The 282,877-nt window shown below is 40.7% G+C and overlaps 1 protein-coding gene across 2 annotated transcripts; it reads right to left on the reverse strand.

Annotated features, from left to right (window-relative positions):
• Positions 1 to 8,814: 8,814 nt before the first annotated feature.
• On the reverse strand, positions 8,815 to 218,046 carry LOC136863261 (myrosinase 1). Of its 2 annotated transcripts, none has more exons than XM_067139647.2 (12): positions 217,988 to 218,046; positions 188,776 to 188,963; positions 158,436 to 158,569; positions 157,235 to 157,369; positions 154,945 to 155,067; positions 128,032 to 128,215; positions 79,583 to 79,677; positions 68,283 to 68,430; positions 49,970 to 50,115; positions 34,154 to 34,288; positions 15,917 to 16,023; positions 8,815 to 9,878 (listed from the first exon to the last, which is right to left on the reverse strand). In XM_067139647.2, exons 2-12 carry the CDS (start codon positions 188,927 to 188,929, stop codon positions 9,740 to 9,742), a joined length of 1,500 nt encoding a protein of 499 aa, XP_066995748.2. In that variant the 5' UTR covers positions 188,930 to 188,963; positions 217,988 to 218,046; the 3' UTR covers positions 8,815 to 9,739. The 2 variants fall into 2 exon arrangements, with proteins under 2 accessions (XP_066995748.2, XP_068081745.1); XM_068225644.1 differs by having other exon boundaries at positions 188,776 to 188,941; positions 217,988 to 218,041.
• Between the last annotated feature and the right edge of the window lie 64,831 nt (positions 218,047 to 282,877).

Genomic DNA, 282,877 nt, shown 5'->3' on the forward strand with positions numbered 1-282,877 from the left:
ACGTGCAGATCAACGTTCTCAAGTAATCCAGCATTTGTCTGGAAATAAGCATACTGCGGCTGCTTCGCGTGTGCGTTCGCGACAATTACTAATAGCTGAACGAGCTACTTCAAATGCAGGCCCATCTAAATATTCCCAGTATGATTTAGATGTGTGCAGAGCATTTGTTTGCGCCGACGTTCCTCTTGGTAAAATAAATAATCCGGGACTGAGAAATTTCCTAACAAAGTACACTAATTTTGAGCCTCCAGACGAATCCACATTAAGGAAAAACTATCTCCCAAAATCTTACGAAGAAACTTTACAGAGAATTCGGGCAGTATGTGATAGCAAAAAACTGTGGGTGAGCATTGGCGAAACCACTGATTCAAGTGGCAGAAAAGTAGGAAATGTTGTATTTGGTGTGTTGAAGAATGACAAAACTGCTTGCGAACATTTTTATTTGCTAGCGTGTAAAAAAATGCTTGCTGCAAACCATGTCACTGTAGCTAGGTTATTCAATGAAGCCATGCACTTACTTTGGCCAAAAGGTATAAAATACGACCATGTATTGTTTTTCCTTACTGACAGTGCAGCTTACATGAAAAAGGCAGCCGAAAGCCTTTCTGTGAGCTTTCCGAAAATGATACACGTAACTTGCGTTGTTCATGCTCTACACAAGTTATGTGAAACTGTGTGGGCTCAGTATCCTGATGTGGATAAATTAGTGTATAATGGAAAAAAGGTCTTCGTAAAAGCACCCTCAAGAATCGATCTCTTTAAAGAGAAAAACCCGGATCTTGCGCTTCTTCCTCTGCCTATTGTTAGGCGGTGGGGTACCTGGCTTAGCGCTGTCTACTACGCAGACAATTTCGAAAGTTTTGCATCCGTCGTGAACGTGCTAGATAAAAACGATGCGTGTCAATTGAGATTCTTCAAGAGATACTAAAAGACAGCTCTTTGAAATATGATTTGGCGTTTATATCTGCCTATCTAAGCTTCTTGTGTAAAACTATAGACATACTTGAAAAATCCCCTAACCTGTTGTCCAAAACAGTGAAGGAAGTGCGCGCTGTTGAAAATAAATGAGATTCACTCCCGGCTTCGCAGGTACAGGGACTGTTAAAGGTCAAATATCAAAATTTGTTCAGGAAAAACAGAGGATTTCAAACAATGTGCCAAATTTCTAATGTATTAGAGGGTGCTCATGTTGGCGAAATTGATGGCGTTATTTTTGGTGACGTTCCTCTCTTTAACTATGCTCGTCTGACTCCCTGTGATGTGGAGCGATCGTTTTCGCAGTATAAGGCGTTCTTTAGAGATAATCGGCATGCATTTGTGATGGACAATTTGGAGATGACCTTTGTTGTTTACTGCAATTCTGAGACTACTTCTAGCAACTAATATTCCAGCGTGTGATGGGTGAGTACAAACTGGTACTATTTTTTCAAAGATGATAGGTTGCTTTTGCCATATTTAAACAAAACATTACCTTTAAAAAATAACCATTCATAATATCTACTCTGGAATATCAAAAATTAATATACCATACAGCACGTTTCCATACACAGACACCATTTTGCCTTAAGGAGCACGTTTGGTAGCACCAAATTGTAATACAAAACATTATACTTATTTACTTCTTCAGCGCGAGTAGTTATGTGATATTTAAAGGAAAATAATTTCAATTTTTATCACATATTTTAAAGTTTTTCAGCACATAAAAAATAAATATTTTTCACATTTTTTAGCAAATAAAAATCCGCTCCCTGGTGAACACAAACGAAACATATCTGTAAATCCACGGTATTTGTTGATAAGTTGAGAAAACCGCCCCAAAACACATGTTCTACAAAACGCCACTGTTTCCTGCGCATGTACCCCGACATCAATATGGGATATGACCATCATGCACACGTACACAAGCCGCACAACGGGTCGACATACTCTGGATCAGGTGGTCGAGCAGCTGCTGGGGTATAGCCTCCCATTCTTGCACCAGTGCCTGTCGGAGCTCCTGAAGTGTCTTAGGGGTTTGAAGACGTGCAGCGATAAGTCGACCGAGAGAATCCCAGACGTGCTCGATGGGGTTTAGGTCTGGAGAACAGGCAGGCCACTCCATTCGCCGGATATCTTCTGTTTCACGGTACTCCTCCACGATGGCAGCTCGGTGGGGCCGTGCGTTATCATCCATCAGGAGGAAGATAGTGCCCTTTGCACCCCTGAAAAGGCGGATATACTGGTGTAAAATGACGTCCCAATACACCTGACCTGTTACAGTTCCTCTGTCAAAGACATGCAGGGGTGTACGTGCACCAATCATAATCCATCATAATCCCACCCCACACCATCAAACCACTACCTCCAAACAGGTCACTTTCAAGGATATTTCGGGGTTGGTATCTGGTTGCTGGTTCACGCCAGATGAGAACCCGGCGAGAATCACTGTTCAGACTATACCTGGAATTGTCTGTGAACATAACCTGGGACCACTGTTCCAATGACCATGTACTGTGTTCTTGACACCAGGCTTTACGGGCTCTCCTGTGAACAGGGGTCAGTGGAATGCACCTTGCAGGTCTCCGGGCGAATAAACCATGTCTGTTCAGTCGTCTGTAGACTGTGTGTCTGGAGACAACTGTTCCAGTGGCTGTGGCAAGGTCCCGAGCAAGGCTACCTGCAGTACTCCGTGGCCGTCTGCGGGCACTGATGGTGAGATATCGGTCTTCGTGTGGTGTTGTACACTGCGGACGTCCCGTACTGTAGCGCCTGGACACGTTTCCTATCTGCTGGAATCGTTGCCATAATCTTAAGATCACATTTTGTGGAACACGGAGGGCCCGTCATACGACCTGCTGTGTTTGACCAGCCTCCAGTCGCCCTATTATTCTACCCCTCATAAGGTCATCAATATGTGTTCGTTGAGCCATTTTCACCACACAGTCACCATTAGCACGTCTGAAAACATCTGCACACTTACTCGCTGCACCGTACTCTGACATGCACCAACACACCTCTGCGTATTTGGACTGCTGCCAGCGCCACCATGCGACGACTGCAGGTCAAATGCACCACAAGGCCATACCCCGAGGTGATTTAAAACCGAAAACTGCCCACCATAACGTTGTTTCACCATGCATTATCATTATCCTTAATTTCTGAGCATGAATGTATACTGTTATTGGTAGTAACAATTTTAACGCAATATAGGATGGGCTAGGAAAATGAAGGAAATGAAGGAAACCAAGGAACACGACCAGAAAGTTTAATAAGGTGGATGAAGCAGTGAGTCAAAACACACGAGAATAGATTCAAGGTTAGAACAGTTCGAGTACACGGAATGAGAATATGACCCCTACAGTCATTCAAGGTCCGTAGCTCGTTGACACAGTTAAAATGTACTGGCCTATACTTTGATGTTTCCCCCAACTCCATCAAGAAGGACGAATATGATAATAAAGAAGATATCTTACATTACTTGCTCTCTATGTCTCACCTGGAAAATTATTACAGTCCATGGGGCAGAGAACCAGCTCTCTCCAAGGTCATGTGCTCGTACATCCACCAGGGAAGGGGCTCTCCTTCAACCAGCCGGGTTACGCCCGGTGGCGAGTATTTATATGAATCTGAGTTCATTCTAGCAGTTACAAGAAGTAGAATTGACGTCAGAGGAGTGGGAGAGTTGGCTGACTGAGCAAGATGGCGGCCAGTATGTGCAGAACAAGGGCTGAAGAAGGTACTTTTGAAACGAATATGCGAGGTAAGTCCGGAGTATTAACATCACAGTACACTATCGATAAGAATTCCGATCGTTTATGCCTTATACAGTTAAACCTCCCTTCTGCGGACACCGTCAGTTCGGAGGAAAAATGTCCGTTGCGAGAGGTGTCCGCTAAAACAAGTTTGTAAAAATAATCGAACATGTTTACGGCAATGAACATCCATCTTAAATATAAGCATACATATCATTATTTTTATTATTCTAAGTCATTTCTGTATTAGGTCTTCACAGAGAGTTATTATAACTGATTTTACAACTTTTACAAACATTACAGCTTCGTGAAGTAATCGTGAAGCTTCGTCTGTGTAAATTTAACATGTTTTCTTAACTGTGATATTCTCGAAAACGGAATAAAGTCTGTTGAATGGTTCCATTGTGTTCTCCCCGTACTCCCGGTCCAGCGTGACACACACATTCTTTATCTGTTTAAGCAGATTTAGTCCCTACTTCATTGACAGAACTTCTTGTTCTTCTTCCACCTCACCGTCATCGTCACTTTTTGTTACTGATTCGGGCTCTGTAAAACGATAACAAGTTTTATTCAAAATGGTCCTTTTGTACGACTAATGAAGGCTGCTATGGATAGCTAGACATATTTATGAAGTGCAGTGAATTAAATTAAAGCTGAAAATTTAGCTTGAAAGTATTAACAGCTGTCTATCACACGAAGAAAATGAATGAGAAGTTAAGGTGCAAACGAACAGAGACCTTACGATAGGCGCAACACACAATTACTGTATTATTTGATAACACAGAAAGCTTACCGTAAAGTGCGTCCTGGAGTCGGGACTGCCAGTCGCCCTCGAGATCGTCACAGCAAGTACTCTCTTCTTCGGCTTCCATATCATACGTCAATCCAGCTGTCGTTGCTAAAGTCTGACGTTCATCACACAATTTATTTCGAACCTCTACCTCTGCTTGTTCTTCAACTGTAAAATTAGGGATGTCACATTTTGCAATGCATTTCCTGATTGTGGTTTCACTGACTGCATTCCAGGCTGCCTTTGTCCATGAAACTGCACCGCCAACATTGTTCTTCTTTATCAAATCGAAAGCTGAGTCTGCTTCATCCATGTGTGCCACTAACGACCGTTAAACCCTCTTACGATAGTCTAATTTGAATGCTTAAATGATTCCTTGATCCAATGGCTGAAGACGAGAAGTGGTATTGGGTGGAAGGAACAAGACCTTTATATTTTAAAGCCGTATTTCTGGATGACACGTAGTATTATCTAGCAATAAGATCACGTTACGGTTTCTGGCCTTCATCTTGGAATCCAAAGCTAGGAGCCAATTCTCGCATATTGCTGACATCATCCATGCCCTTTTTTCGCATGCCATTCGAAACCAAGACAATTTAAGTCCATGTTTTAAAGCACCTGGGTCTCAAGGATTTACCGATTATTAGAGAATTTTCCTTTTCACCGAGTGCGTTACAACAAAACATGATGTTGATTCTTTATTTTGACATTTTCCCACCCTTGCAACTTTCATTCGGCAAAGTTAGTGACTTCTTCGGGATCGCCCTAATGAACAGACCATTTTCATCAACACTCAAAATGCCTTTTAGTTCGTAACTATACAAAATGTCTGGTAACCTGTTTTTCCAATCCGCTATTTCAGTCGCAGACACATCACCACCTCCTCCACCGACTGTTTTGAAACTAACATTATGGCGTTTTCTAAAATAATCTAACCAACCATGCTAGCTACAAAATTCTCAACTTTCAGATTACAGTACTTGCGATTTCTGGAGCTTTTTCTTGTAACATTGGTCCACTCACGCACAGTTTCTTCACTCGAGCACACTTGAACCACTCATATACCGCAACGTTCACTTCTGAAAAACTGACTCCCGCTTTTTTTTACTCCTCGATTCCTATTTTTCTCCCACTCTTTAAGAATTTCAGTTCTATTCTTCACAATAGTGTTTGTTTGAGTTTTCCCGCTGTTGAATTTTTCGGCAAGCTTTCTCACTGTCATTTTCTGTAATCACATTTCTACTTGCCTGAAGATCTAAACACGATCGTCCCTTGTTACTCATGTTTAACAGACAACCGAAATGCTACGGTATTTTTGTCTCACTAATTAGCGGCTGTACTCTCTTTTCCTTCTCAAGTTGACTACCTGAGCTCGACCTTATCAGCGACGATCCGAGGTATGAATAGAATGATCCAAGAAAGAAAGAAAGAAAATCCCCAGATAACTTGTGAGTCAACAGTCTCTGGCAGCATTTCTGGGCAATTAGAATTCTCGGAATAGGCCTATACACGACTAGGTAGAACTGCATTCCGAGATACCTTCTCTCCCCTTGCACTCAAAATAGTACAAACATTCAAAAGGGATTTCCTTATGTCTGAAGAATGGTTTTAAAAGAAAGGATGACATGTGGTCCGGCGTATAAAGTGTCCGCTTAAGTCAAGTGGACGGGACAAATGGCGCTGTCCGCTGTCCGGAGTTCGAGGTGTCCGCTTAAATGAGGCCAATTTAACACTTGTCTTATGTACAATAAAATCGGTTCCGAGGAAAACTGTCCGTATAGGGAGGTGTCCGCTGAATGAGGGTGTCCGCTAGGGCAGGTTCGACTGCATTTTTATCACACCGGCTGTGGTAACAGAGGTATTCATGAATTTCAGTTTTTGTTGCTAAGTTCATATGAGCACCGAACCACGAGAAAATGGGTAAGCAGAATTTAATGGAAAGTGGTATGTAAAGTCTGGGAATAAGGTATTACACACTAAGCTACAAATAATTTTTATCCACGCTGGATGAAATGGTAGTTTAGGGAGGGTGCCTAAAATGTATTCTAAATACTTTAGTGCATACGAGCACCGAGCATTGCTAACATGGAGATATTGCTTAATCATGTCAACTGGCGATAGTTTTTGTCATAACCGCGTGGTTATCGGTCCGTATCGACAAGGAAAGTAGTGAAGATGATTAAAAAATTTGAGACGAATCCGTACAGGAGCGATCACTTGAAGAATAAGAGAAGAGGGATTAATGCAAGAAGGAAGGACTGCCTTTACATTAGATGCTCTAATGTCGGAAGGAAACAGAAAGTGAAGGCCTACAATATCGAAAGCTCATACAAACTGATCAACAATAACATTATATTGACCATTGTTGTGATGTGATTTATCTCCTCTACTGCCACTAATTTCCGATAGATGGGATTACTGCTGCGTCCGGAGTAAAACAACGAGCTCTCACAATAAAACAATATTTTAGCTTCCGTTATAAATAAGACATAAGTCGTTAATACAGTATTCATATACTGTTCGTATTAGCAAAATAGCTTTGAAGAGCATGACATTTTATTCCGGTTTTCAAAATCTTATCGGTATGGATGGTTTTATGTGACTTAAAAATTGAACTATTTGTATATTTCTTCAGTGGCAGCCTATCTCTGTCTGTTTATATGTACGGGTGTCGCAAGAAAATGGCTGAAGAGATTTTAATGAAAATCGGTATGTAACTTGTGAGAATGAGACACTACAATCTAGGATATAAATTATTTTATTCACGCTGAGTGAAATGCTAATTTAGGGTAAGGTTTACAATTTAATTCTCCAATATTTATGTTATTAGTGGTCCTATCGGTAAGTACTACACAACTAAATTTATATAGAATTAAATTTCCGGTCGTTTATGCCTTGCACATTTTTATCGTACCGGCTATGGTAACAGAGATATTCGTGAATTTCGATTTTTGTTGCTAAGCTCGGGAAGACAACGTTGCACACCCTATATGCCTGTCCGGTCAACGACGGGTACTACAGCTAGTTATCAATATAGTTCAGGAGTGAGGGGGAGAGACCGTAGAATTATGTGAAAGTGTACCCTACAAAACTTAGATCACTAAAAATATTTTATTTTATTTTATTTTATTTTATTTTATTTTATTTTATTTTATTTTATTTTATTTTATTTTATTTTATTTTATTTTATTGTATTGCTTTCTTAATCTGAAAACTTTCGTAAGTGCAAAGTTTAACAATATAACAAATAGAAAACTAAATTCTTATACATGATATAAATAGCAACACGGTAGGAGGTTTCGGGAAAATATCAGTAGAAAGAAAAAGTTGGGGTAAAATTTTACTGTCAACAGTTGTACAACCGAGGCCACGTTGTACTATCAGCAAATGATAACGAAGTAGGATCACTGACCCATTAATCCCCATATAGCGAATGTTTTAATAATTGTACGTAAACCGCCCATGCCCCTCTACAAATAATGTCACCTCCCTTTAAACAACGCAGTTCATTAGTAAAAACATAAGTTGAACCTCACACAGTATTACCAGCGGTATGATAATATTTTTGTATTTCCCATTAAAGAAATAATCAGCATCATAGTGATGTCAGACAGTGGAATTTGAAAACATCCTTGAGTCTTTGAGTAAAGATAATGTCACTCCCAATGTTCTGGGATGTTTGCTTATCAGCTTAGCAACACTATGCAGCTCTACGTCCAGGTACGTAGATTTTACTGGGAAAGAAATCGGAAGAACAGGATACAGAATTTCACCATTGTTTTAATTATTTCTCTCGGTACTGACATGAACCTGAAGGGGTCATGGAATACTTAGATAAATGGTTTAGAGAATGGTATATTTATTTGATGAGTGCTTGAGGGTCCTACACGCTTTTGTGGCATTCAGCGTACGTTTCGTAGTGGAGGTGATTATTGATTTACGACAGTATACAACGAGACAATATTATCCCCTCACAACTCTAAACAGACGTATATAGAGCATGTAGCATAGCTGGGAGAGATAAACTATTAGTGCGGCAGGGATTGATCAATTATCAGAATTAAAGCGTTTAGTAGGGCTGGTACTGATCAACTATTAGCAGTACAACATGTAGAAGGGATAGGACCCATTAGCAGTGCAAGGTGTGGCGCGTAGCAGGACTAGTATCAATGAATTACTAGCAGTAAAGTCTTGAAAGAATTGAGGATTGGGGAATTAAAATAGTAAAGCAAAAAACAACAGAACTGTAGTAAAAAGAAAGGATGAGAAATGAAGAGGGTGTATGAAGTGAATGACCAGGTTTATTGCCAAATAACCAGTCTGAAATGCACTTCTGTACAACAGTATAATCCACAAACAACGACCAGAACACCGATGTGTACAACTTATGAGGTCCAAAATCTAAATTCGATAAAATTTCAAACTATTGCAATTAGAATACATTTGTTTCAATACTTATGATGTGTGATACAAGAATACAGTAGAATAAACAATGAGATCAGTAGCAGAGTGCAGATAGCGCGAGGTTCTTGCGCAGCGTAAGGAGATAGGTGTGGAATAATGATACGCCAATGGAATGCAAAGAAATGCTTGACAAAAGCTACTTTGCACCAATACTGACATGTGGAGCAGAAGCATGGATGAGCAAAAATGCCCAAGAAAGAAAAATACAGGCAAATGTACTGAATTTCCTGAGAAGTATACTAGGAAAACCAAGAAGGGTTCATGTCAGGAATCCAGATGTAAGAGAGAAGCTGAGGCTAAACAGTCTCAATGGAAGGGTATAAATGTCACGTTTTGAGATGGTTTCAACGTCTGCAGAGAATAGAAGAAAGGAGAACGTCAAGGCAATTATTTGAAAAGTTAAGTAAAAGGCACAAGATCCAGGGGTGAACAGAAAAGATTATGCTTGGATCAGATTAAGGCAGAACTGGGAAGAAGACGGAAGTTGTTTATCCTAAACCTGACCGAAACTTAATTGAAGAAGGAGTCAGAAAATAGTAGAGTTATTATGTATCGACTGTTAACAGCAAGTTGAGTAGCTATTTGGATTGTAGTAATATTCAGCATTAATTAGGACGACTCAAACAGAAGATATGCCGTGTATGACTTGGAAATAATGACTTCAATTTGAATAACTATGAAATATTAAGATCAAACAGAAAGCGTTGAGTTCATGTGCAGGTGAATTAAGATTGAGAGGAAAGGAAAATATCGCTCATTGTTTTTCTGAGGATACATCCTCTTCGGGCAGTTGATGAGTACGGAAGATGTCTTGCATGAACGTGGCAGATGCTTTGGGAGTCCTGGGCCGCGCTGGGTCACTGAAGTTCACTTGGTAGAGACCAAACTTAGCCCTGAAATGTAGAACAGTTCGTTAGTAAAAATGACACTCTGAAATAATTTCTTGAACTCTGGTGTTTATTAACAATTAGTAACTAATATCTACTCCATAACACACATTTTGATCAATAAATTATACGCGAAGCGGATTCGGTCGTGAATGTTACCATAATCAGCAATTCACATTCGCTACGAGGACACTTCGATGTCAAATTGCCAGTGATAAAGGCACGTTTGTACAACAGTATAATCCACAAATAACGTTCAGCACACTGATATATACAGCTCATCATCTCCAAAATCTAAACTGCACAAAATTTCAAGCTACGGTACACATCTGAGCTCTCATACAGTTAGTAGACATATATGTATCTTCTAGTGAAGACGTTGTTAAGTTATGCCTATCAGCGCTCAGTCTGCAAGCCTCAGTTAATTAACTAAGCGCTTCAACAATCACCTATTTGCAGCTAGTCCTGTACCTTTGCTGACTTCGACATCTATTATCTTCAAATCATCAAATAATAAGTCTAACTAACGTCATCTTCGTGTCCTCTACATCTCTTGTACTGAACGGTCAACTCTAGCCTATTATTCTTCTAGGTAACCTACAGTTTTGTTTGTAACAATGATTGTTGTACTTTTTAATATTTTTAAAATTCCATTATCTTTAATGTATTATCTAATTTTATTTACAATTATGTCTCCACTTAATTTGTTTAGAGAGGATGGTTACTTAGGTTTACTTCCTCTTAAAAAAAATCACCATCCCCATCCTCCAATCGCCTCACATGACCAAAGCCCAGAAGCCAATTTAGCGTATAGTTTCGTCTTTCGAATTTTTGCTAATTTATAAATTTAGACTTTATCTTCTCATTCCGAGTACCCTCCTGCCATTGTTCCCACCTGCTCATGCTGCTAACAATCATTCTCGCTACGGTCATATCTGTTACATCTAACTTACGAATAAGATATCCTTAGTCCACGCAGATTGCACTCTTCTGGTCTGAATACTGTTGATCGCAACTGCAACCTCACTGCATCACTTGTCTCAGCATCTTGATTTAATTTCACTAACCTGGGATAGTACACCTCCTAAATACTTGAAACGATCCTACTTTCATATTTACTGCCTGATATTCAGTCCTCTTAGGTTTGTATCCCAGTAACATTAATTTAGTGGTAGAAATACTAATTTTCATATGATAATCGCAGCATCTTCTTTCAAGTTACAAAATATCAGATTGCAGGCTTTTAACGCAGTCTGGTATTAAAACCAAGTCGTCGGCATAGGACAAACTGTTTGTTAGATAGATAGATAGATAGATAGATAGATAGATAGATAGATAGATAGATAGATAGATAGATAGATAGATAGATAGATAGATAGATAGATAGATAGATAGATAGATATTGCCTTTATTGTTGGCGAAGTTAGAGCTCAAGGCCCACTCATACACTTAGCCACTGGAACATAACTTATATTTACAAATACAAATAACACAGAAAATATTCATAGCATTAATAATAATAATAATAATAATAATAATAATAATAATAATAATAATAATAGTGTCAACTACAACCTCGATTCATGAAGTTAAGAAAGATTCGGAAAGGAACAACAAAGGATGAATAATTGAAATTATATCGTGATCCCTAGAAGACCCTAACGGAGAAAGAAAGAAAGAAAGTAAGAAAGAAAGAAAGAAAGAAAGAAAGAAAGAAAGAAAGAAAGAAAGATAATAATAATAATAATAATAATAATAATAATAATAATAATAATAATAATAATAATAATAATAATAATGAAAATCAACAGCCTGTTTCCAGTCATTCGACCGGGTCAGGAATGGAATGAATGAATCCCCGATCTAGCGGCAAGGATAGGAATTGTGCCGGCTGCCGAAGCCTGTCACACTCCTCTGGGCCAATGATTAAAGAATGACAAATGAAATGAAATGATAATAGAGAGTGTTGCTGGAATGAAAGGTGACAGGGAAAACCGGAGTACCCGGAGAAAAACCTGTCCCGCCCCCGCTTTGTCCAACACAGATCTCACATGAAGTGACGAGGATTTGAACCACAAACCCAGCGGTGAGAGGCCGCCTCATAATAATAATAATAATAATAATAATAATAATAATAATAATAATAATAATAATAATAGAATCCTTAATTTTACAGTACACAAAATAAAGTACGCTTAAATGACGTAACTACAGTAATCTATTCATTCATCTCATTCATTCCTACATTAACTGAACATTATCCAGCTAGTCTGCGAGATCTACTTCGCAAATGGTCGCGGCGAGCCAATTTAAACTGCGAATCCCATGACCTGGACGCTGAGATCATGAAGTGCCCGTTGTAAAGCCCAGTGCGGTTTACAGGTATGGCAAGAGAGGAGCCAGATCTTGTATTGTGGTCATGATAGGACGAGAGGTAAGAGAAAGGCGAAGAAAGATATTTGGGGGGCATCAGTGGAAAGATTTTTGTGCAGAAGACATACAGACATGTGAAGTTCACGGTGCTGGTGCACTCGAAGCCATAAGAGCTCCTTATTATGAGCAAGATATCGGAGATTAAAGATATATCTTATGCAGCTGTTCAGGCTCCGGTCCAGTTTCTCGTTACTGTCGCAGGTTATTTCAGTCAACACAGTGTCACAGTAGTCAAATATAGGTAGTATCAGAGAGTAAATTAGTTCAACTTTAAGTTGAACAGAGTATACATTACAGAAGCGTTTCAATGGACATAAGCATTTATGTACTTTATTGCATGTGCTTATCACCTGTTGAGTCCGCTTTAGGGTCTCAGTCATAATCATTCCTAAGTTAGTCACTAAAGTAGACTAACTTCAGTCTGAAGTAGAGTAGAGTAGTTTAAAATTATTGCGGAGATTACTTTGTACAGTTTGCATATTTGCTGGGAGATCTTTAGAAGATAGGTCCAGCAGCCAATGAAATCCAGACATCCGGCAGTTAAGTTTGCTCAGAAGCTCACAGAAGACAATTTCAACCCCTATGCCCAATGGAAGGAAGATTGGATCTCAAAAACTGGTGAACATCTCTGGCCTTTCTCCCCACATAATTCGAGGTCTGATCTCCCAAGAAGAACTTGGACCATCCTTAATAGGATTCGATGTGGTCATGGTGTCTGTGCTGCGTCCCTGTATAAATGGGGAAAGATACAATCCCCCGAGTGTGACTGTGGTGCTCCTTTTCAAACCATCCAACACATTGTAAAGGAGTGTAGCAGAAGAGCCTACCCTGGAGATTGGTTTGATTTTCTAGAGGCCAATACAGAGGCTCTAGAATGGATAACATCTTTGGACATTAAAATATAATGTACTTGCTTTCTTGTTTCTGTATATATGTATATATGCCATACGATAAATAAATAAATAATAATTGCGGAGATGTCCTGTTGCTTGAGGGAATATAGGTTTATTACATATCTACCCAAGTGAATCCCTCCCTATGTCATTTATTGCCTACAATAACCTACCCCTAATCTCATCATCCCTCAGTGAGAAGAACGTCATTTATCTTGCTACTCTGTCATATACCTTTCCAAACATATGAAACATAAGCATAATTTCCTATTCCTCTCGTAATATTTCAATTAGACATACTTCACGCATAGTGAAAATCTGGTCCTGCCAGCCCAACTGTGCTCTGAAAATGACTGTCACCATACTCTCCAACTTTAATCTCACCCTCACATTTCATTGTGTACCAATCAATGAAATACCTCGATATTTGTGCGAAACATTTCTTTTCCCTTTCTTATTAATAGGTGCGATAACTGCTTTTATCCAATCAGAAGGTACCCTACTCACATTCCATGCTAATATCTAATATGGCAGTGAAGCCATTTCATCCCTCGCTTCCCGCTATATTTCACCATCTCGGGTCCAACTCCATCAATTCGTACTGATTTATGACAAGTTAGTATTATTTTTGCTATTCTTTCCACTTCCTCGAACCTAATTTCAGTGGTTTCACCCTTTTCCTTTCATATACACTTCATTTCCTATTTATAAAGGTTCTTGTTTGGAGCCATTTTCGATGCGGCTCAGTTTTTACGTTTACAAGCTGTCCTGACTTCAACGGTTCCACTAAGATGTTAGTTTTTCTCATCTTTACATGCATTTACTCATGAGAATTTCCTTGGCGTTTCAACTACAGCATTCCTGCATACCACCCACTCATTTTCAAGATCCTGAACTACCTGACTGTCTATCTTTTGGATTTTTTTTACTAGACCTAACTTCTTCTATCCTAGGCCTGGTGATAGCTCACTGAAGATCAGCTAGTGGTCGGTATCATCGAAAAAATCCACTCATTCTTACCATATCTGCTGAATTTAAGGTCAATTTTTTATTGTGGTCACTGTCCGTTCCCAACGTCGGCAACCGCCTTTTATGTGCTTTCTCTGTTTTGAGCTGCTTGAAACAACTCTGCCGATGTCTTGGGAGTACGGTCTCTGGAGGATTTTAGTCAGGAGATTCGCCTCTTTCCAATACCTCTCTTTCGGGATATCTTTCCTTGCAGCATTCCTTGCAGTAGATTGTATCTGCTTCTGTCATACTATAGTCTATTTTGGATATGATGTCCCTACACTCTCATGTGTAACGGTGAATAGCCTTATGCTTGAAGAATATATTCGTAACTGCTAATCCCATACTAGCACAGAAGTCCAGTACACGCTTCTCATTCTATTAGTTTCCATATCTTTCCTACATTTATCCAACTCTTTCTCATATTCTTCAATTCTATTATGAATTCTTGTTTTGAAATCGCCCATTATCACCATCCTATCCTTGCTGTTGACCCTCACTGCGATCCCACTCAGCGCTACACAGAACTTGTCAACATACTAACATGGTGAATACACTGAGAAAATCCGGGGAGTCCGGTGCCTTGGAGTTCGTCGTCAGTGTTGCGCGATTCTCGTTACATGCTGTTCGTTGCTGGTCTTAAAGTTGCAAACGTGATGTCAATAGCACTGTGGCTTAAAGCGTACACTGAGAAAATCCTAGTCCTAACTACTGCAAACGCTACGTTTTTCCTCTTCATTCACCTATTTCGTATCTAACAGAAAGTAAGTGGCGTGCTATGGTGTCCCTGAAAATGCAATCCTACATCACACTCTGTCCTTCCCCTTTTTACTCCTGTTAGGAACACCTTACAATCTCCTGTCTCTTCCTCGTTATCTCCCCTCATCGGAACATCATTAACCCCTAACATTTTCCATAAGCCCCATTAATATTGACAGCACCGGATCGAATTATATTTCGTTCGCCAATTGTTTCCAAGGAGTCCCTCGCCTCTCAAATTGAAGCGGGTCTACATCACTCCCATAGGTCCGTGGCTTGCTTAAAATATTCTTAACTCGGCGAATTACTGTTAAGTAGGATCCTATAATTAATTATACACAGCCCCAGTGAGAATTTTTCCTTTAACCGGGTAGAGACCCCCAGTGGATATCATAGTCCTAGGTGCCTGAGCACAAGGCGGGCCACGATTCAGAGTATCTCCGAGATGCGCTCTCCTGTTCCATAGCAACTGGTATTCCGACACTTAGGACCACTTACTACGCATCTCAGCCGTTACCAATGGTTTTACGAACTAGTAAGTGACTACAGTAACCCACACCATGAACCAAATTAGTAAATAGATAAATTTTCCATCCACTAATTGGACTCAAGAAACAAACAAACAAACAAAATTCAAACATAAAAGTCTGCCAGTGATTTATTAAGTGAACAGTAGTTCTCAAGTCCTCAAAGACTGGCCACCGTTGAACAACACTTGCATTGTAACGCATAGCACCAAGAGTGCATGCAATACAAAGTGCAGGCATGGCAATGCGGTGCTTCTTTCACCTCAAGGTTAGCAGCTAACACAGAACTTGTGTAGTTCGATCCCGGTAGTCACTGATACCGATTCATGTTCAAGAAAGAAGGCGACTTCCTGCTTCCCATGCCAGGCTCTTTACTGGCCACATGGCTAAACATAATTATATTAATTATAGAGTTCTTACTTACGTGTAACCTTTCTTCCACTCGAAGTTGTCCATAAGGCTCCACGCCGTGAATCCTAGCATGTTAACACCATCCTCATGTATCAACTTCAGCACCTCGTTTAAGTGATTCTGAAACAATATTAGGAACTTAGCGTCAAGTAAAGACTTCTACAAAATAAATAAATTTATTTTGAGAATGCCGTCTATTCTTGAAGTACTTCTCGAACTTAAAAACCAATCAATTTTCAATAATATGTGAAAGGAGTGGAACTTAACAATCTGAGATTTGTCAATGATATTTTTACGAAGGGCGTACTATATTCTTTTACATTTTGATTTTGTACGTCCGGGTATGGTTCGCATTTCATTTTTGAAGGTGTTGACGTGTAACTAGTGTCTCGTTCCACCGTTTGGTAGCAGCCCACCCACAGGGGCGAACGAATGCACTCGTCATAGCCATTTCATAACAACACTGTCAGCGAAGGAGAAGAGCATGGAGAGCAACTGTCAGGGTCAGCGCTATACGACTTGGTTCCTATAGAAAGAAGGCGTGACCACTGCAGAAATTCATCGGCGCTTGGTGGCAGTGTGAGGAGAACATGCGCCGTCATGGAAAATATCTTACAGCTGGGTGGAAGGTTGGAAAACAGGGCGCACATCGGTGGACAAGGGAACCAGTTCTGGAAGGAATGTGGCAGTGTCAACATGATCATGACGTTGCAAACGTTCTCTGCACACGTCCACACGCCTCTGCTTTTCATGTGCAGACAGGAGTCTAGGCACCCACGAGGATGACACCTTTCCCGACTGTAAGTGGCCGTGCACATCCGCTGTAGGGTGTTTCGGCTAACTCCAGAGGCTGCCAATTTTCTTTTGACTAGTCTTTTCATTGTTAGATTTGAATTTTCGTTCTAATTTTGATATTTTACACTATTCATAATAATGGTCTACTTTATCATTATTTTTACAGAGCCAGTAACTTAAAGGTCAACTATAATTCTTATGAGCCTGTACCGTTAAACAGTGCAGGGATAAACAGCAACCCCTTCCTCTTTCCCACTTTTGGAAAGCCCAGCAATTAGTGACGCAATGCGAACCACTCAATATCTTTACCTTTATTATTATTACTAGCTGATGTACGCGTGCTTCGCTACGGGATTCTCAGAAAGACTGATTTGGTGGTTTTCCTAACTGAATTCATCATAGGTCATTACAAAAACGTCAGTAGGAATGTAGCGATTGAAAGCAATGTTATTATATAAAATACTCGATCAAATGAAAAACCGCACACTTTCTCACTTTCAACGAACAGTACTACGGTGCCGATCTAACAGTCCAAAGTTCCACAGCTGGAATAACCAGGTCGCAGACTGCCATGAACACTCCTCTGTCATTATTCCGTTAAATATGCACACTACTCATTCCAATCAGTGCCTCAGAGTAGGGATTGAATAGCTCGAATACTATGATGAACCAGTGTGTTACGTACCAGATATATCAGAAAATGTATGAACCAGAGGAATGGCATGCTAAAGAAGAAAGCTATTTTACTCCCCAGCTACTTCCCGCCAATATAAAGGCAGGCTGTTAGAGTCGGTACGACCAGGCGAGTTGCCCGTGTGGTTAGGGGCGCGCAGCTGTGAGCTTGCATCCGGGAGATAGCGGATTCAAACCCCATTGCCGGCAACCTGAAGATGGTATTCCGTGGTTTCCCATTTTCACACCAGTCACACCAGGCTGTACCTTAAAGCCAAGGCCGCTTCCTTCACACCACTATTCATTTCCTATCTCGTCGTCGTCATAAGACCTACCTGTGTCGGTACGCTGCAGTAATCCTATCTATCGGGGATGAGAGGAAACAGAAGACAAAAAGCACATCACAACAAACAATGGTCAATGTAATGTTATTGTTGATAAAGTTTATGAGCTTTCTATATTGCAGGCCTTCACATTAGTTTTCTTTCGACTCTGTGATATTAGGGTGTCCTACAAAATTATTTATATCGTAGACTGTAGTTCCTTATTCTCAGACTTTACATACTGTTTTTCACTAAATTCTGTTTACCCATTTTCTCGTGACTCGGCGTTGATATGGACTTAGTAACAAAAATCCAAATTCATGAATATCTCTGATTATATGCGGTACGGTAACAATGTATAAGACATAAATGATCGGAAATTTAATAACTTCTTACATAACTACTACTAACTTACGACATAACTGAAGTTATGTTAGTTGTGTAGTATTTATCGATACGACCACTAATAACACAAATAACTTATTTGAGAATTACATTTCAGGCCTTCCCCTAAACTACCATTTCACTCAACGTGAATAAAATAATTTGTAGCCTAGATTGCAGTGGTTCATCACCCGACATTACATACCGATTTTCATTAAATTCTCTTCAGCCGTTTTCTATTGATGCGTGTACAGACAGACAGACAGACAGACAGGCAGACAGACAGACAGACAGACAGACAGACAGACAGACAGACAGACAGACAGACAGACAGACAGACAGACAGACAGACAGACAGACAGACAGACAGACAGACAGACAGAAATTAAGGAAAAATAAAAAATGCATTTCTTTATAACTGTGGACATGACAGATACAGAAATATCATTCATTTCAAATTCTAAGCAATGCACAGGCAAAACACTTATTTTATATATATAGATTACATTTCAGGCCTTCCCCTAAACTACCATTTCAATCAGTGCGAATAACATTATTGATAGCCTAAATTATAGCGACCTATTCCCCGACTTTGCATAACAATTTTCGTGAAGATACCACCACTAATAAAATAAATATTTGACAATTAAATTTTAGGCCTTCCCCTAAACTACCATTTTTTCTGCGTGTATAGCCTATATTGTAGCGAATTATTTCCCATCTTTGTCTAGCGATTTTCATTAAGAAACGACCACTAATAACATAAATATTTGAGAATTAAATTTCAGGCCTTCCCCTAAACTACCATTTCACTCAGCGTGATTAAAATAATTTATAGCCTAGATTGTTGCGGTTCATCACCCGACTTTACATTCCGATTTTCATTTAATTCTCTTCAGCCGTTTTGTCGTGATGCGTGTACAGACAGACAGACAGACAGACAGACAGACAGACAGACAGACAGACAGACAGACAGACAGACAGACAGACAGACAGACAGACAGACAGACAGACAGACAGACAGACAGACAGACAGACAGACAGACAGACAGAAATTACGGAAAAGTAAAAAATGAATTTTCTTGTTACTGTGTACATGACCGGTACAGAAATACCATTCTTTTCAAATTCTGAGCAATGTACAGACAAAACTCTTATTTTATATATATAGATTATTATTATTATTGTGCTTTTCGGCCTCATTTGACCACTGTAGTCAATTTCTGTCCAGTCTTCTATGATATTTTATGTTTTTTTCTTATCTGTTCTTCCAGTATTTCTCATTCTATCTGATCTTTGTTGTCGTCCTTCTTCTGAAAATACCGTTTTAGTTGTTTCTCTATTATCACATTTTGATAGGAATCTTATTTTATTATTCTTCAATTTATTTACTTTGATTTATTCTTTAAATCCTCCAATGTTATGTCTAATTATTTTATGTCTTATTTAATTTCTTTTATCCATACAGGTCGTTGTTTTTGTTTCGTAAGCTTTCCCAAAATTCTACGTATTAACCTGTCTTGAGGTGTTTTCAACCGTTGACCAAAGAATTATATTCTCTTCTTTCTTATGAAATCCGTTATAGGTTCTATTTCCTGATATACTGCTGCATTTGGGATGGTACACCATCCTCCTTCCTTTTGGTATTTCTTCTTAATGCATGTTCTTACTATTCTTCTTTCTATTTTTAAATTTTTGTCTATGTTATTCTTTTGCTTTAGTTTAAATAATGTTTCACTTCCATAAGTTATTTCAGGCTGTACTACAGTCTTATAATGTTTCAATTTTGTATTTATTGACAAACATTTTTGTTGTTGTATGTATTTCTGGTTACTTTTTGAGCTCTGGATAATGTATTAGTTCTCTCTGTCCAAGAATTATTTTTTTCATATAAATTGTATGTTATAGTTTCTCCAAGGTATTTAAATTCTTTTACACCGAGTTCGATAGCTGCAGTCGCTTAAGTGCGGCCAGTATCCAGAATCGGGAGATAGTGGGTTCGAGCCCCACTGTCGGTAGCCCTGAAGATGGTTTTCCGTGGTTTCCCATTTTCACACCAGGCAAATGCCGGAGCTGTACCTTTATTAAGGCCACAGCCGCTTCCTTCCAATTCCTAGGCCTTTCCTATCCCATCGTCGCCATAAGACCTATCTGTGTCGGTGCGATGTAAAGCAAATAGCAAAAGAGAAAGTTTTACAATTTCTATTTCTTTCCAACATATCAGAACACTGCTTATTAAAAGGGGATCTATTGCCATTATTTTCGTTTTTTCAAATGAAATTGTTAATCCTATATTTCCAGCAATAGTTTGGAGACTTGTGATTTGATTCCGCGCTTCATTAAGGTTATTAGCTAGTAGTGCTAGATCATCTGCAAATCCTCAGCAATTAAGGCTAATTTCATCTTTAGTGAATCCAATTTTTATATTTTTCTTATTCCCTTTATACCATTTTGTCATCAAGTAGCCCGTCCGACTCGTTGGCCGAATGGTCAGCGTACTGGCCTTCGGTTCAGAGGGTCCCGGGTTCGATTCACGGCCGGTCGGGGATTTTAACCTTCATTGGTTAATTCCAGCGGCACGGGGGCTGGGTGTTTGTGCTGTCCCCAACATCTCTGCAACTCACACACCACACACAACACTATTCTCCACCACAATAACACGCAGTTACCTACACACGGCAGATGCCGCCCACCCTCATCGGAGGGTCTGCCTTACAAGGGCTGCCTTCGGCTAGAAATAGCCACACGAAATTAAAATTTAAAAAAATCAAGTATCCCAGAGTACAATTAAACTTTTATTTTTTGTCTTTAATTTTTTAAACCTAACAGTACTTACGTTTGATTCTAAGGAAACTTGTCCACGTGGCTTACATTTTGGAACGCAAAGGCATTCACGATTTCAATTACATCCATGGATGACACACCGATGCTGAGGAGGCTGAGTTCATAGAGTATGTCTCGGATTATAACGTTTCGTTGGTATTTCCTTATAAGTTTCTTTCGAAAATGAAAAGGAATAATTAGTTGAAAACTTTTTAAATTTTGAACCATTTTCCATTGTTTTTTTAATAATAGCTAGGCGCAGATATTTGTGAGAGAGTGTGCCGCTTGTGTCACGAGAGACAGCTCACCTGGATACAGCATAACAATTTTCATGCAGATGCAACCATCCGACAGTTAATCTATAATTTTGGTAAAATAAATCGCACTACTCGCTGAGTGGCATTCGGGTAAAGTTATTTATAAAGTTTATACATTTATTTACTTTTTTGTGGAAGTTTGCAGGCACCATAATCCCCGGGCCCACCTGCATTGCAGGTCTTGCAGACCCTATCATTACGCCACTGCGCTTGGCAATAAAGATATGAAAATCAACAATAAACTGTATTGGAACAAAACTGCTGACATTAAAATTGGAGACCTCCTCCAATCAATCCTTTTTAACTTATAATCTCAAGATATTTTTAGAATTGCCCTTAAAGTTTAAAAAAGTAATAAAAATCAAAGGGACACAAATAAAGAACCTCCACTGCGCAAGTGACACCGTGATTCTTGCAGAAAATTTAGAGATCCTTCACTTCCTTTTGGATAGCATCAACGAAGTAAGCAAGAAACTTGGCTTTAATATAAATATTTAAGAAAATAGTGTCAAATGTCCTTTTGCGAAAATCAAATGATCATAATTGTTTCAATAAGTGAAATTTGTTTGTATCTACCGAATAGTTTTGGAGAGATACCTGCATGGAATTTGGAGTCTACAAGTATGGGATTCAGTGAATCGAAAGAGGTGAACTGACTCAGGGCCTATGAAACTACATAGATGAGGTCTCTCGGTCAAGTCCATCCATTAATACTTCGAATCACAGCCTGCACCATTTCTAGGTAACACCGCGTCACATATTTGTATCGCTAATTTCATGATGCAAATTTTTGGATCAACCTAACCATAATAAAAAATTTGTATAAAATACATAATCCATGAACAAGGGCACAGAGAAATCATCAGTGCCGTTATCACTCTGGATAGAAACATCATTGAAAGGATCCCGCATTTCTAGTGTCGACTGTGCTGGCTAACACAAGAGTAGTATCCAGATGTAAAAAAGAAAATCAGAATTGGCAATACAACAACCGCGTTTCTGAAATTTAAACATTTTGTGTACAACAGTGACATTCAAACATCGTTGGTGGGTCTTGAGTTGTTATGTGTTACCGTACTGCTTTACAGCGTCGAAAGCTGAACACTATAGTCTTCGTCAAAGAACTGACTGCAGGCAGTTGAAATATGGTTGTGTCGCAAAGTATTCAAGATCTTATTGGGTGGACTGCATCATCAACGAGATAATACTACTTCGTAGCGAGGAATAATGTGAAAGACTAAATTTCTAGTAAACTAGAACCCAGAGAATTCGAGTAGTTGAAGCATTATTTGATCATGTAATAATTAAGAGTAGGGTACCTCAAGGCAGTGTTATAGGACCTATATTTTTTCTTATATATAAATTATGTGAGTAAAGAATTGGAATCGTTTTGCGGATGGTATTATACTGTATAGAGAAATGAATAATTTAAAGATTGTGAAAATGTGCAAAAAGATGTCGACGAAGTTGTGAGATGGATGGCAGACAAAGGCATGCTGATAAACGGGGTGAAAAGTAAAATAGTTTTACCAAGATAAAAACGTCCCCTCAGTTTGAATTAGTATTTTTATGGAATGAATGTGACTCATGGGGACATCTGTTAATACTTAAGTGTTAATGTAAGGAAAGGTATTCATTGAGGCAATCGCATTTACGAGGTTGTGAGTTTTTTTTTTTTTTTTTTTTTTTTTGCTAGTTGTTTTACGTCGCGCCGACACAAATAGGTCTTATGGCGACGATGGGACAGGGAAGGGCTAGGAGTGGGAAGGAAGCAGACGTGGCCTTCATTTAGGTACAGTCCCAGCATTTGCCTGGTGTGAAAATGGGAAATCACGGTAAACCATCTTCAGGGCTGCCGTCAGTGGGGTTCGAACCTACTATCTCCCGAATACTGGATACTGACCGCAGTTAAGCGACTGCAGCTATCGAGCTCGGTAGGTTGTGAATAAGGGTTACTGATATCTTCATGTAGTTATGAGGGTATTTAGGGGTTGTAGTAAGAAGGTAAAGGAAAGGACGTATGAGTAACTGACGAAACCCTAATATTAGAATATGGTTCTAGTGTATGGGACCTCAATCGGGATTACTTAATTCGAGAACTGGAAAAGATCTTGAGAAAAGCAGCACGATTTCTTTTGGATGATTTCCTACAAATGAGTAGTGTTACGCAACTTTTACTGTCTTTGGGCTGAGAAGACTTGGGTATAAGAAGACGAACTGTTCAACTAAGCGGGATGTTCCGAGCTGTCAGTGGATCGGTGGTATGGAGTGAAATTAGTAGACGAATAAACTTGACTGGGTTTTTTAAAAGTAGGAATGATAGTAATATGAAGATAAATTAGGAATTCAAGAGGACAAATTGGAGCAAGTATTCGTTTATAGGAAAGAGGAGGTAGGGATTGAAATAATTTACCAAGGTAGATGTTCGATAAATTTACAACTTCTTTGAGATGATTTAAGAACTGATAGGAAATCTGCCATCCGGACGACTGGCATAAACGCAGAATAATGACAAACTAAAAAACCCTCGCAAGACGTATGAAAGCGTCGTATGGTTGGTCTCATCTTCATAAATGATAAATACAGATTTAAAAACACGGTGCTTTTTAAATTAGGCCTAAAATTGTATTATACTTTTGATTTTTCTAATGTTTACAGTGCACTATTCCTTCCTTCATGCGCTAGAACAAATTTGTGTTACTTTAATTAAGCTTGGCTCGGTCTTACCTTGACGGCAACAAAATGAAAGCAATGGTATTTCCATCAAGAGAATGTCAGGTACCCTAATGGTAAATAAAAAATAAGCAAAGTAAATCTACTAATAAAACATATATACAGTTGTAATCGAGCTAGCGAAGCGAGAGGTTGTATTGTGCAGTGAGTGCTGAGTGAGAAGTATGAATATTGCTATAGAGCAATATCGCGCGGCCATAGGTCGATGGCACGGGCGAATGAAGTGTGTGTGTACGCCAAGTGATAAGGTGCATTTACGAAAATCTGGGCTTGAGGGAACTATGATGGTAGCAGCAGTGGTGGCAATTCTTCTGATAATAGGAGGCATAGGAATGAACCCTGGACCAACGGGCTCATTGAGCTGGGAGGACATAGGTAAGATTAGGGAAATAGTCAGAGATGCTTGCCAGTTTGAGCAAACGAGGGAGTTAATTCGCGAGCTGAGAAATGATATGACAGAAATGAAAGACTGTATAAAAGAAGAGAGAAGAATTATGACAGAAAAGGTGGTGGAAAACTCTAGGGAAATAGAATTATTGAAGTCGAATATGAAGGAGATTGAAGGAGAAACTGATAAATTAAAATGGCAACAGAAAATAACTATCCAGGACGCAAAGATGAAAAATATTTTCATATACGGCATCCCAGAGAAGGAAAAGGAGGATTTGAATGATCTAACGAATAAAGTGTTGGATATCATAAATAGCCATATAAAGATAAATTGTAAAGAAGAAGATATTGATGAAATCTATAGGCTGGGGAGAGTCAAAGGGAAAAGACCTATTAAGGTTAAGTTGAATTCTGCTTTGAAGGCGAACAAAATTATCATCAATGGGAAGAACTTGAAAGGAGAAAGGATTTGGGTTAGAAGAGATATGGATAAAGAGACAATCATGGAACAGAGAGTCTTGCGATTTCACCTAGTAAAAGCTAGGAACTATGGACTAAAAGCATACATAAGAGGAAAACGTCTTATAGTAGGTGACAGTAACTGGTCGCGTATCTGGTCAATTGCACAGCTACGAGAAATGGATAGACAGTTCAGTTCATCACACCAGGAAGTGCAACGGCCTGTAGAGGAAGGAATGTGCCACTCAGCTGCCTGTACAGTGGCTGATAACGAACAATCTGATGACAACAGCGATCTGCATACTCTACAGAGGAACTGAAGACGGCACAGTGACGAACACCTAGTGGAGGAGGATGGACAAACAGCTGACTGTCGAGTCGACACGAATCCAGGAAGTAGCGGCACACCTGATGACAGAACCAAGACTCTGGCTGGGAAAGGTAAATCATTGAGTGTAATAGAATTATGGATTAGAAAGGGTAAAGGACAGAAAGACAATTTAGACAAAGAAATAGTTACTTCACCAGAGGGTAGTATTATAGAACTAGAGAAAAAGAGAATAACTAGAAGTAAGACAAGCAACTCGTCTGAGAGTAAAAGTAAGAAATAACTAGAATGGTATATTGGTATGGTCAACATAGAAGGTTTCTTGAGCAAGTTAGGAAATGAACAGGTGAAATTGTTAATGTCAGAAATGCACATCATTACCTTTGTTGAGAGTTGGATAGCACCGGGATATGAAGTACATATTGAAGGTTTTAAAACGTATAGTAAGGCAAGGAGCAGGAATGCTCGTAAAGGTAGATATCCCGGTGGTATTTTAACCTTGATAAGGGAAGAAATAAAGGAGAAAATTGAAATAATAGAAACAGATATTGAAGAAATACTTTGGGTGAAAACAAGGGTAAAACAGAACAGGGAGGTTAATCTATGTTTCGGTTTTGTATACAATCCTCCCGAGGACTCGACATTGGCAAACAAGGAATTCTTCACAGAATTAGCACTAGAAGTAAACAGATTAAGGAATATATATGAAGACATATGTATTGTAACAATGGGGGACTTTAATGCGAGGATTGCAGACTTAAAACCAATTTATAGTAAAGAGGCTGAGGAAATAATAATTAGAAAAAGAATTAGTCAAGATAAAGTTTGCAATAACTATGGTGGAAAACTGTTAGAATTATGTGGTACAGAAGAACTCTATATTTTAAATGGGTGGTGGCCAGGAGATGAATTGGGTAATTTAACGTTTATAACAGAAATGGGTGGTAGTGCAATTGACCTAGTATTATGTTCTAGAGAGGCATTACCACTCGTTAAGAGGATAACTGTTAAAGGTTGGGGAGAATCGCATCACTTACCCATAATTATTAATATGGTAAGCACGGAAGAGAATACTGGGGGGAATTATATAAATAATATTAAAGAGAGGCCAGTGACAAAATATATATGGAGAGAAGACCTCAGCGCAGAATTCAAGGAATATTTTGAAGGTAGGTCCTTTGAAATGATCAAGATAGGAATAAAGTCCGCGATGGAAGATAATAAAATAGACGAGGCGATAAAGTTATTAGAAAACTCAATACTGATGGCAGGACATAAGATGCGGGCTCGGGAGGTAAGAATACAAAGAAATAGTGGGTGGTACAAGGAAGAATGCAGACAAAAAATCAGAAGTTATGAAAGCCCTAGACACATTCAGAAAAAATAGGCGGGCAGGAACCAAGAACTTCATTCTGTAGCAAAAGAAAAGAGTATAAAGAAATATTGGTAAGAACTCAATTTTATGGTTCATGTTTGTGGGTTACTGTAGTCACGTCCTAGTTCGTGAACCATGGGCAACGGCTGAGTGGCCTAGTAAGTGGTCCTGAGAGTCGGGATACCAGTTGCTATGGAATGGGAGTGGGCATCTCGGACATATTCTGAGTCGTGGCCTTCCTTGTGCTCAGGCGGCTAGGACTATACAATTCACCGGTGGTCCATAACCCGTCAGAGGAGAGATCCTCACATGGACTATGTGCAAGTAGGGCAGCATCCTGCTTCATGAATTTACCGAGCTCAGAACACTTTAAGCAAGCCTCGGACCTATGGGAGTAATGGAGTCCCACTCCCATTTGACAGGCGAGGGACTCCTTGGAAACAACTTGGCGAACGAAATGGAATTCGATGGGGAGCTATCAATATTAATGGGGCTTATGGAAGAAAGAAGGTAGAACTGGCTGAGTCAGCAAAGAGGATGCATCTGGATGTGCTAGGAGTAAGTGATATTCGTGTAAGCGGAGATAAGGAGGAAGAGATAGGAGATTATAAAGTGTACTTGACGGGTGTTAGAAAGGGAAGGGCAGAGTCTGGGGTAGGTCTCTTTATCAGGAATACCATTGCACGCAACATAGTTTCTGTTAGGCACGTAAATGAGCGAATGATGTGGGTAGATTTGTCAGTGGGAGGAATTAGGACAAGGATTGTGTCTGTGTATTCACCATGTGAGTGTGCAGATGAGGATGAAGTTGACAAGTTTTATGAAGCATTGAGTGACATTGTGGTCAGGGTCAACAGCAAGGATAGAATAGTGCTAATGGGCGATTTCAATGCGAGAGTTGGGAATAGAACTGAAGGATACGAAAGGGTGATTGGTAAATGTGGGGAAGATATGGAAGCTAATGGGAATGGGAAGCGTTTGCTGGACTTCTGTGCTAGTATGGGTTTAGCTGTTACGAATACATTCTTCAAGCATAAGGCTATTCACCGCTACACATGGGAGGCTAGGGGTACCAGATCCATAATAGACTATATCTTAACAGACTTTGAATTCAGGAAATCTTTTAGGAATGTACGAGTTTTTCGGGGATTTTTCGATGATACAGACCACTATCTGATCTGTAGTGAACTAAGTATCTCTAGGCCTAGGGTAGAGAAAGTGAAATCTGTCTGCAAACGAATAAGGGTAGAAAATCTCCAGGACGAGGAAATTAGACAGAAGTACATGGATATGATTAGTGAGAAGTTTCGAACAGTAGACAGTAAGCAGGTTCAGGATATAGAAAGTGAATGGGTGTCATACAGGGATGCTGTAGTAGAAACTGCAAGGGAATGTCTAGGAACAACTGTGTGTAAAGATGGGAAAAGGCGAACATCTTGGTGGAATGATGAAGTGAGAGCAGCCTGTAAACGTAAAAAGAAGGCTTATCAGAAATGGCTCCAAACAAGGGCCGAGGCAGACAGGGATTTGTACGTAGATGAAAGAAACAGAGCGAAACAAATAGTTGTTGAATCCAAAAAGAAGTCATGGGAAGATTTTGGTAATAACCTGGAAAGGCTAGGTCAAGCAGCAGGGAAACCTTTCTGGACAGTAATAAAGAATCTTAGGAAGGGAGGGAAAAAGGAAATGAACAGTGTTTTGAGTAATTCAGGTGAACTCATAATAGGCCCCAGGGAATCACTGGAGAGGTGGAGGGAATATTTTGAACATCTTCTTAATGTAAAAGGAAATCATCATGGTGGTGTTGCAAACAGTCAAGCTCATGGGGAGGAGGAAAATGATGTTGGTGAAATTATGCTTGAGGAAGTGGAAAGGATAGTAAATAAACTCCATTGTCATAAGGCAGCAGGAATAGATGAAATTAGACCTGAAATGGTGAAGTATAGTGGGAAGGCAGGGATGAAATGGCTTCATAGAGTAGTAAAATTAGCGTGGAGTGTCGGTAAGGTACCTTCAGATTGGACAAAAGCAGTAATTGCACCTATCTATAAGCAAGGGAACAGGAAGGATTGCAATAACTATCGAGGTATCTCATTGATTAGTATACCAGGCAAAGTATTCACTGGCATCTTGGAAGGGAGGGTGCGATCAGTCGTTGAGAGGAAGTTGGATGAAAACCAGTGTGGTTTCAGACCACAGAGAGGCTGTCAGGATCAGATTTTCAGTATGCGCCAAGTAATTGAAAAATGCTACGAGAGGAATAGGAAGTTGTGTTTATGTTTCGTAGATCTAGAGAAAGCATATGACAGGGTACCGAGGGAAAAGATGTTCGCTATACTGGGGGACTATGGAATTAAAGGTAGATTATTAAAATCAATCAAAGGCATTTATGTTGACAATTGGGCTTCAGTGAGAATTGATGGTAGAATGAGTTCTTGGTTCAGGGTACTTACAGGAGTTAGACAAGGCTGTAATCTTTCACCTTTGCTGTTTGTAGTTTACATGGATCATATGCTGAAAGGTATAAAATGGCAGGGAGGGATTCAGTTAGGTGGAAATGTAGTAAATAGTTTGGCCTATGCTGACGACTTGGTCTTAATGGCAGACTGTGCCGAAAGCCTGCAGTCTAACATCTTAGATCTTGAAAATAGGTGCAATGAGTATGGTATGAAAATTAGCCTCTCGATGACTAAATTGATGTCAGTAGGTAAGAAATTCAACAGAATTGAATGTCAGATTGGTGATACAAAGCTAGAACAGGTCGATAATTTCAAGTATTTAGGTTGTGTTTTTTCCCAGGATGGTAATATAGTAAGCGAGATTGAATCAAGGTGTAGTAAAGCTAATGCAGTGAGCTCGCAGTTGCGATCAGCAGTATTCTGTAAGAAGGAAGTCAGCTCCCAGACGAAACTATCTTTACATCGGTCTGTTTTCAGACTAACTTTGCTTTACGGGAGCGAAAGCTGGGTGGACTCAGGATATCTTATTCATAAGTTAGAAGTAACAGACATGAAAGTAGCAAGAATGATTGCCGGTACAAACAGGTGGGAACAATGGCAGGAGGGTACTCGGAATGAGGAGATAAAGGCTAATTTAGGAATGAACTCGATGGATGAAGCTGTACGCATAAACCGGCTTCGGTGGTGGGGTCATGTGAGGCGAATGGAGGGGGATAGGTTACCTAGGAGAATAATGGACTCCGTTATGGAGGGTAAGAGAAGTAGAGGGAGACCAAGACGACGATGGTTAGACTCTGTTTCTGACGATTTAAAGATAAGAGGTATAGAACTAAATGAGGCCACAACACTAGTTGCAAATCGAGGATTGTGGCGACGTTTAGTAAATTCTCAGAGGCTTGCAGACTGAACGCTGAAAGGCATAACAGTCTATAATGATAATGTATGTATGTATGTATGTACTCAATTTTTTTTTTTTTTTTGCTATTTGCTTTACGTCGCGTCGACACAGATAGGTCTTATGGCGACGATGGGACAGGGAAGGGCTGGGAGTGGGAAGGAAGCGGCCGTGACCTTAATTAAGGTACAGCCCCAGCATTTGCCTGGTGTGAAAATGGGAAACCACGGAAAACTATTTTCAGGGCTGCCGACAGTGGGGTTCGAACCTACTATCTCCCGAATACTGGATACTGGCCGCACTTAAGCGAACTAAAGTTTTGTGGCAGAAGAAACAAACTGACAACTTAAACAGAGAGGCTCTGAATAATAATACTAAGAAAGTATGGCTTAAAATAAATCAAATTTGTAAGGATAGAAAAAATATAACCCAGGTAAACATAAGCCATAGAGAATGGATAAATTACTTTAGTAAATTATTAAGTGGTGAAGATAGTTGGAAACAGGATGTTCAGAAGAGGGGAATCTCGAGAGGATTGCGGTGCTCCCTGCCCGATTTAGATAAGGAAATTTCAGCCGCTGAAGTAAAAGAAATATTAGAGAAAGAGAGGAAAGGGAAAGCAGGAGCAATTTCAGGAATAAACAATGAATTCTGGAAGGAAGCAAGCAAAAATAGCTTTATCCTAGCTAGTATAGTCAAAATATTTAACAAGATCTTCGTGGGAGCAAGATTCCCTAAATCATGGCAAGAAGGTATCATCTGTCCTGTATTCAAGAATCGTGGAGAGAGATCTAACCCAAGTAACTATAGAGGGATTACGTTGCTAGATTCTTTAAGCAAGATATACACAGGGATATTGGCAAAAATTTTAATGAATTGGGCAGAGGAGTACTCGATCCTGTCGAGATTACAAGCAGGATTCAGAAAGGGAATGAGGACTAGTGACAATATAATGGTAGTTAAAATAATATTAGATAAATATATCAGAAAGAAAAGAGGCAAGTTGTACATTACCGTAATTGATTTAGAAAAAGCTTTTGATTCGGAGAGTAGAACAGCTGTTGCCCATAAGTTGGGGCAGATCGGAGTATCAGATAAAATTATAAGAGCAATTGATAATATATATTCGGAATTTAAATGTTCAGTCAAAGTTAAGAATGGTTTAGTAGTGGGAGAGATAACTTCTAAAGTGGGCCTTAAACAAGGGTGTAAACTGTCCCCCATATTATTTTTATTGTTTATTAACGATATTTTCCATTCGAAAGAATTTGAAAAGGGAGCTTCTCCATGTCTTGAGTGCCAAGATATTCCAGGCCTAATCTTTGCGGACGATATCATTCTACTTGCATTAACACCCAGCAAGAATCAAAATAGTATTAATGAGGTAGAGAAGTACTGCAAAGAGTGGAATTTAAAGGTCAACCCACAGAAAACAAGAGTAATGGTCTGTAAAAGGGGTGTTAAGCATTGTAAGAGAGAACAGTGGTGGATGGGTAGGACAAAGTTAGAAGTGGTAAAAGAAATCGCATACTTAGGGACGATTATAAGTAGTAATGAAAACTGGTCTGACCAAATAAAAAGATCAAAAATGAGGGGAATAAGTGCCTTGGCTAGTAGCAAAAATTAGATAAAAAGATGCCTAACGTAGAATACAAAATCCAGGAAAATATATTTAATGCAATAGTTAAAGCTAAAGTACTGTATGGATCAGAAATTTGGGGACTAGATCAGGGAATTGTAGCTTTAGATGTAATCGTTAGCAAATTTGCCAAAATAATTATGGGACTACCTAACTGTACTGCAAACAGTGGAGTAAGAATGATGTGTGAAGGGGTGAGTATGCGAGCTGAGATTGCTAAGCGAATAGTCAAGTATTGGTTGAGATTAAAGACTGGGGGAGGTGGTGAAATATTAGGCTTAGCCTACCATCACCAAATGAAGCATTTACACGAAGGCTATTGGGTGGATGGGGTGAAGAAGCTTCTAGAGTACATAGGAATGGGATCATACTGGGTGACTAATATTGAAAGGGATGACAGGAGATTGCATAAGAAAGTAGTTCAAAGAGTGAAAGATATAGAAATACAAACAATTAGGACAGAATGCAATAGTAAGAGAACACTAATAGAATTTTTTAAATAAGTGAGAATATGACAATAAGGACACAAATGTTACCAAAAAGGGTAATGAGAGGAATAATCTGGTGGCTGATGGGAGTGTATAAAAATAAAGCTTTAAGAGAAAAAATGACGAAAATAAATGTATTTTATGTAATTCAAATATGGAAGTGACTCATTTGATTAAAGACTGCAAAGAAACAAGAAACATTAGAGAGAAATACATAGAAAGGAAAGAATTGGACAAAATTCTAAATGAAAATGAACTGTACACACTCTCTAGTCTATTAAGCAGAGAATGGAAGAAACCGGGAAAGATAGCCAAATTATTTAATACTATGAGAGGTATTTGGGGAAAAAAATGTAAAGAAAACAGAGATAATTACATGTAGCTACGTTCAAAGATATATGTAAGTAACTATTAATGAATATGTCTGTGGTAGTAGATTATAACTGAATATGGTACAAGTTACAAGTAAGTGACAGTTCGAAACTGAACAGAACCAGTGACATGTGATAGTGATGGATGCGATGATCGGACGGTCTCTCCCCCGTTTTTTTTGCTAGGGGCTTTACGTCGCACCGACACAGATAGGTCTTATGGCGACGATGGGATAGGAAAGGCCTAGGAGTTGGAAGGAAGCGGCCGTGGCCTTAATTAAGGTACAGCCCCAGCATTTGCCTGGTATGAAAATGGGAAACCACGGAAAACCATCTTCAGGGCTGCCGATAGTGGGATTCGAACCTACTATCTCCCGGATGCAAGCTCACAGCCGCCCGCCTCTACGCGCACGGCCAGCTCGCCCGGTGACTCTCTCCCCCGTATTGGTGGCCATCCTTGGATGGGGGGGAGGGGGTGATGTCCGTTCATTGTTTTCAATCGGTCGTGTGGAATTAATATATTCGACTTATTCACAGATATGGAACATTATACAGTATAACTCACTAATAAGTAAGGGCGACAATAATTATAAGTTTAGTATTATGTTTCGCTTTTCATATTTGTTCAGTTTTGTTTCTTCGTTCCTTAGGTATTGTATATTTCTAATTAGTAGATTCAATTCATTGATATGTAAGACGTGCTGTATACCTTCTAATGAGGTTGTTGGTTGTTTGTCTGCCCGTTTTATTTTGGTTTTATTTTAGTGGTTTTGTTAGTTTGTTCGTTTTTGGCTGCTGACGTACAGTAGAGTTGGAAGAGGGGGAGATAAGCCTGACCTATCTCAAGCTAAAGTGTTGATTCGGTACGTCTGTACATGTAGAGTAGAGTAAAGTAGTGAATAGTTTTAGGTTAGAGGAAGTAAGTTGTCAATGAGACAGTGAAAGATGAGCTGAGTTATGGAATCCGTCTCGGCAGTGAAATACAGGTGTGACAGCCTACATGTAGAGCTAGGCAATAAAAAACATATGAAAAGCGAATGATTACAGTGCAACAATGACTGATAAATTACACGGAGAAAGGAAAAAATAAATAATAAAAGGGAACAATTTTATAAACAATATGTAACATTTACAGTACATACTGTATTTCGAAAACGCAATGTACAGAATTTCTAATATATTTAAGAAAGTGAACTTAAATGTAGCTTTCAGAACCAATAACGATGTACCGAGAAAATGTACAAATATAATGTGTCAACTAGAAATGGGGATTTATAGTATCTCCGGAGTATGCAGGCTCACATGCAGTGATTGTAATAACATTTACTGGTCGTACATTAGCTCTATGATTCAGAACACTTCAAAGCCATTCAACAAAATAAATATACCGCATTTATAATAATATTCATAATAATGGAATCGAAAATGATATGGAAATACTTTTTAAAGAATTAATTGTGGATTAGAACTTATTACTCGGGAAAATTCGGAAATATTCCTTATCCAGGAAAGAGGAACCTAAAATGAATTCATTCATGAATTCAGACAGTATTCACGTCTGTTCGAAACGAACGATCGCGGCTGTATTATCTCTACAATTATGTAGCTCGGTATGTGGGTTCAGGTGCACCTTGATTCATCTTCACTTACTATACTAGCATTCTGGCAAAATACACATTGCAATTACTTGAAATGAGCCTCTTGGATTTCTTGCCAACTTCCCAATGGATTATGTTAGTAAAAAGGAAATTTCAGCAGTTCCCAATAACCACAAAAACATTTACTCTGTTAGTACTCACCTTGTAGTATTGTATACGGACGGTATCATCCAAAATGCCGTGATCAGGCATGCCGTTTTCTGTGATGAAAATATCGGGAGAGTTATAATTGTCCTTAATATAGACGAGAAGTTTACGAAGTCCCGAAGGCACCATCTGTAAGGAAGAAGAACATTTATCAGTGGCCTACAAGCTGATTACATCGAGTAAAAGTGACACTCAGTGGCCTAACTATTATATTGCTCCTGTTCCAATCTCATCATCCTATCATCAGAACCACCGGTTAATTTCTAATGAAAATGCATACACGTAGATGATTGAGCTCACTTTACAAGTACAGTGGTTAAGATACTGACAGAAATAATCTCTGATGATGATCGTATCCGTTTCTCCCCCAATGTTGAAATTGCTGCAGTGTGAAGCAGATGCTACAGCATTGTTACTGACTGATTCAAAAGCTTCACTTTGAGTTTACACAGGGAAATTTGGGCAGTGGCACAGATGCTTCAGATCTTGAAAAGCACCGCAGTCACAGGCATCATTCTGTGTATTTCTTATTTTTGTTTCTGAATTTCAGCAGCCACTAGTCGTCGAACAGGGGGCGGTGCTCTACGCGGACCGCTACGCTCCCGCTGTCGGCGACGGACGGAGCCGCCGCTTACAGAGTAAGTACGAGACTCGCCTGAGCTCGCAACAGGGGGCTCGGCTGGAGTCTCGCTCCTCGAGGGAGCCTCGCCGAAGGAGAGGACCGCGCGGGGCTGTCCGACTCCTCCTTCTCGAAATGTGTTTTGATAAAACAATTTCGGTAATGTTCCTTCCTCAGGTTCACCTACGGAAACCTTGTTACGACTTTTACTTCCTCTAAATAATGAAGTTTGGTCATCTTTCCGGACACATCGGAAACTGCGCGAAACAGATCCCGCGCACCGGTCCGAAGACCTCACTTAATCATTCAATCGGTAGTAGCGACGGGCGGTGTGTACAAAGGGCAGGTACGTAATCAACGCGAGCTTATGACTCGCGCTTACTGGGAATTCCTCGTTCATGGGGAACAATTGCAAGCCCCAATCCCTAGCACGAAGGACGTTCAACGGGTTGCCTGGTCCTTTCGGACTAGGAGGACACGCTGATTCCTTCAATGTAGCGCTCGTGCGGCCCAGAACATCTAAGGGTATCACAGATCTGTTATTGCCGCCTGTCCCTCTAAGAAGATGTATTGTCGCCGGTAGCACGAACGGATGCCGGATGCGACTATTTACCAAGCTAGAGTCTCGTTTGTTATCGGAATTAACCAGACAAATCGCTCCACCAACTAAGAAAGGCCATGCACCACCGCCCACCGAACCAAGAAAGAGCTCTCAATCTGTCTATCCTTCCGGTGTCCGGGCCTGGTGAGGTTTGCTGTGTTGAGTCAAATTAAGCCGTAGGCTCCAGTCCTGCTGGTGCTCTTCGGTCAATTCCTTTAAGTTTCAGTTTGCAACCATACTTCCCCCGGAACCGAGTCATCGGAGGAACTTCGGCGGATCGCTAGCTGGCATCGTTTATGGTTAGAACTAGGACGGTATTTGATCGCCTTCGAACCTCTAACTTTCGTTCTTGATTAAAAGGTGTCTTATACGTTTACGACCGACATTGGTTGCTCTGAAGCATCCAGTGACGATACGACGAGCTTCATTAGAGGCAGTATATACTTTGTTGGTATGCACAAATTTGGCCCATACAGACAAGCATACTCGGCTCTAGAGGAAAAGAATACCAAGGCTGTGTTTCTGACAGTTGCTGGATGTGCTCCCCAAATAGAACCTGTTAACATAGACATCTCTCCACTGACTACTCGGAACATACCGCTTAGTCGAGCATCTCGTCTCCTTATTCCCAATTCTTCCCAGCCCGAAGTTTGCAACATTTTCGTAACACTATTATTTAATCGGAAATCAACCAGAACAAATCGTGTTGCTCTTCTTTGTATTTTGCCCGATCTCAAATCAAGTAATCCTGGAAAAAGTCCCCTACACTGGAACGATACTCTAATTGTGGCCTTACCAGTTACTTATATAAGGCGTGCTCAAAAAGTTTCCGTTTGAGGGCGTTGATGCAGTGGACATACAATGTAGAGAGACCCTGATGCGGGTTTACAAGCATGGACATGTAGACATGTGGCAGTCCTGTCATGCCGAGGTGCGTGCGTTAAATGCGGCCACGTGAACTACGACGACATTATTACCAAATGCGTCCAAACAGGACCAACGTGCTGTTATTCTGTTCTTGGCTGCAGAAGGACAAACAGTGTCGGACATCCATCGGAGTATGAAGACTGTGTATGGGGCAGCATGTCCGTCGGAAACCACCGTTGAGGAATGGTGCACAAGTTCCGTGCGGGTCACGTTTCGATAAAAGACGCCGGTCGATCTGGGAGGCCAGCCTCATCCATTATGGACAACAACAAGCAGGCTGTGGATGAGGCCTGTAGTTCTGATCTCTCCCCATGTGATTATCACGCCTTCGGTCCTCTAAAAAACGTCTTGAAGGGTCGACGCTTCCTGTCGCATGACGGTGTGCACCAAGCGGTTACGGATTTCTCCACGTGTTTTACCACAAGGGGGGATGTTCAACCTGATGAGTCATTGGGATGAGTTGCTCAATAATCATGGCGATTTTGCCTGATTGTCATCCCGATTCAAGACTGTACGGCCATCGAACGGAAAAGTTTTGATCGCCATTTATACACCCTCTCTTTAACATGACTACAACTACACACACATATCCCAAGTCTTTCCATCCATCAGGGGCGGTTTCTCCATAAGGTTGCAGGTTTGCGCTACCCCCATTCATTTTTTATGTTTAGGTATAGTTTTATAATTTGGATTACTCAACTACTGTATTTTCATTCAACAAGACAAACCTTTCAAGAGCTTGTAAGAGCAAATATTGACTACAGAAGACTACAAGCCGGTACTCTTAGATGTTCACTGCAGGAGCCAAAAGTTTGCAGCAGAGAGTCAACCTGAGGTAGTATGAAACCTTGGATGCCAGAGGGGTGCGCGTGGCAGATCGACGGGTGCTTTTAGGCTGCTAGAGGGGTGCGCGGGGAGAGGAAAAGATAGACTTGGCTTCTTATACATTGCTTAAATGGAGGTTCATCAACCTGGCTCCTCCTACCACGGCCAACTTGATGCGTCGCTCTAGCTAGCTCCTTGCAGAGCAGCGAGGGATCCAGTCGGCCGTGCTCCTACGTAACCGACTACTAACAAAGTCGCTAGAGACCATTGGCGCTCAATGTGAGAGTCTGTTATAGAACAGGGATGTCACTTAGCGACATTGGATGGAAGTTCATCTGTTGGATATAAAATTAATAGCTTTAAATTTGAAAATAAAACCCGCCATTTCTTTCAGTATAGTTGTGAGCTTTCGTACAAGCTAAGTAACTTATTGATTTCACTGTGTAAACATTCGTGTTAGCATGTGTGTTTTTATTAGTGCGCGTTTTTATCAGTTAAAGGTATTTTGCCAAATCATGAGTTTGGTGCAGTCTTTAATGTCTGGACCGTTTTTGCAACGGACTGCCGAAGAAAAATCCGAGGTGAAAGGAATGGGTAGGCCCACGCGGTGTTTAATTTCGAAACTAGATACAATACCGGAATTAGGCTACCTCAAAGTGTTTCATTTCAGTATGGGTTATAGTAATATTCCTGAAAATAGAAATGTAAAATGTCTGTTTTGTTTTTAGTAATAAAAAGTATTGTTGATGTACCTGGATTTGAAAATTAGCCTGTAATCATATTATATCAATGGTAAAAATTGTGCACCACTGAACTTTTAAACCACCAGCCGCCACTGGTCGGCGAATGAAGCCCCTCCACCAGCTTCCGTCTTTATACTTTTCTCCTTCTTCAATGTTATCCCAGTTCCCTCCTCGTTGCTGAATGTTCGTTTTTCACCATGTCTGTATATCGCATTCTTGGCCGCCTTCTTGGTCTTGAATATTTTAACTGCAGATCATACATATTTCTGGGTATGCGATCAGGATCCATCTTTCGTATGTGACCATACCATTTGAGTCTACGCAGAGTTATGTTATCCTGTATTCTGCCAACCTCAGCCATGTCCTTGATGTTCTCATTACGAATTTTATCTCGTCTTGTTTTGCCAACCATCGCTCGGACGTATTCAGCTGCCTGAATCCTTGCTTCATCCTTTTTCCTCAAGGTCCAGGTCTCATTCTCATATGTCAAAATTGGCATGTAAAAGTCAGATAAATTGCTCGCTTGCATTTCAATGGTACTTTTGCGTTCCATATTAGGTCTCGAACAAGTCTATAGCAGCGGCGGCTCGTGAAAAAATCGTCCTACTTGCTACAAAAAACGCTAAATACGCTGTTTTCAATCTGCAGTGCAAATAGGATCTTGGAAATATAGATCCTCACTAAGAACACTAGTTTAATTTCACTTGATATACACTGCAGTGGATAAATAATTGGATAAATCTCCATATGAGCTTTAACACTAACCAGGGGCGTGTATAAGCCTTGAAGAACCGGACCAAAATTATGGGAATTTTCGATCGTTGTTGAGATACCGAGCCAACAGTGGAGATAATATTCTTAAAGATCAATTAACGACCAGTGGTGGGAAGACGATGTACACAAGTTCTTTCATTCAAAACGAACTTATTAACACATTCGGTCACTTAATGCAATCAAAATGTCAGAAAGTCTGTTTTTATTCGATTTTAGGAGATGAAACCACTGACATCAGCCAAATCAAACAGATTTCTCTCTGTGTACGTTATGTAGAGGAACAAACTTTCAAAATCAGAAGATTTTCTGACATTCGTCCCCGTTTATGACGTCACTGGAGCAGGTTTGGCCAACACAATATTGGAGACCTTGTCAACATTAGGGCTTGACCTAAACAAAATGAGAGGCCAAGGGTACGATGGTGCTGCCACGATGAGCGGGCAATTCGGGTTACCCTTGGCCCTGTATACACATTGTTCTTCACACACTCTAAATTTATGTTTGTCAGATGCGAAAAAAGTACCCTCTGTAAGAAACTGTATGGGTGTCATAAAAGAAGTCTGTGGATTCTTTCATATATCAGCCAAAAGAAACGAAATATTGAAATCAATGATTTCTGAATGTTGTCCAGAACAAAAGAAACAAAAACTTATTTCATTGTGCGAAACCCGATGGGTAGAAAGGCACGACTCTGTTTTGAGCTGGATGCTATCAACCATGCATAACTTATCTGAGCAGTTTCAAAACAACAATATAGATCTTCCACAGGCCTTGACTAACGTCATGAGTGTCTTCCACCTTCTATCGAAGGAGAGGGCAAATGCTGATGACTCATTTAAAGCCTTGTATAATCAAGCACATTCATTCGCTGCCAAACGTGACATTAAAGAAGAGATTCCAAGAATTTGCTGCCTTCAAACAGCACGTAGCAACGTCCCTTACACCACAGAAGAAGAATACTATTGAGTAGCTGTTTATGTGCCATACCTGGACGATTTTTGTAACTCACTAAAAGAACGCTTTGAATCTTACAAGGAAATAGTTGCATCCTTACAAAACATCCTTCCACAATTGTGTATCGTAACAGATTTCGGTTCACTGGAGGCTGCTTTTAGTTTCTACGAAGAAGATCTGTCACATAAAGAGATTGTGCAAAGTGAGTTTATGTTGTAGAAAGAAAAGTGGAGTCAGGAAAATCCTTCAAATCTTCCCAAAATGGCTGTAAGTTCTCTAGAAAAATGTGATAAGACTTTCTTCCCCAACATTTATACCCTTCTCAAATTACTCGCCGTTCTTCCTGTTTCTATCGCAACCGTAGAAAGGACTTTCTCTAGCCTAAGGAGACTGAAGACTTACTTTAAGGAACAGCACATCTGAAAGTAGGCTTAACGGGCTTGCTTTACTCTCTATCCACAGAGACATTATAATTAGTGACGAAGAAGTTCTTGATAAGTACCTCGAAATCTGGACTTCGTTTTGTAACCATTAGTGTACTGTATGTATGTATGTATGTATGTATGTATGTATGTATGTATGTATGTATGTATGTATGTATGTATGTATGTATGTATGTATGTATGTATGTATGTATCAGCCCAAATCAGTGTTTCCTTTTTCCTTTCTAAAGTGTTTAAAATCGTCTGGCCTCTTAAAATTACTTAACCTAACCTTACATCAATCTTGCCCCCCTCCCCCCCAAAAAATATATTCTATATTCGCCACTGACACTAACACAGTGATAGAAAAACACGCACCAACAATATAACCGCGAGATCAAACACCGCACAAAGCAACTGAAAGTGCTGCCAACTGAATCATTGAGGCCTCCTCTATTATAATTTACATACTAATGCGGGATTCTTTGACTCACGTACGAATTCCTTATTTTTGACACAAAAGGAAGATGGATATTGGTTGGTTACCTTAGTAACAACGTTGTGTTTGAGATAGATTGCTCCCAGTTTCGCTGTACATTTGAGCCCAGACGATACTGCTCTCTAGTGGCAGGATCGCTTATCACTTTCAACATCAGGGTAGCAGGAAGCATCGAGCACTTCTACCCCCTTGTGGGAGGACAAGTAACTATAGACGGGATCAGTGAAAGTTGATCCCGGTTGATGGTATACTCTACCGGCTACGGGGAGTGTTGCAAGCTTGGCTGCGCCTGCGTATTGCTTCCTCCAGGCTACAGGCCAGAGCTCATTTCACATGAGCACGAGAAGGAGTTCCTCGGGAGAACAGAGCTAGGTGTTCGTCAGATCTCGTCCTGATTTTCACAAAACACAAATTCATACCGTACTCAAAACAAAGAAAAGGCACCAGGATAAGTGTACTGATAATAATTAATTCCTTATAGTTCCAAGCTACGTGCTGGAGCCCGGTAGCACGTATTGACCGGCCGCCACTGGTCTATAGAATGTTCCTCCAGCTTGAATCCTGCTGGTAAGTTCCTCTTCAATGGAGCCTGTTGCTCATATCATGCTACCTAGATATTTGAATTCGTTGGACATCGGGAGTTGTTTACTCTCTATGTCAATGAAACCAACGTTTTGGTATACTTGTTGTTGAATCTCATTCATCACAGTAATGAAGAAAAGAGGTGACAGAACTACGCCTTGTCTTGGGCCCGTAGTTATTCTAAAGGGTTCCGTCATTCCTGATGGTGTTTTGACGCGACAACTGATATCTTCATATACATTTTCATTTCGTTTAATTATGTCATTGTTGATTGCACTGTTTCTCAGCACTTCCCAGACTTTGTCCCTGCTTAGAGCATGAAAGGCCTTTTGGATATCCTAAATACCTCAAAACCACATGAGACGATCCGTTTCTTTTATTTACAACATCCTTATTATAGCAATGAAAATATTTCCTTATATTAACACCTATGTACTTACAGTGATCTCTGTGAGGTACGCTCATCCCATCAACACATCAATTAAAACTGATAGGACTTTTCCTCTTGGTGAAATTTATAACCTGGCTTTTCATTCCGTTTACCACCATGCCATCGTCTGCTGTCCATCTCAAAACTTTGTCGAGGTCTGCAGTCGCTTACAATCCATAAATTACACTGGGTAACATAATTTTCGGGCTTTACATGAAAATGGGTGTATTTAGATCACTTTTTCGAGCTGTTTACAAATATGGTATCAGATTTCCTGTAACACCCACAGTTTTTATGTAATTACGTAATTTTCCTTTCTTTAAATTCGCGCGTAACAATGTGCACTGATCGATAAAATATGTACATTAGAGCAGTGGCGGCCGGTCAATACGTGCTACCGGGCTCCAGCACGTAGCTTGGAACTGTAAGGAATTAATTATTATCAGTACACTTATCCTGGTGCCTTTTCTTTGTTTTGAGTACGGTATGAATTTGTGTTTTGTGAAAATCAGGACGAGATCTGACGAACACCTAGCTCTGTTCTCCCGAGGAACTCCTTCTCGTGCTCATGTGAAATGAGCTCTGGCCTGTAGCCTGGAGGAAGCAATACGCAGGCGCAGCCAAGCTTGCAACACTCCCCTAGCCGGTAGAGTATACCATCAACCGGGATCAACTTTCACTGATCCCGTCTATAGTTACTTGTCCTCCCACAAGGGGGTAGAAGTGCTCGATGCTTCCTGCTACCCTGATGTTGAAAGTGATAAGCGATCCTGCCACTAGAGAGCAGTATCGTCTGGGCTCAAATGTACAGCGAAACTGGGAGCAATCTATCTCAAACACAACGTTGTTACTAAGGTAACCAACCAATATCCATCTTCCTTTTGTGTCAAAAATAAGGAATTCGTACGTGAGTCAAAGAATTCCGCATTAGTATGTAAATTATAATAGAGGAGGCCTCAATGATTCAGTTGGCAGCACTTTCAGTTGCTTTGTGCGGTGTTTGATCTCGCGGTTATATTGTTGGTGCGTGTTTTTCTATCACTGTGTTAGTGTTAAAGCTCATATGGAGATTTATCCAATTATTTATCCACTGCAGTGTATATCAAGTGAAATTAAAGTAGCGTTCTTAGTGAGGATCTATATTTCCAAGATCCTATTTGCACTGCAGATTGAAAACAGCGTATTTAGCGTTTTTTGTAGCACGTAGGACGATTTTTTCTTGAGCCGCCGCTGCATTAGAGTAATCGAAAACGATCAATTGCGGTAAAATTGATAGTCTGATGTCTATGTTTACAGAGGAACACTGCAACTGGTTTAGTTTCGTTTGGAAACGTGCTCTAAATAGCTATTTAATACATATTACAAGTGCAAATCAGTCTATAAATGGCGAGTTCCTCAAGACGACAGGGTGTGAACAATCCCAACTCCTTTTGTTTCATTTGCGGCTCATTGACTTTGAAATAGAGAAGAGAGAACATAACCTCATTCGTATAGAAAGCTTACCTGGCATATTTCGGTGTCAAGTTAGGTGACCAAGATAAAAAGTGTGCGCCGCACAGCGTGTGTCATACGTGTGTTACGGGATTAAGAAAATGGACTCAGGGGAAGCAGAAGTCGTTACCTTTTGGAATTCCGATGGTGTGGAGAGAGCAAACAAATCACACCGATGAATGTTATTTTTGTATGGTAAAAGTTGAAGGCCATAGCAAGAAAAGTATTAAAAGCATTGCATATCCAAACCTGAAATCAGCAATCAGACCTGTACCACATGGACCTGATATTACTGTGCGTAACCCACCAGCAACCCTGCAATCATCATCGTCATCATCGTCTGGTACTAGTGACAGCGATAAAATCTTGATAACCACAGAAGAGCTACAACCAGAGTTGTTTACTCAATGTGAACTAAACGACTTGGTAAGAGATCTGGGTCTCTCAAAGGAGTTGTCACAAATGCTGGGTTCTCGTTTAAAGGAGAAAAGACTGCTAGCTCCAGGTACAACATTTTCCTGGTATCGAACAAAAGAAGAAGAATTTCGTGAGTACTTCACTGAAGAGGGTCCTGTTGTTTACTGTAAGAACATTGAGGGAGTAGTATCAAAATACGGAATTACATACAACAAGAATGAATGGAGGTTGTTTATCGATGGAACCGTAAACAATATCAAAGCTGTACTTCAACACATCACCAATAAGTGAGGCGTCCAGAAGCAAAACGCTGTGAGTGCACCAGAACATTTTTTTTCAGGAAACACGAAAAACGTCTTACTTCCTTTGGCTCGCAGATATGCAAAATTCCTTTTCATTGTAGATTTATATTCATTTACGGACTATTTTTATGACAATCTTTAAAATATTGGGTTTTTTTTTAAGTTATTACCTAAAATTGTTTGGATTCACCTAGTTTTGCTCCTGTTTTCATGGATCTAGGTAGGTTTGCTTCTGTAGAGATATTATCACAACGTAATTGGAAAGAAGATGCCATAATGCTGGTTCAAATGACAAAAGGAATTATTTATTGACTACAAGTAAGTGTGATTACATAGTATACGACATCAAATGAAAGTCTGCAAGAAGTAAAAAGGCCGCAAACTTGCAAGTCCTGTCCTGTTCCATCGATATTACACAGGCAACTTATGTCTTCTGGATTAATTTCAAACTCTGAGTCCTCCTCTGCATTGTTCACAGCTGTTTGAGAATCCATCAGATTCTTATAGAAAACAAGATCTTCATTTTCTTCCCAAGTCTCCCCGAAATGCTTTCTAAGCAGAAAATCAATGTCCCTAACTTTCAGTTCCTTTAAGGCTCTTCCAATCTGGATAACATTCGGCTTCATAGACGAGTAGGCTTTGCCACGTCTGCATATCCCTCTCCCTTCACCAGTGTCCATCCTGTAGGGCACTTCACCTCTTAGTAGTGCGTTTCCGTGTTTACTGCTGGTGATGACAACCCTTTTTACGGAGTGCCACTGACCACAGGGCTTGACGACATCAGCAACTGCATCTTTCCAACACCGATTGACGACATCTGCTCCCAGCTGGAAAACTATTCCGTCATCCTTGAATACTTCATGGTACTCACTCGGTAATATGGCTAACTTTCGACCTGAGAACTTTTTCTATTCGAACAAAAATTCTATTGGGTGGTAGGAAAGAATGTCCAATCATTGGATAGAAGATCTTCACCCGTTTCACACTGACAGGAGCCTCTTTTGTTAGCCAAAAGCACAGCATACCCAGCATTGTCTGGTTCTTGTTTTGCCCTCCACAGCTGTCCGACATTAGGCGGATGGTGTGGATGCCATTAAAAACTGTTGGTGTTAACCTGTGATGCACACAGGACACAATTTCATTAGATCCCTTTGCAAAATCGGTTTCTTTCCAAGTGTAAATAAATGCATTTCCCTGGTTTTTCCGCGCACCTGATGGGCCTTGGCAGATCGTAAAATTGTACACATACATTTGGGGTGTATAATAAGCACTTTGATCTTGCAACTTAGGCAATATAAGGTTTTTCTGGCAATCAAATGTGAAGGTTATTTCACCATTGTCCTCAACTTTCAGTTCATCATAAAAAGCTTTTGCCTTATCTTTGTGCACAAGCTCAGAGCTAACATCCATGGAGAAGAAAGCTTGTAAAATAGCATTATTCAAACGCAGGACACAGTGTGTATTAAGCTAGTTTCGCACCTGCAAACCACCTTAAGTAATGGCTCTTGGTCAGGATACACCAAGTTCTGCTTCTTTATGATGAAAATGGATTCACTCAGTTTTGCTTTGCAAACACATGTGGATACACACACTTTTGCATCTGTAGGCTGTTTTCGGGGTGCGATTTAAAGCAGACGGAAGCAGTTTTGCTTGAGTTTTATGGGTCTAATCAACAGACGACAGCATAGAGAACAAAATGGTGGCAACAACTCATTTTCGAAAAAAGTGGATTTACTGCATTTTGCATCTGGACGCCTCAAGTATGGCTCGATACATGTAGCGTATTTTCACGTCTTGAAGGAAAACTATGAAACCCTTGCAATATTATTAACGGCAATTAAGTATTCAGAGCACGAATGGATTGTGTGTGGTTATCTAAAAGTTATAGGAATGTTTCTTGGACAACAGTCAGGTTACACAAAGTATCCATGTTTCCTCTGCCTGTGGGACAGCCGTAGACGTGATGCACACTGGGTTAGAAAGGAATGGCCATTTAGAACAACAATTTAAGTACATCTGTCAGAAATTCTCCTTCCTGTCTGATACGAAACTAAAAGAAGGAATCTTTGTGGGACCACAGATACGGAGCCTTACGACAGTTGAACAATTTGAGGCGTTGATGACTTTGAGGAAAGATTGGCTTGGATAGGTTTCAAGAATGTGGTAAACGGGTTTTTGGGGAACAGGAAGCACCCGGATTACAAGAAAATCGTAGAAGATATGTTGATGGCTATGAAAAATTTAGGTTGTAATATGAGTATCAAACTACATTTTCTTCATAGTCACCTCGACTTTTTCCCTAAAAAATTAGAAGATTTTAGTGAAGAATATGGGGAGCGGTTCCACCAGGACATGAAAAAGATAGAAACACGTTATCAGGGCAGGTGGAATGCTGTGATGTTAGCTGACTATCGCTGGTCTATGGAGAGGGACAATCCGGAGTTGCAACACGTCAGACGATCACGAGGATCACACTTCCGCAGCAAAAGGAAGAGAGTTTAAGTCATGAAAATTATATCCTGGACTTGCCATTTGTAGAATTTAATTTTATATGTTTACAAACAAGGCAAATAATAAATTGTTTTCTGGATTATTTTTATTTATGTTAGATATCGTTACTTTACTGGTGTTTAATTCCCAAACTTCGCTGTAAGTGATATTATAGATTAAGTAAATACTTAATTTGAAATTCTGTAAAATCCTTACGTGATTCATAAAATTTGATTTCAGATTCATAAACAGGAGGCAAAAGTACATTACAATCACCCATCAAAATTAAAAGCCTAGAAAAAATTTCATTTTGTAACTCAGTGTTATTTATTATCCTATACAGTATGTTTTTTTTTCTGGTAGTTGCTTTACGTTGCACCAACACAGATAAGTCTTATGGCGACGATGGGACAAGAAAATGGCTAGGAGTGGGAAGGAAGCGGCCGCGGCCTTAATTAAGGTACAGCCCCAGCATTTGCCTGGTGTGAAAATGGGAAACCACGGAAAACCATTTTCAGGGCTGCCGACAGTGGGGTTCGAACCTACTATCTCCCGAATACTGGATACTGGCCGCACTTAAGCGACTGCAGCTATCGAACTCCGTCCTATACAGTATATTATCATATATCAAGTGTATTTTTGCGATTCCAGTTCCTTAATTATGTGATGACAGTATAGGAAGCATGAAGTCAAATAAGGATGGATAAGTGAAATAAGGGTTAAAATGTGTACGTATTGTAAAGAAAGGAATATAATTAAGTAATTCAATAGATATATTCCGAATATTGTAATAGGAACTCAATCATGTCTTAGATGTGATATTGTGGATGCGGAAATTTCCTCACGGAACTGAAGCGTTTATCGTAGAGGCTGGTTAGGAACGGTAGGAGAGGTAGTATTCGTGCTGGTGAAAGATGAATGTGTAAAGTACGAAAACGATAAGGATAAGGAACATGAAATTCTAGGTGTAAGACTCATCTCTAAAGACAATGGAAAATTTGATGATTTTATGGTGTACAAACCTGGCAAGGCTGGCACTGACGCTGATGCAGAATTATTTGATAAGATAATCAGCTGAGTAGTGAACGACACAGAAAGGAACGTCATTGTAGCGGGTGACCTGAACATACCAAACTGGGAAGGGAATGCGACGGACAGAAAGCATGACCAAAAATTGGTGAATAAAAAAAACCAAACCCCATGGCACTACAGCCCTTGAAGGGCCTTGGCCTACCAAGTGACCGCTGCTCAGCCCGAAGGCCTGCAGATTACGAGGTGTCGTGTGGTCAGCACGACGAATCCTCCCGGCCGTTATTCTTGGCTTTCTAGACCGGGGCCGCTATCTCACCGTCAGATAGCTCCTCAATTCTAATCACGTAGGCTGAGTGGACCTCGAACCAGCCCTCAGGTCCAGGTAAAAATCGCTGACCTGGCCGGGAATCGAACCCGGGGCCTCCGGGTAAGACGCAGGCACGCTACCCCTACACCACGGGGCCGGCATAAATTGGTGAATAAGTTAATATGGAAAGGACAGCTGAACCTTGAAGTGATGGACCCAACCAGAGGGAAAAATATTCTAGACGTGGTGCTGGTAAAACCGGATGAGCTCTATAGAAAAACTGAAGTGCTAGATGGTATAAGTGATTATGAAGCTGTTTTTGACACATTTAAAAATAAATATGATAGGAAGGAATGTAGTAAAAATAGGACTATTAGGCAATACCATATGGTTGATAAGAGAGGCATGGGAAATATATTTCTGAAAAGCAACTATTATCAATGGGAATTGGTAAACAAAAATGTAAACAGACTATGGGATGAGTTTAAAACAATTGTTAAGGAGTGTGTGAATGGCTACGTATCTTTAAAATGTCTGTCTGTTAGGTCATCTGCCCAGAGGCCAGTTGGATCCTCAAATAGCACCACCAAAGGCTATGCAGTTACAGGTAAACTACAAAAACCAATGGCAGCACCAAAATGAGGCGTACTAGGTAAGATGAGCAGTGTGGTAGTTTTCCATTGCTTTCCTCACTGGACCAGAAAGTGCTATTGCAGCACGACCAACCCTATGAGCAACACCTTTCATGACACTCAGACACACTGGTCGTGGTCTGAATATCAGCACTCAGCATATCCCAGCAGCTTCCATATTGTCACAGCCATGGATGAGACTGGGACTTCGGTGGAAGCTACACTTTGCTCTGGGGTGCGCCATGAGATGGATGCAAAAGTACTGTATCCATCAAGAAATGACAGCAGACAGATCTTTAACGCAGTGATTGAAACTGAGAAGACTTTTCCTTTTGGTGAAACTTACTACCTGACTTTTCAGCCCGTTTACCATCATACTATTTTCTACTGCCAGTCTCACTTTTCGTAGAAATCTATTAGCAGAAGCAATGCCAGGCTCAGTTAGGAAGCCCGTGGTGACCAATCAACTCGCCAAAACTCCTTGTGTAGCAAACAAGCGTAATTACAAAACTCTAAAACTTGAGTTGAAAAAAGGAAAGACCGGGGTGGGTAGTTCTGACGATAGCGAGCTGATCTTATGAATACAAGTTGGCACGTTCGATCCCGGCTCAGTCTGGTGGTATTTTAAGGAGTTCAAAATACGTCAGACTCGTGTAGGTAAAGTTTGCTAGCACGTAAAAGAACTCCTGCGGGGCAAAATTCCGGCAACTGGGCGTCTCCGAAACTATTAAAATTAGTTAGTGGGACGTAAAACCAATAACAATGTTATTAAAAGAGGAAGGTCCAATGAGTGGTGAAATCGGAGCTCGGCACAAAATTGACGGGCTGAGTAGCTCAGAGGGTTGTGGCACTGACCGTCTGACCCCAACTTGGCAGATTTGATCCTGACTCAGTCCCATGGTATTTGAAGGTGCGCAGATACGTCAGCGTCGTGTCGGTAGATTTACTGGCAGGTAAAAGAACTCCTGTGGGACAAAATTCCGACACCTTGGCATCAAAAGTAGGTAGTAAGTGGGATGTAAAAACGATAACATTGTTATTCGGAGTAAAATTAGCGGTGCAGTTGCTTAAGTGGGGACAGTATCCAGTATTCGGGAGATAGTGGGTTCGAACCCCACTCTTGGTAGCCCTGAAGATGGTTTTCTGTGGTTTCCCACTTTTTTTTTTTTGCTATTTTGTTTTACGTCGCACCGACACAGATATGTCTTATGGCGACGATGGGAGAGGAAAGGCGTAGGAAGTGGAAGGAAGCGGCCGTGGCCTTAATTAAGGTACAGCCCCGGCATTTGCCTGGTGTGAAAATGGGAAACTACGGAAAACCATCTTCAGGGCTGCCGACAGTGGGGCTCGAACCCACTATCTCCCGATTACTGGATACTGGCCGCACTTAAGCGACTGCAGCTATCGAGCTCGGTGGTTTCCCATTTTCACACAAGGCAAATGCTGGGGCTGTACCTTAATGAGGCCACAGCCGCTTCCTTCCCACTCATAGCCCTTTCCTGTCCCATGGTCGCCATAAGACCTATCTGTGTCGGTGCGACGTAAAAGAACTTGCACAAATTAGTGGAATTCAGGAGCACAGCATGAGAGGCCCTACCTAAGGAGTCTTTATCTTGACGGGGTTCATGGCCCTTCCCTTTCTTTACTGATACTTTTATTCTTCAACATGTCGCACCCCGTCGTTTTTTGTTCCCCAGTTGTACTTCCTCTTAATACAACAATTACCACCACCAAACTCACAGCAAACCGAACTACCTACTTACCTTGAAACAACCCGAGCAAGTCTTGGGCCAGGAGGGGTCATCAAAGTATTCCACTTGTGCATCCTTAATATACAAGAACCCAGCTGAATTTCCAGAAGTTACGAGCATGCTGGTGTAGTAGTTGATGGCGAAGAAATCGAAAGTGCCTGCAATAGTGAGCATCTCCTTTAGAGTAAAGAACTTGTGGACAATAAATTGTAAACTTATCTTACAAGGGAGGAGCGCGTACCGGGGAACCACCCATCTTACATCTGTGTATACACCCTTCTCCGGAGAGATAGGTGGGTTTGAGTTACCGATACCGGCGTGCCCATTGGTGCTCCTCTGTCGCTCTGTAATAATTTTATGAATTATAAGGTCCGCCTCTGTGGTGTAGTGGTTAGCGTGATTAGCTGCCACCCCCGGAGGCCCGGGTTCGATTTCCGGCTCTGCCACGAAATTTGAAAAGTGGTATGAGGGCTGGAACGGGGTCCACTCAGCCTCGGGAGGTCAACTGAGTAGAGGTGGGTTCGATTCCCACCTCAGCCATCCTGGAAGTGGTTTTCCGTGGTTTCCCACTTCTCCTCCAGGCGAATGCCGGGATAGTACCTAACTTAAGGCCACGGCCGCTTCCTTCCCTCTTCCTTGCCTATCCGTTCCACTCATCCCATCCCTCCACAAGGCCCCTGTTCAGCATAGCAGGTGAGGCCGCCTGGGCGAGGTACTGGTCCTTCTCCCCAGTTTTATCCCCGACCAAGTGTCTGAAACTCCAGGACACTGCCCTTGAGGCGGTAGAGGTGGGATCCCTCGCTGAGTCCGAGGGAGAAGCCGAACCTGGAGGGTAAACAGATGATGATGATGATGATGATGATGATGATGATGATGATGATGAATTATAAGAGTTTTGAAAAGGGATTTCGTTTATGTTAAGTTGGATTTAACTTTCATGTAGTGAATTTAATTTGTATGCTGCATATGTGTGGTTCTCCCGGTTCCGTTAATACTGCCAACTGAATGGAAATTAAATCTAAATTGAATCGATCGATATGAATTTTCTAAACCTTTATTATCTTAAGGGGCTGCCTCGCCGAGGCGGTAAAGGCGTGCTCGGTTCGCCCGGAAGGACGTGGGTTCGAATCCCCGCCAGGAAGTCGTAAAATTTAAGAAACGAGATTTCCACTTCCGGAGGTGCATATGGCCCTGAGGTTCACTCAGCCTACACCAAAAATGAGTACCAGGTTAATTCCTGGGGGCAAAGGCGGCCTGGCGTAGATCTAACCACTCTACCCCATCACGTGCCGAGGTTAACAATGGTGGAAGCCTTTACATTCCACTCCTCCAAGGGCCTTCATGGCCTGTACGGAGGTGACTTTGCTTTTATTATCTTAAGCTAACAACTGTACACACACATTATATAATCTATACTAATATATAAAGAGGTAAAGTTTGTACGTGATGGCTAATCTCAGGAACTCCTGGCCCGAATCAAAAAATTATTTTACTAATGTAAATATTCGTTATCGCTAAGGGACATGGGCTGTATTTTATTTTCAAAACAATTCGAGTGTGGGGGTTTTCACGAGGGAGATATAAAATACTAGGCTAATACAGGCGAAATAGCGAATTTGTCGTACAAGGACGAGACAAAGCTCATTTTAAGCCCCTTGACGCAAAGAACAGAACCCGGTAAGCCCTAGGGGCCCTAAAACCAACCGTTATGGAGATATTGGCACCACACTACACCTGCTCTAGGAATCGGATAAAGAAATGAACTGTCGTAACCATGGCAACGTCAGCTCCAGTATTCTTACAGCAGCGAGATTATCTATATAAATAAAGTTGTAGGTAGTCCACTGTCTGCAATTTCTCTTGTTTTGCAAATTTTTCAGATATTTATCCGTTTTAGGTCAACTCAAGACCAAATCGGTGGTTTTTACTTTTCGTGTCTGTTTGTCTGTTTGTATGTTTGTCTGTTCCAACATCACGTCGAAAAGGCTGGATAGATCTCAACCAAAGTTCATATTTAGAGTATACTCATCCCGGGGAAGGTTTCGATATGCATATAATTTTAAGATCTTTGAATAGACGGGGGTTTATAGGAAAACCAGAACGGTTTTCCTCCATTTTCTCTTATACTACTGATTTTCCGTAAACTCCGTGGACCGTACGTAAAACATCTCTTCATTATAAACAATGTTCATAATTTACCTTACTCTTCACATGAAATTCACTATTTTCTGCGGGTATCAGACCGAGGATGGTTGTCTAGTTGTACTTCCTCTTAAAACAATAATCACCACCTACAGGTTACCATGGCAACGTCACTGACTGCTTGCCAGCAGGGAAGTAACGTATTACCATTTTCCTCATCATGCTTTTAAATTCGTGGTTGTTCCTAGGGTAGAAGGCAAGAGAGGCGTCAACCGGCCTATCTGCGGGATATTTGCGGAATATCGTTGGAGGTTATAACCGCCCTCGAATAGATTAAGTAATAACACCATTAGTCATCTTCCTATCTGTTTACCTAAGAATCACTGCGCCTAAATTTCTCCTCTGTTACCGCTTTATTATATACATAACTCACACCAGCATAATTTATTGAGGGGCATTTTATTTTCCAATACATTCACTTGGCATTTATATATTTGTCGTTAACCGGCTGTCCTCAGTCATAATCCATTTTCTACTAATTTCAACTTTCTTAACTGTATTATTCTTTTACTTAATTACTCCGTATGTACGCGAGTGCTAGAATCTACTGGATATATATCCTCCAAACGTCATATTTAATCCACCTGTCCTTGGGTAGGTTTTAGGGCAAATATTGCTTCTAAATCCCTGAACGGACTGGGGGTTTATACGAAACCGTGATTTTTCACTCCCACAAAATATACACAGCCAAATTTAATGGAAATCTACCTGCCTTAATGGAAATTAAGCCGGTCCCCGTCGTGTAGGGATAGCGTGCTTGCCTCTTACCCGGAGGCCCCGGGTTCGATTCCCGGCCAGGTCAGGGATTTTTACCAGGACCTGAGGGCTGGTTCGAGGTCCACTCAGGCTACGTGATTAGAATTGAGGAGCTATCTGACGGTGAGATAGCGGCCCCGGTCTAGAAAGCAAAGAATAACGGCCGAGAGGTTTCGTCGTGTTGACCACACGGCACCTCTTAATCTGCAGGCTTTCGGGCTGAGCAGCGGTCGCTTGGTAGGCCAAGGCCCTTCAAGGGCTGTAGTGCCATGGGGTTTGGTTAGGTTTGGTTTTTAATGGAAATTAATTTCTAAACCTTTTTTCCCATGTGCATCATTTCGATACGAGGATTAATAAGGGAGATATCATTAACGAACCGTTTTTCGGTACAAGTCCCATCGGACTTAACTCGAGAGCGGGTGCGTGTAAAGCGTGTTTCTTACAACTTGAAAACTACTGAAGATATTCGAACAAAACTTTATATTTAGCATCAACCTGTTCAAAGGTAGGTTTTAAAGGTCAATAACATTTCATGTTCCCGGAATGGACTGGTGGTTTATAGGGAACCGAAATGGTGATTTTACTTTTCCACAATATATACAGTACCATACCATCCTCACTGGAAATCGACAAAACGTGATGGAATTGCATTTCTAAAACTTTTTCTTTCATGTGCATTTTTTCGTCAGGAGGATTAATAAGGGAGACATCATGAACGGTCAGTTTTGCAGGTCAAGTCCAGCGGACATAGCCCAGAAGGTGTTGTACGTGGAGCAGATTCCTTATCTATCTATAAAATCGTAACGACTGTGTGCCTCTACATTGACTATTTTGGCGAAATTTTCGCACAGCTACCCGTTTAAGGGGTAATAAACGACCATCTGCATATTATTATTATTATTATTATTATTATTATTATTATTATTATTATTATTATTATTATTTTGGTTTAGTTTCCTGAAAGTCCTAATTTTTACCCTCCTCGACCAAAATCCAGATCGCGGCATAATCTGCCAGATGAAGAAAAAAATCAAATTTGAAAAAATTATACGTTTTAGCCTGTAACGGACGGAAAACTTCTTTAAATTTTTCACTTTTTGTCCTCGAAGAATATCGAAATATGGAGGCAAATTTAATGATGGTGCAGACCTTCGGGAAGTCCTATCACATAACGAATTGCACAATCTCCGTTCAATTCGGTCTTATGACTTTTGTCGTATCTGTATCCCTTTTACGTTTGATTTTTCTCTATTAATCGATGTTCATTAAATTTGGACTTTTCACACGCATCATTTATAGTAAATACATAATCATCAAACTCTTCACGAAAATTGGCCCAGCTAGTAGCCATATGTGAGCCAAATGCCATGTATGTAGCTGTAACATAATTATCCGAAAGGTAATGCAATGTGAGATAATCTTACAAAAACTTTACCCTGTTCAACGTTTCTAACTCAATCTGACCCAATAGATGAAATATCATAGGGCCAGCCATTTAGGCCACTAAATCCGGCGTCTTATGGTACAATCCTTTGTCGATATGACGTACGTTTAGCAGCATTTAATCTGTAAATGAAGGTCTGCAATATTGTAAACACGCATATACTTTCGTATGTCGATCTATATATATTCACTGATGTCGATTTGTAGCGATCGATAAAGGGTGTGTCTGCTATTGTAATCAGTACTCCCTACACCGACTTTGACTGACAGTAGGAATGGGGTCCTTCTCCAACTCCGGTGTAACTGGCATTAGTAAGGAAGGCCTACCATTGTAATGAATAGTTCACTTCTCGATTTGTCTTGCAGAAGGCAAGGGAGCATGCAGTTTTGTTTAAAACTCCCTTACCCGGTTGTGTTTGGCTGTAGACCAGGGTGACCGCCATTATAAAGAAATGTCCTCATCTAAAATGTAACTGGCATTAGGCATAGTATCCTGCTATTTTGATGGAAACTCACCAACTTGGTGTGACTGGCAGTAAGCTGGCTGGCAAGAGGAAAAAGTGACCTGACATTATAATGATAACTGCACTACTCAATTTCGACTGATAGTAGGGTAGTTGCCTGCCATTATAATAGAAACTTCTCAACTGTTATCTTTCTGGAAGTAGGAAAGGGGGTTGCCATTGTAATGAAAACTCCCCAAATCGATTGTGACCGCGCAGTAGGCAATGGGGCCTGCAATTATAATGTAAACATCCCAACTTGATTGTGAATGGCAGCAGGCATTGAGCCAGCCGTTACCATCATAAATACGTAACAAACACTTTACATTGGAAACAACGTATAGGGACCTCCCCATCCTGTTTCTCGGATAACGCTAAGAGATATGCAATTTCAAAACAATCTTATTTACTGCATGTGCAGTATTTACTTCGATCTTCGAATACAATGAAATAATACCGTAGCGAAGCACGGGTATATTTGCTAGTCTACAATATTTCACAAAAACCTAACATATTACAGACATAAAAATTGGTATTTGGAATCTCCTTTAAAAATAAAAGGGCACAAATTTTTGTTTTCAGAAAATCCATTTAAGTAGTTGGGGGAAAGGGGAGGGGGTTGAAAAGTTGTGAGGAAGAAGTTGAATTCTTTATATGATGATACGTATATCTCAGAAACTGAAGATGTTACAGACGTTAAAACTGATACTTGGAATCTCCTTTAAAAATTAATAAACACACTTTATTTGGAAAATCAACTTAAGGAGTTGAAACAATACAAAAGCGAGTGAATGTTTAAAATGAGTATCTTCTTCTTCTACCGCTTTTCACACACCTGTGAGGTCTCTCGGTGCGAACTGCGTCGCACGTGTGGATTTGACGCTGTTTTACGGCTGGATGCCCTTCTTGAGGTCAACCCCGTGCGTGCGCGCGCGCGCGCGCGTGTGTGTGTAGATATATAATTACTATTGCGTGTTCCTGTTGTGGTTGGTAATGTGGTGTGTTGAGTAAATATGAAGGGGAGAGTGTTGGGGACAACCACAAATAACCTGTCCCTGAACCAGATGAATTAATCACAAGCGATTAAAATCCCTGACCTAGCCCGCAATCGAGCCCGGAACCCTGTGAACCGAAGATCTCAACGCTGACCACTCAGCCAAGGAGTGGGGCAGTTTTTAAAATGAGTATACCTACAGTATATCTCATAAACGTAACATGTTACAGACGTGAAATTGGTATTTGTAATCCTCTTTAAAAAAGAAACACGTACTTTTTTGTTTTTGGAAAGTCAACTTAAGCTGGAGATCGAAAATAACTAAAAAGGAGTTTAATTCTCTTTATGAGGATATTTACATCTAAAAAAAAACCAAGATGTTACAGACGAGAAAATTGGTATTTGGAATCTCTTTTAGAAATAAAGAAAACCTTTATTTTCGACTTAAGAGAGGACTGTTTCTCACATGTAGAGTTCCATCTCACATGTTCCAGATTTAGCTCTGCCTGTAGCCCGGTCATCTTAGCCCCAAAAAGCAATGCTAAAAACGTGGTTTGCAAAGAGGTTCTGGGGTAAATGAAATGCAGTTTTTAGTACTTTAGGGATTTTCAGATAATGTCTTAGTGCAGTACCGAGGAACAAGTAATTTTTATCAACTTGCTAAATCCTCGCGAGTGAAGCCGTGGGTAACAGCTAATATTATATAACATTTCTCGATGCGAATCTTGTTCCTAGCATGAATTCTATATTTTGGCTGTGCTGTGTAAACAACAACATTACTAGTACGTAAAGTGTACGCCAGATGTCTCACGGCGATGCATGGTCGATTCATAGTTTGTGTTTCATAGGTTGCCAATACGAATCTCGAAGATAACCGAGCTCTACCGATTCAGCACTAGCAAGCCCAGGTAACACTAAAAGTTTCGCGTACTGTATAGTCGTTGTATGGGACAAGCTGTTGTTTTTTAAAAGAATATCAACATAGGCAAAGTTATTTTTGCGTTGGAAGAAAAATATGGAACATGTGATATGTCGCTTCGTTCGGTGTGGTTGGTGTAGAAGCGCTTTGTGCTTTCAACAGTTCTACCTAGCGCATCATTGTTGCGGAAACTATGTAGAGTAACTTGCTTTCGCGTGCAACGTTCCTTGTTATGCTAATAACGGCGTGTGGCCTCCTAAACGTGCTGGTCCTTTGAAGTCGACGCCGCATAGGCCACCTGCGCGTCTATGAGGATGGAGCCCTACCTGTGATGAATTCTAATGCTGAAGACGTCATACATACCCAGACCCCGAGCCATCGGAATTAACCAATGAAGGTTAAAATCCCCGACTCGGCCGGGAATGAAACCCGGGACTCTCTTGACCAAAGGCCAGCACGCTAAACATTCAACCATGGAGTCGGACCCTTGTTATGCTGATTAACTTTTATTTTCACCGTAACAATCTTATTCTATTACCTTTATTTACGTTCGACTCGTTGTCTGAATGGTCAGCGTACTGGCCTTCGGTTCAGAGGGTCCCGGGATTGATTTCTGGCCGGGTTGGGGATTTTAACCTTCATTGGTTAATTCCAATGGCTCGGGGACTGGGTGTTTGTGCTGTCCACAACATCCCTGAAACTCACACACCACACATAACACTATCCTCCACCACAATAACACGCAGTTACCTACACATGGAAGATGTCGCCCACCCTCATCGGAGGGTCTGCCTTACAAGGGTTGCACTCGGCTAGACATAGTCACACGAAGTTATATTATACATTTATTGACTCACAATCAATGCAGGAATTATATTTTCTTAATCCCGCTACACCATTTTGAGGACGTGCTACGCGGTTACTGATGGAATATAAATGATAAGTGTAGCGGCCCTCGGCGAGTGAACCCGGCATGAGCCGTAGCCCTGTATAGCCAAGCGCGCCAATTTTAAACGTGCGAACTTGCTTTCTGTATAGTTCGCATGAGTTAATTTTCGAAAGATTTTTTTTGTGTGTGTTATTTTTGGCTCATTTAACGTGTGTGCAAAGTTTACGTAAGATCTCCTGGTACGCGCCCTTCCCTTGTTAGAAAAGTTCGCACATCTTCCGGACAAACTAGAAGAAAGTCTTCCCGATGTTAGAGATGCGATCTCTCAAACATGAAACATAGAAGTGAGCGAGCACCTTCATCATTCGAAGTTTCGGTCCACATCAATTTTCCTTCTTAATAGTGTTAACAGAGGACGGTTGCCCGGTTGTTCTTTCTCCTAAAGCAATAATCATCACCAACATTCAACCAGTGGTATTTGAATCCGTCCAAATACGCCAGTCTCGTGTGGGTAGATTCACTGGCGTGTACACAATTGCTGCTAGACATAACTCCGCCTCCGCGGCTTCACCGAAAACATTAAAAGTATTTAGTGGGGCGTAACAGGATGTAAATCAAGTTGTTTACGGTTAAATATGTTTTGCCTATGTATGTAAAAGGTGATCCTACTCTAGAAAACAAAGAGTAATGGCTGAAGGAATTCGTTACGCTAACTACGCGTTACCTCGTAATGTGCTGGTTTCTTTCTTTCTTTCTTTCTTTCTTCAGGTAGGGAAATTTCACATGTTGCAAAAGATTATTAACCTTAAGATATTCATATTACTTCCTATGTGGCAATTTACTAACTAGAATGTATCAAAACCTTGATAAGAAGAAAGAAACCTCATTACAGCCGAAGATCTGGCACTACAACACTGTGATTGAAACGTCCGGCTCCATAGCTAAATGGTTAGCGTCCTGGCGTTTGGTCACAGGGGTTCCGGGTTCAATTCCCAGCAGGGTCGGAAATTTTAACCATCATTGGTTAATTTCGCTAGCACGGGGGCTGGGTGTACTGTATGTGTCATCTTCATCATAATTTCATCCCCATAACGCAGGTCACCTACTGGAGTCAAATAAAAAGACCTGGATCTGGCGAGCCGAACTTGTCCTCGGACACTCCCGGCACTAAAAGCCATATGATATTTCATTCTTTGTGATTAAACGGAAAATCTGTATGTCAGTGAGTACCTTTGAATCACTAGGAAGGCTAGCCTACAAGACTGTGAGAAGGTTGAGAGAAAAATTTTTCGCAAGATAATGGGTCCAAATATGTTAATGGACAATATAGGTTAAGGGAACGTGAAGAACTGTATCGGACAAATGAACGACTGACTATTTTCAGTTAACTTGCTACCCTCAATGGTACTCGTCAAAGTTCAGAAATCTGTGTAGCCAAGAAAAGAAGACTGAAATGCTATGGACACCTCTTCATAATGGATGAAAAGCGATTAAAAAAAACACAAATATTTCATATACTTGATATCAGACCTAAAGTTTCTGACAAGTGGTTCCAGGAGGTGAAGAAGGACTTCAACAAGGCTGGACTAAGGCGAGAGAACATCTCAAATCCAACACAGTACCAGTGACAAATCAACAATTTCAAGGGCTTCCATGAAAAACAAAAGCAGAACAGTGGTTGGACGATGGAAACACGCCAGGCCGCTAAGGAAAGAACGTAGTGATTCTGGGCAGTAAAAAGGTCTTCCTCAATGCGTAACAGTTCTTTCTTTCCTAGGGGCTTTACGTCGCACCGACGCAGATAGGTCTTATGGCAACGATGGGATAGGAAAGGCCTATGAGTTGTAAGGAAGCGGCCGTGGCCTTAATTTTGGTACAGCCCCAGCATTTGCCTGATGTGAAAATGGGAAACCACGGAAAACCATTTTCAGGGCTGCCGATAGTGGGATTCGAACCTACTATCTCCCGGATGCAAGCTCACAGCCGCGCGCCTCTACGCGCACGGCCAACTCCCCCGGTTAACAGTTATTTAACGTGGTCTTTATTGTCCCTAAACAGAAAATAATAATAATAATAATAATAATAATAATAATAATAATAATAATAATAATAATAATAATAATAATAATAATAATAATAATAATTGTACCGGGCGGTACACCTCCACGCCGCTAATTTAAAATGTGCGCCAATTGAAACTCCTCTGCTGGAGGAAGTCTGAACTTTATCGACGGTATTAATTTTCAAGTTTCTCGGAAGATGTCACTACTTGGAAAGTTTGGAGTTTTTGAACTGTGCCACTTTTGATGTATTTTTGTTTTACCGGTAGTAAGAAGTGTGAACTTTCTCTTCTAGAGGACACTACTGAAGAACTACAATAGTGCACCCTAGTGCGAAGAAAAAGAACTGTTCTTTTGGAGAAAATTTAATTTCAAAAGTTTGTTCTTTGTTAAATTTCCTTCTGTCATTGTTTAAGTTGGCAATATTAACCCTTTCTTTCCCCTTGTTTTAAATTTAGCCAATCCCGAATTTCTTTCATTAATTTCTGACCAATCGGATGTATCTTCCCCCAACTTGAATATGTTGCTGTATCCTACCCAATAAAGAGTTTGTGGGAGGGTGTTCTCATTCCCCTAACGCCTCGAACTTTCCGCGAGAGTATATAAACTGCTGATTTTAGGGTCTCCGGGCCACTTCTGTTCCATCTTTTCGTGTGTAAAGTACATAGCAGGGGGCGGGAAGCGCCTCTTTCTTCGGCGGCAGTCAACAACCAGGTAATGGCCGATTAATTACTTCTTTTCTTGCTTGCTCAGCAGTTTAACTCTCGGGGCGGGTCCGAAGTTTTTCCATTATGTAACCTTCCTTAAAATGTAAAGAAACTTGTATCTATTCCATCTTTTAAACTGCATATCGGGATAGAGAGTGCTTAACCCTCTCGAGCTCCCAATCATATTGTTTTGAGGTGAACTTATTTTTCTCAACCTATTCTTCGTTAACGTAAAGCAAATTGTTCTTTTCTAAAGTCACCTCTGTAGTATGGGATTAGCCCTTGCATTAGTGGCCTAGAGCCAGATTAGGTTTTAAAAACAAGTGTATTAGGAGTGCAGATCGCCTCCTCTCAAATTGTTATTTTAGAGGTCATGTAATTAACCTTCTTGTCATTTAACAGACCTCAGTAGGTTGGGTATTTTACCCCTGCGTATATGTCCTGAAAGGACAGTTTGAAAGTGGAATTAGGTGGGGCCTTTGACAGGCCTGAATTTTGAGAGCAAGTTGCTCTTTTTCTGAAAATTTTGTTTTCTGCGCGCCTCAAGGAGGCCTTACTGTGTATTTTGGAGCAAGTGCTCCTAGGCATGAATGGGGTTCTCTGCCCCTCTGTTGACACTTGTGTTTGGGGTAAAACTGAGCTAATTGCTCAAGGATTGTGATCGCGGGGCTCGAAGCCCAAATCCTGTAAATACTGTAATTGTACTTTTGTTGCCTTGCTACTCTGTACCTGCCATGTTTGTTATTTCTTGATTTTGAAAAGAAAATATAACCTTGTTAAAATTTAAATTCACTTTAATTTCGTAGCCTGAGACCTATTCACCACCCCGCACCTTCTTTCACGCATAACTACCACAAAAACACGGTAACAATAATAATAATAATAATAATAATAATGATAATAATAATAACTACTTCATGTGTGACTACAAAATGTAATCAATCAAAAGAATTAAACTTCCTGTACACTAATGTTTCAGAAACCAGCACGGGCCATTTGTAACGGTATTTTCCCACCCCGGCGGCATTAGGTTTGAAAAAATGCCAGCAAGTTATAAAATTCACGGCACAGCGACGATAACGTGGACGAGGCCAGCAGCGAGTAAAACAATTGCGCCGGCTTGCGAAAACTGATCGGTGGAAAACGGTAAATAAAAACGTATACAGACGGTGGGATGGGTTTAAAACAATTTTTGTGGAATGTTAAAAGTGGTATTGCACCCATAAGCGAATGTGTATAGTAGATGCATAAATTAAATATTTAATAATTCGCATATGGGAATACTGCAGCAGGCTGGGAAAAGCTTGCAGTCTCACAAAGCAACATTCAGGCGCCGTTCAGACTGGAAATATATCCACAGAATACGTCTTAAGGCACGAACAGGAAGTAGCTGGCCTGAGTGGTACGTCCAATTATGTTTATGATGCCGACGAGAGGTGGAAACATTCTATCCAGTTCCCACGTGAATCCGCACATCGGAATCTGCCCTACCTAGATGTGCGACAGAGAAACGAATAATGCCCGTCATCCCTTAGCAGAAAATGGAAGAATCCAAGCTACTAAGAGCGCGAACGTCTCAGCCAATCAAAAAATTTCAAATTTTAATGTCTTGTCAAAGCGGGAATCTACAGCTAGTATTTCGCGATTTGGTGCCCTAAGTAGCTGTGAAAGATTGTGTCCTGACTTCCAAACAATATTTGAGGATTTATCAGTGCAAATGTGTGAGAAATTTTCAATTTTACATGGAAGAGTGGTATCGCCCAGGAAATGAACAGTCATGGCGCGAAGGTGCCATACTCTTGCAGAAAATAGAGCCAGTGACGCGTGCCATCATATAAATTAACCTGTGATCGTTTCTCGTAACGCAGTGTAACACGTAAATCGGACCAAAATTAGGAATGTTTAGAACACATTTCCTAAAATTCTAATCTACGGACGTATGGTAAATCGGTCCCAAGTGCAGGATTATTACGCCACATCCCTTCCACAGAACTATTTTCGAAGTGGGGGGAGGACAGTTTACAAAACCAACGACACCAGTGTGGTGAATCATCAGTCTTGTAAGAATCTTCAGTCGTGTAAGAATTTGCTCTTGTCCGAACCGACAGTCTTGCGGGAGAACGTAAATGTACGGAGGCGACTCTACGGAACGCGATAAGAGACAGTTGTTGGCATCCGAGTGAGTAATGTATTTACTTGTGTGAGTAATATCTTAGCCGAAATGAACACTTTGACAAACTTTTATTCAACTTTAGTTTATGCAGGGATATTCAGGCAATTAAATTAACAAATGACAATGATAGTTATATTCTCAACACTTGTCTTGAATGAACTTGTAACGCGCTAGGACCGAGATGAACAATGAATCTCTTCGTAACACGTAGCTGCATAACATTTTCCCTAGTTTATGTGTAGCTTGTATATTTCGTGGAAAAGTCATATTTTGGAGGACGATTATTATAAAAATTCTCCACATATCATCGGGAACATTACATTTAAATTTTTCCACACTCTCATAGTACTACTATTGTAAGTGAGATATTTGAGAGCAGAATTAGTCAAGCCAGTTACAGGGAGAAGGAATCTGTTTTCGCTAGTGGAATGCTGCGGCACTAAGATCTTGAGTCCAGTGTTATGGTCAGAGTAGGTGAATAACCAATAATCCTTTACACAAACAAACTGAGAGGGGTGAGAGAGACGACAGTAGGAGGCTAGGCAGGTAGCGGAGTCCAGACTTTCAACTTCACGTCAGATGCTCAATGCAGTGTCATTGAATAATCTTCATAGGAGTGTTAAAATGCGAGTGCTGATATAAATGTGGACGTGTGCAACGCTATCGTAAAAATGCATCAAGTTTGTGCGTGTGACATCTCGGATAACCACATCAGCTTGAAGATGGAGTACTAAATTCATCATGACGGAGGCCGGAGGGTGATCCGACCTGCCTCCAGCACAAATAAGGTAAATGAGCAGAATATAAATATGTAAATATGTAGGACTATGAACAATCGATGATCAAAAATGTAGTTTAGAATTTTAGATAGGATTGTAAATAATTCACGTGTCGGATGGTATTAATTGTAGTTTGATATTATTTTCATTTTTGGGTTAAACGTGAGACTACGACAATTATATTTGACGACTCGGAATATAAATGCCATAGTGTCACAATTATAGTAATTATAAAAATTAGGATCGTAATAATAATAATAATAATAATAATAATAATAATAATAATAATAATAATAATAATAATAATAAATAAGTGTTAGCGAGTGTTATTTGCGTAGTTTCCTTAAGTAAATGTTTTTCATATTATTTCTGGATCATTTTAAAGTAAGTCATTTTGACATATGAGAATCCTATTTTACTAAGAAATTTACATACAGTGTCGTGCAGATTTTAAAGAGATGATCATAATAATAATAATAACAACTATGGTAATGAATGTTATTTTGTTGACGTTTTGATTTTGTAGATGCCGCCATGTTAGTTTAAATTTTTAGTTTTGCTATTAGCGCATCCAGTTTATTATGTCATGTTATGTAATCATTATTCAGATGACAGTTTCCGGTAGCTCTCATACTTTGTATTTCGCGACGATATGGTTGATACGCAAAATTTAATTTCTTTATGTAAACGTGGTTACACATTTCGATAGCCGTGTTTTTGAGAGGCAATCTCGTTATTTCAGTTAAATAATTAGTGACAGGAAGCCATTGATAAGTTAGCTCTGATATTTCATAATATGTGAAACGGTAGATGATCAAAATAACGAGCAAAGTAATAGTAATATCCCTAATGATCTGCGTGGAAAAATGGAAAATGTGACATTTGGACCATGTCATGAATAATGTCGTAAAAATGGATATGTAAACGACACAGTTATTTCGCCCGCCTGATACGAGCGAGGCCGTACTATGAGTTACTACGTCGAGAATATTGATGAATAAATAGAATTGAGAGATGAATAATTTAACCGAGAATGTTAAATATGGGACGACATGTGTGATGGTTGTAGGTGAAAAGCCTGTTTTGTTTCAAATAGTTTCCAGGGAAAATAGATGCTCGGAAAATATGCAAGTTAGAGTCCGAGGTGAATCGTGAACAGAGCGACCGATCAATGTGTGTTTCGACAGTCATGTATAATCATTGATGACATGTAAGACCAATAATTATCGTCCGTAAAGATTGAATAGTGTCATGTCCAGACATTTTTCGTCTGATGTTAGAAGATTGCCATCAAATTCACATAATTTTGCTACTTGAATCAGTGTGGGGGTAATATTTTATATTTCGATATTGCACATTTTTTTAATTTTAAAATTCTATTAGGCTGCGATTTTTGGGATCTGGATTTTGTTACAATATCCTTTCTTTGCATATATTTGGTCACCGTATTATTTTAGAATCTGATGATACGTGAATAGTGTTTGTATTTAATTTATGTAAATAAAATAGTTGTAGTCAGGATATTTTTATTTCATTATTTCTTGGGAGCAGTGTTTCTCCATTGACATGTTCATTTATGTAAATAAGATTTCATGTGTTAGGGTAATAGATTATCGATTAGTTCATAGTCAAAACCATAGTACTGGTATGCTCACACCAGAAGACAGTTAGTAATCACCAAGCCTTAGAAATCCACTACATTTCAGTTAGGCAAATGAAGCGATCTTTAATAGGCAGTTGTATCACAAGTGCCACAGATCAGTTACATAAATAAGATGGAATCTGCCTACATCTAGAGTTGGTACCACACAAATATGCATTCGCAATGAAAATGCAGGCAGCGGCAAACTAGGTAAAGTTAACGATGTAAAGGGATCGCTTTCATTTAAGAAGTAAACTTGAGGCACTTGGGCTAATTAATTTAAGTATTTTAAGCGTCCAGACTATCACAGTTAAATAAGTAAGGTTTAACTAATTAAATGAGTGATGGTAGCACGCAGGTTTTTGGTTCAATAAATTTTCTTGTTTTCAGCCACTCGTAGTTTAAGTATGTGGCAAAGGTTATATAACGGTTAAATTACCATGTTCATGGTTTTTCTCTCTTCTTTTATTGTTACACATGGTTAGTGCATTCTATTATTATTTTAGAGTTGGGTGTTTCCCAACTGAATTTGAATATGGGTTAAATATTTGATAGACACCTCAAAGTCAATGTCAATTTGACAAATTAACTAATTAACTAATTAATTATTCAAATTTATTCGAGAGGACATTTTCCAAGGTATTGTAAATCATTTATTCAAATGAGGCTGTATTTTTGACCAGTGTTTTGAATGTGGTCACGTCGTTGTCATGGAGACTGTGGTTCGATGTAATCCAGAATATTTAAATTTAAGTGACCTTCAGTCGAAATTTATTAAGGCAGATAATTAACTTATTGTAATGCAGATCTTTTAATTGTTTTAAATTTTAATTTCATTTCATATTATTTTAAACCATTTTACTTTCATTTTACACTTTGCAAAATTTGTTAAATAAATCATTTTCTTTATTTAAATTTCAATTCAATCTTTGGGTACCGTCATTTAATAGTTTAGTTTACCCCATCTTTCATTTCCTCACCCCCGATCGACGTGTGGCCCATCAACCCGAGGGATCCAAGAACGCACCACCCCTGAGGAGAAGAGTCTACATGAGGCAGTAGGTATTTTTTTAAATATGTCATTATTTGCAGGAGTAGCCGGCGCATATGTCAAGAAGAAGACCACCGCATTGGGTGCCGTGTAAAGGGCACAGTATGTACCTTTAAAGCTGACAAGGAATGGCAAAGACGCACTGTACTATAACAGACAGGTGAAGGGACTAAGAAGAATAAGGTGCAGAATGAAAAAATAGAGTTAGACACGGCTGTGGAAATAAGGAGAAATTGAAGGAATTTACTAGTAAATTCAATCTAGCAAAGAAGTCAGCAAAATATGACGTGACGGCAAGCCAAATTAGCGGTCATACAAATGTTACTGAGAAATGGAAGGATATTTATAGGTACTGAAAGGCAGAACTAAGTTCTAGGAAGGACATTCTAGGAAACATTAATCAACAAGGGGAGTGTGTACGCGAGAAGGCAGATGTATTCAGCCAGAATTATGTAAAGATTGTTCATTTCAATGATAATGTTCAGGTAGAGAATGTGACGGGTACTAAAGCAAAAGGCAAAGTCATCCCCGTACAGGCCACGAAAGCCCTCGGAGGGGTGGAACGTAAAGGCTTCCACTATCCGTAACCTCGGCACTTGATGGGGTAAAGTGGTTAGCTCTACGCCCGCCCGCCTTTGCACCAAGGAATTAACCAGGTACTCATTTTTGGTGTAGGCTGAGTGAACCTCAGAGCAATGTGCACCTCCGGAAGTGGAAATCTCGTTTCTTAAATTTTACGACTTCCTGACGGGGATTCGAACCCACGTCCTTTCGGGAGAACCGAGCACGCCTTTACCGCCTCGGACAGGCAGCCCCTCGGGTACTAAAGAAGTATTGAAATTTAACTGTGATAACAACGATATTTACAATAAGATACAAAAGTTAAAAACTAGAATTGATAAGATTTCAGGGGGTATACTACAGACAATGGGTTGTGATATAATACCACATCTTAAGTACTTAAGTAATTATTTGATTATTTCTTGCATGAAGGAGCTATACCAAATGAATGGAGAGTTGCCATTGTAGCCCCTGTGTGTAAAGTAAAGGGTGATAGCCAAAAAGCTGAAAATTACAAGCCAGTCAGATTGACATGCACTGCATGTAAGCTTTGTGAAAGCATTCTTTCTTATTATGTTAGACATGTTTGCAAAATTAATAACTGGTTCGATAGAAGGCAGTTTGGATTTAGGAAAGGTCATTCCACTGATGCTCAACTTGTAGGATTCCAGCAAGGTATAGCAGATATCTTGGATTGACGAGGTCAAATAGACTGTATCACGATTAACACATCTCATGCATCTGATAGGGTAGAACATGGGAGACTACTAGAAAATGTGATTGCAATTGAACTAGAAAAAAGTTACTGAATTGATGGCTATATTTCTAGAAAATAGAACTTGGATGGATGGATGGATGGATGGATGGCAAATTATTTCCATCCCTAACTTCCCTTCCTATAAATGAATATTTGCCCTAATTTGTCATCTTGAAAACCAACTTTACCTTCATATTGTGGTATTTCCTAATTTTAAAGACGCCTCTCGAACGTATTTGTCTACCAATGCCATATCACGCCATCTCTCCACTGACAGCTCAGAACATACCACTTAGTCCGCCAGCTCATCTCTTTACTCCCTAGTCTTCCCAGCCCCAACCTTGCAACATTTTCGTAACACTACTCTTTGTCAGGAATCGCCAAAAACAAATCGCGCTGCTTTGTTTTGGATCTTGTCCAGTTCTCATATAATGTAATCCTTGTGTGGAACCACACGTTAATTGAGGTCTTATCATAGACTTATTTGCCCTCTCTTTTACATCCTTACTACAACCACTATTTACTCTCATAACTATGAAGAGATCTGTAGCCTTTCTTAAGAACCTCTTTAATATGATTACCGCAATGAAGCTATTCCCCATACAGTATTAGTACATAGGTCCCAGTCTAGAACTCAAAACAGCGATCAGCTACGAGGCTGGTGTTACCATGCCGCGTCAATATTTCCTTTCATTGAAAGTACGTAGATGGTCGTATTTTAACCCACCTGATCGGAATCATTGATTTTACACCTAACTTATTGAACCAGACACGTAGTTTTGGGAAACAATGACTAGCAAAATCGACAAGTTATAGTTGGCAATATAAATCCATGAAAGTATCCAGTTATCCATCCCAAGCTCGTGTTCACAACAAAGTGCATTCGTACCTCTTACGTAGTCCACCATCTCGTTGCTGAAGTAGGGCAGTCGCGAGCGGGTCAGTCCATCAGCCTTACTGATGTTATCGGCGATCTGCCGCACCACGGCGGGGTAGTCACCCTCTGTGCTGCAGATGGGGTGGGCGAAGAAACCAAGCTGTGTGCGATAAGCACCTCTTATTATTTACAATATCAACGAGGAGAAAGAAACATCAGAGTACTGTCTATAAGATTAAATGAGGTGAAAAATCTAAAGATCATACTTATCAGTAACACAATTTTTTTTTGCTATTTGCTTTACGTCGCACCGACACAGATATGTCTTACGGCGACGATGGGATAGGAAGGGCCTAGGAATTGGAAGGAAGCGGCCGTGGCCTTAATTAAGGTACAACCCCGGCATTTGCCTGGTGTGAAAATGGGAAACCACGGAAAACCATCTTCAGGGCTGCCGACAGTGGGGCTCGAACCCATGATCTCCAGATTACTGGATACTGGCCGCCTCTAAGCGACTGCAGCTATCGAGCTCGGTATCAGTAACACAAGAAAAGACTATCATATAAATTGATAATGTCTGTTTTATCGATCTAATTTAATTCTTGAGTCTCCGTAGCTCAGGCGGCAGCTCGTCGGCCTCTCACCGCTGGATACCGTGGTTCAAATCGCGGTCACTGACTGTGAGATTTGTGCTGGACAATGCCGAGGCGGGACAGGTTTTTCTCAGGGTACTCTAGTTTTCCCTGTCATCTCTCACTCCAGCAACATTTTCGATTAACCTTTTCATTTCATGTGTCAGTAATTTTTATCATTGCCCCCGAGGAGTGCGACAGGCTTTGGCAGCCGGCAAGTTTTCTATCCTCGCCGCTAGATGGGGCTTCCTTCCTTCCTTCCTTCCTTCCTTCCTTCCTTCCTTCCTTCCTTCATTCATTCATTCATTCATTCGTTCATTCATTCATTCATTCATTCATTCATTCCATTACTGACTCGGTCGAATGACAGGAAACAGGCTGTGGATTTTCAGTTTCATGCCGTAAATTAGAATAAACACTCATACATATACCGGGTGACTCTCTTACGCCTACTAATTTTGTTTTATGCAGCCCAACAAACGTGAAATTCTCGTAACGTCGATATTTCTATAATAAATCATAATGTTATTGGCTTTACGTCCCACTACCTACCTTTACGGTTTCCGGAAACGCCAAGGTGCCGGAATTTAGTCACGTAGGCGTTCTTAAAATACTGACTTTAGGGCAGTCTCCCGGGTGTCAGATTCCCTATCTCTGGTTTTTCCTAGTCTCTTCATAAATGATTTCAAAAAAATGGAAATTAATTGAACATCTCCCTTGGTAAGTTACTTCAATCCCTAACTCCCCTTCCTATAAATGTATATTTGCCCCAATTTGTCCTCTTGAATTCCAACCTTATCTTCATATTGCCATCTTTCCTACTTGTAAAGACGCCACTCAAACGTATTCGTCTTCTAATGTCATTCCACGCCAGCCCCAATTTGTCCTCTTGAATTCCAACTTTATCTTCATATTGTCATCTTTCCTACTTTTAAAGACGCTACTCAAACTTATTCGTCTACTAACGGCATTCCACGCCATCTCTCCGCTGACAGCTCGGAACATACCACTTACTCGAGCAGCTTGTCTTATTTCTCCCAAGTCTTCCCAGCCCAAACTTTGAAACATTTTTGTAACGCTACTTGTTTGTCGTAAATCACCCAGAACAAACCGGGCTGCTTTTCTTTGTATTTTTTCCAGTTCTTGAATCAAGTAATCCTAGTGAGAGTCGCATACACTGGAACCATACTCTAGTTGGGGTCTTACCAGAGACTTATATGCCCTCTCCGTTACATCCTTACTACAACCCGTAAACACCCTCATAACCATCTCCAGAGATCTGTACCCTTTATTTACAATCATATTTATGTGATTACCCCAATGAAGATCTTTCCTTATATTAACACCTAGATACTTACAATGATCCCCACGAGGAACTTTCACCCCATCAACACAGTAATTAAAACTGAAAGGATTTTTCTATTTGTGAATCTCACAACCTGAGTTTTAACCCCGTTTATCAACATGCCATTGCCTGCTGTCCTTCTCACAACATTATCGAGGTCATTTTGCAGTTGCTCACAATCCTGTAACATATTTATTACTCTATACAGAATAACATCATCCGCAAAAAGCCTCACCTCTGATTTCACTTGTTTACTCGTATCCTTTATATATATAAGAAAGCACAAAGGTCCAATATACTGCTTTAAGGAATTCCCCTCTTAATTACTACAGGATCAGATAAAGCTTCGCCTACTCTATTTCTGTGAGATCTATTTTCCAAAAATATAGCAACCCATTCAGTCACTCCTTTGTCTAGTCAAATTGCACTCATTTTTGCCAGTAATCTCCCATGATCAACCCTATCAAATGCTTTGGACAGGTCAATCGCGATACAGTCCATTTGGCCTCCCGAATCCAAGATATCTGCTATAACTTGCTGGAATCCTACAAGTTGAGCTTCAGTGGAATAACCTTTCCTAAAACCGAACTGCCTTCTATCGAACCAGTTATTAATTTCGCAAACATGTCTAATACTGTATTTTCGGCTTTATGTCTATCACCCTTTCCTTTATACACTGGGGCTACTATAGCAACTCTCCATTCATCTGGTATAGCTCCTTCAAACAAAAAATAATCAAATAAGTACTTCCAATATGGTACTATATCCCAACCCATTGTCTTTAGTATATCCCGAGAAATCTTATCAATTCCAGCCGCTTTTCTAGTTTTCAACTGTTGTACCTTATTGTACATGTCTTTGTTACATATGTTAATTTTAATACTTCTTTAGCATTAGTCTCCTCCTCTATCTGGACATTATCCTTATAACCAACAATATTTACATACTGATGACTGAATACTTCTGCCTTTTGAAGATCCTCACACTCGTACATACTCCCCTTGTTCATTAATTATTCCTGGAATGTCCTTCTTGGAACCTCTTTCTGCCTTAAAATACCTATACATACCCCTCCATTTTTCACTAATATTTGTATGACTTCCAACTATGCTTGCCATCATGTTATCCTTGGCTGCCTTCTTTGCTAGATTCAATTTAAGTTACTTCAATTTCTCCTTACTTACCCAGCTTAACACGGAGGAATAGTCCAATATTCATTCGATTGTTATATATGTACAAATGTTGTTGACAAATGTTGCACATATCCCAGTATTGGCATGCTTGCTAGCAATCAGAAGCAACTTCAATACTGTCAAAATTCTAATTATAACATTTTCAAATAAAATGTTCGAAATTTCCCGCCTTTTTAACAATATATCACGGTTTTCTTCATAACTCTGTTACTGTTTCACAGATAATTATGATTCTTTCAGGGTTTCCTGCCATAATGTTTTACTACAATCTGTACCTCATTCAGATCAATAGGATTTATATTAGATTTTATATATTATATGTATCTACAAAAATATTAATATTTTCAGGTGCTCGCAATGAAAACTCGACAAAAATATCTAAATCACAGCCCATGTTAGTGATGGAGGTTTATTTTGTAGGAGGAGATTTGATACACACTTTTAAAAAGAAAAAGTATGAAAATTCTTATAAGGAGGGAATTTATGAGGGAAACAGTGATATACGGTTAAAAAGGCGGGATATTTTGAATATTTTATTTTAAAATGTTATAATAAGTATTTTGACATTATTGAGGTTGCTTCTGATCGCTAGAGAGCATGCCAATACTGGGATATGTGCAGCAATTGTCAACAACAAAGGTAGCATATTTAACAATCGAATGAATATCTGAAAGAAAACTGGCGGTGTGAATTTTTGTTTGTACGTCAAAAACTGACTAAAATGCTCTTAAATACATATATTTTTACTTTATTCTACAAAATAAAAATTAACATCTGAAAAAAAGCACCCGCACAATTGTGCGTGTCAGGACTTACTTCACTACTTACAAAAAAGAAAAATTACCTCAGTGCATGTGAATATACATATGTACCTGATCAAATGTTCTATTTTCTAGTGGGGAATAATTTAAAACAATTAAATCTTCGTTCAAACACAAGTAAATGTTACATTTTCTACACTGAGGAGGAGTTTTGCTATTACTGCCCTTTTGGCAGCAGCAGCTTGTCGTCAGACCTGAATGAAATCTAGAGGTGTCAAAACGTCAAAAACTTACTAAAATGCTCTCAAATACATGCTTTTACAGTTTATTTTACAAAATAAGAACTATTGGCTGAAAAACAGAACCCACACAATTGTGCGTGTCAGGATTTCATTCACTACTTGCAAAAAAATAAAAAAATAAAAAAAATCATCTCAGTACATGTGAATATGCACATGTACATGATCAAATGTTCTATTTTACAGTGTGGAACGATTTTAAACAGTTAAAATCTCATACATTACATTTCTCATGTAGAGTACGAGTTTTTCTTCCTCGGTCCTTTTTGCGACAGCACCCAGCACTCCTGCATGCATTGGCTGTAAAGGGCCCCATACACGCGCAGACTTCTGGAACACTTACCTGCACGGACTTGCCTCCGGGAGGTAAGTCGGAAGTATGCAGTTGCCCACACACGCTCAGACTAAATGACTATTTACCGAGGAAGCTGAATACGGTACGTCACGCTCAGCTGTTTTCTGTTTAAGATTATGGGCTTCGGATGGTTGAAAAATGTATGCGGATCGAAATTAATTAGATACCGGTAGTCGGTATAGAAGATGAGTTGTTATCTGGACACAATTTAGCGCTCTGCACGAAAAAGACGCGCAAAAATAAATTTCAGTTTTCATATTTGTAGGTTACCACATTTACATTTTCTGCCGCAACTCTGAGATGGCGCTTTCGTCGCAAAGTCTCCGGCTGAATTCAAGCAGCGCTAGAATGTCAGAGACTTGCCTGCAGACTTTTTGTCGGCAGACTTATCGGCCATACACACAGAGACATGTCTGAAGAGACTGGTTTGTGCAGACTTACCTCCGACTAAGTCTGCGCGTGTATGGGGCCCTTAAGGAAACCTAGCCCGCACATTTGTGCGTATCAACATTCAAAACCTCACGGTATTACGTACGATGTTGAAACTTCACAATTTACGTTTGCTACAAATCTACGCACTTCATAGATTATATTCTGATATTCAGTAAAGCTTCTAGATTAATGTGAATGCAATAAATAAATACTTACTTTAGGCATTACTGCTTCCCGCCATATTGCTAACGAACTGTATTTTTAAACTCTTCTTCCTTCCCCCTGGTGGTCAAGTACTAAATAAAAACAACTGAAGTACATGCTACGTGTCCCGCACAAGCACTGCAGTCCGTTCTAGTGCCAAGACAACGTCAAATAAGCTCAGACATAAATAAAATACGAACCAGCACAATTGTGCGTACACGGTCAGTAAGGGATACTAACCTTTTTTCCCTTTGTTCAGCTGGGAATTCCTCCTGGGGTGTCATGACTGATATGTTGCTAATTTTGACCAAAAATCGATTATTTATTGTTTACCTTTCAAATAAGTCTCTTTCAAATCCCGTTATCAGTTCTTCTCTACCGCCATTTTCAAAGCTCTAAATGCCGGATTTAAAGTGTAGTGGTACGGCGTATATAGAGCAAGCCCACGGCTACTTCTCACTCGCTGTCACACAAAATTAGATTCAAAGTTCTTTCGGACGACAATTTCAATAATATCACGGGAATATATTTATCTTGCAGTTGGCCTATGCTGGGCGTAAGAGGAGAAAGACATCTGAGGGAGGTAGACCTAATTAACAGTCCAAGGAAGTTTTATAGCAGGTAGGTTTCTTAAAACTTTCAATTGCTTTTGTCTACCTTAAAACTTCTTCACCTCTTTCTCATGCATAGAATGCTCCTTGGCATAGAATTCTTGTCAGATTCACCAGAAAATTCTTGGAGAATATTTGTGGTTTAAATAGTATATGAAACTCACCTCCAATGGGGGTGTTCCTGAAAATAGCTGCACAAATTCGGGATGGGGTTACGAGTTTGCATTTTAACATACCGGTATAAAAATAAAAATGATTTGTCAATAACTTTGCAACCAATTAGCTAATCAACTCCAAATTTTTGTAGGACTATATCATGTTAATATGTGCTTGTGTTTAAAATTTGTTTTTGATATGTGATAAATTGTAGAGGTACAAAATTTTGTACTTTTCCTTTCACCGCACAGGGAATGTACCCAAACCTATGTCTGTTCATTAATGTGCTTTTTGCTTCATTCTATCTATATTGCATTCTTCTTCTCCACGAAAAATACTTGATTGAACCTCTGCACTGCTGTACTCTATTACGGACACTCGCGCATTTCCTCCGCTAGACGGAAAAGCTTAGAATTGTGGATATGAACTCGCTTCGTCTTCTAAGCCAAAAATTGTATCCATGATTCTCCGGCTTTCCGTGTAGTGTAGAAAATGTTCAAGTTATATTTTGGACATGTTTTCACTGTTCGAATATCGCTCACTTCGACCGAGCACCAATGTGTCTGGTTCAAATCTGTCCAGACTCTTCAAAAAAAGTGCTTTGGATGCTTTCCTTTTGATGTTCGGAGGAGCGGTATTTTATAGTACAGGAAGACTTGGTGGGGTTTATGTGACAGCCCCAGTGATGATCCTCATTGCGTCATTCAGGTGTGCGTGGGCATTAATTGTTTAAAAGCGTAGAAGCAAAAGTGAGGGGAGAGCTAGTTAGAAGCAGGAGATTGTGGAGAAAAAACGGTTGGTTCATCTGAAGAGGCATACAGGCTGAACACTGAAAGGCATAACGATATATAATGTAATTATAATGTGCATAAAGATTCTGTTTGGCCAGGTTCGTCCTGCTGCGGAGTGGAATAGCCGTACAGTCAACGACTCAACGCTGAGTGTTGGGCGGTGAAAGATAACATGACTCCCTATATATGAAACAATGGCTTCGGGCGAGTGCGCTCTTGTCAGAAAGGTTATGGGCCTTCAGTAGAAGAAATATTACTAAATCCCAGAGGAGTGGCCACAAAAGACATCAGATCTCCATGTCACGGGTGGCCTTGATTGTAACCGATGTCAGGGTCGGATGGCAAGTTTGTCAGTCAATATCTATCGCAACCTGATGGATCGATATGTAAAAAGGAAAGGTACAGGCGCTAAGGCCTATCCTGGAATCGACGCGCGACGACCACCCCTGACTGCTGTGACAAGTGAGCAAGAACTACCGGTTCAAGGGTGGAGCCGGCTAAAGAAGATAGCCTAAACAACACAACTGCATGTTACTTCACTAAAAGAGGATATCTTGACTGGGCGCAACCGTGAATTGGCAGATTTACTGACGCAATGGAAAGGGTGGAAGTATCCTGATATTGGAGATGGATATAAGCTCATTTGTAAAGGGACATCTAAAAGCAGTGGGATAGGTACTGTTGTAAATGTTGACCTCCGTAGCCATTCCTCCGAGGTCCATCGATACTACGATCGTTTCACTGACGCAAGTTAGGTTATGCGTATAATTGAAAACAATTTTTCATGTAGGCTAGGTCATTTCTTCAGCTTAATCATGTGTATATAGTTCATGTATTATATGTTAGGCTATTTTCGATAATTCTTGATGTGTTCGGTCATTCAGGAACCTTCAGGTTATATGGAAGCTAGGTTAAGGTAACATCATGTTTATCACTGTAAATAACCGTCCGCGTTACGCAAGTTCCTCAGGAACACCCCCAGTGATGCGTCTGTTAATGTAAGTGAGGTCTGGAATCTTCATATTACAAAGACATGTATGCTATTCTAGATGTTTGTAGGTAATAATTTCGTATGGCTATTTCTAGCCGAGTGCAGCCCTTGTAAGGCAGACCCTCCGATGAGGGTGGGCGGCATCTGCCATGTGTAGGTAACTGCGTGTTATTGTGGTGGAGGGTAGTGTTATGTGTGGTGTGTGAGTTGCAGGGATGTTGGGGACAGCACAAACACCCAGCCCCTGGGCCATGGGAATTAACCAATGAAGGTTAAAATCCCCGACCCGGCCGGGAATCGAACCCGGGACCCTCTGAACTGAAGGCCAGTACGCTGACCATTCAGCCAACGAGTCGGACATGTTTGTAGGTATCATAAGGTCATATGCCACAGTGACAAATTTGCTTCACGATAATTCTAGAACATGAACTTACCAGGACTTTCCGATTTTATTAAAGAATCTTCCAGGTATCTTGTAGTACTACTATGTTGTAGGAAAGCGGAATTATTTATAATCCTAGCCAATATATATATATATACATAAGTCATTCGCAGATCAACTGTAAATTATTGTGTATATGTTTCAAGTGTTGACTATGTATTTATTTTGCGTGAAAATATATATGTTAGTCTATGTGAGTGCAGTCGGTGATAGTAGTGTTGTTATTATACAGAATGTAACAAAAATGTACGACACAATTTGCAGGACACATTCCCCACATGTAGACGAAGAAATTATGTTATATGAACATGGGTCCGGAAAATCTTTTTCCCATGTTAAACCTCATTTTCTCAAACTCATTAAACATGCATTCTTCGTTACGTCTGATAACGGTGTCATTATCGTAGGTGCACTGCCAGTGTTTTGTTTTGTTTTACATGGCCCTCTTGCCATGCGACTTACGTCATTGCTTGTTTACAGGAAACATCATCTGTTCCAGTGAACAGTACGACCTTGGCTAGCATGTATTAAAGCTCACGGAGGACATATTGAACAACTCCTGTGAGAAATAGTTGCATGTGCTATGCTCGTACGTTCTGTTCTTGTCTGTTTCCCATGATTAATGAGTTGGAGACAATGAGGTATAACATGGAAATAAAGCAATTTGTGCCGTACTTTTCTGTTACACCCTGTATTTAATTACATCGCTGTATCTACGTCATAATGTCCATCATCATAAACACTACAACATACTACCTGTGCATATTCTCAGCCCATTCTCTGAAAACTGGCGGTGATGAGGAAGGGAAAGCTGGAGCTACAAGTCCAAATATCGGCATGCTCCCTGAGGACTTCCTTATTCTCTGTGGCGATCTGAGTGTGAATGATGGATGCATACAAAAGTGCTACGACAGCCATGGAGGCGGTGGTATTGGTGTACAAAATGATGACAGCCGGCGAGTCCTTGACTTCGGTGAAGCTAATGATCTCGTCATCAGTAACAGATATTTCAAGTAAAGTACGGGCCATATCATCACATGTACCATGGTGACCACAAGAGTCAGATACACTCCATCCTTGTTGGGGAACACAACGTCAAAGCTGTAAAAATCTTGGAAATAATACTATCCGACTGCCTTGCTCCGCATCATAAACATTTGCTCTCTGACATGCAGATCAGAAGGCCTTCGAGGAGACCAAATGGTGTAATATACGGGATTACAAGGTAGCTATTATCAACAACATCAAATTTCCATCAGCCATTTCAGGCTCTGTCCATGCCATTTGGACAGCCCTCCATGGTTTTGTTGCCAAAGCTGAGAGGACTACCTTAGGTACAACAGAGGTAGGCCGACGCACAATAAATAAGCAGTTATGAACATGGGATGAGCAAGTCCAGGAAAAAGTACAGGAGAAGAGAAAATCCCACAAGCACGCTAACAAAACCAAAGACATCAGGGAAGATTTGTTGCAAAGAGACGAGCTACAAAGAAAGCTGTTACTGAGACCGAGGCTGAGCACTTCGAAGATCTCTACACTAAGAGAAGTGTTAGGGAATGTGAGATATCATCATGCACTTCACCTGTGTCAAGAAGAAGGAATGTGGCCAACTGTCGGACAGAAACCATACCCTGGAAAAGTCGCAACAGTATTTCGAAGAAATTTAAAATGTATAATAATACAATTTCACAGGACGTGCCTTCCTCGGGACCAGTAAGCCACATCACTTCTGATGCAGCCATCCATACTATAAAGTGTGTGAAGAACTCGAACGCACCATGCCCAGTTGATTTAAGAGCAGATATTTTGAAGCTGAACGAAATATTTATTGACGTCGCTGAATGGCCGACTGGCTAACTTCTTCAATGCCATGGTGGATGACGGCCATGCTTACGACTGGGCAACCAGCATAGCATTGCCCTAATCTAACAACAAGACTGACCAAGAAAGCTGCTCAAACTATCGACCGGTTCGCTTCTTCCGCACGTGATGAAAATATTTGAAAGGATTCTTGGCTGGAGGCTGAGAAACATTGTCTAAATAGACTTCAAACAGTACGGTTTTGTAAAAGGAGTCAGTACTTCTTATGTGAAATTTGCGGCCAGTATGCTTCTGGAGAAACATCGAGAAAAGGATAAGTCACTATTACTCCTGGCATTCCCCGACCCAGACAATGCGTTTGATCGTGTTCCACAGCAGCTTATATGGGTCTTGTTGCGCGACCGTTCTTGAGTAACTTGTAGTAGAGTGAGGTGTACTGCTTGCCTCTCTGGGAGCTTCACTGTGACAGATGGAGCACTTGAGTGACCTCCGCCGTTACCGCTGCTCTCCATACTTGTCATGGATACCACTTCACGTGGCCTAAATGAGAGTGGTCCTTGGACCGTATCGAATATCAACGATATCATACCTTCAACTGCAAACAAAGAGGACTTGTGTTCAAACATGGAGTGAACACCTACGCCTAAATTTTAAGAGGCCGAGTATCTAGAACGCACTCGGGCACATCGGCCATCGTAATCCAGGGTCAAGATCTACTGGAAACTAACTACCTTCTATATTTAGGATCCCACCTACAGAGTGGCGAAGGAATTGATTAGGAAGTGCGGGCTAGAGTGAATAGAGCTTGGTTTAGATGGAGGTGAGTCACAGTACTGTGCAATAGACGTATGCCGGTCCACCTCAAACGAAAGATGTACCGCACTATCGTCCGAAGATTGGAGTGTTATGTAGCAGAGAGCGGACGGGTCACCAAATGCGTTGAGCGCCCTCTACACACAATGGAGAGGCGCAAATTACGTTACTTTTATTCCTTGACTACATTACCAACGACACAGCTCGGTAGATTACAGGAATTGTTACAATTAAAGAGAAAATGCGGGAAGGGTGCCTTAGACCAGAGAATGGCAGTCGCTCATGACGCCTACAACTTCACCGTCGATGGTAAGCGGCTACGTGGAGGCAAGGTACCATTGCTGCTGGCCTTAAGATTACTCAGCTGGCACCAAACGTTGCATTTGATCGTTTAAAAGGGTGCTCGATGAACCTGCGGGGAAACACTTAAGTTAACATGAAGATGTATGAACACACCAATACTTACAAAGAACTGAAGAGCACGATTGGTGGCCTCTATATCTTCGGCGGAGTTCGTCTTAGCTTCGAACCAAGGAGACTGCATACTGATGGAGATTTTACCTGAAACAAATAGCATAACTTACTCAGTATTCCATTATGAAAATAACTTCGTGTGGCTATTTTTAGCCTGGTGTTGCTCTTGTAAGGCAGACCACTTGGTGATGATAAACATTGCCTGTTGCGTAGGTGCCTGTGTGTTGGAGTGGTTCAAGGATGTTGAGGACGGAGCATACAGCCAGTCCACAAGTCTAGACACACAACCGTTCATGATTAAAAGGCCACGAGCCAGCTGGGAAACCAATCCGGGACCAAGAGGCACGAAGGCCAATATATTAACCAGGGAGCCCCAGAGGCACACAGTATTCCAATGTGTAGTGATGATGGACATCATACATTCGGAATTCGGTACATATATGGTAAAATAAAACACCCCGTAGAAGAAAAATTATGTTTTTTTTTTCGTCCCAGTAACTAGCATTTACGGTTTCCTGAGGCGCCCAGGTATCAGAATTTTGTTCCATGGAGGTACCTTTATGTGCAGAAAACCTATCAACACGTGACTGGCATATTTGAGTACATTGGAATTCCGCTGGACTGAGCTGAATTCAAACCCACCAAGTTAATTGGTTAGTTCTGCTAACCCTAGGGTTTGTTGATCGATAAGGGAGCAAAATAAAAGGAGAGGAAATACAAACTCTGAGATTTGCTTATGCTATTGTTATTTTATCTGAGTCTTCAGAACATGTTGACATATTGCTGCATGATATGGACACAGTCTTGGAGAAGGAGTTCTAGCTTCATATAAATATATCTACAACAAATGTAATGGAATACAGTCGAACGAAATCTAGTGATGCAGGAAATACTGGAGATTAGGACATGAAGTCTTAAAAGAAGTAGATAAATATTGCTGGTTGAGCAGTATAATAACTCATGATGGCAGAAGTAAGGTGGACATAAAATGCAAGCTAGCACAAGCAAGAAAGGCCCTTTTTGAGAAAGGAAATATACTCACTTGGACACTAATATAAGAAGTCAAAGGCTGTTTTTTGAAGAGATTTCATCTGGAGCGTGGCATTGTATGGAAGTGAAACGTGGACAATAACTTGTTCAGAAAGAAAGAGAATAGAAGTTTTTGATACGTTGTATTACAGAAAAATGCTGAAGGCATGGATAGATCGAATCACGAATGAAGGTATGCTGAATAGAGCTGGTGAGAAGGGAACGGTTTGGTGGAATTTGATCAGGACAGATCGAATGTTAGGAGACATCTAGAGTCACCCATCCGGGATTCTGTGCGATGCGAACGGTGTGTTGATGCATGCATCAGTGCTAATGGAGGGAATTTTGAACGCATCATGCAAGAGAGATTTTCATATAGTATGTATTTAGATATCTTCCTACAACACCTGCGGGCTGCCACATGGACAAAGAGTACCTTAAGCAATATATAATTTTCACAAAAGTTTTTACATGAAAACAGTGTAGCTTCAGGTTCTCTTCCTGTGCGCTTTCAGTTATTAAGGGGAGTGAGAGAGGCAGGATAGGACCAAAAAATTAAAATCGAGTTATTGGTCGTTTTTGCATCTTTGATACAGACGCCACTTTGAAGGGTAGTTATAGTGCTGCCACCTATCGGAAATTAACGAAACTCTACGAGGCAAAGCGGGAATATTCAAAGATGTCCGAAACAAAATTCCAATTTAAAAAAATCGAAATTGGCCGAGAAATAAAATGTGTTGCATTAAATAGTATATGCATTATATATTATATATATGTATGTGCCAGTACTGCAGGGATACATCAGCGCATCCGAGATGCAATGGGACGGCGGGATGATGCATGTATCAGTGCTAACGAAGGGCAATTTGAATATTTCATGTGGTGTGCTGGTAAGTTCTCTTCCTGTGTGTTCCCCATTAGTACTATGTAGAGTTGTAGAAAATGTGTTCTAACGTGGAAATAAAGCGTGTCAGGACACATGTCCACGTAACATATTTTCTTCTTCTACGTGTCAGGAATTTGCCGTGAAGGTTTGGCCGTACATTATTGTTACACTCTGTACACTAGTGGTCAGTCCACCTGTGGCAAGAACTCAGCAGAACAGCGCTCGGTAAGCGGTTGCTCTGGAAAGTGTGCTCTCGAAGGAAATATGTTATTTCCTGGAAAATCATTTGCATTACAAAGAAAATGTACATTACCCTCTTCGTGGGAAACAGAATTTTAAGTCTTCTGGTAGGCTTTATTTTGTGATGACACGATTTATTTGTCAATTATTTTGCTTTGCAGTGGATAAAACATGTTAAATGCTACAAGTCTCTAACTAAAATAAAATATTATCGGTTAACATCAATTTCAGTATACAAAGGAATAATGTTTAGTATCATGTGATGATGATAGCCACTTAATGTCTTTTCGCTAAGAAATTCAAAATGAAGTAATATATTTTTCCTTGAAAACTTCGGCATGATGTCAGCCACTTGCTTAAATTCGATTCAGAGGGTCCCGGGTTCGATTCCTGACTGGATGGGGGAATTATAATTGAGTCTGATTAATTCTTCTGGCTCGGGGACTGGGTATTTGAGTTTGTCCCCACACTCTCCTATTTATATTCATACAACACACCTCACTACCAACTACCACATGAACACGGAATAAGTGAATACTCCCTACACACACACACACACACACCCACACACACACACACACACACACACACACACACACACACACACACACACACAGAGACAGAGTTGATGAAGGGAAGGGCAACCGGTCGTAAAACATGACCAATTCAACATGTGCGGCACACTTCGTACCCGCGACCCCACAGGTATGAAAAATAATAATAATTATAATGTTATTGTTTTTACGTCCCAGTAAGTACTTTTGACGAATTTCGGATACGTCGAGGTGCTGGAATTTTGTCCCTCAGTAGTTCTTTTACGTGGCAGTAAATAGTACAGTCTGAGCCACCCGGCCCAGTAGGTGTGAGAAAAGAAGCAGAAAGAGAAGAATTGTAATTGAATAAAATAAAAATCAATGGAGTGGAGGTCAAAATGATAGGATTTGCTGATGACATAACTGTCACTGAGGAAAACGAAGAGAAACTACAAGACGTATTAGCAAGGATGAACAAGATATTGAGAAAGAATTATGACATGAAAATGAATACAAAAAAAGACTGAAAGTATGATATACTGCCGTCAACATATTGCAGTCGACATACACTGACTGACAGTGACAATGCAACACCAAGGAGGAGTGGTTCGAAAGGGATGAAAGTTGGGGAAAAAACAGAGACGGCACGGATGAATAATTGATGTTTATTTCAAACCGATATGCAGGTTACACAATGCGCACGGCATCGACTCAGTAGGATGTAGGACCACCGCGAGCGGCGATGCACGCAGAAACACGTCGAGGTACAGAGTCAATAAGAGTGCGGATGGTGTCCTGAGGGATGGTTCTCCATTCTCTGTCAACCATTTGCCACAGTTGGTCGTCCGTACGAGGCTGGGGCAGAGTTTGCAAACGGCGTCCAATGAGATCCCACACGTGTTCGATTGGTGAGAGATCCGAAGAGTACGCTGGCCACGGAAGCATCTGTACACCTCGTAGAGCCTGTTGGGAGATGCGAGCAGTGTATGGGCGGGCATTATCCTGCTGAAACAGAGCACTGGGCAGCCCCTGAAGGTACGGGAGTGCCACCGGCCGCAGCACATGCTGCACGTAGCGGTGGGCATTTAACGTGCCTTGAATACGCACTAGAGGTGACGTGGAATCATATGCAATAGCGCCCCAAACCATGATGCCGCGTTGTCTAGCGGTAGGGCGCTCCACAGTTACTGCCGGATTTGACCTTTCTCCACGCCGACGCCACACTCGTCTGCGGTGACTATCACTGACAGAACAGAAGCGTGACTCATCGGAGAACACGACGTTCCGCCATTCCCTCATCCAAGTCGCTCTAGCCCGGCACCATGCCAGGCGTGCACGTCTATGCTGTGGAGTCAATGGTAGTCTTCTGAGCGGACTCCGGGAGTGCAGGCCTCCTTCAACCAATCGACGGGAAATTGTTCTGGTCGATATTGGAACAGCCAGGGTGTCTTGCACATGCTGAAGAATGGTGGTTGACGTGTCGTGCGGGGCTGCCACCGCTTGGCGGCGGATGCGCCGATCCTCGCGTGCTGACGTCACTCGGGCTGCGCCTGGACCCCTCGCACGTGCCACATGTCCCTGCGCCAACCATCTTCGCCACAGGCGCTGCACCGTGGACACATCCCTATGGGTATCGGCTGCGATTTGACGAAGCGACCAACCTGCCCTTCTCAGCCCGATCACCATACCCCACGTAAAGTTGTCTGTCTGCTGGAAATGCCTCCGTTGACGGCGGCCTGGCATTCTTAGCTATACACGTGTCCTGTGGCACACGACAACACGTTCTACAATGACTGTCGGCTGAGAAATCACGGTACGAAGTGGGCCATTCGCCAACGCCGTGTCCCATTTATCGTTCGCTACGTGCGCAGCACAGCGGCGCATTTCACATCATGAGCATACCTCAGTGACGTTAGTCTACCCTACAATTGGCATAAAGTTCTGACCACCCCTTCTTCGTGTTGCATTTGCTCTGTCAGTCAGTGTAATAGATAATGATTTACCACTCAGACAATACCTACTTAGGAAATAAAATCACTTCAAATGGAAGAAGTTTAGCCGACGTAAGGAGCAGAATTTTGTACAAGCGAAGATCGCCTATTACAGGAAACGGGTGTTGCTTACATCAAGGAATCTAAATACGAAGTCCCAAAATAGATTTATTAAGTGCTATGTCTGGAGTGTGGCCTTGCATGTCTCAGAAACGCGACTATTAGTGTATGAGATAAGAGACGTCTGTAGGCGGTTGAAATGTGGTACTGGAGAAGGATTGAAAAGATCTCATGGACAGCAAAACTCACAAATGAAGAAATTTTTAAAAGGATAGGTGAAAGAAAGATCTTTATTATCAAGAATAATAATGAGAAGAGAGTAATTAATTGACCATCTCTTTACGCACCCTAGTACTGCTGCAGGATTTTACCTCAAGTGCTGAGGGTCAAGTTACTGCATTACAGACTACTTTGAAAAAATGTAGCCACAACTAAATCATAATATTCATGTATTGTATATCATTTTAAAGCCCGGAAACAGCACTAAACGTTGATGAAAAACAAAAAGATTAAATTAACAATAATGGGTAATATTGTGAAAAATATTTAAACAAGTCAAACCAATTACAATTTTTTTTTAAAAATCCTGGCTTAAAATTGGCTGAAATAATTTGTTAATGTGACTGAAAATATTATTTTTGTGATTCGTGCACTATAAGCTTATGATGGAGGTCCATAACATTATTTTTAAGCCATTAGTTCCCTTTTGAAAAATAAAAAAGTTTTACCTCAACATTTTTCGAGAATACCAGCATGGTGGACTTAGGTCTTCACACCCTCCTCTTTTTGGTGTTGTGATCCAAGTCTTTGAAACAGTTCACACATACACCAACATAACATCTAAAGCAGCCATAGTTGGACGTTTTCACTTTTTATTCCCAGGAAGATTTCTTACAACACACCTGCGTTGACGATTGTTGGGAAGTTTCTCTACAGCGTGAGAGGTGCTGCCGGAAGCTGGCAAGCTTTGAACTACTTCAACACCACAGAGAGACTCCACAATGTTCGCAATAAAGTCATACCTTGATATTTAGTTTATCTTCATATGTATTCTGCGTATATAGAACATAGGCATTTAGAATGCCCATGTCAACAAAATGAAAAAATCACACTTGTACCAGTTCCTATGGCTAGCTTGTTCAGCTGACACGTGATAAATTTTCTGATCAGACACATCAATGCCCCTCATCCCCTTCGTATAATCTGGCATAACAATTTCCATACCCTTCGAAGATCTACATTTCACCTTGTGATTGATAGCTGGGCATGCAGTAAAGAGAACTGATAACTTTTTCTGCGATTCTTTCTCTCTTCTTTTATAAAGAGTTCGTTCAATCTCTAATTTTAAATAGTTTATTCCTGGAGGAATATTTTTTCTATTACTGCGAACAGTACCGGTGAAAAGAGTGTTCTTTTCCCAAAGAACTAGTGCCACGTCAACGGAAGTATACCAGTTGTCCACTACAATATGGTACCCCTTCCAAAATATACTTCCAATACTATTCAGTAAACTGGAAACTACATCAAACCCCAATCCTTTACCTCATGGTGCAGAACCTCCAGACTTCACAGGTGAATAAACACTGAACTGCATTGTATATGAGGAACCTGCTTCACACTCCTTGAAAAGTTGAATTCCCTACTGGTGGTGATGCTTGTTTGGCAGACACTGAATCAGATGAGTTCTGTTCTTAGTACCAACTAATGTCTCATCAATACTGAGTGTTTTCTCTTTTAAAACAAGAACTGAAGTGGTCAATGGGTGGTCTAACTTTGAATACGGGATCATAGTCCGGGTTACCTGGCTTCTTGCTGCATGTTTTGTCCAAAATATGGAAAATTTGTTTATTAGTAAGAAAGTATCCCTTCACTAGAGTGCTGAGTTGACCATTAACTTGACAGGTTCATTTTCTTTGCAAGACCCATAATTATGACCAGGCCAATAAAACGTTTAAAATCTGCCATCCCAATACCACAATCTGGCCATAGACGAAATTGACTGGGCTTCTATAGAACACCTAACTTATGAATGTATTTTCTTGCACTAATAATCTCCAGAAACCAAGGGTAAAAACCAGAAAGAAGTACAAAATTGGGGCTGCATTACCCGTGAGGCATATTTCTGGGTCCTGGGTGGTGAACAGTATATGAGACGTTTTTTCCAGAGAATTCACTTTCTGGAGTTTGCTCATCAAACAAATTCACACTCACATCTTCAATACTTATATTACCGGTCGCCTGAAAACCGGTTATAGAACCTGGAAGTTCACCAACATACGCGTCACCGGATTTAGGGACACCCTGTGATAATCTACCCGCTTCACTCACAATTTCACTTTCAGTTTTCTCATCTGATGATCTCTCAACATTATCCTCCACACAATAATCATCATCACTATCCGTATTATCATAAATGTCTCTAAATTTCACTATCGTCAACATAAACAGACGTCATGTTGCTTAACTGATAACTTCCAATGTAGAGGTAAAATAGTACCTGCCTTCCAAAAAAATTATATTTGTGACTCACAAATTGTTCTAAAAGAAAGATTAACCTGACAACTAGCAGATAAACATACTAATCGTGTCATACCTTGAGATTCTTACGAACTACGACGATTATCCCGACCGTCTGTCAGACAGACGATCGCAGTTGAGAAACAGTCACATCGTCTGTCAGACAGACAGTCTGCTGTTCTTGAGTTAACGTTACCCCAGAAACGTGACGGGGAAGTCACTATTCGTCTTTCCCATGTGAAGACCGGATTACGGAAGTTTCATTGTAAAGGCAGGCCCTTTTGCTTACTATCGTCACAATCGAGTCGGGGAATTTTGCATTATAATGGCAGACACTCACTTTCCACCTGCCTTTTTGCATTCTCAGAAAGACTGTCTTAGTGTTTTTCCCAACTGAAATTAACATAGGTCATTACAATGACATCAGTAGGAATGTCGCGATTAAAAGCAATACTATCATAATGAAATACTCGATCAAATAAAAAAAAAACACTTCTCACTTTTAACGAACAGTACTAATCTGCAGATCTAGGAGTCCGATGTTCAGGGCTGAAATGACCTGACCGCACACAGCCGTGAACACTCCTCTGCCATTATTCCGAATTGCGCACACTGCTCATTCCAATCAGCGCCTCAGAGTGGGGATAGAAATGCTGAAATTCTATGAGGAACCAGTGTGTTACGTACTCGCCGTACCAGAAAATTTATGAACCACAGGAATGGCATGCTAAAAAAGAAAGTTATCATACTCCCCAGCTACTTCCCGCCAATATTCAGGCAGGCTGTTATACTCGGTACACAGCAGTAAGCCCATCTATCGGAGATGAGTGGAAGCAAAAGAGGCAAAGAACATCACAACAAACAATGGTCAATGCAATGTTATTGCTGATCAGTTTTTATGTGTTTTCGATTTTGTAGGCCTTCACATTCTGTTTTCTTCAGATTCTGTGATATCACTCTTATGATAGCCAGACATAAAGGATCGGAAATTGTATTCCCTATAACTTTTATTACATAGTACTTTCCGATAGGACCATTAAGATAGGTATTTAAAAACTAAATTTTAGGCGCTTTCCAATAAACTACCTGTCGGGATATTTGATGTTTTGGTGTTGGTCGAGTTTTATTGTGAACTGTATTTGTTGTAACCTTAAAAACAAAGGAAGTGTAGATCGATCAGTCCTTGTAAAATTGTAGTATTCGCGAGTCTAAGTATTGCATTAAATGGATTTAAGATACCTAATTATTACACGACATATGATATGATGTGTACAAACATTAACATCTGGCGACCGTGATAGGACCGTTCTGGCCGTGTAATAATCCTATGAAGGTAAAATAAGAGAAAACTTGCTTCGCGGTATACATTTCGATTTCGACCAACGTAATGACATGGCTGCTTTAAATGTATTATTGAAAGAAAGAACACAGTTACGTCGTTTATTTACAAGAGCGTTTAACATATTCCAGAACAAGATTGCTGAGGAAAATGTGACGCAGGAAGATGTTTTCACCAGTTTTAAGGTACTCGAAGATAAGGCCGATCGACTGTTTACACTTGATGAGAGAATCCATGAAGCTTGGCATACCAATGAAGGCACGGACGAAGATGTAGCTGCGGAATATGAAGAAGTCGAATCATATCGAGATAAGTGGACAACAGTGAAATGTAAGTACGAGAAATTCAATGAATGTCAAATAACGTGTGATGCTTCTTCCATAAGTTCGAGTGTTTCTCAGACTAGTAGATTGGTTAGTAAATTGCCGAAGTTATCGCTTGTGAAGTTCTCGGGAGATATTAAGCAGTGGGTATCATTTTGGGCACAGTTCAAACGGATACACGAAAGTAGCGAGCTGGATGATGCAGAAAAGATTCTCTATCTAAGAGAATCTATGACTCCTGGGACAAGGGTTTATGTGCTTGTGAATGGTTTTCCACCTATTCTTGAAAATTATAGTAAAGCTGTTCAGTTGTTAAAAACACGTTATGGTCGAAAGGGTTTATTAATAGAGCTTTACGTAAGAGACATTATAAATCTAGTGACTGAAAAACGTTCCCTGTCAGAATTTTATGATTGAATTGAGGTTAATGTTAGGTCGCTAGAATCAATATGTCTAACTACTGACAACTATGCTGCATTGTTATTTCCTCTCGTGGAGTCTTGCTTGACTGATGAATTGATCTGTGTGTGGCAGAGGAGAGGAGATAATATGCAAGAAGCTGGGTCACAAGAAAAGCTCAAAGGATTGCTAGAATTTCTGAAATCTGAAGTAGAAAATGAAGAATACTTGCAGCTAACTAGAAAGATCAGTGATATTAGTGTGGGTAAAGCTCAAACATCAAAACCTTTGAGAAAATCTGATGTTCCAACTGCTCAAGGTTTAGTTTACACTAGTGGTGTAGGTAATGCACGTGCTTTCTGTAAAGTAGAGACTCATGCTTCATCGCAATGCCAGCAGGTAAAAAATGTGACTCTCGAAGAAAAGAAAGCTAGACTCTCCCAGAACGGTGCATGCTTCAAGTACTTCAAGGTTGGGCATGTTGCAAGGAAATGTTATGCTCGCCTCTCCTGCAATGTATGTAAGCGGCAACATTATCCGGTCATATGTGATCTTTCAGAAAGGAAAGTTGAGAAAGAGTCTCAGGCTTCACCTCAGTCTAGGTCAGTAACTAATTTCTGCATTAATTCCTCGTGTGTCCATCTTCAAACTGTCTTGGTTAAAATAGTGCATGGATATAGTCAGGAACTTGTGCGGGTCCTTCTGGACTCTGCTTCGGAGCGTTCTTACGTGAAAGAAGAACTGGCAGAGAGATTAGGTCTTCAGGAGATTAGAAAAGTGACTATGAGCAATGCTGTGTTTGGTGGTATTACTGGGTCTCCTGTAGAACATCGTATATTTGAATTTGTTCTTCAGAATCTTGATTATTCCAATCAGTTGAGGCTGACTGCTCTTAGCCAGCCTGTTATTTGCAGCCATGTCCCTCGCCTTACAGCAGAACACGTGATGCAACTGGGACTGTCACACCTAGATGTGGGGAGAGATAAAGAAACAGAGATCCTTATCGGAGCAGATTTCCTAGGGTCAATTCTCTTGAATGAGCGTAGAATAGTGGGAGATTTGACGGCAATGTTGACTACATTAGGGTGGACGGTATTCGGCAGAAATCAGCGCTCAGGTTGTGATGAGAGGGAAGCGACACCTATTCTGCTGATTATAGAGAAAGTGAATGACCTGTGGGAACTGGACGTTTTGGGGATAGAAGATCCTATCTCTGAAAAGAAGAAATGTCAACTGGAAGAAGAAGCAAGACTAGATTTCGTGGAAACCGTACAGATAAAAGAAGATGGTAGGTACGAAGTTCGACTTCCATGGCTGAAAAATCATCTGCCCTTAGGTCCGTTATACGAGACAGCAGAAAAGCGGCTAGAAATTACAAAGAGAAAGCTTGACAGCAATATAGAAGAATATTATAAAGTTTTTCAAGTCTGGCTTGATGAAGGGATAATAGAGGAAATTCCGGGTGGTCAGTCTGGAATCTGTGGGCATTATCTTCCTCATCGACCTGTCATCAAGAATTCTGCAACAACACCAGTGAGGCCAGTCTTCGATGCTTCCGCGAGGAGAGGTAACAATCCTTCCCTCAAGGATTGTCTAGAAAAGGGTCCCAATCTCATCAAACGAATTCCTTCTCTCCTCTTACAGTTCCGAAATAAGTCAGTTGGGGTTATTGCTGATATCCGTAAGGCGTTTCTGCAAATTTCAATAGCACCAGAAGATAGAGATTTTTTGAGATTCCTGTGGGGCAAGGATGAAGTGAAAACCTATAGGCACAATCGAGTAGTTTTTGGAGTGACATCAAGCCCTTTTTTACTGGCAGCGGTGATTGACCACCTTCTAGACCAAGCCTTGCTAAATGCTCAATATGAAAATAAAGTGACTGTTGGTATTATTAGACAGCTTAAGGACAGTTTTTATGTTGATAATTGTGTGACAAGTGTCTCAGATGAGGAGGAGCTGGAACTATTTGTCAGTAATGCTCAAGAGGTTTTTTCCCAATACAAGTTTGAGCTCAGAGGTTGGGAGAGCACTGATCCTTTGCTTGAAGATGATTGTAAGTTGTCACCCGTCCTTGGAATAACGCGGAATCGCAAGGAGGATGTGCTTCGTTTGAATTGTGAGCCTCTGGAAAATATTTCACAAGAGAAGATAACTAAAAGGATAGCGCTGTCTACTGTCCATCGGATTTATGATCCAATAGGATTTTCGGTACCCATTATTCTGCTGCCGAAGCTTTTACTACAGAAAATAAATAAGGTCTCTTGGGACACGGAAATACCTTTGGAAATGAAAACCACATTTGGAAAATGGCTTTGTGAACTTCGAGAATTACCGTACATCAGTTGGGGATCCCCAGAAAATTCCCTGAGGTATATATAGAACGTAGCCTTCACGTCTTCTGCGATGCGAGTCGAGATGCATATGCCGCAGTGGTATTTTACGTACGCATATGGAGTCAGGAGTTTACGTCCAGCTCCTTCAAGCAAAATCAAGGGTAGCTCCTTTACCCCGGCCGACCATTCCTCGACTCGAGCTCATGGGAGCAACAATAAGTGCTCGATTGTTGTCAACTGTGAGAAAAGATTTTGACGCTGAGTCAGTTTACTTGTGGACAGATTCTACGACAGTGTTGACATGGATACAGCATGAGATCCTTTGGTCAGTCTTCGTTGAGAACGGGGTTAGGGAAATAAGACAACTGACTCAAAAGGAATCTTGGAGGCATGTGCCTGGTACAGTGAATCCTGCTGATCTGCCTACTTGAGGATGTGGGACAAGAGAACTTATAACCTCCAGATGGTGGGAGGGGCCATCCTGGTTGTACCTTCCAGCGGAAGAATGGCCTTCAGATTGCAGCGTCAGGAATGAAGATGAAATTATGCACGAAAGAAGAAAGACTGCCACAAGCCTCGTCGTCACAGAAGATCCATTAAGGTCAGACTGGTACTACAAATATTTTTCTCGATTTCACAAGATAGTGAGATTGATTGGTTGGATCAAACGGTTTATTTTTAACTGTAAGTTTAAAAGGAGGAAAAGTGGAGAGCTGAGTGGTTCAGAATTGAAAGACTGAGAAAGAACAGTTATTAAACTTATCCAGAATGAGAGTTTTCGAGGACCTGAGGATCAAAAGCTGATTTTAGTTGTACCAATCCTGGACGAACATGGTATTTTGCGAGTGAATACGATAGTATCAGAGAGGGAGGATAAATTTGAGTTTCGTCAGCCCGCTGTCTTGCCGGGAGATCACCCTGCTGTTCAGCGACTTACTCATGGTACTCATGTTCAGAATTGTCATGTAGGCCCACAGACTCTGTTGGGTATTCTCAGAGAAAGATTCTGGATCTTGAATGGAAGAAGAGTCGTGAGATCATGTATGCGAAAATGTGTTATTTGCAAGAGATATAAGAAAGAGAGACTAAAGGTTTCTACACCACCTCTACCTCACGATCGCGTGAGAGATGCCAAGATTTTCGAAGTAGTTGGTGTTGACTTGGCTGGCCCGTTGATTGTGAGAGGTAATCAGAAGATGTGTGTATGTTTGTTCACATGCGCTGTGTACCGAGCAGTACATTTGGAACTGCTCGCATCGCTATCTACAGACTCTTTTCTTCAAGGTCTACGAAGATTTAATGAATGACTGATTGTTGCAATTTTGTTGAATGACTGAAAATTGCAAGGTGGGAGAATGTCGGGATATTTGATGTTTTGATGTTGGTCATGTTTTATTGTGAACTGTATTTGTTGTGACCTTAAAAACAAAGGAAGTGTAGATCGATCAGTCCTTGTAAAATTGTAGTATTCGCGAGTCTAAGTATTGCATTAAATGGATTTAAGATACGGTGGTGGTGGTGTTGATTATTGTTTTAAGAGGAAGTACAACTGGGCAACCATCCTCTATATAACACTAATCAGAGGGAAAATATGCAAGGGATCCGACACTTCGAAAAGTGAAGGTATCGGCCAAAAGAAGAGAAGGGCCACGGAGGGCGTTAAAATGAAAGACTCCCTAGCCCTCGCAAACCTAATAGCGTCGGGGTCAGAAAAGAACAAGAGTTGACCAAGGGAGGTCGGATAGGATAGATGAAAGTGAAGAGTCTGGCACAAGTAAGTGGAAGCAATGCCAGGACTCAGCTGAAAGCCCCGTGGTCGGCAACCCACGCTCCAGAGTTCAGAGCCCCTAGGGCCCCTTTCGGTCGCCTCTTACGACAGGCAGGGGTACCGTGGGTGTTATTCTACCGCCCCCACCCACAGGGGGTGATTTAAGATACCTAATTATTACACGACATATGATACGATATCTACAAAACATTAACACTACCATTTCATCCAGGGTGAATCGAATTATTTATAGCCTAGACTGTAGTTATTTATTCCCCGACTGTACGTACCAATTAAATTAAATACCGTTTACCCATTTTCTCGAGGCTCGGCGTTGGTATGGACTTAGCAACCAAAATACAAATTCATGAATATATCTGTTATCATAGCTGTACCATTTCATTGCCCAGTTTGCGTCATGAACGGCAGTTATATCGCTGACAGTTGCCATGCATCGCGATGGAATGATGAAAATTGTATGAAAAAAAATAATATATTACTAGGAAAATACACCGACATAAAGAATCAAATAAGCCGCGGAATACAGTTGTGACGATCGGACTTGAGAAGTCCATGCGGCCGTGAACACGTCGAGAGAAAAACTGCAGATGTGTCAAGTCGAGTAGGACGTGAATAAATCTTGAGACGGACAGACCTAACGAATCCATGCGGCCGTGAAAAAAAATTGTATTGTTATCCCGAGCTAAAAAAAAGAGTCACTTAAAAAAATCTAAAAAGAAGTCAATTTCGGAACGAAGTATCGAACGAGATTCTATACAAGAAGAGAAGGGATTGAAGCTGGAGAAGAGAAATTATTAATACAGTTACAACCATATGCGAAAAGTAAAGTAAATTACATCAAATTTCATATACGAATTATTAATATCTGGCGCGGAAGAAGAGCAAGGAAGGAAGATCTGATCTCGCAGGAGAAGTCGCCAGTTTACATTTTAAAATCAGCGTCAAGCAGAAAACATTTTTGACTACTATATAAAATATTACACCTTCTTAGTGTTTGCTAAAAAGATAGAGAATATACCCTGGATTGTTCAGTTCATAATTGAAACATGTATCTAATGACGACCTTCAATATATTTTTATTATTGCATGTAATCGACGGAGACATCATGGCTGAGTAATTCAAGGATATGGGGTCACAATCAGGAGGAACCCTAGCCAACCGTTCTGCATGTCCGAAGCCCGAGTCCAGTTACCGGCAATGACGAGCACATGAACGCGACATGCTGTCCAAAGAAGACCCAGGATGAAATCCAGCCCAGCGGAATAGCGGAAGCAAGATAAGTGGAGTTCCTTATAGTTAATTTTCGTAGTTAAATTATTAGATTTGTGCGAATAATAGTGTGTGTTTAAGTTGAAATATTTGTACAGCAAGGTTAATATCTGGTTCATCGAGATATAAACTCCATGAATAGTGTCTTTGAAAAATAATCCATGTAATCGTTTGAGAACTCGGATCTAGTTAGTCTTTGACAAACCAAAAATTTATACTCCATGTATAGGCATGTTTAATTGTGTGCGCGTGTAGAGCTAATACAAATATAATACAGTATTGTGTCAGGGTGAAATAACGAGCCCAAATCAACTTCACGAACAGAACAGAATAGGAATGTTTGTTTACTTGAGGAAAGCTTTGAAAATCAGTATTACAACGTTGTGACAGGATTATACGTCTTTCATAATGCAAATAAAGCTTAATACAATGTTGAACGAAATGAGATCGTACTCTAAGACAGAAGGAAATGACATGATGTTTAATCGTCATAAAAAAACGTGAGTAACATAGCCTGAATTATTAATACATGCCTTTAATTGCAGGAGGAATATAGTTACTTGTGTTATTTAATATCATAAACTTATGACATGTTATGGTATTGTGTTTAGTGGAATATACGTACTTCGTGACACTCGTAAAGCAGCAAATGAAGTAATTGAATGAGATTGTTGATATGTACAATGAAATGAGGATATTGTGCGCAAGAATATAGGTTGGATTTATGGTAGTAAAGATGATTTATGAGGAATTATGAGACGTAAGCTGCGTATATGGCGAAAATATGGCATATATTAATAATTGGTGGAATTTATGCAGCGTAACGCCGATATTAGGTTAATGTTGTTGTTATTGTCACGCGATATATACGGTATCATGTCATGTTGGGTTAAATGGAATACGTATACGACCATATGAGGTTTTTAAACTTACAGGCTGTTTATGGTGTACGATCATCGAGAGTATATCCTAGAAGTAACGTATTTACGAGAGAGACTTAGTATTTTTCTAGAAATATTTCACATGCTAGGCTAACTTCAAGTTGATTTCTGGTCAAAGACATGATTGGAACTAGGAAATGTTTTCATGATCCATAAAATTACCATCCATTAATAGATGACTTTCATTTACGATTTTATTCGAAATCTTTCGCAGATAGATTATTGTTATTTTTGAATCATGGTATGACACTATCAGTTGAATAACTTGCTTGTTGACACATGAATGTTGTATTAGGTTACTCCTACACACTTTTAGGAAAAATTATGGATATTTAAGTTCATTTTATAGACATATTTCTTTTTTTTGAGGTGATTTACGACAATATGATAATGAATGGCAATTTTTAAGCCATGATTTCTGGAACTCGCTTATGTTGCTTACGCTATGTCAGAAACTCTTGAGGAAAGACATTTAATTCATTTGAGAAAATTGAGGACACTTGGTTGGGATTTAAATAATATTTTGAAAATATGTCTACAGTTTTTTATATGGTATAATGATTCTAAAGGACAATTGAACAATATGTAAACATCATTCTTGATATTTAACCTAAATTTGAATAATACTTAGATGTTATTTCAACAGTAATACAAGATGTTACAACATCGATGGTTGATATTTGAAAAATATTTAAATGGTAATTAATATTATTATTAATGATATTCAGATAATATTTTAAGAAATATTTACAATATTTTGTTTAGGGATTGGAATTCAGTGAATACAAATGAGCATGTAGATGATTTTCTTTACTATTTTCCAAGTATTATCATTTTATTATTCAATAAACTAGGTGATAAGAACTTTGATTGGAATTCTTAATATTCATTCATTTATTTCTTTATTTTATAATTCGTAAAGGTATTTGGAGGTATATGAACTAGTTGTTTGGTAAATGAACCTAGAGTTTTGCTTAGTTATGGGTTACAATTGAGCTGTGATGGTTTACGAATGGACTTAAGGATGAGGCTGTGCATTATCTTCAGTTGAGTCCACGTAAAAAAAAACGGAAATATATATATATATATATATATATATATATATACTTTTATCACAAATTTTATCCCTGAGAGGTATCGTGCAGTGAATATATATGTAATTGATATCATAACACGAAAAGTAAGAGATATTTCACAGAATAAGTAAAAATCGATGAAGGCGAAGGAGTATTTATATCGGACGGGATGAAATATTCAAATATTAGGACAAGACTGTATACTTATATTCATATAAGGTCACAGAGTTAGGATGATGTCCTCATGTCTCATTCCCATCCGTATGATAACTTGTAGTGTGCGGGAATTCATTATATTTATTTGGCCGCCTAACATTAGATAATGAATTGTTGGCCGGAGTTTATGATAAAGTAATGGGAAAAGGCACGATACGGATAATGTACCCCGTTGCGAGCATTAATTGTCACCCATGCGAGTGGCAAATTGAGAAAGTCACCACGGGAAATGACGGTCGACGAGGTGCATTATTTGGCGCCCAACAGTGGAGCGATACTAAGGATACCCTGGAGGATACCCAGGTGTGATAATTGATGCTCATTGGTGAAGCAAGATTGTGGATACCCAGGGGCACAGCATCGAGTTAGCATTAACATGAAAGTAAAATTGAGGACACTCAGTCCAACGACAAGAAAATTATGAACATTGATTGATACTTACCGTTGAAGCAAGGCTGAGGATGCCTAACCAAACTATAAGATAATTGTTGGCCCATTATTTGACATACAAATGCGGTTTCTGGAAAATAGTTTTTGCATTAGCTAACGCTCGTCGTTGGAGAAGAATAATTGCATTGATTGACACCCAGAAACGCAGTGGATCTGAGGATATACGAGGCATCAAGAGTTACATAGAAAGTGTTGGACATGAGAAAGCTTCACCCAGAGATGAGGCAAGACTGATAGGAAGCAAAAGGTTGAGATTCGATGCATACGAGGGAAACCGAAAGAAGAAGTTGAGAGTTAGGCGAGGAGTCATGTGATCGAGGAAGGGAGCTGAAGAAGAAATGGATGATAATGATAGTGAATAATATAGCAGATATATTTTATATAGTTAGTAGATTTAGATAGTTAATAATATTAATTTAGATCATGATATGATTTTTCTGTTGAGGTAGAGATAGCAAATAGGTTAATAAGTTCCCAAATATCAAGAATGATTTTTTTCCTCAAGTTTCTGAAATAACTGGGATAATGAGACGGTTGGTTATATGGGGGAGACCAGATTGTCGATCCCATACTGAATTGAAATACTGATATATTTTATTGGTTGCAAACTATAAACAATTAGCAAAATAGAATCTTTTGCGAAGCTAAGCAATAATAGACATAAAATGGCGACTATTAGTCAATTGAGGTCACAAGTTGAGGAATACCAAAAGGAAAAGGATGAGGAGATAGAGAAGATAACCGAGGAGTTAGAAAAGGCAAAAGAAGGGCAGAAAGGAATAATAGAAATATTGAAAGAGATGAGCAGAAAACAAGAAGAAAAACAAGAAGAAATGATCAGAAAACAAGAGGAGAGACAGCAGGAAATGATTAAGAAGCAAGAGGAGATGCAGAAGAAGCAGTTGGAAGAATTATTTGGAAAATTTCAAGAAGAGTACCAACAGAAACAGGAAGAGCAGCAGCGAAACCAGATGGAAGAGATAAGAAAAATGGAAGAGAGGCAGAAGGAGATGATGAAAACAGAAATTGGTAAAATCGGAAGAGAAGTTTTCGAAATAAAAAATGGATTAACGAATCTTCGAACCGAAATGATTGAAACAATGGAAAATAAGAATAAGGAGATCTATGAAGAAGTAAATAGAATCAGAGGCGAATTAACAGAAAGTAAGAAGTATATTCAAAGCTTGAAAGAGGATGAGATCAAGAGACTAACTGACAATATGGAGTCAATAAAAATAGATTCACAAGAAAAATGGAATCAGTACGAAGGAAAGATAGAAACGATAAACGAGATTGTACAAATGACGAACAAAACAATGGAAGTGAACTTTATTACAGCGCGTGACCAGATTGGAGACAAAATAGGTATCATAAAAGAAGAAATAGAAAAGAATAAGAATGAAACCGAAGAAAGAATGATTAGGACAGAGCAAGGATTGGATCAGATGAGGAAGGAGATCCAAAATATTAAAAATGAAATCCAGATAACAAAATCGGTAATATCCAAGCAACCGAATGAACAGAGGATGGTGGAAGTGCAGATTAATGAGAGAGAGGGAACACCGACTGTATCTGGAGAAACAGACCAGAGCAATAAAGACATTATAATAGGAACTAACGGCAATGGACATCCAGCTATCATAAATATTATTAAAACTTACGATGACCGACCTAGACATTTCAACAATACCGCAGCCATGTCACCAAAGAGATTTCTGCGTGAAATTGAGGAGTATTTCCGAGAAAACAGGATACCAGATGAGAAAAAGCTCAGGGTAGTCGAGAAACACCTAGACGCCAACCCAAACCTTTGGTATCAGGCTTTTAAATATACTTTTCACGATTATGAAGAGTTCAAATTAGCCTTTCTAAAACGATTTTGGAATCCTGAGATTCAACAGAATCTCAGATTAGAGTTGTATTCAAAAAGATACTCATCAACAGCACAAACTCGATACAGCGAATATTTTTCATACCAGTTCCATAGATTTCAAGATCTGGACTCAGCGCCTAGTGAACTGGAGGCGATAAAAACTATACAAAAACAATTCCCTCCAGAGATCCAAAGGCTACTTGCGGCTGCAAATGTAGAGTCGGCAATAGAAATGGAGAGTATACTCAGACAACTCGATATGACATCTAGTCATACATCGAATAGAATAAATAGAAGCCCGAACAATGAAGAAGTAATAAATATACTGACTCGGGAAAACGACAAGAGGAAATCGTTTACCGAAAGGAGAGAAAATGATAGGGATCATAGAAGAAGAGAACGGAAAGAAGATGAGGAAAGTATGAGGGAAGAGAGCCGATGCAGGTGCAGGCAGGAGTGTCACGAGGTCGGAAGGCAAGATGGAAACGGAAGATTTGTGCCATATCATCGACCATATAACAAATACAGGAATAGTGGAGATAGAGGCAATTATAGAAGGAGACCTATGTATCGTGGAAGACAGATTAATAATTATGACGGAAGAGAAAACAGAAATAGGCAATATATTCAGGATCTGAGGAGAGAGACCCAAGAGAAGAAGAAATGGGAAGACACAATCAAGGATCGGAACATAAACGGAGACTTAGAAGGAGCCGAGAGCTTGGAATTACAAGAGTATAAAAGAAAAAAAAGAGATGAACAAAAGCTAAACCCGGAAGTCCAGGCATATGAGTTGGATACCCGGAACAAAAAAAAACGCCAATTTTAGATTAGGGAAAGAAGTAAATAGTACAAGGGATAAGTTGAATTACCAAATTGAAAACTGGTGTATTTTACAAATTGAATCTTGGGATGTAGATCCAGATGAATTATTGGAAGATATGCAAAAAGATAATATTGGTATCAGAGCACGCTTACCCATTATTATTGTGCGGGTAAACGGGCTGAAGACGCACTGCTTAGTTGACTCTGGAGCGAGCATAAGCGTCATGTCGAAAATACTGTTTGATGAAATCAATCGAAAGGATAAATTACCTGTAATACCAGTTGCGCAAACTAAAATACGAGGAATAATACCGGATAAAACAGTTGAGTGCAAATTACAAACGTACTTGAAGATAAAACTTGGCAGAATGATATTCGAACATCCGTTCATAATAATGAATAGAATAAAATATAACATCATTCTTGGGATTGATTTTATGGTAGCCACAGGAATGACCATTGATTTGAGAAAACAGGAAATAAGATTACCCGTTATCGAGGTTGATGGTGAGAGAACAAAAGAAAGAATCAAACTGAATGAAGAAACACAGGATTCAGAACATATGAAAATGGAGGGATTAGAAATACAAAGACAGGCGGAAGAATATACGGCACAAAGGAGGCTGAGTGAATCTGAAGATGAAGAGGAGATAATACAAAGTTTAGAAAAGATTTTGAGTGTTGAAGATGAGAGGGAAGAACCAAGTATATGGAAAAAGATTGCTGAAACCAAGCTGAATGCTAAGGAAAAACAGAAGTTGAATGCAATTTTAGAAAGATATTCTGAGATCTTTAAGGACAAACCTGGCCAGATACCAAATTTTAAATACAAACTTGTAGTGAATGATTGGTCACCATATAAGGGAAAATTGTACGACGTCCCTGAAAAGTACTTTCAAGATGTAAAGAAACTTATCCAAGAAATGGTAGATGATGGAATAATCATTAAGACAACAACACCATATTTAAATCCAATTGTAATTGTGAAGAAAAGTAACGGGAGTCTGAGAATATGTCTCGACGCTAGAAAATTGACTGAAAGCCTAATACCGGAATATAATCAAGTCCCGAAAATCAAAGAAATAGTGAAGAGATTCAAGAACATGAAGTATTTTACAAACTAGATTTCACATCGTCATTCCACCATATAATATTAGAAGAAAAATCAAGACTCTTAACTGGATTTATGTTTGATAATCAAACATACGCATATGGCAGATTGCCATTTGGGTTAAAAATAGTTGCGCTGTATTAATAAGAGCTCTGGACAGGAATTTATTACCTGAGATCAAAGATTACGTAACATGCTACGTGGATGATTTGGTTTTTGCAAGCGAAACTTTTGATGACCACTGTATCAAACTCAACAAGCTGTTAGAAAATCTAGAAAATACTGGTTTTAAAGTTAATTTAGCCAAATCAAGATTTTGCCAAGAGCAAACACTGTTTGTAGGACACGTTATCGATGGTGAAGGAATAAAGCCAAATCCAGTAAAGATACAAGCGATATGTGAATTTCCTCGTCCGACAAGAATTAAGCAAGTCAGGCAATTTTTAGGAATGACCCAGTTTTTCGCGAATCACTGCACGGGCTACACAGATACAGCAGCACCGTTACAAGAACTGTTAAAATCGAACAACAAATGGAAATGGAATGACAAGACAGAGCAAGCATTTCTTGCAATGAAGAGATTATTAACCAATAGTGTAAAACTGGGATATCCAGATTATACCAGGGAATTCGTGATTCAATCTAACGCTTCCAATGTTGGAATAGGTGCCTGTTTATATCAAGAGGTAACGGACGAAAGTAGGAAACGAACTTACTTAGCATTTGCCAGTCGTAAACTGCGAAAACATGAGCTAAGTTATACTACCACTGAGCAAGAACTACTAGCCATTGTGTACGCGCTACAACAGTGGAAGAAAATTATATACGGATACCCGATAACAATTCGAACGGATCATAAAGCCTTGGAATTTGGACTCAAAGCGGCAATGGTAAGTGAGAGGATCACACGATGGATCTTATTTACTCAGCAATTTCAAATCAAAGTAGAACATTGTAGTGGGAAAAGTAACATCCTTGCAGATGCACTGAGTAGAAACCCTGTAGAAAAAGAAGAAGTAATACAGCATATTGAGTTAATACAACAAGACGAAGAATTCCTAGAAAGACTAAGGAATATTGCTTACTTGCAAAGATCAGATGAGAAACTAGCGCAAGAAATTATAAGAATAGAGCGTGATGATCCAGAAGATAACAGGCGAGCGAATGAGAACAATCAGTATGTACTGAAGGACGGAATGCTAATGAGCTATATTAACAAGGATACGAATAAATTAAGGATAACGGTACCGCAGGTATTGCAGAAAGAAATGATTTGGCATACTCATAGGATTATAGGACACGGAGGAATGGAGAAAGTAGCAAGAACAATATTAGAAAGATTTACATGGAAGGGAATTAGAAAAACAATCAGGAATGTCATTAAGACTTGCGATACTTGTCAGAGAACGAAGCACAATTCATTTTTAACTAAGCACGAACCAATTGCCATATTACCGACAGCACCAAGAGAAATTTTTGCAATAGACATTTTTGGTAAACTACCATCAGCCACTAAAGGACGTAAATATATAGTTGTCACCATGGACATATTTTCAAAATTTGTAACATTGCAGCCAATTCAAAGAGCCACAACCAAGCAGGTACTCAGAGCAATAAATAAAGGCGTAATACCTAAAATGGGAAAGTCGAAGAAAATGCTAACGGATAGAGGCACCCAATTTACATCGGCTGAATTTCAAGAAGCGATGCATGAAATGCAAATTAAACATATATTATGCTCAGTTAGGCATCCTTCAGCCAATCCTGTAGAACGCTGTATGCGGGAAATATCAAAATATTGCAGGATATATTGTTCTGAGAATCATTGGAAATGGATCAACGTTATAGGTACAATTGAAGAAAGCATTAACAATACAATACACGAATCGACCAACCAAATACCTAGTGTCGTTCATTTGAATGTGTATCCAAAGAGACCATGGGATGATATATTAGGGCAAACTGATGAACTAAGACCTAGCAGCGTGAAAATCAACCAGATGGTAAACGAAAGACTGAAAAAACAGGCTGACAGGCGACTGAGGAGAATTCGGAATAAAAGATTTCATCCACCTTTCAAGAACAATGACATGGTGCTGATCAAGAAAACACCTAGTTCTAATGTTGCAGAGCGGATATTTTCAAAATTTGTTCACCTATTCGATGGTCCATACGTCGTAAAGGGAATATTAGGTAACAACGCCTATATTATAGAAAATCTAACAGGTACATACAGAAATGTACACAATGCCGCCAACATGAAGTTGTACTTTAAACAAGATCATGGATAAGGCTTAAAGAATGTTAAAATCATAAATAACAGAATTATACAAACAGGTCAATGAAAGCTCCATTTGAATACAGAAGAGAAAACAAAATAAATGTACTGTGAACAGAACATTTATTTACTTTTGACGGGGAGCAAAATGTACCATTTCATTGCCCAGTTTGCGTCATGAACGGCAGTTATATCGCTGACAGTTGCCATGCATCGCGATGGAATGATGAAAATTGTATGAAAAAAAATAATATATTACTAGGAAAATACACCGACATAAAGAATCAAATAAGCCGCGGAATACAGTTGTGACGATCGGACTTGAGAAGTCCATGCGGCCGTGAACACGTCGAGAGAAAAACTGCAGATGTGTCAAGTCGAGTAGGACGTGAATAAATCTTGAGACGGACAGACCTAACGAATCCATGCGGCCGTGAAAAAAAAATTGTATTGTTATCCCGAGCTAAAAAAAAGAGTCACTTAAAAAAATCTAAAAAGAAGTCAATTTCGGAACGAAGTATCGAACGAGATTCTATACAAGAAGAGAAGGGATTGAAGCTGGAGAAGAGAAATTATTAATACAGTTACAACCATATGCGAAAAGTAAAGTAAATTACATCAAATTTCATATACGAATTATTAATATCTGGCGCGGAAGAAGAGCAAGGAAGGAAGATCTGATCTCGCAGGAGAAGTCGCCAGTTTACATTTTAAAATCAGCGTCAAGCAGAAAACATTTTTGACTACTATATAAAATATTACACCTTCTTAGTGTTTGCTAAAAAGATAGAGAATATACCCTGGATTGTTCAGTTCATAATTGAAACATGTATCTAATGACGACCTTCAATATATTTTTATTATTGCATGTAATCGACGGAGACATCATGGCTGAGTAATTCAAGGATATGGGGTCACAATCAGGAGGAACCCTAGCCAACCGTTCTGCATGTCCGAAGCCCGAGTCCAGTTACCGGCAATGACGAGCACATGAACGCGACATGCTGTCCAAAGAAGACCCAGGATGAAATCCAGCCCAGCGGAATAGCGGAAGCAAGATAAGTGGAGTTCCTTATAGTTAATTTTCGTAGTTAAATTATTAGATTTGTGCGAATAATAGTGTGTGTTTAAGTTGAAATATTTGTACAGCAAGGTTAATATCTGGTTCATCGAGATATAAACTCCATGAATAGTGTCTTTGAAAAATAATCCATGTAATCGTTTGAGAACTCGGATCTAGTTAGTCTTTGACAAACCAAAAATTTATACTCCATGTATAGGCATGTTTAATTGTGTGCGCGTGTAGAGCTAATACAAATATAATACAGTATTGTGTCAGGGTGAAATAACGAGCCCAAATCAACTTCACGAACAGAACAGAATAGGAATGTTTGTTTACTTGAGGAAAGCTTTGAAAATCAGTATTACAACGTTGTGACAGGATTATACGTCTTTCATAATGCAAATAAAGCTTAATACAATGTTGAACGAAATGAGATCGTACTCTAAGACAGAAGGAAATGACATGATGTTTAATCGTCATAAAAAAACGTGAGTAACATAGCCTGAATTATTAATACATGCCTTTAATTGCAGGAGGAATATAGTTACTTGTGTTATTTAATATCATAAACTTATGACATGTTATGGTATTGTGTTTAGTGGAATATACGTACTTCGTGACACTCGTAAAGCAGCAAATGAAGTAATTGAATGAGATTGTTGATATGTACAATGAAATGAGGATATTGTGCGCAAGAATATAGGTTGGATTTATGGTAGTAAAGATGATTTATGAGGAATTATGAGACGTAAGCTGCGTATATGGCGAAAATATGGCATATATTAATAATTGGTGGAATTTATGCAGCGTAACGCCGATATTAGGTTAATGTTGTTGTTATTGTCACGCGATATATACGGTATCATGTCATGTTGGGTTAAATGGAATACGTATACGACCATATGAGGTTTTTAAACTTACAGGCTGTTTATGGTGTACGATCATCGAGAGTATATCCTAGAAGTAACGTATTTACGAGAGAGACTTAGTATTTTTCTAGAAATATTTCACATGCTAGGCTAACTTCAAGTTGATTTCTGGTCAAAGACATGATTGGAACTAGGAAATGTTTTCATGATCCATAAAATTACCATCCATTAATAGATGACTTTCATTTACGATTTTATTCGAAATCTTTCGCAGATAGATTATTGTTATTTTTGAATCATGGTATGACACTATCAGTTGAATAACTTGCTTGTTGACACATGAATGTTGTATTAGGTTACTCCTACACACTTTTAGGAAAAATTATGGATATTTAAGTTCATTTTATAGACATATTTCTTTTTTTTGAGGTGATTTACGACAATATGATAATGAATGGCAATTTTTAAGCCATGATTTCTGGAACTCGCTTATGTTGCTTACGCTATGTCAGAAACTCTTGAGGAAAGACATTTAATTCATTTGAGAAAATTGAGGACACTTGGTTGGGATTTAAATAATATTTTGAAAATATTTCTACAGTTTTTTTTATATGGTATAATGATTCTAAAGGACAATTGAACAATATGTAAACATCATTCTTGATATTTAACCTAAATTTGAATAATACTTAGATGTTATTTCAACAGTAATACAAGATGTTACAACATCGATGGTTGATATTTGAAAAATATTTAAATGGTAATTAATATTATTATTAATGATATTCAGATAATATTTTAAGAAATATTTACAATATTTTGTTTAGGGATTGGAATTCAGTGAATACAAATGAGCATGTAGATGATTTTCTTTACTATTTTCCAAGTATTATCATTTTATTATTCAATAAACTAGGTGATAAGAACTTTGATTGGAATTCTTACTATTCATTCATTTATTTCTTTATTTTATAATTCGTAAAGGTATTTGGAGGTATATGAACTAGTTGTTTGGTAAATGAACCTAGAGTTTTGCTTAGTTATGGGTTACAATTGAGCTGTGATGGTTTACGAATGGACTTAAGGATGAGGCTGTGCATTATCTTCAGTTGAGTCCACGTAAAAAAAAACGGAAATATATATATATATATATATATATATATATATATATATATATATACTTTTATCACAAATTTTATCCCTGAGAGGTATCGTGCAGTGAATATATATGTAATTGATATCATAACACGAAAAGTAAGAGATATTTCACAGAATAAGTAAAAATCGATGAAGGCGAAGGAGTATTTATATCGGACGGGATGAAATATTCAAATATTAGGACAAGACTGTATACTTATATTCATATAAGGTCACAGAGTTAGGATGATGTCCTCATGTCTCATTCCCATCCGTATGATAACTTGTAGTGTGCGGGAATTCATTATATTTATTTGGCCGCCTAACATTAGATAATGAATTGTTGGCCGGAGTTTATGATAAAGTAATGGGAAAAGGCACGATACGGATAATGTACCCCGTTGTGAGCATTAATTGTCACCCATGCGAGTGGCAAATTGAGAAAGTCACCACGGGAAATGACGGTCGACGAGGTGCATAGCCGATACGCTAAAAACGTATAAGACATGAATGATCGGAAATTTAATTGTATATAACTTTAGTTATATAGTATTTATCGATAGGACTATTAATAACATAAATATTTGAGAATTAAATGTCAGGCCTTCCCCTAAACTACCATGTCAATCAGCGTGAATAAAATTCTTTTTAGCCTAGATTGTAGCGATCCATTCGCCGATTTTACATACCGATTCTCATTAAATTAACTTCAGCCATTTTCTAGCGATGAGCGTACGTACATACATACATACATACATACATACATACATACATACAGACAGACAGACAGACAGACAGACAGACAGACAGACAGACAGACAGACAGACAGACAGACAGACAGACAGACAGACAGACAGACAGACAGACAGAATTACGGAAAATTGGAAAGGGCACTTCCTTGTTACCGTCGGCACGACCGATACAGAAATATCATTGTTTTTAAATTCTGACCAATGTACAGATAAAACTCTAATTTTATATATACAGATGTCATGGAAGGAATGATTCAAGGAAAGAAAGGAAAAGGAAGACCTAGACTGTAATACGCTAGACAGATCAGAGAGGATCTAGGAGCAGACTCATACGAGAAAATGAAGATATTTAACAGATTACAGATAGGAGAGGAGGAGAATAAATTGCTGTTAACCAATTTCCGGATTGAGAATTAAGAAAATAATTTTCGGGTAACTGTAATTCAGCGCTCTTACTTTTATTGTATACTTTTCTGAACACTGTCCGCATACGGGAAGCTGTCGGCTAAGTTTGTGTTTGTTCCCATGCGCGTCTGTATCCAGCAGTTCAGCTTAAAGTTCATTTTCGGCATTGTGAAGAATCAAAACCTGTCTTCGTTCCACTCATTTATAAGGAATGTTTTAGGACTTTTCTCTTCTGTGAACTGCGAGTGAACTAAATCCATAGACTATGACGATCTGATCAATGTTTTTTCCCAATTATTTTTTATTTTTATTTTTTGCTATTTGCTTTACGTCGCAGCGACACAGATGGGTGTTATGACGACGATGGGATAGGAAAGGCCTAGGAATAGGAAGGAAGCGGCCATGGCCTTAATTAAGGTACAGTCCCAGCATTTTCCTGGTGTAAAAATGTGGAAACCTCGGAAAACCATCCTCAGGGCTGCCGACAGTGGGGTTCGAAGCCACTATCTCCTGATTACTGGATACTGGCCGCACTTAAGCGACTGCAGCTATCGAGCTCGGTTTTCCCAATTAAAATGCGAGTCCTTTGTTAAAAATATTTTATTGCGTTTGTTCGCAGCTTAAGGTCGCACCAACATATCGAATGTTTTCGTCAACACAAGGATAGGAAAGGACCAAGTCTGGAAAGGTAGAGGCGTAGACTTAGTAATGTACAGCCCCACCCATCATTTGTCTGGTGTGAAAGTGGGATACCACAGAAAACCACCTTCAGGGCTGCTGGAGGTGAGATTCTTTTTCCTGTTAGAAGAATGCGTGAGTGGGAGTGAGAGTACGGGTATGAGTGAGAGTGCTATTGTGTTCCTTTCGGTTATGTTCACTAGTACGGGCAGATGGGTTGGGAGCTGGGGTGGGGGTGGCATTTTGGCGGCACAAATGTTAAATACGGTCCTGGAGAAGATGGTTGCCTAGATTTACTTCCTCTGAAAACAAACACCACCATCACCACCATCACCACCACCACTTGTTTCCTAACTCAGCCTTTACTTCTTCACTAGCAGTTACCCGCGGCTTGGCTTACGTGGATTTCGTAATTTGTTGAAAGTAATCGTTCTTCGGTACTATACTAACACATCTGAAAATACCTAAAGTATAAAAACTCACCGAAAAATTGAGTTGCATTTACCCCAGAAACTCTTTGTAAACCACGTTTCTGGTATTATATTTTGGGACAAAGATGACCATGCGACATAGAACTAACTATACATGTGAGAAACAGCCTTCTCTCCAATCGAAAATAAAAATAAAAGATAAAATAAAAACGTTCCTTTATTTTCAAAAGAGATTCCAAATACCTATTTCAACGTCTGTAACATCTTCAGTTTTTGGGATATCACTATCCCAATAAAAATAGGAAATTCAATCCCCTTTTCAGTCCTTTTTACCCACCTTAAGTGTTTTCTTCCGAAAATAAAAAATAAATGTTTCTTTATTTTTAAAAGATTAAAAATACCAATGTACACGCCTGTAACATGTTAACTTTATGAGATGTTCTGTAGATAAATTCATTTCAAAAATTCACCCCCTTTTTCAGTTCCCTTTAAGTGGATTTTCCGAAAATAAATTATCTGTGTTTCTTTACTTTTACAGGAGATTCCAAATACCGATTTTCAAGTCTGTAACCACTTACTTTTCTGCGATATAATGTAGATATAGTCTTTTTTAAAGTTCATCCTGTTTGTCAATCCTGTTCACTCGCCCATTAATTGGATTTTCTAACTTATACAAATTATGTGTCTTTATTTTTAAAGGAGATTCCAAATACCAATTTTCATGTGTGTAACATCTTCAGTTTTTGAGATATAAGTATCCTCATAAAAGGTATTCAACCCCTTGTGGACTCTTTTTAACCCGCCGTAAGGGGATTTTTCGAAAACAAAAACATGCATGTTTCTTTATTTTTAAAGGGGATTTTAAATATCAATGTTCACGTGTGTAAACTTCTAAGTTTATGAGATATAGATATTCTCATTTAAACAATTCACCCCCTTACCGAAGGAAAATCTAAAAATCCTCTCTTAGTGAGCACCTGCTCTGTGATATAAACGTATCCCCAAAATTTCATTTCTTTATGTCCAGTAGTTTTGGCTCGGCGATAATGAATCAGTCAGTCAGTCAGTCAGTCAGTCAGTCAGTCAGTCAGTCAGTCAGTCAGTCAGTCAGTCAGTCAGTCAGGATATATTATTTTATATATATGCTTATCACCTGTCGCAGCATTGTTACTTTCTTTTTGTATAAACGACTCTTGTCACTAAATTTCCCCCATAAGCACATTCTTCTCCCTATTATTATTATTATTATTATTCTTATTATTATTATTATTATTATTATTATTACTTCTACACTTTCCCATTCAACGGTGGATTTTCCAGTGGCATCTATGTCACGCTTACGGTCTGAGCGGAGGGAAGTATGCATTATTTATTTATTTATTTATTTATTTATTTATTTATTTATTTATTTATTTATTTATTTATTTATTTATTTATTTATTTATTTATTTAATCCGTTTACCTTCCAAGGTTAGTTTTTCCTTCAGACTCAGTGGATCCCACCAGTACCGCCTCGAGGGCACTGTCCTGGAGCGTGAGATATTTGGTCGGGTATAAAGTTGGGGGGGGGGGGGGAGAACCAGTATCTCACTCAGATGGCCTCACCTACTATGCTGAACAGGGTCCTTGTGGGGCATGAGAAGATTGGAAGGCATAGCCGAGGAAGAGGGGAGGAAGCGGAAGTTTTCTTAAGTTAGGTACCATCTCGGCATTTGGCTGGGGAAGTGGCAAACCACGGAAAACCACTTCGAGGATGGCAGAGGTAGAAATCGAACCCCCTAGTCAGTTGACCTCCTGAGGCTGAGTCTGCCCTGTTCCAGTCCTCGTACCATTCGTTTTCAAATGTCGTGGCAGAGCAGGGAAACGAACCCAGGCCTCCGGGGGTGGCAGTTAATTACACTAACCACTACTCCACAGAAGTGGACAGTACTCAATATTATATGTTTTATTGTTGTTGGTAGTGTGGTGTGTATTAATATGAACACAAAAATCCAGTCCCCGAGCAAGAACAATTAACCAGACATGACGAAAATCCTCGACCCGACCGGGAACCGCACCCGGCATCCTATGACCCGAAGGTCACTAAGTTCGCCAATCAGCCAGGGAGTTGATCCTTCCATAAACTCACTTGTCATAATGTTTGGCTCCGTGGTTAAGTGGATAGCTTGCTGGCATTTGGTCAAACGGGTCCCAGATTCGATTCCTGGCCAGATTGGAGATTGTAACTTCCATTTGTTAATTCCGATGGTTCGGGTCTGGGTGTGTGTGTATATTGACACTTTCGTCATTGGAATTCATCATATTGTTACGTTCCATCCCTGTGGTAACCCCTATCGGTACTTCCAGGAAGGGGCGAGTGACCCACACGACCTGGGATCTCCCAGCCGGCTTGTAGGGTGGGGCCGGCCTATCCGTGTATTGTTCTCGCAGGCCGGCTTACCTGCGGGTTTCTTTGAGATTCAACGGGAATGTCCTGCCTCTAGTGACATCGCGAAATTTCTGGCTCAAATCACGCAAGCTATAAAAAGGGAGGCTAGCCGCGGACAGTCAGTCAGTGTTGGACTCGGAGTCAGTACTGGACTTGGAGTGACAGTTGGGCTCCGAGGTGGCGTCAGTGTGTTGGAGTCCGGTGGCTGGGCTGAGGGCGACAGATGTGTAGGTTGTCGCTAGTGTCCCACCGAGGTCTGAACGAGCGACCTGTCGTTGTGGTGTCGGAGAGACCAGTAAGTGCGTGAACTGGAGATAACAGTACGGAAGACTGTACTGTGTGTTCGTGTACTTCTGTGGAATGAAGCAGAGCGAGGAAAGCCACTATCGCGAGTGTGAAGGTAAATGGACCTGTGTTAATGTTCGCTGGTTTGAGTATCGCCCTGCTGTTGAATACTGTTGAGCTGTTTCGTTGTTCACTGCATGTGACTGTGTGAATTACTGAACTGTCTGTGGAATCGAACCAACGAACAGTCATCGTGTGTTGTGTAGCCAGTGGCACTGTGTTCAAATCCAGCGGTCGACACACAGCTGCTGTATGAGGTGATTAAAGTTGGGGAAAGTGAAAGTAAGGCTTAAGCGTCCGCAGGTAGGACCTCCTGCTGCGCCATAAGAAAGAACCATTTTTGAATAGACTTGTAATTAGTAAGAGTAGCCACACATAACTGGTTAGAATTGTGTGTGTTTAAATATGTGTGTGTGTGCATTTGTTAGGTCGTCCTGAAATAAATTAGAGTAATAAAACAGATGGAGTTATATTTGTAACAATATGTACGGCCCCATTCTCACACAAGCGTAGGTCACCAATCAGCCGTCCTGCAAAAGACCTCTAAGGAGGCCACACCTGATTATTATTTATTACTTCTCACAATTATTTAGTTATTTAGGATAAGTGCAACAAAAACTTTTCAGTCTCTCAAACACACAGCAATTACAAAATAAATTATAACACTATAAACATACCTGTAAAATGCACACTAATATACAAAGAATGACATGTTTCGTTCTATAAGAACATTCTCAGATTCTATTAAATCACTTAAAACAGGGAACCGGGAATCTGAAGATGTTCTTGTAGAACGAAACATGTCATGCTTTATATATAAGTGTGTATTTTGTAGGTATGTTTACATACATACATACATACATACATACATACATACATACATACATACATACATACATACATACATACATACATACATACATACATACATACATACATACATTATCGATATAGACTGTTATGCCTTTCAGCGTTCAGTCTGCAAGCCTCTGTGAATTTACTAAACGTCGCCACAATCCTCTATTTGCAACTAATGCTGTGGCCTCATTTAGTTCTATACCTCTTATCTTTAAATCGTTAGAAACTGAGTCTAACCATCGTCGTCGTCTTGGTCTCCCTCTACTTCTCTTACCCTCCATATCAGAGTTCGTTATTCTCCTAGGTAACCTATCCTCCTCCATTCGCCTCTCATGACCCCACCACCGAAGCCGGTTTATGCGTACAGCTTCATCCATCGAGTTCAATCCTAAATTAGGATTTATCTATTCATTCCGAGTACTCTCCTGCCATTGTTCCCACCTGTTTGTACCAGCAATCATTCTCGCTACTTTCATGTCTGTTACTACCAACTTATGAATAAGATTTCCTGAGTCCACCCAGCTTTCGCTCCCATAAAGCAAAGTTGGTCCGAAAACAGACCGATGTAAAGATAGTTTCGTCTGAGAGCTGACTTCCTTCTTACAGAATACTGCTGATAGCAACTGCGAGCTCACTGTATTAGCTTTACAACACCTTGATTCTATCTCACTTACTATATTACCATCCTGGGAGAACACAAAATCTAAATACTTGAAATTATCTACCTGTTCTAGCTTTGTATCAACAATCTGAAATTCAATTCTCTTGAATTTCTTACCTACTGACATCAATTTAGTCTTCGAAAGGCTAATTTTCATACCATACTCATTGCACCTATTTTTCAAGTTCCAAGATCTTAGACTGCAGGCTTTCAGCACAATCTGCCATTAAGACCTAGTCGTCAGCATAGACCAGACTGCTTACTACATTTCCACCTAACTGAATCCCTCCCTGCCATTTTATATATTTCAGCAGATGATCCATGTAAACTACGAACAGCAAAGGTGAAAGATTACAGCCTTGTCTAACCCCTGTAAGTACCCTGAACCAAGAACTCATTCTACCATCAATTCTCACTGACGCCCAGTTGTCAACATAAATGCCTTTGATTGATTTTAATAATCTACCTTTAATTGCATAGTCCCCCAGTATGGCGAACATCTTATCCCTCGGTACCCTAACATATGCTTTCTATAGATCTACGAAACATAAACACAACTGCCTATTCCTCTCGTAGCATTTTTCAATTACCTGGTGCATACTGAAAATCTGATCCTGCCAGCCCCTCTATGGTCTGAAACCACACTGGTTTTCATCCAACTTCCTCTCAACTACTGATCGCAACCTCCCTTCCAAGGTGCCAGTGAATACTTTGCCTGGTACGCTAATCAATGAGATACCTCGATAGTTGTTGCAATCCTTCCTGTTCCCTTGCTTATAGATAGGTGCAGTTCCTGCTTTGATCCAATCTAAAGGTACCTTACCAACACTCCATGCTAATCTTATTATTCTATGAAGCCATTTCATTCCTGCCTTCCCACCATACTTCACCATTTAAGGTCTAATTTCATCTATTCCTGCTGCTTTGAAAATGAATTTATTTACCATCCTCTCCACTTTCTCAAGCGTAATTTCACTAACACCATTTTCCTCCTCCCCATGAGCTTGGCTGTTCGCAACACCATCAGGAAGATTTCCTTTCACGTTGAGAAGATGTTCAAAATATTCCCTCCACCTCTCCAGTGATTCCCTGGGATCTATTATGAGTTCACCTGAATGACTCAAAACACTGTTCATTTCCTTTTTCCCTCCCTTCCTGAGATTCTTTATTACAGTCCAGAAAGGTTTCCCTGCTGCTTGACCCAGCCTTTCCAGGTTATTACCTAAATCTTCCCAAGACTTCTTTTTGGATTCAACAACTATTTGTTTCTCTCTGTTTCTTTCACCTACGTAAATTTCCTGTCTACCTCGGCACTTGTCTGGAGCCATTTCTGTTAAGCGTTCTTTTTACGTTTACAAGCTGCTCTCACTTCATCATTTCACCAATATTTTCGCCTTTTCCCATCTTTACACACAGTTGTTCCCAGGCATTCCCTTGCTGTCCTACTAGAGCATCCCTGTATGCCACCCATTCCCTTTGTATATCCTGAACCTGCTTACTTCTACTGTTCGAAACTTCTCACTAATCATATCCATGTAATTCTGTCGAATTTCCTCGTCCTGGAGATTTTCTACCCTTATTCGTTTGCAGACAGATTTCACTTTATAGTGTTTATAGTGTTATAATTTATATTGTAATGGCTGTGTGTTTGACAGACTGAGAAGTTTTTATTGTAATTAACTAAGTCGACACTGAAAAGTATGGCTTCATTCTTAACAAATTATTTAGGATATGCAACAGCATAACACCGACAGATATCCGCAATATTTAAAACAATTATTAATCTAAAGGTATAAAACATTTACAGGGGCACAATTATACAAGACATAAACTGTACTGATCCGTATCCTGCCGGCCCATAATAATGATTAGAATACTATTTGTCTCAATATTGAACCATACTGTTCATGAGCCAATAGCATCGATTTTAGTATTTGGATATTGGGATTATATAAGACCACCCACGAAGTCATTGTCTTATAGCATAGTTCATAAATGAGTCCAGAGGACGCGTTCTTGTGTGAAGTGAGCTAGAGCGTCATTGTGAGAAATCTCCAGAACCTCATTAAAGGGAGTTATGTCCCAAGCCAAGCCTCTTGATGAAGATTGGGGACGCTTCCCAGATCCCGGCAAAACTTATATTAGGAGGGAAGAGTGAATTAAATTAATATCTTTGGTTACGGAAGAGTTGCATTGGATTTGAGACAAGAATTGCAACCTGCATAATTTCTGCTTAATTTTGATATGCATTAGGGCTGCAATCATAAATGCATTCATTAAATGGAGTACTTGGCGGGAGTTGCGCGGGAGAACGGCGAGTCGCGGGCGCGCGGAGACTGCACGCGATCAAGCGGCGTGATGACGCTAAACTGGATTATAAAAATAAGGCCGCCTGGCATCTCAGTCTCATTCTTTGACCAGAAGGCCGCTTGAACGAGTCGTCATACTATGTGTTGGTACTGAGAACAACGCTTTGTCTTCGAGCTGCACATACTACTAGTACGACTGTACCTGCGAGGAAGTAAGTAATCAACTTGAATATTCAGCTGAATTCTTGATTTGACTTGTGAGGATATGCTATGGGAAGATGAGGTACTGCTTGTAAGAGACTGATAAACTAGTAGCTTCATAGTTCTGTGAGGTCAAGTTGCAACTGACGTAAGGCTAGGATAAATATGTGGACTGTCGCTGGTGAAGTGGTGGCAGGGTGAGGATCGTGGTGCCTGACGTCACAGTCTTGAAACTTGGTCATTTTCCTGTCTGCAGCTTGTCGAGTTTGTTAAGGGGAGAGACGACCGTGATGTTTGAAAGCAGGAGGAGATTTTTTTGTTCTATTTGCTCTACATTAATTTTACACTGACCCGTTTGATATTGATTCCTTTGGATATGTTGGTTGTGTTCTTTTATATTATTTGTTTTTGAATATTATACGCCTTACACTTCATGGGACTAGGTTTCGTGACCGAGTCTGGACATTGTACATTTTGTGGTGATATTTGTTTGCACCGGGGTTCGATGGTACGAGGCATTATAAATTTTATGGGAATTATGGTTTGAGGTGTATTTCAGTAGATATTCGTTTTTCTAGAATTCGTTACTTATACTATTGTAACATGCTTGTTACAGCACAGCTGTTTTCGTGAAGGCAGTGAACTGGTTGTCATCGGCTCAACGTTATTTTACCCAATCATTTTGAAAGCTCTTTCATTTGTAAATAATTTAATTTTATGTAATAAATCCCTGTTTATTAAACTGTGAATGCAGCGATGTTTCTGTTAGTTTTTTTTATATTTTAATTTAGCCGATTCTTACCTGATTAGTCACATATCCTAGTGTTTATCTTTATGTTGCCCATTTATCCCATGTTATCCCTGAGAAGAGCGCTTGTTACCGGCTGAGGATGGATATGTGTTCAGGTAAGACTATGTGCACCAGCTCACGTTTGTGAGAGTTCTTTCACTACTGTACTCTGGGTTCGAGACCGGCTTTCGCCTGGCCGGAACCTCAGAGTCCAGTAGGGCACATAGTATTTATGGCGCCCAATTCTCGTGGAGCTCGATAACTTTGTAAAAAGGGGCCCATTATGCCATTATGCCATAGCGCCATATGTTCTCCGTAAATAGGGCTATAGGTCATAACTTGTGTCTATAAAAGCAGGACCTAATATTTCGGTAAATAAAGGTCGTGCAAGGCTTGAGTTCAGGCATATGTTATGGCAGCTGCATTCAATTATGTGTAGTGCAGGTATACCAAGTTTGGTCTTTGATCTGTACTGTTAGCTTAGGGAGGTATTAGGAGTATTTTGTTGAGACTTGTGAGGTTTATATGACTGCCAATTCGGAGAGGTATTTCGTGATGTTATGTCCTTGGTCTTACCATTAGAATATGGATATTGCAGTGGATGTTGATTAGCGAGGATGTGCTGATTTTGTGGCTTTCCGTGGTGTGATGGATGATATTCGTGTGGGGATTTGTCCTGCAGGGTGTTGTGTTTTACAGGTGTATAATCATATAGCTTTGATTTTTGCATGTTGTAGTTTTGCTGTTTTTATGACATTTGTTGTAGGATTTTGTGTCTGTGTTGCATATATTTTGTATCATAGTGTTGTACTGACGGTTGCCCTGTGTTTTTGAATGACATGATGTTATATTGAGGTAGCCAACTTAGGCTTTGGAAGTTTGAGAGTTTAGCAGTTAGGAACATTTTTGATAAATTTAGAATTGAGGGAAATTGATAGTACTTGAAATTTAATCGATGACATACCGAGCGGTTTTTCCGCCGGACATTATGACGAGTGAGTACGGAATGTCGGTAGACATAGTTGAGGGGCTGAGGCACCTGAGCGATCAGATAAAAGAACTGAGTTTACAACAGACTACGCTTAGAAAGGAACTTAGAGAGGAACTAGGAGCTCTTAAAGGACAAATGGCTAGGGATAATGAGCTATTAAAGGAGCGGTGTACGAAAAGCAAGGTACAGTTTGTGGAGCTTGGTGAGCGTTTGAACGAGCAAATCAGTATGAAATTTAAAGAACAGGAATTTAGGAACTCGGAACAAATGAAAGGACTTAAAGAACGCTTAACCGAGCAAATCACAGAACAATTCGCGGGGTTCCAAGAAAGGCTTACACGGACAATGACCGAACGATTAAGACTCACAGAGACACGGATAACGAGCCAAATAACTGAGTTTAAGGAACATCCTAGCATGCGTTTGGAGCAATTGGCCTCTAGAAATGAAGCGACTAGGCGAACCGTAGCCAAGTTAGAAACGAAGGTGAGACCGATAGTAGACAATGTGTTACCACTAAAGAGGAGTTGAATAGACAGGTGGAAGAGTCACACAGGACAGTAGATGAACAGAGTTGTGAAGTTAAGGGCAGTATCGGACGAATAAAACAGCTTATAGAAGAAAGGGACAAGGAGACTCAGGCTGAACCGAGAACCGTTAAGGATGACCTGGTAGCATCAATAGATCGCATAGATTATACGCAAGAGAGGCTAGAAAAAGGAGAGCAGAAAGAAGTGCAGCAGTCGGATTCACCGGTTGAACCGCCAGATATCGATGTGGCGCGAATGGAGCAATCAGCTACAAACAGTCCAATGGTTCAGGAGGCAGAAGCAGAAAAGGAAGACACACCAGGAAACGAAAGGATTATAGTAGCCTCAGAAGAAGTAGTGAATGACACGGTAAGCACGGAAGTGGAGACAGACCAAAGCAAGGAAGCTGAGGAAACTTTGGTTTGGCGACAGGAAGGAGAAGAAAAACAGCTAAAGAATCTCAGTGTGCAGAGATCCGGCAACATAGCCATAGTCCTGTCAGGAGGGGACGAGCTCAAGTGCTACGCGACGACGTCTGAGGGCAAAGACCTCGTAAATTCTGCGGTGGAAGAAGAGAGTCAGGAATGTGTAACAGTATCCAAGGTCGAGGCAGATGATGTAGGAAGGAAAATCGCAAACGACGTTAATGGGATTTCTGTACAAATAGAAATTGGAGACCCGACCGGGGACGCACAAAATAATCAAAAGGAAACGGTTGGAAAGAATCTTGAAGAGATAGCAGCCGGAAATGAAGGGGACGATCAATGGTGTAACCAGCATTCGAAGCAAAGTAAAGGAAAAAGAAGTAGTTCATACAAGAGACGCAAGGAGAACCAAAAAGACCGATACCAGTTTGGTTGGTTCGCAAGACAAGTAAGAATACGCCGGAGGTGGAAGACTGGAATCAGCAGAAGAAAGAAGAAGCGGCGAAAAGAAGATATGAATGAGGGACGAATGCGTAAACCGAGAAGCTACGTGGAACAGTTGAGGAGAAAACGTACTGTTGCGAAGAGGTGGCTTTCCGCGTGTCGTGAAATAAGGCGGAAGAAAATTGACTGGAAAACCGAGGAAAAGGAAAGTTGCGGAACGGCCGTAATACAGGGAACTTCTGTAAGCTTGACAAATAGAAGAGCCATGTAGATGATGGCCACTGTATATAAATAGTATAGTAAATAGAAACTTATAGTAGAACCAGTAGATATAAATTTATTTTTGTGAATGGTAATAATTAAATATTATGAAGAATGAAGAGAATTTAAGATGAAATTAGCAGGGATCTTCAACTAGCTCGAGAGATATGTGTTAGTAACGTTGCGGAACACTTAAAAGCACAGGCTGAAAAACGGCTGTGAAGAACAAGGAATACAAGGTTTCATAGACCCCTACAAGTGGGCGAGTTGGTTTTAGTTAAGACACCCACTGTCTCCAACCCTACAGAGAGATACTACCACGAGTTTGCTGAGCTATATACTGGACGGTATAGAATAATTCATAGTTATGAAAATAACTCATACAAGGTACAAAGCTTGGACGCTACGGTGACTAAGGTATTTAACTCAGCAAATCTTAAGCCCTTTTTCAGACCAGGCCAATACCAATTAAACAATCAGGAAGAAGAAGAAGAAGAAGAAGGAGGCGAAGAAGAGGAAGAAGAACTTGGGGAGGAAGACACCGAAGATATTGCAGGAGAGGAGGTTGTCATTCCGGAAGATGAACATGACGGCGAAGAAGAACAACCAGAGGTACCCAGTGGTGAGGAAGAAGAAGAAGTAAACATGATTTCTTCAGGAAACCATCATAAACAACTATCTGAGCAGCGAGAAGAAACGGAATGCCAAGGCTGCGAGAGTAACCACCGGAGATTTCTCGCACAGCTAGATGCCTATTACCAAGTTAGGAAGGATAGGGAGGCTATTATGTCGGTAGCTGAAGATAGTCCCGTGCCAGAAAGTTCTGAAATTTGACAGCATAAATGATTGCAATGAGAAAATGATCTCGACATTTAAGAAAATAAAATTTTTGGCAAAATTTCATTTTGTCGTTCACGGGGGGCTATGAACCATACTGTTCATGAGCCAATAGCATCGATTTTAGTATTTGGATATTGGGATTATATAAGACCACCCACGAAGTCATTGTCTTATAGCATAGTTCATAAATGAGTCCAGAGGACGCGTTCTTGTGTGAAGTGAGCTAGAGCGTCATTATGAGAAATCTCCAGAACCTCATTAAAGGGAGTTATGTCCCAAGCCAAGACTCTTGATGAAGATTGGGGACGCTTCCCAGATCCCGGCAAAACTTATATTAGAAGGGAAGAGTGAATTAAATTAATATCTTTGGTTACGGAAGAGTTGCATTGGATTTGAGACAAGAATTGCAGCCTGCATAATTTCTGCTTAATTTTGATATGCATTAGGGCTGCAATCATAAATGCATTCATTAAATGGAGTACTTGGCGGGAGTTGTGCGGGAGAACGGCGAGTCGCGGGCGCGCGGAGACTGCACGCGATCAAGCGGCGTGATGACGCTAAACTGGATTATAAAAATAAGGCCGCCTGGCATCTCAGTCTCATTCTTTGACCAGAAGGCCGCTTGAACGAGTCGTCATACTATGTGTTGGTACTGAGAACAACGCTTTGTCTTCGAGCTGCACATACTACTAGTACGACTGTACCTGCGAGGAAGTAAGTAATCAACTTGAATATTCAGCTGAATTCTTGATTTGACTTGTGAGGATATGCTATGGGAAGATGAGGTACTGCTCGTAAGAGACTGATCAACTAGTAGCTTCATAGTTCTGTGAGGTCAAGTTGCAACTGACGTAAGGCTAGGATAAATATAGGCTCAGGGTCATTCTAGAACTACATGTTGTCCGAGTGAAGGGATGAAATAACAGTGACTTAGTGTAGTGAAGAAACTATTGTGTACCAGGTTTAAAATTCTGACAAGACTTGGTCAATGTAACGTGTGAGACACGATAGTAGTGGAAACAGGCATCGAGTTTGGACAGTCTGTAATGAATGAATTTGTTTTCAGTTACCCCAGCATCAAGTCAGAACGAGTTTTTGACATCATCATTGCGAGGAAGCCACAACCAGGAGCTGAAGCCAACACGACAACGGGCATCGATCCAGGAACGTTGGGAGCACCTGATCAGCGCGACGTCGAAGGGGACATCTTTCAACTATCTAAGGAGCTGTACGAAGGAGTCACGCAAGAAAGAATGTCTCCAAGTGGTCAACAGTATCTGATGCAAGCGCCGCAGTCTGTCATGATGTGGTAAATTCAGTGGTCCACAGGGAGGGCCGCTCCGTCATGTCATCAATAACATAAGGTCAGAGCTTTCCAATTCTGTTTCAAGCATGTCATTTAAATTTAGATAGGAAAAGGGGGGCCGTCAGTCAACAGATTAGTTATGGTAGGAAAATTTTCCCTGTAATTAAGAGCTAGGCCTCAAGCTCGAACCCCGTACAGTAGGGTAGATGATATTTTGTAGATTCCTTGTTAGTGTGTTTATACTTCAGTTTGATTGTATTATATTAGCGTACGTGTTATCTTGATGGGTCAGCCCGAACTCCTTTGGTCATGGTTGGTTAGTTTAACAGGCAGACACTTTTTATTGTAGCGCATTTAGGCGTTTGTTTCTGCAGACGTAGATACGTATAGTTGAGACCAGGATGGAACCCGTAATTCACCCAGCTTCACTGACAGGGCGAGCGAGTCCGAATATTTGAGAGATATGAGCATTATGCAGATAGCTGACTGTATGTATTTGAGATGAGAAAGCCCCGCACAGTTAGAGAGTGTATTTGATGTATTGGAGATGCCTTATTAGGGCCATGTGACTGTCGCTTAGTGATTTGTGTTTTTGTAGCACCAAGGTTGAGCCCATGAGAGGCGGAAGTTAGATTTGTGATATGGCGGGTGACACTGAGATGAGGGCGGATCGCCCATGTGTATTTAAAAGAGTACTCTTTAGCAGCCAGGTTACGTGAAGTATTTTGAGAGGCGAGATGTTTTTGCTGGCAGTCAGCTGAGCTCATCAATTATGTGGACTGTCGCTGGTGAAGTGGTGGCAGGGTGAGGGTCGTGGTGCCTGACGTCACAGTCTTGAAACTTGGTCATTTTCCTGTCTGCAGCTTGTCGAGTTTGTTAAGGGGAGAGACGACCGTGATGTTTGAAAGTAGGAGGAGATTTTTTTGTTCTATTTGCTCTACATTTATTTTACACAGACCCGTTTGATATTGATTCCCTTGGATATGTTGGTTGTGTTCTTTTATATTATTTGTTTATGAATATTATACGCCTTACACTTCATGGGACTAGGGTTCGTGACCGAGTCTGGACATTGTACATTTTATGGTGATATTTGTTTGCACCGGGGTTCGATGGTACGAGGCATTGTAAATTTTATGGGAATTATGGTTTGATGTGTATTTCAGTAGATATTCGTTTTTCTAGAATTCTTACTTATACTATTGTAACATGCTTGTTACAGCACAGCTGTTTTCGTGAAGGCAGTGAACTGGTTGTCATCGGCTCAACGTTATTTTACCCAATCATTTTGAAAGCTCTTTCATTTGTAAATAATTTAATTTTATGTAATAAATCCCTGTTTGTTAAACTTTGAATGCAGCGATGTTTCTGTTAGATTTTTTAATATTTTAATTTAGCCGATTCTTACCTGATTAGTCACATATCCTAGTGTTTATCTTTATGTTGCCCATTTATCCCATGTTATCCCTGAGAAGAGCGCTTGTTACCGGCTGAGGATGGATATGTGTTCAGGTAAGGCTATGTGCACCAGCTCACGTTTGTGAGAGTTCTTTCACTACTGTACTCTGGGTTCGAGACCGGCTTTCGCCTGGCCGGAACCTCAGAGCCCAGTAGGGCACAATATGTAAAATTTATTCATACAAGTTACAGTCTAATATGTTAAAGTATCATATCATAAGATAGTTGATACCGGATGTTGAGCAAGACAGTAAGTCGCTGGACATTGCTTCATATTTCCGTGTGACCGTGAGAAAGGGTGACGTAACCAAGCGTTGGCAAGGATCGACACGTGTATTAGATGCTGACCAAGCAAGATATTTCAGCCAATGGGAACTTCTGGATTTGGCAAACATGGAGGCTAAACCGCGCCAAATCTTAATTCCAGAATGACCAACGTGCTCAGTTGCAAAAGTCAGTTTCTGTCGTTCATCGGTTTTCCACAGACTCAGAAGTCAGATATAATTGGAAATGTAATATAAAAAGTATATGGAAGAGATATGCTAGTGTTTGAGCTGTGTTTTGTAAATATATCACAATTAATATTGTGTCATCATATACGACGAATTTTCTGATCGGTGGTTGGTTCAGACACCCGGGAACCCCAGTATTGAAATGGCGTCACCGAAGTCTCCTCAGTAACCCAAGCTCTGGAGAGCGTCACTCTGTGTTAAATGCTTGGATAGTGCGGAAGCACAAACTCTGATTTGTGATCGTGATTAACGTAGTGTTATTCTAATAACAGTAACTGGTTCTAAATAATATTTTAAATTGTGCAGTTGGAAGATTTTACTGTTCCTGAGTAAAGGGAAAAGTATATTCTAGCAGAGTTTACTTTCAATATATATATACGGTGTTAAGTGACCGCTGTGTAGCAAGTGTAGAGGAGACGTGCTATTGTTTCACTACTCCGCGACGGGCGCGTTTCGTGAGGAACTTTCGTAGCGAACCGTGTGCTGCTCTTAAAACTGAATTCTTACCCTTTAAGTGAAGTGTTTATTGTAAATGTATCAGTGTGTTTAGCTGATCTTGTAAAGATAAAGGTAATCCGGCTCGTAGCATTGAGCAGCGAAGATATTTTCAACCAAAGTCTTCTGTGTTCCAGTGAATCGTTTTCAAGCAAGATGATGGCTATGCATGCAGAAGAAGGAAGTGCATTCCCACATGTTAAAGCTGTGATTAACATGGTGTAAATCCCTCAAACAGCGGGGATGTAAGCTGCTATCCTGGTATCCCGAGAGTCGTCATGTGAAATTCAGTTAAGACGCATGTGTTATTTATGGCATGATATGTAAATTATGTTAAGGTACTAGGGAAGTTTAAATAGGATTTTTAATTTCATGTAAAGTAAGCCTGACGGCATGTGTTTGTCTAATTTGGTTACTATGATAGATTCGGATACGTGAATAATGCATGTTTATTTTATTTTCATTTTACTTTATGATTAGATGATTGGGAAAATGAGGGATTGTTAGGATTAGTTGTTGTTTATTTATGCATGTTACCTAGTGTAGGATATTCCGAGTTTTCCACATATATATATGCTAGAAGGACTAGATTGACAGGTTCATCTTAATACAACGTTAAATACGTAGTATTTCATTTTATTTCGGTTATTCAGAGAGACAGGTATAGCTATTTTGCATGATGCATGATTTTACGGAAGCTGACTGAAGGAGCTGCAGAACGTCGTTGTTAGAATAAGATCTTTGAAGTTAAGTTGGACTCTGTTTTGCCTGATGGTCTGCAAAGGACACGAACTGAGTCTCATAATGTGGAAGGCCAATGGGATTTATGAGAAATATGAGATAAAGATTGCATGCTGAATTATAATGTATTGGTGCAGGCTGATGGTATGTCTGACAAGAGAAAGAATATTGTGCCGATGTGTGTGCCTGCCAAGTGTCTTCTGAGTATATATTGTAATCAGAATGGACAGTATTAATTCCAGACTATTGAGTCTGATGTTATTCAATGGTAAAAGCATGCTAAGAAGGAATGAATATACGTGAGTTTCCGTGTAGCTGGCGAAAGACGTTATCTCATGGCAAGCTGATTACTGGCCTTGTGTTTATTTGTAGGCGCGAATGAGACGATATTTCCTTGTGAGAGCCTCGGGGGACAGAATCCAAACTTTAGCATAGTGTTGAGTTCAACATTTCTTTTCAGCTCGTAATCTACCCGGAAGTACATGACGGTGACGGCGCTGTTGAGCGCTCAAATGCAGCAAAAGGAGGCAATGTTGCCCATTGCTTTCTTCATGATATCAAGGGTTGTTTATATGTTTTACCCTTACAGGATGATGTTTTACATTGTTATTTGTGGTTGTATACCTTGTCTCGTTGTTTTTAAAGGGAACAGCCCGAGTGCTGAAGTTTTGGTGGTTTATCTAGTTCTGTCTAGATCTTTGTAGTGAACCGTGATTCACATTAGAATCTGAGCATTTACTCGATATCCGATGTATATAGAGGTGTTTAGTTTGATTATTTGAATTGTTGTAAATATAGTATAGGATATGCCCCTAGTATTTTGCATAACTTAAATAGCGTCCCATTGCGTCTTAATTATTTTATTTTTCGTCGTAACGTTTCTTTATAATGTAACTTTTATTTAACGGTAGCATTTCGGCGACTCTCGTTTTAACTTAACTTTGGAAACCGTATCGTTGTGATGCGATAGTGTGTAACTCCATACGGAAGTACCACATGTCAGTGTTTGCGTACACTTGTTGCCATACAATATAAACAATGGACTATAAGAAGAAACTCAGTTTTGATGTATACAAGTGTTCATTGTTGAACTTGATTTTTAATTTCAAATTTTGTCTTATCATTCAAGTAACGTTTTAACTTCCATTTATTTTCTATATTTTTGAGTTCATTTTGACATATTATTATTCCTTGATTTTAATTGTTTTCTCAGAATATGATCCGGGATATTTATCAATAAATCCATCTTACCCTCTATGATTGTTTCTCGTTCGTGTTATACCTCCATTTCCTGTCATTGACTGATATCTTAGAGTAGAACTTCGACTTTTATCCTGACCCAACCGACAACCAACCCACACTCTGCCCAACCCTGAGTTAGTCGGATGTTCATACAGGAATGGAGGCATCGTCCTAGAATGTTTTCACCCTTGGGTACGGTACAGTACAATCCTATATGTTACATATTGACTTAAACGACGACATAAACAAAGGAAAATTCACTTAAATGCAAGAGAAGAGACAGGAAAGAACCAGAAAGAAAATTAACGTATGTGAAAAATGTCATGACTGAAGGAAGGATACATAGGAAGATATCTCGGTTCCTGTTGAGAGATAAGGCGTTAAACTTGGCTAGAACACCTATAGAGTAAGAGAAAGGCCGGAGTAGGGAATATGGAAGAGAAACTTCATTGTAATACTACAGAGAGGGTCGTGGAGGGGGAATAAGGAAACTAATTCTAGTGACCTAAATAAACCATTAGGTACTTTGTATAGTGGTTTAGGTCACCTACTTTTTACCGAGCATAAAGTGTTTTTATGTTTAATTTCCCAAGCACTTCGCTAGTGCTCAAATTGCAACACACAGGGATTCTGGGCCAGACGATTGTACAGAAGAAGGATTGCACGCGCTCAAGGTGGCTGAGATTTGAAGAAGAAGAAGAAGGTGAAGAAGAAAACTGGCCAGACTGCAGAGGCGTATCCGACAATCGGTAAGATAGGGGGGAAACGTAGAATGCTCTTAGGGCATTTATATCTGTGAGGCCAGAAAATAATAATAATAATAATAATAATAATAATAATAATAATAATAATAATAATAATAATGATAATTGTACCGGAGGTACAGCCACTCCGTGAATTTAAAGGGAGCGCCTTTTAGACGGCAATCTGTATCGTGTACTTCAAGCTGTGTATTGAGAGAAGTTTGAACTTTTATAGTCAGATGTCTCTACTGTCGACTTATGTGCCCCCTCTAGTGGAAAGATGAAAAATTAATTTTTAAAGAAATTTCTAATTTCGAAGTTTTCAGAACTGAAATGTTGGGTATATTCTTTTTTCTGTTCTTATGTTACTAGCACTACTTTCCCTTCCTTCTTCTTTTAAATGTTCGGCCAATCAGGAATTTTGTACATTTATTTAATCAACCAATAGAATTTGTGGGTGTGTACAGGGCTTCAGCCCAGGGAATTTTCGAACTTTCCTCTCCGCTATAAAAGCTGGGACCTATTGGGCATGTTGGGTTTGGATCGTTCCAGTCAAGAAGTTTACAGTGTGTTCGTAGAGAAGGCAAGGGGAAAGCCTTGGCCATCTCCAGAAGGCCCACCAGCTCAAGGTAATGGCAGACATCTTTTAATCATGTAGTACTCCCAGAAAGCTAGCTTGAGGGGAAGGTGTCAAGATTCGTAATGTAAAATTAAATGTTTCAATGTAAAATTTCAACTAAATCTAAAGACCTTAGTCTAACTTAGAGAATAAAGAATGTGAACCGTATTTTATTCCGCTTGAACTTGGTATTGAGGTTGCTATGATTTCGTAAACTTTATAATTTATCTCTTCCTTTTGTAATTTAAACTTTTCTCTCCGTCTAGTCACCTCTGTAGTATAGGCTTAGCCTCTGTAATGTCTGGCCATCAGCCGACATAGGGTTTTAAGTATTTTCAAGTGAACTTCAAAGGAGTGCAAGTGTTCGCCTGCTAACATTTTGGTTTACGGCCGACATATTAAATACTTTCTTTTTTCACTAAGGCCAGGTAGAATGAGCACTTACTGCCTCCATTCTTATTTAAATGTAACTTTTACTGTCGAGCGGATAAGGCAGTGAAAACTGTTTGTATTTTACCTAATGTAAATTGTGCCTCGGAGAGGCTTGAATCTTGTATATTTATGAAAATATTCTGCTAATTAATTGTGTGGAGCAAAGACGCTCTTTTGAAGCATTGTAAATTGTGGAGCTCCGTCTCCTTACTTTTATTGTTTGGAACAGTAGTGTTGTTGGTAGTAGTGTAACGTTTGAGGCACCCAAATTATCTCTTTATTGTACCTGATTACTTTTAGATGTTCAAATAATTATTGGTTCTAGAGCTGCAGAGCTCCCCTTATGCCTACCCAACTGTTGTTTGTTATTGTTTAACAAAATTTAAATTCTGAAAAGAAAAAAGTAAATAAATGACATTTCAAATTTTCGAGTTTTAAATTAAGATTTGATCTTTTCTCTGTCCACCCATTCATGCCCGCACCTTCTTAAACCTCTGTGCTCCATGGCATTAGGGGAATAATAATAATAGTAATAATAATAATAATAATAATAATAATAATAATAATATCCGCCTCTGTAGTGTAGGGATTACCGTGATTAGCTGCTACCTCCGGAGGCTCCTGTTCGATTCTCGGATCTGTCAATAAATTTGAGAAGGTGGTACGAGGGCTGGAACGGGGTTCACTCAGCCTCGGGTGGTCAAGTGACTAGAGAGGTTCGATTACCACCTTAGCCATACTCGAAGTGGTTTTTCGTGGTTTCTCACCATCCTATCCCTCCACAAGGCCCCTGTTCAGCATAGAATGTGAAGCCGCCTGGACGAGGCACTGGTACACCTCCCAAGTTGTATCCCTCCGACCCAAACCTTCACGTTCCAGGACACTGCCTTTGAAGCGGTAGAGGTGGTATCCCTCGCTGTTTCTAAGCAGAAAAATCAACCCTAAAAAGGTAAACAAATTAAAAAAGAAAGAAAGAAATATTAATAACAACTCACCATTCTGAGCAGCGCGGTAATGTGCGTCGTAGAGGTGGAAAGCCCGAGCGTGTGCTAACAGTATGTGGTGTCCAACAAGGTACCACCCCACCATCGACTTATTGAGATTGGGAGCCAGTAAATCTGGCAAGGAGTAGCCCAGTTGGATGATCTGGGGTTCATTAATGGTGATCCACAGTTTAACCTGCAATCAGATGTGATTTTGACACTCAACCACGACGTTCACACAAGGGTCTTCAATTGTTATTATTTAATTGTTTTACAAGTTACAAGTTTTACGGGTTTGATTCACAAGCAGGGTGGGGAAATGTAGGCGGGTCTGGGGCTGGTTGTTTGTGATCTCAACACACATGTTCATTAACTAAATTCTAAAGATAATGCCAAGATGTGTTGAAAGACAGCGCACTGTGTATCTGAGTGTGAGAATGACGAAGGACTGCGGCTGTTTCTCTTGTAGAGCGGCGTAGCCGAGGGGAAGTTACTGGGGGTTAGAAACCACCCCACCCCTCATGGAATTTTTCAAAAGTAAATGAACGGAAACTGACAATTAACAAGTGAAAGTCGACTCAGTGGGTTGACTCTTTTGAACACTCACAATGACGTAAATGCAAAATCAAGAGGCAGTGTTGTCAGGTCTCCCAAAATTTCAAATCTCCCGATTTCTCTTCAACATACCAGAAAACTCGAAAAAAGGGAATCTCCTGAAATTTCTTCTAATCCAAAGTTAAGGAAAATAAATAATAATTATTAATGGTACATAATACAACCGGTGACGATAAAGTTCGGTGAATGGTCCTGTACTATCAACATAGATGAGCATTGCACGACAGTGACCTTACTGTCCTTCGAAGTAGTCCCCTCCCATTACTATGCACTGCTGAGATCGGCGATACATGTCCTGGAAACTTTGCAAGAAGGCTTCCTTTGGGATGGTGTTGAATAGCCTCGTCACGTTTCGTTGGATGTCAGGAATATCGTCAAATCTATTTCTTTTCAAACCAAGTTTGATGCGTGAGTTTTCGGCTCTGACCTTTTTCCGACGAAGGGATTTCGGAGAACGCCATTCCATGCTTTGCCGTTTCGTTTCAGGGTCGTACCTGAGTCACCAGGTTTCATCCTCAGTGACAATACAGTTCAAGAAATTTGGTGTCGCATTCGCCGTTTCGACAAAATCCTGTGAAGTCTCTAAACGTGCCTGCTTCTGATCGTCAGTCAAGTGATGAGGCACAAGACGAGAACACGTTTTCTTCCCTAACTTCTGGGTAACGATTTGTCGCACGGATTCACGGTTGATCTGCACTTCATCCGCTATCATGTGCACAGTTAATCGCCGATCGTTCGTGGTTAATGTCCTCACCTTCTCAATGTTTTCGTCATTGACGGCGGTCGCCGGTCTTCCGCTACGGGGGTTGTCAAACACACTTTCCCGGTCTCTTCGAAAACGGGCGAACAACTCGTACACACACTTCAAGGACAGTGCTTGATCTTCATAAGTACCTACCAGCATTCCATGCGTTTCTTTTGGTGTCTTGCCAAGCTTAGAACAAAACTGTACATTGAACTTTTGGTCGTTCATGTACCTGTTCGCGGTTCAGAGCCAACGCATTAAACACGCACTGTGTCAAACAGGTCTTACACACACGATGTTCAACTGAACAACGTTGGGGGCAGGTGGTCAAAACCTGCTGCTACGCAGGTGCAGCGTTGTGTCTCTCCAGTGTTGCCGGATCGACCGTTCTGACTTCATTCACCGAACTTTATTGCCATAGGTTGTATATTTGTACCGAAAACTCGTTTCTCCTCTCACTGCGTGAAGTTTTATCAATAACATCACTCGTTAGGTACTTCCCCGCATTCTTTTTAGGCTCGAATTACGTAATCTCTCCTCTCTTATTGAACTCAAACCTCACGCTTGACTACATCATTCGAAGTGAATCCGACCCGCATATAGAACATAAAATCTGCATTCTGCTACAACTTCAAAATTGGTACGCAATTTCTACGCCTGATGAATGACTACATGTGCAGCAAAAGTGGGTATAAAGAGAAGAAGAAGAAGTACAGGGTGGCCAGAGAGTACAAGCGATTGAAATTGTATAATTCTCTCGTAGTAGCTTCACATGCCTATTGCATTCTTTAATTTAGTTATATTACAACATTTCAGTACTTGAGAAACTACCACATTTTCATTAAAACTCCCCAACTTTTTACCTAAAATCTACCGATTTTTCATTTCTAGACCTGGCAACATTCCCATTGCCATTAGAGCCATTTTCTAAGTAGAATCGAAAGTTATATTTTAGATTGTAATCTGAAAATACCATTCGCTGTAGAACTGTTGACCTTGACCATATTGTTCTTGTTCTGTATTTTAATGCAAGATTTTGTAGAGTACTGCAGTCTGAATATCTTCTTGAATAAGGGAAAGGAGGGTACACATTCGTGCGCCCATATATTACATCGTTCCCACTTGTATCAGTGTCCTTGTAATAATATTTACCGTGAGCGCACACCACAGATGGGTCTTATGGCGACGAAGGGAAATGAAAGAGCTATGAATGGTAAAGAAGCGCCTATGGCGTCAAGGTACAGCGTGGTGTGAAAATAGGAGACCGCAGAATTCCACCCTGAAGTTACGCCGTGCATTTTTGAAACACACAGCCTACAACAAATTTTTAGTATCCAGGAATGCTAAATTGAGATATTACAAAACTGTAATCCTTCCAGAAGCTTTATACGCAACAGAGTGTATGGATACCTTCTCATCAAAACAGAAAAGAGACTCTTAAGGATATTTATGGGACTTATTTTGGAGAATGGCATATACATATTGATACTAGAACAAAATCTATACACAGCATCAGAAAAAATAGGACATGGAAGCTTTCAGAAAAAAAAAATTAAGATTCATTGGTCACCAGTACAGAATAGAAAAAACAGATTATCTAAGAAAATGTGTGAACACTACGCAAAAATGGCATTTGTCAAAGAAGCCGAAGAGGATTTAGAAGTAGGCCCAATCAACATTAAACAAGAACAAATTGCGAATACGATAGAATTTACGAAAGCAGTACATACATGCATACATACATAGATATATACATCTTCATTATACACTGTTATGCATTTCAGCGGACGGTCGGCAAGCATCTGTGAATTTACTAACCGCCACACACTCCTCTAATTGTAACTAGTTCTGTGGTCTCGTTTAGTCCTACACCTCTTATCTTTAAATCATTAGAAGCTAAGTATAACCATCGTCGTCTTAGTGTCCCTCTACTTCTCTTATTCTCCATAAAACTGTCCATTATTTTCTTATGTAACTATTCTCCTCCATTCGCCTCACATGACCGCAACACCGAATCCGGTTTTTGCATACAACTTCATCCATCGAGTTAATTCCAAACTTAGCCTTCATTTCCTCGTTTCGAGTACCTTTCTGCCATTGTTCCACCTGTTTTCACCAACAGTCGTTCTCGTTACTTCAAACCTGTTATTTCTAACTTATTAAGAAAATATCCTGATTCTACGCAGCTTTCACTCCCGTAAAGCTAAGCTGGTCTGGAAACAGACCGATGTAAATATAGTTTCGACAGGGAACTGACTTCTTTCTTACAGAAGAGGCTGTTGTAGACCCCAACTGGTAATGGGGCAGAAGGCCTGGTGATACTGAGGATAAGTCGTAGGCTACTACGAAGTCACTAAGACATAAGACACTAAATGCCGAAACATAGGATAGAAAATTTAGAATAGGAACAGTTCACAGTTCCCTTCAGGCAAGCAACTCAATGTTGAAAACATCCTAGAGATATGAGCTAGGAACTTTAGGTACGGTAAATAAAATAAAGTATGAGAATATATCCTATATTTATTCAGAAAAATTACAATCCTTTTCATAGTCACCGTTATCCGGTCGCTTAGATTAGCTGATTGCCTTTTCCTACCGTTACGAGCGCAAATGTGAGTCAATGCATTGTTTCACTTGAGCACCACTATGAGTGCTTAATGTGAGTCAATGCAGATTTTCACTTAAGCACTTATAACTACATTCGGTGTGCTTATTTTTCAAAAAATCAAAAAAAGCCTGAACCAAGGAACGCATTACAGAAAGAATTATATAAATATGTTAATTTGGCTAGGATTTGAATAAGAACGAAGATGAATAAAGAAACAAGGGATTCTATACCCCATTTCCGGAACTGCATTTAGGCCAGAAATATTTTTTAATTTGATAGAGCTATCCAAGACTCACAATTTGTAACCTTCCCGGGCACATAAGCCCTTCGACGTTCGGCACATTTGTGGAACTGCTCAATTTTACGTTATTCGTAGTATAGGGATCCGTATTTTGTCTGTTAAGAAATGTTTTTAACATTAAAAAGTCACCGCGAAGCAAAGTCAATAAGGGAAACGAGGGTACACACTCGTACGTCCAAATTTTACATCGTTCCCACGTGGGTTTACAGCCTGTCCGTAGACGGGTACACACTCATGCGTCCATATATTACATCGGTCTCACGTGGGTTAACAGCCTGTCCGTAGACAGCCATGAAAATCTACATTATAAGACTTAACAGAATATGTAGAAATTCTACAATAAAACCAAGGTGATTACAGAAAAACCCAACAGTTACATGCTGGTAACGCTGAAACGCTTCTCTTCGCTACACGCAGATAATGCCACATTTTAGGAAAAGTTATGCCTAACTTACGGAAGCTACCTCACCCTCGTCCGTCGTCTCCCAGGAGGAGATCTCACTTATGTTGTAATCTCCAATTTCAGATAATGACAGTCGCATTAGTTTTCTAACTAATTTCTAAGTAGGAGTAATAGTAGTAGTAGTAGACTAAATGTTTTCATTCCTTCCCTAAAGGAGGAGGAGAGTCTCTCAGATGGTGACGCCATCTCTCAGGCCAGGGGATTTGTAACGGAGAAGGAGATGTGCTGAGAAGGTGAGGGGGTAGGCGGCCGTGGCCTATAGTACGAACTGTCCCGGAATTCGCCTTAGTGCAGGAGATGGAAAACCACGGAAAACCATTCTCAGGACAGTCGACTGTGGGGACTAGCCCATCTCCGTCTCAAAATACACAGGCGTAGAGGCACGGTAGAGCCGTGGTCACCCCTCCTGTGCTCGTTTTGCCGATCGTAGTGCAGAGCTACCGGACCACGGGCCAGCCGAGGCCAATTGTGGCCCGAGACCCACTCTGCATCCGTCAACCTCGCATTGAGTTCAAACTCACAGTATATAAAGGGACGGGCTAGGTTCTGATTGGTAGAAAATGACGCCAACCTCGCATTAGGTTCAAATTCACGGTATATAAAGGGACGGATTGGGTGCTGATTGGTAGAAAATGACATAAACAGGTAGTAAGCTGATGGATCACAAGACAATAGTGGCAACTTAGAAACAGAAGACTCTCGCCCAGTTTGGACCACCCCAATACAAAGCAAAAGCTTTCAAGTAAGTTAAATACAATATTAGTAGCATCTAGTAATGATCTACTAGTAAATTAAGTGGACATAGTTCAGTTCAGCCTGTCTCCGAGAGACATCAGCACTTTTAGACGCTAGAAGATTCGCCTATAAGTAGGGATAGGTCGTATTAATATTATTATTATTATTATTATTATTATTATTATTATTATTATTATTATTATTATTATTATTAGGGACACTCAAATTTCCGACTCGCGAAACTCGCACAATATTCAAAAGTGATAAGTATGATGGAAGAAAGGCTTATAGGACATATGTTACGAATTTAAATGTAATTTGACACGCTATTTATCCGCGAAATTTCCACATTTCGACTCCATATACGAATTTTTAGGTTTGCTCGCGAAATTTATCGCAGCTAGAGAAATAATATTGCATTAAACCGTTATCCATACATACATACATACATACATACATACATTATCATTATAGACTGTTATGCCTTTCAGCGTTCAGTCTGCAAGCCTCTGAGAATTTACTAAACGTCGCCACAATCCTCGATTTGCAACTAGTGTTGTGGCCTCATTTAGTTCTATACCTCTTATCTTTAAATCGTTAGAAACCGAGTCTAACCATCGTCGTCTTGGTCTCCCTCTACTGCTCTTACCCTTCATAACAGAGTCCATTATTCTCTTAGGTAACCTAACCTCCTCCATTCGCCTCACATGACCCCACCACCGAAGCCGGTTTATGCGTACAGCTTCATCCATGGAGTTCATTCCTAAATTAGCCTTTATCTTCTCATTCAGAGTACCCTCCTGCCATTGTTCCCACCTGTTTGTACCAACAATAATTCTTGCTCCTTTCATGTCTGTTACTTCTAACTTATGAATAAGATATCCTGAGTCCATCGAGCTTTCGCTCCCGTAAAGCAAAGTTGGTCTGAAAACAGACCGATGTAAAGATAGTTTCGTCAGGGAGCTGACTTCCTTCTTACAGAATACTGCTGATCGCAACTGCGAGCTCACTGCATTAGCTTTACTACACCGTGATTCAATCTCACTTACTATATTACCATCCTGGGAGAACACACAACCTAAATACTTGAAATTATCGACCTGTTCTAACTTTGTGTCACCAATCTGACACTGAATTCTGTTGAATTTCTTACCTATTGACATCAATTTAGTCTTCGAGAGGCTAATTTTCATACCATACTCATTGCACCTATTTTCAAGTTCCAAGATATTAGACTGCAGGCTTTCGGCAAGGTCTGCCATTAAGACCAAGTCGTCAGCATAGGCCAAACTGCTTACTACATTTCCACCTAACTGAATCCCTCCCTGCCATTTTATACCTTTCAGCAGATGATCCATGTAAACTACGAACAGCAAAGGTGAAATATTACAGCCTTGTCTAACTCCTGTAAGTACCCTGAAGCAAGAAATCATTCTACCATCAATTCTCACTGAAGCCCAATTGTCAACATAAATGCCTTTGATTGATTTTAGTAACCTACCTTTAATTCCATAGTCCCCCAGTATGGCGAACATCTTTTCCCTCGGTACCCTGTCATATGCTTTCTCTAGATCTGCGAAACAAAACACAACTGCCTATTCCTCTCGTAGCAGTTTTCAATTACCTGGCGCATACTGAAAATCTGCTCCTGACAGCCTCTCTGTGGTCTGAAACCACACTGGTTTTCATCCAACTTCCTCTCAACGACTGATAGCAGCCTCCCTTCCAAGATGCCAGTGAATACTTTGCCTGGTATACTAATCAATGAGATACCTCGATAGTTGTTGCAATCCTTCCTGTTCCCTTGCTTATAGATAGGTGCAATTACTGCTTTTGTCCAATCTGAAGGTACCTTACCAACACTCCACGCTAATTTTACTACTCTATGAAGCAATTTCATCCCTGCCTTCCCACTATACTTTACCATTCCAGGTCTAATTTCATCTCTTCCTGCTGCCTTATGACAATGGAGTTTATTTACTATCCTTTCCACTTCCTCAAGCATAATTTCACCAACATCATTTTCCTCCTCCCCATGAGCTTGGCTGTTTGCAACACCACCATGATGATTTCCTTTTACATTGAGAAGATATTCAAAATATTCCCTCCACCTCTCCAGTGATTCCCTGGGATCTATTATGAGTTCACCTTAATTACTCAAAACACTGTTCATTTCCTTTCTCCCTCCGTTCCTAAGACTCTTTATTACTGTCCAGAAAGGTTTCCCTGCTGCTTGACCTAGCCTTTCCAGGTTATTACCAAAATCTTCCTATGACTTCTTTTTGGATTCAACAACTATTTGTTTCGCGCTGGTTCTTTCATCTACGTACCAATCCCTGTCTGCCTCGGCCCTTGTTTGGAGCCATTTCTGATAAGCCTTCTTTTTACGTTCACTGGCTGCTCTCACTTCATCATTCCCCAAGATGTTCGCCTTTTCCCATTTTTACACAGAGTTGTTCCTAGGCATTCCGTTGCTGCTTCTACTACAGCATCCCTGTATGCCACCCATTCACTTTCTATATCTTGAACCTGCTTACTGTCTACTGTTCGAAACTTCTCACTAATCATATCCATGTACTTCTGTCTAATTTCCTCGTCCTGGAGATTTTCTACCCTTATTCGTTTGCAGACATATTTCACTTTCTCTACCCTAGTCCTAGAGATACTTAGTTCACTACAGATCAGATAGTGGTCTGTATCATCGAAAAATCCTCGAAAAACTCGTACATTCCTAAATGATTTCCTGAATTCGAAGTCTGTTAAGATATAGTCTATTATGGATCTGGTACCCCTAGCCTCCCATGTGTAGCGGTGAATAGCCTTATGCTTGAAGAATGCATTCGTAACAGCTAAACCCATACTAGCACAGAAGTCTAGCAAACGCTTCCTATTCCCATTAGCTTCCATATCTTCCCCACATTTACCAATCACCCTTTCGTATCCTTCAGTTCTATTCCCAACTCTCGCATTGAAATCGCCCATTAGCACTATTCTATCCTTGCTGTTGACCCTGACCACGATGTCACTCAAGGCTTCATAAAACTTGTCAACTTCATCCTCATCTGCACCCTCACATGGTGAATACACGGACACAATTCTTGTCCTAATTCCTCCCACTGACAAATCTACCCACATCATTCGCTCATTTATGTGTCTAACAGAAACTATGTTGCGTGCAATGGTATTCCTGATAAAGAGCCCTACCCCAGACTCTGCCCTTCCCTTTCTAACACCCGTCAAGTACACTTTATAATCTCCTATCTCTTCCTCATTATCTCCCCTTACCCGAATATCACTTACTCCTAGCACAACCAGATGCATCCTCTTTGCTGACTCAGCCAGTTCTACCTTCTTTCTTCCATAAGCACCATTAATATTGATAGCTATAACTTTTATAAAAAGGCGTGAGCGCGTAAAATCGTCAGTGAAGATACGAATATATATGGAAAAGCCCGAATGTGCCAATGTTTGTGTTTACTTTGTGGTTCGCATAAGAATTTCGTATCCTAACGACCAAGGCGGGGGCACGTAACACTTCGTCGTTGGACTGTTAATTCTGTGATTGTCACTTGAAGCATTGGGTCACGGGGAGACTTGTTTTCAAGTGCTCATCATCCATTTGCACGTTTTCTTTCGGTTCAATTCCGTTTGAACAGCAGCAATGATAAGTACGTACGCAAGCACGCAAGTTTGTCAGGATAGTTCACTAAGCCACCAAAAATGAGTGTAGAAGAACGAATAAAACTGTTCTCGGAGGGCGGAATGAAGAGGACTGGAGAAGTAATTCTCTGTAGATATTGCAATAAAAGAATACCTTGGGACACTTCCTTTGGCGTAAGAAAGCACATTTCTAGCCGCCACCACGTGGAAGCAGCAAAGACACGCAAGCAAAAGACAACAATGTTCCAGGCGGCTCAATGTTCAATCGTTATATTCTTGTAAATACTTTTATTTCGTCGCGGGTGACGTAATGTGACCGTATCATCAAAATTAATAATTATTTTAAGTTATATGCTTGGGTAGGAAGCAGGCTGCAAACTTTCTTTGTGTGGATGTTGGGAGCAGCATCAGATTGCGCAATAGAACGCCCATCAAAGCGGCGCCTTACACACCCAGTGGGTGGCTTAGGAAACCCCGAACTAGGCACACGTCATAGAAGAAGCAGCAGAAGAACACTATTTTAGTGACTCCATATTGAAAACAAATGCCAGCGTACAGCGATGCCAAAGCGATCGGGCCAATTTTAATTATTTTAGGCTTCAATAAGGCTTGGTTAACCAAAATGCATCTGTCAGAGCAGTAGAAAGAATATTGGCTAAATTTTGAAATCAGGAGTAATGGTAGAAGAGGTTCTCCAAGGTAAATGCGCTTAAAACAGCTTACGTAACAGGCTTGGCTTACTGACGCTACTGGTGAAGCCAGATGCCTTCGGGAATTCCTCATTTTCCCTCCGATCTTATTAATTAATTGCTGCAAACTTGCCGATCATTTTCAATTCCGCACGGCGTAGCGCACTTGTGAATAACCGAGTCACACAAACTGGCGTAATGCTGAATTCCACAGACTGGTTGATCTAGGAGATGTGAAAATAAGGGAGGGGGCAAGGTCCGCCGGCCACCCCTATCCCTGGCTCGCCTATAAGTTTTTGCACTTCCCAGGGGACAGCATCGGTCGTGAAGGAGCTTTCGACGGGGAAAGACGGCCGGTTCGCTATCGAATTTGCCGCTCCTTTGTATACGAAGTGAACAAAGCGGGAGTGAATTTTCAGTGTTTTTCTCTTCTATTTTGGTGATAGACAACGGAAGTATATGATAATGAGACGTACCTGATACATTGGCCGCGAGGTAGACTGTAAGTTCATGAAATATGAAGTAGGTTTTGTATGGAAAGTGATTACATGATAGTATGCAGAATTTCTGTCGAAGAACGCTCTTGTAAACTAATAATCAGTAGCTGTTAAGGAGAACAATTGATAGGGATAGAATCATGGTATTCGAAGGCCTATTCGAAAAGGAAAGGTAGACGTCTGACGAAGAACTGTGTAAATCTACGCTAATTTATGAGCAAAGCTTAGGGTGAGATTTTTGCACTGGTTATCAGGCGGAGAGAAGTGTTCCCGAACTAATAAACTAGATAGAAGATAGGGATAAATACAGTTGACTAGTGTCACGACTTTATGTGGCGAAAAATCTGAACCATGCGAATGCTGAGAATGTCCGTCTTAGCTGTGTCATAATTGAAGTAGACTAGCAGAAATTAGCCATTATCAACACGGAACCGTCGGTGGTTAAGGAACGAGGTAGTGGAAGTGAATGGTGACGTGTGAATAAGAAGTCTGTAAATTTGTGGTAACTACAATATATTTTCAGTGATCCCTGTGCTATTCAAATGAATTACGCAAGAAACCATATGGAACTTCTAGATCCCAGGACTCCCTTTGTAAATAACAGTAATGTAAGGATAGGGTTATTAATAATATGATTTGATAGGCTAGTTCCGCGTAGAATGGTCGGGAGACCCTTTATTCATTTTGTTTCAGTTAATTAGATATGGGAAGGAAGTCAGTGTATAGAATTTGGGACCCCTTTTAGTGGCTATGTTTGCATGTTATCATAGTTTTGTTTATTTAGTGCTGAGAAGGAATTGAGGGGGAAAAAGGAATAGAAAATCGTGTAGATTAATGTTGTAGATCTCACCTGAGCGATTGCTTAAGTCAAGCAGGGATTAGCAGGTGACAGAGTCATTAACAAGTGCCCGTATAAAAGAAAGATTGGGAATAGAGTCAGCACTACAGTCGTAAAAGTATAATCAGTAGTTTATTGCATGTTAGTGTAAGCTTTGGCTGCAACTGAAGATGTTTGAGAATTGCTGTGCTGAGGTTTGAACGCTTGCCCCACCCCCACTACACTAGTGGGGTTACGTGTAGAAGCTCTGTTTAGTGCTTGGCAGGATTTTAATAATTTAAATTATTTTTATGAATATTTTATTATTATTATTATTATTATTATTATTATTATTATTATTATTATTATTATTATTATTATTATTATTATTTCTTTTCGTATATGTTTGATCGATGATTTCATGCCGATCTATTTTGCAGGCTAGTTTGATGCGAGGTACACAATCTCGGCCCAAACGGGAGAGATAGGAGGCATTGTCCTTCGGTGAAAGGCGAACGAAAGTGTGAACTAGGTTACGAGAAGAAAGGAGTGGTTGAATTCCAACTTCTGGCAAAATGAAGGAGTTTTTGATATAATATGGCTGTTTAATGTGAGAAATAATTATTGGTCATAATGACTGTATGAATTCTTTCGAGCAGGTAGACCCTGCGTTAGCTCAATTGAATGATTTTGTTGACCCAGTGACTGCCGCTATTGAGCGTGTTAAATAGTCTCTCGCCGTGGTGTGAGGGGAGTATACTTGAGTCGTGATTTATTGCTCACGAGGAGGGAGGTCCGTGAGGGACACAGCCAAAAGAATTCGCCTTGCCAAGGAAGTGTTTTCTGTTAAAATGTTGCATTCTACTGTGAGAAATAAGGCAGAAATTATATGTAACCACCACACACAGTCCATTAGCCTTGATCCGAAGAACAATGTAGAAATTGACGATTGTCCGTGACACGATTAGCTAAGTTAGGGTTTTTATTACAGCGCCCTGGATGGAGACGGCCAGAGTCTCAGGTTCAAACCTCACGTGAGCACAGAAGGGATCGACCGCTCGCTCATACAGCGGGTTACAACGGAATGACTACAGCCTTTGTATTTATTTGTACATGTGATTGATATGTTTCTTTTTCAGGGTGTGTTCTTGTTTCTTGTTAATCAATGTCAATTTGAATTTAGACTTCGTGAGAGTCCATTGATAGTAATCGCAAGTGATAAGTTTGTTTCAAGTCGGTGCTTGATTTCATATGGGAGACTTGAGACCATCTATTTCTGTTCCGCGTTTAAGTGATGGATTTTTGATATGGTCGGAGCATTTGGATTAATTATTTCCAATTTTGGTGATTTTTATTGATTTCTAGATATTTTCTGCGGTAGAGTTAAGTTAGCCGATCATTCTAATGCGGAAAATTTTTCATTGTAAATAAAATTTTATTGTGTAATACGGGATTTAGTCCCAAGGAATACTCGCATTGGGAGGGACATGGCTTGCTTTTGTAAATATTGAAGGGTTATTTTATTATGTTGTCATACTCGACAGTTTATGTTTGACCGGTGGATAGCACACAAATAAATCAATATAGGACACATCTAAACCAATGTGGCATATTTGTAAACAATGTAGGACAGAGGTAATCCAATGGGATAAAATGTGAAGGTATAGAGAAGTAGTGTCATCCTCTCGGACATTCTTCGTTTCATAGAGAGGAAGGTAACCATTAATGTACGTGTCAGAAAGGAAAATTTGTTGTATAAGAGACATTACCAGCGATCGTTGTCATCCACATAGATTTTCTGTGGAATGTGGAGGCAACTGCTAATGTCAATGGTAGCACGGACTTTTCCGCTGCTAAAATATATGTTTTGTAATGTCACTTGTATTATAGTTATCCAGGATGTCAGTAATTGTTGTAAATATTTCCTCGAGTGATTAGTAAATTGTTTGAAACTATTTCGTACCTACCTATACCGAAAAACAAGCATCCAAAAACCTCTTCCGTTCATTGTAAGCCTGTGAGGTAGTTAAAGTTTATATAGCCTTTACTCGCCGCGGACGGTCGTCGACCCTGAGTAGCCGGTGTTCAGACCTCCGGAACGGGAGAATAGCATTGACCTTGCTGTGCTGCATGGCCGATGACTTCTCATGTGAGTGTCCGACTCGTTGGCTGAACGGTCAGCGTACTGGCCTTCGGTTCAGAGGGTCCCGGGTTCTATTCCCGGCCGGGTCGGGGATTTTAACCTTAATTGGTTAATTCTAATGGCACGGGGGCTGGGTGTATGTGTTGTCTTCATCATCATTTCATCCTCATCACGACGCGCAGATCGCCTACGGGAGTCAACTCGAAAGACCTGCACCTGGCGAAACGAACATGTCTTCGGACACTCCCGGCACTAAAAGCCACACGCCATTTCATTTTTTTTCTCATGTGAGTGGATTTATGATACAATCCCAATGAGGGGAAGTCGGCACAGGCCGAAAAGGTCCCTTGACTATCGACTTCCGTGGAGCATGGTCCCATGTGTTCGTGATCCGAAAGGGTTGGTTTGTTGTCACATGGTCCCATGAGTCATGGGGGACGGTGGGAAAGGTCCCACTAACAACATAACAACCGTGGTCTGTTATTCGCCAACGTTGGCGGCAGAGTGGGTTATGGATTGTAGGCGGTTGCAAAACAACAAAAGTAGAGATTCACGCCATTTCCGCCACACAATCAGTCGCCAGGTAGAAAGTGACGGCCTATTTATTCACTGGGTGGCCCGATGCACGATGTCGGGTGTATGGTGAATGCAATATCGACGTCTTTGTGCGTGTTTGTTTTGCTGCATTCTGACCAAGTATCATATAACAGAGATCAGTCACTTCCGTGTTAAAACTTCACAAAGAGCTAATTCACCTTAGAATGCTTTTTCTACGAAGATGTTCTTAAACTACGCATTTTATCAGTAATAAATAAAAAATGGGTGAAGTAAAAGCAGCATTAATCTAATGATTCCTCGAAAATACGACAATTAATGTTATTTGTTTCGAAGTGACTTTTAGCTCGGCAATGTAGGCAACGATTTCGTAATATTAACCTCTCACTAAGCAGTAGTTATTAATCCTTAATATTCAATCTTCTTCTTCTCTTCCTTCCGCTTTTCCCACACCTGTGGGTTCGCGGGTGCTAACTGTGTCGCACAAGGGGATTTGGCCGCTGTTATACGGGCGGATTCCCTTCCTGCCACCAACCCCTTGTGTCGAGGGATGTATTTATTATTGCGTGTATCTGTGGTGGTTGGTTGTGATGTGTAAATTTAATTTCACAATTTAATTATTTGATTTTTCTGACCTTATTAGGCTGGCAAACTGGATTTTGTCTCTGCAACCGTAGAGATGATGATATCAGCTAACATTCCCTTGCAAAAGGCGGATCACCCAGCTTTTAAAGAACGGGTGAAGAAGAATGTTATAGACGATGGAGACCTTCCAGGAAGTAATGTTCTTCGTACGGAATATTTGCCTCTCTTGGCAAAATAGAGGAAGGAAGAGGTTGTTATAGCCGTACAGAACAAACAAGTTGCAGTCATGTGTGATGAAACAACCGAGAACATGGGCAGGGCAATTTTCGTTGTTCTGCTGTCTACAGTGGAGCCTTCCACATCACAGGACCAGTATGTTGCGGCAGTCACTTCGTTTTAGGCAGTGAATGGACGGACGTATGCTCGAACAACTACAGAGGCATTGCGGAACAGAAAACTGAACTTTGACCAAGTTGTGGCCTTAGTAACAGACTCGGCCCAATCAATCAATCAATCAATCAATCAATCAATCAATCAATCAATCAATCAATCAATCAATCAATCAATCAATCAATCAATCAATCAATCAATCAATCAATCAATCAATACTGATCTGCATTTCGGTCAGTCGCCCGGGTGGCAGATTCCCTATCTGTTGTTTTCCTAGCCTTTTCTTAAATTATTTCAAAGAAATTGGAAATTTATTGAACATCTCCCTCGGTAAGTTATTCCAATCCCTAACTCCCCTTCCTATAAATGAATATTTGCCCCAATTTGTCCTCTTGAATTCCAACTTCATCGTGATGTTGTGATCTTACCTACATTTAAAGACGTCACTCAAACTTATTCGTTTACTAATGTCATTCCACACCATCTCTCCGCCGACAGCTCGGAACATACCACTTAGTCGAACAGCTCGTCTTCTTTCTCCCAAGTCTCCCTAGCTCAAACTTTGTAACATTTGTAACGCTACTGTTTTGTCGGAAATCACCCAGAACAAATCGAACTGCTTTTCTTTGGATTTTTTCCAGTTCTTGAATCAGGTAATCCTGGTGAGGGTCCCATACACTGGAACCATACTCTAGTTGGGTCTTAGCAGAGACTTATATGCCCTCTCCTTTACATCCTTCCTACAACCCCTAAACACCCTCATAACCATGTGCAGAGATCTGTACCCTTTATTTACAATCCCATTTATGTGATTACCCCAATGAAGATCTTTCCTTATATTAACACCTATATTCTTACATTGATCCCCAAACGGAACTTTCATCCCATCAACGCAGTAATTAAAACTGAGAGGACTTTTCCTATTTGTGAAACTCACAACTTGACTTTTAACCCCGTTTAACAACATACCATTGCCTGCTGTCCACCTCACAACATTATCGAGGTCACGTTGCAGTTGCTCACAATCTAGTAACTTATTTATTACCCTATACAAAATAACATAATCTGCAAAATGCCTTGCTTCTGATTCCCCTTCTTTACTCATATCATTTATATATATATAAGAAAACATAAAGGTCCAATAATATTGTCCTGAGGAATTCCCCTCTTAATTATTACAGGGTCAGATAAAGTTTCACCTACTCTAATTCTCTGAGATCTATTTTCTAGAAATATAGCAACCATTCAGTCACTATTTTGTCTAGTCCAGTTGCACTTATTTTTGCCAGTAGTCTCCCATGATCCACACTGTCAAATGATTTAGACAGGTCAATCACGATACAGTCCATTTGACCTCCTGAATCCAAGATACCTGCTATATCTTGCTGGAATCCTACAAGTTGAACTTCAGTGGAATAACCTTTCCTAAAACTGAACTGTCTTCTATCGAACCAGTTAATAATTTCATATACATGTCTAATAAAATCAGAAAGAATGCTATCCGAAAGCTTACATGCAACGAATGTCAAACTTACTGGCCTGTCATTTTCATCTTTATGTCTATCATCCTTTCCTTTATACAAAGGGGCTACTATAGCAACACGCCATTCATTTGGTGCAGCTCCTTCAAGCAAACAATAATCAAATAAGTACAGTACTTCAGATATGGTACCATATCCCAACCCATTGTCTTAAGTATATCCTCAGAAATCTTATCAATTCCATCCACTTTTCTAGATTTCAACTTTTGTATCTTATTGTAAATGTCATTGTTATCATATGTACATTTTAATACTTCTTTAGCATTAGTCTCCTCCTCTACCTGGACATTATCCTTGTAACCAACAATCTTACCATACCGCTGACTGAATACTTCTGCCTTTTGTAGATCCTCACATACACACTCCCCTTGTTCATTAATTATTCCTGGAATGTCCTTCTTGGATCCTGTTTCTGCCTTAAAATACCTATACATACCCTTCCATTTTTCACTAAAATTTGTATGACTGCCATTTGTAACTCTGTTTCTTTCCAATATGCACCTCCTTCTTAGTCTCTTTATTTCTCTATTATAATAAGGTGGATCTTTACCATTCCTTACCACCTTTAAAGGTAAAAACCTGTTTTCACATTCCTCAACAATTGCTTTAAATCCATCCCAGAGTCTGTTTACATTTTTATTTACCGTTTTCCACCGATCATAGTTACTTTTTAAAAACTGCCTCATGCCTCCTTTATATGGTACTGACTAATAAGTCATACTTTTAAGACCTTCCTTTCTAACACATTTATTTTTAACTACGACAAAAATAGCTTCATGATCACTAATGCCATGTATTACTTCGGTTTCTCTATAGAACTCATCTGGTTTTACCAGCACCACATCCAAGATATTTTCCCCTCTAGTTGGTTCCATCACTTTCTGAATCAGCTGTCCTTCCCATTTTAACTTATTTGCCATTTGTTGGTCATGCTTCCTGTCGTTCGCATTTCCTTCCCAATTGACATTTGGTAAATTCAGATCTCCGCTACAATCACATTCCTTTCCATGTCGTTTCCCACATAGCTGATTATCTTATCAAATAATTCTGAATCCATGTCAGCGCTACTCTTTCCCGGTCTGTACACTCCAGAGGTATCAAGTTGCCTATTATCTTTAGAAATGAGCTTTACACCTAGAATTTCATGTTTCTTATCTTTAACTTTTTCGTAGCTTACAAATTCTTCTTTCACCTATCTCTACGATACATTCTCCAGTTCCGTGAGAAAATTTCTGCATCCATTGTGTCATTTATCAGCCATGATTCAACTCCTATTACAATATCTGGTAAATATATATCTATTAAATTACTTAACTCTATTCCTTTCTGTACAGTACTTCTACAGTTCAACACTAACATTTTTATGTCATCCCTACTTGACATCCAGATCTCCGTACCCCTTTCACCCCTGCCTAGACCACCCCGTTTCTCGAATGCAAGCTCACAGATACGCGACCATAACCGCACGGAGAACTTGCTCGCTATTCCTTTTTTTTCCTGATTAATGTTAATAGATGATGTTTGCCATTGTACTTCCTCTTGAAACAACAATTTACCACCAAAACGCTCGCAGCTGTCTCGTTACTTTGAATGTCAAGATTCTGATGGCTAGTGCGCTGGGGGAGACACACACAGTGACAGTGAACCAAAGGAGGCTCACCAGCCCACTTAGCCGCTATCGTCCTGAAGAGCTGTACCTTTCCATCTGACACACTGGAACGAACGCTTGTAAATTCACGACTGAAGAAACCTAAGAGATTGAATGAATTATTGGTGATACTAGCTGATGTACCTGTGCTTTGCTACGGAATTCATCAGTGTGTACAGAATTCTAGGTTACGTGTGCAGGCTTACACGTTGTCAGTAAGATTGTATTAACCCTTAATCGGGCGCGTAGCGGTCTAAACGACCGACCTCTCAAAGTTTTGGTCAAGGAATCCGTCTGAAGGTTAGCTATGCCCCCCCTCCTCCAGACTATCTCCCCCAAGGGATCATCTAGCCACCTGATAGGGTAGCCCCTCCTCAGACACCCTGTAGACAGGAAGGTAGATGCTCGAGTCAGTCTGCGGTCTTTTACACCGATGCGCCCGTTAGTGTAACTCGTGTCTCGGTCATTGTGAACAGTACGCGCCCGGCTGTGTTTTACTAGATTCGTTTAGTTTCGTGTGCATATACATCTCAATATGGATCCTGCGGAAGAGGAAAGGATCCATTTATTGATAGAGAGTGTTGAAAAGGAAAAAAGTGAAAGAATAACTGCATTTTTGAAAGACAGAGACAAAGCGGTAGGATGCCTATTGGAAGAAGTTGATGAGGTAGCAGAATATACTTCCAGACAGCAGACACAAAGTGATGATGAAGGTTAAACTGACAATCTTCAGGTTAGTGACCATGATACAAATAGTGAGCTATCTGGTGATGACGGATGCGGTGCTGGTGTTTCTGAAGTGAATTTGACAGACAAGGACGGTAAGACAGAATGGCGTACGGACCCAACATTCGCAAGGACTGGTCGTGGACTAGGTCATAATATTGTAACACGCCTTACAGGTCCTAAAGGTTTAGCCAGGAACGTTAAAACACCAATTCAAACCTGTGAGCTATTTTTTCCAGACGATATTGTACAAAAAATTGTCGACTATACCAATATTTGGTTAAAACAATGACAATAAATCTTCAGTGTGTTCACGTAAAGAAAATAGTGCAAAACTGAACTTGAATATGAACTCAAATATACGTAAAATAATATATAACTCTCTTATATACATGCTTTTCACAAAGTTGGTTGTTATGCTCTAAAATTAGAAGTATTTATCATTTGAGATACAAATATTTCTGAAAAAACCGTGTTTTAATTTATGATTACTCATGCCAGAAATATTACAGTGTCAATGGAAGAAGGGGAGGATAAATATGTATCTAGTTCAAACAGCTTCCATTTTACAAACCAGAAAAAATAAATACAACGGAAAGTTATTTTTCAAAGCCTTCAAAATTTATTTGTGAATCAACTCAATTTTCAACAAGTTTTTATTTGTCTAATGCGGTCATTGAGTACGTAAACATGTTTTAAATATTATCTAAATAAACGTAAACTTACTTTCAACAGCATTAAACTTCAACATATTTATTAGATTCCAAGGCCGTACAATAAATTATGAAAATAATCGCTGCGGTCTAAAAGACCGCGCGCGCCCGAGAGTGTTCGTCGGAAGAGCGCGCCCGATTGAGGGTTAAATTGCAGAGCTCTTAACTCTACCCTAGAAACGCGACGGGTAAGTCACAAAACGTCTTTTCTCATATGAAGATTGGGGTAGGGAATTTCATTGTAATGGTAGACCCTCTTGCCTAACAACAGTTATAATCAAGTTGGAGAGTTTTCATTATAATGGCAGACACCTCCTCCCCAGCTGCCTTCTTACATCCGCAGAAATGCTGTATCTGAGGTTTTCCCAACTGAATTCAACATAGGTCATTACAATAACGTCAGTAGGAATGTGGCGATTAAGAGCAATGCTACACTTAAGAAAATGGAAATTGCAACACCATGAAGGCATTGGTGGTTTGTGTTTATTTTCAAGATATGGAACGATGCCATGTAACTATGTAAACGATCAATGTTTCAGACCCATTGGATTGTTGCTACAGGTCTCCCCACGTGATTGGTCGCGGAGGAATCAACTCCAGTACACGGACTCCGGTGTAGCGTAGTTGACTTGCAGTCTGTGCAGCGAAGTATTCCCCGTCAAACATGCCTCAACGACAGAGAAGAGCGCGCTATCGACAATAATTGTCGCCGTTTGAGAGGGCTCGGATAATTGGGCTGTGTGAGACTGGATTATCGCTAAGGAATGTCGCTGCACGTGTTGGCCGACAGGCATCTACGGTACAATGTGTATGGCAGCAGTGGTCAAATGAAGGTACACACACTTGTAGACCAGGCACAGGCCCAGCGCAACAGACAACTGTGAGAGAGGATCGCCGCATCATTCGGATGACCCGGATGGAACCCCATGCAGCAGCAGCGCAAATTCGAGCAGCTGTGGCACCACACGTTACACAACAAACAGTTGGTAATCGCCTGCGTGCAGCTGGCTTACGAGCCCGTGTCCCTGCAGAAGGTGTTCCATTGACCCCACAACAGCGACGTGTAAGGCTGGCCTGGTGTCGAGAAAGATCGACGTGGGTCGACGAATAGCATAGGGTCGTCTTTAGTGATGAATCGCGCTTCTGTCTTGCCCGCAGTGATCGCTGGAATCATGTGCGCCGACGTACTGGGGAGAGGGGCCGCCCAGACCAATCATTATGATCTGGGGAGCTATTGGCTTTAATGTGAAATCACAATTAGTGCTTGTTGAGCGCATTATGACTGCTCGACAGTACGTTGATAGGGTACTCATTCCAGTGGTTGTCCATACGATGGCGAACATTGCTAATGGGGTGTTTCAGCAGGACAATACCCGGGTTCACACTGCACGCATCTCCAGAGTAGCTCTCCACGACATCACAACCTTGGAATGGCCCCCCAGATCCCCGGACCTCAGTCCTATTGAGCATGCATGGGACATGATGAGTCGACAACTGGCCAACCGTCCTCAGCCACCCACAACTCTGGAACAACTGACCCGTGCAGTGCTGCAAGCATGGGCCACAATTCCTCAGGAAGCGATCCAGGGCCTTATTGACTCCATGCCTCGACGAATTCAATATATTACAGCTCGTGGTGGGCACATCCTGTATTGATTGTTGTCCAAACTTGCTGTCAGAGGGACCTGAGAGTGTAATCATCGAATCACAACCGAACACTCGTCCTGCATGTTCAATTGCAGTAATGTAGCGCCACTCCTTCTGGGTGTTGCAATTTCCATTTTCTTCAGTGGATTATATGAAATACTCGACCAAATGAAAACCAGACATATTGTCACTTTTAAAGAACAGTACTACGCTGCGGATCTAACAGTCTAAAGTTCCATAGCTGGAATGACCAGCCCGCAGACAGCCGTGAAAACTATTTGGAGGGGGGGGGGGGGTTGACGAATAGTGGAGAGTCTCAGAGCAAAAACTATGCTCTTTTACTTGTTTATTTCCGAGGAGTACCCGATGAGTCGGAAAACCAATTCACCACACTGACGGGGGAAATTTCTATCCGACACGGAGGCACATTTTTCCTCCAAGCCACAGGATACACCCCCTCCTCGCTGCTACTTCGGAATATAATGTAGAATTTAATAAAAGTGAAAAGGAAAAACGTTTTCTTAAGAAACGGCTCTTTTCAGGGTTGAATTTTGACTTATTTAGTGAATTGTGGTGCTATAATTTGGAATAGCCCGAAATTGTAATTTTAGACCAGGTCGTAAGTGAGCCTCTGCTATTATTCCGTTAAGTGTGCACACTGCTCATTCCAATCAGCGTGTCAGACCAGGGAACGAATGGCTGGAATACTATGATGAACCAGTGTGTTACGTACCAATAGTGTCAGAAAATGTATGAATCAGAGGAATGGCGTGGTGAAGAAGATAGTTATCAGACTCATCAGCTATTTCCCCCAATATTCAGGCAGGCTGTTATACTCGGTACGCAGCAGTAACCCCATATCAGAGATGAATGGCAGCATAAGGACGAAGAACGTTACAAAACAATGGTCAGGGATATGTTATTGTTGATCAATTGTATGAGATTTCGATATTGTAGGCCTTCACATTTAGTTTTCTTCCAACGCTGAAATACCACTCGTATCATAGTCGGTATTGTGACTCTCAATCAAACATCAGAAAATGTATTCTCTATTACTTTTATTATGTAGTACTTTTCGATTGAACCAATAATATAGGTATCTAAAAATTTAATTTTAGGCTCTTTCCCCTAAAATGCCATTTCATCCAGGGTGAATAAAATTATTTATAGCTTATACTGTAGTTTCTCATTCCCAGACTCTACACACGATGTTCATTAAATTCTGTTTACCCATTTGCTCGCGCCTGAATATCTCTGTTATCATAGCCGGTGCGGTAACAATGTATAAGACATAAATGATCGGAAATTTATTCTACGTAACTTTAGTTATGTAGTATTTATCGATAGGACCATTAATAACATAAAGTAAATATTTAAGAATTAAATTGTAGACATTCCCTAAACAACCGTTTCACTTAGCGTGAATAAAATAATGTATAGCCTAGGATATTGTGAGTCTTTCCCCGACTTGACATACCGATTTTCATTCAATTCTCTTCAGCAGTTTTCTCGTGATGTGCGAACATACATACAGACAGACAGACAAACATGACGGAAAATTAAAAAGAATTAAAAAGTCCATTTCCTTGTTACTGTGGACTTGTCCGATACAGAAATAATATTCTTCTCTAATTCTGAGCAATGGACAGAATATACCAAGTGGAACAGCTGCCCCCCATTAACTCAGTTTTATAAAACCCACGTATTATACATACATCATTATTATAGACCGTTATGCCCTTCAGCGTTTAGTCTGCGAGCCTATGTGAATTTACTAGACATCGCCACAATCCTCTATTTGCAACTTGTGCTGTGGTCTCACCTCTTATCTTTAAATCGTTAGAAGCCGAGTCTAACAATCGTCGTCTTGGTTCTCCTCCACTTCTCTACCAGAGAACATACTCCTAGGTAACCTATCCTCTTCCATTCGCCTCATATGACCCCGCCACCGAAGACGGTTCATGCGTACAGTTTCATCCATCGAGTTCATTCCTAACCTACCCTTTATCCACTCATTCCGAGTACCCTCCTGCCATTGTTCCCACCTGTTTGTACCCGGTAGCGTCGTGAATTTTGACCATAATTGGTTAATTCCGCTGGCACAGGGGCTGGGTGTATGCGTCGTCTTCATCATCATTTCATCCTCATCACAGTACGTAGGTCACCTACGGGCATCATTCCCAAAGACCTGCACCTGGCACGCGAAACTTCTCCTCAGACTCTTCCGGCACTAAAAGCCATACGCCATTTTATTTTTCTTATAGTAATATCTTAAAACTGCTGTGACCACCAACTCTACCATCATGAAGATGGTCACGTTCCAAGCCCTGTCGCTGCACGTGGAATGTTTCAATTGGAACGTACATCCTACATCCTTGTAAAAAGGTGTGTCTAAAAAGCACGGTAAACGATCCGACATCGCAACGGCAATATGTGGTAACATTGCCGCGAGTGCTCATGTGAATAGAGAGACATCTCGAGAAGCTCCACGTAGCGTAGAATACATGGAGCTGAAGCAGGTTAGTCTGCTGCGGCCAGTCGAACGAAGAGCGTGTGCAATGAAGCAAACCATAAATATAAATTTTTGTTACTAATTGGAAAAAATGGCGATGGAGAGGCATGCGATATTAGTCCAGGTGTGTAGAACAGAAACCGTAAGCATAAAATATGTATAAGACTGGTTCAAATGCTTACCCGATGGTCAAAAAACACTTGCTATTGCGCCACGTCATGAACATCTACCGTATTCTCCGGATGTAACCCCTGCAGACTTCTTTTTTTGTTTTACCGCCTTTAGGTAATCATGATATGCACACATTGTGCTGACATCCAAAGGTTGTGACATCAGTACATAGATCGATTCCAAAAAGATGCCTTCGTTGTCAGTTTTCAGCAGCTGAATATACGTTGCCAAAAGTGTATTGTGTCCAATGGAGACTACTTTGAAGGTAACCTAAGGTATTTGTTTTACGTCGCACCGACATGCCGCACTCTGGGCGAAACACTGGTAACTTTTGACGATTGAGTATCCTGAATTTTATTTCTAGCTATCTCAATCGGAAGCCATATTTTGGTCAATAATAACCTTGTTTGGCTATTGTCATCCTGGTGGAGCCCTTGTAAGGGAGTCTCTCCGACGAGGGTGGGCGATATCTGCCGTGTATGGGAAACTGTGTGTTAAGGTGATGGGTACTACTATTGAATATGTGATGTATGATTTGTTGAGATGATGGGGATAGCACAAACACGAAGTCCACGAGGCAAGGGAATTAACCATTGAAGATTCAAGTCCCCGAACCTGCTGCGAATGAAGCTCGGTCCCTAAGAACGTAAGCTGACTACGCTGGCCATTCAGTTACACTAGTGTCGAAAAGTTAAGCATAATCACTAAACGAGTCCATAGCGCCTGACAGGAATGTCGGACAGATTGCTGAACAAATGGAAGCTGAATTACACGCCATGTGTCACATAACTTGTCTAAAATAACAGTGTCAGAAACGTTCTGATAGCTAAGGTACACTTTTGACAACAACTAACAAAATTTGGCAATGTCTTCCACAACAAAATATGCTGTTAATAGGGTGTATCGTTACCCCTAACGGCCACACATGCTTCGCAGCGACATGGCATGCCCTCTATCAGATGGTCCATGAGCTCTTGTGGCAGTCGATCCCATTCCTCCGAAAGGGCAATGCGAAGGTCTTGGAGGGTCCTTGGTGGAGGATGACGGGATGCAGTTCGCCTCCCCAATGTATCCCAGGCATGTTCTATAGGATTCAGATCCGTAGATCTCGCTGGCCAGTCCATGCGATGAATGTCTTCCCCAGCCAGAAATTCATCCGCCAGAGCAGCGCGGTGCGGTCGGGCATTACCGTCCATTAAGAGGAAGTCTGAACCAACCGCACCTCTGAAGAGTTGAACATGTGATCTCAGTATCATCGAACGTTAACAGTGCTCCTCGGACCACCCATGAAGATGTGCAGGTGCGTACGTCCATTCAACATGATGCCGCTCCACATCATGGCGCCACCACCAATACAATGGCCCCGTTCCACGATGTTCCTCCAGATTAATGTGTGACGGGAATCGTTCTGCAAACTTAAGCGGGATTCATCTGTGAAGAGCACTTGGCTCCATTCGTTCGATGTCGACGGCTCCACAGTAAACGGGTCCGTCTCTATGCTGGAGTGAGCGGGATGTACACCGTTGGACGTCGGGCAAAGAGCCCTGCTGTTCTGAGCCTCCGGTACACAGTCTGCCGGGAAACGGCAACTCCTGAGACGGCTGCAAGCTCCGCTAACATTTTCTTGCAGATGCACTCCGATTTAGTCGGGCAGTTAAGGCCAGATATTGGTCCTGCTGTGGGGTGGTTACCCTTGGTCGACCTGGTTCTGGCCAACGACTAACATCTCCAGTGTCTCGAAATAGTCTCCAAAACCTGGAAATTACACTTTATGGCACATTCAAAGATACGGTGACATCGGTCTGTGTCTGGCCTGCTCCCAGGCGGCCGAGTATTCTAAAGACTAGTACACACCTAGCGACAAAGTCACGGGACATTGTATGGGGACAGTTGCGAGACACTGTCCCTAGACTGTTGCGATACAATGTCCCGTGTCCACATCCATAGAGCCAGTTGCACCGCAGGAATCGGCGCGAAATGGCGCAAGAAATTGCTTTATGTGCTCTTAATGTTGTGAATCTTTTTCATCTCGTGAATGGACACAGTGAACTTTTTAGCCAGAGACTCCATTGCTTCCCTCCTTTTGTCTCTGTTTTTATACTCGGTAGACATAACATCCCAAAGGCAAGGGATGGTGTGTAAATCCTCCATGATTTTTAGAGTAGTTTCCATCGCAAAACAATAGAATACGAAACACAACACCAACACTTGGCGGCTATCTGCACACTGGCATCGGCGTGTCTCGCGACACGTCCAGACTATATCATGTTGCGCAACATTTGTATCATGTATCCCATTTCGAATGGGAAACCTGCGACATGCAACTTTTGTATCGCGACAGTCCCAAACACGGAAAAAATGTCGCTGGACATCCCTGGAACTCGTCGCGATACACGTGTTCCGCAACTTTGTCGCTTGGTGTGTACTAGTCTTAACCTGCAAAACGGGGTCCAAATGCGTTGTTATACCATTATGTTGTCACGTTCACCACGAGGCTACACTCTGCACGCTACAACAGGGCAAACACGACTGAGGGAATATGGGGCGCAGGCACTGGCTGTGTTAACCTTGCGGTTACGCCACTAGTCAAAGCAGGGAACACTCCTTTCCTGTACAGAGCGAACACGTAGGGTTGGTAGGTGCATATATCGTGCGATTTGCGGTCTATTTCCTGTTGCTCCGACTCGTAACTTATGGTTAACTTTTGGACACTAGTGTAGTAAGCCGGCCACGTACTGTGTACTGCTGCAACTCTGCGATAGCTACCACCACTGTACAGCCATGCATTGTGTTTAAAATTGAATGAATAAAAACACTCCTGAACTCTCTTTAAATGAAGACAAGGATATTTTTTTGGAAACGGAGAATTCACTTCTCCTTTAGCAGGTTAGCAATCCTTATTTGCTAACACGGCGGGACCATGCACTTGATCTGCCACTGCTAAGCTGAGTCCTGGAGGGGCGTGTCAAATCCAGCTGATGAGCCCAAATGGCACGTCTGGGCGAAACTCTGCAAATTGCACATGACCTAACCACCCAAACGCTGGTTCTATTCATGTGATTGTAAAATCTGCGGCCGTGAAAGCCATTTTTTATAAGGATAATTATATTACGAGCGAAGTATTTAATATAGAATAGACTTATACTGTTAAATTATAAACTCACCCTGTCACCAAAGTTCTCGTAGAGGGTCCTGGCGTAGTCCTCAAAGTAATCCACTATTAAGGGGTTTGTCCATCCTCCAAGATCTTGTAACCACTGCGGAAGATCCCAGTGGTACATAGTGACCTGAAAAGTAACCGTCATTGAAGTAAAGCATCTGTGATATTGAAAGAACTGTGCAGACAATCCCTAGAGAGATTAAGACCCCAGATTTTAACGCAAAATGATTCATACTCAAGGCTTGAAACAAACTGAAATTGAAGGAAAAGACGTTGGGTTTCACAAATGTGGTAATAATAGTAATATTAATAATAACAATAGTACTACCAGCTGTGTAGCATAGTTGATGGACGCGCTCGCTTTCTATGTTCATGGTTGCGAGAACAAAATCATCGCTGTTCGGGGAAAATGTCATATCTCAAATGCTTTTCCTAGCCATTAATTTCCTTAAAACTGGTTATGCCTTCCTGCCACATATGGATATTTATTCCATCAGAACAAAGTTCGTTGTGTTCATTTTCCTATGAAAGAACCTTAATGTACTTAAGGTTCATTTTCCTTTACACGTTAGCACACGGAAATGAACAGAACGAAAATTGTTCTCGTGGACTGCATATCCGTATATGGCTGGTAGGCGTGATCAGTCTCGCGGAAAATAATGGAAAGGAAGAACATTTGGAAATATGACCTTTTTTACCGAACGGTGACGAACTATTCGTACAGACACTGGAGAATACAAAAATTGGAATAGTATTTGTCTTGGTGGATGCCACTAAGCTCTGAATACTTGCTAGCCCCGCGCTTATTCGGCCATAAATCTATTAAGTTTCTCTACGGTAGTTTCTTGAATATTAGCATTTTTCATTTTCGCCCTTATTGATGTAATTCAGATGCAGAGAGAATTATAAAATGGCACATGCAATCTTCAAGGCATAAATTAGCAAGAGGAAAGGAATGTCGCTGATGAACATTGCAGGGAAGATGAACAGTACGAACTACCTATGCCTACTGGTAACTGGTATACAAACCTCGGGACCACTTATTAGGACACTAAGCCATTGTATGTGGTTCACGAACTAGGACACGACTACGGTAACACTCACCAGTTCTTCTTCATCTTTATATGTTTACCCTTCACTGTCGGTTTTCCCTCGGACTGTGGGACAGTGTCCTAGAGCGTGAGATATTGCGTCGGGAATAAAAATGGGGAGAATGACCAGTACCTCGCCCAGGCGGCCTCACCTGCTATGCTGAACAGGGGCCTTGTAGGAGGATGGGAAGATTGGAAGGTACAGACAAGGAAGAGGGAAGTGAGCGGCCGTGGCCTTATGTTAGGTACCATCCCGGCATTTGCCTGGAGGAGAAAAGGGAAAGTTGTGCGGGAATTCGGCTTCACACGATCAACCGTGTCCAGGGTTATCGTGAATGGTTGAATGCGCGTGTTACCGTCCACAACAGACGAAATCGCATTTTCCATCCATCGGGCATCGACCACCATACCCCGTTCGAACGGTGTCAGCTCACGACGATGTTCCATGTTACACCTGTCACATGCACAGCCACTGCTCACAAGGTCTCCTATACAACTGCTGTTGGCACAGGGGGCGTCTGGTGCGCAGACAATACACCTGCGCATCAGTGCTCCGCTATCCCATGACATTTGCTCAGTCAGTGTATTTCTCCACGGAGGGTTAGAGTCAGGAAGGGTATCCGAATGTAAAAGAGGATCAGATACACATTGGTGACATTCTTAGTACCACAGACCTCACTACGTGTGAGAAAACCAGTGGAAGAACAACAACAATTACAACAGAATAGTTTTCTGCCTTAAGTCTGTAGTCTTCGATAGGTTCGAACCCCACTGTCGGCAGCCCGGAAGATGGTTTTCCGTGGTTTCCCATTTTCACACCAGGCAAATGCTGGGGCTATACCTTAATTAAGGCCACGGACGCTTCCTTCCCATTCCTAGGCCTTTCCCATCCCATCGTCGCCATAAGACATATCTTTTTCGATGCGACGTAAAGCAAATACAAAAAAAAAGTAAGAGTCTTCGATAACATTCTACCTATAATCATGGTGGCACAATTAGTGCCTTGTAGTAACCATTCTAGATATTAATGGTCACTGAAACTCTAAAATTATCTACAATATCCATAGACGTTACGTGCGTTTACAAAATTACCTCGAAATTGGACTATTCCTTCAGGCGCTCAAACCATTTTCTTGCCAGTGAGTGTATTAGACTTACCAACAGAATTTGATGAACAAATTTATTTTATCGCAGTTTTCTTACCATTGGCTGTATCCCATTATTCAGCAGCTCATTAATCAGGTTATTGTAGTAATCAATTCCTGCTTGGTTTATATTGTCCACTTGTCCCGTCGGCAAGATGCGGGGCCACGAGATAGAGAACCGGTAGAAATCCACCTGTGAACAAAGAATAATGGAAAAAACTATGATCTGTTTTGCAGTCAGTGACCGGGTCAGAGATGGAATGAATTATCTTGTGGCGAGGATAGAAATATTGTGCCGGCTACCGAAGCCTGTCACCGAGCTCGATAGCTGCAGTCGCTTAAGTGCGGCCAGTATCCAGTATTCGGGAGATAGTAGGTTCGAATCCCACTGTCGGCAGCCCTGAAAATGGTTTTCCGTGGTTTCCCATTTACACACCAGGCAAATGCTGGGGCTGTACCTTAATTAAGGCCACGGCCGCTTCCTTTCCACTCCTAGCCCTTTCATGTCCCATCGTCGCCATAAGACCTATCTGTGTCGGTGCGACGTAAAGCAACTAGCAAAAAATAAAAAATAAAAGCGAAGCCTGTCGCACTCCTCTGGGGCAATGATTAATGACTGACATATGAAATGTAATGATATTGGAGAGTGTTGCTGGAATGAAAGATGACAGGGAAAACCGGAGTACCCGGAGAAAAACATGACCCACCTCCGCTTTGTCGAGCACAAATCTCACATGGAGTGACCGGGATTTGAACCACAGAACCCAGCGGTGATTGGCCGACGCGCGGCCGCCTGAGCCACGGGGGGCTTCAAACACAGAATAATGTGTATACCCCTAATATCTAAAGTTGCTTTCTGACAGTTCTAAGAGGGAGGTCCGTTTACTGCCTGCCGGGGCGGGATAAAGGGAGTGGGGGGTATGGTTGCCATGGAAACGAGGGTGACCAGTTCGTCTTGCTTGGAGTTGCCAAACCTCTCACTTCTGAGTTACATCTTGTCACAAGCAGTTTAGATAACGGAACATGAGACCAAGTCAGTCACACTCTGGCCAGATAGTCTACAACAGATCACAGCGGGTCGAATGAACGAGGGAACAAGTGAGCCGGAAGCGAGGGGTAAGAGACAGGAATGCTGCAATGTGCCAACATCGTGAAATGGCACGTCCAGCCCTAGCCGTCAGAGCTCATCTTTAGTTATTAGAGGTACAGTTCAAAATGCTTGGAGACTGTACATTAATGAATGCGAGACGACCACTTACCCCCAGTTCCTTGAGCAGCCTGACGTCCTCTTTGTACAGATGGTATGAGTCGCAGGCTACGTCGCCATTCTGCCCATCCTCTGTAAAATTGGGCTGTGTGTGCATCAGGTGGTCCCAAATGCTCTCTCCCTTACCTGAAAAGAAAATGAGGCGTTTTCTAACATAGTTTTTTCTACGTGTTTTGAACATTATTAACTTGTACGGAAACTGCCTGCGGTGCATTGTAATATGTTGTGACCGTACATAAATTGCAGTAAGGTAGGCCGAATATTAGGAGGAAGAACCTCTTTTTTTAATTAAATGAAATTAAATTGTTCGTTAATATCTCCATGGTGTGCCCGAATCCGGAAAATAATATTTTTTTTTTTACTTTAATTCATAACCAGTAAGCCTCCTTGGCTTAGACGGCAGCGCGTCGGCCTCCCAACGCTGGGTTCCGTGGTTCAAATCCCGCTCACTCCATGTGAGATTTGTGCTGGACAAAGTGGAGGCGGGACAGGTTTTTCTCCGGGTACTCCGGTTTTCCCTGTCGTCTTTCATTCCAGCAACACTCTTCAATATCATTTCATTTCATCGGTCAGTTATTAATCATTGCCCCAGTGGAGTGCGACAGACCTCGCCAGCCGGCACAATTCCTATCCTTACCGCAAGAAGGGGGCTTCATTCATTCCATCCCTGGCCCGGTCATGACTGGAAAACAGGTTGTAGGTTTTCATTTACTTTAAGTCACAACCACTTAAAAGTTAGTACTATGGATAGTATAAAACTACCGGGTGAGTTGGCCGTGCGATTAGGGGCGCACAGCTGTGAGCTTGCATCCGGGAGATTGTGGGTTCGAACCCCACTGTTAGCAGCCATGAAGATGGTTTTCCGTGGTTTACCATTTTCACACAAGGCAAATGCTGGGGCTGTACCTTAATTAAGGCCACGGCCGCTTCCTTCCCTTTCCAAGGCCTTTCCTATCCCATTGTCGCCATAAGACCTATCTGTGTTGGTGCGACTTAAAGCAAACAGCAAGAAAGTATAAAACTATTTCGTAATTAACACACATACCAAACACATTTACTTCTTCTTTATCTGTTTACCCTCTAGGATCGGTTTTTCCCTCGGACTCAGCGAGGGATCCCACCTCTACCCCCTCAAGGGCAGCTTGAGCTTCAGACTCTGGGTCGGGGATACAACTGGGGAGAATGACCAGTTCCTCGCCCAGGCGGCCTCACCTGCTATGCTGAACAGGCGCCTTGCGGGGGGATGAGAAGATTAGAAGGGATAGGCAAGGAAGAGGGAAGGAAGCGACCGTGGCCTTAACTTAGGTACCATCCCGGCATTTGCCCGGAGGAGAAGTGGGAAACCACGAAATACCACTTCCAGAATGGCTGAGGTGGGAATCGAACCCACCTCTACTCAGTTGACCTCCCGAGGCTGACCGGCCCCTGTTCCAGCCCTCGTACCACTTTTCAAATTTCGTGGCAGAGCCGGGAATCGAACCCGGGCTTCCGGGGTTGGCAGCTAATCACACTAACCACTACACCACAGAGGTGGACCATTTTTACTACTGCTACCGTAAAGAGAGTGAAGAAACTTCAAAATATTCCAACTCTTCTCCCAAAATGTTATGAAGGTGAAACCTTTCCGAGCATTAAGGATGATAAAGTGGCCAGCTTTCAGTGGCCACGTCTCTCTCCAGGAATGAACCTGAACGTTTCGGTCGTACACTGAGTTGATCCCATGGCCATAAAGCGCTAGCTGCATTAATAACAGCCTATACCGACAGCAAGTTGTGTGTGAAGATGTGTTATGTATTCAAAAACAAGTGTACGCTGGAAAATGCCTCCAGTTAAATCAATCAAATCAATCAATCATCACTGATTTTCATTTAGGACGGTTGCCCAGGTGACAGATTCCCTATCATACGATAGGCTGCACAAAGTCGAAGCGGTTATGAATAGCTTCGAGATAAGGCAAGAGCTTCTTGTTGGCTCCCAAGTCTCTGCATAATCAACCCTTCTAATAAATCCCCAGTTTCCTTGAGGTCGAAGTTCATGGAATTCAGGTCCGCGATAAAGTCGCTTAAAGAGGAGATAAATAGTCTGGAGAGTAAACTGGAAAAACGTGGTGAACTAAGGAATGAATGTAAGCAATAGCGTAGACGAAATTGCTCGCTGATTTACAGTGTTACCAAGGAACCAAACGAAGACATTTATAAGAAAAAGTCACGGGTGTCTTTTCGAATCATCTATACGTAGAAATGCCGCTGGGAGGGTTCGACATAATCCACCGAGTTGGAAAGCCTCGGACGAGAGCAGCTGATATAGTAACAGCAATTAAACGGCCGATTATTGTGAAGAGCGCGGGCTATGCTTGTAGAGTACTGAACGCAAGCTGATATACACGAAAATATTGATCACTGAATCGCTGACAAGAACATGTAAATCACCATCATTAGTGTTGTCTATGAAACCATTCTTTTCTGTTCTCAGCTCCAAGTTTCATTTCATAAGAAGAGCCATAATGAAGACTCTGTACCAAGTCTTGAAGGAAGTTTTTCCTCAGTCGCCCTCGGTCTTTTTCCCCGTGAGTTTTCCTTACAGCAGATTGGTAAGAAAGATATTGTGTCGCAAGGTGTGGCCAGTGAATTTAGCTCATGTTCTAATATCGTTAACATCAGTTCTCTCTTCCCCTGAATTTATTCTGGAACACTTCTGTTTGTTCTCTTTTCAATCTATTTAATCCTTACTATTCGTCTCCAGACACAGATCTCAAACGCTTCCAGTCGTTTCCAATCCTGATCTCTGATTGTCAAAGTTTAACAGCCATACAATGTGCTCACACTCCATGAAAATGAAATCACAAATTTCTTCCTAACTCCAAAATCTAAATTTGCACTGATTAAAAGATTTCTCTTATTACTAAACGCCTGTTTGGCAAGTGCTATTCGCGTTTTGATCTCTTTGTAACACCTTTTGTCATTGGTGATCAGGCTTCCTAGATAAGGGAAACTAGTGCCTTGTTCCACTATCTTGTCAGTGTGAATTCGTTCAGGATATTTACTCACAACTAATATCTTGGTCTACTTGACATTGATGTTTAAGCGTGAATCTGACAATACGGATGACAATACATTCAGCATCTTAGACAACTCTTTCTCGGAGTCTGCTACAATTGCTGTGTCAGCCCATTTAAGTTTACTCCTTTCGTATTTTCCTTAAACTTATTTATGGCTTCTTCAAGGAATACATTAAAAAGGTATGGTGAGAGGGAGAGAGCAGCCCTGCCTTACACCTTTCCTAATTTTTGCTGTCTGCATACATCCTCCGATATCTACCATCGCGGTCTGTCCTTCGTAGAGTCGCAGTATCAGCCTCCTGTCTTTCCAGTCAAAACCTTGCAGCTTTTTAACAGTTCGTCCCAACTCACGTTATCGAAATCCTCTTCAGTATCTACAAACACTAGATAGGTGTTCATATTCATCTTCAACCTCCTTTCTAATATCGTTTGGAGAACTAAGATATGGCTTCACTTGTTCCCAACCCTATCCTAAAGCCGAACTGGCTCTGATCAATTTGCGAATTTAATTTATTTGTCCTGCTTTTTATTATTGATAGTAGCATTTTGGATGTATGAGAGGGCTACAGTACCTCCCTAGTTTCGTATCATAACCGTTTCGATTTTGATGAAGTCTTCTGGAATTTCACCTTCGCCATAGTGAGCCGTAACCTGACGGCCCATAAGAAACACTCAGATTATTATTTGCCATATTGTATAATTTTATTGAAATAAATTTCAGCCAGGCATGGTAAAAGTAGTAGATCGCAGGATAGCTGAGACCGGAAGTCCATGGAGACATAAAGTCGCTGAATATTGCGCAATGCGTCCTCGGGACCGTGAGAAAGGCTTAGCGTTACCAGAAGTTAGCACATTTCGGCACATGTAGAAGACGTTAGCCAAGAGGAACATTCAGCCAATCAGAATGCGTGGGTGTGGCAAATATGGAGTCTGGATCGCGCGGAATTAATATCCCAGGTTAACGAACATGGACAATTGCATGGAGAAGATAACGCTATAACGGAATCAGTTCTGTTAGTTGCAGAATTCCACAGGCCGGAAAGTGTAATATAATAAGGAATATGCTATAGAAATAATCTGAGTCACTTTTTGTATCATCTGGAGTGGGTTTTATGGTGTGTTTTAATTTATATATAAGTCATTTTGAATGGCAAGCACGCTGATTGGTTGCTCTTTTAAACATGCGGGAATCCCATAGCTACAACGGCGTTAGCCAAGCTTCTCCAGCGTCCCAAGCTTTGGGAGCATCACTGATTGTGGGAGCCGACGCGGTGTGAACGTTGTTCGGTATTGCTCTGATACTTGTGCGTGAATGTTGCCACGTGGATAGATATATAACAGTGTATGGTTTTACGACCGAGAAACAGTGTTTTAAGTCATGAAGTTTACTGAATTAACTGGTGCAGTGTTAAATTGCCGATTTCATTATGGCGCAAAATTTTACTCCAGATAAATAGACGGTAATAATAGCCGCAGCCTGGAAAGTGAAGAAGAAACACTCAGCTGTATTGCATTTTCGTGTCGGTCGCGTTTCACGAAGATCTTTCGAACCGAACCGCGAGCCGCTCTAAATAACTGTATAAAAGAAACCCAACCCTAATTGATTAATTTCAAGTGTGTTTGTTTGTCAGTAATGTTGGCTTAGCTCACAGCTAACAAGGGTTTGTTCGGCACGTGAAAATCGAGCGGTGAAGAGACAATTCACCTAAAGTCTTCTGTGTTACAGTGTACAGGAACTTTCATCAAGAAGATGGCACCGCCCATTGAAGGAAGAAGATTGTTTCCATGTGTTGAAGCAGTGATCAACATGGAGTAAGACACCACCATGACAAGGATGTAAGCCGTTGCCAATGTCCAGAGAGTCGTAAGACGCATGTTTTAAATTAGATGGCATGTTATATGAATTATGTTTAAATACTAGCGAAGTTTAGTGTAGAGACGGCATATGTTTATTTTACATTTGTAATGTTGTAAATACGGATAAAAGAGGAATGCATGATTTCTATATTTTTATTTTACTTTACGACTAGCAGAAGTACCCGTTCTTCGTACGGGTTATCAGAAACTGGCTTTAGTTACTCATACTATCGGTGTGACTGACTTCATTAGATATTTATATCACTGGTGTATTTACTTAAGTACGTAGGAATTATTTGTCATGTTTGGAATTATAGTGTATTTTCTTTTCTTTTCATCATGGAGCCTCTAAATATTAGTTCCTAACTAGCATCGACCTCTAAGATCTTTTGCTACCATGTTTTCCCTTCATTCCCACCTAGATATACCTGCTCCCTTCACAAAGCTGCAGGTTTAGTGTAAGTATACTTCCGCTAGATAGTACCACAAATATAAATGTTATTGAATGTATTTGTTTGATCCGACATTTCGTAGCTATTACAAATGATCAAGGAAATACGCAATGCATAAACGAAATTACTATAATTATCGAGAATTATAATTCTCATGTCGCACATCATATAATGTATCTGAGTATAAATGTTGAGAAATGTTTTCAAGTCATGGGCGCACCATCTTGACAATTGTGTACAGTATGTAGATTGTTTTCATGGTTATAATGAACGTAAGAGTGGACCATAATATCGGCACTAATAACATCAGTGATTCTACTACTCCTTTATTTGATAGAAAATAATTTAAACTATAGGTAACAGACTCCGCAAAATGCTGAAACCTAAGCAAGGACGTAAAAACGGAGGCCCGTCGACAACCGCTGGTCGCTGTACTAAGGAAATCTCCTTAGCTATTCTTTTTATACTTCACTCCCTTTCCATCCACGCCAAAGGGAGTGCTATGAGCGTCTTACACAACAGTTTATTTTTCCAGATAGTAAGTCATACGTGTATCAATTTTGATTGGGAGCTATGCCCAAACGTACATGCATAATCTAGCTGCTGTAGAATCCTGGAGCTGACGTTGCCATGGTTACGGCCGTTCGTTTCTTTATCCGATTCCTAGAGCAGGGAGAGTGTGGTTCCAATATCTCCATAACGGTTGGTTTTAGGGCCTTAATACATGGTCATCGGGCCCGTAGGGCTTACCGAGTTTTGTTCTTTGCGTCAAGAGGATTAAATTGAGCTTTGTCCCGACCTTATACGACAAATCCGATATTTTGCCTATATTAGCCTGTTATTTTTATATCCCCCGTGCCCCCAACCTCGAATTGTTTTGAAAATAAAATGCAGCCCATGTTACTCACTCGCAATGTGGCTTTCTACAGGTGAACTAATTTTTAAAATCGGTTCAGTAGTTTTTGAGCCTATTCGTTACAAACAAATTTTTTTCTCTTTAGAATATTAGTATAGATTAGTTAGATGGGATAATGAGGGATTTGTTAGGATTTATTTTGTTGTGTCATTATGCATGATAATTAGCTTAGTATTATTCCGATATTCTTATATATTAGAGATAGGAGGATTAGATTGACAAGATCATCCACTTTCCGAGTTAAACACTTGCTACGTTGAGAGTAAATTCAATTAAATTTTGGTCATTTAGAAAGTTAGATTGCATGACGCATGTTATTTCAGGAGCTGACATGTGTGGAGCTATATCGCAACGTTGAATGTGAAAGGAGTCTTCCAATGTAGGTTGGAAACTGTTTCGCACAAAGATTTGTATGGAAATCGAACCTGGATTTATAATGGGAAAGGCTAATGAGATTGTAAGAAATATAAGAGGTTTTAATGCATGCTGATTTATGAAGTTGATTATGCAGGCCGATTGCATGCCTGATAAAGTGACAAGAATGATGTGCAGTGAATATGGCCCTGCGATTGTATTCTGAGAGAATATTGAGAATCAGAATTGACGGGATATTGATGTCAGGTCAGTGAGTCTGATGTGTGTGATAAATTATTGTAGCATGCTAGTAAGCAGCACGATTGTATGTGAGTTTCCGTGCAGTTGAGGAAATATGATATCGCCTTACAGGTTTACTTATCAGCCGTGTTTACATAGACAGCGTGAATGAGATGTTATTTCCGTGATACAATCTTGTCGAACAGTAACCAAGCCTCAGTGCAGTATTGAGTTCTAATATTTCTTTTCAGCCCACAGCACAGCAGGATATATGTGACGGATGAACGCGCTTTTGGGTGCGCAAATGCAGCAGAAGAATGCAATGTTGCCCATTGCTTTCTATATTTTTAATGAAGGATAATAATATGTTTTCTCTTACAGGATGATGTTTTGTGCTATTCCATGTTGTTTTGATATGTTGTCTTGTTGCTTAATGGGGAACAGCCCGAGTGCTTATTGAATATTGGTCGTCAATCTAGTTCTCACTACATCTTTTGGTGAACCGCGTTTCACGTCGAGTCAGTGTAGTATGTAAGATTTCCCTTTCTTTATCCGATGTAAATATTTGAGATACTTTGCTTATGTTATGTTCATTGTAAATATAGAGTAGGGAAATGCCACTAGTATTTTCCGTAATTCATATCGTGTCCCATTGCGTCTTAATTTTCTTTTTATGTTAACTTTGCGACGATTCTCGGGCATTAAAATCCGTATCAATATGATACTTAACATCGTGTTACTCCATGCGAATCGAATACGTATTTGTATACGCATATGTATATTATTATGAACATGAACTTTGGACAATCATATGAAGAATATTTTTGAAGTTCACAAGTATTCAATGTTGTGCTTGAACTTTCCTTTTGCATTTAATTATTTGAATAATTAACGTTTCAATGTCCATTTTTTCAATTTTGAGATAATGTTATTATCATTTTTATTATTTGATTTTCATTTTATGTTCGTATGATTCGGGGTTATTTTGTGAATAAACTCATCCTACCCCATATTATTGTTTCTCATTCGAGTTATACCTCCATTTTCCTGTCATTTACTTATAATTAAGTGAGAAACTTCAACTTTTAGACTCGCCTATCGACAAACAACCCACTTCTCTGCCCAAACCGGAGTTAGTCGGATGTTTATACAGTAATGGAGGCATCGTCCTAGAGGGTTACTCCCCTGGGTACGGTACAATAGCATCTGCAAATAGAAGTTCTTTTAATTTCCTCCTTTATACAGTAGATCAAGACTTGATTAAGATATCTTATATTTACAAGGATATTGTCATTTTGATACCAGGTAGCGTCACCGGTGGCTTTCCAGGTTTATCTCTTTCGTAATGGAAAGTCAAATAATGTGCTTGTCACAATCATGTTGTACTGATCGTAGAAGTCCAGTAAACTCCCCCCTCGTTTGTTCCTGACACCTAGACCAAACTTCACAATTCCTTCTCGGTCTGGCTGGATTCCAACAATAGTATGGAAATCTCCCATGATTATGACATCTGATTTCTTTGTCAGATCTCATATTTCATCAATGTTCTTGCACTCCTGAACCTGACCTTCCCCTCACGTCAGGATTCTTACTTCTCAGCAGGTACTCTGTTGAAAAAAAAATCATCCTATTCACACGGTTATTAAAAAATTAAATTCTAATCCCTCATAGGACAAACTTAGAGCCTTAAGAGTAGGAAAACAATCATCAGTGACAGACAATCCCGAAATTACACCAGACTAATTTAACGACTACTTTAGTAGAGTAAATATTCAAAGTACTACACTTAACTGCACATACCGTCCTCCCCTAATGACCATACACCGTTCGCATTCCACTGTACTACTTAAAATCAGGTTAGGAAGGTGGTGTACTCTATCAAATCAAATGCTACAGGTATAGACGGCATTCCTATTACTTTTATACATAACATTACGAAATCAGTTCTGCCTGTACTGACACACAAAGAAAATTACCTTTTACTGAGCAACAGCCAATATAATACTGGTACTTAAAAGTCAAACTTACAGTTACTCTCTGATTACCACCCTGTGTCAATACTCCCCGCGCTTTCTGAAGCCTTGAACTTTTATTATATGTGCAGTTCTGGAGTACCTAAAAAGGTATGATCTTTCGGACCCTTTGCAATCGGGATTTAAGGAGGGTCACAGCAATGCAACTGCACTTTCAAATGTTGCTGAAGACATCGGAAACACTACGAATAAACGATCACTCACTGAACTTATCCTTCTTGACTTCAGTAACGCCTTTAACACATCAAAATTCAGACTATGATAAATTAGTCTCGGTTAATAAATTTCGACTACTACTACTACTACTACTACTACTACTACTACTACTACTACTACTACTAACAATGTTTTCATTCCTCCCCTGAAGGGGGAGTTGGGCCTCTCATTTACACAGTCTCTCAGGCCGGGAGATTTGTTACGGTGAAGGAGATCCTCGGAGAAGGTGAGGGGGCTGGCGGCCGTGCCCTATACTAGGAACTGTCCCGACATTCGCCTTAGTGCAGGAGAATGGAAAACCATTCTCAGGACAGCCAACGGTTGGGGCCAGCCATGACGTCCAGCGCTGTCCCGTCTCCCGAATGCAGAGGTGTAGAGCCACGGTGGAAGCCGTGGCCACCCCTTCTCTGCTCGGTTGGTCGGTCGGAGTGTAGAGCTGTTGGAACACGGACCAGCCGTGGTCACTTATTGGCCGAGATCCACTCTGCATCTACCTGCCTAAATTTCGACGCAGTTGTGCTTTTTAAGTTTGTATTTGAGTGACCTTCAACAGCGGGTAACAGTAAATTGCAAGGCCTCTAAATTGAAAATTAAACTTAGTGTCGCCCACACCACAGGTCAGTATACTCGGCCACTTGGTTTCTTGCATTTATATGTCATCATTAGAATTTCATAGGATTTTACGCTGCGTATTTTCATTTATGTCAGTAATGTGTTACATTGCTGTGTTTATTTTTGCTCATGAAGAATGCCTACAATACACAGCGTGATTCAGCCGCCCCTTGCAATGTAGTTTTCTGCAATCCACAATGTTCATCCCGTCCTGAAAACATCTGCCCTGCCGGTATGCTCAGACAACATAACCGGGTATCTTGGTATTTACCGCCCCACCATGATAGGACGGCGTAATGTTATACTCGTATTTAACACTGGAGAACATGTGTGTGCCTTATATGAACCTGACACGTCGGCGAAACACTAAATTGGTATTGTGATCGCAGTAAACAGACTTTTTATAAGCTGCCCAATGTGCTGTACGGAACCGTAGTGTAGTTGGTAAAGGCGTGGTGGAGCGGGCTTACACGTCAGGTGGGAGGTTCCAGTCCGGGGCGAAGATAACTAACTTTTGAAATATTTCCCGCTTTCATGCAAATTGTGTGTGAATGAATGTGTTTGTGGAACTATGAAAGGCCGATTAGTTAGCAGACCGGAATTAATAGGAACACAACTGCCCTGACGATGTTCTACCGCAGAAAATGCTCGACGTGATGACCGTTTTGGTTTATGCATATTCGGGCTCGGTGTCCAATAGATCGTCATGCGCGCTGAAGCATTCCAGGTGTAATTGCTAGGCAGGCGTCCGTGACGAGTTACCGGAGCTGGTCGGGAGTTTCCGGCGTCTGAGTGTAAACGAATTTCTTCAAATATCCCCACAAGAAGAAGTCCAACTCCGTTAAATCCAGTGATCTGACGGGCCAAGAAACAGGGCCGCCTCGTCCTATCTATTTCCCTGTCAGTTCCTCGTTCAGATGGTTACGAATGGGCAAAGTCGAATGTGGTGAACTCCATCCTTTTGCAGCCACATCGTCAAACGATCGAGCAAGGGCACATCCTCCAGCAGCAGTTGGAGTTCCTGATGCAGAAAGTGCAGGTAGCGTGGGCCCGTCCAATTGCCCTCAAAGAAATAAGGTCCAATCAGGCGATCACCCAAGATTCCACACCAAACATTCACTCCCCATCGTACTTGGGCCGCCTGTCGCACCCAGTGAGGATTGTCCGAACTCCAATTGTGTATGTTGTGGCCGGCGATTGACGTTCCCATTATTATGGAAGCGCGATTAGTCCTAAAACAAGATAGCCTATACGATACGAATGCTGCATCATTGTCCAGCCTGCCTAACAGCCACCGTCAGAACTCCATTCGAGCTTCGAAATCCCGCCCATAAAGCTCTTGGTGTAGCTCAAGATGGTATGGGCAACATTTATGTTCATGCAGTATTCGCCAGACGGACGGCTGTCTGGTGTTCACCTGTCATGCAATCGCCCTTGTACTGATGTGTGGATTATTACGAGCTGCCTCCTGAACGGCCTCTTCTGTTTCACCCAATATAACGGGCCTATCGCGCACTGGTGGCTGGTTGGAAGTCCCGTCTGTTGTCCTTAGGCGTCTTTCAACATGGCGGAATGTCGTAGCAGCCGGGTGTCGCCTGTCGGGATACCGTTCCTGGTAGAGACGTAGTGCCTCGCACGCGTTTTGTCTTGGTTCCCCATAAATGAGGAGCATGTCAATGTACTCCTCTGTGGAAAACATGCCGAATGACTGCAGAGTTTACAGTACATTCAGGCCCTAACCAGTGAAGTATGCACAGGGCACAAGATGAATAACAGTGTCATTCTACTGTTTGAATGTGGCAAACGTGGGCCTGTGTTTACGTATTCAAACATCATACCGATGCAAAACTACTTGAGCGACGCAGGTTTCGAACCACAGCTGGCGCATTCCATCCACTGCTAGGCGAACGCCTGACCACATCCGCTACGCTACACTGTTCGAAACACGCTGGTAGTACAACGAGAGCAGAGTAGATACGCCATCCACTTCGGCGTTTAAGACGTTGATTACTGCACTGTTACCTAGTTTTATTTTGAATGCATTGATTCCTCTCTTCGTTACACCCGGTCACGAGGCACGACACATTAACATAGTCACATGGTAAATGAACGTTGCTACATGATTTCAAGGCGTCATGTTTTACGAATGGATGATATAACATTTCGCTAGGGTTCAGAATCTTGTGCAAAATTTGCGCACTGAACATTAGTACCTCATAGTACGCCTGCAGGGGAATAGCACCCCTATAACCATGTGCACATCAGTTGGGCTGTAGCAAACGATATTGGAAGGGGCTGCTGAATCACACTGTATTTCCGTAATTTCGTGGTATCGTATCGTAATCTGTTTACCCGCCAGGGTCGGTTTTTCCTTCGGACTCAGCGAGGCATTCCACCTCTACCGCCTCAAGGACAGTGTCCTGGAGCTTTAGACTCTGGTTCAGGGGATACGACTGGGGAGGATGACCAGTACCTCGTTCAGGCGGCCTCACCTGCTATGCTGAACAGGGGCCTTGTGGGGGGGATGAGAAGATTGGAAGGGATAGACAAGGAAGTGGGAAGGAAGCGGCCGTGGCCTTAAGTTAGGTACCATCCTGGCATTTGCCTGGAGGATGGCTGATATTGGAATCTAACCCACTTCTACTCAGGTGACCTCCCGAGGCTGAGTGGACCCGTTTCAGCCCTCGTACCACTTTTCAAATTTCGTGGCAGAGCCGGGAATCGAACCCGGGTCTCCGGGGGTGGCAGCTAATCACACTAACCAGTACACCACAGAGGCGAACGATGTATACATTAAGATTTAAATTAGTCTTAAATTATGTCAGTTTTATTATTAATTTATTCTTCCTTAATATGGTTACCCTCCAGGGTGCGTTTTTTTCTCGGACTCAGCGAGGGATCCCACCTCTACCGCCTCAAGGGCAGTGTCCTTGATCGTGAGACATTGGTTCGGAGGATACAACTGGGGAGGATGACCAGTAATTTATTTTATTAATTATTTAAATTCATGTTCAATTGTATTTTAATTTTGAGATTTTAAACGTAATGTGACTAAGTGTAAGAGAGGGCCAAGCTTTGTCATTGAACAAGGTACTAAAAATAAATCAATAAATAAAATTCCTCAACTCTCTACTAGCAATGCAACGCACGATGACCCCTTCCCCCTCCACCCCACCCCACCCCTCCCCTCCACCCTCCCACCTGCAGTAAAGCATATAATTTGCATTAGAGGACCATTTTGCAATTATTAGAGTGTGAACACCTAATCTCGTACATACTAAGAATAAAATACCCAATCTGGACAAAAATAGCATTGTCATAAACGGAAAAATCATTCACTTTAACAAAGCCAAATCAATCTAAAAATAGGAGAAAAATAGTATATTAAATAACTTGATATTAAAACTCAAATAGTGAACATAACACCACTTTTCTTTTTTTTCTTTTACTATTTGCTTTACGTCTCTCCGACACAGATAGCTCTTATGGCGGAGATGGATTAGGTAAGTGCTAGGAGTGGGAAGGAAGAAACCGTGGCCATCATTAAGGTACAGTCCCAGAATTTGTCTAGTGTGAAAATGGGAAACAACCTAAAACCACTTTCAAGGTTGCCGACGGTAGGGTTCGAAGCCGCTATCTCCCGAATGCAAGCTGACAGCTCAGTCTTAACATCCTTATTAATATCTCCTATACAGTACTACATGAAATGTTCTTACATTTTTAAATTCTAATCCAATACACTTTTCTGCCAAAATAATATTAATATGCGTCATTACGTAAAATGATCTGAAATATTTGGACCTGTCATCTATATAAATAAAATCGTAGCGACAGTGTGTCTGTACATTGACTACTTTGGCGAAATTTTCATTCAGTTACCCGTTTCAGGTCTAACAATGACCATCTGCATATTTATTAGCTTTGGTGTCTGTTTGTTTGACTGAGTTCGTATAACTTGTAAACTACTGGATATATTTCTATCAAACTTCACATTTAGAATCCACCTGTCCTTGGGTAGGTTTTAGGGCCAATATTGTTTCTAAATCCATGAACTGACTGGGCGTTTATACGAAACCGAAACCGTGATTTTGCACTCCCATAAAATATACACAACATAATGGAAATCTACCTACCTTAATGGAAATCAATTTCTAAACCTTTTTTTCTCATGTGCATCATTTCGATACGAGGATTAATAAGGGAGATATCATTAACGGACCGTTTTTCGGTACAAGTCCCACCGGACTTAACTCAAGAGCGAGTGCGTGTAAAGCGTATTTCTTGTAAATTGAAAACTACTGGAGATATTTCAAAGAAATTTCATATTTAGGATCCACCTGTCCAAAGGTATGTTTTTAGTTCCATACCATGTCAAATTCCTGGAATAGACTGTAGGTTTATAGGGAATTGGAACGGTGATTTTACTTTTCGTCAATATATACAATACCAACCTGACTGGAAATCGACCAGCCTTGTTGGAAATCTATTTCTAAAACTTTTTTATCATATGCATTTCTTCAATAGGAGGAATAATAAGGGAAATATCCTTAACGGACGGTTTTGCAGGATAAGTCCAGCGGACATAGCCCAAAAATTGTTGTACGTGAAGCAGATTCTTTATCTATATAAATAAATCGTTACAACCGTGTGTCTGTACATTGACATTTTTATCGTAATTTTCATTCGGTTATCCGTTTTGTTACCGTGGTTTGGTGGATCAGCAGAGGTGAAAGAAGGTGCCGGGGAGAATGGGTCTAACTACAAGGCCGAGATATGAATTATAATTTCATAAAAGGTTGTATTTTCGAAAATAGCAAAACTTAACAATTTCCACATAGAATTTCAAAATTTAACAAATAACAAGAAGTCAACAAATAACCGACATTTAGGTACAAGACCAGGAAAAGCCAAGATACAGAGCAATTCTGGGCCTTACGCCCGTCGCTTTACAATTCCCTTGAGCTCATAGCTCAAATATACCAAGCACGAGACCTTCAAGGGCAGAAAACCCCTTCATTCAAGGCGCACTTGCTCCTAATTACAATAACAAGCCTCCTAGAGGCACTTTACCAACACCAGAAAAGATCTGACACGCTCTCAGTTTTTCAAGCCTCTTCAAGGCCATACCATACTTTACAATCACTTGCCATCAAGGCACAAATGACACCACTGAAAGGGGGGTAACTTGTACCAAATCTACTGGGCCTTAGCAGAAAAAGAACAGGTTAAGTGAATGGCCCGCAATACCAAAGGAATCGAGGCGAGTACTTGCACTCCTAAATACACAAGGCACTAGGCCGATGAAACAGGGGCTATTCCCAAACTATGGAGGTGACTCGTATAATGAATAACACATTAAAGAAGAGTAGAAAATCAGTTACCAAAACGTAGTCACCTCAAATCAAAATGAAGGGGAACTCTCGAGAGGGTAAAGCACTCTCTATCCCCGATTTACAGTTAAAGAAATATGAAGTTTTTACATAAGCCGGCACAAATTGACATTTTTAGAAAGGTAGGTTACATTGTAAAAGTTTCGGACCTTTCCCGCTGGTTAAACTGCTGCGCTAGCAAGAAATAAAGATGTTAAGCGGCCATTACCTTACTGAAGAACTGATGCCTGAAGAAAGAGGCGCTTCCCGCCTCCTGCCACACGTCCATACACTAAGTTAGATGTTCATGAAGTGGCCGAGAGACAAGAAAATCAGCAGTTTTTATACCGTCGGGGAAGATTCGAGACCTTTCATGAATAATTAAGCCACACCCACAGGCGTTTATTAATTCTGGATTGGCTAAGTTCAAAACTGGCGGAAGGAAAGATTAATATTGCCAACCCACAAATGAAAGAACGAAATTTAGTAAGAACAAGAACTTATGAGTACAAAATTTCTTCAAATAAATTTCCTTCACTTCGCACCAAGGTGCATGATCATAGTTTTTTAGTAGAGACACCTATGAGAGCATGTTCAAACTTCTTGATAAATAGAAAACAAAAACAAGTCGAAATTCACACAGTGACATCTTCAGAGCAAAGGTTTAAGTAGGTTCGGTTTTAAGTTCATTGTTTCTGCAGTAGAGGAGTACTTTAAGGCGGAAAATTCGAATGTGCGGCGTAGAGGTGTACCACCCGGTACACGTTTCATGTGTAATAATGACCATCTGCATATTTTTAAGCTTTCGTGTCTGTTTGTCTGTTTGTTTGAATTCTTATAACTTGAAATGTACTGGATATTTTTCTACCAAACTTCATATTTAGAATCCACCTGTCCTTGCGTAGGTTCTAGGGCCAATAGTGTTTCTAAAACCCTCAGAATTTTTTCGATAGGAGGATTAATTAGGGAGATATCATGAACGGTCAGTTTTGCAGGCGAAGTCCAGCGGACATAGCGTATAAGGTGTCGTACGTGGAGCGGATTTCTTATCTATATGAATAAAATCGTTACGACCAAGTGTCTGTTCATTGACTATTTTGGCGGAATTTTCGTACAGTTCTCCGTTTCAGATATAAAATCGACCATCTGCATATGGTATCACAAAACGGATGGCAAATCTCCATTCAATTTGGAATGATCTACAACTTTGATACTATGACGTTTTTTCCTTATACGTTAGATATGTCTCTATTTCTAGATTGTTCATACATTTTGCAATTTGTGCACCTATAATTCATAATTTGAATAATTTATTCGAAAGATAGAATCATCTAATTCTACACAAACATTGGTTCACCCAGTATGCACATGTGAACCAAATTCTATGTTTTCAGCTGTCACATAAGTATAAGTATCCAAAAGTAATGCACTGTGAGAAATCCTCACCCAAATTTACCCTATTCAACGTTTCTAAAACTTACCCATGAATACACGCAATAGGAGAAAATATGATAAGAAGAGTCATTTAGACCGCTAAATGAGGCGTCTTACGGTACAATCCCTTTGTCGATATGACGTATCGTTTAGCAGCAGTTATTCTGTAAATAAGCTTTGCAATATTATAAACATGCATATACTTTGTATGTCGATCTATATATGCATTGATGTCGATTTGTAGTGATGTAGAAAGATCGTGTCTGCCATTATAATTAATATTTTACAAATCGATAGTGACTCTCAGCTGGGGGACTTCTGCTATTGTAATCATTACTCTCCACATCGACTTTGACTGGTGGTAGGAATGGGATCCTTCTCCAACTCCTGTCAAACTGGCATTGGTAAGGAGGGACTATCATTGTAATGAACAATTCCCTTCTCGATTTGATTGGCAGAAGTCAAGAGTGCATGCAATTTGTTCAAAACTCCCCTCACCGATTGTGTTTGGGAGTAGGCAAGTGTGCCTGCCAATATCAACAAATTTACCCATCTAACATGTGACTGGCATTAAACTTAGTGGCCTGCTATTATAATGGAAACTCACCAACTCTGTGTGACTGTCATTAAGAAAAAGGTCTGTCACAATGATAACAGTAGAGCTCAATTTTGATTGGCAGTAGGTTAGGTGTCTGACATTAAAATAAAATCTCTTCAATTGTAATCTGTGTAGTAGTATGAAAGGGGGCCTGCCATTTTAACGAAAATTCCCCAAACCGATTATGACCGCGCAGAAGGTAATGGGGCCTGCCATTATTATGAAAACTTTTCTACTCGATTGTGAATGACAGTAGGGAAGTCAGCCAGACGTTATCAACACAACTCCACAACTCGCACTTTGCAATGGAAACAACATATGGGAACCTCCCCTGCTGTTTCTGTATAAGGCATGCAAATTTTAAAAGTCTTAATCACTGCGTGTACAGTAATTTACTTCGATATCCGTATACGATGTAGAATACCGTTGCGGAGCACAGGTACATTTGCTAGTAGTAATATAATCAGGCCCAGTGGTGTAGGGGTAGCATTCCTACCTTTTAGCCGGAGGCCCCGGGTTCGATTCCGGGTCAGGTCAGGAATTTTTACCTGTATCTGGGAGCTGGTTCAATGTTCACTCAACCTAAGTGATTATAATTTAGGAACCATCTGACGGTGAGATGGCGGCCCTCGTTAAGAAAGCCAAGAATAAAGGCCGAGGGAATTCGTCGTGCTGACCACACGACACCTCATAATCTGCAGGCCATCGGGCTCAGCAACGGTCGCTTGGTAGGCCATGGCCTTTCAGGGCTGTTGCGCCATGGGGTTTGTTTTTATTTTCGTAATAAAATATGTTACACTTATAAAGATAGAAACCGACCTGGTTCACTCCGGTCTGAACTCAGGTCATGTAAGGACTTAAAAGTCGGAGTTATTAATTAAACTTCTATATTGAATCATAATCCTTAATCCAACCTAGAAGTCGCAATTTATCTGTCCATAAGAACTCAAAAACGTACTCTGTTTTCCCTAAGCAAAGTGTGAAAATATTTTGAAATTAAAACATATTTTACGCCCAAGATTAAGTTTGATTGACTGGCATGGATTGTAATGGGTTTATTTACAATATACCGTGACGACCATTCCACCTGGTGCTACTTCTATTTTTCAACGCTTCCATATTTCCTTTCCTCGTCAATGGAAGAAGTTCGTCAAACGTCCTTGTGAGCGAGATTAACTCGACAACATTGATATCGACCTTCAGAGCCGTAACGCTATCATCAACCTTCACGTGCTTATCCACAATCAGTTGGGTGTCTTCATATTCAATAACGTGATAATAACATTGGCACGTGACTTCCGCAGTGGCCTGGTGCAGGTCTTTCGAGTTGACGCCGTACAGGTGAGTGAGGGCCTAAGATTAGTTCTAATGATGAAGACTGCACAAATGCCCAACCCCCGATCCAGAGGAATTAACTAATAAAAGTTAAAACCCCAGACCCGATACACCTTGTACCAAAGGCAAGCGTGCTAACCATTTAGCTACGGATCCGGACAAAAAAATGATTAAGCATGCCTGGAAGAAAACTCCATTTCCAGTTGAATGTCATGCCTTTGAAGTTCCTGACAATGTTATCTGCTACACTGAAGATTCGAGTTGCTCAACAGCCAACTGCACAAATACGTCATTAATCCAACATGCTTGTTTATCTTTTCTTTGCAGTTCGCTTTACATCGCACCGACACAGATAAGTCTTACAGCGGCGAGGGGATAGGAAAGGGCTAAGAGTGGGAAAGAAGCGGCCGTGCTCTTAATTAGGGCACAACCATAGGTACCATTTCTTTGTTACTTTTTCTAGAAAAGCTTCAATGCTCACAAACTTATCACTTGTCATTTTTACTACATGAAATGTTTTTTTTATTTTATTCTGGCTCGTTTTACTAAAGCCATCCATTCATCTGGCACAAAAACACAAGAAACCGCTCTTTTCTATCAACAAAATGTCCTTGTCATAGGGAAAATATGAATACCCTATGATCAGAAACTAGATATTATTCCTCCTGCATAAAAATAAGTTAGCACGATATCGCAATAACAAAAGTAGTCTATATACCTCAACTCACAGAAGATAGTTTGAAACTTCTACAATATATGGTAGCACAGAACTCACTTTTCAAATTTTGTTGGTTAGCCTGTTTTTGTGAGCATCCATTCAATTCCAATTTTCTTTTCAATTTTGGATTACGTCGCACCTACACAGATAGGTATTATGGCGACGATGGGACAGGAAAGGGCTAAGAGTGGGAAGGAAGCGGTCGTGGCCTTAATTAAGGTACAGCTCCAGCATTTGCCTGGTGTGAAAATGGGAAACCACGGAAAACCATCTTCAGGGCTGCCGACAGTGGGGTTCGAATCTACTATCTCCCGAATACTGGATACTGGCCGCACTTAAGCGGCTGCAGCTATCGAGCTCGTTCAACCTGTATCCTAAGTGTTGTTCTGTCCTCTATCCCTTCCTTCTTGACACCTACGTCTGCTAGGTCCTTATGCATTTGCGTAAAGGTCGGTCTCCTCTAATTAACATTTAACATCAACATGTTAAATTTAACATGTTACAATTGACATGTATATTCTGATTGTATCTTTCAATTGACTTTGCATGTTGAGGTTACCACTTTTAAAATGTTGGCGTGTTTTCCGCTACAAGTGGAAAACATGTCAATTCGTTTTCCGTGAGATGTCGGCACAGCTTCGGCAAATTCCGTGCTGTTTCCATGCCAACAGATAGCCTAAACCAAAGAGGATAGAATAGGCCTGAACGACGCAAACGACGTGCTTCTCGTGAAGTAGGATTAGAGTTACAACACTCCGCAACACTCATTTTCTTTGTTATAACATACAAATACAGTACGCGCAAGAGTGTCGTTCTCCATGCATTATACTACAATTTATTGTCAGAAATGGAGTAGAGCAGCGGAGATTACTCTGGACTTAATTAATGATATAATAGAAAGGCCTTGTTTGTGGGATGTCTAATCAAAGGAATACAGAGATAAAGCGAAGAAAGATGACAGTTTCCAGGAACTCGAAATTATCTATAATTATTGTGCCCGCGAGTGCATCGAAAAATAACTAGCGTCCTTCCGCTCCCAGTAGAGTCGAGAATTGCAAGGAGTTCAGAAAAGTCGGAAGTCAGCGACGGGAGCGGACGAATTTTATACTTCGGAGTGGTTTGCTTTTGAAGCAATGAGCAGAATGAGGGGAGGAAATGTGCCTAATAAAACTGCATTTCTAAATCGTAACAAGAAGCAACAGTGGCAATAACAAAGGCTAAATCCTCTTCATCTGAGTCCATTCTCCTTGTTTGAAAATACCAGACACCAACTAAATGTATTACTACAAACTACTTGTATATAAACAAAGAAAGTCAACTTTAACATGTTTATTAAATGTGGACACAATGTTAAATGAAACAGTATTTGACATTTAACATGTTGATGGTGTCACTAGTTAACATTAAACACTTTTAACATTTAACAACCGGGCGAGTTGGCCGTGCGTGTAGAGGCGCGCGGCTGTGAGCTTGCATCCGGGAGATAGTAGGTTCGAATCCCACTATCGGCAGCCCTGAAAATGGTTTTCCATGGTTTCCCATTTTCACACCAGGCAAATGCTGGGGCTGTACCTTAATTAAGGCCACGGCCGCTTCCTTCCCATTCCTAGGCCTTTCCTATCCCATCGTCGCTATAAGACCTATCTGTGTCGGTGCGACGTAAAGCCCCTAGCAAAAAAAAAAAAACATTTAACATGTTGTTGTTAAATGTTAATCAGTGGAGACTAGCCTTAAGGAACCCAGGTTGTGTTTTATACTTTTCTTGCATAAGAACTATTCTGTTTGACGAACCTCTCTTGATCAATCAATCAATCAATCAATCAATCAATCAATCAATCAATCAATCAATCAATCAATCAATCAATCGCCCAGGTGGCAGATTCCCTATCTGTTGTTTTCCTAGCATTTTCTAAATGATTGCAAATAAATTAGAAATATATTGAATATTTCGGTTTGTAAGTTATTCCAATCCTTAATACCCTTCGTATAAACAATTTTGACTTACTATTCTTGATTTATAAAATAGATTAAGCCAAATAGAAGTTTCTAGGATTAATAGTTCAGTGAAATACATGACTAAGTATCTCAACGCTGCCTAAGCTCAGGAAGAAACAAAATAACCAAAAAAAAGTCAGCAAGTCTTGGTTATAACGCTAAAAGGAACGTTCACGCTCGCAGGGACTCTACAAAACCATCGAAAAAATTACGGTGACGTTGTGGAAAAGGACTGATTTTTATGGATATACACCGGGGCCTCTCAGGGTGTATGCACCAGTGCATAGCGCGGTGCACAGCGCAAAAGACGACTTCGCTTGGTTGACTAGAGTGCAGACCCCCCACTCCTCGATTTGGAGCAATAGCGCTGTCTCTCTCTTTCCCTACGCCTGTCTCGCTCACTCCACTTGTCTCCCTCTTCCTCACTTGCTCCGTAGCGCTACAAATCCGAGGCAAGCTGAGCCGAGCTTAGCCGAGTCGCCCCGAGACGAAGCGCTTGTCCCAGCCTAGCCGAGTGGGACCGATGCACTGTGCACAGAACCTCTCCACCTCAGCTTGCACGCGTGAGATTTTGGGCGTTTGAGAGGCCCTGATATACACAGTTAAAAACAATTAGCATGTTTTTGAACATATGCCATGCTCCACAAAACAATACCTCACACCAAGGTATATTAGCAACTAAACATTTATTCTTTACCATTGAAGTTTACAAAAGAACATCGATGGATTCGCGTTCATTTTCAGAACACAAACGGAAATGTCCAAATAGGGACGAAAACAAAGTGCTAACAGTCCTCCAGGGTAGTTTCTTTTATCGCAGTTGGAGAGCTTCAGTATGGTGTATGTCCTCCACGAGCATTTATCACTGCTTGGCACCTACGTGGCGTACTCCGTATAAGTCGACGGAGGTCACGTTGCGGTATCAGGTCCCATTCATCAATGAAAGCCTGTTCGGTATCTAAGAGAGTCTGTGGAGGAACAGGACGCCCACGAACACTTCTGTCAAGCATATCTCACACATGCTAGATGGGATTAAGGTCGGGACTAACTGCTGGCCATTCCATCTCTTGAATATCAAGTTCTTGCAAGACAGCTCTGGTGATGCGCGCTACATGAGCCCTGGCATTGTCGTGCATGAATACGAATTCAGGGCCAACACCGTATGCAGCAACCAGCACATGCTGTAGCAGTATCTGCTCGAAGTACCCCGCAGCGGCAAGATAACCACGGACGACATGATCCGTACAGCCATCAATACTGATGCCACCACAAACCATCATAAAACCTTGTCCGAATCGGTCGTCTTCCTGAACAACGTTTAGCATGTACTGCTCACCACGGCGTCTCCATACACGTTGACGTTCATCACGTTGTGTCAGGGAAAATCTGGACTCGTCTGTGAACAACATAGGTCTTCAGTGACGAAGTTGCCAGTTAACGTGGGTAATTGGCAAACAGAAGACGACCTGCGCGATGTTGCTGCGTTAAACGGGGCACTCGAACAGGACGTCCGGGTCGTAAGGACACTTCTCTTAATCTGTTCCTTACTGTCTGGTCAAACACCGTGACTCCAGTGACCCTCCTGAGGTCTTGTTGCAGTTCTCTGATAGTTGCTGAACGACGCCGCAACGCACAGATGGTCAGATATCAGTCATCCTGTGGGTTTGTCATGCGTCCACGACCTTGTCCAATCCTCCTTGTGAACTGGCCTGTCTCACTCTAGCGATTCCACAAGCGTTGAATAACTGAGGGAGAGACATTGAGATCCACAGCAATACGACGAAAATCCGCCATGGATCAAAGAGACGGCCCTTGCGACTTGAACCTCATAAAGATATCTGATGCGATGTGCTGGTTTAAGTACAACGTGCTCAAATGACCGCAGTAGTCTGTGTACCTCACAACGGAACACGGACGCACCGCGTTTTCAGGGGTCACCTGACAGTTTAGTGCATGGCTATGCGTACAGATGGAATATAACTTCGATTTGACATACCCTGAGTAGGTAAGGTCTCAGGGTATGCTGTACGACCATTGTAACCCCATTAACGTTCACGTACGAGACGTTATAAAACATGTTCCCCTAATTTTATTGAACTGTTTATTTCAATGCCTTATGGACTGTATCACGATTGACCTGTCTAAGGCATTTGGTAGGGTATATCATGGGAGACTACTGGCAAAAACGAGTGCAACTGGACTAGACAAAAGAGTGACTTAATGAGTGGCTATATTTCTAGAAAATAGATCTCAGAGAATTAGAGTAGGCGAAGCTTTATCTGACCCTGTAATAATTAAGAGGGGAATTCCTCAAGGCAGTATTATTGGACCTTTATTTCTTCTTACATATATAAATGATATGAGAAAAAAAGTAGAATCAGAGGTAAGTCTTTTTGCGGATGATGTATTCTGTACTGAGAAATACAGTAAATAAGTTATAAGATTGTGAGCAACTGCAAAATGACCTCGATAATGTTGTGAGACTGACAGTAGGCGATGGTATGATGATAAACGGGGTTTGTAGTCAGGTTGTGAGTTTCACAAATAGGGAAAGTCCTCTCCATTTTAATTACTGCGTTGATGGGGTGGAAGTTATTTTATTGTAAGAACTAAAGTGTTAATATTTATTTGTCATAAGTCTGTACAGAGTTCTCCTTCACATTCAACAGACACTATGCATGAGCTGAATAAGTGAATGGCTACTTGAATGCATGAATGAATGAATTAAAGAATGATTGCGTGACTAATTTGTCATGAATGCATGAATGAATAAACACTTCTCTCCCAGTCACGGATAACCACCAACTGAGGAGAGAGCATTCCTAGTTGAAAGAGCCCATGGATGAATGCATGAATGGTTTTATGAATGAATGCACGAATGGCTGAATTAAATGCACTCAGCCTGTAGCTACAAATCACCAGCGGATACGGAGAGATTATCCCATTCAGAGTGAATGAATGGCATTCATGCATGCATGAAAAGGAAAGGAAACTCTTCCCTCCCAGTAACGGATAACCCGTAACTGCGCAGAGAGCCCTCATTATTAAGTAAATAAATGACTGAATGAATGAACGAGTGAATGTATGGGGTTATGAATTACTGAATGAGTGAATGAATCTTCTCATCCTACAGCTACGGAACACCGGCATCTGAGGAAGAAACATTCCATCTATTAGACCCTGACCCATTACATGCAATTTAACAATTAAATTACATTATGGAGTACTAACAACAACAACAACAACACAGTGATACTAATACTCACTATACTAATTACCACTATTGACAGATTATTAACTAAACGGTTCATAACTCAAACATCCATCCGTAATCTGCTCTACCTACATTACAGGATCTTGCAACTTTCCTCTATATAAATTTCTAATTACAATGAATAACCTACTGAGATCACTAGGCCTATACCATTCTTTTCTTATCATCCTAATAATTATATGGCCATACTCATACTCACCTATCAAAATGTTGTTCTTTACTATTCAGAAATTTCCTTCTATCCGCTAGGGTTTATGTATAGGGTTTCAGCGTGTGAAATTCTTCTCTATGTTCACTACAGAGAAGGCACTTTACTTTATCCTTCCCCTAATCCATCCCTTATTCTTATAAATTCGCATCATCCACCACATCAAACCTCGGGTTTCTGTTTTATTTACATTCACAATATTTATGCTCATACCCTGCCTTATCCAAATGGATTCTGAGAGATTCGTCTTGCTCCTACGTTCGGATATCGACCACTGTCTTTGAATATCCCTAAGTTGTATAATGATTTGTTTACTCGTCGATAACTACAACCTCTCGAGGTACTTTTCCCAATAATTTCCGAATCTCAACCTGTCTAGCATACTTTTAACTTCAGTTAGCCAGTACTCTCCGTGAGTATTTTCTCTTTGATATTGATATACAATCTGCAGAAGCTCGCCACCCTCTCTTCCCTTCAATCTTAACAACTATTTCAAATTTCTCTTAAGAATATCTACTTGAATACTTTCTGCACACACTAATCTTACTCCATAGTTTGCTGTACAATTTGGTAACCCCATTATAATTTTACAAAACTTACTTATTATCTGGTTCAGCATCTCACACTCTTTCTGACCGGGCGAGTTGGCCGTGCGCGTAGAGCCGTGTGGCTGTGAGCTTGCATCCGGGAGATAGTAGGTTCGAATCCCACTATCGGCAGCCTTGAAGATGGCTTTCCGTGGTTTCCCATTTTCACACCGAACAAATGCTGGGGCTGTACCTTAATTAAGGCCACGGCCGCTTCCTTCCAACTCCTAGGCCTTTCCTATCCCAAGGTCACCGTAAGACCTATCTGTGTCGGTGCGACGTAAAGCCCCTAGCAAAAGAAAAAAAACAACCACTCTTTCTGTACACCCCATAGTTCAGCTCCATATAACATTCGATTTTCACTACAGCTTACAGGACATTTTTTCTGAACCTCATAATCTATATATGGGAATTTATTTTCAGGAATTATAATTACTGATCATGCTGTAAGACCCTTCTATTTTGCTTGTTTAATCTGATGGACCCATTTCACGTTGTTTGCTATATATATTCCCAAGTACTCTAATCTATTCGTGACCACCACTTGACATCCATCTATCGTCCATTTTTGATTCTTCACTCGCTTACAGCCCTTTTTACAAATCATAACTTTCGTCTTGGAGATGTTAATTTTTATGGAGCATTTTTTTATAAAGTCTGCCACAGCATTGATACTCTTTTGCATGTCTCCGGCCGTTAGCATCATCAGCAGGACATCGCCCGCGAAAATTAGGCCTAGTATTTCATGATTTACTAAAACTGAACTCGTCCACTTATCGCCTCCATGTCCAATTAATATATCGTAGATAAATAAAAAATGAAATAGGAGATGGCTTACACCCTTGTTTCAAACCCAATTTAGATTGTATTTGACCATATGCTACCCCATCACCTACCCTAATACTGCACTGCACCCTTCCATAGATCACCTCAATCGCTTGTATCATCTTTCTAGACACCCTTAATAGGCGTAATTTTGCGACCAATGCGCCCCTGCTGAGTGTGTCAAAGGGCTTTTCAAAACCTATAGCCGTTATATATAGTCTTCCAGCTTTCGGTTTTATATGTTTATCTAATATTGTTTTTACAATCATAATGTTATCTACTGTTCTTCTACCTTTCCTGAAACCACTCTGATAACTCGAGAGGATGGAAAATTCTTCCACCCATTTCATCAGTCTATTTGCAAAATTCCTGTATGTAATTTATACTTAGGGTGCCCAATAGTGTTATGCCTCTGTAGTTACATGGATTACTTCTCTTCCCAGGCTTCTTTTAAATTGGACATATATTTACCTATCTGCTATGACTTAGGAAATTCCGAAGAATCAGATACCTTATTGAACAATTTTACAAAAATTTCCAGCATTTGTTGACTTTTGACCGCTTCTTTCCAAAAGCCATTTGTTATACAAATTAAATCCCCCACTTTCCTACATATGGCTTTCTTATCATATCTAGAACCTCATATTCTAATATCTCTTCATCTAAGCAGGGGACACATGTCTCCAGACGCCTCAAGATATCCGTACATGTTCTATTGTTTATCCAAGTATCATGAACTCCTAACACTTTGTGAAAATAATCAAGCCAAACTCCATTAGCAATGTTTAACCTCTCTTACCTCTACTTATTTTGTTAATTCTAATCCATACCTTATCACTATGATTATTTTGACAATCTATGTTTATTAATTTCGCCTGCTCCTATTGCCATATCCTCTTTCGTTCTACTAATAACATTTTGTATTCCTTTCTTAATTTATAATACTGTGCACGAACACAGGCTCACCCTCTTTTCTCTATGCCTTTAAGGCCCTAATCACCTCCAATTTCTTAGTTTTACACATTTCGCTATACCATAATTTCCCTTATCCTTATTATTATTCTGCATTCTTTTCAAGTGAGCTATAGTCTTAAAGGGTCCCTCTACTAGTTCTATCGCTAGGTCCATATTACTACTCAATAGCGCTACCTCTTAATTATCTGAAATTCTCCTCCTCTTAAATATGCCTCTATTATTTTGGGGTATTCTCGCACCACTTATATTTATTATTCTATTATCCTCTTGTTTTCTTACAATATTACGTTCCTCATGCTCCTTCCCATACATATCTAGGGTAATAGATACCAGGGAATGATGTAATTCGGCCCATACTTTAATCCCTATTTTCTTTACCATTTCTAAAATATCTACTGTACACACAACCAAGTCAATTGCACTGGCTCCGTGTGTTGTAATACATATTAGATTTCCTGTTTCATCTCCCTGCCATCAACCATTTAGAGTAAATAGATTTTCTGCGGCACATAGTTCTAAGAGTTTATCCCGATATAAATTACGTTCTTTATCCCGGCTCTTTCTGCTACCTCTCATTGGCTCTATTCCTTCTTTACTATATGCTGGAATTGACTCCCCAATTCGTGCATTCCAATCTCGCAACATAATAATTCCTGCTTCTTCAAAGTTACCTCTCATTAAGTTAATCTCTTCTAATAAATCCTCTAAAAATTAATGGTGACCCTATAGGATGGTTATATACAATGCTTATACATATATCACTCTGTTTACTACCTTCCAGTTTGAGCTTCATCCAAACTGCATCTTCCATATCATAAACCCCTCCTTTATCAAAAGTGATATCTCTCCAGGAGTTCTCTCTCGTGCCCCTCTCTTTCTTTTAATTACACTTCTCGTAACATACCTCTTCCACAATAAGACCTTTCCTTCGGGCAACCATATTTCTGAAAAGGAAAATATCTCAACATTTTCCGCATGCTCAAACATTCCAGTTTGCTTAATAATCCTGTTTTACTACGTGCGTTTATTGTTTTATCAATTTGGACTATACTTCCATGAGGACAGCTATAAATTCTCCCCAGCATCTTTCCTTCCCGTTTATTTCCTTTTCCATCTACGAGAACTCCGTTCTTAGCCCATATATCTTTCAAGTTCTTCCCTTGTTCCTTTTTCTTATGATCTTCTATTTTGCTACTGCTTTTTACAGCTATCGGTGCACTACACGTGCTAGCATCCGGTGTTGATCATTTAATCACAGGTCGCCCCTCGGCACTGGTGACCACGCCCTCACTCTCAGTAGGTGTCAGCAAACTCGTCGGAACGTGCTCCGCTCCTGTTTCTTGCGCGTCATCATTCCTTCTTCCGTGTTGTGCTGGTACTGCACTTACTTCTCGCGCCAAGGCTTCCAGCTGGGATGACGAGTAGTTCTTTATCCAACCACCGCCTATGATGAAGAGACTCTTACCCCCTAATGAAGGCTGTAAGGCCCTCTCTTCTTGCTCTCCCCAGGTGGAATCGAAGTACTCGTATCTCCTTTCTTTCTTCAACTCCCAGATCGCTCTGGATCCAAACTTCCGTCCCTTTTAAATTCCTAGCATTACGGAGGATTTGGTAGGCTTTCATCTCGGATACCAATTGTACTTTAATCGGCCAATTCCCTTGGGTCCTTCCTTTTCTCTGCACGTCATACACTTCGGATTCCGTGCAATTTACTATCACTCTTGCCATGAGCACTTCCAACACAGAAAATGGCAATGCCAGTCTGTCCTCGCTTCTATTCTCTGTAATTCCACAGATGAACAGGTATCTGCTACGCTGGGAAAACATTGACCTCCGAACCTGCATTTCCAGCTCCCGTGTGCGATGCTCCAACACCAAGTGATGTTCCTTTGCAATTTGCACTTACTTCTAGTATTTATCCAGGGATTCTTTTATACCTGCCATGTCACCTCTTAGGCTATCTTTCACATCCTTAATGTCTTTATTCCGCACCATGATGAGCTCCCACGTTATGTTTGTTTGGCTGACCTCTTTTATCACATCCTTAATCTTTTCAATATCCTCCGAATTCAGTTGCCCAGGATGCTCTCCCCTCCTCCAATTACTAATACAATTTCAAAGTACTTTACATCACATTTTAGACCACATACCTGATACTTCATGCGGTTGTTCCATCGGCCGATGACCGTTCGGTAGAGTTCTAAGCCTATTCCTATTTCGATTACGCAACGAACATTCAGCACCCCCGCACACACGTCCGCTTCGCTTGCAGGGCTCCCATCGACTAAGTGTTAACATCACGAAAGATCTTCATTGTTATAATCACATAAATGGGATTGTAAATAAAAGGTAGAGATCTCTTCACATGGTTATGAGGGTATTTAGGGGTTGTAGTAAGAATGTAAAGGAGAGGGCATATAAGTCTCTGGTAAGATCCCTACTAGAGTATGGTTCCAGTATATGAGGCCCTCATCAGGATTACTTGATTCATAATTTTACTAAATGCCTTCGCTGGCAGGACCTAGTGTTTACAGTGCACTACGTCTTCTGGTATGGTCTAGAGCAACTTTGTTACCTTCATTGATCTGTCTCTGTCTTACCCTTGGCTTTGACAATATGAAAACGACTGAGGTATGAGCGATGCTAGTAATGCCAATCCTTCTGCAGCCTTTCCCTGCTATGAATGGTGTGAAAATGTTGCTCATAGGGTCGGTTGGTGCATGTATTTCAGTGAGCTTGGCAGACCGATATGTAATAACTTCTGTCTCGGTGAGGAAACCAACGGGAAACTACCTCACTCCTCATTTCCCTAGTACGCCTCTTCAGTAATCCCTAGGCCATTTATGATAGCTGATGGCGGAGCTATTGATGATCCAACCAACCTTAGGGCTGAAGACTGAATATATACAGACACACATAATCTTACTAAATAATAACGGTAAACATAACAATTCACTAAACACTACATTATTTACTACATATCACGAAGGGATTTAAATAAATTTAAAACTAAATGGTAACAAAATCTTTGAATAAAATCACACCGATGCGTTAACCACAATTAAAGTTGAGGAACATAAACAAAGCCACGTGGTCTAAGCAAATAAGCACATACGGTAACATGGGGGTCGTCTGGAACGTCAAGTATAAACTAGATCTGGACAGAGCTTTTCATCCAGATATGCTTAGTATTTTTGTCTCATTTCGTTTAGGCATTATAATAGTGCGAGTTTGCAAACTATAAGCAAAATAACTAACCGTGCATACTCCACTTACCATCTTCATCCCAGCCTCCTTCCACCTGATAGGCTGATGTTGCTGTGCCGAAGAGAAAACCGTCCGGAAAGCTGTTTTTCTGCGCTAAGCTCACTCCAAGCATTAGAATAAGGATAACTCTTGATAATCTTCTTTGTATCAGCTGAAGAGACATATCTTTGTCGGCCTGTCAGGGGAATAGTCAATTCCTGGAGTAAAAATAAATAAAATGTGAATAACAAAGATGCATGCGCCCATTGAAATTGAATAAGAATAACGAAAGGTAAATAGTAGTAATGTAACGGTTCAAATCCCGTTACAAGATGATATCTGTATTTTTATTATTGTATGATTTTATCTGAATTTTATTATTATTATTATTATTATTATTATTATTATTATTATTATTATTATTATTATTATTATTATTATTATTATCATTATTATGTCAGTATTATTATTATGTTATCTGTGATATTGTTACTATTATTGTAATTATCAGTCTTATTTAATTCGATTTTGCAATTGCCTGTTGCTTGCAAGATTGTACTTAGATGTATGCATATATGCGTATGTGTAGTATAACACTCAATACCTGTACAGTGAGAATTGTTGTATATATCAGAGATTGGGTGTGACGTTGGGACATTGTGCAAGATTAGTGGCGATTCTGCCAAGTCATCGCCGCGCCATGGCTATGTCATCGTATTTATTTAGAATATGCGCTCAGAGAGTCAGCCGCCTCCGGGCTATTTCACCACTGTATGTAATATTTGCCGCGTTGTGGGAGTATATCATTGTTATTTCTGGAGATTACGTAGCGGTGTCAACCAACGTCTATATAAGGTGGATGCACATTGTAGCGTCAGTCATTAGTTATACGGATGCAGTACAGTGAAGAAGTCTACTAGATCAAGAGACCTTAGTTGGTCAGTGAACGAGTGTGAACGAGAGATGGAGCAGACTCAGTGAGCCATTAATCATTGGTCATTGAGAGAGTGAGGCCAAATGGTTGGTCCGTCACTTAGTGGAAGACACGGACGCAAGGGCTTACCATGAAGTCAGAGAGGCCAACCCAGGACCTACCAAGAGGTAATACCATATTGACTTACAAAGAAGTCAGATGAGATGGAGAAGAAGCAGTCACAAGGATGTATCACCAAGTTAGGCGTGACACATCTACAGTAAACACCAGATCAAAGGAATACGTCGTAATTACACTAAAAGTGTTGAAGGTACAGTCAAGTGAATAAGTGAGGGAAATATTTCGTATAAATTGTTAAATGTCCGGTCAAGAAGAATTCAAATTCATGCCTAGTTTCTTTCAGTTGCAATGTCATAATTTCACATTCTCATCTGTTTTATCGCAACAAGACTCATTATTTTTGATATATTATTTAAAGAATATATATTGTTCTATCAAACGAATTCATAGTTTTATTTCAATGAAAGTAAAATATCTTAACCTCAAAATTAATGGGGAAACCGAACGCCAAACTCCTTTTCCCAGAACTTATATGGTATGTTGTCAAAAGTAAGCTTATTACCCCACACCTTAGAGATAGTCAAGAGTCTCATTCTATTATTGCTGTACTGAGTGACAGCTGGCGCCCTTCAAATAACGTATGTGTAAGTAAGCAGGTAACAAGTAAGTGTGAGTACAAGGTTCGACGAGTGTGTATATTATTTAATGAATGTTAATTTTCATAATTTCCATTTTAAATGCAGATATTCAGATTTCCAAGTAAAATGCAGTTTAATATGTTTCAAAAGTTAGTCAGCAATTCAGGGAAGTCACAGTAATAATGTATAGTTCTGTACATAGCAGAGTCGAGTTGGAGGAAACAGAATTTAGAAATAAATGTTATATTATTATTATTATTATTATTATTATTATTATTATTATTATTATTATTATTATTATTATTATTATTGTACTGGGGGTACACTTTAGACGGCCAATTAAACTACGCGCCTTATATAAGGCCATCTATGTAATCTAACTTGAACTAGTGTACAACAAGATACTCTGGTATTCAACCGCTAGATGTCTCCATTATCGGTTTAATTGCTCCCCCTAGGGGGATGAAGTCTAATTATTTTATAAGGGAATGTTTATTTTGGCTTTTGGAAATCCTTAGGTTTTGAGGATTGTTTTGTTTATGTATCAAAGTTGACAGCACTTCAGCTGGTTCCTTCTTCAAACGTAATCAACGTATCAGAAACTTGGAAATATTTTCTTTAGCCAAATAAAATTGGGAGTGTGAACAGGAATCCAGCCCATCAGTAAAGAGTTCTGGAAGTTTCCCCTCAAAAATACTATAAAAGCTGAGCGCTTTAAGGCCGTCTAGTCTGATTTGCTCCAGTGTAAGGAAGGTGATTTGATGTGAACCAGGAAGCAGATGCGCGGCCAGCGTGAGAAGGGCCCAGCGACTCAAGGTAATGGCAGAATTTTCATAAACATATGATAGTTCCTGAGGATAGAGTGAGGGGAAGGTTTCAACCTCTTTTTCTAATGTAAATTTATAAATGTTGTGGCTTAAATGTAGAATTTTCGGCAAGTCTGAGGACTCTGTTCTATTCCCTACTGGGTAATCACATGAATGGGATTGTAAATAAAGGGTACAGATCTCTGCACATGGTTATGAGGGTGTTTAGGGGTTGTAGTAAGGATGTAAAGGAGAGGGCATATAAGTGTCTGGTAAGACCCCAACTAGAGTATGGTTCCAGTGTATGGGACCCTCACCAGGATTACCTGATTCAAGAACTGGAAAAAATCCAAAGAAAAGCAGCTCGATTTGTTCTGGGTGATTTCCGACAAAAGAGTAGCGTTACAAAAATGTTGCAAAGTTTGGGTTGGGAGGAATTGAGAGAAAGAAGAAGAGATGCTCGACTAAGTGGTATGTTCCGAGCTGTCAGCGGAGAGATGGCGTGGAATGACATTAGTAGACGAATAAGTTTGAGTGGCGTTTATAATTGTAGGAAAGATCACAATATGAAGATAAAGTTGGAATTCAAGAGGACAAATTGGGGCAAGTATTCATTTATAGGAAGGGGAATTAGGGATTGGAATAACTTACCAAGGGAAACATTCATTAAATTTCCAATATCTTTGAAATCATTTAGGAAAAGGCTAGGAAAACAACTGATAGGGAAACTGCCATCCGGGCGACTGCCCTGAATGCAGATCAGTATTGATTGATTGAAATAAGCAATTTAAGATAACAAAGAGTGATTACCCTCTGTTGGTTCCCATTTAACTTGGAATGGGATGACTTAAGTTTCTAAATCTCTAAATTTTGTAATACTTATTTCCCATTAACGTTTCTCATTTAGTCACTCCGGTGAAGTATAGGACTAGCCTCCGTATCTTTGGGCCGTAAGCCCACTTGTGGTTTGTACTATTTCCAGAAGGAGTTCAGGTGTTTCGCCTCCTTGCACTTTGTTTATGGCTGGTTATAACCAACCTTTTTCTTTTGTCGTTAAGGCAGTTTAGTATGGACAACCATTCCGCTGTTTGTTCACTAAGTGTTTCTAGTGATAATTCCCTTTGGGAACAGTAAATTATATCAATGTTGAGCAACAGATAAGCCCACATCTGGGCAACTTGGTGTAAATACTTTATACAACCGAGAGGTTGTCAAGTGGGACTTAAGTGCGCAATAAGGAATGGATGCCTCTGCGAGGCTGGACTATGATATAGCTGGAGCGCAGACTCCTACAAGTGTACTTTCCGGAGCAAAACATGCTCTTCGTAAAATATCGTTCCTGTCAACAGCAATGACGTTCTTTTCTATGAAATTCAACCAAACGTATAACAATTGTGAATTTTTTACCTGATTTTCGGACTCTTAAGACCTTGTTATTGCTAGAGCTGACGAGCCCATTAATATTGTTTTTATTCATTCAGGTTTTATATTTATCAACCTTTAAGCCAAAAACGAAAACAAATAAAATGTGTATATTATTGTTTTAAATTCTGATCTAGTTAATCCCTTGTCCACTCCATCACCCCAGACGATTCTTATCCCTCTGTGATCCGCGATCATTGCTTTAAAAGTGGTAGCAGAGCGTGGTTGATTGGGCCTGGAAAAAGCCCCTTTCGACGACTTTATCTAAAATTTGGATTTGAACGCTTGAAATTTTTCGATTTTCCGACTTTTCAAAATGTTTTTCAATATATCTGGCCCTAGAGAGGTTCTTGTTCCTTAGTGTTTGTGCAAGGAAGAGATAATTTATGAATTAGCTATTAGAAAGTTTCAATCTAGTGGCACGGTTGCGACAGATGCGTCTAGACTCAAAGATTCTTTAGAGTTTTTTTAAATGCTATTTGTTCGGGGCGTCGACACATGTCGATCTTTAGCCCCTTACTGGCACCGTATTGTATGAACCTGCGTGTAATTGGAGTGGCGGTAAAGTGTGGAATGTTGTGTGTGAGGAAAGGAAATTATGGACGTCACAAATACCCAGTCCCCAGGCCAGGGATATTAATCATTAAAATTTAAAAACCCTGACCCGGCCGGGAATCGAACCCGGGGTCTTCTTTATGGTTGCCCATTTGTATTCCTTTTTATGAAGAGAAGCAAGTTGATGAGGCTTTAACCACGATCTCCACCAATATTCCTGATCTTGCATTTGCGATGAACATTCTAGTACGGCTAACTCCTTGTGTCATCATATTTCCGTGGTGTTCTGTAAGGCGAATCAGTTGTTATCTGGGTTTGTTAGTGGGCAGAGTTATTATGTTGCAACATTTTAAGTGTTCTTTCAGTGTTATTATTGTTATTTTAGCTGCGTGACCTTTATCTAGTCTTTCGGACCTTACATCGTCATAGCACGTGTACTATATCACCTTCCTAATCGGTTGTCATTTTAAGGTGTAGTTAACTTTATCTGCGTTATTGTTGGGTATGCCTGTGTGGTAAATTCTCAGGTGTAGACCTACTCTCCTAATACTGGTTCTGAGTCTTTAGACCACCTGCTCCGTGACCCTTTGCTAAGCTCAATTGGTTCTCGTTTCTAGTTAGTTATCTCCATTTGTAATATACGTTTATTTCCTTGTGCGATTTGCCCATGTTTTATTTTTATATTCGTCAGGCGTTTCTATTTTCATTTCTTGCCGTTATGACATGTGTGTCACTTAGGTGCTAGCTATCCGTAAAAGATGTTTTCTCTTAATGGTTTAAAGTGGTTTCCTCTTGGCCTATACCCTTCTCAGTGCAGGTCGTGTACCTTCTATGATGCGAGCTTATTCATTTCCTACGCGGGATCGCAGTTTTCTCTGATTTTGCGTCACGTGGTGAATCGTATGTATTCTAAGTCGTCTGGAAACGATTCCTAGTGTGTCGAATGCATTATTTATTTATTTCGGTTGGGATTCTGCTATTCCTTCCTATGGCAAGCAGTACAGTGGGACCGAGCCAAGCGAAGATTCTTTCCTTCCAGAGAGCACGTAAATAGGTTACATCCTCGTAGGCTCTCGCTTCACTAATACTCGCTCTTGCTGGTGACACATTGTTAAATCCAGGCCCGTCAAAACCCGGTGAGCTGAATATCCTCTATCAAAACACGAGGATAGACCGGGCTGAGTGGCTCAGACGGTTAAGGCGCTGGCCTTCTGACCCCAACTTGGCAGGTTCGATCCTGGCTCAGTCCGGTGGTATTTGAAGGTGCTCAAATACCTCAGCCTCGTGTCGGTAGATTTACTGGCACGTAAAAGAACTCCTGAGGGACTAAATTCCGGCACCTCGGCGTCTCCGAAAACCGTAAAAGAGTAGTTAGTGGGACTTAAAACAAATAACATTATTAAAACACGAGGAGTATAGCTAATGCTGTACTGGAATTTAATATTGCTTTCAGTGATCTAAATACCGAAGCCGTCCAGAAGGAGACAATGAAATTCTATGTAATAGTTATGAAATATTTCGTCTGGACAGAAAGGCAGTACACGATAATAAAGGATTAGGCGGTGATGTCTTTGTAGCCGTCAAGTCCACGCTGAGTCCAGTATCAAGGACGGATTTAGCAGGTAGCTGGGAATGCACGGTGGTGTAAGCAACTGTCTCTCTAGGCCAGACAGTGTTTATTGTTTGCTGCTACCTGCCACCGGACGAAGTGAAGAATCGGGTTAGTGATCTTCGTTAAGACTTTAAATAGAGTTACAACTGCCGCTAATATCTAAGCAGAGCGCCAGCCGCTGCTGTTCTCAGCGGGGTCCGACCTCCTGGATACAGTCAAACAGGACTGTCCGTGGTCCAACCCACCTCAACCTCTTCTCACAACCCCAGCTCCCCCCCCCCCCCCCAGGCCTTGCCAAACAACAGCTTACTCACCCTCATACTCAGCCTACTCCACTATCATATCCAGACTAATTCAGGGCCCCCTCGGTGGACCGAGTAGCCGAGACCCTGAAAAGCCCTAAACAGACCCCCCCAACCCCTCCCAAGCCCAAACCAAGAGCAAGAACTACCAAGCTTAAGTCCTCACTTCCTAAACTGCAACACAACATCTTAAGATGAAGCACTGGTCGCGGGAGACGAGGCGGTGCACTGCTATATGCTGCCAATTAACGATGCTTTAACATCTGTCAAACGTACAATTTAGTTCAAAATTTACAGTGCAGCTAACAACTCGCACACGCAATAAATTAAGTTGCGTACACAACAACGACAGGGCCCTCTGGCGCTTACACTGACAAATTCAACAGTGAAGCAACATTGGGCATGGCTAGTACCCGGATGGGTGACCCTGCCGCCTGTCCTTGAAACATAAATTAACAGGAACTATCCCACCAGCCATGGCACGAGGGAAGTAAATCATGCTCCCCAAATACGCAACAATAATAACGCACTCCATATAAATGACAGCCAACAATCATACCTATTATTATTATTATTATTATTAATATCAACTAAAATTATATTTATCGTTTTTAATACTTATTTTCCACTACAGCCCAGGTAAGGATCGCTAAAGCGAAACCGGTACTGGGATAATAAGCAAACCACAGGATATTTGGGTGGCCTCCCACCAGTCACCCAGCAGTAGCCGACCTCACCAGAGCCAGCTGCCAGTCTGCCAACCTGCCTGCCATTGTGCGGCCACAAAGCAATTTGTCAGTAGCACTCAGTGCAGTCACTCGCTCGGTTCTTGTCACGCTGAGATACGATTCCTATACGGACGGTACTCACTGAGTTGCGCCAAGTAACGAGCCGGTCCTCCTAGTGAGTTTGACCGACCCAGTGCTCTCCCCTAACCCCCCCCCCCCCACACCACGACCTCATCATGTCAGACCTTCCACCCTGCAATATGGCCAACCCTAGTGGACCGAGTAGCTGGGGCCCATATTCCAAAACCTTTAACTCCCCCCCTCAATGTCACCTTCAACCGGACTGATCCCTACAATGAATTCAACTACATCCGCAACCCTATGCCATTCAAACCCTCCCCACCCCTTCTAAAGCGCCACACACGTCACATAGCCACAAACCTGTACCCGATTTGTCATCTACTCCACAGTGTAGTGGAAACACTCAATAACTGCATCTATATCATACCCAACAGCCCGACCGACAACCAAACAATCCTCACAACCCTACATGAAAACAGAATATCTCACTTGCTCATGCAAACCGCACCCAGCTACCCCTCCAACCCACCGTTTCGCACCCAGCTGACTACAACAAGCGAAGTGGAAAAAGAAGACGAAGAAGGCCACCCCACTACAGCAGCTACAAGCGAAGCGACAAAAGATGATGATGATGATTGCCACCCCAATGCAGCACCAAAAGAAGTGGTCGAAGAACGCCAGGAAGAGGACTTCGAGCAGCCATTCCATTACACTAGGAAGGTCTGCAAACATCCCATATCCCAGACATCCTCATCATCCCACTCTCGAACCCAGGACTGGTACCGCGATAGAAGCAATCCAGCCAATAATTAGCACACCATATTGCCATCATTGAGGAAACCCATAACCACCACCTAATTAATACTTCTACAGTAAACAGGTCTATACCTACCATACTCAATGCACTCCTGCACTCTGATATCCCCACCCCAATCAAAAATCAACCCTGTGGCTAATTCTTCCAACCAATGAGAACCTTCACCCAAAGCCTCTCGCCCGCACCAAACCGCAGAAACCGGCTCCCAAACAACCCCGCAAACCACAGAAACCGCCTCCCAAACAACCCCCAAAACCAACAATCCAAACACAACCAAATTCACCCAAACCAAAGCTAATAGCCGCCATAAAACTTTTCAAATCACTCCACGCACCGCAGCCGCAGCCGTTCAAACCAACCCATCCTCCACTACCACCACACCACCACACCACCACCTCCATCCCCACCCGGACTCGATCCCCTCCCTCCCCCGCCGCCGCCACCCAGCAGCCCTATTGTAACAGAAGTCAGAACTGAAGCCCAACCAACCCAGCAAACAACCCAATCTCCAGCTGCTCGCGATTCACACATCCAGACTAGGAGGAGGCGTAAGAAACCTCCTCCCATATCATGGGCAAAACCAACCCACTCAACCTTCCATCCCACCCTAGTAACGCAATGTTACAAATGCCTTAAACTCTACCACTCTGCAGCAAACTGCTCAGAATCGACACGATCCAACATATACGGTGGCCCTCACCATCACTCTGTCTTTAAGGTACCAAAGAACCAGCCGAAGTGCGCAAACTGCCTAGGCAAACATGCGTATTCCTTTCCTGGATGTCCTTACATGAAAAAGGCTGTCAGAAGGCACTACTGTCTCCAGCGCCATGTCCCCCACCCCCTGCGAATCCAGCTCCGACTATACCACCCTCTCCCTACCTAACCCAGAACCCCAACAATCTAGTCTTCATACTACTAAGCCTCCCCACTATGCAGAATTGGCCAGCCCCAGCACCACCCACCACACATTAAAACAGTCCCAACAAGAAAAATTCCCCCCACCCAGCCCCTCCTGACTACGTCGCCTTACAAACTCCCTCTCACCAACAATACCTTATGCTTCTTCTTCGCCTCCCTATGCATCCCAACAACTATGCATCAGATCACGATAGTTAAACAACATCGGGCGTGGTCACTCACTGCTTGGGTGGCCATCAACCGCACTGCTGCCTCACCCCCCAAAACGCTTTGCGCACCTAATAATGCGAAATAAGCACTCACTGCGCACTCGCGCCAAGCTATACTCTGGCCAATAAACGACCAAAACTATTCCCTAACCCAAACATTCCACCAATCGTTAAAGTAGGGAAAGCACTGCTATGATAAGGCTCTCAAAACCAATATAGGTTGACAGGCCACAACGCTCGCGACTTAGTTTCTCACGTTACTAAGCCGACGAAAGAATTGGGTCTTGCTTGCTTGCTAATATCTAAGGCCGTATTGTGTTGTGTGGGGACTTTAATATTAGTCAATTAGCATGGTCTCCAGACGAGAACGGTATGGCACAACCTGTTATTAGGAGACATAGTGAAACTGTTTCGTATTTCGTTACGTTATCAATGAAAATAATCTGCAACAGATATTTTGCTTCCTGACTAGGGAAAACAATTTCCTTGGGTTAGCTTTTATTTCTGAAATTCAGGGCAGCAATATCTACTGCACAGCGGGCAGTGGAGTTTAACATCTCTCTGCCAAATAAAATAGTACCGAAGCCGTCCAGAAGAACTGTATATTTATGGAATAAGACTGACTTTAGTCAGATGCGAAAATTATTTTCTTTACTTCCGTGGAGTATACTACTTTCAAAGCTCGTAAATTCCCAATCTGGTACGACAAAGAGTTTTTAAAAACCTGAAACGAAAGGAAAAGTTAAGGAAATACTTTCATTCATCGGCTCAGCTAATCGATTATATACGTTTCTCCACTTTGCGTAAAGAATTCAAAGCACTGCAGGCATTTAAATACAGGGAATATGTTAAATTAGTCGAGGAGGACATACATACCAATCCCAAGCAGTTCTGAAATTGTATAAACAATAAAATAAAGTCAACGAGTCTTCCGTCTAGGATGTTTAATGGCGATCAAGAAGTGAGTAATACTCAAGACATCATGAACATTTTTGCAGACACTTTCAGTAAATACCACGCCTCCTCATGACTTGCAATTCACCGTTCGAATTTCTCAGCGACTCTACGCTGGAATCCGTGGTGACGTCTGCCAATGAGGTTATGGAAATTATTTTGACAATTGACATCAACAAGTCAAATAGGCCGGATAATATCCCTGGTGTTGTGTTAAAAGCGTGTGATTTGCCTTCTATCTTTCAGTCGAGCAAGTGTCTGTTATACGCAGATGATTTAAACATCTTTAAGGTAATAGAATCTGACTATGACTGTAAGCTTTTGGAATCAGATTCCCTTCGAATGAGTGAAGCTGGGTATTTCCCCTCCGAGTGGAAGAGAGCCTATGTTGCTCCAGTGTTTAAAAAAGGTGGATAATCGTGAATTTAATAATTATAGGCCTGTTTTCTTGCAATCACTGTTGTCGAAGGTGGCTGAGAGAATAGTGTATACGAGGCTGTGTACATGTTGGAACCAATACCTTTCGAATGAACAGCATGGTTTTGTATATGAGCCTTCCACGGTGTCAAACCTTGGCTTATATTGTAACTACATCTCCCAATCTTTGGACAATGGCTCACAGATAGACCCCATGTATCCTGATCTCTCGAAGGCTTTCCACACAGTACAACACAGCGCTCTGATTCTTAAATTATCTGCGTATGGGATGCATGGAAGGATCGTAGAATGGCTGAAATATTATCTATCCGGTAGAACTCGTCTTGTAAAATCAGGTGTTCCACAAGGTTCAATTCTAGGGCCCCCTCTATTCACTTTGGTCATTAATGATTTGCCTTCTATCTTTCAGTCGAGCAAGTGTCTGTTATACGCAGATGATTTAAACATCTTTAAGGTAATAGAATCTGACTATGACTGTAAGCTTTTGGAATCAGATTCCCTTCGTATGAGTGAGTGATGTAAGAAGCGGATGTTGCAGGTCAATGTTTCGAAGTGCAATGTAATCACCTTCATTCGTCGTGTATAATTATACTTTCAATGGCGTATATTTAAACCATATAGATATGATCAATGATTTAGGTATCATATTAAACAATGCAAATGGCCTCTCCTTCCAGAATCATATTGATTATATAACAAGGAAATCTCTTAGGCTTTTGGGTTTTCTTAAGAGAAATTGTACGGATTTTGTTTCAGTTCGAACGCTGAAAAATCTGTATATTTCCTATATTATATCAGGGTTACAATATGATACCGAGATCTGGATACCACCCCAACAATATTTAAATGACTCACTGGACAGAGTGCAGGTAAAATTTATGAAGTGGGTTAGGTACAGGGGCTTCGTAATTAAGATGCCGCCTTTATTATATGATGCGTTTTGCCAACAGCTGCAAATGGAGAATTGACTGTTGCGTCGCAAATATGCTAACGCAGTGTTCACAATAAAATGTATAACAAATAGATTAGATTGTCCGGAGCTTGTGCAGGTAATACCATTTCATGTTCCGGCACGAAGCACAAGGTACAGAATCACCTTTCATGAGATCAAGAGTAGATCGGAACACCACAAGAGTTCGTGGTTAATACAGTCACTGCGGACACTGAACAGCCTTGAGGAATCTGTGGATTGCTTCTCTTCTCATGTAAAGATAATTAGAAAGGCAGTATTACGTATGGAAAAATAATATATCACTACGTAGTATTGTAAGATGTTAATTTTTGAACATTATAGTTTGTGATTATTTGTAAATAATATGTAATTTTATGTAAATAATAAGTTAGTTGTAGGTATTTCCTTGTAGTACGCCATCTGTAATTAGGAATAGCCTGTTGGTGGTTAGTAAATTTATCTAGCTCTCTATCTTTTAAAAAGTTTCAAAAAAAGCTGAAGAATGAACTCTTCAAAATCACGAAGTACTGCAATGAAAACGTAGATATGCCAGAGAATTTTGTAGAAAGCAAAGCAGTACTTCTGCACAAAAAAAGAGATTACAATATTGCTCCAATTAAAAAATACTAAGCCTTGTTTCACATGCAGCAAAAATATTCACATGCATATCAAAAAACAGAATCAAAATGAAAATTGAGCTGAATCTAGATGATGATCAGTTTGGGATCAGGAAAGGAGTAGGAACGAGAGAAGCTATTATAGCACTTAAAACCATCTTGAAGAGAACACTAGAGCGTAACAGAAATACATATACATCTTTTATAGACCTGGAAAAATCTTTTGACAATGTTCAGTGGAAAAGACTGTTTAAAATTATGAAGGATGTTCATTTGGACTGGAAAGACAGAAAAGCAATACTAAACCTCTACATCAATCAAAGAATCAACGTCGAAAGTAATGAAAAAGTATACAAGGTCAGGATCAGGAAAGGCGTAAGATAGGGGTGTTCCTTATCACCATTTCTATTTAATCTGTACATTGAAGAGGCCACGAAAATTTTTAAGTCAAAAACACCAGGCATTAAAAAAATGGAACAACTGTACACTGTATTAGATTTGCCGATGATATTGCACTTCTGGCTGACAATGAAAAGAACATGCAGATCATGCTCAACAAATTAACATCCATCTTAAAAGATTTCCAACTTAATATTAATGTAACAAATAAAAATAGTGTTATGGTTGTAATCAAATCTGAAATGAAGCCAGAGGCACATCTCAGAATTGGAAATATTTTAATAAAACAGGTGCACACGTTCTGCTACTTAGGATCAGTTATTGCCAATGACAACAGATGCACTGCGGAAATAAAAAGAAGAATTTCCCTGTGTAAGAAAGCCTTTGAGGAGAAGAAGCAGCTCTTAATTAATAAATCCTTACATACTGAACAAAAGAAACTGTTTATCAAAACATTCATTTGGAGTGTGCTGCTATATGGCTGTGAAGGATGGAGTCTCTTGAAGGAGGACGTGAAACGACTGGAGGCAGTGGAAATGTGGCTATGGAGGGAGATGACAAGAACTAGCTGGATTGAGAAGAAAACTAATGAAGTAGTGCTTAGAGAAATAAACACCCAGAGACATTTAATAACAACGATAAAAAGGAGAAAACCGTCAGTTTTTGGTGACATGCTCCGACATAATGACTTCATAGAGAACTTGTTCGAAGGCAAGGTGTTGAGAAAGAATGGCAGAGGGAAACCACGGAAGAAGATCATTGAAGAGGTAGTTGAAATGATGGGATGCCAAGGTTATGGAGAGATGGAAAGGATCGTGGAGAGAAGAGATCATTGGTTGCAGCGACAAGGCAAGCCTTTAGATAATGATGATCTATCTTTTGAACCCACCCCGACTGGAGATTGATTATATGTGGTAGTTCCTGTGGCATACTTGAATTGTGCTCATTTATGTTTACTGTTTTTTTTTCCTTTATTCTTATCACGCTGGATTTTCTTATTTGTGTTGTCTACTTAACATGGAACTTCTTGTTTGTGTTCGAGATGAGTTTCTACCTTAAATTTCGGCCCACTATCTGGCCTTCTTGATTGGATCACCCATGATGTTCCTTGTATTTGATTATTTGTAGGATTATATTTTGCGTGAAATGAGACTTTATATGGGAGTTCTATGCTTCTTTCATGGATATACATTGTCTCTTTTGTGATTAGGCTATTTATGACGTGAGAGGATGGGAGGATGTATTGGGAGTATGTTGCTCGTTTTTGAGAATTCATACATCTTCTCTTGATATTTTGGGTATATTTTATGAGGTTGTAGCGTAATATCCATACTTGTGCTTTCTGTTTTCTGCTTTCTCCTTTTAACATAGGTGAGATGGGATCATCTTGGAGTGATTATCCCTGGTAAGACATTTCAATCAGTGGGAGGCTTGTTTTGGTCTTTTGTATTTATCGGTGCAGTTCTGTGCTTGCGTTGTTCACTCCCTGGGAGCTGCCGTGTTTTAGTACTGGCAGGTATTTATGAGATAGTAAATTATCTTGTTGTTGACATGGTGTTGTTTATCACTATGAGGTTCTCAATTTTCCAGGAGTAGCTTCTGGGTAGTATGTGCAATTATCCATTGAAACTGAAAACCTACAACCTGTTTTCCAGTCAGGGACCGGGTCAGGAATGAAATGAATGAAGCTCCCATCCCGCGACGAGGATAGGAATTGTGCCGGCTGCCAAAGCCTGTCGCACTCCTCTGGGGCAATGCGTAATGACTTACAATTGAAATGAAATGATATTGGAGAGTGTTGCTGGAATGAAAGATGACAGGGAAAACAGGAGTACCCGGGGAAAAACATGTTCCGCCTCTGCTTTGTCCAGCACAAATCTCACATGGAGTGACCGGGATTTGAACCACGGAACCCAGCAGTGAGAGGCCGACGCGCTGCCGTCTGAGTCACGGAGGCTCTTATCCACCGAAATTTTTCCCTAAAATTCTATTGTGAGTTAGACGTGCCAACCTTCCCTCAAAGGGCGTTCCGGAATTTCTGTACTTCTCGGATTTTCTGTCTCTATGTATGCAATTCTTGTGATGAACTTCGGTTTCGCTTTCCTTATTTAATATCTTGGCTTATGAGGTATGACCTTGTACGAAAACCCACCAGTTTAAAGGTTGGACATCAGGTCATAGAAAAACTTTTGGTCCGGTGTGCGAGCTTGCCCCGCCTCCCACCCCCCCCACCCCCCCCCCCAGATTTCTTGGATATTGTATAATTTTAGATTGTCTTACTCCTGTTATCCCTTTGGTGAGTAATCCGGAGACAGAAAAGACATTTCGTGTTCACCTGTCTCAAGTAAAGCCGGCGTGAAGGCCTTAGCTTTATTAAGTAATTGCCATCAAGTGTTTATGTTGCTGAATTAATTATATTTCTTTCCTTAAGATATTTACTAGTTTAAGTATTATGGGAAGCGAAGTGAAGGATGCCTTCTGTTTCTTTTGGTTATCAAAAGTTATGTATGTGAACTACAATTTATTCACATGTTTAAGGTACATCCTGAGCTAACTTTGGTTCGTTCTCAAAATTATTTCTTAAAAATCTTCCCTTCTATAAGTTATACTTTAATCTGCCATTATCGCCCCTGCCTTCAAACCTAAGTCACAAACTCCGTGTGCGCCTCTTCCAAACTTGCCAACACTATTTGAAAGTCAGTTAATGTCGCCACAAAATTGAAGGTTACATCATCCGAGGCCAACTCATATCAACCTCGAACAGATAACGGCGCGTGGTATGGACCCGCCTCGTTCCGACCAAGACTGTCTCCTTTGGGACTGTCATCAGGGGAAGATGCCGGGAGGCTGGACTCAACCTCCCACTCTATCCTTGGGGGGACTGCGCTATTTGTTCTTTGGATGACTTTAGGCCTCAATATATAGGGAGTGTGGTATCTCAGGGTACCTAAGGGGTCCCAGCGACACCATCCAAACATCGGCAGTGGCGGCCGCTCTTACCGTCAACCCTGGGCACTACAGCCCGGGCTTCGACTACTTCGGCAACGCTATCAAGACTACTCTATTTCAATAATCCGAAACAAACAAACAAACAAGAATATACTCTCCGTCAACATATAATCCGCCCTATATATGCTTTTCTCAAGAGAGGTCTGTACAGGGGGTACACCTTTCCCGGTGAATTAAATTGCGTGCCATCTCTAAGGCTATCTATGTAATCTAACTTGAACTGATCTACTGAAAGATACTTTGTTATTTAATTGTTAGACGTCTCTATTTTAGATTTAATTGCTCCCTCTAGCAATTTTGGCTGTTGGAAAACTTTAGCTTTTGAGGATTGTTTTGTTTATGTATCGAAGTTGGCAACATTTCAGCTGGATCCTTCTTCAATCGTAATCAACCTATCAGAAAATTTGTAAATATGTTCTCTAGCCAATTAAAATTGGGAGTGTGTACAAGAACCCAGCCTATCAGTAAAGAGTTCAGGAAGCTTACCGTTAAAAATACTAGAAAATCTGGGAGCTTTAGAGCCGTATGGTCTAATTTGCTCCAGTGTGATGAGGCTGATTTGACGTGAACCAGGAGGCAGGAGCGCGGCCTGCGTGAGGAAGGCCCAGCGACTCAAGGTAATGGCAGAATTTTCATAAACATGTGATAGCTCCTGCAGATAGTTTGAGGGGAAGGTTTCAACCTCTTTTATTTAATGTAAATTTCTACCTTTGTGAACACAGAGTGGTTACTCTCTGTTGATTCCCATTGAACTTGGCAAGAGATGGCTGAAGTTTCTAAACTCCTAAATTTCTTCAAACTTGTTTGGCATTAACGTTTCCCATTTAGTCACCCCGGTATAGTATAGGACTAGCCTCCGTATATTTGTGCCGTAAGCCCACTTAGGATTTTAACTATTTCCAGAAAGAGTGCAGGTATTCCGCCTCCTTTGATTCAAGAACTGGAAAAAATCCAAAGAAAAGCAGCTCGATTTGTTCTGGGTGATTTCCGAAAAAAGAGTAGTGTTACAAAAATGTTGCAAGGTTTAGGCTGGGAAGAACTGGGAGAAAGGAGACGAGCTGCTCGACTGAATGGTATGTTCCGAGGTGTCAGCGGAGAAATGGCGTGGAATGACATTAGTAGACGAATAAGTTTGAATGGCGTTTATAAAAGTAGGAAAGATCACAATATGAAGATAAAGTTGGAACACAAGAGGAAAAATTGGGGCAAATATTCATTTATAGGAAGGGGAGTTAGGGATTGGAATAACTTACCAGGGGAGATGTTCAATAAATTTCCAATGTCATTGAAATCATTTAAGAAAATTTAGGAAAACAACAGATAGGGAATCTTCCACCTCGGCGACTGCCCTAAATGCAGATCAGTATTGATTTATTGATTCATTTCGTTTATGGACGGTTACAACCAACCTTTTTCTTGTGTCATGAAGACCATGCCCCTGTTTACACAGTAAATATTTCTAGTGATAATTCCCTTTGGGAACAGTAAATTATATCACTGTTGAACAATAGATAAACCCACACCGGAGCAACTTGGTGTAAGTACTTTATGGAGGACAACCGAGAGGTTGTCAAGTGGGACATAAGTGCGCAATAAGAAATGGATGCTTCTGCGAGGCTGGACTATGATACAGTTGGAGCGCAGACTCCTACAAGTGTACTTCACCGGAGCAAAACATGCTCTTTATAAAATATTGTTCCTGTCAAGAGCAATGACGCTCTTTCTATGTAATTCAAGCAAACATTTAACAATTGTAAATTTTGTATCTGATTTCCAGACACTTAAATCCTTGTTATTGCTAGAGGTGGTCAGTGCATTAATATTCTTGTTGTTAATTCGTATTTTATATTTATAAACATTTAAACCCCAAAAAGAAAGGTAAAATTTCAATTTCTTTGTGCTAAGTTCTGATCTAGCTAATTCCTCGTCCACCCAATCACCCCAGATGTTTTTTATCCCCCTATGATCCACGATCTTTCCTTAACAAAAATAATAATAATAATAATAATAATAATAATAATAATAATAATAATAATAATAATAAAATAATAAAAAAGTTAAGCACCCAGAAAGAGTGGATCAATATTATCCCACGTCGGTATACATGCATACTATTGATGTGTGAGTAAATGATTAGATTTTCAAGGATCTGTAACGTGTAGAACGCCCACTAGAGTGCATTTGTGATGGCTTCTTTACTGTTGTTGATAAGTTGTTACCAGTCAACCACTGTGAGTCAGACAGTTAAGCAAGACGTGCAGAGATGACTAGGCACAGTACGAAGCACCCGCGATGCCTCGCAGACGCGTTAGCAGCCTACCCGCCAATTGATAGCACTTGGCAGAGGCCACATTGTGGGGCTGCATTAAGCTGGTTGGTCGTATCGTGCAATTGCCAGACATGTGGGCCATTCGGATGTCACAGTGGCCCGATGTTGGACTCAATGGACATATGAGGACACCCAGTCACTTCGTGCAGGTTCGGGTCGACCAGGAAACATCACCGCGACGGAGGGTCGTTGTATGGTGCGCCAAGCATTGCGGGATCCCATAACTTCCACACTCGCCATCCGTGAACATGTACTGGAGACTTTACAACGTCCTGCGTGTTACCACAGAGTGTCACGACGACTCGCTTCCGCTGTATTGGGGACCTACCGCCCCATGCATCGGGTGCCACTGACAACAGAATACCAACGCCTGCGTTTGGAGTAGTGCCTTGCCCGGAAGGCATGGACACAGGAAGACTGGTGTCACATTATGTTCAGTGATGAGTCTTGCTTCTCCATAACCTCCGATGACCATCGCGTGCGGGTTTTGCGGCGCCGAGGTCAGATGGCAGATCCTGCCCATATTGTGGAAAGACACACAGGTGTAATCCCTGACATCATGGTGTGGGGGGCCATAGGATATGCGTTCAGATGACCTCTAATAGTTCTTCGGCAGACTTTGAAGGCACAACGATACGTCACAGAGATTCTGTGGCCCTTATGGCACAGCACCCTGGGACAGTGTTCCAACAAGATAATGCACGTCCACACACAGCGTGTGTGTCTATGAACCGCCTAGAGCATACTGAGGTCCTCCCGTGGCCAGCAGGATCCCCGGATCTCTCCATCATTGAACTAGTGTGTAATGACATTGGAAGGGGACCACGTCCCAGTACCAATCTGCGGGATCCGGAGGGACAGCTGTAACAACTGTGGACGAACGTTCCTCAAGAGAATATTCAAAGGCTGTTTAACATCATTCCGACCCGCATAACGGCATGTATTGCGACCAGGAAGGGTGCAACACCCTACTGACTTGGCGCCAACTTTCCACCTGTAACTGCCAACGGCCTTGTCTCTTTCATCCCATATTGCAATCAGTTCAATAAAGGTACATGGTTTTTCAGCATACGTAGTTCCATTCACTTTTAACCACTCCTTCTGAGTACTTAACTATTTTGTCAGAGAGTATATTATTAATACTGTATGCCCAACTAAGGAGATCGTTTAAACTGATTTAGTACAATGTTTCTTCCAAAATTTCTTCACTCGTATGCTGTCTCCCTTTATGAGTTCTCCTGTCCATCCTGTATAATTTCTTTTAGGTTTCTCTGCAAATTTTGTTTCCCTGGTAACCTGAATTTTATTCTATCTACGGTAATACCAGTTTATTTACACTTACTAAATATTAGGTTTCTTAGAGACAGTGCTGCACATGATACCATTAATTCTTGCGATATGCAAGAATATGAGCACAGTTCACAGGTACGCAAGAGTAACAGTGTCTGTCTCTCCCCACACTCGCTGAGATTGAACCCTTTGTGTGAAATTAACTCTACATTTCCCCACACCTCTCTGAAATCTGTTGACTGATCGCCAGACTTCTCAGTCTGTGTCGAGGCCAGCAAGAAAGATTCCTTTCCCCTTCATCCAGTCTAGTGGAATAGTTGATTGCCATAGCTGTGTCCTGGATAACTTAGGTTTTACAGTGAGCATTCTTGTTGTGCACACGAAAGTTTTCCTGGATTTGAGCCGTCCCCTTGGAGGTTGATGACCAAAGAGAGGGTGAGCTTGGTCCCCTACTGAATTTGTTCGTTCAGTTTGTGTTATGACGGATGCTAGGAGGGGCTGTGTCTGCCAGGGTGTATAGTTTATAGACAGGTGTAGATTTCAGGCCGCCAGAAATTATTCTGTATGACTCATTGTATGGTAGGGCTATGTACAAACAACCGTCAGCATCTATTGTGCTGAGTCAGCACCCGAGGTCATTGACCTCTGGTAAGGTCATTGACCCCTAGCATACATACACACTGTGTAAGAGAGCAAACCTAACCTCACAGTCACCATCTTGGTGGTGCCTCACCTCGCTTTTACGGCCAGATGCCCTTCCCGACACATCTTGTCAGATGCCAATCCGACACCCGCCACCTTGGAGGGGCGTAACCTCACAAGGCCTAGTTTTACGGACAGATGCCTTTCCTGACGCCATCTTGCTAGATGTCCTTCCCGATGCCATCTTGGAGAGGCATGACCTCGCAGGGCTTTAATTTTACGGCCAGATACCCTTCCAGACCCCATCTTGCCAAATGTCCTTCCGGAAATAGAGTCGCCATCTTGGGCGCAGATGTCCCTCCCTCATCACAGGCGCCAATTTGGAGAGGTCTAATTACACAGTCGTCATTTTGGGCCCAGTTTTATGGTCAGATACCCTTCCCTCCTCTCATGCACCATGTTGGAGGGCCTAACTACATAGTCTCCCTCCTGTGACCAGTCTTACGGTTAGAGGTCCCTTCTTCCCCACAGGTGGCATTTTCTAGGGCTTAACTATACAGTTGCCATCTTGGAGACAGTTTTACGGTCAGATACCCTTCCCTCCTCACTGGTACCATTTTGGAGGGGCCTAACTATACAGTCGCCATCCTGAGCCCAATTTTACGGTCAGATGTCCCTCCTGCCGCCATTTTGGAGAGGCCCAACTACACAGTCACCATCCTGAACCTAGTTTACGGTCAGATACCCTTCCCTCCTCAGAGGCGCCATCTTTGAGGGGCCTCTCACCGTAAAAGTGAGGTTAGGCCCACCTAAGATGGCGTCTGTGAGGTTAGGCTTACTCTATTATGAAAAATATGACGGCGGGAAGGGTATCTTGCCGTAACAGTGAGGTTAGGGCCCTCCAAGATGGCGAATGTCGGGAAGGGCATCTGGCCGTAAAACTAGGTCCTGTGTATTTAGGCCCCTCCAAAATAGCGTCTTGGTTTAGGCTTGCTTTCGTACGCAAAATCCGGTGGGAAAAGTATGTATGTACGTTAGGGGTCAATGACCTTGTGAGGGGTCAATGACTCGGGTGTTGACTCAGCACAAAAATTGCTGACGGTTGTTTGTTTTAGAACATACATATCACACCACAGATAGTGTACATGTCCTTACACTTCGTGATGAGGGTGCTAAAGGGCAGCAGTTCCCAAGCGAAGGCGCAAGGGCTATATATCACTCATTAGGCCAGTCCTGGAATATGGAGCAGCCGTATGAGATCCTTACCTAACAGGACTCATTAAGAAACTTCAGCTGGTACAGCGAAAGGCTTCAAGATTCGTGCTTAACGATTTTAATCCTAGAACTAATGTGACAAGTATGATAGAGAACTTGGGCGGGAGACACTGGGGACTAGAAGGAAACGAACACGGTTATGTGCCATGTATAATGCCAGCTTGGGGAGTGTTGAACAGTCGACTAGCAAGTAGGACAGATCATCCGCATCATCGCAGAAAACTAACTACGGTAAGTATTCGTTTGTAAATTGGATACTTGATGATTGGAAGGCTGCCGCAGAGTCTTTTTCCAAAAATGTAAGGTGCTTCAAGAATAGACTCCAGTATTCTGTAAACTGTGTGTACATTTCTATGTGATGGTGTCATATTGCCAAAGGCCGTAGCCGTGTTGAAACACCGGATCCCGTGAGATCTACGAAGTTAAGCAACATTGGGCGTGGACAGGAGTTGGATGGGTTGCCACGCGCTGTTGGCGGGGAGTAAGGGAATGGAGGAGCGGAAAGGAACTGGTTACCCTACCGTACGTAAACTCCGGCTCAGGAACACCTCTGCGGAGGTTCGGACCTGCCTTCGGGCAGAATAACCTAAAGGTATCATATTTTAATGCAGCTCTCAACGCATTCTAAATTGTATTATTAAGGTATCTGAATTATTTAAGGTACGTATCAGAATGTGACCTATTTACAATGCTAAGATAATAGTTAGTAATTGAACCGCTCAATCTACTGTAAGACATTGAGTAAAATTTTGAAATACTTAAGGTACGCGTGAATGTGTATACGACAGTGTTGTAGTAGTAAGATCAACCTATACATAGTATTGTAAGCCGTAGTGATGAAAAGCACTGGATACACTTAAGTTGTGTGTGAATTTGATGTGATGATGCTGGATTTAGAACATTAAACTAGTAGTATTACTTGTAATATTTTCTTTCGAAGTAATCGCTTGTTGTACTCTTGTAGCAGCAGCAGTAGTAGTAAATGTTCTTGGCTAATTATGTTTTAACTTTACCTCATTATCACACTACAGTAAGTGATCATTGCAATCGGGATATTTCCCAATTGCGATGTACTTCTTGTCTGACGCGGATTCAGAATTATTTGAGAAGATAATCATGTATTTGAAACGAAATGGAAAGGAAGTGATTGTAGCGGGTGATCTAAATTTACCAAATGTCAATTGGGAAGGTAATGCGAACGACAGGAAGCATGACGAACAAAATGGCAAACAAGTTAATATGGGAAGGGCAGCTGATTCAGAAAGTGATGGAACCAACCAACTAGAGGGAAGAATATTCTGTAATTGGTGCTAATCAAACCAGAGGTGCTCTATAGGTAAACCGAAGTTATAGATGGTATTAGCGATCTCGAAGCTGTTTCTGTCGTAGTTAAAAGTAAATGTTATAGAAAGTTATTAAAATTAGGAGTATTAGGCAGTACCATATGGCTGATGTAACACCCATGAGGAAGTTTTAAAAAAGTAACTATGATTGGTGGAAAACGGTAAATAAGAATGTAAACAGACTCTGGGATGAGTTTAAAGCAATTGTTGAGGAATGTGAAACCATTTTTGTACCGATAAAGGTGGTAAGGTATGGTAAAGATCCACTATATTATAAAAGAGAAGTAAAGAGACTAAGAAAGAGGTGCAGGTTGGAAAGAAATAGACTTAGAAATGGCTGTGGAAGTAAGGATCTCTGTAATTCGGCGTTATGCTGTTGCTGATCCTGAATAAATAAATTAAAAAATAAAAGAAGTAACTTACTAGGAAATCGAATCTAGCAAAGAAGTCAGCTGATGATAACATGATGGCAAGCATAATTGGCGGTCATACAAATTCTAGTGAAAAATGGAAGTGTATATATAGCTATTTTAAGACAGAAACTGATTCCAAAAAGGACATTCCATGAAACATTAATGAACAAGGGGAGTGTGTATGCGAGGATCTACAAAAGACAGAAGTATTCAGTCAGCAGTGTGTAAACATTGTTGGTTACCAGGGTAATGTCCATATAGAGGAGGTGACTAATACTAAAGAAGTATTCAAATTTACCTACGATGACAATGACATTTACAGTAAGATACAAAAGTTGAATACTAGCAAAGGAGCTGGAATTGATAAGGTTTCGGGGGATATACTACTAAAGACAATGGGTTGGGATATAGTGCCATATCTGAAGTAATTTGATTATTGTTTGCATGAAGGAGCTAAACCAAATGAATGGAGAGTTGGTATACTAGCCCCTGTTTATAAAGTAAAGAGTTATAGACATAAAGCTGAAAATTACAGACCAGTCAGTTTGACATACATTGCATGTAAGATTTGGGAATTCTTTCTCTGATTATATTGGACATGTTTGCGAAATTAATAACCGGTTCGATAGAAGGCAGTTCGGGTTTAGGAAAGGTTATTCCACTGAAGCTCAACTTGTAGGATCCCAGCAAGATATAGCAGATATTCTGAATTCAGGAGGTCAAATGGACTGTACCGCGATTGAACCCTCTATGGCATTTCATACGGTAGATCATGGGAGACTACTGGAAAAAGAGATTGCAATTGGACTAGAAAAAAGAGTGACTGAATGGGTGATATATTTATAGAAAATAGACCCCAGAGAATTAGAGTAGTCGCTTTATCTGACCCTGCAATAATTAAGAGGGAAATTCCTCAAGGCAGTATTATGGGACCTTTATATTTTCTTATATAGATATATATATATAATATGAGTGAAGAAGTGGAATCAGAGATGAGGCTTTCTGCAGATGATGTTACTCTGAACAGAGCAATAAATGTTGCAAGATTGTGAGCAAGTGAAAAATGACCTCGATAATGTTGTGAGATATTCAGAAGGCAATGGTATGACGATAAATGGTGTTAAAAGTCAGGTTGTGAGTTACACGAATAGGGAAAGTTCTCTCAGTTTTAGTTATTGCGTTGATGGGGTGAAAGTTCCTTTTGGGGTTCATTGTAAATACCTAGGTGTTAATATAAGAAAATATATTCATTGGGGTAATCACGTAAATATGATTGTGAATAAAGCATACAAGTCTCTGCACATGGTTATGAAGGTATTTCGGGGTTGTAGTAAGGATGTCCTCCCCTGCAAACCATGTGACCTTGCAGCGGTGGGGAGGCTTGCGTGCCCCAATGAAGCAGATAACCGAGCCCCAGGTCCAACCATATCGGATGGATATCTGTTGAGAGACAAAACTAACGAATGGTCCATCGAAAGGAGGGTAGCAGCCTTTCGGAAGTTGCGAGGGCGGCAGTCTAGATGATCGACTGATATGGCCTTGTATAATGTTCAACATGGCTTAGCTGTGTTCATACTGCTACAACGGAAAACTACAGCCGTAACTAACTTCCAACGAAATGCAGTTCTCTCTGTATGAATGATGTACTGATGATGGCTTCCTCCCGGGTAAAATATTCCGGAGGTGAACTAGTACCCCATTCGGATCTCCGGGTGGGGACTACACGAGAGGGGCGATCATCAGGAAGATGGATACTGACATTCTGCGAGTCGGAGCGTGGGATGTTAGAAGTTTGAATCGTTGTGGTAGGTTAGAGAATCTGAAAAGGGAGATGGATAGCCTAAAGTTAGATGTAGTTGGTATATTTGAAGTACGTTGGCAGGAAGAACGAGACTTTTGGTCAGGCGACTACAGAATTTTCAACATAAAATCAAACAGGGGAAATGCAAGAGATTGGTTTAATAGTGAATAAGAAAATAGGGCAGCAGGTAAGCTACTACGACCAGCATAGTGAAAGAATTATTGTTGTTAAGATAGACACCGAACCAATGACCACCACAATAGTGCAGGTCTCTATGCCTACTAGTTCAGCGGATGATGAGGAAATCGAAAGAATATATGACAGAAGATTTAATACAATATATAAAGGGTGACGAGAATCTAATTGTGATGGGAGACTGAAATGCATTTCTTTTTTTTTTTTTTTTGCTAGGGGCTTTACGTCGCACCGACACAGATCGGTCTTATGGCGACGATGGGATAGGAAAGGCCTAGGGGTTGGAAGGAAGCGGCCGTGCCCTTAATTAAGGTACAGCCCCAGCATTTGCCTGGTGTGAAAATGGGAAACCACGGAAAATCATCTTCAGGGCTGCCGATAGTGGGATTCGAACCTACTATCTCCCGGATGCAAGCTCACAGCCGCGCGCCTCTACGCGCACAGCCAACTCGCCCGGTAGATTGAAATGCAGTTGTAGGCCAAGGAAGAGAAGGTAATACAGTGGGAGAATTCAGACTGGGACAAAGGAACGAAAGAGGAAGTCAGCTGGTTGAATTCTACACTGATCATAATTTAGTCCTTGCCAATACTTGGTTCAAACACCACAAACGACGGCTGTATACGAGGACAAGATTTGGAGACGCTGGAAGGTATCGAATAGATTTCATTATGATTAGGCAGAGATTCAGAAACCAGGTGTTGGATTGCAAAACTTTCCCAGGTGCAGACGTGGAGTCTGATTACAACTTGTTGGTTATGAAATGCCATCTGAAGTTGAAGAAATTGAAGGCGGGAAGGAATGCAAGGAGATGGAATCTAGACAAGTTGAAAGAAACGAGAGCGAAGGATTGTTTCAATAAGCATGTAGCACAAGGACTACATGAAAAGGCTGAAGGAAACACAATAGAGGAAGAGTGGATAGTCATGAAAAATGAAGTCAGTAGGGCTGCTCAAGAAAAGGTAGGAAGGAAGAAAAGATCTACTAATAATCAGACCTTATTGATGAACGACGAAAATACAAGAATGCTGGAAATGAAATGAAAAGGCCAGGAAATAATGCAGGAGATTAAAGAATGAAGTGGATAGAAAGTGCAAGGTAGCTAAGGAATAATGGGAGAAGTAGATGATAGGTTTCTGGAGTTGATGCTGTTGAAATGGGAGACCCAATTCTGAGATCAGAGTTTGACAGAGCTGTGAGAGACCTAAATAGGAACAAGGTACCTGGAATTTATGACATTCCCTCTGAATTACTGACTTCCTTTGGAGAAACCAATATGGCAAGGTTATTCCATTTAGTGTGCAAGATGTATGAGACAGGAGAAGTTCCATCCGATTTTCGGCAGAATGTTGTTATACCTATTCCCAAGAAAGCCGGTGCTGATAGGTGTGGAAATTACCGCACCATTAGTTTAGTATTCATGCCTACTAAAATTTTAACACATTGTTTACAGAAGAATGGAAAAACAAGTTGAAGCTGAGTTGGGAGAAGATCAATTTGGCTTCAGAAGAAATGTAGGAACACGTGAAGCAATCCTGACTTTACGTCTGATCATAGAGGATCGAATTAAGAAGGAGAATCCCACGCACATGCATTCGTAGATTTAGAAAAGGCATTCGATAATGTTGATTGGAGCAAGCTACTTAAAATTCTGAAGGTGACTTAGATCAGGTACCGAGAACGAAGAATTATCTACAAACTGTATAAAAATCAATTTGCAGTGATAGGAATCGAGGGCTTTGAAAAAGAGGCAGCAATTCAGAAAGGAGTAAGCAGGGCTGCAGTTTGTCCCTCCTCCTTTTCAATGATTACATAGAACAGGCAGTAAAGGAAATCAAAGAGGAATATTTGGAAAAGGAATCACAATACAAAGAGAAGAAATCAAAACCTTGAGATTTGCCGATGATCTTGTTATTTTATCTGAGACTGCAGGAGATCTCGAGAAGTTGCGGAATGGTATGGACGAAGTCTTGTGTAAGGAGTACAAGATGAAAATAATTAAGTCCAAAATTAAAGCAATGGTGTGCAGTCGAACGAAGGCAGTGATGCAGGTAATATTAGATTAGGAAATGAAGTCTTAAAGGAAGTAGATGAATATTGTTACTTGGGTAGTAAAATAACTAACGATAGCAGAAGTAAGGAGTGCATAAAATGCAGACTAGCACAAGCAAGGAAGGTCTTTCTTTAGAAAAGAAATCTGCTCACTTCAAACATTGATATAGGAATTAGAAAGATATTTCTCAAAACTTTCATCTGCAGCGTAGCATTGTATGGAAGTGAAACATGCACGATAACTAGCTCAGAAAGAAAGAGAATAGAAGATTTTGAAATGTGTTGTTACACAAGAGTGCTGAAGGTTAGATGGATAGATCGAATCACGAATGAAGTGATAATGAATCAGATTGGTGAGAGTAGATCCATTTGGCTAAATTTGATAAGAAAATAGATGAAATGAAATGGCGTATGGCTTTTAGTGCCGGGAGTGCCCAAGGACAAGTTCGGCTCGCCAGATGCAGGTCTCTTGACTTGACGCCCGTAGGCGACCCGCGCGTCGTGATGAGGATGAAATGATGATGAAGACGACGCATACACCCAGCCCCAGTGCCAGCGGAATTAACCAATTATGGTTAAAATTCCTGACCCTGCCGGGAATCGAACCCGGGACCCCTGTGGCCAAAGGCCAGCACGATAGCCGTTTAGCCATGGAGCCGGACAAGAAAATAGGTAGACTGATAGGACACATCTTAAGACATCCGGGGCTTGTTCAATTGGTTTTTGAAGGAAGTGTTGGCGGTAAGAACGATAGGGGTAGACCAAGGTATGAATACGACAACCAGATTAGAACAGATGAAGGATGCAATGGTTACGTAGAGGTGGAAAGTTTATCACAGGATAGGGTGGCACGAAGAGCTGCATCAAACCAGTGTATGCACTGATGACTCAAACACAACAACAACAGTAAGAATGTAAGGGAGATGGCATATAAATCTATGGTAAGACCCCAACTAGAGTATGGTGCCAGTGTACGGAACCCTCACCAGGATTACTTGATTCAAGAACTGGAAAAATCCAAAGAAAATCAGCTCGATTTGTTCCGGGTGATTTCCGACAAAAGAGTAGCGTTAAAAAAATGTTGCAAAGTTTGAGCTGGGAAGACTTGGGAGAAAGGAGACGAGCTGCTCGACTAGGTGGTATGTTCCGAGCTGTCAGTGGAGAGATATCGTGGAATGACATCAGTAGACGAATACGTTTGAGTGGTGTCTTTAAAAATAGGAACGATCACAATATGGAGATAAAACTGGAATTCAAGAAGAAAAAGTGGGGCAAATATTCATTTATAGGAAGGGGAGTTAGGGATTGGAATAACTTACCAAGGGAGATGTTGAATAAATTTCCAATTTCTTTGCAATTATTTAAGAGAAGGCTAGGAAAACAACAGATAGAGAATCTGCCACCTGGTTGACTGCCTTAAATGCAGATCTGTAGTGATTGATTGATTGATTGATTGATTGATTGATTGATTGATTGATTGATTGATTGATTGATTGATTGATTGATTGATTGATTGATTGATTGATTGATTGATTGATTGATTGATAACTAAAAGCTCATTGAGAGCAGTATCCACTTGTTTCGCATGAGCTGAATGATACCATACAGGGCTATCGTACTTAGCAGCAGAATAACTCAGAGCTAATGCTATTGTACGTAGTGTCTGAGCATGGGCGCCCTAGTCTGCCTTTAGCAGTTTACGAAGTACGCTGATGTCTGTTCATGGTACCCCTTCATAGGTAGTTGACATCGAATTCCAATACCATACTGAACTGAAGCTCAGCATTCCAGAAGCATTTTCAGTCTGCTTTCGTTATTAGTATTATTCAACACTTTGTCATGTTCGGCAACCCATAAATTCGGAAGTAAGAAATATATTTTTAATGAGTGCGTCAAGGGCTAAAAAATAATACAGTCAGGTTAGAGTGTAATATGTATTTGATCGTTCAGATGATTTTTGTGGGAGAATGGCAGAGTAAAAGGAACCATCGTATCACCAAATACTGACCAACTGACTAACTGCGCGGTCATAGATCTAGTGCGCTACTGTACCTGATGATAGAGTTGGATGACAGAACTGTAGATGTGAACAGGCAGTAATTCTTGGTATGGACATGAGCAGTCATATTGTGATTATTATGAAAGGTGCCTTTATCTTTCTGTGTCAACTCAGTTAATTATGCAGTATAATCTTAATTTGATCATTTAATAATTGAAGCCGTAAAATTACTATTATTATTATTATTATTATTATTATTATTATTATTATTATTATTATTATTATTCAGGTGCAGAAAAGCTAACAATTGCGTTCGATAGTACTTTGTAAGAAAGAAGTCATCTCACGGACGAAACTATCTTTACACCTGTCTGTTTTCAGACCAATTTTGCCGCACGGGCGTGACAGCTGAGTGGACTCATCTCAGATGAACTTCTTACTAGAGACGTACCTCAATTCAACGAATTCTTGGATGAGATAATCTGGCGTTCCTGGCAAGTGTAAGACTGACTGACCGAACCTCCCAGTCTAATGTGCCTTTTGTAGGTGTCCCCGTTTCCCACGTCTCCCACCACGGCCTTGTTTACGCTAGAACTTACGTAACTCGAAGAAAGATATTCTTTCCCACAGTCATAAACTCAAACAAAATGACCTATGAAAGAATGACATAACCTAGTATCCACCTGCATAAAGTTGACAGACAAGATTTTTCGCTTTGGCTCTTTGGAATAGTATCGGGAAACAGTGTTACACCTAAGTTTGTGGGAATCAGTCTAGATCGCTCACTAACCTACAGGTAACACTGCGGTAACATCAAGGTAAAAGTCTAATGAGATGTTCTCGATAGGACCCGTTTATTCCCAGCAATAATAATAATAATAATAATAATAATAATAATAATAATAATAATAATAATAATAATAATAATAATAATAATAATAATAATAATAATAATAATAATCTATATAAATAAAATCGTAACAACCGTGTGTACATACATTAACTATTTTGACGAAATTTTCGTAGAGCTATCCGTTTCAGGTGTAATAATGACCATCTGCATATTTTTTAGCTTAGGTGTCTGTTTATTTGTCTGTTTGCCCGTTTGTATGTTTGTCTATAAATTGCAAACTACTGGTATTATTTCCACCGAACTTCATATTTAGAATCCACCTGTCATTGTGTAGGTTTTAAGGCCAATTTTGTTTCGAAATCCCTGAACTGACTGTGATTTTATACGAAACCGAAACCGTGCTTTGCACTCCCATAAATATACAACAACCAAACCTAATGAAAATCCACCTATCTTAATGGAAATCAATTTCTAAACTTTTTTCTCATGTGCATCATTTCGACACGAGGATTAATAAGCGAGATATCATTAACGGACTGGTTTTTATTTTTTTTTGGTAAAAGTCCCACTGGACTTAACAGCTGGTGCGTAAAGCGTGTTTCTTACAACGTGCAAACTACTGAAGATATTTCAACTAAACTCTATATTTAGCATCCGCCTGTCCAAAAGGTAGGTTCTAAGGTCCAAATCACTTCAAATTTCCGGAATGGACTGGGGTTTTATAGGGAACTGGAACGGTGATTTTAATCTCCCACAATATATACAAGATCAACCTGACTGAAAATCGAACAACCTTGATGGAAATCCATTTCTAAAACTTTTTCTCGTGTGCATTTTTTTCGACAGGAGGATTAATAAGGGAGATATCATGAACGGTCGATTTTTCAGGCTAAGTCCAACGGACATAGCCCAAAAGTTGTACGTGGAACAGACTCCTTTTCTCTCTATATAAATAAAATCGTAATGACCGTGTGTCTGTCCATTGACTATTTTGGCGAAATTTTCGTACAGCTATCCGTTTAAGGGGTAATAATGATAGTTTACATTTTTAGCTATAATTTCCTGAAAGTCCTAAATTTTTACACCCCTCACGCCAAACCAAACCCCCACGACAGATTCATCTCACCCCATACCCGACCCCGTAAGGAAACGGGGCAAGGGTTGGACAAACAACAAACAACAACAATAAAAAATAATTACATTGATAACGTAGAGAAAACAATCCTTAATGACAAACAAGCAGCAGATAAAGTACTTTAACTTATTGAAATAATTGGGTGGAGCGTAGAGGCTTCCAATGTGTGTAACTTATGCCCCAGTTCACAATGGTCTAATTCGGCACACCAAAGTGTCTTAAGTAGGTGACCAGTAGTTTAGAAATGGTGCCCCTTGCACCCAGCATGAGCATCATGACATCGGTGTCCTCAAGGTTGTATTTATTGAGGTTTTTTTTTTTTATTTTTTTTTTTTTTTTTTTGCTAGATGCTTTAAGTCACACCGACACAGATAGGTCTTATGGCGACGATGGGACAGGGAAGGCCTAGGAGTTGGAAGGAAGTGGCCGTGGCCTTAATTAAGGTACAGACCGAGCTCGACAGCTGCAGTCGCTTAAGTGGGGCCAGTATCCAGTAATCGGGAGACAGTGGGTTCGAGCCCCACTGTCGGCAGCCCTGAAGATGGTTTTCTGTGGTTTCCCATTTTCACACCACGCAAATGCCGGGGCTGTACCTTAATTAAGGCCACGGTTGCTTCATTCCAATTCCTAGGCCTTTCCTGTCCCATCGTCGCCATAAGACATATCTGTGTCGGTGCGACGTAAAGCAAAATAGCAGAAAAAAAATGATACAGCCCCACCATTTGCCTGGTGTTAAAATGGGAAAACACGGAAAACCATCTTCAGGGCAGCCGATAGTGGGATTCGAACCTACTATCTCCCGGATGCAAGCTCACGGCCAACTCGCCCAGTTGTATTGAGGTTACAAGTAATGGTTGGTCACTATATCCTCTTTTTTCTCCAACGACTTCAACGGGCTGTTGTGTATGTGCTTCAAATCTGATTGTCGGATCGAGAATGAAACTTTTATTGCTGCCTCAACTTGCCCATAGCTTGCCGTTTGTTTGTGTTCGAAGAAGAGGCAGAACTCACCAAAGAAATGAGCAGGCCTATATTAGTGTGTTTTTTAATCCGAAATATTTAAACAAGAGTGATGTAAATTTTACTCCAATTGGAGAGTTATAATGCTCCGAATAAAACCACGTGACGGTCGACGTTGGTGATTTTGGAGTTTATGGGATTCTGAGAAGCCTTTCTCAATTTTTAAACACCGTTACGGCCTTATTCCACCACGTTTATTTAGGTTTCCAGTCATGTTTACGTATCCTTGCAACCATGACCTTCATTCTCTTAACGTGGGCGTTTCTTTTGTCCTCTGACCAGGAAAATTGTTTCGCTTGTTTGACCTCATCTTCTGGTAACCTCCAATCCTGGATGTTTTGCTTAAAGATGCGTCTGTGTAGGACATCTCATTCCGTTTTCCCGATCAGCATCAAATCATCAGCCACTCCTTGCTGCCATCTGGGTTTACCTTTGAGATTCCAAACTTGTGTTAAGATTTGTTTCCTCAGACTGCTGTCAGACATACGGAACACATGACCGAAGAAAGTCAGCCTCCTTTTCCTGATTACGCCTGTTACTTTGCCCACCCTGTTATGCACTTCTTCATTTTTTCTGAGCTTCCATATTTATTTTTTTAATGGGTCCTAAGGTCTTTCTCCCAATCCTTCGCTCTAGTTTCTCCAGTTCTCGTTTTCAAGTTTTATTTCTCAAGCTCAGTGTTTCTGGTACATATTAAGCTTCTGCTCTTACAACTATCTGGCAGTATCGGATCTTAACTCCCCATGATAATGCTCTCTTATTGTATATCTCAAGAGTTTTCATGTATGCTGCCTTCATTCTTATTAATTTTGCCTCAACACCCTGTTTTTCATTGTTCTTCATATCTAGCCACTCTCCCGAATATTCGAAAGCTTCAACCTCTTGAGCGTCGCCTATGTTGTTTTTATCTTAATTGGACTGCCCTTAATATTGATTGGCCATACATTTTGCTTTTCAGTTGATACTTTGAGACGTAGTTTTGCCTGCCTGACGATAAAGTTCTTCAATATGTTGCTCAGCTGCTTCAACGGATGGTGGATTGCAAGATCATCTGCAATAGACAGGCAGTCTACATGAAGTTTAATTTTAGATCAGCCAAACTGAGTCCACTCTGAACTTCCTTGCCTTCGAGGGCTTTCTCCATTTTCTAATGACCTTTCATAAGGCACAATTTAAAAAAAAATAGGTAATAAACCATCCCCTTGTCGGACTCTGGTTTTATGTCAAAGGGTTCTGAAATTTCACCCAGAAAACCTTTGACTTGATGTTAGTCAAGGTTTCTTTGATGATTTCTAGTCTTATCATCCAGCCCAAACTCTCCCAGGACGTTTATCAATCACTTTCTAATTTACTTATTTATTTATTTAGGCTATTTATTCATTTTGTCAAACATTCCCTGAGCTTGAGCTCGTGTTGGGGACAATGCAATATATTTTTAGCAAAACACGACAGAGATTTTAATTACGAACTTTTGACTCCCTTGTTGTCGCGCACTGTTGTAAACCCACTAATCCCGAGTCCAAAGTTCAGAAATGATACTTTGTCCTATCCTCAAAATAAAATGTGTAACTTCCCATGGGCAAGACACTGAATGCGACACCTTGCTCGGTGGCCTCATGGTTAATTTCTAAGGTAAAGTAGTTCATTTCTACTAAGAAATGAAATATTTAAAACACAAAGAAAAATTGCCGTATATTTTTACTTTTTATCTCTGACGTTGGCTCGTCTAATTCGGCATCTACAAAAATTGTTGATGACCATAATTGCAAAGTGTACAAAACTATCCGTAAAACTTAAATTATGTTATATGAACGAATGTGATCCACGAAATATCACTGTAATATTTGTCACAAATGGGAGATAGTAATTGCTTTTACTCAAATAATATCTCAAATCCCAGGTTGATTAAGAAATAATACGCAATATTTTATTTTAGGGAATACATACTTTATTGCCTTACAACAAATATTTCTGCTACGTAACAGCGCTTCCGTAAGTGTTCTGTTCGTCCAAAACTGTCGTCTCTGATGTCTTTGCTCACTGAATTCCTTTGGTGTCGTTTTTGAACAGCCTTTGCTTCGGATTCAAACGCCATGATGAATAGTTCGGGTAATCAATTATTGACAAGGTAATAATAGAAATCAATCTTACAACTATGGTAACTATACAAACAATAAGCTCTATATTCAGTGCATTGCATTCATTTTTCATTGTTGGATTGAGTGACAGTCTTTGGATGGAACCAACAATGTAGGTAGATGTACAAAAGCATGAAATAACGCATAATAAACTACGTACGTTCTAAAATGTGCAAAATACACAAAGCGGCCTAACAAATTATTAGCACGAAATCTTATAATGGTCATGAGAAATCAAGACAAATCTGTTAATTGTATACATGGAAAGTGCTAGCAGTAGGGTTAGGAAATTAGGCAGGATGTCCACCCTAGTCAAGATAGGAACAATAAAGGCAAATGGAACAGACTTACAGTATATAGCGGTTCTGTATCATTAATCATCACTACCACTGGAACCACCCCTTGACTGGAATCACATTGCCAAGGTGACTGGAAAGTCCAAAGGATAACGTGTGCGATGTATTCGCTGGAGTCCAAATTCCAAGCTGCATTTAACATCCCGAACATTTTTCTCATTCGATGTAATTTGATGGGCTGTCACTTCATGTGCATTAACTGATTCATTAAACGATTTATTGGTCCAGGGATCATGCTATTTTCCTTTAATATATATATATGTATTGGTCCAGGGATCATGCTATTTTTCAACAAAATACTTGCACTCCCATTCGCTAGAAAGAGAGCTAGTTGGTGCCAGACCTGGGCCTCAAGAAAAAAAAAACGACGGCGCGAGCAGCGGAATGCAAAACATACGGCCAAAGATAACAAAAATCGCAGACATAGGACTTCCAGTCATCGGTGTCAGCCCCGGACCTCAAGAAAGAAAGAAAAGACGGCGCAAGGAGCGGAGTGCAACACAATGGACTCCTATTTACTGGACGTAGCGTCTTACGACGATGTCCAACAACTAACCAAGAAGAAGAAGAAGAAGAAGAAGAAGACTCCTATTTACAGCCAGTAAATGCGTACACATATTTCTTGCTAGTAACGACGTATTTCTTAACCAACCTGGGATTTGAGACTCTGAGTAAATCAATGATTACCTTTCGTTTGTGAAAAATACTGCAGTGATATTTCGTGGATCAACATCGTTCACGTAACCATTAAATTAATTGCCGTTAAAAGAAATACTCGGAGCAGTTCCCCGGAAATGGTGAATATTGAGATTAATATTCCTTTTTAAATTCCAATGAAAATAAATGAAATTATGCTTTTAATTTCTATTGTCTTCTTAGGTTCGTCAGTAGCCCGTACATTACCCATAGTGGATTGTCTCCCCCTTATAACACAAAATACATTAATTACGTAAAAGAGGTGATAGTTTTGAGTGGTATTATAATATTGAGAAAAACATAACTCCTACAGAACATAAACAGATACAATGAAATCTGCCTCACATGCAGCTTTTCAGAGTTTCTATGCCTGTTATATTGTTTCAAGGTCGCATTTTATGGTACCGATAGTTGAAAGTGATCTTAAACTTTTGACTGGTACTGTAGCTTTATTAGACATGCTGAGCTGTATCGCGTGTAACCTTGTGTCTCGAAAAAAAACAAAATTCATGATTAGATAAGTGACCTTAAATCAAGGGGAAGAGTCAGGTAAAAGACGTTCTACGGTGTTTAGATTATTTTGAAGGGTATCTAGTCGAGCAAAATTGAGTTAGATAGGTGGTAATAACTCATCAATACTTGTGTTAAAACAAAGATAAAAGTACTAATTTTTAACAAAGAAAACTAAGTTGTCCACACGCTAAAGAACCCCATGGAACTCTACAACATAATATGGGAAACCATAAGACTGGCGAGGTAGGAAAATGGGGGCACCATCACGCTGAGGGACTCAAACAGTAGATTTTCTGACCCAGTTTAGCCCGAAAGTACTTGACGGTGTTACAATCAAATCAATCAATCTGTTACGGCTTTTGTGTTGGTACTCGCCTGCCGCATTTCATTTTGTTACAGTTGGCAATGTGCAGCTGCGTTTTGTTTTATACAGACACTGACTGAACGTGGCGACCGGCAGCAGTACACGGATTTTGGTGTGCCTCTTAATCTTGGAGTACATAATGTGTAAATATGCAGTGTTTATTCATGTGTAATACACTGACTGACAGAGCAAATGCAACACCAAGAAGGAGTGGTCAGAACTTTATGCCAATTGCAGGGTAGACTGACGTCACTGAGGTATGTTCATGATGTGAAATGCGCCGCTGTGCTGCGCACGTAGCGAACGATAAATGGGACACGGCCTTGGCGAATGGCCCACTTCGTACCGTGATTTCTCAGCCGACAGTCATTGTAGAACGTGTTGTCGTGTGCCACAGGACACGTGTATAGCTAAGAATGCCAGGTCGCCGTCAACGGAGGCATTTCCAGCAGACAGACGACTTTACGAGGGGTATGGTGATCGGGCTGAGAAGGGCAGGTTGGTCGCTTCGTCAAATCGCAGCCGATACCCATAGGGATGTGTCTACGGTGCAGCGCCTGTGACGAAGATGGTTGGCGCAGGGACATGTGGCACGTGCGAGGGGTCCAGGCGCAGCCCGAGTAACGTCAGCACGCGAGGATCGGCGCATCCGCCGCCAAGCGGTGGCAGCCCCGCACGCTACGTCAACCGCCATTCTTCAGCATGTGCAAGACACCCTGGCTGTTCCAATATCGACCAGAACAATTTCCCGTCGATTGGTTGAAGGAGGCCTGCACTCCCGGCGTCCGCTCAGAAGACTACCATTGACTCCACAGCATAGACGTGCACGCCTGGCATGGTGCCGGGCTAGAGCGACTTGGATGAGGGAATGGCGGAACGTCGTGTTCTCCGATGAGTCACGCTTCTGCTCTGTCAGTGATAGTCACCGCAGACGAGTGTGGCGTCGGCGTGGAGAAAGGTCAAATCCGGCAGTAACTGTGGAGCGCCCTACCGCTAAACAACGCGGCATCATGGTTTGGGGCGCTATTGCGTATGATTCCACGTCACCTCTAGTGCGTATTCAAGGCACGTTAAATGCCCACCGCTACGTGCAGCATGTGCTGCGGCCGGTGGCACTCCCGTACCTTCAGGGGCTGCCCAATGCTCTGTTTCAGCAGGATAATGCCCGCCCACACACTGCTCGCATCTCCCAACAGGCTCTACGAGGTGTACAGATGCTTCCGTGGCCAGCGTACTCTCCGGATCTCTCACCAATCGAACACGTGTGGGATCTCATTGGACGCCGTTTGCAAACTCTGCCCCAGCCTCGTACGGACGACCAACTGTGGCAAATGGTTGACAGAGAATGGAGAACCATCCCTCAGGACACCATCCGCACTCTTATTGACTCTGTACCTCGACGTGTTTCTGCGTGCATCGCCGCTCGCGGTGGTCCTACATCCTACTGAGTCGATGCCGTGCGCATTGTGTAACCTGCATATCGGTTTGAAATAAACATCAATTATTCGTCCGTGCCGTCTCTGTTTTTCCCCCAACTTTCATCCCTTTCGAACCACTCCTTCTTGGTGTTGCATTTGCTCTGTCAGTCAGTGTAAATGTTTGAATCACCTTCTGAGTGAAGTGTACGTGTGTGCTAGTTTGGGGCAGTCTGGTCCTCCACCCAACTTGTTTTGAAATGGTATTTGTGCGCCTATGGAACTGAACATTATTGTGTGCGGCCCATATGTTGTTTCGTCGTTCGCAACATAAAATTTTGGTCCTTCCGGGCTGTGATGAGAATCATTGTGAACTTTGAACATTGTGCTAGTCACCATAAAATTGTTATCATCATGTATTGCTGCCTGCAACCGCCATTTGAACATAGCAACGAGCATGGGCCGAAAAGCATCGTGAACATTTATTGTATAAAAGCACCAGGATATCGTGCTTAAGACTAATTATTAAGAATGTTTGAATTCGTCATACTGAGATTTCAACGAAGTCTACGTTGTTTTGGAACTGTTTTGATGTCGCACGTTAACAATCTGTGGAAAGTTACCACGTGCTAACGCATTTGTTCTTGTGAGCTGTTTACGCCTGCTTGTATCTGATACCCTGATGTTCGGGATGTTAAATGCAGCTTGGAATTTGGACTCCAGCGAATACATCGCACACGTTATCCTTTGGACTTTCCAGTCGCCTTGGCAATGTGATTCCAGTCAAGGGGTGGTTCCAGTGGTAGTGATGAGTAATGATTCAGAACCGCTATGTACTGTAAGTCTGTTCCATTTGCCTTTATTGTTCCTATCTTGACTAGGGTGGACATCCTGCCTAATTTCCTAATCCTACTGCTAGCACTTTCCATGTATACAATTAACAGATTTGTCTTGATTTCTCATGACCATTATAAGATTTCGTGCTAATAATTTGTTAGGCCGCTTTGTGTATTTTGCACATTTTAGAACGTACGTAGTTTATTATGCGTTATTTCATGCTTTTGTACATCTACCTACATTGTTGGTTCCATCCAAAGACTGTCACTCATTCTAACAATGCAAAATGAATGCAATGCACTGAATATAGAGCTTATTGTTTGTATAGTTACCATAGTTGTAAGATTGATTTCTATTATTACCTTGTCAATAATTGATTACCCGAACTATTCATCATGGCGTTTGAATCCGAAGCAAAGGCTGTTCAAAAACGTGGTCTACTTAAAAGGTCATTAACTCACCTTGAAAATGACTTGAAGCAAGGTAACATCAACCACTGCGAACTGATTTCCAAACAGAATAGGTTGCCAGAAATTTGGAAGGAATTCATTGTAGTTAGGGAGTATTTAGAATGTGAATTAGACTCGAAATCTAGCGAAACTAGAGAGCATGATGAATTTGAAAACAGGTATGATACAATAGTTGGTAGGATTCAAGAATTGCTTTGTTCATTTGCAAGACCCAGTAACACACCCATTGTCTCTGATAACTCTACTCGACCTAGCTATAGCTTGAAGCTCCCTCCCATTGAATTGGCTGTTTTTAAAGGAGATTTGACAAAATGCTTGAGTTTTAAGAATACCTTTCAAAGCTTAGTTATTAACAATACCCACACTTACAATGTGCAAAGATGACACTACCTATTGTCGTCTCTTCAAGGCGAACCTAGGGATTTGTTGGATAACCTAGCCATTTGCGCTGAGAACTGTACTGTTGCTTGGAATTTAATTGATGAAAGGTACAATAATAAACGCTTGATTGTTTCACAGCACGTAAAACATTTGCTCAATCTCCATAATTGTACTAGTGGATCTTCCGTTGAATATCGCTAATTGATAAACCAAGTAAAATCTAACCGTAGCGCTGTTGACAATTTGGAGGCTCAAGTTCCACTTCATGAAATTTTGCTACAGGAATTGATTCTAAATAAGATCAAGTCCAACCATAGAAGTGAATGGGAAAACAAATTTGCCACCACTGATATTCTCACACTAAATAATTTTATTGATTTCTTGGAAAGAAAATGTCAAACATTAGAACTAACAGAATGCAATAAACCTGTTATTGAGCAAAAACGAGACTCGAAATCCAACCTAAAAGCACTTCACATTGCCAACAATAGCACTTCCTTGAATTGTAGGTTTTGCACACTTGATAATCACAACATTTCTGATTGTAGAAAGTTCAAACAAGCAAACATTGGTCATCGTCGCAAGTTTGTGAAGGAAAATAAACTTTGTTATCTTTGTTTTTCCGCTTCTCATGTTTCTAAACAGTGTAAGCAAAACAAGTGCCCCCAGTGTAATGGGCCCCACAATTTATTTGTTCACAAGGAACAAGCAAGTCCCAATAATAAGAACAATAATATGATTGGCACAAGTTCTGCAATTGTTTCACCCACTGCTATGAAGGTTGTTTCAGGACTAGGTTCTAATGTTTTGTTGAGCACAGCATGTGTAGGAGTAAAAGATAGCTCAGGAGAGATTATACTAGTTAAAGCTTTGTTAGACTCTGCGAGTCAATTATCCTTTGTGACTTTGATCTTGTCAAGAAACTTGGTATCCGTACAAGGGCTTGTCGTCTACCTATTGTTGGTATAGGCAATGCGAATGTGTCTCCTGTAAGTTCCACATGTAATCTTGTTTTATTCTCCAATGTATCACATTATACATTGAAGTTGAACTGTGCAGTCGTGAACACAATCACAAGTCCACTTCCTGCACAGGAAATTGATTGTTCCAATAGGGTTATTCCTCATGATATTATTTTGAGTGATAGGACATTTAATCAGCCCTCTACTATTGTTATTTTGCTAGGTGCTGATGTTTACTATGAAATTGTGTCTTCTAATATTTTGCATAAGAATGGTTATCCCGCCTTATTAGATACCGAATTTGGTTGGGTGCTGTCAGGCACTTTCCCTGAGTCGTGCATTAAGAATAATACCAAGGCTTGTCGTGCCAATCTTGTAAAACTTTATTCTATTGACACTAAACTCCAAGGTCTCTGGGAGCTTGAAGAACTTCATCAACCAGTTCTTACTCCTGAAGAAAGGGCTTGTGAAGAACACTTTGTGAATAGTGTCCAAAGAGATGATTCTGGTAGGTTTGTTGTCAAAATTCCTATTCGTGCTGAAGTGCCACTTGTAGCTGAGTCTAAGCATAAAGCTATTAGAAGGCTCAAACAGATGGAAAATAAATTGCTAAGCTTCCAGACTTTAAAAGGAAGTATGTAGATTTCATGCGTGAATACAGTCACATGGAAATTGCACCTCCAGAGACATCTAACTCTTTAAGCTTGTACATGCCCCATCATTGTGTGCTCAAGGATTCTAGCACTACAATGAAGATGAGAGTTGTTTTTGACGGAAGTTGTGAATCATCAAACGGGATAGCATTGAATTCTATGTTAATGGTTGGACCTACTATTCAGCCTGACTTGCTGTCCATTGTTTTAAGGTTCAGAACCTATTTTGTTACTCTTACGGCTGACATTGCTAAGATGTACAGATGTGTGCTAATTCACCCTGACCACAGAAATCTTCAGAAAATTGTCTGGCGTGAATCTACTGATGAATAAATCAAGGATTACCGTCTTACTACCGGTACTGTCACATACGGTACAAGTTCCGCCCCTTTCTTTGCTACGAGATGTCTAGTTCAACTTGCTGATGAACACAAGGAATCTCACCCCACTGCATCGGAGATCATTCGCTCTTGTTTTTATGTTGACGACCTGCTGACAGGTACTAGTTCAGTTGAAGAAGCTAAGGAGTTTCAATCAGAAATCTCTTCTGTGCTTGATGCATCTTAGAAAGTGGACGTCAAATTGTCCAGAAGCTCATGCCAATGTCCCTGTAGAGGATAGAGAAATGTTCTCACCTTGTAACCTCACTAAGGAAGAAGCTATTAAAACATTAGGTATCGCATGGCATCCTAAATGTGATGAGTTTCAGTTTCAAATAAATGTGAAGAAAACGCCTAAGGAAGTCACTAAGAGAAGCATTCTCACTATCATTGCTTCCATATTGGAAGCTTCAGAAACTACCTATGGTGCTTGTGTGTGCATTAGGACAGTATCTGATAATGATGATGTATCAGTGATACTGCTGACTTGTAAATCGAGAGTTGCTCCATTAAAACAGCAATCTATTACCCGTTTATATCTTTGTGCTGCTCTATTGCTTTCTCGCCTTATGAGTAAGGTCACTGAATCGCTGAAATTGCACATTTCTTTCTCCACATGCTGCTGGACTGACAGTACGATAGTTCTGTGTTGGTTACAGAAACCCGCCAATTGTTGGAAAAACTTTGTCGCTAATAGAGTTGCTGAAATTCAATCCCTCACTTCAGTCTCAGATTGGAGACGCGTACCTACCCACAGCAATCCAGCTGACCACTTGTCTCTGGGTGTTTTATCCTCACAAATGTTTTCTCTTGTTGTATGATGGCATGGTCCCTCCTGATTGCACGAATTGTCCCCAGTGCACCCTGATTTTGTTGCCAGTAATACACCATCTGCTGTGAATGCAGAATCGAAACCCTCTTTGAAAGTCCTGCTAGTTGATGTGCACCCACCTGAGTTAGAGAAGTTTTCGTCCTTTCTAAAACTTAAGCGAGTTTATAGCTATGTTCTGAGATTTATTACCAATGTTCGCTCCACTAAGGATGCTCGTGTCATTGGTCCACTCACCCCTGAAGAATTGAGGATTAGTGAAATGAAAATAATAAGCCTGATGCAAGCTAGTGAGTATGGAAAGGATTCATGACTTGAGGTCTAATAATGTAGTTGCCTCTTCGAGCCCATTGATAACTTTGAATCCATTCCTCGATGATTACGGGTTGTTGAGAGTCGGTGGTCTTCTCATGAATTCTCAGTTGGAATACAATGAAAAACATCCCATCATTCTTCCTCCGAAACACTTTGTTACTAAATTGATTGTTAAACATGAACATGAGATGCTACTGCATTCCGGCCCTCAGGCTGTATTGTTTTCCTTGCGTAACAGATTTTTGATTCCACGTGGGAAGACAGTTGTTCGTGATGTGATCCATTCATATTACAAGTGCTTCAGGAGCAAACCTCCACACACCACTCACATAATGCGTCAGTTACCCTCGTATAGAGTTGAACCATCGTTGCCCTTTGTTAAGGTTGGTCTTGATTATGGTGGCCTAGTCATCATAAAAGGTGATAAACCGAGGAGTAAGATAAAGTTTAAAGCGTACATTGCTCTCTTTGTTTGTCTTGTCACTAAGGCAATACATCTTGAAACGGTGAAGAGTCTGACGACTCAGGACTTCCTCGCCGTATTTAGAAGATTCACGGCGCGTAGAGGATTTCCAAATCTCACCTTGAGTGATAATGGCACAAATTTTGTTGGAGCCAACATTGAGTTATTAAGATTTATTAAGGATAGCTCTACTGAAATAGAAGAATATTCATCTAATATGAATGTGAATTCACCCTTCAGTCCTCATTTCGGCGGGCTTTGGGAAGCTGGAATAAAGTCCACAAAATCACTTTTAAAGCGGACCCTAGGAAAATGCATTCTTAATTTTGAAGAGCTGAGTACTCTTTTGTATCAAATTGCGTCTGTGTTGAACTCGAGACCTCTCTGTTCAATGACTGACGACCCCAATGATCAAAGCTATTTTACACCTGGACATTTTCTAGTAGGGAGATGATTGACCTCTCTCCCCTCTCCAAACATATCCAACAGTTCCCGCTCCTGTCTAACTAAATGGAATTTGGTGCAACAGCTGTATCACGTTTTTTGGCAGAGGTGGTCAAAGGAATACATACAATCACTTCAACAAAGACGTAAATGGTCTTCCATAGGGAAGTGGACTCCAGGTGTGGGAGATTTGGTGCTTCTAAAGGAGGATAACCTTCCTCCTCTGGTTTGGAAGACTGGTATAATCCAGGAGCTCCATCCTGGTTGTGACAGTATTACTTGTGTGGTCAGTGTAAAGACTAAAACTGGTCTTTTGCGCCGTGCCATAGTGAAATTGTGTCCTTTGCCCAGGGATGTTGTATAGTTGTATATTTGTATGTGTTGTATCTGAGTTTTCTTACTTTTATTCATTTGTCTGTGATGAGCATAGACACTTGACTTTGATCTTGAGTGTTGAGATCCCTCAAAGGGGGGAGTATGTTGCGGCTTTTGTGTTGGTACTCGCCTGCCGCATTTCATTTTGTTACAGTTGGCAATGTGCTGCTGCGTTCCGTTTTATACAGACACTTACTGAACGTGGCGACCGGCAGCAGTACACGGATTTTGGTGTGCCTCTTAATCTTGGTGTACATAATGTGTAAATATGCAGTGTTTATTCATGTGTAATATATGTTTGAATCACCTTCTGAGTGATGTGTACGTGTGTGCTCGTTTGGGGCAGTCTGGTCCTCCATCTGACTTGTTTTGAAATGGTATTTGTGCGCCTATGCAACTGAACTTTGTTATGTGCGGCCGATATTTGTTTCGCCGTTCGCAACACAATCAAAACTGATATGCATTTAGGGCAGTCGCCCAGGTGGCAGATTCCCTATCTGTTGTTTTCCTAGACTTCTCTTAAATGATTTCAATGACACTGGAAATTTATTGAACATCTCCCTTGGTAAGTTAATCCAGTCCCTAACTCCGCTTCCTATAAATGAATATTTGTCCCAATTTGTCCTCTTGAATTCCAACATTACCTCCAAATTGTGAACTTTCCTACTTTTAAAGGCGCCACTCAAACTTAATCGTCTACTAATGTCATTCCACGCCATTTTTCCGCTGACAGCTCGCAACATACCACTTAATCGAGCAGCCTGTCTTCTTTCTTCCAATTCTTCCCAGCCCAAACTTTACAACAATTTTGTAACGCTACTCTTTTGTCGGAAATCACCCAGAACATATCGAGCTGCTTTTCTTTGGATTTTTTCCAGTTCTTGAATCAGGTAATCCTGGTGAGTGTCCCACACACTGGAACCATACTATAGTTGGGGTCTTGCCAGAGACTTATATGCCCTCTCCTTTACATCCTTACCACAACCCCTAAACACCCTCATAACCATGTGCAGAGATCGGTACCCTTTATTTACAATCCCATTTATGTGATTACCCCAATGAAGATCTTTCTTTATATTAACACCCAAATACTTACAATGATACCCAAAAGGAACTTTCACCCCATCAATGCAGTAATTAAAACTGAGAGGACTTTCCTATTTGTGAAACTCACAACTTGACTTTTAACCCCGCTTATTATCATACCATTGCCTACTGTCTATCTCACAACATTATCTATGTCATTTTGCAGTTGCTCACGATCTTTTAACTTATTTATTACTTTGTACAGAATAACTTCATCCGCAAAAAGCCTTATCTCTGATTCCACTCTTTTACTGATATCATTTATATATATAAGAAAACATAAAGGTTCAATAAAACTGCCTTGAGGAATTCCCCTCTTAATTATTACAGGGTCAGATAAAGCTTCGCCTACTCTAATTCTCTGAGATATATTTTGCGATCAAACAGAGTACCAACCAAACAAATCCCAGGGCTCTACATCCCAATGGGCCTTGGCCTACAAAGTGACCGGTGCTCACCCCAGAGGTCTGCAGAAAACGAGGTCATTGCGATGAATCCTCTCGGCCGTCATTCTTGGTTATATGGACCGGGATCGCCCATCTCACCGTCAGATAGCTCCTTAGTCGCAATCACATGGACTGTGTGCATCTGGAACCAACCCTCAATCCAAATAAAAATCCCTAATGTGGCCGTGAATCAATCCTGAGACTTCCGGGTGATAGTGAGGCCTTCTATCATTAGTACGTGGGACCGGACAAATACAGTAACAAAATGACTTCTTTCCATTTTTCCATTTTTTCGATTGTCAGAAATAACAAGATACACAGCACATGGCACACACCGTTAGCTCTCAAAGTAATCATGACCGGTATCCAGTGTCTTTTGCCCACTAGCCGCGAGCCGTACAATGCCCTGGTCGCACGTCTGCCTCGTTTGCGAAGAGTTTTCCACGTAGGTGACTGTCAAGGGAATGGCGCAAGGTCCAGGAGTACGACTGATGGCACAGTGCCTCTCAGTGAGGTCACTATATCACCCGTGCCACAAGAAGAAGCGCATTGTCGTGCAGGAGCAGTACAACCTTGTGATTAACCACTGCTGGCTACTTAAGCTGCAGTTCCTATTGCACAGGCTTTCTATCACTCGTTGTTGCTTGTTGGCTTCCGACAGTATGTGAGGTACCAACTTGTTGATCAACTGGAAATCCTTCCTTACACACTCCAGGTAATAATTAGAATATTTCACCAGACACTTAGAAATGCAAAGCAAGCTGACCACTTGCTTGTCTGATATCCTCTTCTATGGCTACGTTCGGAACCTCATCATTGAGAACTTGTTGTCACCCAATTCTGAGAGCGTATCGAAGGGTCACCCCACCGAAACCTTTGCAACCATTGCCTGGTGATGTGGTCAATCACAGCAATATCACAAAGGGCTGGACATATTCGGCAAATTGATGAAGATGTCGGCAAACTACTATGAAGTAATGAAGCAGATAACCCCGCAGTTACTCCCAGGTCTTCAAGCCCAAAGTCTGAAACATTTTCCTTACACTACGTTTGTCGAATATCATCCAGAACCGTTTGGCTCCATCGCTAAATGGTTAGCGTGCTGCCCTTTGGTCGCAGGGGTCCCGGGTTCGATTGTCGTCAAGGTCAGGAATTTTAACCATAATTGGTTAATTTCGCTGGCACAGGGGCTGGCTGTATGCGTCGTCTTCGTCATAATTTCATCCTCAAATAAAAAAAAATTTGCATCTGGCGAGCTGAATTTGTTCTCGGACAGTCCCGGCACTAAAAGCCATACGTCACTTCATTTATTTCGACCAGAACAAATCGTACTACTTTCCTTTGGATCTTTCACAGTTCTCATTTCAAGTACCGGGCGAGTTGGCCATGCGGTTAGGGGCGCGGAGTTGTGAGCTTGCATACGGCGGATAGTGGGTTCGAACCCCAGCATCGGCAACCCTGAAGATATTTTCCGTGGTTTCTCATTTTCGTACCAGAAAAATGCTATGGCCGCTTCCTTCCCACTCCTAGGCCTTTCCTATCCCATCGTCGTCATAAGACCTATCTGTCGTTGTAGAAAGAAAGCACGTAAACAAGTTGAAAAAAACACCATATCAAGTAATCCTGGTGTGAGTCCCAGACACTAGAACCATACTCTAATTGGGGTCTTACCAGCGACTTACACACCGCCATCTTTACATCCTTACTACAACCCCTGAATATTCTTCTTTACAGTCTTGGTAATGTGATTACCCCAATGAAGATTTTACCCCAGTTAAGATTACCCACAGTGATCTCCATGAGTTACTATCACCCCATCAGTACTGTAATTAAAACTAAGTGGACTTCCACTCTTCGTGAAACTTACAACCTGACCTTTCATCCCATTTACCATCATACCATTGTCTGCTGTCCATATCACAACATTGTTGAGGTCTCTTTGCAGTCGTTTGCAATCCCAGGTACTGGACCGAAGTTATACACGCACCCACGTCAAAAAGTATCTAAAAAATCTGCCTATTCACGTAATTCTAACATCCACACGACGTATACTACGCCCAAAGGACCTGCCACCATGGCTTCGACTCATTTCTAGCACATACCTAGGTGGGATGCTTCCCTTGAAGGTCCATAGGAGAGAAAATTACATACGTGCAACATTAATCGACTTGTTATCATACGCTTGATTTTACACACACAGACACGCATCGGAATCCGGGCTCGGTCCACTTGCGAGCACAACTTCGATTGTAAGGCCAGCGCCATAGCATTAGAATTACACCCATTGTACGTCACTGAAGAACAGAAGTAGTCTCAATATTGAAATCATCGTGATTATCTCACACTTGAAGGCACGCTCGAGACCTGGCTGAGTCCCGACAACATGTTTTGTAATGTTGATTGGTCCTACTTCTAGTACTTCAGATTACCAAGATAAGTAGTTATCGAACACAACGCAGACAATAATATCATGATAATTTCCCTTTGCGTGGTAATATTAATACCCTATTAACGGGCAAGGGATACGTCACGGGTTCGATTCCCGGCCTGATCAGACTTTCTTCCTTACATCTGAGCGTTGGTTTGGGGTCCTGTCAGCCTACGTGATTACAATTGAGGACTGTGACTGACTGTGATATAGTGGGTCCGGTCTAACAAAACAAGAGTAACCAAGAGGATTCGTCACACTGACACCGCGTCACCCCTTAATTGCAGGCCGTCGGAATGAGTGGCAGTCACAAGGCCAACCACAGATGTAAAACCATGAGATCTGTTTGTGGTGGTAATAATGATAATTCCACCGCTGGTGTTGCGGGTGCGAACTCAGTCACACACTTGGATTTGGTTCTGTCTTGCGGCCGAATGCCCTTCTTAACGCCAAGTATGTGTGGAGGGATGTATTGTACAATCTTACCAGCGAGTGAGTTGACCGTGCGGTGACGGTCTCCCAGCTGTGAGCTTGCATTCGGGAGATAGTGGGTTTCAATCACACTGTCGGCGGCCCTGAAGATGGTTTTCCGTGGTTTCCCATTTTCTTGTACGGCTGGTTTTTGAGGGAAGTGTAGGTGGTAAGAATGGTAGGGGTAGACCAAGATACGAATATGACAAGCAGATTAAGCAGATGTAGGATGTAGTAGTTATGTAGAAATGAAAAGGCAGGGGCTTCAAGTTTTCAATTTTTTTTTCAATTTCATTCAATACTGATCTGTAATTAGGGCAGTCAACCGGGTGGCGGATTCCCTATCTTGTTTTCCTAGCCTTTTCTTAAATAACTTCAATGACATTGGGAATTTATTGAACATCTCCCTTGGTAAGTTATTCCAATCCCTAACTTCCCTTCCTATAAATGAATATTTGCCCCAATGTGTCCTCTTGAATTCCAACTTTACCTTCATATTGTGATCTTTCCTACTTTTAAAGACGCCACTCAAACTTATTCGTCTACTAATGTCATTGCACGCCATCTCTCCGCTGACAGCTCGGAACATACCACTTAGTCGAGCATCTCTTCTTCTTCTTTCTCCCAAGTCTTCCCAGCCCAAACTTTGCAATATTTTTGTAACGCTACTCTTTTGTCGGAAATCACCCAGAACAAATCGAGCTGCTTTTCTTTGGATTTTTTCCAGTTCTTGAATCAGGTAATCCTGGTGAGGGTCCCATACACTGGAACCATACTGTAGTTGGGGTCTTACCAGACACTTATATGCCCTTTCCTTTACATCCTTACTACAACCCCTATCATCCTTGTAACCATGTGCAGAGATCTGTACTCTTTATTTACAATTCCATTTATTCGATGAGTGAGAGCGACACTAAACCACTTAAACTACTTCCAAAAAATAAACTCTTACCTCACTCCTTTTGAGATCTTTGTCTCGAGTATATTTTTTCCAATGACAACTTTGTTGTCTTAAATATTGCACTCTGGTCCCAGATATGGTCCGGCCCCGTGGTGTAGGGGTAGCGTGCTTGCCTCTTACCCGGAGACCCCCGTTTCGATTCCCGGCCAGGTCAGGGATTTTTACCTCGACCTGAGGGCTGGTTCGATGTCCACTCAGCGTACGTGATTAGAATTGAGGAGCTATCTGACGGTGAGATAGCGGCCCCGGTCTAGAAAGCCAAAAATAATGGCCGAGAGGATTCGTCTTGCTGACCACACGACACCTCGTAATCTGCAGGTCTTCGGGCTGAGCAGCGGTCACTTGGTAGGCCAAGGTCCTTCAAGGGCTGTAGTGCCATGGGGTTTGGTTTGGTCCCATATATACATACATAGATTTTCATTGTAGACTGTTATGCCAGTCAGCGTTCAGTCTGCAAGCCTCTGTGAAACAACTATGCGTTTCCACATTTCCTAATAGCCCTGTGGCCTCGTTTAGTTCCCAAACTCATATAATTAAATCATTAAAAACCTGTCTGGCTCCATGGCTAAATGGTTAGCCCGCTGACCTTTGGTTACAAGGGTGCCGGGTTCGATTCTCGGCCAGGTCGTGAATTTTAACCAGCACTGGTTAATTTCACTGGCACGGGGACTGGGTGTATGTGTCGTTTTCGTCATCACTTCATCCTCACCTCCACGCGTAGGTCGCCTACGGGAGTCATACCGAGAGATCTGCACCTGGCGAGCCGAACATGTCCACGGACACTCCCGGCACTAACAGGCATACGTCATTTCATTTCATTAAAGACTTAGTAACCTAGTAACTTTGATCTCCCTCTACGTTACCACCCCATTATTCTCTTTGGTGCATTATCCATCTCCATTCGCCTCACATGACCCCCTACCACCACCGAAGCTGGTTTATGCATACAGCTTTATACATCGAGTTTATTCTCCTTCTACCAATATTCCCACCAGCAATCGTTCTCCCTGCTTTTATACCTGGTTACTCCCAAGCTATATACAATTTTATGATCAGCCTAACTAGCGTTTCACTGCCATGTCCCCCTCCATGGATAATTGTTTAGCGTGCTGGCCTTTGGTCACAGGGGTCCCGGGTTCGATTTCCGGAGGGTCGGGAATTTTAACCATAATTGGTTAATTTCGCTGGCATGGGGGTTGGATGTATGTGTAGTCTTCATCGTCATTTCATCCTCATCACAACGCGCAGGTCGCCTACGGCAGTCAAATCAAAAGGTCTACATCTGGCGAGCCATACTCGTCCTCGGACACTCCCGGCACTAAAAGCCATACGCCATTTAATTTAATTTCAGTCCCGTATAGCAAAATCGATCCGAAAACAGATCAATGTAAAGACAATTTCATCCAAGAGCTAACTTCTTTTCTTAAAAAAATACTCTTGATCGCAAGTGTGAGCTCACTACATTAGCATTACTCCACCTTAAATCATTTTCACCGGGCGAGTTGGCCGTGCGGTTAGGGGCGCGCAGCTGTGACCTTGCAACCAGGAGATAGTGGGTTCGAATCCCACTGTGGGCAGCCCTGAAAATGGTTTTCCGTGGTTTCCCATTTTCACACCAGGCAAATGCCGGGGCTGTACCTTAATTATGACCACGGCCGCTTCCTTCCCATTCCTAGGCCTTTCCTATCCCATCGTCGCCATAAGACCTATCTCTGTCGGAGCGACGTAAAGCAAAATAAAAATAATCATTTCACTTAGTATACTACCATCCTGGGAGAAGATATATCCTAAACCCTTGAAATGATCTACCTGTTCTAGTTCCGTAATCCTGGCCTGACATTCAAACCTCTTGGGTTTCTTCCATACTGACATTCATTTGTTTCTAAAAATATGGATTTCTCTTCAGGCTGCCAGCCCTGCGTTGTTGGGATAGCACGCCTGACTCTTACTCGGAGGCGCCGAGTTCGATTCCCGGCCAGATCAGAGACATTTTCCTGGATCTGAGAGCTGGTTCGAGGTCCATTCAGCCTATGTAATTACAATTGAGAAGCTGTCTGACGGTGAGATGGCGTCCCCGCTATAGAAAGCCAAGAATAACAGCTGTGAGGATTCGTCGTGTTGACAACACTACACCTCGTAATCTGCAGACCTTCGGGCTGAGCATTGGTCACTTGGTAGGCCAAGGCCCTTCGGGACTGTTGCGTCAAGGGGTTTGGTTTCCTTCAAGCACTTAAGTATTACATTGTATGCTTTCAGCACCGTCTGCCACAAACAGGAAGTACGAGTGATATATTGCTTTTTTTTTTCTTTTACGTCGCGCCGACACAGATAGGTCTTATGCCGACGATGGGACAGGGAAGGGCTGGGAGTGGAAAGGAAGCGGCCGTAGCCTTAATTAAGGTACAACCCCAGCATTTGCCTGGTGTGAAAATGGGAAACCACGGAAAACCATTTTCAGGGCTGCCGACAGTGGGGTTCGAACCTACTATCTCCCGAATACTGAATACTGGCCGCACTTACGTGACTGCAGCTATCGAGCTCGGTGATATATTGCTTGATGTGATCTAATGCGGTAGCGAAAGTCCCGCGATTACACCGCAATAGTTTAGTTTCACATCTGTGGTACTGATAGATGCTCAGTGTGATATAGATGTTGATTCCCATAGGGAATCTGAAATATTTGTTCCGAATGAGTAAATTTATAATACCAATATAAATGGTCCGTTATTGGACATTATAAATTTTCCAGCTAACTCATTCCTGGTTGCCAGCGTCTTGGTAGGTGTGCTAGGTACCAACTGATGAGCCCAGCCTAGTACACGAGGGCGAAACGCTGGCAACCAGGAATGAGTTAGCTGGAAAATTTATAATGTCCAATAACGGACCATTTATATTGGTATTAGATGCTCAGTGTGTTAGCTTTAATATAGTGTAGTTTTTGTATGAATACAAAAGTTATCGTGTGTTTAATGCGTGATGTATACCGTGGAACAGCGTGTAGTCATTGTGCTGTGTTATGCGAAGCATTCTTCTCTTAGAGAGTACACAGCTTTCGGTTCATTCGCAAATTTTCTGGCATCCTCCCTCCCCAATGGAATGTGATACGTAATTTAGTGAAGACATTCCGCACCATCGGGTCCATCTTAACACGAAAACACGCAGGAGACGAAACGATTTAACAGACGTAAAGCTTTATGAAATAGGAGCTGCCTTGGAAAGAACTCCAACAAAATTCCTGTCGCGTCTCCCGTACAAGCTAATATATTCTGCCCACAAAGCAACAAAACTGTTAAAAGCCAAACCGTACAAATTCACCGCTGCCCAACATTTAAGCGGACCGGACAGTTTTGCTAGGGTTCGGTACTGTACCTGGTTGCTTCAATACGTTCACGATGGATATGCTAACCCATAACTTTTATTTTTAGTGGTGAGGCAAGGCTGCACTTAAGTGGCTATGTAAATAGTTCAAACATTCACTACTGGCGTGCAGAAAATTCCCATCCACTTCACGTTGTAAGGAGTTTGGTGCGCAATAAGTGCTCGCAGAATTGTAAGGCCTACATTTTTCCATGAAACCAAGCCCACTGATCGATATATAAGCCTCACTTTCAGGCAATTCTTTCAAGAGCTGATGGAAGAAGAAAGGAGTAATGGTTACTTTATGCAAGATAATGTGACGCCAGACACCGCTACTCGGTCTATGGACACAATACGGGAAGTTTCCGGAGATCGTTTGGTTAATATTACCCCGCTAGAACTCCCGATTTAAATCCCTGTGATTATTACCTGTGGGGGATGCTAAAGGAAAACTGTATGTGCTACTGGCTTTACGTCGCACCGACACAGATAGGTTTTATGGCGACGATGGGAGAGGAAACGGCTAGGACTGGGAAGGAAGCGGCCGTAGCCTTAATTAATTGCCTGGTGTGAAAACCACGGAAAACCATCTCCAGGGCTGCCGACAGCGGGGTTTGAACTCACTAACTCCTGAATACTGGATACTGGCCGCACTTAAGCGACTGCAGCTGTGGAGATCGGTAAAATGTGCATGTGAACACCCACACACAACACAAGAACTTCAAGAGAACATGTTGTTGTATGTTTATTATTCAGCCGAAGGCTGATTTGATCCTCAAAAGCTCCACCATCAGCTGTTATTGACGGCCTAGGCATCACTGAAGAAGCATATTAGGTAAATGAGGATTGAGGTACTTTCCCGTTGCTTTCCTCATTGAGCCAGAAGTTACCGTTACACATCAGTCTGCCAAGCCCACTGAGATGAATGCACAACCGACCCTATGAACGATATTTTCACACCATTTATAACTGGGACTGGCTGCATCAGGAATGGCATTACTAGCATCCCTCATATCTCAGTCACTTTTATATTGTCAAAGCCAAGGATGAGACTGAGAAAGGTCAACGATAGTAACAAATTTAAACTAGCCCATACCAGAAGACATAGTGCACTGTAAACACTAGGTCTCACCATCAAAGACATCAAGAGAACATTGCACCGGGCAAGTAGGCCGTGCGGTTAGGGGCACGCACCTCTGAGCTCGTAACCGGGAGATAGTGGGTTTGAATCTCACCGTCGGCAGCCCTGAAGATGGTTTTCCGTGGTTTCCCATTTTCACACCAAGCAAATACTGCGGCTGTACCTTAATTAAGGCCAAGGCCGCTTCCTTCCCATTCCTAGGCCTTTGCTGTCCCATCGTCGCCATAAGACCTATCTGTGCCGGTGCGACGTAAAGCAAATAGCAAAAAAAAAAAAAAAAAAAGAAACATTGCACAAGTTATTTCGAGCATCGCACGAGTTGAGATTCGCCAAGTGCCTGCAAACCTGTTTACGAGGTGTCAGGAGTATTTGACGGCTGAGAGAAAACATGTTGAGTATCAAATGTAAAGCCAGGTAGGTTTTAAGGCCTCTACACACGACCCAATCTGCTGGGCCCAATCTGTAAGGTAGTTGGCACGATAAATCGGGTGCTTCTCTCCACACAGCACAATCTGCTGGGCCCGATCTGCAGTACGCTGGCTCGCTCTGGCCTGGTAATTGCATTGACTTTCTTGTCATTGAAGTCGATACGAAAGAGAAAATATTGAGCTAAAAAGTGGTTATTACAGAGAGAGAAATTTAGTCATACAAATATTATGAAGAAACTAGAACCATTCGATTTCAGAAACTTTCTACGAATGGATATCGACACATTCAATGAACTGCTCTACCTGGTGGTGCCTTTAATAAAGAAACAAGACACTGTAATGAAGGAAAGTGTGAGTGTTCAAGAGCGATTAATCGTGACTCTTACCTGGCGAGCTGGCCGTGCGGTTAGGAGCGCGCAGCTGCGAGCTCGCATCCCGGAGATAGTGGGTTCGAACCTCACTGTTGGCAGCCCTGAAGATGGTTTTCCGTTGTTTCCCATTTTCACACCAGGCAATTGCTGGGACTGTACCTTAATTAAGGCCACGGCCGCTTCCTTCCCTTCCTTATATGTACACGTTCACAGACTAACGTCTTCAAGGCTAACCCACAAGATTTTGACATATACTGAAAAACTGAAGAACGTACCATATATACGAGATGTTAAAAATGATCTGGAAAAGGCCCAGATAGAACCATAAAAATACTGGACAGAAACATTTACCATCACAAGATACATAGACGGGTAGTAAAGCCAGAGAATGAAATCCCTAACAGATCGGGGAATAAGTGGTCAGAAGAAAGAAAACAGGCACACAGTGAAAGAAGGAAAGCAATATGATCCCTTCGGAAGGCGAATCATAAATGTAAAGCGTGATCCAACAGGGTCCATACGTAAATAATAATAATAATAATAATAATAATAATAATAATAATAATAATAATAATAATAATAATAATAATAATGAACCCATGACCTTTGTGCCCTAAGAATATTATGCATTAAATTGTCAATGGGATAAGAAGTTCGATTCTTGATAGCATGGAATTGACACGTGGCGAGGGGGTGATTACCTTTGGTCTCACGCTCTGGGATACGTGACGTCAGTCGAACGTGTCAACGGCGGAAGAATCTTAAGTCATTTTCGTGAACTATTTCAAAGCGCGTGTATATGGCATGCCCAAGCCAAGTCGAAAATATAGTGCCTATCAAGTGAGGTCATTTATCCCACAAATCGAACATGTATAAATTTTAAATGTCCATAAACACTACTGGTGGAAATGTAGCGAATATATAGTCACCTTCAAAACTCTTGTAATTACAGTTTAGTTAAGTCAGAAAAGTTATAGTTTTCTTGGCGGCAAAGGGAGATGCCCGGAGAGACGGGGTAGCTGCTATATATAAGAACTGACACCATGACGAAGACCCTGCATTTTGTGTTACGAAGCTGACGACAGAGGGTTGAGCTGCTCTTGAAATCGAATGACAAAAGTAGACTAAATCCAACCCACAGATTTTAACCATTGTGGCTGGGGTCTTGACTCCATGTGGAGATACTTTTCGTGAGTGGAAATAATTGTACAAGATAGGACGGTCAAACTACTGAATAAATTCTTATGTGATAAATAAAGTAATTCGTGTGCGGAAGTAATTACAGTCCATCGTGTGCGCTCACCAAGAACAAGTGAAGGGCGTTTTCTTTTTTATGCTTTATTTCCAGGAAACAGGAAGAATAAAATGATCTGTAAAGCCATAAATGTAAAAATGGCTAAATAAAAATGCCAGGGTCGCAGGTGACCGCTATGATGAATACTGGCGTGACCACATTAGGTATGTGACTTACCATCTTGCTACCTATGATCTTGTTTCATGGTCTCTAAATATGTGTATTTGAATGGGGTATATACGACGCAGTTGGTCACCCCTATGTGGTTTTTGTAAATGTTAGAATACGACTAAAAGGGTCATTTGTTTTATTTTCCACTTGGATAAAATTTTGAAGTCTTGCGAGTGCCGTATGATAGTGTAAAAAGTTATTAAATAGGGTTTCAAAGTGATATCACGTCCAATGTAGATCGTCATTTCCGTGTGTTTATTGCCTATATTTTGTGATGTCAAATTAAGATGTTCATTCGACGTAAAATTTTTCTGTCTGAAATTTAGACGTAAATAATATAAGAAATCCATAGTTACCCATTTTCAATCGAGTGGAAGCGCGCTGTCGGGTGAGAATATACAGTGATGAATTTGGTCACGGAGTGAAACGTTTTTCTAGGCCCATTTAAACTGTGTCTGACTGACAATAAAAAGATCGAGTAGAATTTTTCAGTCATTTTCGTGAAAATCCAGTTATTAAATTACGATGTCATTTTATGTGAAGTTATTCATTATTAAAGCACTGAGCGTTATTAGACGTCGTGGATTCTAGTAAGGATTTTATTCCAGTTCCTTTGTCGGTGATAGTCGTGAGTTGGGAAACAGAGGTTAGTTTTGTCGTGTGAGTCGAGATGAGATTTGTGAATCAGGTTGGAGACCTGTCAATGAAGCCGGGACTTGTGGAAGCCCGAGGAAGGTTTTGTATAATGTTTGGGGATGGAAGGTAGAAGTAAGGAATCCATGGCGGTATTAATTTGCGACGTGTATAATTATTGTGGGCATCTTGAAGTATAATCTATGTGCATTTTGTTGGTTAGAATATCGTATTTGTTTAATTATGACGGCGGAGTTTAAAAGGGGGCATTCTGAGAAGCCAGTCAGGTAGAACGGAACAGATGTATCATATCACTGCTTAACAGGCTTGGGCGAGAGGCCGTCAGCTGATAGGGGAACACAGCGGGGATAACGGGATATGCAAAATGTTGGATTTAGTTGAAATTTTCATCCGGGAATAACCTGAGTGTTATTAGATACTGTAAAATTTGTTTAATTGGGGACGTAATGTGCATTTGATACGACGGACTTCGAGTATAATGAACAAGATTAGCCAAATTCGGAGTTGGTCCAAAATATAGAGCGATGGTAGTGATGATTGTTTGTCTGTGAGGGGTGCGCAAACTTTATAAAAAGTTATAACGATATATGACATCGTAATTATATGGCGAGTTGCTTTTGGTTTGTACGTAGGTTATTAGGGTTATCCAAGTGTTAATAATGGCTAGGGTTAGATTAGATTTAAAGTGTGAGGTCATGAAACAGGATATAAACGGGACATGAATGATGTATCTTTTCCAGCTATAGGAATCAACAGATAAACATCACAGAATTAAAATTTTGAGTCACAACTGCGTAGAATTTGTGAAGGAACCATTAGTCCGCGGAGATAGAATTTGTTGTTCTTTAAGATTTCATTAAATCATTTAAATTTATTTAATTGTTAAATTCAGTGAAACCGCATTTTGAAATAACTTTAAATCAAGCGAATAACTTGGAGATGCATTCTGGAAATCTTAGTTTGTTTTCTGGGGAATGTGTAAATGTTAACATAACGATTAAGGGGACATATCCGAAGGTAATGGATTTTACTGCCACAAAGTATTGTGAGCATTGCTATTGTTGTATTATTTAACTTTGATTAATTGAGCAGTGAATGTGCTGGGGATAGTAAAGTGGAAACTTTGGTCACCAACCGATGTAATTTAATTGTGTTTAGCCTTCAGCTTAGAAACTTGGATGGTCTTGGGGTCATCAACCTCAGTGACTTAGTTTAGGGCCATATGCCACTGTAGCGTCCTTTTCCTTGCGGTCATCATCCACAATGACTTTAAAGTAACTTAGAAGTTTAGATGTCGGTCCATGACATAGACGCAGGTCACATCGATTCAATTAAGGGTCCATGCCGTATCACCACTGTGTGGCACACACCGATTGGACTGCCTTAATTATACCCAGAGTCCATAGTTCGTGTTACGAGGGCTGGACCATAACGAATCACTATGATGGTACATGTAGTCTCACATGGAAGCCGAATTTAAGGATTTCCAGACTTTCCTTTCTTTAATAAAAAATGAAACAATGGTTTCTAGTAAGAATGCCCATCAGGCAGTTACGTCAAAGGCTCACACCAGTGTTCTGACCTCCTATGTAATAAAAATGATTGTGGTGTCCAGTGGACACGATTAATTTCAATGATACCGTTGACAAATCAGAATGCTTCAGAATTTCATGAATAAATAGGAATCTTTTAAACAGACCTTTTATTTGAGCAGATAGATTAGAATTATGAATCCTACCTTACCTCAGCAAGTGACGAAGACAGATCTCATGAACTTTGCTGATCGGTAAGAAAGGTAGATGTCCCTCAATATGGACGAAAAGTGTTCAGTAATAATAATAATAGTTAGTGAACTACTAGTTTAACTGAATCTGCTCACTGCACTCTGAAACACGTAACACGTGCTAGGTGGCGACGAGGCAACTGATAGCTTATCAGCCAACTTCCGCAGTGCAAGTTGGGAGATTGTGTGGTCGCCCCGACCAACCACCCAACAAGTGTTTTGTCAGCCCATCTGGTCGCAACAAACCTACACACCACCCCATCTGCAGGGACCCTGCAGATTGGGCCCAGCAGATTGGGTCGTGTGTAGCGGCCTTAAGACTAATAGATGTGAACTGCTACGATGTAGTGAGTTATACCGGCTAACGACCGAGTGTCAATGCGTCAGCTGGGCCGAGCTTTGAGTGGTGCTACTGCCAAAGATTTTTTTTAAATACACTGTATTTCGTATAGGCCAATCTTCTTACTATATTTTCACTCAATTGAAACTCTTTCTGCCATTGTATACCTGTCAGTTAATGATCTACGTATTCTATTGGGTGTTATGAATAAAGTGGAGCAAAATGAGCTTCCTCCATATTTTAAATAGCTACCTGTATTTTCGATTAATAAACGTGAGGTGTCTCAAAAACCTCACTCCGTTCCCAAGCTAGGAGTCGGCACGTACGAGTTACCTCAACAATCTGATGATTGAAACGTAGAGCTTGTTTTAGTTCATAAGAGCATACTCCAAAAAACTGGAGATTCGTAGGTGACTCAGACCTCTTGAGTTAGGGTACTTTTTTGAAATGACTGTGTTTATGAATATTCGGAGGAGCAAGAAAATATATAAGGATCGGAGACGTTCATTTCCAAACAATTACAGAACTCTGTACAAATTTAATGACAAAAATGTGCATAGGTTAGTCGATTATTTTTTGGGTGAAAGCATTGAAAGTGGAGTTGGAGCACCATCAAACTTACAGAGAATGAGAATATTTCTACAATATTTTAGTGATCCAGGGTTTCAAAGCAGAGTGGCAGAGGACATTGGTGTGTATAGACTACATTTCCTAAAGTCCTAGATGAAGTGGTTAGAAAGGCACACTTATGGATTAAATTTCTGCTGAACAGCAGATAGCAATGAACGAGTGACATCAGCAATATGGTTTTCCTTTCGCAGTTGGACTCATCGATTGCACCAACGTTGAAACACAATGTCCTTGTCCGCACGGGGACGAATATATCAGCTGAAAAGGACAACACACCTTCGATATTCAGACTACCTCCAGTCTATATAAATAAAGTTGTACCGAGCTCGATAGCTGCAGTCGCTTAAGTGCGGCCAGTATCCAGCAATCGGGAGATAGTGGGTTCGAGCCCCACTGTCGGCAGCCCTGAATATGTTTTTCCGTGGTTTCCCATTTTCACACCAGGCAAATCCCGGGGCTGTACCTTAATTAAGGCCACGGCCGCTTCCTTCCACTTCCTAGGCCTTTCCTATCCCATCGTCGCCAAAAACCTATCTGTGTCGGTGCGACGTAAAACAAATAGCAAAAAAAATAAAGTTGTAATTTCGTTAGGTTTGCCAATTTTTTAGATACTTATCCGTTTCAGACCAACTCAACACCATATCAGTGGGTTTTTACCTTTCGTATCTGTTTGTCTGTTTGTTTCACCATCACGGTAAAATGGCTGCATAGATCTCGACCAAACGTCATATTTAGAGTATACTCTTCCAGGGAAAGGTTTAGATATACATATGATTTACAAATCACTGAAGAGACTGGGATCTTATAGGAAAACTCAACCAGCTTTTCTTTCATTTTCACTATACTATACACTTTCTGTTAAATCCGTGTACTATAATTATGTGAAACTTCCCTTCATTTTAAACAACTTTTGTTATGCACATAATTTCGCTTACTCTTCAAATGACGGAGAAAATTACTGTTTCCTTTAGGTTTCATGCTCTGCGTTGAGGGACCGACCGACCGATAACGAACCTACCGGTTACCATGGCAACGTCTCTGGCTGCTTGCCAGCGGGGAAGAAACGTTATACCATTTTAGTCATCATTCCTGTAAACTCGTAGTTGTTCTTTGGGTAGAAAGCGAGAGAGACGTCAAGCTGCCATTCTGCGGGATATTTGCGGAATGCCGTTGGAGGTTACAATCGCCCTTGAATATCACCAGGGGGTGGGGGTTAATATTTGAACAGTACCGCGGAGTGTAAGCCACGATTTCACACCGTAAGGTGGTTTCTGGCATTTGCAATAATGTTTAATCTATTTCTCTCCTACTTCTGTTTTCCGTTTTAATTTCTTGCCTCTGCCTTGCCTCCTTTTAGGCTTAAGAAATAACACCATAATTCATCTTATCTGTTTACCTAATAATCCCTGCGCCTAAATTTCTCCTCTGTTACCGCCTTCTTATATCCGCAACTCATATCATCACAATGTAGTGAGGGACATTTCATTTTCAAATACATCCACTTGGTATTTACATATTTGTTCTATCCGGCTGTCCTCGTGTATAAATCCTATTTTCTATTAATTTCAACTTTCTTAACTGTATTACTTTCTTATGTACGGAAGTGCTAATCCCCAAACCTGGACATTCTTTACTTTGAAGGCAAGTTCCAATCTGGTCAAATGTATAACTTTTTGGTCCCGGAAAATATTGAAATATGGAGGATTTTTTAATGACGGTTCAGACCTTCGTTTCGAGGTAACTGGTGGTTAAACGGTAAGTCGTATCACAAAAATATAGCACAGTCGTCATTCAATGCTGAGAGATCTTCAACTTTCGTCCTATGACGTTTTGTCGTACATCGATCTCTTATACTTTAGATAGAGCTGCATTTCTCGATTTTAAGTTAATTTTATACTTTTTACACGTATATGTTATCGTTTGACACACTTGTAGAAAAGAATCATACAATTCGGCACGCACGTTGAAAAGGCCAGTGGCCATATCTTAGCCAAATTTTAAGATTCCAGCTGACACGTGAGTATCCAAAAAGTAATGTGTGAAAATTGTACCCAAATTTCACCATTTTTAATGTTTCTATGTCAATCTAAACCATAAATATAGGAGATACGAGAAAATGTCATAGGAACAACCATGTAGAACACTAAAAGTGGGGTCCGATGGTGGAATTCGTTTGTCGATATACCGTACCGTTTAAAAGCAGTAAATCTCGAAATGAAGGTCTGCACTTTTAAACGTGCCCGTGCTTATTTTATAAATAAAATTGTAGGGGGTCCGCTGTCTGTAATTTAATTTAATTTTACCCTATTTGATACATTAATTCGTTTTAGGTCAACTCAAGACCGTATCAGTGGATTTTAGCTTTCGTGTCTGTCTGTCTGTCTGTCTGTCTGTCTGTCTGTCTGTCTGTCTGTCTGTCTGTCTGTCTGTCTGTCTGTCTGTTTGTCAGTTTGTTCCACCATCACGGGGAAACGGTTGGCTAGATCTCGACCAAACTTCGTATTTAGAATCTACTTATCCAGGAGCAGGTTTTGATAGCCATTTCAGTTAAAATCACTGAAAAACTGAGGGTTTACACGAAGATCGGAGGAGTTTCATTCAATTTCCTCTTACACTATTGATTATATCTCCACCAAACTTCATATTTAGAGTCTAATCATCCAGAAGCGGGTTTCGATATGCATATAATTTAAAAATCACTTAAATGACTCGGACTCAGCGAGGGATCCCAACTCTGCCACCTCAAGGGCGGTATCCTGGAGCTTGAGACATTGGGTCTGGGATACAACTGGGCAGAATGATCAGTACCTCGCCCAGGCGGCCTCACCTGCTATGCTGAACAGGGACCTTGTGGGGGATGGGAATATTGGAAGGGATAGACAAGGAAGAGGGAAGTGGCAGTGGTCTTAATTCAGGTACTACCGGCATTTGCCAGGAGGAGAAGTGAGTAACCACGGAAAACCACTTCCACGATGGCTGAGATGGGAATCGAACCCACCTCTACTCGTGTGACCTGCCTAGGTTGAGTGGACCCCGTTCCAGCCCTCGTACCACTTTTCAAATTTCGTAGCAGAGCCGGGAATCGAACCCGGGCCTCCGAGAGTGGCACCTAATCACACTCACCGCTACACCGCTGAGGCGGACTATAATTTTTGTTATGTACACAATTTCGCTTAATCTTCAAATGACGGTGAAATTTACTATTTTCTACTGGTTTCATGCTCTTTTGCCAGTCATGGAGCTTTTTGAAGGATACATAACAGGAGAAAATCAGAGGATGCATAATATTTGGCTCGGCTTGTTAATTAACCCCACCTTGTGTAACTGAACGCCGAGAAAGAACTTTTCCATTTGGTGTTAGTTTGTCTGATTATCTGTTCGTATATTCCTAAAAGTTGGAAACCGCTGGACTTACTTCAACCAAACATGCATTTGAAATCTACTCACTCAGGATTGTGTTATCAGGTGCATATGGCATGGTAATCACATGGAGTTGGCATATATGGGGAGATTATTCTCTAATATTTTCCTTGACATCAGATATATCAAAATACTGTATGTGACAAACGTATAATAATGTGTTTTTCCGTTCCTTTATGTCATGTACATATTTATCGTACGACGCTTAATAATGCAGATAATTACGAAAAACTGGATTCTTAGTCCAAGTCCCGTGCATGTCACTTCAAATTGGTGAACGGGAAAAACTAAAGTCATTTTTTCTCTTTTCGATAGGGCAGATATTAAGGGAGGTATGATCAACGTCAGAGCGCCACATCAGTGGTCAGAGTTACAATATGCAACCTGAGAACCACGGAGAATTTCTCACAACTTCGGACCAAGAAATGTACCAAACAATAAATTCGGAAATTTTCCTCATTCTCTCTAGACTTTGTTCCGTTTCAGCATATTTCACGTTACGCTCACGCGCTTTTGTAGGAAGATATCATGTCGCATTGAACGTGTGAATAGAACTATGATAAGAATAGCAGTCATCTCCGTACAGACCATGTGTCCCTTGGAGGAGTGGAAAGTAAAGGCTTGATAGGGTAGAGTGGTTAGCTCTGCGCCCGGCCGCCTTTACCTCCAGGAATTAACCAGGTACTCATTTTTGGTGTAGGTTGAGTGAACCTCAGGGCCATGTGCACCTCCGGAAGTAGAAATCTCGTTTCTTAAATTTTATGACTTCCTGACGGGGAATCGAACCCACGTCCTTCCGGGCGAGCCGAGCACGCCTTTACCGCCTCGGCGAGGCAGACCCTAATAGAACTATGATACCTGGCATAAATTCCTGATGGAAACATGTAATCCACTGCAAATTCCTGTACGAAGAACTGGTACAAATGCCAGTAGTAAGTATATTTTTACGAGTGTTGTTGCATTCTGGTCAGGTTTACATGACTCACGCATATGGACTAATTTGTATATCTACAGGTACCCCATGGCTCCTTGGCCGATAACTCCTTTCCGTGATCCCATTACTCCTGAACAAATAGCCAACAACTACCGCTTCACTAGATAAGGCGTTGTGATTGAAAGATGCTTTGGCCAGTTTAAACAACGATTTCTAATTTTGGGAAATACAATAGGCTTCCGACAAGGGAGATTCCGTCGGTAATAGCAGCATGTTTTGTTCTGAATAATGTGGCAATATATCTGAAGGACGAAGATTTACAAATTGTTGAGACAGAAGGTGAGAATGATGGGATAATTCCATAACATGTGGCGCAACATGTGAGACAACGAGGGCAACAGGTGAGAAGAGAGTTTGCAGAAATCACATTCAATAATAATTGATATGGAAACGGTGAGACTTAAAAATTGTACTTCTGTAGTAATCGTAGTGTCAAAAAATTCGTTCCTTCGTTCCTTTTGTGTTTATATTTTTGTATTTTTTAATTTTTAATTTATATTATTTAAGTGATTTTACTTTTATTACCAGTGAATAGTTACCCCTTGCGAATGGAGGGACGCACATGAAGAATACACCCGCAGTATCCCCTGCCTGTCGTAAGAGGCGACTAAAAGGGGCCCAAGGGGCTCTTAACTTGGGAGTATGGATTAGCGACCACGGGGCCCTTAGCTGAGTCATGACATTGCTTCCACTTACTTGTGCCAGGCTCCTCACTTTCGTCTATCCTGTCCGACCTCCCTTGGTCAACTCTTGTTCTTTTACCGCCCCGACGATATTAGAGCATTCGAGGCCTAGGGAGTCTTTCACTTTCACGCCCTTCGTGGCCCTTGCCTTTCATCGTCCGTTACTTCATTTTTCGAAGTAACGGATCTCTTCTTATTTTTTCTCTTCACCTGTGGGTAGGGGCCGCAGACGAAAAATACACCCACGGTATCCCCTGCCTGTCGTGAGAGGCGACTAAAAGGGGCGACCAAAGGATGATTGTCTCAGAACCATGAAACTACTTTTGGTTGGTATCATCACGCGGGGAACACCATGGGTCACCTTTACTTGCGAGTAGTACCACTATGTTAGGTACGAAATAGGTTTGTGATTAGTAGCAGCAGAGAGTGGTTCGCCTGTGGGTTTCCAGTACCTGTGAGTCGTACCCATGTGAGCAACACCACGGGGCTGGGCGATGCCTGTAAGTTGTGCCACTATATGGCGACACCGTGGGTCTGCGTTGCCTGTGATTAGTACCCACTATGTGAGGAACACCACGGAAATACCGGCGTCAGTGACTAGTACACCTAGGTGAGGTGCCTCATCGGTTTGCGTTGGCTATGAGTGGCGCCATTGTGTGAGAAACACCATAGGTCTGCGTTACCTGTACGACGTACAATACTTGTGAGTGGTACCATAATGTTTGGAACACCGTGCGTTTACGCTACCTTTGATTAGTACCGCAACTTGAGCAATGCCATGGCTCTCCTTTACTAGCGATAAGTATCATTCTGAGGGTCCTTTGACCTGGATTTTGGACCTCTTTAGACATCAAGCATCCTCGATTCAGGATTGTGCTTTATAAGTGGTCCGTTGGTCAGTAATACTATTATTTATGATTGTTTTTTGAGTCGGATCCACTGATTGTTTTGGGTTCATGTCCATTCATTCATTCTTCATGACATTTTATTTTATTTTGATCAGTGGATGATTTTGGACTTTTCGTTTGTCATTCCATTTCGTACCATTAGGGGCCGATGACCTCGATGTTAGGCTCCTTTAAACAACAAGCATGATCATCATCATCATCAGTGAATAGTTAGGAAAAGGATAACAATCACTGTAAAAACTATCTTCTTAATATCAAAATCAAAATAATTAACATAAATAAAATAGCGGCCACCGTGTCCTCCAGGACTGAAGGTTTTCAGGACTGGAAACCAGGCTTTGTCGATCCGTTCAGATTCCTCCTTACGGTTAAAGATGTGTGCTTCAGGATTTCGATTGCTTCCCTTTGTAGCTGGGCATGAAAAAACACAGTAGTTAACGGAACTTCGGTGTTGCTGTGGTGTATGTCATGACATGCTAACAGAGAGTGTTCAGCGACTGATGATCTTTCTGCCTGTCCCAGCCGGCTGTGCCGGTTGTGCTACTTTAGTCGAGTGGCGATGCTGCCTTTCGTAGTTCCTATGTAGATCTGCCCGCATCTGTAGGGCATCTTGTAGACGCCTATTGTGGAGAAAGGATGGCGCTTGTCTTTAGGAGACACATTTTTAGACGTCTTACAACTTTCGTACACAATATTCCATTACCCTAGCATGAGGTATAATATAAATGAGTAAGGTAGATTTGCATTATAGTTAGGAATACTAATTACTAAAAGAGAACCAAGGTCCGGAATGCTACAATAGGAAAATTAGGAGTCTTTAAAAGAAAGTAAGGAAAGCGCACAAAAGAAGGCAATTTAGTTCGGAGCATATGAATAGGTTTCACATACTGTCCAAAGAACTCGCTTCTGAAAAGAAAGCTGCTCATGACAAATATGGGAACGGTATACTTTCTTCCAGGGAAAACAGGTGGAAAAATCTTTATAAGTATGTTAGGAAAGGGAAAGGATCAGCCATGTTGTGTCAATCATAATGTCCAGAGAAGATGAGGTAGTTAATGACGATCTACTAACAGCTAGTGAATTAGATCATTGGTATGGGAACGTATTTAATGAGCAGAATAGTCTGGCGAATACATTATCGATAACACTGATTGTCCTCTCTTCCAAATAATCCGCAGATAACTTCAGGAAAGGATTAAGAATTTAAGGAAAAATAAGTCGAGAGAGCCTGATAATATTTCTGGGGAGATTCTGAAACTGGGCAGTAGAGCTTTTCTACGCTATTTGGAAATACTATTTACTATGTCACTCAAGAAAACACAAGTTCCAGATGACTGGAAGAAAGCAACTATAGTCCCGATTTTTAAAGGGGGCAACGGACTGCTAATGGACAACTGTAGACCTATTAACCTTACGTCCATTATATACAAAAAAAATCGAACACCTCATTTCAGAATATCTAAGGGAAGAATGGGAGAAAACTTCGTGGATTGATAGCCGGCAACATGGTTTTAGAAAAGATTTCTCCTGCGAGAGCCAGATGTTGTCTCCTCAAAATCAGGCATTACACTACTGTAGTGAGACCGTCAGTACTATATGCCTCAGAATGCCTAAACATGGTAAGAAAAGGGCAACTCAGAAAACTGGAGCTGAAGGAAAGGAAGATCTTGAGAAAAATCGTGGGCCCTATTAAAGAAGAAGGCAAGTACAGAATCAGGCACAACAACGAACTGTACCAACAATTGGAGAGCATTACAACATCTATGAGGAAGAGGAGATTGAACTTCTATGGTCATGTCATGAGAATGGACAATCAGAGGCTCACCTCCAGAATCTTCCACACCATCTCTAGAGGGAAAGCGACTAATGCCAAGTGGGCAAGACTCGTCAGAAAAGACCTTCAAGAATTGGACATTGCTCCCAGTGAAATTTATGACAGGAATAGATACAGAACGTTGATTAAAACATCAAACTCTCTCCAGTCACTAACAGAAAAAAACAGTACGTCCGGGACGAGGTGTGAAATGGACTCACGAGCGAAAAGACATTCACAGTGCAAGAATAAAGGAGTACTGGTCAAAGAAGAAAGCTGCTAGAGATAAGAACCACGTGGTCCATAGCAAGCCCAAACGGAACTAAAAATAAATAAATAAATAAATAAATAAATAAATAAATAAATAAATAAATAAATAAATAAATAAATAAATAAATAAATAAATAAATACACGAATAAGCCAGGTTGGGGAGATTTTAACAGTCGACTAGAAAAGCCCTGTTACATAATCAGGATAAATCATCCGCATATAGTAAAATGTGGATTGCATAAAATTAACTATGGTAAATATTCGTTAGTAAATCGGGGAATTGATGATTGGAAAGCATTACCTACAGCTGTCTCAGAACCTCTTCCCAAAAATGTAGGATTCTTCAAGAATAGACTCCAGCATTCTGTAAATTGTAGACGTTGTTTCTTGGCCTTTTCCGTGTCAAGAAAAGAAGGTGAAAGACTTTACCTTTCGCAGAGAAATTTTCTTCTGATTTTTCTTTTGAAGGCGGGGGGCAAAGTTCTCTGCGAAACACAAAGAGTAACATGTTGTTTTCTTGACACGACATAAGCCCAAAAGCCTATGGCATGTGAACAAGTACGGGCTTTGAAAGCATCAATGTTAACATTCTGTAAATTGTTTGCAAATTTCTATTTGATGGTGTCATATTTTAATGCAACACTCATCCCACTGTAAATTGTAGTATTAAGGTATGTGAATTGTTTAAGGTAAGTGTGAATTTGTACATTTATTTATTTGTCGTATGATGAATATATATATATATATCCTGACTGACTGACTGACTGACTGACTGACTGACTGATTCATCATCGCCGAGCCAAAACTACTGGACATAGAGAAATGAAATTTTGGGGATACATTTATATTAGAATGTAGGTTCACATTAAGGGAGGATTTTCAGATATTCCGTCGCTGAGAGGGTAAAAATGGGGGTGAATTATTTAAATGATTATATATATTTATATATCTCAAAAACGTAAAAGTTTACAGGCGTAGAAATCGGTATTCGGAAACTCTTTTAAAAATAAAGATACACGTATTTGTTTTATTTCCTGAAAATTCCCTTAAGGGGGGTTAAAACAGGCGAAAAAGGGGTTGAATACATTTTATGTGGATACTTATATCTCAAAAACTGAAGACGTTACAGACATGAACATTAGTATTTAGAATCTCCTTTAAAAATATAGAAACACGTATTATTTTGTTTTTGGATAACCTAATTAATGCGGGGTGAAAAGGAGTGAGGAATGGGGTGAAAATTTTAAAGTACTATATTATATCTACAGTATATCTCTGAAACGTGAAATGTTACAGACATGAAAATTGGTGTTTGGAATCTCCCGTGAAAGAAAAGAAACATAGATAATTTTTTTCAGGAAAATCCACTAAAGGGAACTAAAAAAGGGGGGTTAGTTCTTAAAATAAGCATATCTACAGTACATCTAAAAATCTTAACATGTTACAGGCGTGAAAACTGGTATTTTTAATCTTTTAAAAATAAATATGCATGTATTATTGGGTTTTCAGTAAACCCACTTCAGGGGGGAGGGGGGGGGGTGGAAGGACTGAGAATGGAGTTGATGACTTTTTATTAGAATCCTGATATCTGAGAAACTGAAGATATTGCAGACGTGAAAACTGGTATTTGGAATCTCCTTTAAAAGTAAAGAAACGCGTATTATTTTCTTTTCGGAAAATGGACGTAAGTGGGGAGGGTCAAAGAATTGAAAAATTAGTTGACTTGTATGTGTTCCGGGGTATTCTGTGGAACGCAGAGGTGAAAGAAAGTCAAAGATTAATTATAAACTTTAAAAGAAAGGTTATACTTCTTTTCATATATTGAATTCTAACAAAACTATTCACTTGGTGAAAGAACAAGATTTCAGATACAGAGCTAATTTGATACAAAATCGACAAACAGGAAAACCAAGACGATGGATCGAGAAGGCAGTGACTGATGATGTTCGCGAGTAAATACCTTGCTCAAGTTTTGGTATTTAATAGATGTTCATAATCGTTACATTAGTGTAAGAGTGATCAGAAGTAAATATTTAGATCACCTACTACATTCTTGTAAGTAAGATACCTGACATTATTTCCGTGGTCCTTGTGTGAAGTGACGAACTATAGAGATAACCTAAAACCCTTTGTTGACCCACTCAAAATGGCCACCTCTCTTGATAGAGGTCGGCATTTATCGAATTCAATGAATGAAAAAATCAATGATATTTTTCCTCAACAGACACCATGCAAGCCAACAAATAATAATAACAACACCGTAAATAACCCTCCACGTCCTAACAGTGCATCAGGTAACCAAATGACAACCGTCACAAGTAGGCCTAGTAACGAACGTAATTCAAGGTTAAGCTATTCTGCTGCAATACAGTCGTACCCCTCCAAAGAACAAGCTATTGTAATCGAATCTCATGACGGGATCAGTACCGGTATCAAGGATTATGTGCTAGCTATAGGTAAACTTACAACCCCTAGCAACATTCGGTTTGTTTCACGTATATCGAACGGAAGGATATGCATCTTTCTCTCTAGTAAGAAAAATGTCGAAGATCTGATATTGACAAACCCTAAGATCTTAATAAACAATGTATCACTGGAAATACGACCCCTTCTAACAAAAAACAAGCGTATTATATTATCCAACGTCTGTCCTGTGATCCCAAACTATGTTATTGAAGAGGTATTGTTAAAACTCGGTGTGAAAATCATGTCTAGGATTACCCCAATCAGAGCAGGTTTGTCAATTCCTGGATTCTCCCACATTTTAAGCTTTCGAAGGCAAATGTACATTCAGAATGAAGACTTTGATAAACTCCCCGAATCCCTTCATCTCGAATACGATGGTACAAACTACCTGGATTTACCTATCATCCGACTCACCCACTTGTTTTCTTTGCCATACCGAAGGACATCTGGCCAAAGATTGTCCTAACAACGTATCACTTCCAAAAGATGAATCCTCTTCCAATAATTTTCCTCAGCTCCAAGAGATTTCACAGAAGTCACAGGCCGAAAACCCCAAAACAGACATCGGTACTTCTAGCTCTTCTAGCTCACTCCCAAAAGATAGGCCTACTCAAGAAGCCACTTCAATGACCAACCCTGACTTAGCACTTAGCCAAGTCTGTAATGATCCTATCTCCTCCAGAATTCAAATTGAGAGAGAAATTGCAGCACCTATGGAAACACACGCCACCCCTACAACAGTGAATTTTCCTGGATGTAAAAGGCCAATTTCACTAGCTAGCAGTGAAACAAGTAATCCAAATCCTCCTGATGGCAACAAATCCATACTGGCCTCTCCTGAACAAATAGAAAACCGTAAGACAAATCACACTTCCAAGAAACCCAAGACAGACACGCAAAAATCAATAAGTGATATGCTCCTGCCAGTAAAACAAGTTTTGGAAGCCGACCCATCAATATTCCCCCTCAGCTACCTACAGCTCCAGTCCTTCTTTGAAAATACAGTTGGTGCCAAGGACATATCAGAAATTGCTTCAAACTACACACAAGACTTAGAAGGTCTTGCTAAAGCCCTTCAAAAACTCTATCCTTACTATACCGATAAAAGCATAAAAAACAAAAGCACTCGAATAGTAAAAAAACTACTGAAATCCGCCAGTCAAAGTGAAGACCCAACGCATATCAATGTAACGCCAGACTATTCCAGCGACGACAATTCCTTCCCAGTATAACAATGGAGATAAACCTCGTTCTGCTTTTGATCATTATTATGGCAACATTACTCCAATGGAATCTTAACAGTTATCGATCACAGTTAGAATATCTACAACTCCTAATAAACAAACACCAACCATCTGTTATCTGTCTCCAAGAAACAAACTTTCAGAACGACTTTGCTGCCAATCTAAGACTCTACAGTGTCTACCACAAAAATAGAACTAATGTGAATCATGCGAGTGGAGGAGTAGCTACTTATATCAAAAACAATATCTATGCAAAGGAAATTACTGTTAACTCTAATTTGGAAGCTGTAGCAATTTCAGTCCATCTACCACCTTCTCTATGTATCTGCAATGTCTATATTCCAAACAGTTATTTGTTTGAAGGTGACGATCTACGAAACCTTATCCACCAACTACCTAAACCATTCATCCTAGTAGGCGACTTCAACAGCCACAACACGTTATGGGGTAGCCATAGTTCTGATGCAAGAGGAAAAGAGATAGAAAATATACTTGATGAATTTGATTTAATTCTAATGAACTCTACTGCTCCAACTCGCTTTGACATAGCCCACGGCACCTGTAGTAGTATAGACCTAACCATCTGCACACCGGACGTAGCAACCCTTTTCAACTGGTCTGTTTATTCAACACTCCAAGGAAATAGTGACCACTTCCCGATACTAATCAATAATGAAAATTCTTCTGTCAACTCCTCATTTATTAACAACTCCAAATGGAACTTAAATAAGGCAGATTGGACAAAATTTAGGCAGACAGTCAATAATCACTTAAAAGACTTAACCCCTCCAAATGATTTCCCTTCTAAGCACATAAATATCATTGTTCAAGATTTCACAGAAGTTCTTGTTAAATCTGCAGACATGAGTGTTCCAAAAGTAACCTCAAACTCCTTTCAGAAAACAGTACCTTGGTGGAATGACACTTGTAAGGAGGCTATTAAGAATAAGAATCGTGCTTTCTACCTCTACAAAAGAAAACCCACACCTGAAAATAAAGCCCAATTTCATAAATATAGAGCAATCGCTCGAAAAGAAATTAAACTCAGCAAAAAGAATTCATGGCTATCATTTGTCTCCTCGCTAAGTTCCCAAACCCCACAAAAGGAAATGTGGAATAAACTTCAAAGAATAAATGGCAAATATAATCACTTCTACATTACTTCCCTCAGAAACTCTGTTGATGGAACCTTCATAAACAAACCTCAAAACATCGCTGATAAATTAGCTGACACATTTGCCGAGATCTCTAGTGACAAAAATTATGATCCTGAATTTCTCCATACAAAGAAATTCAGTGAATCCGTTGATCTAAGGAAAGCTATCTCTGACCCTAACTATAATCTAAACGATACTTTTCAACTGCAGGAAATAATTATTGAACTTGACAAATGTGGCAAATCTAGTCCTGGCCCAGATACGGTCCCTTATGAATTTCTAAAACAGCTTCCACTAAGTGCAATAAATTATCTTCTGGCCATTTTCAACCACATATGGAGCTCTAAGACATTTCCTGACCAATGGCGAAATGCCATTGTAGTTCCAATACCCAAACCAGGGAAAGACAACTCAATTGCAGAAAATTATCGCCCTATTGCTTTAACTAATGCGATGTGTAAACTCATGGAGAAAATAGTCAACAAAAGATTACGCTGGTATCTCGAGCACATAAATTTCTTCAGTAATGTGTAAAACGGGTTCCGTAAAGCACACTCCACAACAGACACTTTGATAAGTCTGGAATCTGAAATACAGGAAGCGTTTCTCAATAACCAACACCTAATAGCAGTCAGTTTAGATATTAATAAGGCATATGACATGGTATGAAAAGACTATGTAATCAAAGTTCTAATGACACATAATATATCTGGAAATATCCTATATTTCATTTATAATTTTCTCCAAATGCGCCGAATTCAAGTTAGAGTAAATAGAATGCTGTCAAAGGAAGTAGTAATCAACAATGGAGTCCCACAAGGATCAGTTATCAGTGTAACACTGTTTCTTGTGGCAATTAATGGCATAGTCTCTAACATCCACTCACCAGTTAAGTGTTGCCTTTTTGCTGACGATTTGATAATCTTCTGCCCAGGGAAAAACATTACAACGACTCAACTCCTATTACAAGAATCAATTGTAAATATTCAAAACTGGACTAAAACCACAGGATTCAAATTTTCTAAAACTAAAACCAAATGTATTCTCTTCTCCAAAAATAAACATACTATCGCTAACCCTGAATTATATATGGAAGACCATAAAATTGAATCAGTTAAAACTATTAAAATTCTTTGACTTCTATTTGATAACAAGCTCACCTGGATCCCATACCTTAAAAATCTTAAAGACGAGTGTCAAAGAAGAATGAATATCATGAAAATTCTCTCAGCAAAAAACTGGGGAGCAGACTACCATGTCCTAATGAACACATACAGAGCCACAATCAGAGCCAAACTGGATTATGGCAGTATAGTATATTGTTCTGCCAGACCATCTACTCTTAAGATCCTTGATACCATCCAATCTTCAGCTCTTCGAATTGCCCTAGGAGCCCACCGCACCAGCCCCATAGCTAGTATAGAGATTGAAGCCAACGAACCACCACTTGAAATCAGACGTAAACATCTGAGTTTGACATACGCACTCAAGATAGCTGGTACAAGTAACCAACACTTGAAAAAACACCTAATTTCAAAGAGTCATAAAGGAAAACTAACTGGATCTCAACCCCAACCCTTTAACATCAGAATATCCAATCTTCTCAAAGAAATAAACCTCAGCCTTCCACCCATTTTATTTCCACACAACTCACTAGATACCCCTCCATGGAAAACTCATTTGCCTCCAGTCAACTGGGAATTGAACAACAATCTTAAAGCTCAAACTGACACAGCAAAATTCCAACAGTTATTTAATGAAATTTGTAATAGATACTCATCATATAGTGCAATTTATACTGATGGATCAAAATTCAATGAGAGAAATGGTTGTGCAGTGAAATATAAAGACTATAGTAAGCTATACAGATTACCAGATCTTTTCACAGTGTTTACAAGTGAACTGTATGCTCTTAAACAGGCCATGATTCATATTTCAAAAGCAAGCTACAACAACTCATTCATAATATTCTCTGATTCCAAAAGTGCATTAACTTCAATACAAAATCCATCAACAACACACCTACTTGTTAAAGAAATTCAAATGCTGTACCACAAGATCAAGATCGCAGGAAAAAATGTTATTTTTATGTGGATCCCATCTCACAGAGGAATACCAGGCAATGAATCAGTTGATCAAGCAGCAAAAGAAGCTACTAGTCTCCCAATCAACGACCGTCAAATTGCCACGCCACATTCTGATATCATCGCTTATATCAAAATCAAACTACACGAACAATGGAAAATGAACTGGCTTAAAACTTCCACTAGCAACCTCCAAAAAAGAACATATCCTCTCCAAAAGCTCACCAGACATGAACAAGTCTTAATCTCCCGACTAAGGATAGGATATACGAAGATCACCCACAACTATCTCCTAGAAAAGAAACAACCTCCCACCTGCAGCAAATGTAACTGCTCTCTCACTGTCAAGCATATCATGTCAGAATGTCAACTGTATGACCATTGGCGCCAACACCACAACATACCTAAAGGAATGGAACTGACACTGTCTTCTCCAGCACTGAGTCATCAAGTCATCAACTTCCTCAAAGACACTGGCTTGCACTCCAAAATGTAATTACATTATACTTATTTTTTTATTTACATTTTTATAATTACAATATTATTATTATTATTACCATTATTCTGTAATCATATGTAAGAGTCGCGATAAGACCTTGGAGTTAAAGCGACTATAAACAACCCTAATAAAAAAATAAATAAAAAAAAGGAAAACCAAGAATTGATAAGTTACAATTTTGAGCTTCAAGCTCATAATTTAAAAAGTTCCCAACATCACTAATGTTGCATTTAGTTGGACAGACAAGGAGAGAAATCTCCCAAAACACAATTTTCAAGAGCACTCTGCTCCAACGGTTACAAGTTACGGCTTTCCAAAGTCACCACTCAATATTACACAAATATATTTGACATTTGAAGAAAAGAGCCTCAATGTTCTACCATTGTACCCAGGAGACTACTCTTCCAAACCCTTATAGCCTACTCAAGGCAATCTTTAAGATTTGCATTGGTGGTTAGAGCATCTTTGCTCACTAAAATTCAGACTTTCAGGCCTCTCTAGGCACAACCTACAATTTGAAGACCATATCAGTAGCTTTGTATCTTTACACGGCGGTATCTAGTACCCATTCTACTGGGCCTTTATGGAAATTAACAGGTTCAATTACTGGCCCCAAAAACAAAATGTATGGAGGCGGACACTTGCGCTCCTTGAAAACACTACTTGGGCTTGTGGCCCGACGATGCAGAGGCTAATCCGAAACTACTGAGGTGACTAGATGGACAAGTTAATTTACAATTTACAAGCGGAAACGGTTACAAAATCATAGTCGCCTCAATATGAATTGAAGGGGAATTCGAGAGGGTAAGTACTTTTGACTAACTTGAACTATTACATGATCAGAAGGGAAGGTTTACATTTTAGAAAATTTACGGTTACATTACTAAAGATAAGGAACCTTCCCCTCGGGTCGGCTTGCGGGGATGACTACTGAGTTCTAAAGGTGGTGGCCAATACCTTTGCTGCCTGAAGATGAATGAGGCCCCCGCCTCCTCTCTTAGCACACACACACTCAGGGGTCAGCTTTTATACCCGAGAGGAAGGTTCGAGAAAGGCTCTGGACTACATCCGGACACACCCTCTCATTTTTGTTGGATAGTCGAAAAGTAACAAGAAGCCTATGATTGGCAGAAAAATAAATACATTATTTTTTTATTGGTTGAGAATCCAAGTTGACGGGATAAGTAAGAAGTGTTGCAAACCACGAAGTATCAAATATAAGAAAAGTCAATTCAGCTCAGAAAACCTATGAACACAAAATTTCATAAAATTTCTAGTTATTCCACTTTTCACCAGAGTGCATGGCATCAGTTCTTAAGTAGAGACACCTATAGAGAAAAGTCCACACTTCTTGAAATACTTGTTGTAACCTGTGGTACACCAAAAAAAAAAATCCACTCAGTTTAGGAAACCTTAAAATAACACTTTACTCTGTCACTTTGGTAGTGACATCTGTTGATCAACGTCCCGACTTCTTGCACTAGGTGTTTCAAGTTTTGTACGTTAGAGAGCGTTCTTCAAGGCGCTTCCTTTAAATGCACGGGGACAAGGTGAACCTCCCGGTACAGTATGTGTGAGGATACTTACATTTAAAGAACTAAAGATGTTGCAGACGTGAAAATTGGTATTTGGTTAAAAAGGGAGATGAATTCATTTCCCGACGATACATATATCTCAAAAATTCAAGATGTTATAGCCGTGATAATTGGTATTTTGAAGCTCCTTCATAAATAAAGAAACACTTTTTTTTTTGGAAATTTCACTTACTTTTTATGGGGATACTTATATCACAAAACCTGAAGATTACAGACGTGAAATTTGGTATTTGGAATCTCCTTTAAAAATCAAGAAACACGCATTTTTGGGAGGAAATCAACTTGGTGGGGGGTGAGAAAGGAGCTGAATTTTTTATGAGGATACATATACCTCAAAAACTGAAGATATTACAGTCAATATAACTGGTATTTGGGAGCTCTTTTATAAATAAAGGAACACACACTTGGGTGGGGGGGAATCAAATTAATGAGGGGGGGATGGACTGAAAAAGGAGTTGCATTCTTTTTATGACGATACTTATATCTCAAAAACTGAAGATGTTACAGGCGTGAAAACTGGTATTTGTGATCTCCTTTAAAAGTAAAGAAACAAGTATTTTTTGTTTTCGGAAAATCCACTTAAGAGGGTGAAAATAATTGAATAAGCAGGTGAATTTTTAAAATGAGTACCGGTATATTCATTTTATATGTCAGAAACATAACATGTTACACAGGTGAAACTTGATATTTGGAAAGACCTTTAAAATATAGGAACATGTATTTTCTTATTGTTTTCGGAAAAGGCACTTAACGGGGGTGAAAAGAAGTGAGAGACAGTTGAATTCCTTACGAGGATACCTAAATCTCAAAACTGAAGATCTTACAGACGTGAAAATTGGTATTTGTATCTTCTTAAAAATAAAGAAACATGTATTATTTTGGAAAATCCATTTAGGTGGTGGAGGTGGTGGGAGTAAAGACTGATAAAGGGGTTGAATTACTTTTATGGGGATACTCATATCTCACATATCTCAAAAGTTGAAGATGCTACAGACGTGGACATGGGTATTTGGAATCTCCTTTAAAAATAAAGAATTATTTTTCAATTTGAGAGAAGACTCTCACATGTACAGTTGTATGGTGCATGGTCATCTTAGCCCCAAAAGGAAATGCCACAAACGTGGTTTAAAAAGAGGTTCTGGGGGTAAATGAAACTGAATTTTTCCGTGAGCTTTTATACTTTAGGGATTTTCAGATAATGTCTTAGTACAGCAGCGGGGAACGAAATCCATGCGAGCGAAGCCGCGGGTAACTGCTAGTATGCTAGTATATATACATTTCAGGATAAATGTGGGCAGTCACAAGTTCATACAATACTTCAACACTAGGTCTAGTTTTTTGACCCAACAACTGCTTCATCCGATGTGCGGTGAATGTCCTTTGAAAGCTCCAATTGGGCAGTCAGCAACAATGTGGTGGAGTGACTGAGAAAGGGCACCACAATCATAATTTGTAGAGCTAGTCCAACCCCATTTGCACAATAGATAACCACATCTGCCTTGTCCACTTTTTATCCGATTAATGAATTTCCACTCTCACCTTGGAAGACCAAATCCTTGTACACTTTTAGAAGGCCGCTTCCTTCCAACTCATAGGCCTTTCCTATACCATCGTCGCCATAAGACCTATCTGTGTCGGTGCGACGTAGAGCAACTAGCAAAAGAAACAACTAGATGTTTGTTGACTACTGATGACTGCTCCCATTGGGCTTTCCATAAACTGTTAACATGAAGAAAGGTTTTTTTCAAGATCGGTTACTGTACGCCAGGGTGGTTTCACTGGTTGCAGTAGTTGATGTTCAGTGTTTATTAGGAGAGCTTCTGATCGTCTTAGGACTGAGGGTGGAATGTTGCTGAGAACAGGAAGCCAAAGAGTGTTCCTGCTCCGAATTCATCCCGTGATTACCTGATTGAGTTGTACATCTATCTTCTTAGTGTGAACACTAACAGGAGGCGCAGCAGTATTCAGCAACAGAATATGATAAAGCTAATGCTATTGATCTTAGAACATGGGTATTGGCTCCCCTTGATGCAGCAGCAAGTTTCTGAAGAATAGTATTCCTAGTTTTAACTTTAGCGGCTGCATTTGAGAGATGTTGCTTAATTTGTATATGAACGTGCTGTATTTACAACTCAAGCGCTCAATCTACTGTAAGCCATAGTGTAAAATTTTGAAATATTTAAACTACGTGTGAATTTTTATGACGGTTTTGTATGTTTAGCTAGTAGTAAACTCAACCTATACAGTAGTGTTGTAATCTGTAGTGTTAAGCACTGGAAATACTTAAGCTGTGTGTGAATTTGTATATATTGATGCCGGATTTAGAATGTTAAACCAGTAGTATTCCTTGTAATATTTTATTTCCGTGGAATTGCCCATTGTATTCCTGTTGTTATTGTTGTTGTTGTTGTTGTTGTTTATGTGGTGGTGGTGGTAAATGAAATGGCGTATGGCTTTTAGTGCCGGGAGTGTCTGAGGACATGTTCGGCTCGCCAGGTGCAGACCTTTGAATTGATGCCCGTAGGCAACCTGCGCGTCGTGATGAGGATGAAATGATGATGAAGACAACACATACACCCAGCCCCCTTGCCAGCGAAATTAACCAATGATGGTTAAAATTCCCGACCCTGCCGGTAATAGAACCCGGGACCCCTGTGGCCAAAGGCCAGCACGCTAACCATTTAGCCATGGAGCCGGACTGGTGGTGGTGGTGGTGGTGGTATGTTATAGTATAAAATTTTGAAATACTTAAAAGGTACGTGTGAATTTGTTTATGCAGGGATTGTAATGTTAAGCTAGTAGTAAGTTCAGCCTATAGTATTGTAATCCCTAGTTTTAACCACTGGAAATACTGAAGTTGTGTGTGATTGTATATGACTAGCTGAAGTACCCGTTCTTCGTACGGGTTATCAGAAACTGGCTTTAGTTACTCGTACTGTAAACTTGGCAAATATGGGCACTAAGGTAATATGGGCAGATTTAAGAAATTTTTCATTTCTCACTCAATGGTAGCGAGTAGAAGCATGCGCTCTGCTAGGCTGGTGATCGTGAAGTGTCATGCCTGCTCAGTATGTTAAAGGTTGTCTTCTACTGTGCTAACGGAAGCTGAAAAGAACATGGTTTGAGGTAAGTAGACCAGTCTACTCTTCCAAAATCGAGGCGTTATAATAACTCAGTTAATTTACTTAAGGCACTACACGCAAAATAAGTTTATTTTTCAAGAAATATTACTAGGGGTAGTTTGCAAGGTTAGTGTAGGGTATGTTGTAGCGAGAGGATACGTGCTTGGGAGTTAGTTCTTTCCCATTAATGCCAACTTCTGAAATGTCTCACTAAGGCAAAAATGGGCAGTGACATTGTAGGTAATATGGGCATCATCAAATTACATTGTATTTGCGTGACGGGCTCTGAGATAGCCTTATTCTTTTTTATTTCTACGGCAATCTGTACGTTTTCATGTTAATTGATTAATATAGCATGTAGCTATTTTGCAAAAAATAAATAATTTTTCCTTTTTTTCCAGATTATGATGCAAAATGGGAATGAACGAGCGGGTATCCGCCAGAAATGAGATAAAGAGGATATGTCGCGTGTTGTAATAACAGTAAGAAATGGCGATTGTAATCATTTACAAGCATCTAGAACTTATAATGTGCCTAGACAAACTTAAAATTCTTGATAAAAAAGATGAAGGATTTGAATCTGCTAAACAAGCCGGCCAGAATATTTAATGCCGACGAGTCAGGACTCCAAATGAACACGAGGGGTGGCCATGTTGTATGTGAAAAAGTAAAAAATTAGTCCAGTTCCAAAACTGAAGATGGCAACTAGTAAGTGGGGAAGACGTAAGTGTTCTGCAAGAGAACTTGCAAGTGAAGAAACTCTGGCTTCAGCGCAGAAAAGGAGTCAGTAGAGGAGGTTTAGCCGCAAAGCGTAAAGCCATACGGAGCAACAAAGTTTCCTGTATTTGTCCTGTGTGTAAGGGGAATTATGATGAGAATGAAGGGCAGAAGTGGGCTAAGTGTTGTGGTTCAGGTGCTAAGTGGTTCCATGAGGAGTGCGTAGAGATGGAAGGCGATTCTTTCTATTGTGATGAGGGCAGTTAAAAACCTTGTCAGTTTTTATGACTCAGAGTGCTCTCATGTGACTGTTTCTGTTAGATTAATCCTTTTACTTTTCATATTACACACAGTTTTGGCCAGTTTTATGTTACTTACATTCTCTAATTCAACTCAAGTGATTCCAAGTTGATAACTTAATAATGGTATTAGTTCTACTTCCTTGGTAGCACTTGTTCATGGTCAGTGTTTAATTATAATATATATTTACCCTTATTTCATATATGTATGTTCAATACAACCACCTTGTTACAATACGAAATGAATATAACCATATCAGTGGCTCTAATTGTGATTTAATAACTTGTGCCCATATTACCAGAAAATGTGCCCGTATTACCTTAAGAGTTTGGCAAATATGGGCAGTTGCAGGGTTTGCTGCGAAGCTGCACAGTATGTCAACCACTATGGGATAGAGGCTAGTTCAAGCTTTATTCGAATGGAAATGGTTGTAAGTTTTCAAGGATTTTTTACCAGGAAAATGGAAGTTGTTTTAGTGCTCCTTTTCTTCAGATATACCTTATGGTGCCCATATTTGCCAAGTTTACCCTACTATCAGCGTGACGCCTTCATTAGATATTTATATCACTGGTGTATTTAAGTTCGTAGAACTTATTTGTCATGTTTGGAATTATAGTGTACCTTCTTCTTCTCTTCATGGGGGCCTCTAAATATTAGTTCCTAATTAGCGTCGACCTCTAAGATCTTTTGCTACCATGTTTTTATACCTGCTCCCTTCACAAAATTGCAGGTTTAGTGTAAGTATACTTCCGCTAGATAGTACCACAAATATAAATATTTTTGAATGTATTTGTTTGATCCGACATTTCGTAACTATTACAAATGATCAAGGAAATACGCGATGCATGAAAGAAACTACTATAATTATCTAGAATTATAATTCTCTGGGCTTGTCACTCATGTCGCACATCATATAATGAATCTGAGTATAAATGTTGAGAATTTTTTTCAAGTCATGGGCGCACCATCTTGACAATTGTGTACAGTATATAGGTTGGTTTCATGGTTACAATGATCGTAAAAGTGAACTAAAATATCGGCACTAATAACATCGGTGATCCTACTACTCCATGATTTGATAGAAAATAGTTTAAACTATAGGTAACAGACTCCGCAAAATGCTGAAACCTAAGCCAGTACGTAAAAACGGAGGCCCGTCGGCAACCGCTGGTCGTTGTACTACGGTGATCTCCGGGGATATTATTTTTATACTTCACTCCCTTTCCATCCCCGCCCAAAGGAGTGCTATGAGCGTCTTACACAACAGTTTATTTTTTTCAGATAGTAAGTCATATGTGTATCAATTTTGGTTGGCAGCTATGCCCAAACGTACATGCATAAAACTGCAGTAGAATCCTGGAGCTGACGTTGCCATGGTTACGGTCGTTCGTTTCGGCTCACCGAGGTTTGTTCTTTGCATCAAGAGTATTAAATTGAGCTTTGTCTCGTCCTTATACGAGAAATTCGATATTTTGCCTATATTAGCCTATTATTTTTATATCCCCCCCGTCCACCCCACCTCGAATTGTTTAGAAAATAAAATACAGCCCATATTACTCACTGGCAATGTAGCTTTCTACAGGTGAAGTAATATTTAAAGTCGGTTCAGTAGTTTTTGAGTCCATTCGTTACAAACAAATATGCACATTTTTCCTCCTTATAATATTAGTATAGATGATGCTGGATTTAAAATGTTACACTAGTAGTATTTCTTGTAATATTTTCGATCCATGGAATTGCTTGTTGTACTCTTGTTGTTTTGTTGTTGTTGTTGTGTAATTATGTTTTAACTTGAATTTATTATCAAACTACTGTAAGTAATCATTGCCAACGCTATATTTCCCAATTACGATGTACTTGTTAATAATAAAACCGTGTCTGTTTTAATGAACAAATTCAATCGAGGTCAGTTATTGCTCACATGCAATTGTACTCAACAAGTGATGACAGCACTTTACTAATTACTACCTATTTACCAAATTATCTTGTCCTCACAGGAGGTCTTCGGGTGGCAGACTTTAACTGGAATGGTGGTACTCCATAAGCTTGACTGACAGATTTCAACTTTCACGTCGCTGTGCACGCACCTCAGTTACATCACACAGCAATTATACATTGTAAGGTTCGAACACACGTCCATCGGCTACCATAATGCACTACTGCTGTACAACTGTCAAAAAAATGAGCCGCTCTCTTGAACGGAAGTCTCCTTCGGTTCCTTCGCTAGTGAGCCACTTTATATTGGCTATCATCGTGTCGACATGTCAGTTCGGTTTATTCCGCACCAGGTATGACAGTAATGGTGTCTTGCCACTTCATTTGATATGAGTTTAATAGTACCATGTGTGTGAGTTTGATACTTGGTTGATATGCCTTGCGATTATCAGATGGTCCAGCGTATACTGTATATTTGTGTCAGCCTGCTCGCTTGCCTTAACCATCAGAGTGTGATTGTCATCGCGAGATTTCTCTTGCCTTGTATGAACCGTGTCGTGATGGCATTTCTTTGGTGCGTTGTATTGCGCGGTCTTGCTACCGTGTTCTTCGTGTATGCACCATCCGCACGATCCTGTGCCCATCTGCGTAATCCTCGGGTGACCTTAGGGTCACGATATTTATGAAATTATGTTACTGTTTGAACTGTGTACACTGTCTAATATTTGCATATCAGTACCGAAATGTATGGCGGTGTGGATGAGTGTGTAAGTGCGTTGGAGGACATGTGTCATATCGATTGGCCGTTTCTATTACTCATTTTCATTTTATCTGTGTTTTGATAAGTCAAACAATAGGGTCCTTAAGGAAATAAACGAAACAAGGGAATTGATCAACACTGTAGAAAAGAGGAAAACCAAATTCCTTGGCCACACACTTCGACATAACACATTCCTCACGACTCTGATGGAAGGAAAAGTTCTGGGTAAGAAGGGAAGAGGAAGACCGAGGAAGAAGTATCTGGATTCCGTGATGGACAGGCTGAATTTGAAAAAAATATGTTGATCTGAAACGCTCAGCAGATGAGAGACAAATGTGGTTGCAGCGACAAGGCCTTGCCTTTAGGATATGAATGAATGAATGTGTTTTGATGCCGGTTCGAGGCTTTTAGTTTCGTGTCCGTGTTGGCCCCTTACTATATTATTCATTTTTATTGCCAACATGTTTAATTTCTTCTATCCCAGCGTTGTACGCACAGTTTTGACCTCAGTCATTTATTTTGTTTTGTCTTTGCTGAACGAGCTCGTTTACCCCTTTTTAACTTCCTGGAGCTCTCGGAACAAATACTACTTTTGCCTGTTCCTTGGCGCGTGGGCGGATAATGACGGGGATGGGACTGTTGAAAAATAAGATGTATGCGGGTGGACGAAATTGTATCTTCTTAAGGAATGATTTATCCGCAGGGAAGTGCGACCTTCGTTGATATGTTCTATAATTACAAAGAAATTGTCCTTGGTAATGTTAACAATGTATTAACCCTCAGCGCAATTGCTTTGAGAAAGCTAAAAAAAATACAATTTTAAAACATGTTGGAATGTACACTGGAGAATGGTGGCGGGTACTACCCAAAGATCGACGATTGAGTTACGTATGTATTTGGCACAATTTATATTCTGGTTTCAATTTAATTCAGTCTTCTTTTAATTTGATTTTCCTTGATTAAAAAGGCCTTGTTCTTTGCATTTTTGCATTTCATTCGAGTAGCATTTGGATTTCCAGCTCAGGGTCTTAGTCTTTCGGCCTTTCCCAGTCACGGTCCATGTTTTTGTGCTCGCAAATTATATTCCGCTGATATTTTCTTTTGGTTATCTGGGAGTTATTCTAGGTGGGGTCCGGTTCACTACTATTCGAAGAAAAGCAAGTTTATAAGTTATTAGGCAACGGTCCGACGTGTCCAGATATCTACAATTATAATGGACCAGCTCTGTGTTTACTATTCTGATGTAGTAGTAATGAGCTGTTCGTACGTACGAGCACAACTTACAGCTTTGTTATTCTTTAAAAGAGAGAAAAGAAAAATGCTCTTGTAGACACGATAATTACGGGCTTTTGGGCTTATGCCGTGTCAATAAACCAAGGTGAAACTCTTGACGTTCTTTGTGAAAGTCTTCTTCGTAAACAGTCGAAATTTTCTTCTGAAGACATGGAGCAAAGTTCTCTGCGAAAAGTAAAGAATTTCACCTTATATCATCTAAACAAAATTGTAGTGGTTCTGAAAATGCGTTGAATTGCGCCAGGACGAAGTAAATCCCGTATAGCTCAGTCGGAAGAATGTAGGAATTAAAATGGCAACGTCTCATATTCAAATCCTTGTCGCTTCTTTTCATTATATTTCGATACAATATAGTATCATGTACATAATAATATAAGAAGTAACTAATACCAATAGTATTCTATGTAGCTGTAGTGTTCCAAAACTAACATTGAGACAAAAAAGAACCTCGTTGAATCTCTAGTTTTCTCAGTCTTCTTGTATGGCGCAGAGACGTGGACCATCCTCAAACTTGATCGTGAACGGATAGAAAGCTTTGAAATGTGATGCTGGAGGAAAATGTTAAAGATTCCTTGGACAGCTCATCGCACGAACACATCAATCCTGAACCAACTTCAGATAAAAGTTCGTCTCTCGTGTAGGGTCTCTCAGCGGATTGTACCCTACTTTGGACATATAATGCGCCAAGATGTTGAGGGCAAAGTCCAGGGAACCAGACAACGAGGACGAGCACCAACACGATGGATTGACATGGTGAACGGCCCCCTACAGTGTTCTCTCAGAGTAACCACATTGAAAGCTTTAGATAGGGAAGAATGGCGGAGTATGGTTTATCGGCTAGAGGGCTGAATATTATGATAGTCACGGCGCCTCAGACATGAGGCAAAACGAAGAAGAAGAAGAAGAAGAAGAGAAAATAAGGACAATAAAATGAAACGATAACTTCAACAAGGCTCGAGATCACAACCTTCGAATTTTTAAGTGAGCGCTTTACCGCTGTTCCACGAGAAGCAGATATCTAATGACCACTTCTTAAACACTGTACTTGATACTGCATCCACTGCGTGTCTGCAAACGCATGCATCATTCTGTTTCATTAGAGGATTGTATAATGGTATCGCTTAAGAAGAAGATGACACTAGCACTACAGTAATATTATGCAGTTATCTAACATTCATATTATGTGTATCGCTAAACAATGATAACACAATCAACGTGATAACTTGTACAAGGCTAGAACTCGCAACTTTCGAAACATTAAGCAAGCGTTTTACCGCTGTTCCAGAAATAGCGCCTTCTTAAACAGCACACATTAGCATAGTGTACAGTGTATTTCTTGCGCATCTACAAGCGCATACATCGTGTAACAACGCCGGGGTCCCAAATAGAACTCAGAATATATTCACTGTTCAAATGCGGCCACTTTCTTCTTGGCTCAACTCCAGACAAGTCCGATAAATCGCGCAATCAACTCACGTGACCACTCAATACACTGAACTATCAGCTCATGAATCGAAACTGACTACTCAACACCACAACCACACAATTCATCACAACACACAACTCGCAACCTTCGAATCATTAAGCGAACGTTTAACCACAGTTCCACACATAACGCCTTCTTAAACAGCACACATTAGCATAGTTCACAATGCATTTCCTGCGCATCTACAAGCGCATACATCGTGTAACAACGCCGGGATCTCAAACGAAACTCAGAATATATTCACTGTTCAAATGCGGTCACTTTCTTCTTGGCTCAACTCCAGACAAGTCCGATAAATCACGCAATCAACTCACGTGACCACTCAATACACTGAACTGTCAGATCATGAATCGAAACTGAGTACTCAAAAAACACCACCAGTGTTACTAGGTCTCCCAAAATTTCAGGAGATCTTCCGATTTTTGTCAATCCACCAGAAAATCCGAAAAAACAAAAGAATCTCCCGAAATTTCTTCTAACTAAAAGTTAAGAAAAATGAATAATAATAATTAATAGTACGTAATATATTTGTGCCAAAAAAACTCCTCCCTCGTCTCACTGAGTGATGTTTTATCGATAACACCCCTCTTATTGAACTCAAAACTCACGCTTGACTACATCATTCGAAGGGAAATCCCCGACCCGCATATAGAATATAAAATCTGAATCGTGCTACAACTTCAAAATTGGTACACAATTTCTGCGCTTGACGAATAACTGCATCTACAGGAAAATTGGGGAGGAAAAGAAGAAGAAGAATATAGTGACCAGAGAGTACTGGTGAGTGAAATTGTATATTTTTCTCATAATAATCTCACATGACTGTTGTATTCTTTAATTTAATTGTATTATAACATTTCAGGGCTCGTGAAACTACCGATATTTTCATTAAAAGTCCCGAAATATTTACGTACAATCTACCAATGTTTTATTTGTAGACCTGGCAACACTGAACACCACAACCATACATGACAACACCAACTTCTACTCTTCCACGCCAGCTTGTTTCATATAGTGTGTAACAATAAGGAACGGCCAAACTTTACATGTTATATGGACACGGGTCCGAAAACACTTTGTTTCCATGTTAGAACTAATTTTCTGCAAGTGTGAATGCATATGCAATCAGTAGTAACTTTGTGGGAAAACATTACAGTTTTATTCTATTTTAGCCGGCTGAAATTAGGAATTATAGAAATTATTTAAAAAAAGAAAGCAATTTGCAAAAGCCCTGTTGTCTTATCTGCTAATTCTTTCCTTTATTTTCTTTAGTTAATAACAAAATAACAAAAACAGCGGAAAAACGCACAAAATGTCGTTCGTCGCGGCTAACCGATTTGCATAGCGGCACAGCAAGTAGTGGAGACTTTGCATGTGCTGTGAGGAAGGGTAGCAGGGGTATATAATTTTTGCCAAGGTCATGGACACAGGTATGATTCACCCGCTTGGCGCGGGCGTTCGTCAGTCTGACAGTCTCTTTAGTGTCTGTTAGTTTCTTAGTGTGTAGGCAGATATTAAATGATATTTCTTTCTTTCTTAATCTGTTTACCCTCAAGGGTTGCTTTTTCCTCGGACTCAGCGAGGGATTCCACCTCCACCGCCTTAGGGGCAGTGACCTGGAGCGGGAGACATTGGGTCGGGGGATACAGGTGTGGAGAAGACCAGTACCTCGCCCAGGCGGCCTCACCTGCTATGCTGAACAGGGGCCTTGCGGGGGGATGGGAAGATTGGAAGGGATAGACAAGGAAGAGGGAAGGAAGCGGCCGTGGCCTTAAGTTAGGTACCATCCCGGCATTAGCCTGGAGGAGAAGAGGGAAACCACGGAAAACGACTTCCAGGATGGCTGAGGTGGGAATCGAACCCATCTCTACTCAGTTGACCTCCCGAGGCTGAGTGTACCCGTTTCAGCCCTCGCACCACTTTTCAAATTTCGTGGCAGAGCCGGGAATCGAAACCGGGCCTCCGGGGGTGGCAGCTAATCACGCTAACCACTTCACCACAGAGGCGGACTTAAATGATTTTTAATTGTATAATCACACCGTACTTCTATTTAATTGTAAAACATGTGTAATATTGTTCCTTTGGTGAAAATTGTATTGTACAGTATTTAATCAAAATCTCAAAACGCTATTATTACCGCACTTAAGTTGGTAGACTGTCAGCCATTATGTCTCTGTCGAAATTTGCTCAGAGAGCATAAAAGAACTTACGATTTTGTGGCTTTTTTCCAGTTTCGATGTATATTCAACCCCTACTTCCCGCGGGCCACTATATCTCACAAACCCGGGTAGTTTTCGTTGTCTGTACAGTTTTTGTTCTCCTACTTGTAACTACACCGAGGATACATCAGCGCATCTGGGATTGAATGGGATGGCGGGTTAATAAATGTATCAATTCTAGTGGAGGGCCAGGGGCGTAACGTTAGGCCCTGAAGGCGGGCCCGAGTATATAAGGGGCCCCGCAGATTTCTCGCAATAAGTAAATAAATAAATAAATAAGTAAATAAATAAATAAATAAATAAATAAATAAATAAATAAATAAATAAATAAATAAATAAATAAATAAATAAATTCAAACCAACCCCATGGCACTACAGCCCTTGAAGGGTCTTGGCCTACCAAGCGACCGCTGTTCAGCCCAAAGGCCTGCAGATTACGAGGTGTCGCGTGGTCAGCACGACGAATCCTCTCGGCCGTTATTCTTGGCTTTCTAGACCAGGGCCGCTATCTCACCGTCAGATAACTCCTCAATTCTAATCACGTAGGCTAAGTGGACCTCAAACCAGCCCTCAGGTCCAGGTAAAAATCCCTGACCTGGCCGGAAAACGAACCCGGGGCCTCCGGGTAAGAGACAGGCACGCTGCCCCTACACCACGGGGCCAGTACATAAATAAATAAATAAATAAATAAATAAATAAATAAATACATAAATAAATAAATAAATAGCCGCCTCTGTGGTGTAGTGGTTAGTGTGATTAGCTGCCACACACGGAGGTCCGGGTTCGATTCCCGGCTCTGCCAAGAAATTTAAAAAGTGGTACGAGGGCTGAAACCGGGTACACTCAGCCTCGGGAGGTCATCTGAGTAGAGGTGGGTTGGATTCCCACCTCAGCCATCCTGAAAGTGGTTTTCCGTGGTCTCCCACTTTTCCTCCAGGCAAATGCCGGGATGGTACCTAACTTAAGGCCACGGCCGCTTCCTTGTCTATCCATTCCAATCTTCCCATCCCCAACAAGGTCCTTGTTCAGCACAGCAGGTGAGGCAGCCTGGGCGAGGTACTAGTCCTCCTCCACACTTGTATCCCCGACTCAATGTCTCACGCTCCAGAACACTGCCCTTGAGGCCATCGAGGTGGGATCCCTCGCTGAGTACGAGGGAAAGACCAACCCTGGAAGGTAAGCAGATTAAGAAAGAAAGAAAGTAAGTTGCATCAAAGTTATATTAATAATCCTGCGTATGGAATCTTTTATTGCAGAATATTTTCAAGTAGTAGGTATTTTTAAGTGCAAAATTTTAGAACGTAAAAATTACACAAACTTTAGTACGATATATATCCTGATATAAATTATGTTCAGAAAAATCGGTACGTAGTGCTTTTAAAATAAGTATTATCTACCTAATTACGTATTACGTAGGTCGAGTCATAAGTTATGGCAACAATTTTTTCTTTATCTCGCGAACAGGAGAAAACACGCAAAATCTAAGATAACGTAGTGTTTTTAAAGGAAGTATTATCTACCTAATTACGAATTACGTAGGTCGAGGGATAAGCAATGGCAACTATTTTTACCTTTTCTCATGAACAGAAGACAACACGCAACATCTAAGAATTACGTAGGTCGAGGCATAAGCAATGGCAACTATTTTTTTTTCCTTTTCTCATGAACAGGAGACAACACGCAAAATCTAAGATATGGATTTGGAAACGTACGTTATGTACTTGCGTATGATGCCACTAGATGGTGTGGGTCTAAGCATGCCCCCAAGTTCAGTGTGTGAGTGAGAGCATCACAAGATGGAAGTCAACAAGCAGGAGCAACGATCGTATATTAATATGGCAGTTCTCCGCGGCAGAAATGCACACCAATGCCATGCAGAGCTGCGGGAAGCATTAGGTGTGCAGGCCATGCCCTATAGAACAGTGGCGAGATGGGTGGAGACGTTTAAACGGGGTAGAGTATCAACTGCCGATTTGCCTCGCCCAGGCCGTCCAGTGTCCATGGACAAAGATGTACCGCTGGCAAGGGACAATGGAAACCTTGGGTGATTATTTTGAAAGTCTGTAACCAGTGGAGACCTGGCCTTTGTACGTAGTCTTGTGTATTTGCTCTCTATACCATAATTAAACAATGTGTACCAATGGCCTGTGTTCTGTCATTTTCCTACGAGAATCTCCTGAAGTCAGAATTTGTCTTCAGGCACTACGCATAAGTACATGCCCTATATTTCCAAATGCATATGTTATATTTTCCGTGTTGTCTCCAGTTCGCGAGAAAAAAGATAGTTGCCATCACTTATGACTCAACCCTCATAACATTAACACGTTCATTAAATTTCATGAAAAAATGGAATCAAACATTTCAAATAAATATCTTGGAAAAACTATAAATTGTATATGAAAGAAATGCTTGTTATATCTCTAGTTTTATAGGTGATATTCCCACAAAGTTTCGTGAAAATCAATGCATTTGTTAAAAATATATTTTTATCTCCGGAGTGCCCGACTCGTTGGCTGCGTGGTCAGCGTACTGGCCTTCGGTTCAGAGGGTCCCGGATTTGATTTCCAGCCGGGTCGAGGATTTTAACTCTCATTGGTTAATTCCAATGGCCCGGGGCTGGGTGTTTGTGCTGTTCCTAGTACCCCTGCAAGTCACACACCACACATAACATTATCCTCCACCACAATAACACTCAGTTACCTGCACATGGCAGATGTCGCCCACCCTCATCGGAGGGTATGCCTTGCAAGAGCTGCACTCGGTCAAGAATAGCCACACGAAATTATTATTATTATTATTATTATTATTATTATTATTATTATTATTATTATTATTATTATTATTATTATTATTATCTCCGGAGTGTCGCCTTACCCTCGAAGATTTCTCGCAATAAATAAATAAATAAATAAATAAATAAATAAATAAATAAATAAGTAAATAAATAAATAAATAAATAAATAAATAAATAAATAATATACCCCAGCCTAACGTCACTCCGCACGGAAATGGCCAGCGCGGTTTTGTAAAATCAGTTGAAAGAGTTTCCCTTACAGTTTGTACGTAGAGGAATTGTGCAGCAGTTCATTGTGTTCATTGTAATACGGCACAGCTGTAAACAATGCTGTCCTTGCCGCCTCTCGCAACACCACGACGCGCTCCTCAGAAACGATCTGAACCAAGTAGCTGTATTTGAAAATAATTTCGTCCGACTCTGTGGTGTAGTGTTCAGTGTGATTAGCTGCCACCCCGGAGGCCCGCGTTCGATTCCCGTCTCGGCCACGAAATTTGAAAAGTGGTACGAGGGGTGGAACGGGGTCCACTCAGCCTCGGGAGGTCAACTGAGTAGAGGTAGCTTCGATTCCCACCGCATACATCCTGTAAGTGGTTTTCCGTGGTTTCCCACTTCTCCTCCAGGCAAACTTAAGGCCACGGCCGCTTCCTTCCCTGTTCCTTGTCTATCCCTTCCGATCTCCCCATCCCCTACAAAGCCCCTGTTCAGCATAGCAGATGAGGCAGCCTGGGTGAGGTACTGGTCCTCCTCCCCAGTTTTAACCCCGACCCAAAGTCTCACGCTTCAGGACACTGCCCTTCACCCGGCAGAGGTGGGATCCCTGACTGAGTCCGAGGGAAAAGCCAACCCTGAGGGTAAATAGATTAAGAAGAAGAAGAAATGATACTTTCTTAATGTGTGGTACACCTGAGATTGTATTATGCCCAAATTTTGGTGAACATTTAAACGTAGACACATTTATTAGACAACAATGTATAATAACAAGTGCGTGTAGTAACAATCGCCGGCCCGCGGTCTAGGGGTAGCATGCCTGCCTGTTACCCGGAGGTCCTGAGTTCCATTCTCGGCCAGGTCAGGGATTTTTATCTGGATCTGAGGGCTGGTTCGAAGTCCACTAAGCCTATGTGATTACAATTGAGGGGCTACCTGATGGTGAGATGGCGGCCCCAGTCAAGAAAGCCAAGAATAAGGGCCGAGGGGACACTTCTTGCTGACCATATGACACCTTGTAATCTGCAGGCCTTCGGGCTGAGCAACGGTCGTTTGGTACGCCATGGGCCTTCGGGGCTCTTGTGCCACGAGGTTTTGGTTCTGGTAGTAACAATCAGTCAACTCAGTTTCGAACGAGCTCTCTCTTGGCATATCAGTTGCATGGTTTGATATTTTGCAAACTTTATTTGAACAATTCTTAATATCACTTTTTTGTAATGAAATAAACCATTATGACCGAGACTTCGGTATCGAATACGGAGTATAGTTCTGTGATTACTGAAAAATGAAACAAATGAATGTTAATTACGAACATCTACGGGGTTCATGCCTGGCAGTTCAGTAGCTAAGCCGTTAATCCGCGGAGGAAGTCAAATGAAACTTATTAAACATTATATTGTACTAATCTTACGATAACGAATAATCCACTTGTATATTGCATTAATTCTACCTGCTGTAGTTAAATATATATTAGTTACTAGCAAATGTACCCGTGCTTCGCTACGGTATTCTACAATGTATACGGATATCGAAGTAAATTGCTGTACATGAAGTGAATAAAAAAATTTTAATTGCATGTCTCTTGGCGTTATCCGAGAAAAAGCATAGGGAGGTCCGCAGACGTTGTTTCCAGTGTGAAGTGCGAGTTGCAGAGTTGTGATGATAACGGCAGGTCCACTTGTCTGCCGCAATTCACTATGCGTAACGTCAGTCACATTTTGATGGGTAAATTTGTTTATAATCGGGGGCACCTATACCTAATGATAAAGAGAATCAGGTAAAAGAGTTTAAAAAAATGCACGCTCCCTTGCCTTCCGCAAGTCAAATCAAGAAGGAAATTATGCATTACAATGGTACACAGGCGTTGGAGAACTACCACATTCCTATTGCTAGTTAATTAAAGTCGATGTGGGGAGTACTGATTACAACAGCAGACGCCCTCCGGCTGAGAGTCACTATTGATTTGTAAAGTATTAATTACAATGTAAGACACACACCTTTCTAGATCTCTACAAATAGACTTAAATTAATAAATGTAGATCGACATACGGAAGCATATGCATGTTCACCTTCATTTACAGAATAAATGCTGCTAAACGGTGCATTCATATTGAAAAACGGATTGTATAAAAAGACGACTCTGGCCGCAGTTAGCTATATAAATGGCTGGCCCTATGATATTTCCTCGTATCTCATCTATTTAAAGGCAAGATTATTTTAGAAACGTTGAATAGGGTGAAATTTGTGTAAAATTTTCACACAGTGAATTACTTTTCAGATACTTCTGCGACAGCTTCAAACATAGAATTTGGCTGGTGGGCCAATATTCGTGTAGAATTTGATGATCCCCTCTTTCCTATAAGTGAATCAAAGCATCAATTGTAGGTGTACAAAGTGCAAAATTTACGTAAATCCAGAAATAGAGCCAAATTTAACATAAGGGATAGAGATACGACAAAAAGTCATAGGACCAAAGTTATAGATCACTCCAAATTGAACGGAGATTGTGCCATCCGTTTTGTGATACGACTTACCGTTTAGCCACCAAATACCTCCAAAGGAAGGTCTGCACCGTCATTAAAATTGCCTCCATATTTCGATATTTTTGGGGGTAAAATTAAAATTTTTGAACATCTCGTAAATTTTCCGTCGGTTACAGGCAAAAAGCTATAATTTTGCCAAATTTCTATTTTCTAACTCGTCTGGGAGATTGTGCTGCCATCTTGATATGGGAGAGGGGGTTATAAATTAGGACTTTCAGGAAACTTTTAAGCCCATGAAACCTATAGGTTATCGTTCAGGATAAATATCACCGACTATGTTCTTATGCAGATTTGAAACTCCCAACGTGTCCCTCTCAGAGAATTTTGAGAATTGTAGATTTTTCTAGGGATCCTGAAGACATCAGGTTGTCTGGTACCGATTTTTAAGTATCTAGGATGCCTAGAATGGTCTCATTAATTCACGACTGTTTTCATTTTTATGCTTTAATTTATATATGTATAGTACAGTACATATAGATCGCGCCAAACTGACTTCTATTTATTAATATGGTGTACATATTTCACCCGCTTCCGAAGTGGTTCTATGGGCGTCTTACTCCCACAATATGTTTTCCAGGTAGTAAGTCAAACTTGAAGTCATACTGGAACATACACACGTCTTTTACCTTGGGTATTTTTGACAATTTATTTTTTCACCCTTTCTCACC

Source organism: Anabrus simplex, chromosome 1 (genome assembly GCF_040414725.1).
Source record: "Anabrus simplex isolate iqAnaSimp1 chromosome 1, ASM4041472v1, whole genome shotgun sequence".
In the NCBI taxonomy this organism is placed as follows: domain Eukaryota; kingdom Metazoa; phylum Arthropoda; class Insecta; order Orthoptera; family Tettigoniidae; genus Anabrus; species Anabrus simplex.

Bases quoted from the DNA above. Each gene is read 5' to 3' on its own strand.
- LOC136863261 (XM_067139647.2), bottom strand. From the start codon at position 188,929: ATGTCTCTTCAGCTGATACAAAGAAGATTATCAAGAGTTATCCTTATT. The intron at 79,678-128,031 runs GTGAGTTGTTAT...TATTTGTTTCAG, and splicing joins TTACCGCGCTGCTCAGAATG to GTAAAATCTCCATCAGTATG. The intron at 16,024-34,153 runs GTGAGTACTAAC...ATATTGTTTCAG, and splicing joins TCCGTATACAATACTACAAG to AATCACTTAAACGAGGTGCT.